The 233,400-nt window shown below is 40.9% G+C and overlaps 2 protein-coding genes across 3 annotated transcripts; both read left to right on the top strand.

Annotated features, from left to right (window-relative positions):
• Positions 1–2,104: 2,104 nt before the first annotated feature.
• Positions 2,105–204,789, top strand: fstl4 (follistatin-like 4). 2 transcript variants are annotated; one of them, XM_058627444.1, is made up of 16 exons: positions 2,105–2,204; positions 36,869–37,028; positions 46,138–46,171; positions 97,436–97,678; positions 142,768–142,958; positions 146,070–146,190; positions 171,626–171,792; positions 174,167–174,287; positions 177,544–177,705; positions 182,515–182,649; positions 183,321–183,347; positions 184,226–184,344; positions 186,452–186,601; positions 192,652–192,759; positions 199,993–200,102; positions 200,328–204,789. In XM_058627444.1, exons 2-16 carry the CDS (start codon positions 36,879–36,881, stop codon positions 201,028–201,030), a joined length of 2,541 nt encoding a protein of 846 aa, XP_058483427.1. In that variant the 5' UTR covers positions 2,105–2,204; positions 36,869–36,878; the 3' UTR covers positions 201,031–204,789. The 2 variants fall into 2 exon arrangements, with proteins under 2 accessions (XP_058483427.1, XP_058483426.1); XM_058627443.1 differs by lacking the exon at positions 2,105–2,204 and adding an exon at positions 19,781–20,110.
• On the top strand, positions 52,374–54,851 carry LOC131458380 (polyubiquitin). The gene has a single exon (XM_058627445.1). It carries the CDS (start codon positions 52,484–52,486, stop codon positions 54,338–54,340), a length of 1,857 nt encoding a protein of 618 aa, XP_058483428.1. The 5' UTR covers positions 52,374–52,483; the 3' UTR covers positions 54,341–54,851.
• Positions 204,790–233,400: the final 28,611 nt, after the last annotated feature.

Here is a 233,400-nt window from a genome sequence, read left to right on the forward strand (position 1 = left end):
ATGCTTTCAATAGACAATAACAGATTGAAATGACACTGCTGTTATGAGTTGAATGGTTTATACTTATCTTAGCAAAGAAAATGAACCTGCCATAATTTCACACAGACAATCAGGCTTGTGAAAAGACTTGATCAAGGGAATGGTTTGAAGTTTCTTTTCATTTCTATTCACCACTTTGCTTGTGAGGATAAATTTGACGATCGAGATTCACCTTGACCCACTTCGCTGCTCTGTACCCGCACAGAGTCCTTCCGCTGACGGAAGCGGCTGGACTCATGTGGGACGCTGACTGCGCGGCGGGCTCAAGGATGTGTGTAGTGGTAGATTAACATGACGGCAGGCTGTACATATGGCAGAGATCAAACAATTAACCTGCTAGTGATTGGCCCTGCCATCGGGGTGCAGTAATTAGAGCTAAGTGGCCCTGAGACCAGACTGCAGTAATAGGAACGCTCGCCACAGGGAAGAGTCAGCCTCTCAACGTCTGTCTGACTCGTCATACGTCCAGACACTCGGGGCGCTCTGCTGTTTGCTGCTTGTAATTACACATTTAAGTTTCTCCTACGCTTTGACCTTTTATACCATATGTATGATATGCCACTTGAATGCATGTAGTCCAAGATAATCTGATCTACATTCTCATAGATTTTCATTACCACTAGCAAATATACAGTATATATTACAGCGCGTGCCCTCGTACACGCTCGGTCTTTTTGCATTTGTCAAAGCATTCCCAAGCTGATGTCTCGTGGACAAATCCACCCTGCTTCACTGCACTCTGCGAGTAAAGTGATTCTTCATCTGATTCAGTTATTGATTTTTTTCTTTTTTTGGGGGTGGGGTGGGGTGGGGAGCTACAAGTGTAGCTGTTTTGTGTTCAAAGTTGTGCATTAGAGAGCGAGTAGGTGAGTTGTTTAATCCAGTCGTAGCCCAGGGACTGTAATTGATGGAAGCGTGCTCGGGAAATTAACAGCGTAAAAAGGGATTCAAAGGCACTCGGTGCTGCCCTGAAGACTGTAACGATCCGTCTGCCACACACCGCGCTTTGCATGTGTGCATGCACCATGTGGCCCCTGTGCTGTCGGCCTGTGGTGACTCTGACTACAGTTAGTTAGTTGCCATTGTTTCTGAAATCAGTCAGCCCCATATTGCTCATAAACCCACACTTTAACTTCTTGTAGCCTTAGTCTTGCATTGTTACCTGAGATTCTTCCATATTTCATCAATGTTGCATGTGAGCTACACAAGCATTAAAGATAATGTTTGACCTTTTGAGTCACAGACGTCAGTTATTGTGTATTATTATGTTATCTTCAGTCTAGTATTCCTGTAATGCACTGCAGACTTTGTCCCATTTGTCCAAAGTCCAGTCAAATATAGCATCAAGGGACATATTTAGGAAAATGGATCTGAAACGATTGGTCGACGACATTAGATGGAGACTTTGTAGAGTTCTCAGTATCAATACATACATTACAATGATACTGTGCTGCAAAATTAGGCTGTAAATGTCCCTTTAGACGCGCTGAATATCCAGTGGCTGGGAGGAGTCTCTCGTGGTGGAGAAGGGAGTGCTCGAGAACACCAGCTGAGCTTAGGTGAGCGCCGTCCCATCTCATTGGTGTCGAGGAAATGATGCGACGCCTCCCATCCCAAGGTCATCCCATGCTACAGTGCTCCCCGCAAACAGTTCCCAGCATCAGAAATAACCGTGTTGCATGGAGAGCCCGGGATGCCGGGTGATTTCAGAACCGAGTGGTGGCTGTAATTCCGTCATTTGTGCCTGAAGGAAGTCATCTGTGCAGCCGTGTTTCCATGCTGGAAAATCTCTCATTGTTGTTAGTCAATTTATTTTTTTTATCTTAACTCTGAATGTTTTTTTTTTTTCTTCTACACTAATAACATTTTTCACAGTGCGTCACTTTTTCACAACCCATTAGTCAACCTGCTGTCTATCTTCCACTGATCGATATCTGCATCTACTGTACATGCATTCAAAAGTGTGTGGATAATAGAATGTCCACTCATTTTAATAAGAAATATTAAGTGTATGGTTTTATAAAAACAGATTATTCCATCCATCATCTGGTCTGTTTACCTTTTCAGGTTTCTGAAGATTAAGCTTGGGCAAGAGGCCGATGACGTGCTGAACATGTCACTTGTTCACCGCAAACACAATCAACCGCTCATGGTCACAATCAAAGGTAAGATCAATTCCAGTGTCTGCATTTGTTTCACAGGAGTTTGAGTTTGTTCGACCACCACTTTATACAAAGCTTGGAAAAGGCACCGCTCGCCCTGCCAAGAAAGGCATTTATCAGTGTCACTGTCACCAAATCGCACACATTTAGGCTACACTATGTGATCTCCTTTTCATAACCAGCGTAATAAAACCAGCCCTGAATCTGCTTGGAGTCCCCTCGGGGAGACCTACTCTGAAAACCTCTGCTGCAGAAACATTTCATTTTCTGTTCGTGGATCTTTTTTTAAAATTCTCTATCATGCCCTCATTTTTAAGAGGGGGAAAAAGAATCCTTTAATTTCCCCCATTGTGTTAGATGGGGGAAATTAAAGGATTCTTATTGACTAAATAGCCAATGTCTAATAACGTAAATGTCACAAGCCAGGAACAGATTGAACCCCAAAAATGCACAACTCAGTAGAAAAAAGTCTCAAGGTTTAATTAAGCAAACAATTACACAAGTATCGGAAAACGTAAACAATAGGCAGAAAGTAGTTCTTTATACACTAGGACATTTCACAAAGAATAGTTATGCTTGTAAACTTGACACAAAGGGCATGAAGGGAGTCCAGAGACAAGTAGATCACATTGGGACAGGTGCATGTATTCGAATGGGCGTGAACCACGGGAGGACAGGAAGTGAAAATGACAAAAATGAGCTTGTATAACAAAATAAGGGACATGACCTTAAATGTGGAAACTTAATGAGACAGACATGACAGTGAAGTGTGCGTCTTTCATTACAAATACTACATATCAGTAAAGTTACTGACTTTTTTGGAGTTTTCAGTGTGTGTGCATGACGGGGATCTCACACCTCACACAGCTGTCAGTTTTCAGCAATGTTAATATTAGGTGGATGTGATGCACGTGGGCGTCAAAGGAAATTAGCTTTTACTGTGCTGTGTGTTATTGGACCAAATTGAGCAGAAGCAGCGTTAAAGCTCTTCAGTTTTGCCTAACGTGTGGGTGTTATTACACATATTCTGATGTGTAATGATTGTGAGTTTTTGTGTGGAAATGCCAGGGATTTAATTATCTATTCTTTAAATTATTCAAAAACAAATGTGATTTATAACTCCAATGACGTCATGAGCTAATTTAGTATACATTTACCAATTTATGCATATTTTGGCTGATAATGTACAGCTGTCTGTCTGGGCCTAAGAAACACATTTACCCCTCTTTTTTATTTAATCCTCCAAAGCTGTTTCTAAAAAATGGCTATAGCACTTTTTTTTCTTTATTTTTCACCTTAATTATGACACCAATTTTCTCACTTTGTTAACTTTCCCTCTCACATCCTCTCAACCTTCCCCTCACCTGTCCCTTTGTCTCAACCCGAGGACACGTCCTCTCATATCTTACGAGTCAATGTTTACTGTGGGCTATAATGCAACTCCCTCTGTAGATGGGTTTCTCGCACCAGCAGTGTTTTATCGTTTGCACTTGTCTCTGGTGCCTTTTACCTCAAAGAGTGGCCATAGATTTATGTCAACGCTGCAGCTGATTGCAGGTTTAGAGCCGTATCAGCCAGCTGGCTGCTTCACTCTCCAAATAAACCCCCAACCACCGGGAGGGATCGGTTTGGGAGGCAGGAGAGCTGCCACGTGAACGCCTTCCCAAACATTTCATTGTCTTGTCATTTGTCACCACTTAACGACTTGAGTTCTAACGTTATCGCCTTTTGAAGACGAGGGTTTCCTCTTCAATCATGATTCACGACTGTGTTAAATAGAGTTTGGTCGTGTCCAAATAACAAGTGCAGTTTTTAGGATTTGGAAAGAAATGAGTTTCCTTTCTTAAGTTTCACTGCATCAGCGACTCATCAATGCATGTTTCTCAAGCGATATTTTGTCATTGAAAAATATTTAGTTTAAAAGTTAATCCTTGACCCCTGGAAAAAAGTAGTGTCACTCGTCAATTTCCACTCAAGTTTAATAGATAGTTTTTCAAAGGAGGCTGACAAGGTCTTCCTAAATAGAATGCTAACAGTGTCTGGGCCTGCATGTCAAAGATCCTACCTTTGTGACCGCTTAGCAAAAGTCTTATTCACTGCAGCACAAGATGCTGAATGGACCATTAATTGTGAGAGTTCGATTTGGCAAATATGAAAATGAGAAACGTGAATGTGATAGAAAGTGCCTAACCCTAACCCTGCTCACCTCAGGTCTACGCAGCTTTCCAATGTACTGTATCTGTGGTTCATTACATACTGTAATGTTGCATATGGATGTGCATTCACCGTTAAAGCAAGTGTGATATCATATAGAGGCTTTGGAAGGTTAGTTAATATTAAAAACCTTAAATATAACTTGACCACTAACAAATGTACCTTATTTTGCAATAGTTGTAGTTTACACTGTTTGCTGGGAACAGTACAAAAATGGTTGCAAAGCTTGGACATGGTTCATTTTCTCTCATTTTGGTGAAATTGTACTCTGTTTGGTGGTAATATGGCTTAATGTGCACATTTTTCCAGATAAAAGTCCCTTGGCATGTCCCTACTTTCTTTTCTAGCACAATGAGAGACTAAAAATTCAGCCAGTACTTTTATCACTGCTTCGAAAAAAACGTGCAAGACATTCGTTGCAGTTACCATTCAGCAGCCTTCTCCTGCTTATGGTATGGAGCTATAACACAGCAGAGGGAAGGACAGGTGGCTGAAAAACCTCTCACACAGGCCTTTGTCCAATCTCTGATAAAGCCTGAATAACCCATGTTGGATTATTAGAACTGCGTAGTTCTAGTAGGCGTAGAAGGCGGAGTGATGTCAACATTTCACATCGCGTACCGTCGTCAATCACGTCGCTGAAGTTTGCATCCAGATTGACAGCTCCCCAGTCGGCAGTTGAGAGTAAATTTAAAGGAAAACATCTTTTCTGTACACTTTTGGAGACACTGAGATTAAAGAAGCATCTTTTTGACCGTCGTTTTTCCATTAGACTTTGACGCTAATTAACTTAAATATCTCGTTGCTCTCTGGTGTAGAATGAGGGGAATGTTTATCAGAAAGTTCAGGATGTGATGCTGCAGGCCTGGAATAATCTGTCATAATCTGGAGTAACAATCCTGGGGTATTTTTTTTTCAGTGGGTTTAAAGTGTGCATTGAACTCTTGAAGCTTGAAACTGGCACTGGTTGCTGTTCGTTTGTTGTGAGCAAAACTGAGTCACACGTTGTCTGGAGCTCTGTGGAATATTTATGCGTTCTTATAGTGTCTCTGTTGTATAGAGATACATTTTTGAATAGAGCAGGAGCCTCTGCAGTAATAAAACTACTGATATACTACTGGTGCAATCACCAAGAGCTGGAAAAGTACTCGTACGTTTGTGCCCCCCTACTATTTTAAAGTATTTCATACATTTTTTAAACTGACCCACAAGCGATGCTCAAGCGTCATCCCGCTGTTTCTTCCTCCTCCTCCCCCCCCCCCTCTTCTCTGCCTCAGACTCACCTTTTTGGGATGTCTTTTTCAGAGACGTCCCAGCAGTGTTACTGCCGATGGAAACAAGGGAGGGGGCACCATGATTCTTTTTATTATTTGGACCAGTGTGTGCATAATTTAGTTTTTCCTGTAATGGCATTGTGGCGGTTGTTATTTTAGTTATTTATCTTAAATTCATCAGTATCAGTGACGTCTGTAGTTCAGCAACAGTTGTCTTTAAAAACCACCTCCACCCTCTTGATGCGGTCGCACACGCCCAGTGATTAAAGGAGACAGCGTCATGGATTCTCATCCGTCTCGCTCGGTGAATACGCTGCACTTTGTTGCCGCTCGCAGGGACAGCAGTGGTGTGTTTAAGTATGTGGGAGGAGGTGGGCCTGCGTATATATACGGCTCATTGTTTCTTAGTCGTTACAACTTTTCACCGTAATTACCCGGTCTACCTGGAAGAGACAGATTTACACCACAAATAAAAGGTTATCACGAAGATCTGGGGAAAACGTGAGAACATGCCTTTCAGAGCCGAGAACAGGGGTCTCAAACTCAGTGTCTACTGTTAAGTTAATCTGTTCAGATTACGATATTCCATCACGCTTTGTGACAATATTTCACAGAATTTCAAAATAAAAGTGTTTCTATCAAAAACGGGCAGCCCAAAGCTGTACAAAAGGAGAACTTGGCTTGTATTTAAAGGGGTTGCCGGTCTAAGACCTCCAAAGTACCAAATCCCCATTGCTCCTTGTTAATTGGACACTCTACATTGACCCCCCCAGCCACAGGGGGTGCATATCCAGTGTACTCCTGTGTCAGGAAAACCATCCGGTGTAAAGATGCCTAATCTAATATGCGGCTCAGCTTCTGTGGCGCCCCCTAAGGAGGGAGAAGCTGAAAGAGCGATAAATAAATAAATCCATAAATATCAAAAGCAGACATTTTAAGGTGATATTAAGTGGATTTAAGTGAATTTGAGACCTCTGATAACCGTTATACACAACACATGAATATTGAACTGGTTACTCTGTGCGTCCAGTAGACCTGCAGACACTTTCATGGATAATTTGTGTCCTATCGAGGGATCTGTGCAGCTTTAAAAACATGAAATAAGGCAGCGGCTGCACATAATCCACATGTGTGAATGTACAGTTACAGTGCGTGTGTGTCTGTGAGGGAGTTGTGATTGGTCATGCGCTGTCACAGAGGGAGGAAGAGCCATTTTCAGAGGATGACCATTTTATGGCCGAGTGGATGGCACCACTGACTGCACACGGTCTCATTTCTTGTAGTAGACTGACCATTTCAATGTGAGTCAAAAGTACTGATCCTTTTATTAAATGAATCTGTTAAATAGGCTTCTTTAATGGAGAGAGAAATAGTCTATAAATTACATGGAGGGAGATGTTGTTAAAGAAGATGAGATGACGAGACGTGAAATGGATTTTTCCAAAAGACGGGCTTGGAATTTGTTAGTTGGTGGTTCTGACACTCAAGGACATCGCGTGAGGGTAATTCCTACTGCTGATGGTATGTGTGGTTGGATTGTTGCAGGGAATGAAAGTACCGTGTTAGAGTTAAAGGAAGCACATTTTGAAGTGCTCATCGCTCCATGGAAAAGATTATTTCTCACAAGTCAGAGCAGAATCATCATCATAAACAATTTTAGACTCGCCACGCTTCTTTGAAGGTTCCTAAAAATTGATCATGGCAAGGAACAAGAATGATAGATGAGTTGGGGCGCACACACGCACACGCGCACACTTTATACTCAAAATGGATTCGGCACATGCAAAAGAATAGCAGAGCTGTGACGCCTTGTTCAAAAATGTATGATGAGATAAATAAGAAAGCACACACAGTTCCATGTGCGAGCGGGGGACACAAAGGCAAAGGCGTGATATACATATGCGCGCGCTTCATCTGTGTCTCTCTCACGTTCGCTTGTCTGTGTCACTCCATTGTCTGCCTCTTTCATGGAGGTCTGCGTTTGTTCCTGAAATAGCGACAGAGAACAGACAACACGGTGCAACCGGAAAATCTGAGACGCAGACAGAGATGATGACATCGGACTTGTTTACCCGCACAAAATATTCCAGATGAAAGCACACATCTGCGCAGGTGATATTCAAAATGAAGTGTTTATGTGTTTCCCCGTCCTCTCCTAATCTGAAACGGCAAAACACAGCAAAACAAGACGCTTCGTTCTTCAGAATTAAAAACTGTAAGCAGTCCAGTGTCTAAAGTTAAAATAAAAGCATTCCAAACAATGTGTTACACTTATCCCAGCAATCAAAACCCTGAGTTTAAAGCATTTAAAGGGTGACCGAGACGTTCTGGATTAAAGCAACACAATGTAGGGTTTCAAATAACCGGGTAAATGTCACCCCTGTCATCGTCTGCATTGGCACTCTGTAACTTCTGCTTTTGGGTCCATGCCACGAGAAAGAACTACAACATTCTGCTTTATGGCACACGCCTGAGTTATGGATCCAACCTGCGTAAAACTCACTCTTCCCATAAACATTAGTACTGGGGTGCAGGGCTTTGAACGGCAATATCTGGCCAGACGAGTAATGGAAATAAATTTGCTCCTCCTCCTCTCCATCTTTGTCCACTCCATCCGTGAAGACGTGGGTGACAGTGGAGGTAAAGACATTTTGACATCATGCTGGGAGCAGCACTGATAACAAAGAGTAACAATGGCATTGTTTGAGTAAACCATGTCAGCGTGACCACGAGAGAGCGTGGACCGTACCGCGGCTCTGAAACTGTAGCTGCAACATAGAACTTAATTATTTTTTCATGTGACATGTCAAAATGTTGCCTTGTTGCCTTGTGACCTACATTTTAACAGATACTCCAGTCCCTGACACACATATGGAAAAGAGTCTTACTTTTGCTGTTTCAGCTCACTTACGCTCACTTCCTGTTGTTCCCCGCAACATTAAATGTGTTTAAATAAATAAGCAGCCTTTCATTTGTCCTTTCATCCTTTTTTTTTTGTGCTATCTCGGCTGTCAGCTGGTGCTGTTGTCTCTGTGAAGAGGAGACTAAATCTCCAGTTTTGTGAACTGCAAAATAAATGACATCAGACTGGTTTTATGCGTCTGTTATTGTAGCCACTTTACCCGTTTGAACTCTCACTTAACTCTCTCATTAAGTCTTTCCCAGAAAGAAGCGAGGGACAATTATCAAATGTACATCTCCTTCGATTGGATACAAGAGTAAACACGCCGCAGACGCAGAACAAACCGAGGTGTTTAGTCTGAGCGTGGCTTCAGAATAATAAAAAAAATCAAAAATCGAATGCAATTTGGCCTTTTCGGTAGGATCTCGCAAATGATATTGAAATGACACGTCAGAGCGGAACAGTTGCTTTTCATCTTAGCATATTAATTACACCGAGGGAGTGACAACAACTAATGAGGATCGTTGCAGAAACCAGTCCCTCTGTGCCAAGCTGGCTCTCGGTCAACCATAATGACTAAGATTCACATCTACAGTATTGATCGGTCTCTGGGCTTTGGCAGGGCCAGCAGTCATTTATAATCCCTCTGTGTGGCTGCTCCTGATCTTTTGCTCCTCGCGGTTAAATAGTTTTTCGTCTCTCCACAATCTGCAAGGGGGGGGCAGGATTATTAACTCTAGCCATAAATATTAAGTAAATAAAATGGTTTTCTTTTGCATGTCTGTGTACGAAGAAAACAGAATATTGCAATTTTTGCATTTCCCAAATGAGTCCCCATGGAATCCTGTGTGTGTTGGAATCAAGGAGCAACACATTAATTTGTAGTTTGATGTGCAAAATAGGAAAATCCTAATTTACTGCATGATTGAAAATACTACTCTCAGCACAGTGTACAGTACACCGTAGAGTCTCAACTGTATGTGGCAAAATATTGGCCACTACATCACCTGAATCATAAAGTAAAGCATCACTACGCTTTGTATTTGCATGACAATATGTTCACTAGCTGCAAAATTCTGTTTAAGTTACAGTATTTATGTAAATGTAATAGGATTTAGTCAAAGCTTGATAAGGATGGACAAAGCTAGCACTAATAGAAAATAAATACTTTGTTTTTTGACTTTTGGATTACATTTTGAACAAGAAATGTTCCCCTGAATGCATTATATAATATTTACCTGCTTGGTTAACATTGAAAGCAAAAATAATGCAGTGTATTATGCAAACACACTGCAATATAGTGCAAAAATAGTTTAAATGACTGTAAATAATATTTAAAAAGGCCTCTTTCCCCTGAAAACTTTAATATTTTTGTTTAAAATGTCAGAAGTTTGGTGCATTGAAGCCCTTGAAGTGATATATCCAGTCTTTATTTAAAAAAAAATAATGGATATCTTGTATCATTTTAGTTCCAATTTGTACTTCCCAAACTCTTTGCTGAATCATGTGACGGCTACAGCTGCAACAGAAAAGGCTCCAAGCCTGATGGTTGGCAACAATGTTCTGGCTTTGAGCGGAACATGTTCCCTTTTTAGTTTCTGTACTGCTGTGAATGAGGTTTATTAAGATAATCAAATATAATCATTTCATAAAGTCAACCTCCACATTGTTTTGCACAGTGGAACGACTTCAAACTATCGGGTTGAGAATGAATTTTAGCATGTTATTGATTTATTTCCAGACTTTGCATGGACTGGACTCTGTTATCCGTCTGAACCTTTGATCCCTTATTAGTCTGCTGGGCCCTGTTGACTCTTGGCCTCTATTAATTTGAATCCCTCTTGTACTGTCTGAGTGTTTTATTCAGTTTTTCTTTTTTTTTAGCCCATTGTGTTGATTATTCATTTATTTGTCAGTGGTTCTGTTTTATTTTCCCCACAGAGTTTTTTGTTTTTAAAGGCACATCCGTCTATAAAATTCACTTTATTTATCCCAAGGCTTAAAAACTCCTTCCATGGCTTGTGATGTGATTATAAATCAAACGGATATGATAAGCGAAATAATTACTAGACCATAGTAAACTACCACATTTGGGTTTTATGGAAGAATCTGGCGTTGTAAGCGTTTAGTTGCTTTGAACTCGTCAGCAGTGTGTTTGTCTGCTACAGTCAGAGCTCATTAGGTCTGATCTTGATTTGACGGAGAGTTGAGTCTAACACTTGGTGGTTAGGGAGTCACATTGCATATTATTTAACTAATTAGAGCCCGAGCATGAATGTGCCAGTGGCCAAAGTGGCCAAACTTTTTGGAAGATTTTTTCTATCTTGTCCAATTCGTACATAGTTCCTAGTTCCGATTTTAGCCATACTTGGTACACTTGTTGCTCTCATGATTCCAAACTAATTTCTAATGTACTCCCATTAGCTCCACCCACCCAGACGTCTAGCATATTTGAGCTTGCCGTGTCAAACTTGGTCCATATGTTAATATACATATAGATTTTAAGTTATCAAAATATTATCTCTACATCAAAAGGTGTGGCCTCAGCGCTCTGGCAGGAAAACTACTTTAAAATTCCACTTTTTGAAAGCTTTAACGTAAACGGAACTTCATGACATTTCTCACAGTCATCTGTGGATTTCACGTGGGCCAAAACTCTGAGGAATCGGAGCAAGCTCATATTACCCTGACATTCAAAATAATGAGGACACACTAATGCTGGGTAGAAGCTTTGCTTTCAAATGCAGCCTCAAATGTTTGTTGCATGGATTCTACGAGAGGTTGGAATCCTTCTGCTCTGTGATGACAGGATGGCACCCGATCATTCCTGCGCTCATGTCAGCTGCACATTTATGCTGCCAATCTTCTGTTCATCCACATCCAGAACTGTGTTTTACTGGGTTCAGATCTGGCATCTGGGGAGAGACACCGATGCACATTAAACTCATCGTCGTCATGTTCATCATACCAGTTTTCAAGATGTCTTTGTCTTTGTGGTCGTAAAAACATTCTCATTTCTGGATGCAGCATTTAGAAAAATGGCTAATTATGCGGTTGGTTAAGGATGTCAGACGGTCAGCAGTGATAATGAGTTTAATCTGTGCCATTCAAACAAAGACTGAATGGTGTGAAGGGGCCCGAAATTTGCCAAGAAAACATTCCACCACACCATTAAACCACAATCACTTGTCTGGACTTGGAGCTGGTTGGGTCCATTGATTTTTCGCCTTGATGCCAAATTCTGACCCTGACCATCTGCCTCAACAGAAGCTACATTTTCATCGTGCAGTGTTTGTGAGCCTGTGTTCATTGCAGCCTCAGATTTATTTTGCTTTCTTCACTGACCAGACTGGAAGTCAATGTGATATTCTGCAACTGACATGTTGACATCACACTTGTATAGAGTAGTTATCTTAAGCCCCTTTTCCACGTATGGTCCCAGCTTCCAATACAAAATAGTACCTACTCAACATGGGCGGAGTCATCACTGCATGGCTGCATCAAACTGCCGTGACCTGTAACTTCACACCACAGAGTGGGTGTGGAGTGTTGGTTTTAGTGGCTCTGTGTGTCTGTCTGTCTGTGTTTCCGCACTTGCACTTGTCAATATGACCAACAGAGGCCGCCAGAGGCTTGTTGCGTGAATGGGGTGAAGTCTTCCATCGCTGATTGCCTTGTTTTCAGTGTAACTGAATCATTAGAATCAGTTCATTATAAATATTTGTTCAGGACTTCCTCCTACTGCAGTGCTGTCGCTAGATACACCAACCTTTTATATATTTCCCTGGTTATTGTTGGAGATTAAACCAGGTTTTTGAGGATTGTTTAGTCTCTTTAACTGATCTACAATTCCGCATTGTCCGGCTTTTTTTTTATCTCGAAACGCGAAAAATAACTGTGCCGTGCCGTGCCGTGCCGAGGCGAGGCAAGCTTCTCTGTCGCAATCGCACAGTTGTCGTGATCTGTGTTTTTTGTTTTGTTTTTTTTTTCTCCCCAAAAAAATCCATATTTTATGAGGAGTGTGAGTCCTGGTGTGGGTGAATCTGGCAGACCGGTGACTGATTGGGATGAAAGTGTGAGGACATCCAGTGGGAGGATGGGGAGTGGCGGTGGACGGAGGCCAAAATAAACTGGACTGAGACGGGAGTTGTGATCGACGTGATGCTATGTCCAGAAGAGGGAATAAGAGACCTTAAATATGAAGCACAACCGTGTAGTTGTTTCCACACACAACAGCCTAAAAGCAAATACACCGATATTAGTCCACACACACTGCGACATTGCACATTTTTTCCCCATAGGCATCGTCACCATCACTGTCTGTGTATTCAACCTCTGCCATGTTCAGACCTCACTGTCTGGTATTATCCCCCCTAACTTTGTTTAATGTGCCAAATCCCATCAGACAGATCATCTCTTTGAGGGAATTACTTTGCTAAATGACAGGAACACATTTAGGGCTCATAATCTTAATCATAATCACAAATAATAGCGACACTGTTATGGCAGCTTCCCTTGAGGATCCCGGTGCCTTTCTATCTTTTTTTTAAAAAAAGATAAATTTTCCTCTGAAGAGACATCATTGGATTTTCCGACCAACAAATTGTATAAAGATTCATAGCTTTCTATTTCTCTAATCATGTTCCACCGGCCTATCCGGAAATTAGCATTTAATGAAATGAAATCAAAGCTTGACGACTGTGCAGTTTGTTACAGCGAGAAATAAACAATGGCATTTGTTGTCTATAACAGTTTTACTCATCAGATCAGCAGATGACATTTGTAAGAGAAAATTGTTCTTATCCAGGATGGTAATGGATGCTCAGGACCATGAAAGACAGTAAATCCAATGTGGTTTGAAGTCAAATGAAGTGTTTTGGACTGACTTTTGGATTATATTTTGTCCTGTATAACAAGAAATGTTCCCCTGAATGGATTATATAATATTTACCTGCTTGGTTAACGTTGAAAGCAAAAATAATGTAGTGTATAATGCAAAAATAGCTGTAATGCACACCACACCACTTGTTAACAGGATAGACGGAGGCACATTCAAACACAAAAGGGCGTTATCTCCAGAGTAATTTAACTTTAATTTAAAGTGTGACTCTTGGAAAATGAGAAAGAAAGTGTGAGCACAGGAGAAAAAGGCTGAAGATGCCGCCGTTGCCAAATGTGATTCAACGACACAGAAATGAGGTGATTAAAGAAAGAAAGAAAGAAAGAAAGAAAGCTTTAAAGTGAGAATGACACGCGGTGATGTATAGTGACGGAGAGAAACACAGAGATCATAACTTGGATCACGGCTCTGTGAGATTTGCCGCCGCAAAGCCTTCGCGGTAATCCATAAATGTTTTTGTTGTAAACTCACGTTATACAGAGAGTCATTCAGCAGCTGAAGGGTTTTACACTTAATTGTGAAGTTGTTTTTTTTTATTATTATTATTAAAGTTCACGATTAAAGTTCTTTTTAGCCAACACAATTTCAATAGATGAAGAATAAACTATAAATACTTTAAGAACATGACCAATAACATTAATTACACAATAATATTACAAAACTATTTTATTCTCAATCTGCTCAGACAAAAAAAAAAAACAGGTGTTTGACTCCAGTGTGTGTGTGCGTGTAAGAGAGACTGACTTGAATGAATGAATGAATATATAATATGTAAAATCCCATTTGTGGATGCCTTTAATTGTGCTCAACACGTTAATTATTTAGTTGAATTCTCCAAAGGGGAAGAAATTAATAAAAGAGCAAACCATTTCGCATGCTTTGCCGGCAGTGCCTCATTTGCATATGGCCTCCCTGCACGCCCTCTGTTATACCTCCACTTTCCCCTTGGGGGAGCACCTCCCAACTGTTTAGCTATTTTTAGCTTTAACTGGTCAAGCACTGCTTGACTTGCTTTTCCCCGGTGGCAGACGAGGGGGTTATTAAGCAGGCATATTAAGTGTATTTAATCAGAAGAGGAATTAGAAGATGAACTCAAAGTGTGTGGGTTTGTGTGTATGTGTTTGTGTGTGTGTGAGATCCTACCTCTCTGTTGCTAACAACTCCTCCAAGCAGCTCACTCTTGCAGGTGTCACGGGGAGTCAGGGTAGCGAAGCCATCAGAGAGAAATATGGGCTTTAAGTTGGAGCTGAAGCACCATTACCGCCAGCGTCTTACTGCTGCTTTCATCTGTTAGCTCTATCTCAATGGTCATCTGGGGAACCTGGTGGCTCGGCTGCCATCGTATTAAAGGTGTTCGGGAGGAGGAGGAGAAAACAGTGGCCATTAAGTAAGGGTATAGGGGGTGAGACGCTGCGGGTGTTGCACCAACACGGGGGCCAAGACTGACAAATGCAGCTCTGTGTGTGGGAGCGAGAGGGAGCGAGAGAAAGATGCTGCAGAACTTATCAAAAGCTCTGGTTTGTCCAGAAGAAACATCAAATGTCAGGAGTCATTGAACTGATGTACTGTACCTGATACTGTTCAGGTTTCTCTGAGCTCTGTGTAATCGAGTACTGGGTGAAGTGTGTCGTTGAGGTGCGTATAGCCACAGTGGTTTAAAGTAAATAATAGAAGCTGCTTGTTTGTGTTTATTGTTATTTCATTTTAATTTATGAAATTGCCTTTACTTTCAGTTTTCACAAACTAAAGCTGACCAAGGTAAAAGTATCCTCCAGCCAGGAAGGGAGTTGCCGCTCTTTATGCTGCAGCTGCACGAGCCCATATTCCACACGACATTAATTTTTCAACTGGTGGTGCAGCACAAATTCAACCTGATGATTGATGTGCTTTATTTAACACTTTGCAGTTCACTAAATTGCTCTAAACCTCAAATACGAGCAAAGAAAACTAAAAGATAGAGAGTGAAATATGTAGAAAAGACAGTTTTTTTCACTTTTGTTGTTGAAACACATACATAAACTATTTTATATTCCTAAATAATGAATATATAACATTATTGTATATAACTATTTTTGGTATTGCTGTCCTTAACTCTTCAACACCTAAGCCTCAAAATGTCCGTCTGGACTTTTTTTGCTTATTTTAACCACTAAGTGGTTTTGCCCATTTTTCCAGATGGCTTTCAATATCTAGCAATTATTTACAGTTTACTGCATGTAAAAATAGTGTACTAAACATTTAAAATGAAGAAAAACAAAAAGGTTTATTTAGAAAAAAACATGAATATTTGTACACTATATCACATATTTAAAATAACATTAGTTGCAACAGTGCAAGTGAAATTACCGTAATAACCACACGTTGGCTTTAACGTGTCCTCTGCGTGTTAAAGGGTTAAATGGCAAACTGCAAAGATTGAGGGATGAAAATTAGGGAACAGAGAGATGGGGAATGATGTGAAACACTTCTCCAGTGCAGAAAACAGTGTGTTCTTTATTTAACAAGTTGGAAAAGCTGGGGACAATAATGTTGTGCAGTTACAGTGATAGTTTTTGGTGTAGATATGTGATATGTGTGTGTGTGTGTGTGAGCTGCATCACTATACTCGCTGTGGAAACGGACTTAAAGGAGAGTTATGGTTCCATCTCGTGCCGTGTCTGTGTGTCTGTGTGTCTGTGTGTCTCTTAGGGAGCAGCTCAGTGTGAGGAACCTTTTAGTGCTGACACATGCCTCAGTGCCCTGAAGGTTGAAGGGAGATGATCTTATGTTTCAGATGTATTACTGGAAAAAAAAGAACCCACTCCTGAGCTAATTATGACTGCTGTACATTCTTTAAATTCACTTTGACCCGTCGTGGACGTAGCTGTAGGTAAAACGCATGTGATGGTGCTGTGGCAATGCGATTCATGGGCTGAGGTCTGCGTGAGCCCCTCGAGGGTCGATTCATATTTGTACCATTTAGGTGTGATTGATTTGCCACTCAGGGCACGCCTACAGCAGTCAGATCGTCTCCGCGTTGCCCAGAGAGCTGTTGGTTTTATGAAGAGATGTGATATGCATTCGTCAATAATATGGATCGGAACATTTCCACCGCAATGTCCCAGAGACAGGTGACGGAATGTGTGTTTGTGTCTGTGTCTTCTGAAGTTGTCCTTGTAAAAATGTATTATGGAAAGCGCGTTGAAGCGGTGTGTGTTTCCGGGGCGAGACCCTGAAGAGAAATTAGATGGAAGTGGGTCAGTGACACATTTAGCGTCACGTTGCCAAGTTTTGGTGGAGACTTGAGTGTAAATTAGGGATGTAACGATTACCGGTATGACGATAAACCGCGGTAAAATTCCCGACGGTTATCATACCGTTTCAAATTTTAATTATCGTTAAAACCGTGATTGATTACCGCAACTGATTACCGAAAAACTCACAGTGATACTGCTCATTTCCTGGAGAAGCAGCAGCACCTGAACGGCACTCGCTCAAGCGGGCGCGCATGCGCAGTTTGCACTGTCTGTCCAGCGACAACACGGCTGAAGCCACCTGCCCTCCAGAGATTACCCCCCCGTAAGATCAGAAATCTGGGCATATTTTGTATTTTTAAAGGATGTTGAGAGTAAAATAATTGAAGACAATCAATCCTTGTGCAGAAAATGCAAAAAAAAAATCTCTGCGAACTTCGCGGCGCGAAGCCACTTCCAATATGATGAGCCATCTCCGTGACCACCACACACAACTTTTCAGCGGGTAAATCAACAAAAACGGGATTTCGGAATAGTGGGAAACGTCATGGTTTGTCTCGCGAAAGCGAGTAGTGTGCAGACGACAGGTACCGTAGCAGACCAAAATGTGTTTGTTTCTGTGTTTTTTTATTTTATTTTTATGCTGTGTACGACCGCTGCTACTTAATTATTATCCGACACAGAGTGAGGACCTGTGTGTGTGTGTGTGTCAGTCAGTCAGATGATAATTATTATTATTAATAATAATAATAATAATAATAATAATAATGATGATGATGATAATAATAATAATAATAATCATATAATATAAAATATCTTTTTTTAAATAAAACTTGGTTAAAAGATTTCAGTGTGTGTGTGTTCAGTACTTTTGGAACATTTTGAACACATCTAACAATACCGTGATAATATTGATAACCGTGATAATTTTGGTCACGATAACCGTGATATGAAATTTTCATATCGTTACATCTCTAGTGTAAATAAGAAGTGTGATGTCATGCTTTATGCGTTCGGGTGTGCACAGAGATTGAAGTCGGTGTATAACCCAAGGTACACCGTGATGATAATGATTATACTCTTACAACAATAAAACCACTCTGTAAGCTAAGTCACTCGGAAGTCAGGGGATTGTTCTGAATCCCACACGAGATGATCTTCCTATCTCTCTTTAACTCTCAGATTAACAGATTTTTGGGCTGAAAATCACTAAGTTTGAAAAATAGCAACCAAAACCAACAAAGTATAGGCCTGTAATGCATTTACATGCATGGCAAAAGTCTGATTTTACTCGGACAAAGACCATTTGTTTTCTTACCGTCATTTAAACACATTAGTCCGACTAAAATCGAGCCACTCTTAGTCAGACTAACATATCCTGATAATGCAATTCATAGTCCAATTGCTCGGACGAGAGCTGGACTTGGGGTTCTGTGCATGCCTCAAAATGTCCTCCCTAATCTTTGATCCAAAAGTAGAAGTAGAAGACTTATAAACTGCAGTACTGTTGCTGGAAATCGTCATTTATTTAAACCTTTATTTAACCAGGTTGGTCCCATTGAGATCAGAGGATATCTTTTGCAACAACAAACAACAGATAAAATTAACGTTACTTTGAACTCATTCATTGTAACGAGGGCTTGACTTTGAAACTCACATTGTAATTTTGTATGTAGATGTACTGACTCTATAGCAGCCAAGAATAGCATCACCTTAGCCCCACCTCCTGCAGCTGTAATCCTATAGGGCACATACGTTTTCAGGAAATGTGCTTAGTAGTTTTTTTTTTTTTTTAAATGTCTTCAAAGAACCACCCTCTCTTCTTCTTCTTTGTCCCACATCGGCCCCCCACCACCATTTTAATTGACTTCCTTATCTCTACCTCCCTGCCACTCTTTATGTGTCCAATTAATTTAAAAGCAGATATTTGAAATACAACCATAAACTGGCATTTGTGAATTAGAAATAAAAGTGAGTATTTGACAAGACTTTATTTCTTTCTTTGCCTGTTATTTTTTTTTCCAGTCGTCTTTTTTTCATTATCTTGATAAATGTTACATTGAGCATCAATGTTTTAGTGCCACATGCAATTTTGATGTGGGGGGGCGCCAACATTCATGTGTGTCTTTTGAGTATGGTATGTAGGCCTAATTGTGCCGTGCACAGTTATCCCATGTCCCACTTTACACCAAAGGAAAGAGGAGGAGGAAGAAGGAGTGAAAGTGCTTGATGCATGTTTCTGGATTAACGCCAGTGTCAGGATTACGATTGATTTCAACTTTGAAAAACATGTGTTGCCTTAATTCTAAAACTTGCCCATCTACAGTATGTATGTATGTAATTATAATATTACCATCTCTCCTGTTTGTGAACACCATTCATGGTTCATTAGTCAGTGACGCCAAATAAAATATGGATTAAGATACTTCTGTCAACATTTGACTGTTGAGTATTCTCGCTGGATGAACGCAGACACAAACCACATGATTTTGTTCTCCTCTTATCTATATAGTAGTAGTTATAGTTTAAGTCATATTTTGTCAACTATTATCTATTTTTCAGTTGTCAATGTTAGAAAAATGCGTTGGAAGTGTGTCTGGGCCATGTTGTCGTTTATATTATTGACTGCAGTAAATTAAAAAAAGCTTTACATTGTATTTTGTCCCTGCATGTTTAGGATTTCACATCAGCTCTAACTTAAAAAACCTTATCAAAATGATGCAATTTTAGCAAAAACCTACATTTATTAACACATTATAATAATGTTCCATCCCTCAAATGAAGAAAGGAACCTTAAACATCTGCAAATACTATTTGGATTTCCTCCAGTCTTTGGTCTCTGCTGTAGTGTCTTATATCACTCACACCAACACTGTTTCTGCACACACACACACACACACACGCGCGCACGCATATGTCGCTTTCCAGTGCGATGAATCTGCAGATGCTGCCTCGCCGCATGTTGGCGTGCAGCGGCTGACGTCAGTAGGGGAGAGAGAGAGAGAGAGAGAGAGAGAGTGAGGGAGAGAGAGAGGAGTGAGAGGAGTTGAAATAGGGCAGAGCAGGAGCGGAGCGCAGCGCTGTGAACAAACCCGGAGCCGGACGAGCCGGAGGATGGCAAACCGCCGCCGCTGCTGCAGCTGCTGAGAGTTGGGACGCGCTATTATAACCCGTCGCTACTGACGAACACAGCTGCCACTGACACATCCGTCCACATATCTACCTGAAGCCTGTTCTTTCAAAGCCCGAGCGAGACCAGAGAGAGAGAGAGGAGCTGTGGAACTAAAGGAGCGCAGTTTGGACGCGTCGCTGCGAGGAAACGCTGTGGCACGTTTAGCGCGAATTCCCGTTTCTTTTCTGTCCCCTTTTGCCTCAGAATAACGCAGGTAAGAAGAGAGATGTGTTTACCCACGCTGGCTCTTATTTGTGTGTCGTGAAGATGTATTTGTTGTTTTTGTTTAAACAAGTTTGGCTCTTTTTGGGGGCACGACGTTGCGTCGTGTGTATGTGCGTCAGGAGTGAACGCAGACAGGGAGGTTGTTGACGGCGACTTATTCATTTTGAATTAGTTTTGTGGGTAAAGCTGAGCAGAAATGTGTCATTAAATAAGATGGGGAGCTCTAGGGTTTGCAGCCGTGGAGATACCAGTGTATGCATGCATGTGTGTGTGTGTGTGTGTGTTGCTGCGTTATAGCGCAGGTCGATGTCAGTGACAGCCTGTGATGCCGTTTAACCACACTCGCTCTGGTTCGCCGTCTATTAGAGGTTTATCATGCACTATAAGCAGATGTCAGATTTAAATCGAGGCTCTGCGTCCTCGAAAACAACAACAACGTAGTGTTTTAACATAATGGCTCCAGAAGAAGTCTCCGCTGCCCGGATGCGCCAGGTTTGCTCACGCAGCAGAGGCACCACTGGCAGTGATAACACGGAGAGTCACGCACATTCCGCACTTGGCTTTGAGTCTTAATAGGGCTCCTCTGTGCCCACCTTTCACCTGCTCTCATGCCCGTCAGCTCATTTCTTTGGCAGGATGTAGGAAAGACTTCATCTCTTACCAATCGGTGTCTTTTTAGAGCACTATACTCCCTTCATCAAGTGCAGAAACTCTCATGAATAGCAGGGTTCTTGACAGAATGAGATTTTCCCTCTAAATATGTTAAATGAGCTGCTCCATCGCTCTCTCTCACGGGGAAATCTTGTCATTGCACCCCAGCAGCTGAGGCTCCGCTGCGGCCGAGCAGCAGAGTTGAGCCGCTGGAGCTCTCCATGATGCTGAAAAGAGCTCTCCATGGTGCTGAACAGGCTCCAGCTCCTCTAAGCCTCACTGCTCCACTATTTCCCCCCTGTCGCACTCCATCCTTTCTGGGTTAGGTGATTCCCCCACCACCACCACCACCACCACCCTGAACAACATAATCATAACTATTCATCAGTGTGTTATCTGGTGAAAAAGAGAATAAAGGTTGTAAATTCTGCCCTTCAACTCGGACACATTTTCTCACACGTGAACACACACACATACACATACACATGCACATGCACATACAACACGCTTACTTGCAAGCTCACGCAGAGAGACCTGGATCAATATCTTCCCTTTTGCTCCTGTATAAGATTATTAACGGGCAGCGGTTCTCTGCTGGATCTGTTCGTTACGGCAACCTCTTGGCTCCCACTCGTAAATTCATTGTGACACACATCCGATAGTTTTAATTAGCCTATAGTCGCTCGCTCTTTGCCAGAGACAAGCAAGCGAGCTACAGAGGCACAAGCATAATGTACTGTATGATTCCTGCCATGAAAAGGTAGGGATGATTTATGGATTAATTGGTTTTCAAGTCGTCTGTTGTGCTCGTGACTCACTCAGTGATACTGCAATTTTGAAAAAAGGGGGAAATAATAAGGATGAATCATTGGCAAATTCATCTCATTTCATTTCAGACATAATTATGAACTCATAGTCCAGTTAAAGAATAATACTTTAAGAATAAAATTGAATAATGATACATAGCAAATGCAGCTCAATACATAGAAGAGTACACACAAAGGCATACATAAATGCATAATAATACAGTGTCTTAAAAGGTATATACATATCTATACACTTCAAAGCAGGGATCTGTACCAATGTCTCCACAAACAGTGGTGAATCCGAAATTGGACAGGACCAAAATGATGTCATTAGTGATGCACAAACAATCATCTCGTGAGATTCTCAGTACATCACCACCTGTAGTCTCGGCAAGCTACATTTTCTGTGATTTGTTCACATGTGTGCAGCATACAGAGGTGTACAAGATGTTTTAAAGAGTAATCTTCACATAAACACTTATTTAACCTTTACATATGTTAGTTTGAATATACAACTTCTAACGTATTGGGTCTACGGTTTCGTAAAAGAAGGTTAAACAAGACTTCATCCTTTCTTTATGGTGAGAACAAGAGTGGCTCAGAAAGCACAGAGAAAGTCTTGCATATTCTTTCTTCTTCCAGGGGCCACATCATGTCCTCAACCCTTCCGAGCGGTTTTGCAGCCCACCCCGGGGTCACAGTCAGCGGGGTTGAGAAATAATGATGTGGCCCAGAATAGTGACTCAGTTGGGCTTATTGCAGTTTGCAATCTGGCGTGTAACTTATTAGCTGTCTCGCAGAGAGCCATTACAGTGCAGTGTCCAGCAGATTATGGCTGCTTGTTGTGCTTCAGAGACAGTCTAATAGTGGGATGAGTCACACACTTACAGATAGTATGTGTCTGTATGTGTAATACATGTGTTTTATGGACGTACACGGACTGAAAATTCTTCACTGTAACATTTCAGTCACAGGAGTTGAATTAGCATAAACCCGTTTTCTATCCCTAAAAAAAATAGAGTCAAACCTGCACTTTTGTGGTTGTTCTTGAGGGAAAATGAGATTTGTTTAGTTGCCAGTAATTTTTGTGTGGCTTGCAGTGTTGATGTTTAATTAGAATAGACACCGTTTTGTTTGTGCACCAAGGAACCAAGCAGGCAGTGCTGAAATTAATATATGCCAATATAGAGGATCTTAACCCTGCAGATTTTCCTTTAATATTAAACGGGACACGTATTGATCCAAGTGGAGAAATACTCTTTGCGTTGCTCCTCGAAGGCATGAGGTCAGATCCTGAGACAGGATTGCAAGTTCTGAGTTCAGTGTCTCGCCCCGGGACATTTTCACTGAGTGAAATGCTTGCAGACATAAGAGGGTTAAGACGGGTTGTTTCGGGGGGGAAAAGCACCACTTGACTTCTCTGCTGCTTGTGTTCCTAAATCCTAGGAAAGAGGGAAGTCTGAGTACGGCAGATACAGTAGATACGTAAACTGATGAGCCACATTGTTTTGGCAAGCTGAGATATACAGTATAAACAGAGCTTGTTTTTAATTTTGTAGTTTATTCTTTTCCGCCATTCATCACCCATCATCACCGATTATTAGAAACCCATTAACCACACCATTAGATGTACATATATTATATAACTATTAAAAAATGCCTTTAAATGAATTTAAGACTTAAAGACTAACGGTCTGTAGATTTCCATTAGTTTAATAGGAGGCTGTAGGACATGTAGAACTTTGTCTGATTTGGTTAGCATTTTAAAACATTTTTTTTATTATTATTTAACCTTTATTTAACCAGATAAAAGACCCATTGAGATCAAGACCTCTTCCGCAAGGGTGACCTGGCCAAGTAAGGCAGCAGCACACGTCATAGTTAATAAAAACAGGGAGATAACAGTTACAAAACAAACATTGGAATATAAAAGTGCAAATAAATAGACCAATAAAGTGCAGGAGTTACGGTTGCAGTACCGATTTAAGAACACAGGCACTGTTCAATGGATTCCTGTTGTCGGTCTTTTAAGATAAATGATCATTTGAAGGGTATTCCAAGCAAACAGGGGCAGAGGAACTGTAAGTTTTTTTCACATTTCGGTCCAAACACGGGGAGCAGACAGGTACAAAATGTCAAATGTAAGGCATAATGGTTCTCTGAAGAAAAGTGCATAAATAAGCAGGAACCAAGCCAAGAAGAGCCTTTTAAACCAAAGTCATCCAGTGTGTGTAGCGTCTTACATTCAAGGAAGGCATGATAGCTTTAGCATGGATCAGTTGTTAATGCAAGAAAGGATAGGCCAAGATTTGAGATCCCAAAACACACAATGGCAGTGATGGATGATAAGACGGCTGTTGTTGAGGAGATAGAGCCAGGTCATCCACTTGTCCTTGTGGTCCTGGGCCAAGACCCAAATTGTTCCCACAAGTGTAAAACGTACAAGTGCTTCATAATTGGCTGGATGTGACTTGAGTGGTCATTGTAAACATGAAAACCATTAAACAATGATTTTGTTTTGTACTTCACACAGTATAAAAAAATCAAGGTAAGCACATTTGTTACATGACGCCCTGGACGGCAATTCCGCATTTACTTTTAATTAGAACGAATGAAATTTGTCAGATGAGTTTTAATGTCCCACTCTTCCGCGGTTTAATTGCTCGGCATCACGTCGCCTTGCCCCCATGCAGAGCTTGTCTAATAAGGAGCAGGATTTATTTCCACACAACTAAGCAATCCCCCCTTGGGTAAACCAACCCCACTTACTTCTGTTCTTTTTTTATGCCTAGTGATTTGTTAGGGTTTGTGAATTTTTCCAAAAGAATTATATCGAGCCCTCCTCCAAACCAAACATAAGCACAACAAATGCATTACAGATGGCGACTCCCACTTTTGCTACAAACTCATTCTTTTGATGGCACTGCGGATAAGATTAGTATTAAATTGAAGCGATGAAAGTCTTCCTCGTGGGTTTAGCTCGGGGGGCAGCACACTGACACCCTGATTTGAATGAGACCTTTGACAATAGGAAGCACTTAATAGCAATAAAGCTGGAAGTGAGAATGATCACTAACTTGCCCCATTAGATTCTGCACTTCTTTATTCCAGAGACAGATTACGGTCGGCTCACCTCATAAATCCCCGCGTTCTCCCCGTTGAGCGCGCGACTACCAAAATGTGAACAACACTTGTTCACTTGAAATTCCGCTCACTAATGTTGAACTATCGAGAAACGACCTTTACCGCTGCGTCCCATATGAACGCCGCTGCGGCTGAGCTCAGACCATCAGCTTGCGTGACTGTTGGGCAAATAGTGCTTTCTGCCTCCTTTTCGCCTGAATGCAGGGAAACTGATGAAAGAGTCAGCAGAGACATCGAATTGCATAGAGGGGTTATGGAAAGGTTACTGGCAGATCGGTTATTTCTGCAGTGAGTTTAGTCACCAATCTGCCAGTCCCTTTTATGCAGTCATCCCTCATTCCATCCATGGACTCTTTTCCCCCCTCAAAGTTATTTTGTTATTGTCCGAGCCATTGTCTAAATCCTCTTGCTCGGTGCCAATTAGTAGTGATCATCCTGCTTTGTGATGAAAATGGCTCGGAGAGCAGCGGATGTCTGTGAGAGGCAGCTTATTCTCTTATTGTGCTAAAAGGAAAATGATTAAAGGTGAATTTGGTTATTTGGAACTGATAAATCTTAATTCGGGATCTTTTGAGGGTGGATTTTTTGATGGAGCTGCCGAAGGAAACGACCACGGCAGTCGTCAGAAAGTGACACGCTGTCAACAAATCAAACATGCAGACAAACAAAAACCCCTTTGGGAACATTAAGAACTTCTGAATGTCCAAATGCTTACGAGGGAAGTGCATCAACTCTGGATGTGTTGAGATCATTTGTTTTCTTTACACAGCGTTACATTAGCGACCCTTTGTCATACAAATGATACTTCTAAACTGTAGCAGCAGATCCTTTTGTAGGAAATGCAATCACACGTTCAGACGAGGCAGTGTTTCCTTTGGATAAATGGAGCCGAATGTTTTGTTTGTGGTGGCAACAGAGACAGTGCAAGGTGGTTTGACTAAATGCAAATAAGCACGTAATATTTCCTTTATTTTCTGTATTATATGAGGCCAAAATATGTGCCTCACCTTAACCAAGTGCTGCGACTGTAAAAAGATTAAATTAAGGTGGAAATTGTCTAGACTAGACTTTGTGCATTGAAAATTGTCTCATTGAGACACAATTTCTTTGCAAAATCTGCCTCTGCTTTTGCTTTTCATGGCGATGTTTAGGAGACAGCGTTGTATATTAAAGATGAATCATTTTCCTCTCCACATATATTGATTTCTAGTTGCTGCAGCCCAGAGCAAGGCTTCAGACCACAACAAGCAACTATTACTGTGTTCTAGTGGTTCTCCGGTCAGTGATGATGATGTATACAAACCATATATTTCTCCAGAAATGCCTCTGTAGAGCTATTTATCCTTTTATTTCATGTTGTTTGCACCCGCCACCGCTGCTTTGTTTCTGCTCTATAATTAGATGGAGTCTGTTAACCAGGGAAACCACTCTGTCAAGGCACCGCAAGTCCCCCGATATCTCTATTTTTTTTACGTTATATTATTGTTTTTCTTGCCCTTACAGTCAACATCATACAGCTTAGCGGGGATATCGGGAAGTAAATCACAGTTTCAAGCACGGTTCGGGCTTTAACTCACATGGTCTGCTGATGTGGTCACACAAGAATGTCAGAGGAAAAAAGCCAAACATCGTTATCGTGGAAGAGTAACAAAGGTAAAGAGGGAGATGATGAGAACAGAAAAAAGGGGCCTCCATTCTTTCCCCCTCGTTCCCTCGTCGTCTCCGGATTGAGGCTTATAACTACCTCACACAACCTGAAGCTTCTGCTTCTTCAAAGTGACAGAACGAGACAAAGAGAGAGTGTCAGCCAACAATTAATCCTTAGGTAACAGAGAAGCCAAGCTGATAAGGATATGTGGCCTTCCCCAAAAAACATCACAGCCTCTGGATTCTTTCCTCTCCAGAGTCTCTGAGCCTTTTCTGCGAGGCAGAATCGTTCTCACGCGCGCTGTGGGTGCAACTGAGCACAATCTAAAAGCACACATGTGCAGATGTTTCTCGGCAAAATGAATATATTAACTTTTCTTTTTTCTGACATGTTGTAATTGCTTTAATTGTGTCCCTTTTGTTGCAGTTTTTTGTTTTAATTTCCTGCCTTTTGTGTCTCTCAAACTCCTATTGTGTCTGTTTTCTTCTATAAATGACTGCATGTTTGTACCGTCTCTCAATTTTTGTGAATTTTTTAGTACCTCAGTTCTCAGCCAATTTTCCATCAAGTACTATTGTGACGTTATTGCGGCTAAAATTTCCTCAGCTTATTTACTTTTATGACTTGGAAGGAGCATGTTTTAGCCACATTACTACACATGTAATAGAGATCAGTTTCCCTTTAGATAAAGGTGTAAGACATGGAGCCATGTTGAATTTTTTGCCCCAGATGTGTCTTAATATTTTCTGTAAAACAAGTGTCCATAAACATGTCAATCATTTAGGGCTGAACAATTCATCGAAATTGAATCGAAATTGCAATGTGTGTGTCAAAATATCATTTTTAGAATGATTAATTCACTTGATCTATGATCTATGTTTCTCACAGGTCTGCACAGATATCACACAGCAATCATTTTAAATATGTTTCTCGAATGAAAAAATGAGGAATAATGACGTAAAAAGGACCTTTCCCTCTCATATCGTGAATCATATCACATCCGTGAAACATTGTTAAATGATAACTCTGGACATATTCAGTGTCCCTCTGATTGTCAACAAATCATACATGCACAGTAAATTCCTCTGTGCCATAGACCTTCACTGTTCTTCTAACACCTTTAAAACCACATCACATGCCTTCATTACCACAGACACACATACTGTAGTTTGTTCATAGTCAGGGGTTGAAAAGAGGCAACGCGACTGTTTACTACTGTGTGTTAGAAAACTCCACTTCCTTGCTATATGATGCAAAACATGCGAGAGCGAGTTCAGAGACGTACTCATCGCTCACTTCCACGCATATCCCCCCACACGCACCCTTTTCATCTTGTCCGTGCACTTAAACTGTCACCGCTGAGGCTCATTTTTTTTATTCTTACTACATGCCTGCTGCTGACTCCACTCACCTGAAATCTATGCCACTGCTGCCGCTCCCGCCGCCGCTGCAGCTTTTTAAAAAAAGGCTCCAGTCCCCCCAGCTTACAGTCGCACATCTCAGAGGGAGCTCGAGGAGAGAGTAACGAGGTCAGAGCCCAGACACCCAAAATTAATCTAGTAGATTTTTACATTTACATACTGCAAATGTATTTATGACACATTTATGTCATGTGAAGTCTCCTCTACTGCTGAAAGGTTTGGGTATAGTGTCTAATTGCGATTGCGAGCAGTATTTCAGTGTTTGCTGTGTTATGGCTTTAAAGGCAGCAAAATATGAGCCACTGTACTCAAGAATGAGAACATAATGATATAAATTATAGCTTAAATTGCATTGTTTTTTATTGGGTTTGAACAAATAACGATCAAAAACATGACAAATAAACTGCAGTCTTTCTAATTCCGTTATTTCAATTTGCAATTTAGATTTGAAAACTATAAACTGCTCAGCCGTAGTCTGTTCTCCTTTCCTGTCCTGCCACCGTTCTCCATAATTATGTCGTTTTGTATGTTGGAGTTAAAGGAATACTTGCATTTAGCTTTGGTTTGGTTTAAAAGAATGAAGATATTTCTCAGAACTCTGGGGAAACTGGGGTTGGGAAGCACACATTTTCAAAAATACTACCCCTATGCTAGTAATACAAAGCTAAATATATTCCTTTAAGCAATTTTAAATACTAGCTGTGTTTGTGTGTGTGTGTGTCCTGTCAATCCCCTGTCCCCTGTCCAAGTAGCAGTGTTTATGAGCCCTTTACAGTGCAGTGAATGACAGGTCATAACCTTATCTTTCCCACACTACTGTGCTGTATTAATCCTCTTTGGGGGACGCCACTCCAGAGCAATCTGAGATTTATTACAATTCTTGTCATAAAGTATATAAATAAAAGTGGGAGGGAGAAAAAGAAATAAAAAAAAACAACTTTAAAGGATGCATATCTTGTTCACTACACACTTTGGGTGTGTGTAGAAGATAACTGCACTGATCCTGATGCGTAGTTGAAAGATAGACTGTGACAGTGACACCTTTGGCATCTTCGGTATGTTCTCCAAGCCCACGTTAATAAAAAAATGACACTCGGATGAGTGGAGTTGCTGTTGCAGCCACATTTTTGGGCAAACGTGATTCCCTGGGCGGCCGCGGTGTTTCATACTCGGACTTAGTAAGTGAAACGTGGAAGTAGCCGCGGATAGAACAGCACATGCAGGATGAGATTCAGCTGAAGAGGGTTTCAGCGTCAGTGTCACACAGCATGCACAGTGGTTTTCCTCCAAAATGGAGCATGCAGCAATTGGAGAAAAAGCAGTGACTTACTCTTACAAAATAAGAGCGTGCAGTATGCTGTATGCTGTATGCTTTAAAGGTTAGTAGGCTAAACCAATGGACAACATTCTCTCTCTTCCTATTAATCAGAGGATATTTTCTACAGGGTAAATATGCAGAGAGTCCTGGAAAAAAATCTTTATGCACCACAGTCGTAAAATTAGCTTAATACAATGCTTCATATGCAAAATATTTTACTTCAGGGCGGTGAACTACAAACCTTACAGTTTCAGCATATGCTGTTCACCGTTCGCAGATGTTATTTCTTCTGTCCCCTCCCTCCCTCCCCTCCCTCCCTCCCTCCCCTCCGCTCCTTTTGTAATATTTTTTTAAATGCTCAGCACTTTGCAGGGAGGAAGCACGCTGTGTGGGGACTGGTTGTCTTACTGGAACTGAACGTGTCATTTTTAACTGTGACAGCAAAACCTACCTGGGGCGCATAGCTGGGACAGAGAGCAGGAAGGAGGGAGCTCGGGCTGATCACTCGGATTTGTCTGAGATCTCAGCTGGAGGCCGTCCCTGGCTTCCGTTACAGAGAGGGGCGGTTCTGCTTCTATCTGGCTGTTTACTGGCTTCTTTCACTCTTGCTTATTTTGGTCATATTTTGCAGAGGTCACATTAACTGGTTCGTTCGTTGTCTAATTCTCATCCGTAGAGGGTCACAGAGGAGCTGGAGATAATCCCACCTAATTTGGGCAAAGGCAGGGTGACAAGAGCTGGGTTTTGCATATATCACCATACGATATATATATATTGCAATTTCACATCAGACGCGTTTATGCCACGTGTTTTTCTTCGCCACTGCTCCACGACCACGTGCTGCTGCATTGATTCAGTACAGGGTTCACATCGGATCAGTCGCCACTTTATCATTTTGCTCACATGTATCGACAGACGACCACGCTGCACGCTCACACTCGCACATTCTCATTAAATGAACCTTAACCCTTAGAAATGTACATAGAAATGTACAGTATATATAGAGATTATGAGAATGAGTGTCTTATATTCTTTTTTTCAGCACCTATAGGCAATCTGAGGAAAAAATCATTTCATTTTCACCAACTATATAAACACGCCTGAGCAAAAAGTACTGAAAATGTTTAAAATCTGATTGAATTTGTGAAATTTGGAAACAGGTCACAGTTCACTTGGCTTGTTTTTATGAACAACCGTGAAGCCCCCATATCAGGTCTCCACAATCAACCACGGTTTTAAACTACATTACATATTTTTGACTCAATCAGTTTTAATTGGCGAAGTACTGTATATGTACACATACAAGGGATTTTACTGTACTTGTTCGTATTGTTGTTGCTGCCCATTGTAGTTATACGCGGTTCATATAATTTACAGCGAAATGCTGCAAATAGGGGGAAAAAAACTTGACTCCAATGAAACAGGAAACATCAGTTTGCATCAGCGCCACAGAACGTTCTGCTCTCTCGGATCCATACATGATATTGCTGACACACATCACCATTAGCCACCGTGTGACAGTTTGTGTGCACTCCTCTGAACACCGACAGATGTTTTTTTTGTAGTTTCTCACACTGAAAGATGCTTTTGATCCATAAATAATCACACGCGCACGCAATCTTCCTTGAGTATCGGCACAGAGACTTAATTCCCCCCTGATTCAAGGTCATAATTGGATCCAATTTAGTTCAAATTATTCTCTCGGTGCCTGTTTTGCATGTGTGTAATTATATTTGCTTGAAATATATAACACATACTCCATATACCAAATTGTGTGCTCTTATTAAAATAAATTATATCTTAAACTTGTTAAAAACAACTTTTGCTACAACTACAGGCAGAAGGAGCTGTATTTGTGATGTATCCCCTCTATTTTTGTAGTTAAGTTCAATTAAGCAGTGAATAATATGAATGAATATGAATAATATTTAGAGCTGAATTATTAGTATTTAACAGCTCAATGTTTGACTGATGCTTTAAATGCCTTACACCAACTTCCTTTTTTAAAGTGTGATGGCTACCAGATGGCTCTGCTGCTGTACCTAAACACTGCATATTATAGACACTTAGACGGCTATTTTTGAGCTTTAGTTTCTGGTCTGTCTGCGTCACAAACAACCAGAGGCATCTAAAATCAAGGGAAGTGGTTTTGTTTTCCAATTATTTTCCTGCGTGCGGTAATATTTCAATGACGGAAGTGCTTTTGTGGCAATTAAATGTCCAGTGTGTGACACTGAGGAGGGTTCACTGGATATACTACATTTATACCTTACACTACTGCCACCGCCTTGCACCACCATGTTTCCACAGCAGCCTGAACAGACGAAGCAGCATGAGTGGAACAGAAGCTTGAACGTCCTTTCTGTCATGCACAGGCTACTGTACTTCTCTGATGAGTCCCTAGTTCACAATTAGATGTCGCCAATTCTTTTACACACTGGACCTTTAAACTTACCTTGGCGAGCTACTGCTACAGTTATTACTATAGTTTTTTTTATCGCAAGAGCCACCACACACTTTTTAAAGTTTCATTGATCTTTAACCAGGCCTGGTGTGACGGAGCGTATGAATGGAGGCTTCTTTTCGTTGGATGGTGCAGTGGCATTCATGGTCAAATGTCAGATGTCACATGACATTAAAAATGCACGTGTTTATGCCCATGTGCTCCCCGTTTGCTTTTTCTCTGTCCAAATCCGTTCCTGACGAATCCTGGCTTTGCGTCGCACTGATGTGTTAGAGGAAGTCTGTTCCCCCCAGTGGTCCTGTTTCGCCCGCCTTTTTTAATTTTTCACCTTTCCTTTTTATATCCATTATTACAAGCTTGTGATTCAACTAATAACATGCTGGTTCAGTTGCTAATTTAAAAAAGCCCTTAAACCATTTTCCCCGCAAAAACTCATGTAGAGAAAATGAGTATGAAATTTCGGAAGTGACTGAAAATGGAGATTAGCTCTGCAGTGCGCTTTAATCATCCAACAATACTTTTGTTGGCAGAAAATGAGTAGTTGTGAGGGGGTGGGGGGAGGCAGATAGGGAGAGACAGTGGCCTGGGATGACATGTGTCTTTTAGCACATTTTAGTGCATGTAGTGTCGTGCATTGCAGAGCTGTCTCTGGGTGTGCCCATTTTAAAGAGTATGTCTCTTTAAGCTTTTTAATATTCTGGTCAAACAATGGCTTCCTCTTAGACTTTCTCCAAAAAGGGACCATTCATTCTGCACCACTCGTCTGCCCTGTTTGTGTGTATGTGGTTGTGTGACTTACGTGTACTGATGTATGTGTGTGTGTGTGTGTGTGTGTGTGGGCCAATGCCAGAGGGCCAGGCGCCACATTAAGACAGTGACTGGCAGATCTCATTTGGTGTTTAATTTCACAAGGGTGAGTTCTCATCTATGAGCGGCCCTTTAGCCCCGGGCTAGGTGGCTAAATGATGTCGGTGGTTCCTTGTCGAGTGATGTTTACACCGACAGGATCTTTCCCATATGATTAGTGGCGTTGGCTAATAACTAAGTGAATTTCCTCGAGTACTCAAGTGTATATGTTCCTTGCAACTACAACTACTACTAAGCAGAGGTCACAAACTCAACGACCTCAGGGCCTCCGAGCATCTCATCTTTCCAATAGGGGGCAAGTGATATGAACTCTTTTTTTTTTTTTTTTTTTTTTTCCAGTAGTAAAATAGACATTTCACAGAATTTCAAAATAAAAGTGTCTGTGCTCATGTGGAATGAGACATAGTTCACAATGAAAGGAGTGTTTATGACCCAAAAATGAATCTATTACTTAAAAAAAAAACATGCAAAAATAAGTTTGTAACTTGACATTAAGTGGCAGGAAACATACAATGGATTGGAGAGCCACATGTGGCCTGTGGGCCAGGAGTTTGAGACTTCTTATCCAAAATAATGCTGTGACCAGATACTAACATTGAGAAATTAAGTTACATGTTTTAACTCACACATCGATTCATTTCGACATTCACTCTCACACCTACGGTCAATTTAGATGTGAGACTGTGGGAGGAAGCCGGGGTAAAGTCACGGTACTCACACGTGCATTCACTTCGATAGGGCAAGATGTCATGTGTTGTGGATGCGTCGGCTTTGCTTGTGCTGTGTGTGCTGTGTGTGCTGTGCAGTTGAAAGAAGCTCAGCTTTACAGTGACTGTGTAAGACTCCATTTACACTCTGACGGCGAAAATGCATTTTAATGTGTTTAAAGTGTAAATTGACTTTCCTTTGTAATGGATTTTTACCACTGAATACAATAAGGTTTTAAGAAGTGGTTTTAAGAAAAAATCTTTATTTATCAGAAAATGAAAAATGTAAAGCAGAGAATCCAATTGCTGCAAGAGGGACCTTAGCATGATAGGTCAAGGTGAATCACGGTACAGTTGCCGTGTTCTGTATTCTCCTGAAGAACTGCTGCAGATGTTAAACACCGCCCATAAACGCTGTTTGAGATGCACTGCGTTGTTTTTGTGCCCTTGTTTCAGTTCACTTGGACATTTTATGGCTCCCCACAAGGGAGGGAGGTTTGTTTTCCCCGACCGATTCTGCACTAACACACACAATAAAGTCACATTATAAAAGTATAAGATGCCAATAAAAACAATAAACACATTACCTGAACGCATCTAACGAACTGCCGTGTCACAATGTCCACCCATAAACACAGTCGGCGGATAAGACCGGACGAGACGAGAGTAAATAAATACTTGTCAGAGAGTGCAGATGGCGTTTATTATGTTTTTTGCAGCACATTAGTAATTGCTATAGATACCAGGAAGACAGATGCAAAACATGCAGACACACAGACGGCCATGACAAGAGGACAAACGCACAAAAGAGAAGAAGAAACCGCAGGAGGAAAAAGACAAACCGCCTCATCCTATCAGCCCACAGCCGTTTGCTGTCCATTTGCACGACTGAAATTTCCTGGAGACTTTTTATACGTGCGTCTCAATGTGTCACGAGTGTGTGTCACGTGAGTGAAATTGATCAGAGGAGTTTGTACTTCAAGCGTCCACGCCGCACACTCCGCCGTTTGCAACTTCAGAGGGGCTGTCTCTTCAAACGAATCAAGGATTCAAGGCTTTATTGTCATGTGCAAAAAAAAAACAACATGTTATCCCTGCAAGGAAATTCACTAGCTGATCAAGAATAACAAAAGGAAAAGAAAAAGGATATATATATATATTTAGAATATATAATACTAAAAGGAAGGGATGAAAAAATACTATGAGTGCAAACATTGTTATATAAAGTGCAGTTGGTGGTATTGAGTCCTTTGCTGATTATGTGGGGTTGGGTTTGTGGCTGTTGGGTCTTTCAGCCTTGGTGTTCCACGTTACACACTCCTGCATTGTCTTCTCGGCGGCATGAGTGTGAAGAGGTGGTGCTGAAGGGTGTGTGGAGTGTTTGATGACATTGTGGGCCCGTCTGAGGACTCTTCTGCTGGTGAATGTCCTGCAGAGAGGACGGGGCCGCTCCTGTGATCTGCTGTGCCGTTTTTAAAGACTCTCTGCGAGTGTCTATCGTCTGCCTGCCCGTGTGCTGTTGCCATACAGCGCAGTGATGCTGCGAGTGAAGAGGGACGGTTTCAAGTTCTTATTTTAACCCTAATTGTTGCTGATGAGACTCAAGACTGTTGTGTCATCAGCAAATTTAAGGATGGTGATATCCTCGTGTAAGGAGGTGCAGCCATGTGTGTAGAGTGTGTACAGAATGGAGCTTAGTACACAGCCCTGGGGTACTGGTGTTAGTGGTTACGGTCCTGGAAGTGGTCCCATTCCTGATAGACTGTGGCTGGCTGTAAATCCAGGCAGGTTTATCCCGGGATTGAGTCGATTGTGAGCGAGGTAGGTGGGGATGACTGTGTTGAATGCTGAGCTGTAGTCTGTAAACAGCATCCTGATGTAAGTGTCCTTGTTTTACAGGTGGGAAAGACCAGTGTACCTGGGTTTTTCTTTGGTACTGGAACAGGTTGGAACTGTGTTTTGGGTGAGGGACCAGTTAAAGATGGAAGTGAAGACATCAGCAAGTTCTTGAGGCCCCGTCCAGGGATGCTCTTGGGACCTGCAGCCTTACAGTGGTTGATTTTCCTCAGGCTTTTGCAGATGTCTGCTGATGACACGATGGGTCGTGGGTGTTGTGATCCATGCTTGCAGGTGGGAGGGGCCTGTGAGCTATTTGACTGCTGAAAAGCGAGCGTAGAATGTGTCATTCGGTAGGAAAGTGTTATTGTTTATGATCATTTATAATTGTTTTGGTCTGCTGAGGTCAGTGATGTGTCTCATGCTTTGCCACATTTGTCTGGAGTCAGCTGCAGAGTAGAAACATTGCAGCTTCTGTCTCGCGGGCTGTTGGAGTCCTCCTGATTTATCCGGGGTTTCTGTGTTGGACAAATCTGAATCTGTTGGCATCACAGTTTCAATGCAGGTACTGATGTAATCCATTACAGGACCATACCTTAATCGTCTTATTAACAGGGGCATTATGTGCTGCATGTAGCCTGGATACAGGCATTAGAATATGTGGAATATGTTGTGGGGACAGGGCATTGCAAGCGTTGCCTATGTTTGTACACGTGATTAAGTGTTTTTTTCTTTTTTTGCTCTTGTTAGAATATTAACATGTTGAAGTCACACGGTAAATACTTCAAAATCAACATTTCCACGCCTGCTGAGCAATTCTTGGACACAGTCTGTACATCCACACACCGTGAGTTCTTGATATAAATACACCTTCCTCCTCCTTCTCCTCCTCCTCCTCCTCTGGTCTTACCGGAGTCAGCTCTGCGGTCACCTCTGTAGACGGAGTGTGTCAGCAGCTGGAGCGCAGAGTCGGGGTCAGCCAAGTTTCTGTGAACAGCGACAGCACAGCAGTCTTCTGGTTTCACGTTGAGGTTGAAGTCTTTGAAGGCTTCTAGTTTGTCCAACTTGCTTTCCAACGTCCAGAAGTGTCTGTCTGTCTGTCTGTCGAGCCTCTACTATTGTCATTCAACAATCAGCAAGAATACAGTTTAAAAAAGTACAGAAAAACACTGCGATCAGGAGAGAGGCACGGAGACGTCTGCCACTGTGTTCTCCACATTCTCTTTGTTGACATCAAATCATTTATGTGTTTGATGTTTATACGACTGTATTACACTCCTGTGCACTCATGCATGAATATCATTTTAGGCATTTATTTATGTACCCATCGTGGAAGTATTTAACGACTCAACTGTGTCTTCTGTAGTTGCTGTCAGCAACAAAGTCCCTGAGTTTGAGGCGTCACAATTTAGTCTGTCCATGTTTGTCTTTGTTAGGTCACGATGTTCCCGCTTGTATGTCATAAATAGCTTCTGAAAATGAGGCTCTGTTATTTTGGGAAAAGCTGTTTTCGCAATGAAACCTGTACGTCAATGGCACATCCTCCCTGAACAGATAAATGGTCTTATTTGAGCTCAGCTCATTTGTCTTTATCTTCGGAGAACAGTTTGAGGTGGATGGTGGTGCACTCTTTATCACAATTAAATCTCAGTAAATGAAGGCAATTTGCATACAATGAGGATTATGACAGATTGCAGTCACAGCTATGGTGTTGGAAGATTTACAGGTGCATTTACAGAATAAGTCACAAGCGAACCACTTTGACGTGGTTAATCTAATACAATTAGAACATGTGAAGTAGACTTCGCCTCAGCCTGATGCACAGGTACAGAATAGATAAGTAAACACAGTCTAAGGATTTTGTGTTTTTATTGTCTCACTCCAGGTCGACACTCATGGGAAGCCTGGGTGTTTGGGCTGTGGCTGTGGCCACACTGCTGGGAACGTGGGGTTGCTGGCTGGCGGAAGGACACAAAGGCAGCAGGCGAGACGGCGCGGATAGAGCCGGCGTGTCCCGCTCCTCCTCTCAGGAAACACATTTCATGGTATGTATCCTAACAGCGTCCCGCCGAGGCCATCACCTTCACTCTCTATCAAGCAGGAGAAACACTCGCGGGAGTGTAAATCAATCATATCAAACATAAATCCAATCAGAGTTACTCAGAAAGATAAAGTGAGCCAAAACATAGCGTGTTTAGTTCAATCTCCTGATATGCCCCATTTTAAAAAAACACTTTGACTAACTGATGCACACCCAGGGATCATTAAGGAAATATCTGGAATGCAACTTTGTGCAGCAGGACTCATACGTTGATAAATCTGATTTTTAGACGTCCCTATGGCACTCGGATTAGTCTTACGAAGTGCAGTCAACGCCTTTTTGCCCAAAGTATGGTCAGCCCATGGATCAATAAGTCACGCCAAAGCGCTGAATACAAATTAGACTCAACACACATTTGGAAACACTGTGAGTAGCTGAAAGTTCAAATGATTAGCAGATATTTAATGATGTATCTACTGTAACATATCAAAACGTGAGGATAAAACCTGTTTTTTTCCTGTAAGGCGGTTGAGTTGGGTTTGCTTAGCTACTTTGATATGAAATGATATGAAAATCTTTACTCTGTTGGAGCTGTTGACCCTCATGAGTCACACCATACCATATCTCTACCTTTACTGTGTCTCAGAAATGTCTCTGCATGCTCTGACAAACGTAACAGTATGTTCGGTGTTGATATACACGGCCGGTTGCCAGCTCGCCTAATTCTTGGCAGTGTCTGAATAGCTGTGTTTTTTCCCAGCATTAGCCAAAAGAAAAAAATATAATTAAAAAAAGAATTCCAAGGATTTTTGATCAATGCATGTGTTTCATGATTTATTTTGCTTTGAAAGCTGATCAAGGCCACTGAACTGTTATTGTAGAAGTAGAATATCTTAGAACAACTTAAATAAGAGTGAGTGCAAAGAAAGACTTCAATTAAATCTCATCCATGTCCTTTAAAGCACAAGTATGTGTGAGCTTATTCGGTGGTGGAAAACCCTGGATTTAAGCATTTAGTGGTTATTCATAGTGTTAATAAATCATTTAAATTATTAAACAATAAGGCCTTAGTGTGGTACATTGACTCATGACACCATGTAGACAATCGAAATGGGAATTAAATGAGTTATCGTGACATAAAACTAATGAAATAAACCGAATGGTGACACCCGTCATAGTAACATAGTTAGTTCTGTGAATGCTTGTCACCCTTAACCAGCGATGAGCCAGGCTAAATTAGCATCTCCAGTTCTGGAATAGGTACAACAGCGCAAAAGTCTTTCAAAACTGACGAGCAGTGAATGTAAAACAGCAACAAAGTGCCACTCCAGTAATGAGCTCACGCACATTAGTAACCCAAATAATGTGAGATCTGAAAAGGAAAATGGATTGATCGTTCCACATCAGTCCGTGTTTGTTCTCCCTCGTCTTGCAACTGAATGAAAGCAGACGTGTACTTTTGTACAACAACGTTCTAGTTCATTTAACGTTCGACTGCATACGTATAGCCGTGTATTCTTTGGGCGTCAGTTTTGTGCGACTTTGCCATTGCGTGTTTTTTTGCGCACACTTCATTTTAAACATTTCTTTTATTTATTTTGAGGCATCATTTGTTGTGATAATTACTCAATAACACTTAGGGGCCAGTTTCTGAATGAGCCAGCCTCAGCGTGCCTCAGCGTGCCTCAGCATGTGCACGCACAATGATTCATGGGTTAAAGGGAAAAAAGACGCGCCCTGCGAGCAAACCGTTTCTTGCCAGCTTTGAATGAGCCCTTTAACAAACGTTGTCTGCATAACACAAACATAAAGCCCGAGCAGATTGTCAAGCAGACAGACACACACCACACAGCCCTGTGGTCGTCCTAATTCTTTGTGAAATGAAGCGTGTACACCCCCTGCTCTGTTCTGAGTCTGACTCACTTCGGGCTCTGCCAAGTTGGCAGAGCTGCTGCGGAATGTAAGTCGCCCGTGGTTCAGTCCCCTGAGATGCCTCGATGTAAAAAAGAAAAAAAAAAAAAGACTTCCCCCGTGGACCCGAATCACAACTTAAAAAGCTGTCAATTGATGCCAAAATTTAAAATTGACCCTGGAGTGAATTATGCAAATCATTGAATTCACATAATTTCACAGCAGGCACTCTCAAAGCCTTTTGGAAATGAATAAGTCGAGCCAGATGCCTTTAAAAAAAATAAAAAAAAATCCCCTTAGAACAATACAAACATGGAAAGTGTTTGGGGGAATAACAGGCTGACAGGAAAAGATTTAAGCCTGAGAAATCCATACAGGGTTAGTAAAATCAAATCAAATTAAAACAATTAAATGTTCTATAGCACTGCTGGACCATAGTATCTGCAGGTAACTGAGGTCAGTATGAATCCAGTCTGCAAAAGACAACTTAATATATAAAATAATACGATACTGAGCTAAGGGCAAAGAAAACACTCAAAAAAACAAACAAATATCCCAATTAACAGATATGAAATTGCTAGTTTTTAATCAACATACAAAAACATGGTCCTACAAGGCCGTGACGACTTCCTGTCCATTGAGCTGTCACTTCAAAACTCAGTAGCCAATCAGCAGGCAGCTTCCTAAGGCCCGCCCACAAACAAACAAAGAACAAATCAGGGAACGCAAAGAATAAGTGTATTCTCAAACAATAAAATACAATATTTTTTGAATGATTCAATCGATATTTTATTTGTTGACACAAATCTAATTCCATAGAGATGAAGTGATGTACTGTGGTCGGGGCTGCGTCAGCCTAGATTGTCAATTCTTGTGGTTGTCGTCGTCGCCGTGCCGCCGCTTATTGAAAGTCAACACTGATGAGTTTGTGGGTTTGTTGTGATTAGTTTTCCGCTCTCTGCGGAGAAAGAAAACCACTAAAGTGGTTAAACGATTTTCGCGGGAACCAAATTGAGGGAATTGCACTCATTGGATAAAGAGTTTGGGATGAAGTGGGTTATGAATTGAATAAAAGCGAAATATGTGCAGAAACAATGAAGAAAAAAAGCATTCGCTCTGTCTCTGTGATTGCAGGTTGTTCTTGTAGCACGGCTGCCAAACTTCATTTACATTTTGATTATGAGTTACAGGCTTTTTTTTTTATTATTTCTTTATTTACTTTTTATTACTTTGTAGGCCTCAGAGGGTTCTTTGGATTTTTCAGGTTTCGCTGTTTGATCATTGTGTGCCCAAAGGTGTTCGACAGAACCTATGCAGTTGCTACCATTAGCAACTATACGATACATGCCGTGTTTGTGTGTCTACATTCGGTCATGTGACCCTTTTCTATTTGAAACACGACTCTGGATTGAGCCGCAAGAGCCAAAATGTGGCACTTACAACAAAATGGAGATAGACGCTGAAATGTAGTTGTTGCTTAACTCTCAGTCTCTGTGTAGCTGCTGAGAACAATGTTCGGAATAATTGCGGATTATACTTTCGGTGTCAAGTTTTATCGTCTCATAAAAACCACAGAACTACTAAAAAATATGTTGTTTCCAGGACGTGGGAAGTTAAAGGAATATTGATGATAATACATGACAGTATATCCCATATTTGAGTGAAATACACATGGAGAGTAAATTGGGAAATGAAGGAGGGTGAAATTGGGCCATGTGACTGTGAAGTGTGAAATAGAGGCACAGCTATGAGGTGAACACATGACGCTGCAGATATCGTCGCTGTGACACCCGCTTGTCTAAACTTGGTACAGTATGTAAAGAGCAGTCCTGTTCTCATGTCGTGCACGTCAGCGCTTCCTCTGTCAGAACCGTTCACACTGCTGCCGGCACAGTTCTGGGTTAAAGGACTAGCGAGGGGATTGAACCTTCAACTCTGTGGTCGGACGATGACCCATTCTGCCGCCGCGACCCACAGCTGCCTCCTCAACGTTAAGTTGAGTGTAATTCTCTATCCTGAAGGCCAGCTGTGTAGTTTGCCGTTTCCCGCGTGTTTCAAAACAGACCTTGACATTTTGAGTTTGATCCGTCGGCTCTCTGCGGAGAAATAAATTGCATTACTTACAAAAACATCAGTCAGCACTCAGAAGTGATGGACAATCATTTTCAAGGCACTTATTATAGTGCATGGCCACTGTGGCAAAACATAATACCTAAATATTACCTTATGTCTGGCCGAGTCTGGTATCACGCGCAACAAAGGTTGGTATGAGCAACAAAGGTGGAGGAGGTGTGGAGGTATGCAGAGCTCAGTCATAGTTTTTCCAATAACCTATAGAAATGAATGTCCACTTAAACTTCATTTCACTGTAATACAAGTGCTTTTTCACTGTGTAGCCCCACATTTTCCTGCGGTACATACAGTATGACTAATTAAAAAAGATGAGTCATCAGGCTCAGACTCTTATCTGTACATATTATTTTTTTTGGAAAGTAAATATTAGTGTCCCTGAGGATTTAGATGTCTAAGGTTGGATAAACAGCCCAACCATTGAAATATCCATTGTTATAATGTGCCCCACAACCATCTGAAATGGAAAGGATTATGATCACTGCTGCTGCAAGTGGCACACAAGCATGCAGTCAAGTCTGTTGTGTTAAATGATTAAAAATCAAGCAGCTTGCCGTCGGTCTGAGTGTTCTCTTTGACAGGAACCGTGTGAATGTGTGGTTATAAAACCTATATTTGACTTCATGATGTTAGTAAAAATGCTAAATAAAACTTCCCTGCTTCTGTCAGATAATGAGGTTGAATTTACCTAGAAGTTATAATTACTCTACTATTTATTAATTAAAACTGTTATTGTTTCTTTTAAAGCTAATTATGTCGCTGCTGTGGTTGCACGGTTTCCACATTTCCTGGTGGTTCTTTTCTACGTGATTAGGACATAAATGAACACACCTTTTTTTTATATATATATATATATATATATATATATATATATATATATATATATATATGTATATACATGTATATGTATATATGTATATATGTATGTATATATATACATATATGTATATGTATGTGTATGTATATATATATATACATACACATATACATACATATATAAATATATATATGTATACACATATACACACATATATACAAATATATATATATTCATACACATATACATATATATGTATATATATATATTCATTTCCAAGGTTTGTTTTCCCCTCTCTCTTGGCTGCTTTTAATTTAGCTCCGTAAGCGGGGTGTTGATGAAATACTGTTAGTTAAGAAGGCTTCCTTCTTTCTCAGGCGTCAGGGAATAAATGTTGAAAACACAGACCTTGAGCTTTCTGTCCCTGGTTATCGCCTTCTTTGTCCTGATCAGGCAGCATCTTGAAAAGGTCAAAGCACCTATGTTTTCATCTTTGTGTTATAATCACTTTGTATTATAACTGAAGCAGCAGCTTAACAAATATACCCGAGCTGCGTTGACAGCAGTTGTTGTTGTTGTTGACTGATTTAAGAAGCACACAGAGAGATTAGTGGGTAAGTGTAAACGTGTGGGTCCTTGAATGCAGAAGAACCTGCATTACACAGCACTGAAGCAACACAGAAGAGACAATATATAGGTTTCAGTGACAGCAATATCAGAGTCTTGTTTGGTATGAGCAACAAAGGTGGAGTAGGTGTGGAGGTAAGCAGAGCTCAGTCATAGTTTTTCCAATAACCTATAGAAATGAATGTCCACTTAAACTTCATTTCACTGTAATACAAGTGCTTTTTCACTGTGTAGCCCCACACTTTCCTGCGGTACATATGACTAATTAAAAAAGATAAGTCATCAGGCTCAGAGGAAACAGCAAAATAAATAAAATGAAATATTAAAGTCACGATGAATAACAAAGGTTTGGTTTACTTTTTCAGGGACCTATCAACATATATAATGAACCCCCCGAGAAAATGTATTTCTATATTTTTTTATTTTAACATCCATTGAAAGCCTGAGTTTTCAGCATGTCACCCTCTCTGCCGCTGCGCGCTCGCTCACTCCTCACCGTGCCAACAGAAACTGCCACCTCACAAGTTTTTCTTTGAAGATAATGCCTGCAGAGCGGCTCAGAGTCAGCTTTTTTTTTTGTCTCTCCTCCTCCTCCTCCTCCGCCTCCCTCCTCCTCCTCCTCCTCCACTGTGCTTCTCTCATCTAAACTCTGTGCTCATGTCACTGCACCTGCGGCTTGCACCGCCACTCCAGTCTCACCATCTTGGCCTATAACTGTCGTTGCCTAAGCCAGAGCGCCGCGATCACTCTCGCGTCCTCCTGTTTGCACACCCACTCCCTTTTCAGATTTTTCCTCCACTGAATTTAAGTGGACATCCTTAAATGATAGTGTTTTGCTTTATTTTTATGCGACAGAAACTGAAAACTCACCAATATAGACCCCCAATTTACTTTTTTAGATACCATAGCCATAACATTACAATTACCAGTTGTGCATTGATTCTGAAACTGATGGGAAAGTCACAAAAACAGTGTTCACCTGCTCATATTGTGCTCAAAATAATCAAAAATCAAGGTCTTTAATTGTGTAAAGAACACTTCATTTTCTCCATTTCATACAATATCCTGCCTGCAAGTAAAGATGGATAAATTCCAATCTTCACTCCAGACACAGGCGTCGCCAAGATAATATCGTTATAAGTTGATGGATGGGGTTTCTGTGTGGCCTTACTCGTCCTGAAAATAACAATGACAGCAGTGCCTTAGACACGTAGTAAGCATTAAATAAGCCTGGAAATGAAGCGAGAGAAGGTGAAGCAAAAAGAACAAACCAGACTGGGTCATATTAAAACACAATAACTCTTTTTTGCATTTCTCTCCACATCCTCACTGTCTCGCCATTTTGCCAACAACTAATCCTATAAGCCGGGGAAGCATTGTCCCATCTAATCAGCCTCTATCAGCAGCTTCTAAGCGTCTAAAAAGCTTCAGATTCCCCCGTAATTGAAAATCACCGGGGTTTTCCCACATTATCGCTTCATTTAAATTCTGTTGGTAGTTATTTACATTTCCTCTTGAGAGAGAAAAACAAAATACAAACAGCCTCCCCAATGCAACGAGTTCCACGTAGTTATATTCTGGACACTTATGTCCCTGAAAGCCGAGTGTGTCCCTAGAAAGGCGAGTATGAAAAAAGAAAACCCTCATCCCGCAGAGTCATGGTGAACGGAGGACAGTATTTTTAGACACACGGCCTCTCTTTCACCTCCATGCTCGGTTTGACTCTCTAATCAATTGATCAAACAGCGGCACTCGAGATGATGGAAGGCGGTGCTGATGAGTACACTCAATTTTATCCTGCCATCATAAGGAAGCGTGTCTGCAATTAAGATGGACAGATGGCAGCGGGGAAGAGTGATAGAGAAAGAGGGAGGCGATGACAGGAGGCTCTAAAAGTGCTGGGTTTCTCGCGAGGCTCTCGGTCCCCCGGGAAGCTGCGAGGGCCTCACAGACACATATGTTTTATCACTGAGCCTCATTACTGGTGACATCTACACTGAGGGACAAGAATGCAAAATGTCACAACACTTCAGTTGCTGCCACATATCGCCTTCTCCCTCTGAAGCGGTGCGTCGTATCGGAAGACCAACCGCTGTTCTATTTTTAAACGGCGCGTTGGTCCTTTTTGTTTTGCCGCGGCACGAAAACATTGCTGGTGCTGTAACGAGCGCCGAGTGATCAGCGGCTAACAAGCACACGATGCACACCGCGCGAGCACTGACGTATAAAACATCAAAACAACTTCAAAAACAAACACAAAAACAACGGCAGGTGTGATAGTAAGTGGATTCTACAATACAATACATGAACTGCACATCAGTGATGTTTTGATTATGATGAAGGAGTTAACCTTAACAGCTGGAAAACTTCATTTCTAGTGTGTTGTATTGATTTTACGTACGTAAATAACCGGCCTCGACCAGAGTAATGGTACGGTACTGTATGGGTGGAGCTAGACACATGACAGTGAGCTGATTGGGTGACAGAATAGCGTGTTCCTTCAACGCTCATCGTCTACTCTCACACAAAGTTTTGACATCTTGTTGAGACAAACGGCAACAAACCGAACGGGCTCGGAGTCGCTGTCCGTCCGGAACTCGTTCCCCGTCGACGTCCGACATAACAATTGTACGTATCTAATGTTTATAATCTGACAAACGTTAGAAATTTACAATTATTTTATAGACGACTTTGGGTTCAATGAGCTGTCGGTGCAAAACTCAGTAGCCAATCAGCAGGCAGCTGATTCTAATCCGAAATCAGCGCAAAGAACAAGCATATTTTCAAACAATAAAATACAATATTTATTGATATTTATTTGCTTAAAAAGTGTGGAAAATATTGACACAAATCGAATTCCATAAAATGCAAGCCTGACTGAGGGCTTCACTGTAACCAAACTGTACCGTGGCTTTAATAAATAGCATCCAAAGCTTAAACCAGACGTTTTCCATTCAAATCCTGTGTCTTTCCTTCCTCTCCCCATTGTCTGGCACATAACATCTGAATCACAGGTGTCACATTAGTAGCACAATGGGCCAAAATATAGCCTCACATTTATTTATCTGCCCCTGTCACTGATGAGCTGATGCTGCAAGCGCAACTTTATTCCCCTCTTACATTTTACAGGTGTGTCATGTTGATTGGATGATTGGGATTGGAAATTGGTTTTTAATATTCCCGTGTCTGTAAATCACAGCCGGATATGATTGTTCTCCTTTTTATCGTCTAAACACTTGTTTCAGGGTCAAGTATTTGCAGTTTATTCTTATGGTTTCAACGTGTCAACGCGCTGATAAATACGCCAGCGCGATATAGCAACACCTGCATCCTGTTGGCATGTTTATTTCCAGCCGCGTGATTGAACCGACTGTGGGATCTGCCATTGTAAAGGTCTTCTTGTTTCCTTTCTGTCATCCTCCATATATTCTCTCTCTCACACTCTCTCACCATCTGGTCACCGTTGATGTTTTTGTCGCCGCCGTTTGTCTCGGCGAGCGCCGAGGAGGAAGAAGAGGAAGCGAAGCGCTAACGAATGGCCTGCGAAAAGGGCTGCAGAAGAGGCTGTATTCGTCTCACTTTTCCCGAGCCTGTAATAACCACTTTTGTGTGTGCTCTCTGTTTGCAGGAGAGGGGGAAAGCGGACGCGAACATCGATCAATGTGAGTACACTTACTGTGTTCAAAACAAACATTTTTCATTTTTCAAAAATACGCCCGTGTTGTTCTCCATGACGTTCCTTTTTCATCTGCGGTTCCAGCGGCACACACTTTGACTTTCTTATCACAGAGGAAACGCTGTTGCAAAGTCATTTGAGTTGAAATGGGCTTCGAAAATGAACCACGCGGTCTATCGTGTCTGTCAGTTCAGAATCACATGTGTAGTTGCACTGAAACATTTTAGATTTAAAGTTTGAAAGCATTTCAGTTGTGGAGCAGACGGGATAAAAACCCCGCTATTGAGTTGCTTTTGACCAAACCTGAGAAATGAAAAAGGAGGACTTTTATATTGCGACACTCGGTTCCCCCCTGCTCTCCTCCCCTAAGTCAACATAAGCACCTGAACCGCTCATTCACAGTGACAACACGTCTATAAGTTCAACAATATATTTGATCCAGCAGAATAATTATTCGGCTGTCAACCGGTGTCAGCCCCCCTGTCAGGAGTGATGACAGGAGACCTCAGACAGAAAGAAGTGCTGTTTGTTTGGCTCGAGCCTCGTGGACAGTTTTACAGTGACTGCTCAGACACTTGATGCCGTACAAATTAAATCGGGCACTTTTTTTCCCGCCTGTGGATTCCCAGATAGCGTTGTGTCCACACACAGAGAACATTGTTCAATCCTTTATTTTCTATACTCTAAATCAGTCCAAAACATTCTGCCCAAAGTGATTTTCCATGCTGCGATGCCCTTAGAATGTAACTGGCAACATGTTCCATTACGTCGCTCAATCTGAGTAACGTATTCTTGTATACTAGACCAGCCGTTCACTCACCAAAATGATCCAGTTTGAATGATTTCTCAGTTATATGGAGCAAAGAAACCAGACAATATTCACATTTAAGACGCAGAAAAATTTACAGAAACTGGTTTTAATTATTTAGAAAACACTCACACTGAACAATCGATTGTCAAAATAGTTGATGACTAATTTAGTAAGCGATTAATAATCGAGTAATCGATTCAGCGCTTTATGAATGACCAGGAGGAGAGACAATATGACATCATCGCTGACTCCTCAGCACTTGAACAGTGTGTGGGGACGCATGGACACTGAGTCCTTTAGATCCCTGCCCGTGAAACCGAAAAGTACCGTCATGCAATCCATAGATTTCAAAGTGTAACTTTATTCTAAATACCAGAAAAACAGGATTTCGGTACATGTGTTTGATTGATTCCCATCACTGACCAGGAGCTACTAACTTGTTGTTGAATGCTGTGTAACTCGGCAGATTTCTTCTGCTCCACTGAAGGTGCTGCCCGCGCTTATAGGCGGACAGCACCTTGTGGCTGTTTTAACTTTAGTAGAATGGCAGCAGAATATTTGACCCCTAATGCAGCCGTTAAAGACTCATCTGTCGAGCCATCTGAGCCGCGATCACCACACTGAAGATTCCAGTTCCATTACGGGGTTCAATCTCGGAAAAAGCAGTCTAAAAGTCTAACGTTTCAATACTTCTCTGCCAAGTGGCATCAGCAGTTGTCGCAGTTTGATGTTGCAGTAACAAGTTATACCATATATATATATATATATATATATATATATATATATATATATATATATATATATATATATATATATATATATATATATATATATATAGTATATTTTGCTCTGTGAGGGCAAAACTAAATTTGATGTTACTAATAAATGGAGATTTAGTTTTACATTGTGTTGCAGGGAAATTGGAAACTAGTAATGTTTGTTTCTTAAAATGAATCTCTGTTTTTGGAGTTACCGCTCAATGTTTTGTCAAGTATTGTGATGTGTCCTTGTGTCTATTGACTAAACATCCCCGTTTTTTGGGGGGGTTTTTTGCCTGCTGTTTTGTGTGTATGTGTCTGTATTGTGCCGCGTGACAGTCGCTGTGTAAGTATCTGTAACAGCCGTATTTCCAGGGCTCACTGCGTCCTATTTGACAAGTGACTTCCTCTGAAAGCATTAGGGCCCATTATGATGTGTTGCCTTCATCTTCACAGCAAAAATCTCTTTCTGTTTTTGCCAGGTTTCTTTCTCACCTAAACATGACCCAGAGGATTTATTTCCTTCATGCTTATTATTCGCCATCCGCTACATAATATTGTTTTCTTTGTTATGTGTATACATATATAAATGTGTATATATATATATATATATATATATATATATATATATATATATATATATATTTCCTTGAGCACTGTATTGCTTATGTAGTTTCCTCATCCTTAGAAAACACATAATGAGGTTTTTCTGTGATGGCTCTGTGTCACATCATGGAAAAAAAATGTACACCAGCATTGATATGGTGGACGAAAAAAAAAAAGGTAGTGTTGTTTACCGGGCCTTCCTTCTTTAGAACAACATGATGGTTTATGACTGCTATCCTACTTCTTGGAGATTATCAGTTTTTAGATGATACTCGTGTTGTGGAGTCGGGCAGCCTGGTTATGCGGTTGAGAAAACTCTCTCAGAATGAACTTGAGCTTCAGGAAAACAAAGATACCAGTTTGCGTGTCGAGTCGAAAGCAGATGCAAAGTCTTCCATGGCAGTGGATTTTCAGGGAGTGGAACAGTTTTTACTTCCCTTTATCTGTTCCTGTGCCATGTCAGCATTTCTGTAGGTGCTGCCAAGTTCCATAGTTTATTGCCATTCATCACGTTTTTGTCCAGATTGTAACAGTTTTTAAGTTCATATTAATAAAGTAAAATATTTTTTTTGCCAGTGTATCTTGATTGAAATTTCAAATGATTTCAAATCAAATAAAAAAGAAACAGCATTTGCACTTTGCAGGAGTTGCAGTTTAGTTGCCTTCTCTGTTCCATGAAGGCTGTGTATTAAGGTTGGGCAGTTCCAACATATGCAAGCCGTCTAAAATGATACAGGCGGAGTGATTCTGCAGAGAACCAGAAAAATAATTTCCTCAGCAGCTGCACCTTTTATTTATTTATTTATTTCTCCTCTTTGCATTGCAGGTCTTTTTCTCGGTGCATATGCCACACAGCAGTAATCAGCTGCTTTTAAGAGATGGAAAGTAAAAAGTAAGGGAGGAGGAGGGGAAAAAAAAACATTTGCAGTCACTGTCTTTATGCAAGAATCTCCGACACACACTGTGTGTGAATTCACAGACGATTATTGCATAAAAACGGTTAATTAATATTGACAGCACCACTTTTTTGTAATATTGTGGCTGTGGTTTGGTGGCTGGTGTGTTGGTGCAGAGGTTTTCATTCGACCTTGTTTATGTTGTCGTGGCGTTTCTGTATCTACTGAGTTTCCTCGGCTGCATCATCAGTTGCAGTCAGGATTTTGCCCTGAAGAGATTAAACTATTCAGAAATAGGCTCAACTGGAAAAGTCAATAATGGAGTCGCGAGGGTATTTAAGTGTTTAATATAACAGAAATGTTTAAGTACGTTATTAGAATTTATATTTAAAGACTATAATATACAGGAATAATGAGTCATTTCATCTCCACTTGCTCCAGATCATAACAAAGATATTCGGTGCAGAGAACTTGTGATGATCAGATTCATATCTCCTTACAGACACAGACACAGACAGTATACTGGTACCCACATGCTAATATGCTTGTGCTCAGACATTAATTTGAATACGAATGTATTAAGAAAGTACATTTTTAGTTATTTCATCACTGTAAATTCATCAGGGATAAGTGATATGAATATAAATGAAACATGCATTGCATTCACTAATTTTACAGCATAGTCTATGGTTGCAGAATTGCAGAAGCATGTGTTTTTTTATTGTCTCCAGTGTGAAAAACATCCACCATAAGTGTCAGTGTTTTTAGATTAGAAGAATTAGAAGTAATCCTATCCATCTTTTCTCTTCAGCTCTCTCACATTAGGGCAATTCTGACTTCAGACCTACGTAAAGATGTGAGTTTGTGAGTTCACTGAAACGTCAGTTTAGACCTTTTGGATTTAATGTTGAACCTGTTGCAGTGGGGTTTGTGCTGAATTTTATTGAAATGATTGTAGCTCCATGTTGTCTATGCGTTTTTTGCATTTTCTGCAACCACTTCACAAAGTCTCTCACATCCATGTTTGTGCGAGATCTCCGGTCATGTGAGACCAGTTGGTTTTAAGCTTCATCCACTTCTACTAAAAAGTGCCATAGCCTCAAAAGGCATGTAATGAACAAAATAAACTTGGGATGTTATGAATTATTATGAGATCAATCAAATTAAGATGCACTGGACAACAGTAATTGGAATGAAGTGTCTCTAGAGGCCCATGATTGCTCTCAAAGGAATCATTCTTTTTTCAACACCATGCTAGTTCACTTCGTGCTTCATGATACCACATGTGCTGTAGTTGTCATGTTCAACTTGTGCACAAACAAGCAATATTTAAACCAAAATAACCTTTTCCTATCTTCAGATTAAAGGGGAACCTTTAAACTTGACAGAAATATTGATGTCATTTACATTTTGATTTATATCAATATCAAATTATATAAAAAAAAAGTATATCATGAAGCTTGAGCATCACAACCGTGTGTGGTTGGTTTAATTTTTTTCAAACCAATGCAATGATAGCTCTCCAGGATTCCTCCTGTGCCGTATAGCTATTGCCACACTTTCACATCAAAAACGACTTGGGATAAAAGCAATGAAGTGCTAAATTGAGGGAAAGGGTGAATATCTTCGCCAGCTGACAGACCTGTTATTTGCCCGGCCTGTCATTTGAGGACAGCTTGCTTTTAATATCATGAGCTTCTTTCCACTCAATATGCAGATTTTCCTCTTGAGACTAATTATCTTGCTGTCTGTTTGTATGCTAAACTACATACATGCTCTGTCAAAATCAGGCAATTTCATTTCATTTTCTTGATTTGCTCTCCTTTTGATGATGATCAGTGTAGCTCTTCTGGTCCATTCTCGCTGCTCTGTCTTTATCGTTTGCTTTACCGAGTCATTGCAACTATTTTCCCCCTCATCCCTTAAGTTCACTCCCTTTTCACTCATCCCCCTTCTCTGTGAAAAACCCTTTTATTGTGCCATCTACACTCCTCACATTGAGAGGATCACATTAATCAAACTGCCCCAGTTTTACCTCTGGACCGCAGATGCTGGTAGTGGAAACTGCTACACTGCAAACATTGCATATGAAGGTTTTAAGAGAGCTCAGACAGGAATTTGCATTTAATTACATTTCACTGGTTGGCGACGCTGGAACCACCCCTGCTGAAAAAGTCACACTGTGGAAAATGTCCATTGAATATGCCTTTCACAGTGCATTGTTGTTGTCAGTAGGATCTATATGAAAAAATTAATATTGCCCATTTATCTTCCCAGGGAGTGGTGATTAATTTGGCCTTGAGTGCTTAATTTATGAACCTTTGCGGAGGCCTAATCAGAGTTTGTTACCATCCCAAATTAAACAATGTGACGAGGCAAAGCAAGCTAAGCAGTCCTGTGGTTCATTTAGATTGTAATTGGGTGAGAACTAGGGACAAAGTTGACAAAGAGACTCTAATAAGCAGCAAATGACTGGGGAGGAAGCTGGGAGGAGGGAAAAAAAAAGGAGAGGAGAGTGGAAGCAGCCTGAGAGGCAGGGATAAAGAAGGATGGATGGGCCAACACCAGAATATGATAGCTTGAAAGCCATATTCTAGCTTTTTTACTTTATCAAAAGGGTTGGTAACAAAAATACCTCATGGTCACATGGATATTTGTACTTTTCTCCATCTGCTTTATTGTCAATGCAACACAACTCTAATATAATAATATATGTTGTTGCTTGAAATCAATAGAATGTGAGGGTATTTCTACTTTGGTAAAACAGGAAGAGAAATCACAGAGAAAGTTCATGGATGTTTGAATGGAGGACATGAGGGCAGTTGGTATAACAGAGGACACAATGGAAAGGGAAAGGTGGATGGAAGCAGATGATCTACTGTGTCGAAAGGGGGGATCAAAAGAAGAATCTAATAACCTAGTTAACATGATTTTTGGTTTAATGTTATTACTTATTTGAAAGAATTCTAGTTCATAATGGAATCATGGAAGGCTGAGATAAGACACTGTGTCCTTATTGCTGTTGAGTTCATGACCTCATCAAAGTGACATCAAAGAAAAAGTGACACAATTTGGTTGGTAGCACATCAAAGGGGGATCAAAGGATAGGTGGTAGTATAGGGTTTGTAAGGTTGTGATACAAACATCTCCCCTAATTTACATTATTGCTGACTCTCAAACACCATTTGAAGAACCGATATCTTTTGGGAGCAATTTGCTTACTCAAGATGCAGATCTTTGTGAAAACCCTGACTGGCAAATCAGTTACCCTTGAGGTGGAGCCCACTGACACCACTGAGAATGTCAAGGCAAAAATCCAGGATAAGGAAGGCATCCCTCCAGACCAGCAGCGTCTCATATTTGCCGGCAAGCAACTGGAAGATGGCCGAACCCTGTCCGACTACAACATCCAGAAGGAGTCAACCCTCCATCTTGTGCTCCGCTTGAGGGGAGGAATGCAGATCTTTGTGAAGACCCTCACAGGCAAGACCATCACCCTAGAAGTGGAGTCCAGTGACACCGTTGAAAACATCAAGGCCAAAATCCAGGATAAGGAAGGCATCCCTCCAGACCAACAACGTCTCATCTTTGCTGGCAAGCAACTGGAAGATGGCCGCACACTATCCGACTACAACATCCAGAAGGAGTCAACCCTCCATCTTGTGCTCCGCTTAAGAGGAGGAATGCAGATCTTTGTGAAGACCCTCACTGGCAAGACCATCACCCTGGAAGTAGAGTCCAGTGACACCGTTGAAAATATCAAGGCCAAAATCCAGGATAAGGAAGGCATCCCTCCAGACCAACAGCGACTCATCTTTGCTGGAAAGCAACTAGAAGATGGTCGCACCCTGTCCGACTACAACATCCAGAAGGAGTCAACCCTCCATCTTGTGCTCCGCTTAAGAGGAGGAATGCAGATCTTTGTGAAGACCCTGACTGGAAAGACTATCACATTGGAGGTGGAGTCCAGTGACACCATTGAAAACATCAAGGCCAAAATCCAAGATAAGGAAGGCATCCCTCCAGACCAGCAGCGTCTCATCTTTGCCGGCAAACAACTAGAAGATGGTCGCACCCTGTCCGACTACAACATCCAGAAGGAGTCAACCCTCCATCTTGTGCTCCGATTAAGAGGAGGAATGCAGATCTTTGTGAAAACCCTGACTGGAAAGACCATCACTCTGGAGGTAGAGCCCAGTGACACCATTGACAACGTGAAAGCCAAAATCCAGGATAAAGAAGGCATCCCTCCAGACCAGCAACGACTCATTTTTGCCGGCAAGCAGCTGGAAGATGGCCGCACCCTGTCCGACTACAACATCCAGAAGGAGTCAACCCTCCATCTTGTGCTTCGCTTAAGAGGAGGAATGCAGATCTTTGTGAAGACTCTGACTGGCAAGACCATCACATTGGAGGTGGAGTCTAGTGACACCATTGAAAACATCAAGGCTAAAATCCAGGATAAGGAAGGCATCCCTCCAGACCAGCAGCGACTCATCTTTGCCGGCAAGCAGTTGGAAGATGGCCGCACCCTGTCCGACTACAACATCCAGAAGGAGTCAACCCTCCATCTTGTGCTCCGCTTAAGAGGAGGAATGCAGATCTTTGTGAAAACCCTGACTGGAAAGACCATCACTCTGGAGGTAGAGCCCAGTGACACCATTGACAACGTGAAAGCCAAAATCCAGGATAAAGAAGGCATCCCTCCAGACCAGCAACGACTCATCTTTGCCGGCAAGCAGCTGGAAGATGGCCGCACCCTGTCCGACTACAACATCCAGAAGGAGTCAACCCTCCATCTTGTGCTTCGCTTAAGAGGAGGAATGCAGATCTTTGTGAAGACTCTGACTGGCAAGACCATCACATTGGAGGTGGAGTCTAGTGACACCATTGAAAACATCAAGGCTAAAATCCAGGATAAGGAAGGCATCCCTCCAGACCAGCAGCGACTCATCTTTGCCGGCAAGCAGTTGGAAGATGGCCGCACCCTGTCCGACTACAACATCCAGAAGGAGTCAACCCTCCATCTTGTGCTCCGCTTAAGAGGAGGAATGCAGATCTTTGTGAAGACCCTGACTGGCTGATGGTGATCCAGTGTGATCACTGGAGGTGGAGCCTAGTGACACACTTAAAATTGTCCTCTCCCCATAGTAGAAGATCAGCAGCATCTCGTCTTTGGCAGTTGACATTAAAGACGGAACATTACTGAAAGGAAGTGCAAAATACATTATGTTCTGCTGTAGTTCTCACAGTTAAATTTAATCACTTCATTTACAAATCTTTCTCCCTGAAATCCAGTGTGCTATATATCAAAGAGCTTTGTGTTAATGTGTGTTCATTTCATAGACATGCATTTTGTGGTAAATGTGCCAGTTTGCGGAGCTTCCATATGTAATACTGTCACATTAGCACCTTGCATAATTAGAACTTGCAAAAAGAAAAGAAAGTAATCTTTAGCACAAAGTCACTATCACTATCTCATCCCCATCAAAAATGTGTGTGAAATGTGATTTCATTAAAGTGGAAAGCAATAAAGCTTAACAATCAGAAAGTTCAGGGAGTCATTTGAGACCTAATCAACACAGTAAAATTGAAAAAGGCTTTGCTGAAATCAAACCTGTCATAGAAATTCTGATTATCTTAGAAAAGTATGTCTGTTACATTCAAACCATTGCCAGACAGCTCTTTTTGTCCCTCAATATTATGTTTTATTTTTGTGTCTGAGGTGACGAAGAGAAATCACAACCGTTCCGACTCACCTGAGGCATGGCTTAAGTCTGCGGCCAGTGACGCTAGCAGTGTTTTGGCAACAGAAGTTACACACTGCAGCTTTAAGGTTCCTAATGATATAATTCTAAAATTTTATAGTGTCGTAAATCTCAATTTATTTAGCCTGGGAGTTGTGGCTCATTCCCTGTTTTCATCTCATTCACATGCAGCCAAAGTTTCATGGTGCGATCATTTTGCCAAAAAGTCTGAAAGTCAGAGACAAAAGGGGATTGTTGTGGCAGTGTGTAAGCTCCATGTTGAGCAAGGCTAGAGACACCACTGAAGGGCTTAAGGAGGGCACACAGTCTCTCCAGGGGCTTAGAGGGACTGACATTGGCACAAGTGGACCTTCTCTCACACACACACACTTGAGTGCAGTTAAAGTGACAAGTGCAGCATCTTAGGCTTCGACTGACTCGGCGTCACATGTGTATACTCTTTCTATTGGCATTTGGAAATGGATTGTTTACCGATATATAGGGCAGCCCTGAGCAAGGTACCCAACCATTGCTACCCACTGCTCCTAATTCTGGGGAGGTTTCTAGTAGAGGATGGGCTAAAGGCAGGGAAGGAATGGAGGATTCCTTCCCTGCCTTTAGCCCAGGGGATTTATAAAGGTACAAGAAAAACCCAAAACATACTGCCCTTAGTTAGTCTAAGTCACCTGCCAAGTTGAAAGCCTGTTAAGCAAACTGTTGGACAATTATGAGAGTAACAGATGGACAGACAGACAGACAGACGAGTGACGACATGCTCCTTTCATTATCTGTCACGTGTAATCGCAAAAATCAAACGCGTGCAGCGTCACTCGTGAGCCGAGCGTCTCAGACTCTGACTCAGCGTCACTGGCAAGGAACAGTGACACATCAAAGTATCACAAACTGTTGCAGACGGACACACAGACAGACAGATGTTCCTTTTCTTACCGTAATAGAGATGAATAGAAATAGGTCAGACGGTGGTTAGGTATAGAACAACATCTTAAGTATCTAAGTAAGAATGGTACTTAAGCCTAATGTAATTACTCTATTCCAAACATATAGAACATTAGTCTTCTTGATTTTATTTTTAGATTTTTTTATGCAGAAATGTTACATATTACATCTTTAAGCTGCTTCCCTTTTTATCTCACACATCTTACCAGTACACGGTCGTAACACAGTCTTTCAAGCTTCATTTTCATGCTTCATTAGTTGTTGATATGCAGTGTCTTGAGAAATTGTCCCATATTTTCTCTCTTGTATAGACTTAGTCATTTTTTTATCCCTACATTAACTTTCCAATCCAATGCAAACATAGTATGCTCAGACATTTATTAAAAAATCACCAGTATTGATGATCTTAGTGCTGCTGACTAGTGCAAGGAATACTGTAATGCTTCATTTTCTTCCTTTTCCTTTTCTGGAAAATGTAAATTCGCTGGCTTTAACATGCTCAAAAACATTGATCCAGCGCTGATTCAAACCCAAGTTTTCAAAGATCAATGTTTAAATGTTAGTGTTAATTTCTCTCAGGGAAAAACTTACTTTAATAATTAGCATATTTATATTGGAGATTTGATATGCTTCCCTCTTGGGCAGCCACTTTTCATCCTTCTTTCTTGTAAACTGGATCTCTATCCTCAAGGACAACCCTCTATTCATCTTTAGGACATCTACAGTGGTCCCATGCTGCTGGTTTTACTTTATTTTCTGTGTGATTGAGATGACATTAGCCTGACATATATTTCATTTTCTCCCCTGCTCCTTCCCTCTCCCACCGCCAATGGAGAGTGAGGAATATTTTTTTTTGTCTGTGAGCTGTCAAAACAGCGATGAAGTTTTTAGTGTCCTCGCAGACAGACTCTGTCATAATCCCAGGTATAGCTGCACATGTTTGTGCGATCGTCAGCAGAAAGACAGACCTCTGTTTAACACATGCTCTGTTGTGGTTTAGAGCGAACTGTGTGCTCTTGCGTCTACTTTGTTGGACAACTTGTGCCTTATTGCAGGAACCCTTGTCAATGCTAAAGGTCACTGTTGAACATATTTTACATATATCACCGTTAACTATGCTAAATAGAACTCATCCTTGACGCTTGCAAAGAGCACGAGCCAGTCCTTGCTGACCTTTGGCGAGATGAGGATACACCCAAAACAGCCATTGTTGTTTATTTACATTCACAACAATCTGCAATCTATGGTTGCTAATTAACCTTACCTGTGTGTCTTTTGGCTTTTAATTGAATCTTGTGCACACAGAGGACACCTGTACTTAAATATACATCCCTCGCCATGATGCAACGGTGCAAACCACAGAACAACATATTCATTATCTCAGTTGTGGCCAGGCATCAGGTGTTTTGGTTGTTTGTCTCTCTTTATCATGTCCGTCAATTTCATTCTAATAAATGTAACATCTCAGTTTAAGGTTGGATTTCAATTTGGTTGTAAAGGTCAGCCAGGAATCAGCAATTCATAGGCTAATAACCATGGCACAGTTTATTAAAATGAAGTAATCCAACATCCAAACAGGCCAGAGATCAGCTTTGCTGGGACATTAGTGCCTTACAAAGACACTTTGTTTTCTGGCTGTTATACTATACGATATCTGGACCATATATCTGGTGACCAGTGACTAGTACGCTGTAATTCCAGTCACTTTATGAACCATTATCTTGCCTTTTCCTTCCAATTTTAGGTATCACTCACTGCAGGTCAACTCCTGTACGAGCCCTGCTGCTTCTGCTGTGCGTTAGCATCGTTATGGACCCTCTAGATCCATTCTTTACCTTCACCCCCCCTGATTTTTACTGCCTTACCCATCAACAGTGGAAGGCTTTATGAGCTGAGAACAAAAATGATTGCTTTTGAATTCAGATTATATGCCTCTATGCTCAGCTCTTTCTTTTCCTGGCGAAAAAAAGCAAGAGCCCCTCGTCCCTCTCTTTCTCCTGCCCTCACACCTAACACACACGCACACACACGCACACATCTTGCCGGAGTTTGAAGATAAGTTATTGTGATTTGGATCTCAACCAGCAAGGTCTTCGGTAGCACTTTGCAGAGGACAAGGTGTATTTGCATACCCCCAGGGAAGTTGAAATATTAATAAGCTGCTGTCAGGTCACATCTATATGACTGAGTAAACACATTCGCTCTTAAATACTTTCCTATAACTCAGATGTCACCAGTGTCCTTCTTGGGTGTTCACTGTTTTTTGAAGTTACTGAATATTTATTTGTCACAGATGTCGCTGATGTGTGACATGGTCTTTGTGGGTGTGTTGTGGGTCAGATTTGGTCAGATTTAAATAATTTGGGCCGTTGTTTTGATTTGTTCCTCTTTGATACTTTAAAATGGCATATAAACATTTTACAATTGGCATTTATACCAACACAGAGAAGGTCCTGCCAAAATCCCCGGGGTCTTAAAATTGCATCAGAGACAACCGATGTTATAGAGGATCCAGAAAGATGGACCAGTCTCAAAGCCGAAATAACCATTTTAGTGTTGTGAAAGTAAAATATTAATGCAAAACCCGAGCAAAGAGCTCAGTGGTTTTCAGTATAGACCAGAGTGATAAATAAGTGTTGTGTTAGCTCCGGCAAGAAGAGCTGGACATCACTGTGGCCACCGTGCAGTAAACTGTAAAAGTGACTGGCAATGGGTCATTTGAGGAGACAATTACTTTCAGGCACGGATTAAATTAAAGATTGATGATCAGGGCAATGGCAACAGCAACTTGAAAATTAACTGTCCAGTACTCATTCTATGCATGCGCTTATGTAACTGGTTTATAGTAAAAAAAAAGTAGTTGGTTTCCACTAAATTCAAGCCTGTTAATACTGTACAGAAAAGCTGTGCTCTGACTGCAGAGCGAGAGCGTGTCTCCTCAGCGTGTCCTTCGTCTCACACAGTAAAAAAAAGGTAGTGAATCTTCTCTACAGATACAATCAGTATGTGATGCCTCCAAAATGAGGCTATGACTTGTACAGGCACCTGATTTGTCACTCTCCCACATACACAACAACCAAAGCTCTCAGAGTGCTGATAAACATCCCGATGCAGATGAGCAACATTTTGAGTTTTGTGAGTCAACCGCCAGACTTTGGCCTACGCCAGTCCTGCAGGAAAGGGGTATTTGTAGTATCTCAAAAACTTCAATATTAGCCTTTATTGCACTGCACGGCGTGAAGGTGAGAAGAAGACAAAAGCAAGGTGACGCAGAGAAAATTGCCTGTTGTACAAGTACGGACGGTCTTATTGATTTATGATCTCACTACTGCCGCCAAGTGCTTACTCACGGTTGCAGTTGCTGTCAGTAAATAATAGTGTAAAGAGTGTGGTCTTTATGAAAAGTGCCCTGAGGTAACTTTTCTTATGATTTGGTGCTGTATATAAAAAAAGACACTACAGTGCTCTTTAGTCCCAATCTGTAAACTGGATCACATCAGTGCGACGTACTCTCCTTTTGTCCTCTTCAGCAGTTTGCGAGCGGTGATCCTGAAGTAGATGATATGCCATGTTTGTGTGGAAGACCTTTAAATGACAAACTCATTTCATTTGCTTGACTTGAAGATGCTCAGGTTTCAGGCGGAACTCTTGGGGCTGTAAGGAATCGAGACAGCGAACGCACCGCCGAGTGCGTGGAGATAAAAATGAATCAACTCGGCTTAAATATAATGATTTTTCTTTTGTAACAAAAAAAAGCGTTTTAATATGGAATTTGTATTTTCCATCATAATTATGAAATATGACAAGCAATTATCATTGTCTGGGTATTGGCAGCGTGAGCGAGCGGGGCTCTGCCAGGACTCTGCCTTTGACGGCGTGCTTTTAGAATTCAATAAGCGAGATGATATTTCTTTGAAGCTCTTTGTCCAAATCCACTCCTTTTTTTTGCCGGAGAGAGAAAGAGCTCATGAAAGCATTGTGATTTCAACAAACTACTGTTTACCTTTATCCCACAGAGAAGAGTCTCCAGAAATAACCTCACAGGTTTCTGCAGGATTCTCGTAGTACAGATAACAGAATCTATTTTTAAGGAAAAAAAAAAAGTCGTCACGATCCCTGAAGCCTTCTGAAATGCGAGAAGATTAATGAGAATCCTATTGGATGTAATTTAGAAACAAATCAGAGTGGTAATGGCACCCATGGCTTGTCAGGGTGAGTTTGCTTGTCCTTAGATATATTTGCCGCTTTTCCTCTGGAATTAAATCACTGAATAATTTATTATCCAACAAATTCAAATGTGAAATGGCTTAGGCAGCCGTCTACCAAGGGAGGGAGCAATGCAACAGTGGCAATAATGGCAAATATAACAGGCATTTCAGCCAAGGATTGTGCCGCCGCAGTGACGCACGTGATAAAATGATGGATGAGGTCATTTATGGTATACTGCCACCAATCCCAGGTTAATTATGTTCTGAAAGGGTTAAATCATCTCAAATAAAAAAAAAAAAAAAAATGTTCATTATTATTATTAAAACTCACATTCCACTGAGCTGGAGAATGTTCCTCTGAAAGGTCTGGCCTGGGTTTGTTTTTCTGATAAGTGCAGTTATGAGCAAACACATTAATAATAAGCAGGTTTACAATCTCATAGCTCAGGTTCTCAGTCTTCACGGAACAATTTGGGTTTGATGTAAATAAGGGAATTATGGAAATTAACCCTTAGATGCACGGGTGGGGTCAAAAATGACTCCATGGGTTGTTATTCTTCAAAATCTTTGAAATCAAAAGTTTTCATATTTTCATATTTCAGGTATTCCTCATAAAACATGTTTGTGACATGAGGCCATTTGCATCTGTAATTTTTTTTGTTCATTAATTTCAAGAAATTGCAGTTTTTGTATCACTAACCCACTTTTACATAAGCGGGGACATAAATGACCCCCAAGCATTTCCTATGGAATCACCTTTTGATTCTTATCAACTCTGTTACGGTCAGCATAAAGGGTTCTCACTCATAAAATACCCCAAACTTCTCTTAAAGTTCACAGCAAAGGGAAGATGAAGAGGCAATCCTATTGAAGAATAAAATATCCCTCCCATCTCATCTGCTCTCTCATGGGATAGATAAACACTCTCCTGCAGTCACATGCAGGAATTGCATTTCGTATTCAAACACAAATGGAGCAATTTGTGCAAATAGCATGCATAATAGTGGGGGCAGACTTCCCAGGTGTGTGAGTGACACCCAGGTCCTGGAGCAGAGGCTCTTCGAGCTGAATGCATCAGCAGCCAAACCTCAGGCCCATGGAAATAGGGCAGCGGACGACTTAGGGTGTCATTGGTTAAGGACATCAGTGAGGAGCAAGAGAGGGAAGAGAGATTTGTAATGAAACTGCTACTCGCCATACTAAGCAGGAGCAGCAAGTAGTGCAAAGTCAGGACGAAGGCTGCTGTGGCTCGCACGGCCGTTTTTTAAGAATCAGAATGAGCTATGAGACGATTCAGCTGTCACTCGAAAAGATGATTAAAAGAGGACTGGGATTAAACCAATCAATCCAACTTTGCTTTGCTAAAAAACTAATTACACAAGAGTACATCTCTGAAGCAGCTCTTTGCATGTTTTTGTTGTTTAATATTTTATAATTTTGCTTGAAATAGTTTTAGTTTGAGAAGGAATGGCTTCAGTTTATGTTCTCAAAATGTTGTTTATTGCACTGTGAAGCAAATGACGGTTTTAGATTTTCTCCCCAACACCATTCAAAAACTCAAGTGTTTCACAGCTTTTGGAGCAGTCAAGCATCATTTACACTCCATTGCTAGACACTTTTGATAATACAATGTCAATTTGTGTTTTTAAATAACATGTTACAATTGTCTTTAGAGTTTGCACACTGTCCTCCAGCAGGCTCCTTAGTATTCCATTAGCTGCACTTTTAAAAAACAGCTATTTTAGTTTTGTGAATAACACACCTGAGTAAGATCTAAACATACCTAAATATTCTCCCTTGCCCGTTGTGCGATCCCCGTGTTTACCTTAATAATTCAATGACAAGCAGTGTTTTGGTTTCTAGCAGACAGTCTAATTTGCATCTATTATAAATGGAGAGCGTAACAATAACCAACTGTAGGAATGAAAGTCAAACTACTAAGTGTTTGCAGCAAAGCGGAACAGCCCACGTCGCTGTACAATAAGAGGCTGGAGAGGCTTTCATTATTCAGAGCCTTGATCTTAATCACAGCTCAGCGTCATTTTCCAAAACAATATGAAGACCCGAGTGTGTGCATTCACAGAAAATACAGTACAGGAAACAGAAGCACAACCAGCCTCTTGTTTTGTTTTCTTACCCAGACTCCTGCTCTGCCATTGTTGCCTCTTTTTGTTGTCTACATTTGTACACGTTACGTTCTCCCAGATGAAAATGCTTAACAATACCCACTTAGCTTTGATACAGAGATCAATAGACGAGGGTTTACAAATAATGAAGTTGCAGCTTTATTCAATTCGATTCAGTTGTATTTGTATAGCGCCAAATCACAACATACATTATCTCAAGGCACTGTGCATAGACAACATCATCGAGAGTAAAGAAACCCAACGATTCACACTATGAGCAAACACTATATAGGCATCATTATAGAGAGAGGAAGAAATCTGACAGAACCAGACTCAAAGATGTGCGGCCATCTGCCGAGACAGGTTGAGGTGAAAGGAAAAATGGGGGACAGAGGAGAGGTGGGGCAGAGAAAGAACTAAACTGTTGTTTAAATAATTTTTTCGATTAATCGATTATTAATCGGATACGGTTAACTCACTACGAACTTACCGTGAATCTCCTTCACGCATGGCTCCAGCATGCTTCCTCTTCATGCAGCGACATTTGCCGCCGTGCCATTCGAGATCCGCTCCTAACACTGTTCTTTGAAGGCGTGCATGTGAAGTGCTCCCGTACTTTTGACGACTTAGTTGCCAACTATTTTAATAATTGATTTTAGATTTTAGATGTTGCTGCCCTCGTAGAGATAGAAGAGAGATCAGGAGAAGATGTACAACAATTGCAACAAGTTACAAGTTTAGACAAAGACAGTTCTGAGTTTTTGACAGTTACATCATGAAAGTGTCTCTGTATGTGAACTTAACAGGTATATGAATTGTTAAACAACTTGAAATAATCATTTTATAACATATAAGGTATTTAAAATACAATGATAGGGAAAATAAAATAATAAAAAATGACCCCCTAATGCACCAATGACTGTCAAACACAGTCAGGCTTTCTATGCCTCGGCCAGTCTTCATACCCTTTCACCGTCTCCTTTGAAGATGCCTCCAGAAAGCTTTTAAAAATCCTCTGCATGGCATTTGAAATATGGTATTGCACTATTTGTATATGTAAGAAAAAAAAGGAAGAACTAAGTGCATTCAAACCCAAGCCCATTTGCCCCCCCCCCCCACACACACACACACTCTGTGCGTCGTGTCGTGATTCCACCTGACAGACTCATCACACCAAGCTCATATTATTCTGAATACAGTGTTCTCTTTAACTTTTTAAGTGCAGCGGATTATGGGTAGGACGTTCAAGGACCCCATTTGTCTATCGTGCCGGCCACTTTTATCTTTATCATTTATTATCTGCACAATTCACCAACATCCAAAACTATCATTAGTCATATCAAATAGTAAAAGGCTTTTTTTGTTTGCTTGTTTTTTCCATTTTCACTTCTGTAGACTAAGGTATACGGTATATAAACCCTATTTACTGAGCCGTATACTGTAGTTTAAAAGCATTTCTTATCATCCTGTTCCTGCTCCTACAGCAGCCAGCAGTACCTGAAGAATGGAGGATGATAATAGACATGCTGTCTGTGAAGCTGTATGATTGTGTTTGCATGCTTTTCAATCGGCCTTCACTTGTCTCGAGTGAAGTGAGGACCATCTTTACTTGCACACAGCTGCTCGCTCCTGCTGCCTTTCTGGTTTGGAACACTTGCCCGTGATTATTAATTAATTGGGACGATGTATTTGTTTTATTGTGTGTTAGAACATGTTTTTCTTGGGCAAAAACTATAAGCAAAGCTGCATGTAGGTGTTCATTTCTTCACTTGAGCTTCCTCATTAGCAGTTTTTGGCTCCACGGCACTTTGAAGCGTGTATTTACATGACATGCCGCAGCCTCCCGTCACTGCAGAGAGCAACTTTTTCCTGTTATTATACAACGATTGTTCCAGTGAGCCCTCGAGCAACACGTTAACAGCCATTTTGCATCGCAGGTTTTTGACATTCAGTGATCACCCCCGTGCTGCACAGACTCATAAAACCCCCCCCTCTGCAGTTCAAAGGAAGCACTCGCTCCCGCGGGGTATTTTCATCTCAGATTGTGACAGAGAGTAAAATTAGCTAATGATTCTCCATTTTACCTGACTTTGAAGACACATTTAATTCTGACCTCTATTAAATCTGAGGAGCCCAAAAACATGCATCTGAAGTCATTTGTTTGCACTTTCTTTTCTGAACTCGTATCGACTCGCAGCAACTGCTTCTCCGCCGAACGGGAGCTCGTCGCCCACGGATGAGACGGCTAATTAAGGCCCGCTGTGTTTTCATCATCCTCCTTCCACAATCATTTGGCATATTAGGCAAAGGGCTCTGAGAAATGTAATTACATTCATGCATCATTAATAGCGTGTCTCAATGTTATTAAGATGGGTAACGGAGAATTATGGACTTGTGCCCCTATCGATTGATTGCGCACGATTTACACACATAATATTTCAATAAAGTTATAAATACTTAAAACGCTCCCCCCCCCCGAGAGTAAGCGAGATAGTGATGCACTCAGCTGAGCGAGATAATGAAATAATGTTGTCATCGCCCCTTTGTTTGCATTTAAAGAAGAAGAAAACCTTGTTTCACGACGACAAAGTAATGGATTATGGGATACATGCGCTCAGATCTGTGCTCAGAATTCACGTGGCCTTTTTGAACAGTATCAGTGTTTCATAGATTTGCACATCACCATGCAAAGAGTAACCCACAGTCGTTAGCATGGGGAAGAGTCTCTGTAAAATGTCTGCCGTGTCTCTGTTGTGGCTCATCATTGTTTTTGCTGTGGAATACTGATATAGTGAATTCTCACTATTTGTCCTCCACACACTTTTAAAATGGGACGTTCATAAAGAGCATCTTAATGAAATTGTCTTAGTATGTTAGCAGGATTCATGCGCTGTGGCTTCTACGTCATAAATTAGGAACAGGGGAAGAAAGAAAAGAAACCAACTGAAAGCTCTGTGCATGCAGAAATGAAAGTATTGTAAATTTCCCTTTTCTCTCTTTGCCTAGGGATCAATAAAAGAAGAGCAGTGCATGTTGGATATTTTGCAAATCTATCCGGCGTGTCTGCAATGCTATAACCACATTGATGTTTTGTTCCTGCTCTTTTGTTATACATCAGAAAGTTGCATAGATGTTTTCTTCTTCTACTGTAACCACAGAGCTTTAAAATAGGCAGATAGTCAAATATTACACATCTCATTGATTTAGTATCTGGGGTTCTATCTGCAAATATGAGAAGATATACACGTACAGTAATGCTTGTGGATGTGCTTTGCCTGATTCTCATGACTTGAAAGCCTCGATGCTGGATGGTGATGCCTGGTCAAAGCTGAGAACAGAGAGCAGCTGCTTGCACTGCTTGCTTCCTCTCCATCTCCACACTTTATTGATCTCTATTGGATTTTTTGCCTTCAACATGCTCTCACCAAACCCGGAGGTTAACCTCCGCAGACACCTTAAAGGCGAGCTGAAGTTTATAGTGACTTGAGCAGTAAAGGAGAATGAATGAGGCAGACTTATTCCGTACCCAAAGGTAACTTCAGTGGAGCTAAACCCTCAGTGCAGTAATTCCAACGTACTAACTCTCATTATTTCCATTCCTCTTCATGAGGGTTCTTCTGTGGAGTTTAGAGGTATTAAATGTAATAAAAAAAACTGTATAACCATACATATATTGCTCGGCTTCTGTTGAGAATTTACAAAAAACACAGTGAAAAATAAAGTTAATATGTGGATTTAATTGTCACTGTTCACAACCTCACTTCATATCCACTGCTTTTAATCTAACAGGGTTCATGTGTAAACATAGCTTTGGTCACTGAAATACTATGGAATTAGATTTGTGTCAATATTTTTAAACAACACTTTTAATGAACCAAATAAAATATCAATTTAATCATAGAAAAATATTGTTTTTTATTGTGCTCCCTGATTGTTCTTTTGCGCCGTGGTTTTTGTTTGCGATTCTGACCATGGGCGGGCCTTAGGAAGCTGCCTGCTTATTGGCTACTGAGTTTTGGTACAACAGCTTGGACTCGCTGTCTGTCTGGAACAGGTTTTCCCCCCCAACATCCGACAAAACAACTGTAAGTATCCAACGTTTATAAGCTGACAAACATTAGATACTTTTGAATTATAAGTTCCAGATGGACAGCGACGCAAAGAACAAATCAGGGAGCACAATTATACACAAAGTACAATATTTTTGAAAGATTAAATTGATATTTTATTTCCTTCGTGAAAATATTGCCACAAATCTGATTCCATAAAATACAGGGAGCAAAACACCAGGAAAGTATGTGTACAGTATATAATGATTTAGTTATTTTCTTTGTTACATTGTTGAGCTGTAGTAAAAAAGTAAGTTGAAAGGCAGAAATACATCAACAGAGTGGGCTGCAGAGATGTTTACAGCTGGAGTTATTTCTGGACTCACGCTGAACTGAAGCACACTTCCCTTTAGGGCCTCGGCAGCGTTGCCAGGTCGTGCTGTGCCATGCTGTACCGTGCTGGGCCGGGCCTGGGCGGGTGTCTGTGCAGACAGCCTTTGTTCACACTGGGAGACGAGCTGGAGACCGTGTACTACTCTGTAGCCACAGTTGTAATGGAGTGCCTCGCTGCACTGGAGTGAAAAGGATGCACACAAGCCCTTTGCTGTTTTTGTGTTCACTCGCTGCATCTGAAAAAACAAGACTTTCCTCAAAAACTCAGCATATGTACTGTAATATATATACGTACATGCCTCTGGCTCTCACCACTCCCATTGATCAGCACAGCGCGAGCTCTGCTGCATCATCGTTCAATCATCAGTGTTAATTTAACTTTAGTGTTCGTGTCCACATCTGTCATATCATTTTAAAAAAAGATAGCTTCATGAGTGTGTGGTCAATTTTATAATAGCGGTTAACATAGAGTCCATCGGGGACTCACTGAGCGTATGATGGTCAAAGCAGACCAGCTAGTTCAACTTCTCGCCTTGTGTATGCAACAGCAGATAAACATGAATTTATGGAGTTGATTCATGCCAGTTGTCTTGCCTTTTAGTGCCTCTGTATTTGTCTTTCTATTCTCCCTATCTTTGTCTGTAGCACCAAAAACCCTCTCTCTCTCATTCTGTGTCAATATCTGATCTTTTCTTCGATGACTGGCTGCCCGTTTTCCGGATGAAGCACGACTTGGCCCAAACACAGGCAAATGTTTGCTGTCAGTTGTTGCCGAAAAAGCCAAAGAAATGGATGTGCCAGTGTTTTGGGGGCCAAAAAAAAAGTCCCTGGTCTTAAATGTCTGTAGGGAAGGATGTGCCGCTATAATGAATTTGTGTTTTGCAGCTGTGTAGCTGTTTGACATTGTGTGCTTAATGAATTTAAAACAACAAAACAGAGGTTGGATGGCAGGTCCCGAGTGTGACATAATACAAGTACATGGCTGTGTGAGTCTAAGTGAGTTATACAGCACTTGCATCTGCTTTAAATTGCACTTTCTTCAACATGTAATCTTGTATTATTTCACTCATAACTGTCCAGTCTCTCTCTCCCACTCTCTTGCAGAGAAGTCTTCTTCTCAGTCCTTGAAGGACAAACATGTAACACACTTTTGTTGGAATATAAACGTAAAAAACATCAAGCATTTCTTTTGTATTTACTACTGGGTTTTTTTTCCAGGGGTAAAGGTCACACTCTTAAGAGAGTGATTATTTCTTTTAAGCCCAAACCATAATGGCAACCTTTGATTTTTGAGAGCAGCTGATTGGCCGCGTCCCCCCACCCCCCTCCCTCTCATCAGTGGCAGCAATCATAAGGCTTGATTGAAGATGATTGGTCACCTGTGGTGATGGTCAAATTCAGGTGACAGAGGGTCTAATAATGTAGGTTTCTGTGGCGCTGCCGATGCCGATGTGTCTCACCTTTGATCACAGGAAAGTACCAGATCACAACAAAACCGGTGTATGAACCTGAATTAAATGAGGGGGGCGGGGGGGGTGGTTCAAAGAAACACCCTCCTCCTACTAAATGAAAACAATTTCTTCTTTTTTTTTGCACATCATCTCAAAGATGCACCTTGAGAGTGCTGTGCATGTTGACTCCTTACAGAGGAAAAATCCATTAGTTCTTCAATGAGCGAGCACTTAGCAACAGTGGAGCTGAAAAAAAAAGTCCCTTTTTGACAGAAACAAACTGGACCTGGACGCTCATCTGCCTCAGCTGCTCGGTTTGAACAAAGAGAAATGAAGAGATGAAGGCAGGAAGACGGGTTTCTCTCACAACAACAATAATAATAGCAGTGATTATAGGTGTAGGACGGTTATCAGTTATGAAATCTAAATAATTATGTATTTTTTGGAGCCGTGGAATTACTACAATGCTGTATATAATTTCCTTTGCGCTGTACACAGACTGTACTCGTCTGTGTCCAGCACCATCTTTCACCACGTTTTACAAAGCCTCCAACTCTGTCAATAACCCGTGTATAATCAGTTTTTGCTGCTGATCATATTTGTTTTTCCAGCCCCTCTCTCTCTCTCCCCCCCTCCCTCTCTGCTTACACAGCATTACCTATCGCGGTGTTTCATTATCAGGTGAGGAGCGAGATATTTACTAAAACAAACAAAACCGCTCCTTTGTTTGCGAGGACGTCTGCAGCCTCCCCTGACACAATTATCTGTTTGTGTAACAGGAGTTTGTGAAAGTGGAGGATAAGGTTTTTATTTATTTATTTATTTTTATTATTATTCATGTGTTTTGTTTGCTGTAATGGATTGCCTGAGAGAATAAAGTAGAAATAAAGTGTCATATGGGAATGAAGGAACTGTTGAGCTCAATTACCCAACATATGGTATTTATTTCCAGTAGTTTTGGGGCTGTTTATTAGGACCCAAAACACAATAGGAACATATCTGCAATAAATGACCCACAATTAAAGTCTGTCACTAAAGCCCAGATGGTTGATAGAACAATATCCCAGGGCTGCAAAGGCATCATCCAATATATCAATGATGTGTATCTGTTGAAAGATATGGACGTGTCACACTAGTTTAATTTATGTTTTGAAAGAATCATGTGATTAATTATGCTGGAAGACCATGCATGAATAAGAAACTGCAGTTATTTCACTGGATTGTGACCAACTGCAGTAACTCTGACATGAAATTAGAAGGAATAGTGAAAATTGGGGTACAGGACATTACAGGAATCCAGAGACATCTCCAGAATCCAGAAGAAAACTATTAAAATATAGTTTAGATGAGTCAAAATTCTTACTGTTGCTTAATATGTAGATGATTAATTGTGAGCATCTGTAGGAGTGACATTCATGTTTGCATAGATCGGACTTCCAAGTAGATTATTGCAAATTAAAAAATGTCACTAAAACTTTATTTTTTCCACCAAAAAAATTCCTCCATTTTATGACCAGTTTCATTGATTTAATATTTAGTTATATTACATTATATATACACACATTATTTTTATTGAAAATGCTGTGTATGATTCTACTGCACTGCAGACATAAATGCAGATTTGAGAGACAGTGGCTGGTTACTGAAGTTAAGAACATGTTGTATTGTTTGTTATCATTAAACATTGGTATTTTAACAGATGGAGGAACAAAGAAATTGGCCTAAACATATCAGCACATCATTTATCAGCTACTGGCTGCCCCTCATTTCCAAAAATTGGCATCATATTGGACGATCGCTACCTCCAACCAAAAGAAAGAACTGCTTTTCTTTTAAATGGCTTTTGGAGCGGAGCGGAGCCATGTGATCTGGCTTCCTTCAAAGAGCCACAATTCCCATCTCAGGAGTGTGTTTCCGCAACAGCTTAATGCTTCCCCACAAAGAGCCACATGCTTCCCTCAAACTAACTAACAGCTTGTGGGGCGAGAAAACAAAGAGCTTACTGTACGGCGAACATAGGGAACCCGGTAAACAGTGCCCGTCCTATGGTTCAGCAAGTGGGAATCAAGGTGGAGCTGCACGCGGCCCAGTTAATGTTGTTCCTCAGGAGGAGGAGAATTCTTTTGATAGTAAAAGTCAGCATCCATGCGTATTTGAAGGAGCAACAGTTGTTAAGTGATGGTTTACCTACATGTCGTCCTGACACTGGAGCGAGTGGCGGGTACAGCATGTGGAAGGGCTGTCATGGATGTTTGAAAAAGAAGTCTGGAGGCTGAAAACATCAGCTTTTTATCACCGGGTGCACAGTTGACTGCGTCCGATATTGTTCGGGGACAGACAGGCCCATCCGTCTCTATTGGTTTCCGTACAGTAGACGGCGCGACGGATCAGAAAAGGAGCATGAGCATGAAATGTCAGTGGGATTTGATTGCTTGGTTTATCACACTGGGTTGTTTTTTTTTGAGAATGGCTGCTGTTATTGTTGTTTCCCTCTTCCTCCCCCGTTTCATCTGCTTTTATCAAATGATTCCTTCAGAGTGCATTTGATTAAAAAAAAGTGAGGTAGAGTCTTTCTACTCTACCTTCCTGTTGAGCTTGATAGCCATCACTGTTCAATGGTAACTGACCGATATATCGTTTTAGTCCGTGCATCTTTACTTGTAAGATCTGTCCAGATCTCCTGGAGATGTTTACCACAGGTTGGTGTAGTGGTTTGCACTCTTGCCTTTGCAGCAAGAGAACTCAGGTTCACGACCTGGTCGGAACAAGGGCCTTTCTGCATGGAGTTTGCATGTTCTTCCCGTGTGTGTGTGCGCGGGTTCCTCCCACAGTCCAAACAACATAAATGTGGACACTCTGGGTGGTTGTTTGTATGCGGCCCTGTGATGGCTGAGATTGGCACAGCACTGTCTTATTCTGTTCCCCTGAGAAGCACCAGCTGGGCTCGAGTGCAACAGTCGCAGTGAAGCTCGGGCGACCTGTCCGGCCCGGTGTTTGGCTTATTAACAAACGTGTGTGAAAACGTTCGCCGATGACGTGGAGTCGATATTCTACCGACACAGGAGGAAAATGTCTCTACCTTTTTGTTCCCCCCCCCATGAGTGAAACTCAACCTTGAGGTTTCACACTGTGCCAATGATGATGACGGCTAACCGCAAAACCAAAGCAATTTCATCCCCCAATGAGAACCTTGAATGGTGGAAATCACACACACACACACACATGCACGCACGCTGTCTGCTACAAGTGAGCCCGCATGGACACGTGCACGCACACACGCACGCATGGAGGAGTCTCTGCATCAATCTCAATTGAGCCTGAGTTTTTTAATAAGGAACAGAACAGCGCAATAAATAACACAAGTCGTGCGTGTACTGTTACTAATGATCTTTAGATTAGCCGTTATGAGGTAGCAAAAGTGCTAAGAGTCACTTAATTACTCTCTGCGGATGTCTGGGACATTGTTTTGCTAAATTCAAAAGTCGGGCAGCCAAGAAAATACAATTCATACGCCCGTTGAAGAGAAAGCGATTATTAACGCTGCATGTGAGCGTGCGTCTCTGTGATTGAACAATCTAATTATTTGTCCCTGCAGGTTAACGTAAAGCCGCAAAGATTCATGTGCACGTACAATCGAGTCATGAAATTCACTTTGTAATCATGCATGCGGAGCGGGTGGATGATTTTACAAGCATGCATTTAAATGAGGAATGTTATAATTTAATATTTACGCACTGTTGTTAATGAGAGACATTCAGAGACATGGGGGGGAGTGACCAGGTGCACTGCTCTGGATTTGCTCGTGGGTCTCATGTGTCGACGATTAAGAGCGCGCGCTGCTCACATTGATCATTTGGATTGCTTGTTTTTCTGGTGGCACTTCAGCCCTGGCAGGCTCAGATATGGACGTCTATGCCTCTGCGTGCCCCCTTCTGATTAATGGGGTGGCAGCGTGACCTTGTGCAGTGACTGACCCAGAAGTTGTTACAGGCTTTGTTTCTACTTCAGCCCCGAAAAAGCAATAGCATCAATAGCCACTCACCCCGTGTAAGTCACTCGCATCGCTTTATCCCCACATGTTTGGCTGTGTATGTTTTTAATAACCAGATGTGATACAAGATGACCTTTGTCAGCATTTTTAAGTTTAACGCAACTTCTGCCTACCTGTAAAAATAGGGAATGATCACTAATCCACCCCCGTGTCCATCAGCCGCCCTCTAGTGTCTCTGTGCATACGTACCTCCTCTGTGGGTATTCCATAATACAGTATTATGAATTTCAGTTTTAATTTAGCTGCAGGAGGCACGGTAATGCAATCTCCGCCTATGCAATTACAGGTGTTATACACAGCAGACGCATAAACTCTACATTATCTTCAGTCATTAAGTCTGGCTGTCATGTGATAATGCCCTGAAAATACATATTCCATGTTACGGGTTGTATTAATACAAAATACTGTCTACGACGTTGGCTGTAAGAGCAGGAAACGGCTAAATAAAAACAATTTAATGCCCACTAAGTCTTAAGAAAACAAGCATATAACACATTTTAACACCTTAGCCTCTTTATTTCTATTTGTCATTATTGTTATTACAAGATGGCGTGAGTTATTGCCATTTATTGTGCAGTGTAATGGTCGTATTCATGAATATAGGTGTGTGTGTGGTTAGACAGATATTTTAGGGTATAACCCTTAGAACACAGAGCATTTCGGCTGCTTTTGTTTTTCCATTACTACGTTTAAACGTGCAGTAAAAAGAGAGGTTATAAGAATGTGCAATATAGAGTGTCTTATATCCTTTTTTTCAGCACAACCTGAAGCCGATCTGATGAAAAATGTCTTTCATTCACCAACTATATAACATATATATATGTTATAACATATATAACTATATAACACACCTGAGCAAAAATGTTTAAACTTGGATGATTTTGTGAGATTTGGAATCAGTTCAACCTTCACTTGGCTCGTTTTTATGAACAAAAACACTCTATTCTGTGACTTATTATTATTAATAATTATTGCTACTTTATATCGCTATTAAAAATACAATATGAAATGAATCATAACTTTGACTCGACGACACAGAAGAAGCACATTTTCTAAAGCCTGAATATGTATGTATAAACACACACACACACACCTGTAGGATGTCCATATAAGGAGTTGTGCATTATTCCCACGGATAACGGTTTAATACAGACGGCTGCTGCTGCTGCTGCTGCTGCTGCTGCTGCTGCTGATGCTGCTGCTGATGCTGCTGCTGCTACATTCTCCATCAGATAACTTCTATATTTGTTTACCTCATTTTTACAAGACGTGACACTTTGATTTAATTTCTCACCTCCCTCAGCAATCTCCCCCCCCGCTGTGTGTGTTGTCAACTGATGACGAACGGAGGGGAAAACAATTAATGTCTTCACGCTTGCATGTCTATATGCCAACGTATCCGTTATATCCACAACACTTTATGGTGTTGACGGTGACGCTGTGTTTCCGTCAGGCAAGAAAAAAGAGAGAGAGAGAGAGTGAGAAGAAGGAAAGCAGTGTGTGTGTGTGTGTGAGAGAGAGAAGAGAAGAGAAGATAAAGTAAGGCACAGAAGCAGCAGGCAAAGAGAGACATTTAGAATGAGTAGATTGGCGACTCTAAAGAGGAGGAGGAGAGAGAAGAGGAAGATTATTAAAAGTGGCACATGATTGCATTGTTTGCTCGTGTAATCCTTTTCTCTTTCCTCCCACCCATCAGTGTCCTCTGAGATTTGTCTCTTTTTTGCTAAAGAAATGAAAACCTCGTCGTGTAGCGTGCTTCACTGTATATACACAGTATATTCACAAGCGCTCTTGGCTGCACGTGTGTTAAATATTACATATTGTTCCTATACGGCCGTAAAACATGGAGAAAAGTGTGTGAGGAATGTTGCGTCTCTCAGGGAATCGATGCCACCGTAGCCACACAGTATAGAGTAACATCAATTCCCCTTCTCCCCCCCCTCCCTCTCTTTTATATTCCATTTGCAGAATATCGAATTGATCATCCTCTGGCAGCATTTGTGAAAATTAAATGGTTTTCTAAATCAGTGCCTTCAAGCCAGTCCTCTACTTCATTTGCATTGTTCTGTCACACACACACACACACACACAAAAAAAACATTGGCCTATAAAAAATGACAAGGAATATTAGAATAAGGTGCTGAAAGAAACCGGGGAAAAAAAAAGAGAAGTGGGCCCACTTGCCGTTGTCAGTTTTGAAACGTCGCGAGCCACAAAGTTGTATCAATGAATATAAATAACAGTTATTGGAAGACATTTGTCAGCGGCTTCAAGCTGCAGAACTTTTCTGAATTCCATCTGTGTACGGTTTGAAATGTATCAAAGCAATTTCACTAGAACGCATTCTTTTTTTCACACCATCCAAGATGTAGAAATCAATTTTATTTTAGGCTTATTTTTGATTTATGAGATAACAGCGTTTGTCTGTTACGCCAGTTTCTCGTCTCAGAGGGGAACAAAGCATCTCACTTGTCCCCAGGTCAGTGTTTTCTTTGTATGCAGATTCCTTAACTGCTGTTAAAACTGCAGTTGTTTAAGTTTATCTTATTTTTTATTTATTCTGTCCCGTGTCTGGATTTGATTTATGATGCCAGGAAACACCGGCGACCTTGAGCGGTGACCTCGTTGTGTTTGTCTCGCCACACAAACGATTTCTTATACCGCTTGAGATGAAATTAGAAATGATTGCATTGTTCTGAAGAAAGAAACTTTAAGTTTGGTCGTGTAATTGATTGGGTGAAAAGAAGGGGGGGGGGGGGGGAACATCATGCTCAGCATTCTCCTCTGCTCTGGTTCTCCCACCGCGATGTCCATAATTCAATTAAAACCTATCGGGGATAACACAATAAAGCCATTGAGATCATTCCCATTGAGGTTTTTGTGGTCCTTAATTAACATCCCTATCTCCTGCCATGGCTGTTCACGGAGAGTTAAGGGCAGAAGAAGGCCACGGCAGCTCCATAAAAATGCAAATGGGAGTCACCTGTTTAATGCAAATCACTGCAAAGGTGAAGTTAAATCCAGTTTGATTTAAACCAAACCTCATCGAAATTCAGCCTCCTTTTTCTTTGATTTTGTTTTACCTAATGTAGTTTGTCATGTTAACAGGATGCGTTAACGTTTCATAGCTGAAAGGCCACGTTATCAAGATATGATCTGCGTGGCGAAAGTGTGCGTTAAGGAGAAATAAATCCAAAATGGATGGTGATGAAAACCCAGGTGGCAGTGACGAGAATCGCGCAACCGCCCGACACCGAGCTTGTGCCGAAAAACAGGTTTGCTTTCGGCTCGCAGCTCACGATCGTAGGCTTTCAGCAGTGCTGTCGCTAAACACACCAGACTCCTCTGGTAAATGATGAGATTTTAGACATTTTCTTTGCTAAATGTTGGAGATTGTTAACTTTTTAAGTGAGCTACAGTTCGGCTTTGTTGGGTTTGATTCTTGTGCCTCTTCCTGTGACGGAATGCATTTTCCCTGGTTATGACGTCACGAGTCGGGCTAGTGGAAACACTACAATGTTCAGGGCCTAAAGAAATCCCACTGTTTGGCACTTCACTTGAATGCCTCATTGAATGTGTCTAATCTTTTGTTCATGAGTTTTTCCAGAATCGTGCAGCCCGACTCCTTTGGATATGCAGCAAAACATGCACATACTGTGCTTAACAAATATATTAGACCACAGCTGCCCTAAATTAACCGCATTGGTAATTATCAGGATCATTTTTAATGTTTCCGGGACGGTTAATTCACCAGTGTGTAGAAGCTCTTTAACCAAAGTTGTGCTTCAATCTAATAATTATTGTTATCCTTGAATTTTCAGATTTACTGTTTTACAAAACCAAATCTGAAAAGCACATGATTATTTCTTGATTAAGATGTCAAATTATAGTTATGTACTTTCATGTCTGAACAGAAAAAAATCATTTTAGTTGTTGTAATGTTCGGCAGTGATTCAAATGTGGGTATTTCAGTTTGTTATTTGTATGTTTTCAGTGGTCTAATAAACGTGTTAAGCACTAGTAAACCTAGTAAAACAAATATCTCAAGTAAAAGTCACAGTTTTTCTCTCAGCAATAACAGCCCAGACTGAGCTATAGAGTACAGTAGTAACCTATTTACCAGAGCCGCCCAGACTCCTTCAATAATCCATCATCACCATCCTGAGCACATATGACCTGTAAACACACAGCGACGATTACATTTGCATACATTTTTTTTCTACCGAGGATAAATTATCACAATAAATCTCAATTAAGTGTTGACCTGTTGTACTCGCAACCTCCCAGTGAGGACAGGCCAGCGGCTTTCTGTCATTTCCCCGTAAAGAATGAGCTGATTTTTTCCACAGCACCTTGACCTGGTGATATTAAATATTTCCTAATTATAAATACCACTAAATCCCAGTTCCCTGTCACACGCTGTAATTTGCACAGCTCTCTTCACCAATGTTATGTAGGTTGCTGTGCTATCACAGGTCACAGCTAACAAGCGAGCCAGAAAACAGCGGAAGGGGAAGATGTCAAGTCATTGAATTCATACATTTGAAATAGAAATTAACATTTTACTTACACATGACACTGTTACGCTGTAGGCTACGGCTCTTCTCGTGCTGCTTTAATAAAATACAGTAAGTAAATTAAAAATATAAATGATTTCGGATACATGGGATCTGGACAGGCATGTCTTAAGACCTTGGTATAGGGTTGGGGTGTATTTCAACAACAGAAGAAGTTGTCGCCAAGGAAAGTCATCCGTGCCACGACCTGGCGACCTTCGAACGTGTCCGAGGGAGCTGTAGCATCGTTCTCTTCTTCTTTGGTAGTAATGCGCCCTGTTCCCGGCGTCCAGATCGCGTGTTCCCTCATCCTCATACTTGATTGGCATGGATGAGAGGGTAATTCCTGCCTGTGACAGTTTAATGTGAACTTATAATATAATCGAGTAAGATAAAATAAACTTTAATCCACAAGTCAGACGCGTGCAGACAACAATATTAGACAACACAAACAAAGCAAGGGGTTAAAGAAGGGTAAAACCAACTATAAAAAGGACTTTAGGCTATGTGCATTATGTACAGGACAAGGTATGGACATTATATACGGTGAATGAAGGCTGGAGAAAATATTGCACGTTGCAGGTAGAATAAATCGAGTGAATATTGAGAATCATTGCACTGGTGTACGGGCAGCAGGCACAAGATGACGTCTAAAGTAGACGGTCTAATTGACGTCCTTTCACCATCATCATCATATTTTTATCATTGTCTAGCTCTCCTGTCTTTAGCACAATTCCATTTCCCTTTTATCAGAGACATCATGTTTTCAGACTCATCCCCCTCCTCCTCCTCCCACCACCACCACCACCCTCCTCCTTCCTTTTTCTGTCTGGATCTAAAGTCTGGCTTCACATTGACATGACGGGCCGCGTTCCCAGGAGTTGGGCTGGCCAGTCAGGCAGCTGAACTCCAGTGGCTCCACGATGGTGGGATCCAGGTCCATTATCTCCATGCCAGGTGGGTCTCGGTGGAGATGCAGAATGGTTGATGACTCCCACTCCCCCCTCCCCCCCAATTCCCTTCACTTAATCCTGCCTTCTGGACAACCCACAGTGACGCCGTCGCCCGGACCTCATGCAAACTTTATGATAACGGAGAGCACGGTCTCTCCTGCGCGCTGCAGCAATGCGTCGCTCAGCGCTGCACTCGTTCTAACCCTGATTTCTGCTGAATTATTGATAATCAACAAGGTAAGGGTTTGCTTTTAGTCCTCCCCTGTGGTGCGTTGCACAGCTTAGCGCCGCATTAGCTCTCATAATATCATCGCCACCCAGACGGGGCGGAGAGGAGTCTCTCAAAAGCAGCCAGGCTTTCATGCTATGAAGTGGTGAACTTATAAGTGAATAAGTCTGTGTGTGTGTGTGTGTGTGTGTGTGTGTGTGTGTGTGTGTGTGCGTGCTCAGATGACTCTTAACTTAGACATTCTGCATGTTTGGTCTACTTTGTGGAAGATACGACGACAATTAAGTGCAAATCAAAAGGAAAGAGATTACAACTAAGCTTTAAGCAATACATACATATACATTTGAAATGAGCTGATTTGTAGTTGAATGAACTTGCCTTTCCTTAGCTTACAGACAGTGCTGACCTTTCCTGCCCCTTGCTCTCATTTAGATAAAACATTAAATGGAATTTGGACTTAAGGTAAATTGGACACTCGGTGGTATGTGTGAGTGTGGAGGATAAAGTGGATGGATGGATGGAATTTGGACTTTCTTATGTTGAGAGTTGATTATTGCACTTACTTATACATCGCACTCATGACTACCACTTTATAGTTTGGCTTACTTGAAGCACTTGTTTGTACCCAAATGTTTAAATGCACTTATTGTTAGTCGCTTTGGATAAAAGCGTCTGCTAAATGACATGTAATGTAATGTAATGTAATGTAATTATTTGATTTCGACTGTTTACGGATTACGGCCGTTATCCTTGGTGTCTGTCACGTGTGCTACTCTAAAATATTTACTTTCCATTTAGATCCAAGCTAAAGTCCTTCAGTGATTGTTAAGGACTTTTATGAAAACGAGGAACCGCATGAAATAGAGGGTAAAAAAAACGGGCTGTTAAAACATGTCTGTCAGACCTCTTCATCCGTGTTAAATTGTTCTAGTGAACAGTTACTAAACTGTCTCTCCCAATATATTCAGTCCTGTTAGCATGTGGTAAAACACCTCTAACTCGCCCATTGATCCTCATTATTATAAGCCCTCCTCATGTATGTAGAGGATCTGTAGTGACGGGGTTAGATTTTACTGTAGCTCTGCATTTTTTATCTCTTTTATCTGAATGTCTTCATTTATTTTGTGGGAAAAGCTAATATCTGACACTGGTGTTATTCACATTTTTTGTGTTGATAAACATTTATCCAAACATTAGATAACACTGGCTGTTATTCAGACATAAAAGTATTTTTTGCTAAAGATTTTTGTTGTTCTCAAGGATGCAAAGTGATCACTTGTGTCTATATATACAAGTCTGTGTCCTTGCAACTGTTTACTCAGTCAAGCAAACGTATAAATACACTCTATTACACTTTTTTTTTCTCTTGCAAGGACATGACGGTGTCTACTCTTTGTGGTTGTTTGCATGTGCAAGCATCTGTCCGTGTGCATGTTCCCACAGACAATCATTTTCTCCATGGCTCACCTTCATAAGATATTTACATGGCCTATCTATTATAGATTGTGATCTAATTGAAGCTGAGTGTTCCTGTTTTGCCCCCTCGATGAACTCAAAAAAAAAAAAAGAACAGGTGTAATAAAATAACGGGTTTTAGTCACATTTTGTTTTCCCCAAAAATAACAACGCGCGAGTCGTAGCCAAAGTCTTTCTTCTTTTTTTTTTCAGTCTTTTGTTTTGGATAAATGTCAAGCAAAAAATATCACAAAGCAACAAACCCCGAGTGGTTTGTTGCTCGACATCTCCCCGTATTTGTCATTATTTCAAATACTAAGAAATGTAGTTCTTGAACAACACACAGTAGAAAAAGCCTGGTCAAAAGTTGAATGAGTTTATCTGGATCTCACTTCTCACTGTGCAATTTGTAAAAAACTAAAACAAAACAAGATTCAACTATGTTTGCACTCTTTGCAGACACATGGGTGTTTGACTTGTGTTTTTTAACTCTGTGTTGCCAGAAGCAAGGATATTGCTCCACATCATCTTCTCTCCATTCCCATTTATACCCCATCACTGACATGATGTCTCTTTCCTCCAGGCAAAAAATCCTGAGAGTTTTTGTACATGGTTGGTTTGGCAAGACAGTTCACTTCCATGGGCTCTTGTATACCAAAAAGTTTTACAAACAATATATTCACTCTACCATCATTGAAAATTGTGACCTGACTCTTGTTATGTTTTTTAAAGAATTAAAACCAGATTTCAGATTTTTCCGCTTCTGAAATGTGAATATTTTCTGGTTTCTTTGCTCCATATGACAAAGAAATCATTAAAAGTGAATCATTTTGGTTTGTGCACAAAACAAGACGTTTAAGAACATCATCATTTCCAGTTTTGAGAAACACTGATCAATACTTTCTGACATTTTATGGACCAAGCGATGACTCGATTAATCCAGAAGATAATCAACACCATTTGTAGCTTTCAGTAACGTCACGTCTGCTGAGACCTGGAGGGCAAAAAACCCTCAAAACAATAGTGACGCGCATTGGAAACACTGATGAACCTCTTCTGCCCTCGTTCATTTAGCATTCTGATGCTGTTTTATGGAGCAAAGAAACCAGAAAATATTCACATTTAAGACGCTGAAAAATCTGAAGTCTGCTTTGTAAAACACCCAAACAGATTCATCGATTATCAAAGTAGTTGACGATGAATTTGGTAATCGATTCATCCAGTAATTCATGTAATCATATGCATCTCCAGTTTCTGTAGGACAGAGTATTTTATAACAATGTCTTCAAACAAGGACGAGCTCATGATTATCAAGGATCAGAACAATCTATTGAATCATCTTGATTTTATGCAGCAGTATGTGAGCGCTCAGTCACTCACTGTGCACAAACAAGACCCTCAGCGTTTCCACGAATACCAAATCACCAAAAACAAGCTAAATCTACATCCTGCTCGTGTTCATATACCCACATCTCCAGGCAAGAGGCGTATTTCTGGACTCCTGTAAACACACACTGTCTCTTCCAACAAGCCCTAAATCCCTAATCCTCAACACATTGGCCAGATCCACCTCTCTCTCTCTCTCTTTTTGTTCTCTCACTCTCAAACTCTCTCACTAACACACACACACATAATGACTGCCCAGTTGTGGTCCTCTTAGATGCTTCACTCATTCATTTCATCATGCATGCTGCCCTGCAGTCACCTTATCCCTCCATCACAGGCTCCCCTGAACTGATTCCATGTGTTGTCTCTCCATCCCTCTCTCCGTTTCCCCCTTCATCCTCCGCCTCTGTTCCCTCCTCCGCTCCCTCGCACCTTCCATCTTCTTTTCACGCTTTTATCTCTGCCTCAAACGCCGGTCCAGACTTTATCCAGCGATCTCACCTGTGTCCTCTTAAAACACACCGCTCTCTATCATCTCTTCATTCTTTAACGATCACTTTAATGAATGCTGAAAGTTGGAGGTGAGCTTACTTTTTCTCGCTCGGAAAAAGAAGGTCATTGGCAACACTGAACCCGTTAGTATTTAATGCAGAGCTACTGCGGCAATGTGCCGGATATATATATTCAACAAATAATACAGACTTTGGCCTCAAGCAATAAGCAATAAATAATAACAGATTTAATGAAGTGCATTTGCATAATTTTAGTTTGTGAGAAATGGAATCGGAATGCTATTAAATGTGTAAAATATACTAAAATAAATGTAGGTGCTTTATTCATGTATATTTTGCTTTAAATGTCTTTTTAAAAAAAATTACAAATTTTAAGGTATCAAAAAATAAATTCAAATTTTCGTCACTCACAATCCTTTGTCATATTTTAGTGTCTGCCTCAGCTCGACTTCAGTGAGAATCCTTCACCTTACACTGTCCAGAAACGTGTCATTCCACAGGATGAAAACATGGACTCTTAGGTCTTTTTCACACCTAATAGTCTCAGCTAGACTCGGTTCCATTGGGGGTTGCGCGTATTCCCGTCCTCGCCTCCTCAAGGTGGCGCTGCATCAACAATTACCGAAGGAGAAGGCGAGACACACAATGAACGATAAAACTCTCTCATCTGTTGGTCAATGCAGAACAACTTCTGAAGCTGCGTCAAATCCTATCATTGAATGTGAACAAACGACACATTATACGCCCATTTATGTATGTTTTGGGTGTGTTTACCCACAATGCCCAGTGTTGTAGTCCACTTCCTGCATTTGGTTCACTTGAAGCAAACCGAGACCTACGTTTTTAGGCGGATCAGAGTTCGGTTGCGCATTCACACCACTTGGATTTCGAAGGGCTGGTGTGAATGCACCCTGAATGTACAGTAGAGTGCTTGTCCTGCACAATGGAAACGGTCTGTGGTGCAAATCTGGAATATGTTACATATAAAACTGCAACTAACGATTATTTCATAATCGATTAATCTGTCGTTTATTTTCTCGATTAATCGTGTGGGCCATAAAATATCAGAAACCTTAAAAAATGAGTGTGTAAATGCTGGATAATCAAAAATTCTATTTATTTCTGTCGTATCTTAAACCCGATGAACTCACGGTAGAACAAAGGAATGAATCAGGCAAAGTCACAGATATATGGCATACAGTACGTCCTGTTCTCCAATATATATATGGAGAGCAAGAGAAATAAAAAGAAAGGTAGAGATGACAACATGAACCCATCTCAGTTCACGCAGCTAGAAATGACTCTTGTGGCCCAATTCTATCAAGGTCAAAATGTCACATTACTTTTGTCTGTTATCTACAAAAGGCCTCTCTTTTCCACCTCTTTGTTCTCTGTCTTCTTCAATACGTCTTCCCGAGAACTCTCTCCTCATTTCTCTCCTGCCAACGCTCCCGTCCTTTGTTTACCGCCTCTTTTCTTCCTCACCGTGCCGTCCCCCTCCTCACTCCTGACTCGGCTGACCACAGAGCAGACCAGCACTCACCTGAACACACTTTTATTCCATGGCAGTTGTTTCTCTTTTCTTTATTCATTAGCTTGTGTTTGATCTGATGTGTTTTTGCGTGTACGTGCCTGACATTTCTACTTATCTTTAACACTGATTATTAAGTCTTACAAGGGGGGGGGGGGGGGGGGGGGGAGAAGAATATTTTTCTCCGTGCCTTTTGGGTACCTTGAGGCAAATCATCATTTAAATATTAGACCTGTCACTTTTACAAGAGGGGGGAAAAAAATGGTGATTTATTATTCAGTATTTCTAATTCTGTGCTGTTTTTGGCTTTCTTTCCCTGCCTTGGTCCCCGTTGTCTGTGTCTGTGTCTTGACTTTACACTGTAGCACGACTCTATACTTTGGAAGCGTCACATGTGAATGGAATGACATTGGCACAGTACTGATTCTGGTTGTATTATAATATTATGTCACATGTTATATCGAGCGACTGTGGTTTATCTTAGTTTTCAGTATCTTAGTTTTTTTGTGACCGATACCACAAACTCGCGTTACTGATATTAGTCATTTTTGAACATTTATGAAGCTGTTATGAGTCAATTCAAAGACTATAGAATATCGCTCTCCCAAAAAAGAAGAAATAAACAGATCAAACCTGACTCAGCTGCAATACTTTAGCATATCCAATATCCGATCCAGCGATTTTGACCAATATTGGACCGATACTGACAGATTCCGATTCCCATCCCTAGTTTTTAGTTAGGTTTATAAAGATATTATGTTTTACTGCGTTTCACACCAATATATTTCTTTGGGATGATTTAGGGCAAATCTTTTACTACTTGTTTTTGTAAATGTAAACTTCTGGAACGTTCTCCTCGGTAGTTTCTGTACTTAATAATCTAAAGACATTGTGACCTGTGAGAGTAGAGAAACACACACACACACACAGGTGTAAATGAAATGACAACAGCTGAATTCACTAAAGCTGCTTAGTTCTTGCCAGCTCGCGGTCACGCTGCGGTGCCTTACTGGGACAAAATGGACCACGAAATCTTAACACACATCCTGAGGGTTTTCTTGCGGTGATATAATATCCACAAAGGCGTATTTAAATATTAGATTTCGGGTTTAGCTTTCAGTATGGTTCAATAAGAGATTCTATAAAAAAAAAAAACATATAAATAAAAGACACTGTCTTTAGAATATTATGGTATTTTATCAGCGTCTATACTTTAACATTGACAGTGAGTGGTGTCAGTGCACGACAGCAGGGCAGTGTATTTCTTTTGCAGCACTCTACTTCCCACCCACTGCGAGCGTGGTGGGTACGGTGTGCCGACTGTTTTTATTCTCTCTGGTGATAATAAGACTGAAGGCCGGCCTGCAAACACAAACCAGGCTCTCAAAGCAAAAAAAACACACCAAGAGAAGTAGATTAGATAATATGATAGATTACATAATTGCATCATGCTCTTAAACTGAAATGCATGTGAAGCAGATTTGATTTATTTTGTCACATGAAAACTTCATGAAAACAACTGCGATAAAAGTGGACATAGTTTGTCTTGATCATTTCATCGGCATAGAAATAAGACACATAGACTGAATTTCCATGCAGTCGTATGAGTGTTAATTGTACCCTAACTTTTATAACCATCATAATCATCAGGCCGCCTGGATTTGTTTTGATTCTGTGGCTGTAGAGTTGTCAGAAAAAGTTTCAATGACTGAGTGCTTCTGCCCCTTTTCCCAAGATAACTTTCACTTTTCAGTATCCTGCAGTTATTCAACCGTTTAGGAATCACGGCACTGAGAAGCTGACGTCACAAACATGTACCAACGTCAACGTGGGAATATTTGTGTCCAAAAAAGTTCAGTATTACCAGAAAAAGTGCTCAGTCGATAGCAAAGTACTGGCCGTAGCGAGCAGAAGAGCACGTCGTAGGAGTTCTTCATTATTTCTCCACACCGCTCTTTCATTACTCAACTAAATCAAGGAAACCTCCAGCACTGCGTCTGTTATTATCCCGTGGCTCTGTGCGAAGTCAATGGAAAGTTTCTCTCTTCTTGTTTCCCTGAAATTAGTCATCAGTGTCACTCGACATAACTTGGCAGCCTCCCCACCTTTGTTCATCTCTGCCTTAATTGGATCAGTCTGATTAACTCTCTCTGTGGTAATTGGTCTGGAGTCTTTGTTCGTGTAATTGGATTTTTTTCCCTTCACTTTCTTTGACGTGTGCCATTAAAGTAGACTCACTAAGCAGGCAGATATGGAAACAATTGCCCCAGCGCGAGCAAAAATAAGTCAACACGCGCATTTAAATATATTCAAGCCATTATGCAGCCGTGTGTCTTTTGTATAGTTCTATATGCGCGGCGCTTGTGACAGTGCGTGCGCGTGTTTCGGCGAGACACGATTGGGAAATTGATGGTAATAACGTTGTTAGTGATTTTTATTTTTTTATTTTTTTATTTTTTCACTGCAAAAGCCACACATGCTGTTTCTGCTTTCGAGTCCTTGAGAGGGTGAAGCTGCAGGCAATTGAATATTCCGTGTCACAACTCTGAATATATTGGAACGATGCACTCGTGAGGTACTTGTGAACAAGTAAACAAGTCCTGCTTGTTTATATACTGTCAGATATAAGTCCAACACCATTACCATCCATGAAGTACTCCCTTAGTGATAGTGTGAGTACAGCAGCCAGGTTTTGGTTATATTATTTTGTGGCATTTAATGTCCAGACATCAACACATTGCTATAACTTGAAATTTCTTATTTACATAATCTGCAAGTACAAAAAATAAATAATATTTGAAATAAACAGAGGAACACACACACACACACTCCAGTTGTATTTGGAAATATATTCATTGAATATTATGCGAGCACAGGGGAATCAAAAAAAGGTTGTACCACGTCTATATATGCACACGTTTTACATACAGCGCGTGTCTCCCGCTCCTTCAGCAGTCTATTTAGGTGCTAAGCTCGAGATGAAAAGAAACAAATTGCTCCATTTGCACAGGACTAATATTACCCGGGGGACGCACATGGATCCACAATGACAGCGACCATCTTGGATTGTCATCTTGTGTAAATCTTCCGTGTCTTAAGAGAGACGAAGTCCCCGCGACGATACTCATCTCATGCAAATAGTTAGTTAGAAAAACATGATATATTTCTCAGCCACGTTTTTTTTTTTTTTTTTTTGTCTTTTTTAATCTTGTAAATGTGACATTTATTATTTTATCATGAACATCATATGACCTTTTGAATCATCCTTCAGTGTGGAATTGGTGTGCACTGATTATTCAGACTATAGTGCATCATAAAACATAAAAATGTTAATGTAAAATAACTTTCCAAATTTATTTTGAAAAAAAAGAGCATAAAATTACAACCTATAATACCTATTTGCATAATAATTGTTAGTAGGGATGAAACTAAATATTGATTTAGTTGTCGTCCTCCCTCGTGCAGTATGAGAATCAATACGCCAGGGCAAATATTGATATTTAAATGAATAAATGAAGGCGCTCTAAAGTAAACAATCTCTGCCAGTTTCACACGCCGGGTGTCGCTACTTCATGTCTCCTCACGGTGGCGCTGCTCAAATGAATGAGAGGAAATTTGGGCTGAATTAGAGGGAGTTAACAGAAAGCTACTTATTTTTCTCAAATTGCGATTGTCTTGGAATATATTGATTATCACAGAATCGTTGTATCGTGATATTATTGGTATCATGGTATCATGTATCATATCGTGATGTACCCTGCGATCCCACCCCTTATTATTCGTATCTTCATAGTCACACGTCACTGGTTTGAATCCTGGTTCAACCTCTCTGTTTTCCTAGAGAGTTTTGTCCTGGTTTACTGGCCTCCTCCAATTGTCGGTTAAAGGACATTAAATTGACATTTCACAAAGTAGTTCCATCCAGCAAAACCCATCGCATCATCCATTGGCTTGTTTTACTGCTCATCAAACACCGCAGTCACTTTACAAGCTCGCGGCTCTTATTTGAGCTCCTGCACAAAGCCAGTCGATACATCTCTTATGTGCAACATAGCCATGCGACCATGCTGCCGTCCTTTTAACAGCGACTCCTCCATCTGGCAAGCGCAGTTCTCTCAAACAAGAATCTATTGTGGTCAATATTATCTGCCCTCTAAATGGACTTAATTCACACCACCGTGGCTGTGTGAGTGGGGCATTTAGCAGCAGCAGCAGCATCAGCAGCATCAGCTGACCCGACGGAGGAGGCTTATGTAAGTCGTGTGAGAAGACGTCGCCTCTTGATCTCCTTCCTCACACCTTTGCACTTCTCCTCTGTGGCCTCTCACCCTGCAGGGGCCTATTAGTCATCCTGGCTGTGGGAGGGAGGCCATCAGGGGTGTTTGGTCTCTGTTCTCCCAGAGCCCTGCAGCGAGGGAGGTGCATGTGCAGTGTCAGCAGGAATACAGTTTTATATACTGTAGAGAGGGAGAGAGAGAGAGATGTATAAATAGAGAGATAAATAACAAGAGGTGAGAGCAAGATGAGGCTGAAGATGGATCGAAGGGATTAAGATGTTGTTGATAATAAACGGGTGCAGTGGGTGCACATCGGGAAGCTTCCGCCACTATGAAAGACGTTATTTTTATAATGTACTTACACAGACTCATGCATGTTTGTACACTGAAATGAAAGATTGAGATTTAATGGCACTTATACGATCGAGGATTTGTTTCTGTTTATTTCTTACGCTTGACATTTGTACACTAAAGACTTTGGAGAGTTTTTTTCTCTGGCATAGATTATTATTTCTGCTGCGGTAAAAAAAAAAAAAAAAATGCATTGTACATCTTATTTTATCTTTTGCTGTGCTGGCATTCATGTGACCATGTGAGTGTGACAGCTGGAAAAGAAAGAGATGTTCAATTCCAGGATTGCTGTAACCTTAGTCGTCACTGCAGCAGCAGAACAGAGCAGTTGTTGTATGTAATATTATTATTACAGATGGTGTGAACCAGCTTTTGCATTTGCACCTTTTTTTTTACTACTTGACACATGTAGACGTGTAAACACAGAGCATATACATGTACACACCTGCACGCCGTCAATTAACAAATGTTCTGTGGAACTTTGATCCCTTATAAGTCAGAGCAAACTATGTGTCACATGTGCATGCAATTCTCCTGTGTTTTCACCGTAAATAAACCTAAGTGTATAGTTAATCAGGGTAGAATACAAGTGTCCAATTAATGCTTTGATTTAAGTTCAGTATCCAGTGAAATTATTATTCACTTTTGGAGATTTTTGTTGTTTTGGAGTTATTTTGATAATCGATTCATCTGCTGAGTATTTTATCGATTAATCGAGTAATTGTATAGAAAAGTATTGATTCCATTTTGTTTTCAAACCTGGAAATGACGACGTTGTCAAATGTCTCATTTTTGTCCACAAACCGAAATGATTCACTTTTAATGATTCCTTAGTTATATGGAGCAAAGAAACCAGACTGTATTCAACATTTAAGAAGCTGAAATAATCACAGAAACTGGTTTTAATTCTCTAGAAAACACTCAAACTGAATAATGGATTATCAAAATAGTTGAAGATTCATTTAGTAATCGATTAATAATCGAACATAACAGGTAACATCATTTGTGTCCTGTTTTTCATCTGAAAACAGACTCTGTCAAGCAATACTATCACACCTGACCAATGGAGCGCTTGTATGTATACAGCAGCAGCACTGAATGAGATCTAAACACCTTTAGAAACACAGAGAGTCGTGTGGAGCTGATTGGCTTCATTAGTATTGCGTGAACTCATTGGACTGTCTGTTTATTTTTAAATGTGACACACCTCAGTTTAAAGTAGTGTACATAAAAATAAAGATAGAACAGCAACTGCTCTTTTACCAAACACAAACACAGTCTGTCAGACTGTAACACCAAACAGGGCTTGTTTCTTGCCTTTTTCCAGAATTCTTTCTTCTTTTTTTTATACTTAATTAGTGAGGAGAGCCCAGAGGCTGCAGCATTATTCATTCTTACACAAGAGAGGATGCGTCGACACCCTCCCAAATCATTCCCAGCTCCCGGTGGAGAAAAGCCCACTCAGTGATGACCATGTGACTGACAGCTGACGGGTGTGAATTTCATTTCACTTCACCTTTTATTTTACTTATTTTTTTCAGCTCTAATCTCCATACCCTCTGGGCAAAAGCACTGCAGGTTGCCGAAAAAGAGAAATCATGTCGCGTCTTCTGTGACTTCATTTTAATGCATAAACATCAGTTCATGCATGTGATTGATAATCAGCTAGTTACTTTAGAGTTAACACTCTTTTTTATGCACTCAGTTTATCTTACCTCCCACTGCAACATTTTAAGAGTCTCGGTGGATGGTAATTAATGAATAAGTACTGGCTTGCAATGCAGTGCAGTGGAGCTCATGGCTGTGCAAAAGCTCATCTGTCGCTGTCGGGTGAAACGCTCGCTTTTGGAAAGTATCAATTCAAATAAATGAGTAAGGAAAGCAGTGTTGAATGTTAAGACTCTAGTCAATGGGAGGAGTTAAAATAAAACAAGTCAAGTTAAGAGTGAGGTGCTACATAGAGAAAAATGGTTAAGTCAAACACTCGTTACGTTTGCATGCACAGTTTAATCGGGCTAAGGTCATAGTCTGACTAAGACAGTAAACATGCGTCTGACTTCACCTCCGTAGGTGGCGCTGTATCGCTCTATAAGCTATTGCCTATTGAATCAGTTTCCTGTTGACCCAAAAACAAACAGTAAATAGTGAGATGGACGGTGAGTTGTATGAGTCTTCTCCTTCTACCTCCAGTAAACCTACCTAAACGTTTACATACAGGAGTAATCAGACTAGGGCGGCAACTAATGGTTATTTTCATAATCGGTTAATCTGTCGATTTATTCATTTTAATTTTATTTATTAGTAATCGTTTGGTCCATAAAATGTCCGAAAATGTTGATCAGTGTTTTCTCAAACCAAAAACTAGTTTTAGTTTTAAGTTTAGTTAGTAAGTTAGTTTTAATGACTTTTTTGTTGTTGTCTGGAGCAAAGAAATCAGGAAATATTCACATTTCAGAAGCTGAAAAATCCAAAAACTTGTTCCTTGAAAACACTCAAACCGATTAATTGATTGTCAAAATAGTAATCGAGTAATTGTTTCAGCCCTAAATCGGACTATGAATGACTATCATTATCCAGGTATGTTAGTCTGACTAAGACTAGCTCAATTATAGTCAAACTATCGTGTTTACATGACATTAAGACAACCAAATTATTGTCTTAGTCCGACTAAAATCCGACTTTTAACACACATGTTAACGCACGATTGAGCTGAGATAGTGAATGATCGCATTAACTTGAAGTAGTGCCCGGCCTGGTGACCTAGATTTTTCCAATCAGGGAGAAAAATAAAAAAAAGATACCCACAAACCCCCCTGAGAGAAATCCCTGACGTACTGGAGCATGTAGGAGGTCCGTGTAGCGGCGGCAGCATCCCCAGCTCTCACAGGTCATTCCTTTAAGAGAGGCGAGCCTCCCGGAAGAGCGGCTGCAGATACGCGGGGATCAGGAGATCAATACAGGCCTTTCAGCTGAAGCAGCCAGATGAGCCCAGTGACATTTTGTCTAAAGCACAGACCAAATATCCCGTGTTCTGTCGAGGCTGAGCCAACCTTTCCCTCGTCGACACGTCCGTCTAACATCTTAATATTCGTTCGTTTTCTCTCTTTTACTTGTGTGCAACTGCGTTTGTTCATTGACTTGTTTGAATTCTGAATCTCAGTGTTTAGCGAGTATAATGTAATTCCTTTTTCATTGTTTTTCCTTACATACTTTATGGATAATTCCTTAGCTTTTGTCAGAGATTTCAGAGATTGAAAGGAGTAATCAGTGAATTGTTCATTGTGTGGTATGTTGCATGCATTTTTTTGAGCCTTCGTTAAACAGGAGGCATAACATTTCATGTCTGTAGCTAAGATTTAAATCTGCAGGACCAGGGAGCAGACAGTTTTCTTCACAGTAAAAGTCTGCAGTCTGGTTTGCCTTTGTCATGTTTGCCGTTTTCGCCCCAGGGTCAAACTGTCACTGCCAGTCAGAGACGTCTGACGTTACGGCTCAAACTGCCTCGACTGAAACTGACCGTGTGCCAACTTGTTGCAATTTTGTAGGCATCAGCGAAAAGTTAGTCGCTCCTCCACCTGTCTGCTCTCCGGATTTGGCTTCCCGTGATGTCTTTCTCAAAAAAATTGAATTCCAGCTGAAGGGCGGCCGTGTTGACACAGTGGAGTAGATCCGGCGCGCATCACAGATAGCGCACGATGTGTGCCTGTATCGGAGGGTACTTTGAGGGATCAGTTCAAGCACGGCAGCAGCGCTGGGAGCAGCGTATCATTGCACAAGGTGACTACGTTTAAGGGGAAGGCAGTGAAATTTCAATCAGGCACACGTTTGCTCATCTTAGGCACAGCCATTTGTATATTTTACAGTGGATTATTATCGATCACTGTCAGGACTACATAGATCATGTTTTCATGGGAGTAACGTGTGCTGCTGAGGCGCCAGTAACCATGTGTTTGGCAACACATCCATAAACAGCCGCAGAAGCAACCGGGTCCTTATTTCCTTCTCAGCTTTTCCAATTAAGACTAATTACAAACAGAGGGTTAGAGCAAGCACAACATTAAGACATCATTTATTAAATGTCATTTTCAGTCAAACCGGTCCATTTACTTTTTAAAAAAAAATATTATTTAACCTTTATTTTATCAGGATAATCCCACTGAGATTGCAAATCTCTTTTTTTCCAAGGGTGCCCTGGCTTAGTACTTAGTCTGTATATAAGAGCGGTGTCATTGTGCCTGCAGATAACAGCGAGCATTAGCGAGTTAGCGTTCTCTAAGTCGGCTTCAGCGTCTGTCCACTTCCTCGGAGTTAACACTGAGGCACTAACCTGCCATTAAGACGGAGATCATGAGGACACTTGGTACTTTGACATTAAGACTTTGCAGCACTTAATGTTGAAAAATGGCTCCGGTAATAAGTTAATATTAAATGGAATCATCTTCCTGAGTGACTAACTGCCGCGTCGCTTTAGTCATCTTTGTTTGGATATCGATGCAGCTCTTTGTCATGTACTGCGTATATGCAGGGAAATGTTCCCCAGGACTTATTAATGTCGTCTATTTGCGGCTTTCTGTGTCATTTAATGTGCTGCTCTATGAGGAAAAGTCTTAATATGCTGCAGTTTGTGTAGTATTTTTAGGTCTCAGTCATTTTAAGGTCTGTCCCCTTGCTGTAGTTGCAGTTACCCGAAGTGCTGCTCTTCACAAAAGCAATAATGTACAGTATGTGCGTTTAGTTGTGAGTGGGTTTTCATCATCGATCGTGTTTCAGATCATATCGTGCGAATGTGAGGGGCAGTTGTAGAACAAGCACGATAAAACAATGACTCGGTTATTTGTTTTCTCAGAAAATGACACTGTGTTGGTTTCACTGCAGCGAGCAGACTCTGTCCTCATCCGCATTGATAACCACAGCAAAAGATTCCGTTTTCCATTGATATTCCAGCTCGGCGTGCATGTCACAAGCAGTTTGTCCTACTGCTGCGGCACAAGGTAGACGGTGTTTGACCGTGCGTCTTTGAAGTGAATTATCTGCAGCTGCCTCGGAGCAAACGGATCAGCAGATGTGACGTGGCTTTTCTCGCCGGGGGGCTGCGAAGCAAACGTGCATAAACACAAATGTTTACGGCGATCGCACGTGCACGCAACACATCTGTACTCTGCATGTGTTCCATTTTTTAAAAGAATCCACATGAGAAGAGTTTTGGGGACTGAAGCTCGTCTAACAAGCCCCTCCATTCTCTTCTGTAAATGTCAAACGTTGATATCTTGGAGGATTTGCGGCTGCGGCCTCCGTGTGTCCACGGATCAGAGAGGTTTATAACATGGCTGTGCAGCAGGCAGCGAGTCCCACATCAGCAGGGCAAATGTTCTTCCAGTCTAATTAGTAAGAAGCTCAGCGCTGTCCCTCAGTGAGGGAAAATGTCTTAAAAAAACAACAAACTCTCGCTCTCTGTAGCATTAAATTAAATACAAAATAAATATAGTCTGCTGCAAATTGCCTTTAAATGTTTAAAGGGTTTAAAGAGCTTGAGTCTCGCCTTAGGTATAAATATATTGAGGCATATTTTTGCCGCTTAATAGAGCGGGACTGTTTTTTTTTAATGTGTGTGTGTTTGTGTGTGTTACTCATGTTGTGGGGACCTACATTTGTTTACACACTCACATTACAGGGACTTGTCTTCCCTATGAGGACAAAAAGCATAAAGTAAATGATCACATTTTAAGGTGAAGACATGTCGTATGGTCAGGATGAGGTTAGGTTAAAGGAAATGAATCCAGGGAGTTAATGTAAGTCAATGTCACGTCCTCCTCTGAAGTTATGGAGACGGTGAACTGACGTTTTCAGGACCCATCGTCCTCATGGACACATAACCAGGGTCCTAATGAGGCATGACCTCATTTCTGAGGAACTGGTTAAGTTTAGGGCTAAGATTTCAATTGTTAAGTGGTTTCGGTTTTATTATGTCTTATTTATGGCTAGGGATGGAGTGGGTCCCAGACAAATTCATCCATTCATCTCCTATTGTGTTATCTATGTTGTCTCCAGATGTGTAAAAGAGGCAAAAGAGACTTTTTTTTTCATTTGTTCACTCCTGCAAGGCTTGTATTTGGTTACATTGACATTTAAAAATGATAATTGTCCCAATAGTGCATGTGCATGTAACTTTAACTGTTAAAAAAGAGTCTGAATGGACCATTAGTCCCCGGGAATCTTCACATTATCAAATCTTTCCTTATAAAAAAGTGTGCACACCGCTGCATGAGGTGCTTTCTAACCCATGTAAGTCTTGTGTGTAAGTATTGTTTTGTTCTTTATAGAATAGAATAGAATAGAATAGACTAGAATAGAATAGAATAGAAGCATGTGTGTGCGATACACTCTTGATTCAGATTACCAAGAGCTTTATCACAGTGATGCAGCGAGAGCTCACACCATAGACCGAATATAAGAATGGAGTCAGGGCTGTCACAGTTAAGGAATTTCCACTGCACTTATTGAGAGTGGCATTATGGGATGGTGTGTGGTGGAAAACAAAGAAAACACACACATCTAATATACCCTCGCTTCAGCGTGACATTGTGTAACAGTGTCTGCAGGGCGTTTATGTCGTTCACTCTGTTTTTGATTTCACGGACATCTGAATGTGGAGGACACCGAGTGTCATTGTCTGTTTTCCTGTAAATGGGAACATCATTTTCAAAACGGATGACGACATGAAACTAGCAATCGAGACCATTCATTCCTCAAGAAAGTGTTTACAGGTGTTCTAAATAAGGTAAGAAATAGGCTAAATGCTATTTTTGGTTCAGGTATTCTTCTGCCATATACGTCCTGGCCTTCACTTCTCAAAACCAGAAGGCCACATCCATTTTTATATACAATCTACGGCTGAGACTGACAAGATTGTAGCCTCCCCCAGCAAAGGCTGTCTGCCTGACTGACTGCCTCAGTTGTGCTGTGCCTCCAGTTATGCTCTCATCCACTTAGGCCGACATAAAAGGAAAATAAAAGGGGGCAAATCTATCTCATCTGTCAAAAAGTGTCTGAAATAGTTTTAGCACTTTTTTTTTGGTCCCCTCCCCCCCAAATCCACGTGTTCGCACTCAATTATCGACAGAGTTCCTTGCTAAACATGTCCAGGAAATCTCTGATTAGAGTGGACAATGCCCAGTCCCAATTTCCCTGAAGCCCGGCGGCGCTCAATAGCAGATTGGTATTGACAGCGAGTCTGCAGACAAAGACACGGAAGACAAGAGGATCAGCGAAGGAACTAATGTCAGGATGCAAGGCTTCGGAAGCATGTGGTCAGCCTGGAATTGTTTTGGCACCTCGGAGCGCCTGAACTTGTAAGAGCCGTTTATAAGCGCCGTGTGACGGCAGCTTAGCCACGGAGGATTATCAAATGACACTTTTAGCTTCTAAAACGCCGAACGCGGTCCAAGAGCGATCAAGACAAAGGAACGTGGAGCGAGAATGAAAGCAAGAGCGAGTACTTAGTTTAATGTCAGACAACAAGTGGATTGTAGATTCCATTTGTTGTGTCTCTGTTGTTCGTTTGAGCGAAAGTTTAATCTTCCACGCTTGGATCTTGTAATTGCCCCCCCCCCGACCTTGACATGAACGGCAAGGTCACAGGGGAACCGGCCTGTTTTGCATTTCCCACAGATATTTTGCCGAGACGCACACAACAACAATTAGTAAACTGGATTAAAGGGATTAAGTTTGTTCTCCTTATCCTGTGTCACCTCTCCACTGATACCATAGGTTTCACTAACATCCGTCATAATCCCTCACCTCTGACTTCTGCTTTCTGCTGATTTTAGTAGTTTGGACTCAAAATATCATAATTAACATGTGAATAACAGTGGACTTTTATTAAATGTGCGATGTTCAGCGTTGTTTTCCTCGTGATTGTAAATTAAATCATTTGATTTACATCAAATAATCCCTGTGTTGATAAACTAATTAGTAATTAGTTTGTGTATAATGTGAGTGTGCAAGCACAGATGGTTTGTATTAATGACTGAACACAGGAGTGTAGGGTTTTTTTTTTTATGTACCGACACCTCAAAGTGAGTTGGAGGTTTTGTGTGTGTGTGTGTGTGTGTGTGTGTGTTATATAGGGCTGTGAATCACACGCATAAACACAATGCATGTGTGCTTAAAGTGGAACTCTGCGATTACTTGTACGGCTGTGTTTTCAGAGTGTAAAGCAGCCCCTTTAGCACTGTATCACTGTAATAGACAAGTCGCACCTCCTCGCTGTGCACCACATATGGCGAGTTTCCACTGGCACGGTTAAGTTGCGTTTCCACCCACATAGTACCTGGTACCTGGTACCTGCTCTGGCGAGGTTCCAAGCGAGCTGAGGCGATACTGTGCGTGTCACAGGGAGAGACGTCCGACACAAGAACTGTAGATCAGTTAAAAAGACGTAACAACCCTAAAAACGTGGGTTAATCTCCAACAATTACCAGGGAAATGTCTAAAATATCAATATTTAACAGACGAGTCTTGTGTATTAGGTATTAGGTACTATTTTGTAGTGGAAAGCCGTGCCGTGCCGTGCCGTGCCGTGCCGTGCCGTGCCGTGCCGTGCCGGTTGTCGTAGAACTTGCCTTCTAACAATAACACATCACTTCTGTTATTATTGAATATCCGGTAACACTTTAGATTAGGGAACACATATTCACTATTAACTAGGTGCTTACTAAGATGCATAAATAGCACGTTAGCCCTTTATTAGTAATTATTAAGCACCTACTAACACCTTATTTTACCTCGATTACGACATGAATTAAGATTTTTCCTGTTAATACATGCTTGATAATTACTAATAAAGGTCTTGTATGCTACTTATATGCATGTTAGTAAGCACCTAGTTAATGGTGAATATGTGTTACCGAATATCCTTAGTGTTAAGATTTGATTATTCTCCAGACAAATTCAGTTCTCTAGCAATGTGGCTGTAACATCCTGGTGGGAGCTCTTTTTTTTTCTCATCAAGCCGCTGTTTTGTCTTGTTCTGTTATTGCCTTATTCCACAGAGATGACCTCTTATCAGCAGCTCGCCCTCGAAACATAAATCCATCTCTTATATCATACCGAGAGAGGAGAGGAGTCCTGGTCAAGATTGTAGAGTCAGGAAAGATCAATCCAAGGTGGCGCATCTGGCTGGATCAGCAGCTTTTTGACTTGCTTTAAGTGCAAATAGATTAAATCGGGGAGGAGGAGGGAGGGAGAGGAGATGCCTTGTGTCCTAGACAATGAGCAGTGATGTTAGAGATGCTGGCGTGTGCAGTGTGCATTAGTGTGTGCACTTGTGTGAGTTTGTCAGACGAGAACTGGAGTTTTCTTCTAAAGAGACTGTGTGCGTGCTGCCGCAGAAGTAGGTTCCGCCGGTGATATGGGTGTACTAACACGTTCAGGTATGCAATCTCCGTGTGTGTTTACGCACAGATGTGCAAACACACTTGTGGCTGAGCGCTGAGAGGTGTTAATAAGCACACCTGGCTGTTTGATTTGTAGGATTGTATTAAAAAATAGGATTCTCCTTGTTAGCACCATCCTTTAACTGCGATCCTGACTGGAGGCGTTAGGCTCAAGTTTGCACTTCTATTTCTGGTGCATGCTGCATATTTCATCTTGTTACTTTGTTGGAACTGTGGAAGTTTTGTTTTGTTCTAGTGCATGTAATAAAAATTGGCTCAAAGATGAGCAAAATTAACTTTTTGAAAGTTTGCATAAGACCGTATAAGTATAAGATTAGTATTTCTCCTTTATCAGGTTTTAGTAAATAATGTCATAACGTATCCTGTTGGACAGATTTGTATTCTCTTCTCATTTCTCACAGAAGAAGATATTCTTGAATATCTACTATGTTATTCTTGCCTTCCTTGTTATTCTTGCCTAAATGAATCCTCCTCCCTCTCTTGCTTTCCCAGCCCTATCCGACCCCAATGAGGATCCCTGTCAGAGGACCTACTGCGGACGGGGTCGGCAGTGCGTGCTGATGGCAGACACCGGCCGCGCCGAGTGCGTTTGCCAGGAGAAGTGTCGGCCCTCGTTCGTGCCGGTGTGCGGCTCGGACGGCAGGTTCTACGAGAACCACTGCGAGGTCTACCGCACCGCCTGTCTACAGAGGAGACGGATCTATGTGGTGCACAGCAAGGACTGCTTCTTCAGAGGTAAGACCCGACTGTTACTCGACGCTTGTGATTCTAATTGAGAAATCACAGAAGTGTGTGTGTGTGTCCATGTCCAGGGCCGTACTTGGAATTTCTATTTAATCAATCTGCAATAAATCAAAAGGAAACTCATTTCCTTTTGCACTTGGATTGGAGAATGACTGTGAAAAGACATAACTGCCTTTGTTTTATCGTTGTAGTTTTACTGCATGAAGAACTTTTAATTTATGCTTCAAAAAAAAAGAAAGTTGCTAAAGAATTGACTCGGGGAAGGAAATGACACTAACTGTGTCGTGTGTGTGATTCAAGAGAATTGCAGAAGTGTAAAGATACAGAAACAGAGCGAAAGCGGTGAAACTCTAAATTATCATAACACATGAAAACCTGACGCTACGATGATGTTTTGTTTCCTTTTTTTTTGCATTTCTGTCGATACACAAATATGAGAACAGCAGAGAGTCGCACAGATTAACACTTTTGTGAGTGTAAATTGCCCTCAGATGTTTCTGTTTTTTTAATGTGATACCTGCGGGGGTGACATTTTTTAGTTATTCCAGAGTGAAATGAGGCTTTGACTTTAGTTTAACGTCGAAGCAATTGTTTTGTAACACTTTGCCACCCGTCAGGTTCTCGTCACAAGCATCAATCATTGTTGGATATCACGCTGCTTCTGTCAGCCTCATGCTCGGCACATACAAAGGAATGAAGTTGTTTTGTCGGATTGGTGCTGCAGGCTGTGGCTTAGGGTCAAGTTTTTTAGCTTTTCTTTTGAAATAATAACACAGACTCATTGTACAGTGCCACGCTGTGATTTCATCTTATAATTAAAATTAGCCGTGTTGTTAGCCCTTCTTTTCTACTTTTGGAATACACATAAATGGAGTCCTGCCCTAGGATTGTGAGTTCATTTACTGTGTGTACACACAGTCTAACCACCTGAGACGCCGCCGGCCCGCATTGTATCCGCTGCGTCGATACCCCGGCTCCCACAAATCACCACTAGGTTCACCAGCGTTCTATGGTAAATCATTAAAATGTTCACTTCTCGACTATCACTCATTAGCAGAAGCGCTCTCTCAGCATGAACGGTCACAGTTACTATCCAGCAGGCGCTTCAGCCGCTTCATCATGACTTCGATTTAATGTTACCTATCTACACAAACACGATTAGTTTAGTTCTATATGTACAGTACTGTGTACCTGTTTTATCTGTGGCTTTCCCGTCATTTTTGAGGAGGTTAACGTGCAGAAAAACTCTGGAAATTTGGCACGGAGGTCGGGTCGGTAAAAAATGCGATATTGGAATAGGGCACAAACCCGTTTGTCGCCCCAGGGCTCTATAGCGCCCCCAAAAGTCATGTCCTGGTCAGACAAAAGTTGTCGTATCGAAACGAAATTGTGTCGGGCTTAGTCCAAAGTTTCTTGAGGAATCTTTGGGGAATTTCTGACGCGAGAAAAAGTGGCCAAAATTGCGTTAAATGCTTTTTTTTTCTTTCATTTTTTCTATCGTGTTCTAGCCAAGTTAACGATTGAAAGTTGTCAAGGGATTATCTCTACGTCAGAAGGCGTGGCCTCAGCGCTCCAACAAATTTGACATTAAAATGGCAGGAAAACGACTTTTAAAAGCTTTAACTTACAGTACTACAATAATCTGATACGACACATTTCTTTCAACTAATACAATTCTAGATATGACTTTTGCTGCAATAAAGCAAACTCCTCATGTATTTTATGCATAAGCTGCTGCAGAAGTATCCACCCCCTGTTTTATTTTACCTCATCACCATGTTTAATGGATTTAGCAGGTGCCATAATATAAATCTATGATTATCAAATGAGTCAAATCACTCTAGACATTAAAATATAGCTCTAATGCAACAAAAATGAAAAGTGTAAGGTTGGAATTACTCATCGAGTCGTGCACGTTTTTTTGTCTTCCCCCTGCAGAGTTTTGTTTTACTTTGAACCAAATTGAATTAAAAGTAGATGAAGCTACTTTTTTTTCCTTTTTGCAATAAATGTTTTGTGCCCATTTTAAGAGCCTGGGGATTATTATATGTTAGACTGCAAAATGTTCTTAAAATCATTCTCTAACCCACACTCTCACAGAAGAAAATAGATCATTCAATTCCCTGTAGCTATACACTGCCACATGGCCAAAAAAGCCTCTTTTTTCCCCTTTTTTTTCCCTTTTTTTTGTAATTCTGCTTTCAAATTTGATCAACCAAAAACGCTCTGCAGTGAAAGCCAATTTCCTTCAGCTCAAGGCTACGGCCAGAGTCACACTGTCAAATTTGGTGAGTACTTATGCAGGCTTTCGTTTCATCATATCGGGATTACTGTGATTTCACTGTGCACAGTCGGCTCAAATCTCTTCAGCGAAAGTAAGAGGAGCCATATTTTATTGTGCTGACCTCCTTTTCACGAGCACTCACTTACATACCAGATTTTGTTGTTCTTGAAGCTTCCATTTGCGCCTTCCTCTCTTAACCGGCTGCTCACGTTCGGCTGGAAATGTATTTTAAGTGTAAGAGAGAATTGGTCTTGAGTCATTACTGCGCCGAGGCTGCCAATAAATAGATTTGTTCATCTTAACTTTTATTTGCATACTGTTGCTGCTGCGCCCTTTCAAATGTTTTAGTCATTTACACCAATATTTGTTCAAATATTTGCTGGAGAAATGAATAAACTGCAGTAGCATTCTAGTAATCAGTGTTCTCCGTATGCCGGATTCACTCGGGGACATCAGTCTTACCGTTTTTACAAAATATTTATGTCAGAATTCAAAACACGTGTTGCAAAATCAGTTGTTTAACAAGAGTTTAAGTGAAAAAGAGAAAGAGGGCATTTCAGGTTTGGATTTATACGTCTAGTTTTCTTGTAGATTTCAAGACATGTGCAAGTCCTGTTGCTAATGATTCAGGGACGTTAGTTCACAAGTTCAATTACATTTTTACTTATTGTGTCTCAGACAGTGGGAAGAATAAAGGAGATGGTTAAATTGTTCAAACCGCAGTGAAGGAATCTGTCTGCGGGAGCTCATTTATTCTCCTTTTCTTCCATCTGTAGTCTGAGTCTGACCTAATAGGACTGGTGCACTCCGGAGTGTTTGGCAACGGCTTTGTGGTGTGTGTGTGTGTGTGTGTGTGACAAGGAGTTCTGACGAGTGTCTTTAATGCCAAGTGGCTGAGGTCTGCTCACACTATGAAGCCTTTGACGGTTCCACTCGGCTGAAACTGTAATCCATATTAACAGTAAGTGTAGTACAAATACCAAACATCCCCGCTTTTCTTCGCAGTTTAGTTAAAGTGAGGCAGTGTCAGTGTTGGGAACCAAAATAGAACAAATTCATTACTTTACATGTTTTTTTCGTGTGCTGGATTCTGTTTTCTTTGCAGCTTTCTTTGTAAGATTAGTCTGAGCTCGCTCAAGCTGTCTAATCCACCAAGACTCGGCACAGATACGACAGATGACTGTCACCGTGGCTTCTCCCAATGACAACTTGATAAATGGCTCAAAGTTGTGTGACCCCCAAATGTCTTCATTAGGGACACGTTGGCACCAAAAAAGACTGAGAGGGCGGAGGCACTCAAACTTAATAACCCAGATAGATTGTCACTGCCAAAACTCATAAAATGGCTGTTCCTTTTTTTTTAATCTATGTCTAAGAGAAGCTTCCCTTTTTATAGAGTAACTGATGCCATGTGACGAGTAACACACTGATCCATGTTGATCTGCAGATCATATTTTTTTTTTTATTCCCCAAAAAAGAGATCAGCAGCAGCAACAACCATGCTGCCATTTTCCTGGTGTCTTGACTTCGTAAATAAGTTCATTATTTATTTATTCATCAATTTAAAGGCTCCATCCAGTGCCTTGATTTTGAAAAATGAGAGCTGAGTGAGCTAGAGGAGGAGGAGGAGGAGGGAGGGAGAGTGGGGAGCAGTACAGGGGGCGTGGTCTGGTAGTGAAATGGACACCACGCTGGGTGCTCAGGTGTTCGGTTTGGAACGGTTAAGCCCTCGTTCAGGGCTTGCGTTTGGACCGAGAACAGCACCAAAAATGCAGGACATCCAGCAGCTCGTTTTCTGTGCTCGGTTCGTGGCTTGTTTGTCTCAACAAGACGTCTCGAGCTTTGTTTGAGAAAAGCCTGCGGGTGTTGACGAAACATCGGTCGGAAGTGAGTGATGCTTTTCTGTCGCCCGAGCTCCACCTGTACCGTTCCATTACTCTGGTGGGGCCGGTTATTTTGAAATGCAAAAAAAAATACGTACCATACTGTTTCACTAGGTGGAAACACGCCACAGGCGATGAAGCGACAGCTCCGGCGTTCTATAAAAGGGTTGATGTTGATGTTGTTATCACAACATGTATAATTTCAATACTTTACCCTAAACCAGGGGTGTCAAACAATCCAATCAATGTGGAGCTCTTGTAGTTCATTGGTTGTTATGCTATTATTTTACTGTTCCGGGCCCTCTTGAGATCTAATTGTGCTGTATGTGGCCCCTGAACTAAAAGCAGTTGGACACTGAATCATTAAAGTACATCGGTAGATACTCACACACGAGTGTTCTTTTCGGGTTTATTTACACTTCAAGTCAAATGACCTCTGACCCTCCTTTTATCACGACATCTTCCTCTTTAATCATTTGGTAAAAAGTACTAACACAGTTGATTAATCACTGTCATCTTCCCGAGCGAGGGCTCTTCAAAGAGACATCTGTTTGCACCGGGTCATGTGAGGCCCTCAGCGTCACACTGTGCTACGGCCGCTTCATTAGGGACAAACTGCACTCTGGTTTTACTCGGTGGTGACACTCTAAGATCAAATAGTCTCTCCTTGGTAACTCCATCTATTTGCCTGACCATCCTTGTATATCAAGCCCATTATTCTCAACCTTTTGCCCCTGAATACAGACTTGGAACTCCTTGACCACGGTTGGCATTATGTATTTTCATTACATTCCTGTGATATTGAATTCAGCAGCTAGATTTCGTTGATGACGATACTTCCCTTTCACCCATCCATCATCTCCCCGTGTTTATCTTCCTGTGAGAGCCGCCTCAACTATTCCGATTGTTCTTTATCACCGGAGCTTGTTTGTTGAATTTGAATAGAGGGCAGCAGCGGTTATTGCATTTGTCATTAAAGCTGCCTCCCTCGTCTTCCTCGCCGCCCACTCCACAGCCAGTGGCAGCTCTCTGCCTCCGCTTGTCCATCTTATTACTCGCTCCTCCACTGCTCCACTCTGTGACTGAGGCCATTAACTTGGTCACACAAACACGTATGACTCTCATAAGGGGGGGGATCAACTTTGGTGTGAAGTGCAGCCCTGCAGCTTTAGTTATGCACACAGAGGTTGTACGGGGTCACTGCCAGATGCTTTTCATGGTTGTTGTTTAGACTTAGCGATTCTTCACACTCCTTCTTGTTGTGTCAAGTGTGTCATAGGAATGAAATGAAAATACCTTTTTTTTCTTTATTTTCTCTCAAATCTGAACTGCCTTTATTTTTGATGTAGCGTCACTGTTGCAGACTCAACTTTTTTAAATAAAATATAATTTTTATATTCTTGATTCTGATACAGAAGTTTAATTTCTTAAAAAAGGTATTTGAAGCAATATTTTATGCACATGCACTAAAAGAATGTTGTAAGAAAATATGACTTAAGTCGTCTTCTACTAAACAACAGCATTCAGCTCAATATCTCAATTCCACTAGTGTATCAATGTTTATTCATTTTAGAGCAGAAACAATTACTGGATTATTAATCAATCACTAAGTTAATCGTCAACTATTTTGATAAACGATTCATCTGTTCATGATTAAAACAAGATTTCTGATTCTTAAATGTGAATATCCTCTGGTCTCTTTGCTCCACATAACAAAGAAATCATTAAAACTGAATCATGTTGGTGTGAGAACATCATCATTCCCAGGTTTGACAAACACTGATCGACATTTTTCAACATTTTCGGACATTTTAGGGACCAAACGTTGACTCGATTAAGCGAGAAAATAAGCGACAGATTAATCGATCATGAAAATAAGTTATTTGCAACTCTATTTAATTTAGAAACCTGTTTCAATATAGACAATGCACGATTAAATAAAAAAAAACAGCTAATCCTTCCACCATTGTGATACTTTGCATATAGTGTTTGTACAAAATTACTTTATAACGCTCAACTCAACTCAAAAACTTTATTTCTAGAGCACCTTTAAAACGACAGCAAAAATATATAGATTAGATTAATAGAGAATTAGATTAATAGAGAATAAAAGCAATACAACTACAGTAATCAGTTAAAACAATAAAACATAACATTTGCATTTGCTCATTTATGAAAAGTCAGAGCGAAGAAGTCTGGTTTTAAGGGAGGATTTAAATGTAGAGGGGGGAGACTGTTCCAGAGTCTGAGACTTGAGTCTAGTTTAAGGAACCTCCAGCTGCAGTGGGTCAGGTGACCGCAGGAACTCAGAAAGATATATATTGGGCCATACAATAATGATCCTTAACACTTTTCACCTAAAAATATTCCCACAAATGTCATGTGTCATGTGACACAATAGACATTTTTATATCATCATATGACAAACAGTATATCATCATGTCACGCCACAATGTGTCAAATAACATATTTATCATTGAACTGGAAGTTTTTTTGTCCCATGTTAGGTTAACAAGGACTAATGCCAGCTTGGGCAACCAGGTGTGACATGCCTGCACACACACACACACACAAACACACACACACCTAACGCCCTCCAGGAATCCCTTGACAGCCCTTTATTTGTTATAGTGGCTTTATTAATGAGTGGTCATCTATCCCCATCTTTCTTTTCCCATTTTCACGTGGGCCATACCTCATTAAAACCCATTTTATCGCCACAGATTCATTATGGTAGACGTTATTTTGCCATATGAAATTGATGCCCTGTCCCATATAGAGATGCCCCCTGGTCCTGCTCTGGTCCCCAGCCTCATGAACATCACTCTCCCCTATAAAAACACAAAGCTCTCTTTGGACACCAGTGTCCCCTGCTACTGCGGTCGTGGGACATTGTCAAGGATACTGATACTCCTAAAAGTATGACCCTTTCCTGTTAGATATTGATCAGACTATGATCAGATCTGGTGATTAGATTTAGGCTTACAGGAGTCTCGCTTTCCAATTCAAGCCTGTCCAACCAAAGGAATGATAATTAACAAAGTCTCTTTGTGCTTTGGTTTAAGTTTTTTTTTCCAAAAGCCATTGCACATATTTCTTTTGCCTTTTTTCTTTTTCTTACTTCACTAACACAACTTTTGCAAGAATGCATTCCTTATTTATTTTTTTAAATAAAGCCCACACTATAGGGCAAAGAAAAGAAATATGTAGTGTTTCATATGTGTCATTGCAGCACAGAAGATAAAATCTTTATCCAACATCACTCAGTGGAAATAAATGAGTAAAGCCGCTCCACTTGTTGGCAGCAGTAAATGGCGGCAAGATGTCAAATCTGGGCACAGTTCTTTACTGGAGTCCCAGAGGTAATAAGATTTGTGTAGTGGTGCAGCTTCAAAGGCCCTGACACTGTGTTGACAGCTGGCTGTCATTGAGTGTCTATAGCTGACTCTGCCTCTCGTGCCCTTTGAGGGTCATTCAGCACCAGTTGCTTTCGACTGATATTGGTGTTGGAGAGTAAAGGTGAGCAGCCTGACTCACTCAATCAGTCAGTCACTGTGGGTTTTTTTTTGGCTTAGGCTTTATGTGGATCTATAGAGCTGTCATGATATCACATTTTCACACAACGCTGTCGCCATGATGCAACAATATCCATAGAATTTACAAATAATTGGATTGCTGTCAGTCAAACTCCCATTTCATGCTGTAACTATCTTCAAAATATAAATACAACATAGGATTGTGCAAACAGAAAATAATGGTGGTGATCAAAGGTGGTCACACTCGATCTGCATGTGCCTATGTGAACATAGAGGAGAGCGCACTGTGAGCCACTGTTATTTCAAAGTAGCTTCTAAGGCTGTTTGGCTGATGCCAGTCTTTCCAATGTTGTGGTTTCTAAAGGTGCGTTCATTGCCTAGTCCGTTTTCTCGGAAAGTCCGGTTCGTTTGGGGAGGTGTGAATCACGCAACCAAACTCTGATCCGCACCAAAGAACCGAACTCTGGTCCGCGAACCAAATTCATGAAGCGGACTACAACGCAGGGCATCGTGGGTAAACACCACCCACACATACGCACGTGTAGAGCGATAGCCTGGAGAAAAATGACCAGTAGAATTTGATGCAGCTCCATGTTTTGCTCCTATGTGGAGGAAACCGGACGAGTTTTCGTGTTCATTGTTTGTCTTGTCTTCTCCTTCAGTAATACTTGATGCAGCGCCGCCTCAGGCGAGGAGGGGAATACGATATTCAGAAGGTTTGGTGCAAAAGTGTGAAAACAAACTCGGACCGGCTGAATGTTGCAACCCCCCGATTCTGGTGCGACTATTAGGCGTGAAAAACAACCTTAAAATCCATTTAGGATTCATGTTTCCTGTGGTTTAATAGTCTTTTTTGCCAGTCATCTTTTGACAGAATTACAGATGACTACAATGAAGATTAACTTTCTTGCTAATACAACCTAATTGTGTCTTAGAATCTAATGAACGCCTTCCAAGTCTTTGAATGTTTCATTGTCCAAAGCTTTAAGAAATGCTTTGTCTCTACCGTTCAACCCCAGTCACTTTCCCCATCTCTCTCTCTTTCTCTTTACGAACGCAGTCTCTCCTCGTTTCTTTTCCTCGGTTCGCGCACAGACAAGTATTCACACATGCAAAGGTGTTCGTTTTCCTCACATGAATGAAGACACACGCCGCCTCTGTCGCGACAAAACAAAATAATCTCTCCTGAAAGAGAATGTTTATTCACGGCTAAGAGATTTTGACATGCTTGTCACAACACTGGCATTGCCTATCACTTTGCCTTTTCAGTCGTGAGCTCGACTCCGTGGCTCCACAATGGGCCTCTTGGATCGGGCGCGCGGCTTTAGCTCGTGATGCATTTTGCCTACGGACTGGCGCATGTGGCTTCATTGGTAATTGAAATATAAGCTGGGGGGAAAATCAATTGATATTGCAGTGCATTTTAGAATTTATCCTCTCCATTTCCTTTTATGTCTGCCTACTTTTCATTGTTTGAGTATTTACCACATGCACAATGTTGACTATATTTGGCAGGAGACATTTTTGCAAATCTGTCTCATCCCTTGTGGAATGAACAAGTGGGCATACTGCATAATTCCCAACGCTGTTCATCGACACCGTCTGCATTTTATGACTCTTCATATCACCACTTTTTAAAAAGCTGTTGGCACATGCACTGAGAAATTGCAAAGTGACGAATGAATTTGTTTGGCCCTCTCCCTCCGTTTCACAATGTGTTCACTGGTTTAATGGTTACATAAAAGGAAAATACAAACGGCTGCCAGCTCCTCTGGACCCAACTTTGAAAACTTTGCTCGTCAGACATGTTTTTTGTCAAAGCTTGGACATAATTACTAAAGATTACACACTACATCTAGTGTACTCCTAGTGCCAGTCTCTATCCCGGGTAAATGGGACGGTTGCTTCAGGAAGGGCATATCATCGGCATAAATACCGCTCAATTATTGGTCAGATGTAGTGAGGTACGGAGAAAACCAGGAGGAGAACCAGGAAGAGTCTCAAAAACGTGTCCATCCTCCAGGTCTCTTTTGCCTCCACAGGTAAGAAACCGCATTTGAGAGCAGTGAGTTGGCGGTTTCTCAGTGCTTTGGGGGTGACGATGCTCGGCTAAAATGTGCCAGCTTTCCTGCAGAGGAAGAAGAGATGGAACCTGCCAAACACAGAGGATGGATATGGCCGTCTTTTAGCAGCTTTCCTCCCGGTTCTGCCTTCTCCTTACAAGCAAATATGCAAATATAAATAAGAACACTGAGGCCGTAGCTGTAAATACTACACTTCCAGTGAAAGGTGTGGATTGCAAATGGTCCGTGACCACCTTGTTCAAGTGGACTAGAATTTGGTTGTGTGGTCTCGGACCACTTTCATACTAGTGAACCATACTGTGGCGGTAAATGCACCAGGTTTTGATTCAACCACACTAAACAGGGCTAATGTTTAGACACCTATTGTTCTTACTACCCCTCCATAAGGTTCTTATGAGGAGTTCTGTGTCTCTAGTCAGTGTTAATTGGTCCAGCTCTTAAGTGTGAGTCTGAAAAACATACCAGCACCACCTCAAGGCAAAGTGACCCTGGGTAGGAAAAGAAAAAGAAAACAATCCTACACACTATATGTCTCTGACAAACAGCCACAGATACATAAAAACTGGCTCTGGGTCTGAAATATACTCAAGGCCACGTTCACTCCTAATCCATCACGGCATTTTTTAAAGCTCAGTGCGATCTAAAATATTCATTTCCACATCGGTTTAATTTGTATTTCCAGGTTTGGTGTGCAGTGTGTTCCTCTACGTTGTGTTTAGAAATGTTTTTCCTCCAGTATTCATCACGACTGCCTGGGGTCCCAAATAAAAAGGCTTAATATTTAGGTCCGGGCATAATCCAGTTATGCCCACACACAAATATGCCCGTACTCTGTAGGCAGGTGGACCAATGTATGGACATTTCTATTGATGAATTATATAAGTGGATATAAGTGAATGTTTTCCATATGAATCGGCACTAACTGGCACCCCTGTCTCTCTCTGTAGCTCCTCTCGTTTGAGTGACACTGTGCCCTTGGTGCTCATTATTAGCAGCCACAGCATATCAGTACCACGGGGCCTATTTGCATCATCGAGTCACGCACTCTACCATAAGTCGCTGACTACGGAGAGGGCTCCGTTTCTAAGACCCAAAGGGAGTAATGACCCCCAACAATTGCCTTTCGGGGAGATTATCCATCCGTGTTATTGTTTTTAAGCTCATCCCACATGATTTCCTCAGAGGATCGGAGCAGTGCGGATGGATGCTGCTGACCTTTTTGTTTTTAGGGGCCGCTACATGTGTCACCGGTGTTCGCGGGGACCGGTAACTTTCTCTCGAGGTGAGGCTCCATCTGGTCACAGTCCCCGTGCTGCTCCTGTGCCTGCTGGCACGACTTACGGCGCCGCTGACAATTCATCTCCTGTATTTACGATTTAGTTTTTTAATTAGATTGAGTGTTTGGGCCTTGTTGGCTGAGTCTGATTGTTTAGAATTCTTACATCACAGTTTTTTTACTGATGCCTTTTTGTGTTATATTATTAAGTTCTTCTGAAAATACTAATCATGTCTAAACTTGTTTGTGTTTAGTGGTTTTTAATTCTTGCTCTTAAATTCCACTGTTTTAAGTATATACATAAGCTTGAAACACATGGTTTAAACAGTATCTAAAAAAAACAAAAAAAACAAGTTGCATGTTATCAAATTACAGTGCATACTTTATGTTGTTGTGTAGTTTAGATCTATACTGTACATGTAAAACTTTCAATACCATTCCTACATCCATAATTATCTCATCAAACTGTGATATTGACCACGCTTGAATTCGAAGCATCCACTTTAGGGACAGTTTATTGGACATAATGTCATTTGAAGTATTTGCTTTCCAACAGAATCAATATATTCAAAGCAGTTACTGGGTTAATTGTATATGAAACGCCTCTCCTTTGATGCTGCAAACCGATGTGCGTCCCCTATGCAGAGAAAAGTCCATTTATATACAAATAGAACTCGAATTAAAGTCATTAAAGTAGAAAAAAAATAACTAATTGTATTTGCAAATCCGCTTAACTCCATTATTGTTTTGGAATTCAACCCAGTGCACAATTAGGTAACAGCAGCAGCAGCAACACTGCAGTCCAGTTACAATATGAAAGCAAGATTATTTTCTAGTTAATACAAATTTACCATAGAAACTAGAAGAACACAATTTGAACGTGGACTAAAAAAACAAATAGTCTGTTTAACACTTGACTCAGCTTCAGTAATATGTATCCATATTATATATATATATATATATATATATATATATATATATATATATATATATGTACTATATGTTAGGAATTAGTCCCCGCACATGAAGTAAAGCACTCACACCTGCAAGACATGATCAGAGTCTCTATGTCTCACTTAAAGACCTTTTTAAAGCACATTCAGCCACTTAGGTTGTCAAACCTGTGACCTCTCTGTGATAAATGACTCTGAAATCACTCGGTGACTACGGTCGTACTGCTGCACACAATTCACAGCAGAGCAATCTGTTTGGACACGTGGTTGGACACACCTCGGTTATTCCTCCTACTTATTTCCATATCGGTGAGTTAAATTTCAGAGAGTCCATATGCCTTTTTGGACGTCTTTAAGGTGCTTTTACTAAATGACATTCTTACATATTAGAGCAAACACTGAGTATAGAGCTGAAAGGACTGAACACGGGTCCTCGTGAGTGAACCTGTAATGAGAGATAAACGGCACAATCTCCGACACCGTATACACACACAGTCATTGTTGCTGTGTGAGCTGGTGGTGCCGTCGGGTTGTCCACGTGAGAGCGTGTGTATCGTGTGCATATAATCCTGGATGAGCTCATTCGACACAGGTTAATTAATTTGTTATCTCCGATGGCGGCGATAAGAACATGTGTGGGATTCAAAAATAAATAAATAAATATCTGAACTGAGACAAACTATACTGCGCGAGGTTTGACTGGTGCTGCTATTTAGATGTAGTCCTAGTGTCTGCAGCCTTATCTGTGGGAGACACACAATGGTATTTGTCTCTCTCTCACTCTCTCTCTCATGTGTAAGCGCAGGATCGCAGGCAGAGACGATGATAATTGAAATCCTGAGTGGCAGGTCACTTTCTTGATAAACAAACACTGCATATTTTTGCTTCAGTAATTGCTTTTGAAGAGCGGCGATAGTGCTACTCCAGGAAATTTGCAAAGTTACTTTTAAAAGTACAATTTCACAATAAGCACGAGGACCACAGACGCGGCTCTTCTCTGCAGGACGTTTGCTATGGAACGCTGCACTAGTGGTCGGCCTGAGAGCTTCAATGACAGGGCAAGTGCACGCCTCCCTAACCTCACACACACATACACACACACACACACACACACACACACACACACGCTGGAGTTTAGGCCCCAGAGCTCACAGTGACTTCCATCATTGCCTTCTTTTCTAGTGCGAACAGAGCAATGAAGCAACCATCCCTGCAGCTACACCCATGTCTCTCTCAGCTTCTTCACTCATTTGTCCCCGGAGCCTCAACCTAGCTGTCCAAGCCCTCTTCGCCAGCCCCCCCACCCCCCTCTGCTCCTCTCCTTTATCCTCCTCTCTTCCCCTTTTCCTCCATCCTCCTGCCCTCACTAGTTATTCACTCATCCACTTCACTGTCTCTCCCCGAGGCCCCATCCTGCTGGCCCATGTTCCCTTTTTCCCTTCGACTTTCCTCTCCACCTGGCCCCCGCTACACTAAAAAAAGAAAATGGTTGACAAACTTAATGCATTAGTTCATTCAAACTGACGCAGGTGGACTGTCTTTGTATAGCCGCCTATAGTTTTGGCTTGAATTAACTCAAGTCCAACCAATTCAAGTATTTAGTTTCCTTTTTTCCACTCTAGTCTTGTGCTCATTGTTTTGTTAGATAGCGTGAAACCTTGCTGGGCATCTCAGACTCTTTATGATTCAATACACTCTTATGCATATGCAGAAAAGTCAGTTTTTCATTGCACAAATTGAGATTGTCTCAGTTCTGCACTATGAAATCTATCGTCCTTTGAATTCTCCTCTTCTGCATCCACTCTTACCTGTAGCTTTTACTCACCATATACAGTCAACCCTTGTCCCTTTTCCTCATATCCCCTGACTTTATTGTTCTCTTTTCCTCACCCTGAAGGCGAGCCGTCTGTCGCCAGCCGCCACATTGAGTGCTCCCTTTCTCCCCCCATGTTCGAATCCACCTTAACACGACTGTCTCTCCAGTCACGTCCCGGTCCATCATTCCAACGAGCCCGCGATAATCTGTCTAACACAAAGAGACACTCTCGGTGTCTCCCGAGCCGCGTGCGAGCGAGCGAGCGGTGATTCAGGCCACTGCGTCGCCTCCCCACAGCTGCGAGAGAACAGAGTGCTGACATTAACCTCAAATATGTCTTTCACTCATGTATTACGTTATTATCCTGAATGTGACGATGCCTGTAAACCCACAGGGCAGTGCTATTGTAAAACTCAGGCTGCAAGCTGCTGAATGAACTTGACCTCCGAAATATTTCCTGTGTGGGGACGACTCGATACAGTTAATTTCGTAATAAAGCACTGTGCTGCAGTTTAAAGGCTCTCTTGGTGTCCGTTGACTTTATCTTCATGAATGCACATTCATTTTTAGAACTTCTCTTCAAGGAGGCTCCTGCACTAAATTGTTTTTCCCTTGTAGTGGACTGGGTATTGTTTACCCCGCTTTCTGGGTCATTGTCATCCCTTTTAGCCGAACAGCTAATGGCCTCACTAATTGCCGTTGGCCTGCAGTAGTTAAGGGCCACTTGCTCCAGTGTTTGCCGTTAATGTTAACCTCGCTCTCGTTGGGTTTGTTATTGCTTCAAGGTGAGCGCGCCGATGCCCAATTTGCCGGCGATGTCTTTGGCGTGGTGTAATTTATGGATACCCGCCGTGTATTCCCAACTGCACCCCGCTCGACAGGTTTGTTTTTAATTGTCACTGGCACCGCTTCTTTCAAGAAAAGAGATTACACAAATGAAGGTTGAACTTCTGTACTTCTGTCCTGAGTCTAAAAACACCTAAGCTTTTGACTCGTGTTGCATTTTCATTTTCATATCAGTTGCACTGACTGTATCAGAGCCGCGTCTTCTTAATAGGATGTTAATCCAGCCCGCACTGCAAGAAGTGTTTAAGCTCGTGACTGTGCAAGACGCTTAATTACTCAAACAGGTGCTTGCCGCTGAAGCCGAACGGATGCTTCAAGAGCACTCTATTAATTGAAACTCATTATTAATAACAGACTGCGGCTCATCCCTTGGATCCCCTCTGATTTATTTAGCATCGCACAAAGATCAGCCGTGGAAATTAGAGATTTACAAGACAGTGGCGGCGTCAGGAATAAATGTGAACATTTGGCGTGAGTAATTCATCACATACTCTACCAAACAATGGCTTTTTTATGCTTCTATTCACTGGCCTGTGACAGAAGCTTAAATGAGCGGTTCATGGTACATTAGTGAGTAACATACTGCATTTTATAGCCCTCTCTCTTGAGAGAGAGAGTGAGAGCACACATGACAGACATGACTAGAAATTAGCAGGTGTGCAGGAGAAATGAGATGATGATGCTCTCTTTCCTATAGCTGATTACATGTTGTGCACTGACCTTGTGTGGAATGGGTTAATGCAAAGTGATGTGCACACACGGGGACCCACAGCCGACAGAGGCAGACCTGCATACACATCTACATATCACCGCATGCACACACTTCTGCAAATACACACTTTTTTTCTAATGCGATTACCTCGGCAGACATTTATAGACCCAGTTAATCTAACGGCGAGCGCGGAGCACCCTTTCATATACTCGTGATTAATTCCAATCAAACCCCGGGCTGTGGACAAACAAATTTTTCTAAAGCAATTGCTTTGGAAGGAGATAAAATACAGCGCCGACCTTTGAGCAACCCTTCCCGATTCCCCAAAAATCTCCAACCAAAATAAAACTCCAGATCCACAAAACTCCTGGTAAGCTTAGCCACATGGCAACAGAGCTGCAATAAACTCTCGCTGACATTTGTCAGATTTGTGTGTGTGGGAAGTGTGGCTGTGCCTGACAGCCTGCAAGCAGTCTTTCATAATCTAAACACCCAATAGAGTTACAGCTAAGTCGTCTCTAGGATTCATATCAGCAATTATTCAATACAATACAGTGGGAAAGCACAGTGGCCAATATGGTTGTAGCTATTCCAAGGTTACTTATATGAACTCTTTCAATTTTTGCACAATTTCTTGTGCTATATTGTAGATTTTATTAGAAATGGAATTTAAAATCTATTTATGATCCGGCTAATACTTTTACAAATTGAACTGAGGTGAAATCAGGATCACTTTGATCTGGGAGGGCACGACAAACCGTAACATCAGCAAACAAAGACACTGTACAAACAGAGGACTTAACTGACGGTTAAGTTCTCGTGGTATAGCAGGAACACATATAATACTTTGACAAAAAAGTGCACATTTTATAAACCATCCATCACAAATGTGCAGTTTCCATTTTTTTTTTTTCCATTATTGTTAAATTTTCAGTGAGTTTCTATTTGGAGGGCATATTTCAGTTGTTGACAGATCATGACGTCTATTTAATACAATGTCATGATTTCTCATAAAGATTTTAAAAGAGATTCAACATTGAACTCAAATGAGAACATTCTGAAAAAGCTTTTTGTTGTCAGTCAGTCATCATCATCATCTACCGCTTTATCCTCCACCAGGGGGTCGCGGGGGGTGCTGTGCCGTGCCAATCTCAGCTACATAGGGCGATAGGCGGGGTACACCCTGGACAGTTCGCCAGTCCATCGCAGGGCCACACACAGCTAGAGACAAACAACCATTCACTCTCACACTCACTCCTATGGTCAATTTAGAGTGTCCAATTTACCTAATCCCCACATTGCATGTTTTTGGACTGTGGGAGGAAGCCGGAGAACCTGGAGAGAACCCACGCACACACAGGGAGAACATGCAAACTCCATGCAGAAAGGCCCTTCTTCCAACCGGGACTCGAACCCGGGTCTTCTCGCTGCAAGGCGAGAGTGCTAACCACTACACCACCGTGTGGCCCCAAGCTTTTTGTTGTATATAACAAAAAAAAAGCCTTGTTGGTCATTGCAGTTTTAAAGCACATGGAGTGTTATTTTTTTGAAAGTGGGTCCCAGAATGGGAAAATCTCATGTAGACAATGAATATGCTACTTTTGGGATTACAATCATGTCATAGTCCCACCTCTCTCTCTCTTGCACTGGCATTCACTGTCCCCATCTTTGTCGTCTTTGTCGTCATTGTCGTCCTTCTACTCTTGTGTTGGGAGATTGTCTGGCTGTGTCTGTGCCAACTGCTTTCAATGAAAGTAACTAAAGCCAGTCTGACAAGATGCTAGATTTCACTAGAACACGTCCTGTCCTCAGACAGTGAGTTCAGACATGGAGGGGAAAAAGAAGAAGAGTGTTGAAGATTAACAGTGAAAACGAATCGTAAAATAAGTCCCTCTCTGTGTTTACAATCAGTCCGACACATTAAATAGAACTAGATGAAGCTCACTCACGCAGCAGTTTGGCAATGTTTGGTGTAGCGCCGTTACAGCACCACTTACAGGTCTGGCATATGTACTACAGTGTTTTGAGTCATTCTGGGGTGTTCCTGTTTGATAGAGACATTTAAGGGAAACTTTTCAAAAACGACAAAGTAAAAAGCTCACTCACAGTCGCTTCTGTTTCCATGTGGATCGGGCCTTAGTCCTTGAAACCCTCCCCAAAAATTCAAGCTCCTAACTCATCACGACTCCTGCAGAGCCTCTGTAACTCCATGTCTTTGATCATCCGAGTCAAGAGCATCCTATGGCTCTGCCTTTGACTGATGTCGGACCCCCTTCAGGAGGCGCCTGGCCCCATGTGTGGATCCCCCGCTGGTGTGAACCATAAATCTGCTGGCTGGCAGATCCAGAGCTCCCTCCTCATAGAATAAAAGTCGTTATTAATGTTGACATGGAGTCTTGATTAGTACGTTTAGCAGCAACTGATTTCCTCATTTAGCCTCTCTGTCGTGTGCCACTGATGAAATGAGAATCACATATGTGACTCTGCATATGCCCTTGGGTGTGTGTGTGTGTGTGTGTGTCGTAAAATATTGCCAATTGTGGATTAGACAGAACTTTGAAAAAGGCTTATGTTTAGTACAAGCCTGCCCCAAATAAATGCCTGTTATCCTATGTTAATGACGTCAATAAAAGCTCCGGCTGTGTTGCTTGCACTCGTTTATGTTACTATTCTATAACCACTGCACACAGAGTTTGAACTTGGTATTCTGCTAAAAAGGAAAATATAGATATTGTTCCTCTTGGATTTAAAGATGCTTTAAAGTGGAGTGGGTGGATAGTGATTGACACACAGCGGCGTCTGCAGTGACGCTGCTTTTGCCAAATTGGTCGATCGTGGTGATGTTGAAGCTGAAAGCCGGATATTTCATAGCTGATCCATGTTTCATCTATCACTCCTGCATATACATTTGATGCAGTGAGCGTCAGAATAACAGTCTGCAGCCAACATGAGCCAAATCTCTGCAACAGGGCAGAGTTTGTTTGCTATTGTTTTTGCCCAAAAGTAGAGAGAGATCTAGGGAACGGCCTGGGTTGGTTGGTTGGTTGGTTGGTTGGTTTGGTTGAGTAGGGACATTGCACATTGATGAACATCAATTTATAGCCATTTGCACGTGTAGTTGAAGAAATAATACCAAACGCTCGACACCAAAAGTTAAAAAGAAAGCAAACTAAGTATATACATGCAGATAATTTAGCGTTGATTGTCTTAATATGTAATTGGAGATGGACGGAAACACGCAAAGAATGCTTTGGGTTCATTTTAGGAATGCTAAATTGAAAACAAACACCAACTGGTGCCATTTAAAAATCAATCTAAGAGTTAATTGTGCGTGTCTTCGAGGCCCTTGAGGAACACTTAGAATGTTGTATTTCCTCTCTCATAAAGAATTCGCAGAGCAGATTTCCCGTTAAGTTGGTCGCTGTATTTTGTACATCCATATTTCCCCCTGCTGACAGTCCTTTCTCGACGACTGCTGAATTTCCTGGCACGTTACTATAAATCAGTGGCATTGTGTGAAACAATTGGCTGGAGAGTGCACTGTGACATACTGTACTTAATAGGGCGGACTCCTAATTACTTTGTTCTGCCATTAATTTTGATGCCTTTTACACCTGACGAACAGCAGGTGTAGTTTATTACACAAGTTGTCAATTTGCCCTTGTCACATCATACAGGAGCCCCAGCGTAACCTGATTACGGACGTCATTAGTCACTTCCTTCCAGTTCCTGCCAGTATATATTTATGTTTGTACATTTTCAAAGTGTTCATGCTGTGACTTTGCGTCCAGCGGGACTTTTCTCGCAAAGCTTCAATTACCGCAAGACTCCAAGCTTGTCATAATGTAAGGGATTTTAATTTCCCCTCTGAAATGGCAAATTATTGCATTAAAAAAAACAAAAAATGATTTATCAAAGCCACACAAGGCAGGAGGCTTGAACAGCGAAAAAAAAGGGGCAAGAGACGGAGTGTGCAGACCATTTAACACATGGAAAGGAAGTCTTGCCAGTGTAGATCAAATAGATTGCAATTAGCTCTGCAACACAGGACTTTTCAAAGATGGAAAGATAGAAAAGACGACACGGAATTCTGGTGAGTGTGAGATAAATCAAGACTTGATCCCATTAACTCGACTCCTCTGCACTCTGCAGTGCTTAGTTTCCCCTCTTTGTGGTCTCAAATCAGGCCACGGCATTTTCATATGTAGAATTAGTGTAATCTTGTTTATCTCTTTTCAACCTCTGCAGGAGGCCTGAGCTACGGGGAGATTATGTGTAATTCTGCCTCTGTGTGTTCTGTTGTTCAAGAACCCTGTGGAGTGTTTGCCAAATAGATCCATTTTGGTGCCCACTTTCTAGTCTTTGTCATCTTATACTTTTTATAGCACTGTCTCTAGGGGGGTGGGGGAGTGTTTGAAAACTGCATATAGCTCCCAGAAAATAAAACAATTCCCCAGCAAGCATTTAAAAGTCCAATACTGTTGGAAATATCTCCTCTCAAGAATGTCAGGGCCCCAGAGGCCCAGTTACCACTTCGCAGAGAGAATAACCTCTCACCGTCAGCCACGCCGGGCTGCTGTATGTGTCCTTGCCTGTGCAGGGGGGTTGTGGAGGAAGTCCCACTGCAGAGCAGGATGTGTGACCTAAACCCCTCAGAAACCCTCAGGACCACATGTGGAGATGTGGAGCGCCGCTTGACACAAGGCACCTATGTGAGGATAATGACCCCTGGTCTCCCAGCACGAAGGGACATTCTTTGAAGACCGGTGTCCAGACTGAATAATGTGGTGTCTCTAGATGATGGTTATCTCCGTGGCTTTTTCCTCAGCCCACTTTCTTTTTTTGAGGATTGATTCTTTTATTCTTTACCTGGTGGTCCATGTCCTGCAGTGGTTGGCACACCTTCTCGGCAAGAAGACCCAGGTTCGAAACGAGGACCTTTCTGCGTGGAGTTTGCATGATCTCCACCGGGTTTACCCACAGTCCAAAGACATGCAGGCAAATCGGACATTCTAAATTGACCGTAGGTGTGAGAGTGAATGGTTGTACCCCGTCTATTGCCCTATGTCAGCTGAGACAGCGCCCCCACGTGACCCTCATGTGGAGGATAAAGCAGTAGAAGATGGATAATGAAACAGATTGCATTGTGTTATCCCCACACAACAACAAATAACAAATCCATCAGCAGTTGTATTTGCCCCATAATGATCCTTTTTACCCTGCACTCATGCTGTTACTGCCTTCGTTTAACGTGATGCGACAATACTTAATAAATCCCAGTGGGGAAATTGAGTGCCTTACCTTCAGAATTAAAATAACACTTGGGAAGAAAATAAAGACTAAGAATGAAGAAAACACAAATATTAGCAGCAGATAAAATATATATACTTTCACATGAATTATGCACATAAGTGTGTGCTTATTAAGTGATATGACCTTTAGGTTCTGTGGCAATAAATATAACTGAATAATAAATAGAATGTAGCAGTTAAAGTCACTTGAAACAGATGCTGTTTAAAATGGAAGTGTGCACATTATTTACCTAAGCAGCAGAGACACATTTTTGTAGTATTTTAGCATAATATTCATATAGTATATATTAATATATGACCCTAAGAAGTCTTACTCTGTTGGATTGGACAGAACATCATCATTTCCGGGTTTGACAAACACTAATTGACCTTTTTTTTAACATTTTCTGACATTTTTTGTCGTCAGTTGCAGCTCTAATCTGTGATTCTGTTGTTTACAATGGTCTGAAATGGCTGATTTTGGTTATATGAAATGTGTTTTTATGACTTCTACTGTCAAAGTAGATCTCAACACACTCAGTAGTATTGAATAAGCATCTTGTATGATCCACTTTATGCTCAAAATGTATATTACAGTCAAAAGATAAGACGTTTTTCCTCCAGTATTGAAAGCAAAAGATCAACATAATGTGTTCAGACCTCACAAGGAAATGTGGAAGTTTGTGTGTTGCTGACTGACAGACAGAGAGAGAGAGAGAGAGAGGGAGAGAGAGAGAGAGAGAGAGAGAGAGAGAGAGGGAGAGAGCGAGAGAGCATCAGTCAACAGGTGCAGCAGGTAAGGCAGTGCCATGAGCTCATTACAGCAGTTGATGAATAGATTTCTGCTCGGGTGGAAGAGGAGGCAGTGGTTTGTGCCTGAGGATGTTCCTTTCCAAAGAGCAGGAGGGACTCCAGGACGCAGCCTCTGAACTCTTCCCCAGGTAGCTGGTGATGGCCCACAACTAGGCAAACACTGTTCATCATGTCATGCCCGTTGGCAAATGGAAAGAGTACTGGGACAATATTTGGAAAGTGTTCTTCTGGAAAGTCGTCCTGTGCGTGTGTGTGTGTGTGTGTGTGTGTGTGTGTGTGACAGAGAGAGGGAGTGCTCGTTGTGAATATGTTCCAAAAGGTTGTAGCTCTCTCTCTCCGTCTGTCCATCAGTGTAATAGCTCATATGCATCGCACATAGTCAGTTCTCACTTCCTCTCGGTTTGTGAGAAGCAGTAGATAGAAATTACAGTATATTATTTTATTGTTTCTCATTTTTACACTGATCCCGCTGAACTACTCCAATGAATCAATATTTATGAACCAGTGCTGTCGTCTTATAGCTGGAGATAAACCACAGTCTCGCTCTCTTATTTCTCCTCCTTCTTCTTTTTAACTATTTTATTGCCAAGTTCGTTCTATACTTAGCTTCTCTGTCATATAAAGCAATCAACAAAGAGCAAGCTGCGCTTATGGATTATGCAGAGATACCAGCCTACACTGGTTTCTGTGCATAGTTATACTGATAGATTTCAACACTTAATGGATTATGGAAGAATGTAAATAGCAGTTTTTTAGCATTTGTCACTCTTACTGCACACTAATAGAGCTCAACACTCATTTCAATTAGATCATGTTATCATGGAAAGTAGTTTGGAGATGCTAACTAATGATTATTTCCATAATCGGTTAATCTGTCGATTATTTTCTCAATTAATCGAGTAATTGGTCCATAAAATGTCAGAAAACGTCAGTTTCAATGATTTCTTTGTTATATGGTGCAAAGAAACAAAGGAAATATTCACATTTAAGAAGCTGAAACAATCAGAAATCATGAAAAAAAACTAATCGATTATAAAAATAGTCGATAATAATTTAGTAATCGATTAATAATCTAGTGTAATCTATTACTAACTAAGTTTGAGTTTAAATAAATATATCTAAACTTAATGTAAGAGTATTCAATAACTGGTGGTTAAATGAACTATTATATTTATTTCCCTGTGTTCTCGAGCTCTGACTGATACCTACTATGTATTAATGATTGACAATAGATGAGAAGAAATAGGAAAATGCCTATAGGAGGATTCAATTTCATGCCAGCTGGGGTTTTTTTTATTATTATTTTCCCAGAGGGGAGCACTTACCCACTCAACTCTCTGTGGGAATTACACCAAAAATAACTTGGAGGTGGATATTCAGTTATATTGGAGGTAGTAATACAGTTATCCTGACGTTCCTGTGCAGTTGCTTCTCCATCTTAACTCGAGGAAACGACAGCGTTGGTGATGAAAACACTGCAGCGTGGTTGTGATGTCGTCAGCCTTTGTTTCTGTGTGTTCCTGTGGTTTTAAAATCGTGCAATTTCATGATCGCATTCTACCCTCGTTAGTTGCGTTTATGTGTATTAATACAAATCACTCACTCTCATATTAAGCATTGCTTTCAATGTCGTGTGTGCACTTATCTTTTTTTTTCAGCGTTACTTTCTGCAGTGTCTTTTTTTTTTTTTGAAGCCAGTGTGACATTTGAGAGACTTTCAGTGTAATTACAGTTTGAGGAAAGTCGTTATGCAGTGACAGATGCGGCGTTTTCTGTTACTTATTTTCTCCGGAGTGTGATATTTTGGAAGTGAAGACAGGCGCCATCGTTGCGTCTTCTCTGTCCTTTTTTCTCAAAGTACTCGGTATTTCATTTTCCGCGTCCCAGAGAACGACTGATTGCAGACGTTTCACCCCAGCGTGGTGAATTACTCGTTTCTGTAAAAGCTGCATCATTTGACTGAGCTTTGAGGGACTTTTTTTCCCGCCCAGTTTGCTGTGAGATTATTTCCTGCAGTTGCTTGGAATTGAAGACCAAAATCCAGCAGCTTGTGGTGTTTGGTTTTATTGTTTTACACACTTGCAGATCAGAATATAAGAGTTCAAATTAGACACTGAAAATGAGACTACAGATTATAAATGCAAATTGCCTGTCTTGTTAATACAGGGGTGTCAAACTAGTAAAACAATTGCATAATAACCCATAAACAACTAGAACTCTAAATGTTTCCCTTTGTTTTGGACTCAATGAAGTATCTTTTTACATCAAACCTCACCCAAGTTTATCATTTACACGAGTGAAAGATCACAGTGAGTTTACAAAGACACAACACATTTAGTCATAGCTATCTGGAACTGACATGTATAGTATTTGTCACTCAATTTTTTCCATTCAAATTCATCCTGCGGGCCAGATAGGACCCACTGGTGGGCAGGTTCTGGACCGTGGGCCGTATGTTTGACACCCCTGTGTTAATACCTATGAGAAAGACCTGTTACCTACCAATGCCCAAAATTAGAATGACCTTCTGAATCAAAAAGAGGCTCATATCGCTCTCAGACATCATTCTCCCATGGGTTATAATTCTTTATTTTGTGCTCTTTAAAGCTTGTCTATTAGTTAGTTCATAATTCTACCTATCAGTAATAATTATATATCGTCTCTTTCTTTGTGTACCACTATAATGATGAAATTTAGTACTAATTTGTGTAACATAAAAACGTTACCGTCTCCAAAGATTAAAATAGCGATACCTCACTTCCTTTTAAAGTAATGAATCCCCTCCTATTATTTATGGCTGTGACCACGAGTGGATGCTGATTATGCTCCACAGACGGTGGTGTAGGAAAAGCATTAACCTGTCAAAGGAATTATTTATCCGTATTCTTCATTCTTATTATTTCATGAGGGGAGCCAGGACAGTCTCTCATTATCACTGCCATCGTTTCCCCCGACTTGCCATTATCGGTGCCTTCCTCCCGGGCCAAAAGTTGCCCCCTTTCCTTCAACGGCTGACAAACTTGAGGCGGAACGGTGCATCCAAAATGAGCTTGAAAGCGCCGTTTGATGGCGGCTCGTATTAACGTCTCCTTGGAAGACGTTAGATGTGCGATTCTCGGGCCAGATCAATCTGCATATATTCATGGCAATTATATGGTAATTTAAGAAGGAGGCCTTTGCGTTCATGACTACCGCTCATCAATCACAACGCCAGGTTTCAAATTCAGACGCCATTGTAGAACATATAAGGCCCGATGGATGGCCGGGCTGTCCGAGTCAGGTCAGGCGTACGAGTTTAGTCAAATATTTAATTTGGGGGTCTGAAAACAAAGTAGAGCTGATTTTATTCCCTGGTTTGTTTGCTGTGGGTGTTTCATGTAAGAATGTGTCCAGAAGTGTCTGCTGCTGTTACTTTTATAGCTGGAGGAGAAAGGTTTCAGTTTCATTTTCTTTTTTCTGTTCGTACTCCAACTGATCAATAGCAGGCGATATATCAGTCCAACACAGAAGCTACAATATAGGTTCCTAGGAAACATTTTTCACACATATTAAATCGGGGGGGGGGGGCGCGCACCAATCCAAAGTTTATTGGTCAATACAGAGCACAGATCAGATGGTGCTGCAAGCGGGGAATGTGTCTGAACTGCCAAACGCTTGTTGGCAGTACACTTTGCTGCCTCATTACATCGACATAAAAATGGAGGAACATACTGTAGATAGCGGTGTTTCTCAACCCTGGTCCCGGGGACTCACTTCTATTGAATGTTTTGGATGTTCGCCCTACTCCGACACCTGATTCAAATGGTCAGCTCGTCATCGAGCTCTGCAGAGGACTGATGACGACCCATTTATTTGAATCAGCCGTGAGGAAACGTCTCAAAACATGCAGCGACTCCACTAGCTATTTCTGCATGTGCACAGTTTCCTCATTCCAAAAAGATTTCTTCCCATTGGAATTTACAGTTCCATTGTTTACATCAGGGGTGTCCATACTATGGCCCGCAGGCCAATCAAGGCACTCGGTGAGATGTTGTACGGCCCGCAGCTTCGGGTTTATAATGTATTATTTATGGCCAGGGGCGGACTTTTGTCACATGTCCCCCCCATTAGTACCGGGTTTGAAACCCACCTGTGACAGACAGTTATTTGACTCCAGGTGTGGAAAGAAAGGCAATTTTTCAGCCTAACATAAATAACTGCATCGTCTGCATAAAAATGGTCTGAAGCCCAGTAAATACACTGTTGTATTTAAGGCCAGATCACAGACTGCCGCACTAAATATGACAACGGAGTAAGAACAAGCAATTAACCAAAGATTGATGTCACCTTTCCCCCCGCCAACAAAGTGAGATTGAAACCGTTTACCTGGACTGTAAATGGGATCTTTGGCATGACAACTGGCAGCGTTTAGAGTGGATCACCAGGTGTCCAGACAGCTGGTGTGTGATTCCCTCCAGGGTTAGAGGAGCAGTGTGTGTGTAAAGGTGTATCTGCATGTGTACAGTGATGCATGTGTGAGAGACTTGAATTATTTACATGGAGCTAGTGAGAATGATGGAGGAAGGAGTCACATGAGGAAAGCAGCGGGGAAGAAGAATTGCGGGCAGCTGTGATCACGACGCAGTCGGCCATCCACTCATCACAAGGTCTGCGGTTTGATTCCTGGCTCCTACAGTCATTGGGCAAGACACTGAGCCCGATGGCTGCGCCAGCAGTGTGAGATTTGGATGTAGAAGTGCAGAATATTGACTCGCTGTGTGAATATGTGAATATGACATTTTGAGACTAAAAAGTGCTCTATTTCACCCCCCAGTTTTGTGCAGTTTCAGACTGATGTACGTGTCGTTTTACCATCGAGCAGCCATCTTGTTCATTTAGAGAATGCAGCACTGACGGGCATGTTTGCCCTAAAATGGTCTGTGGTCACGCACGTTGTTATTTTTGAAGGAGATGGAAGCAATCACGCTTGTTTTGTTAGCGGCGTGCGCCCTCGTGAATCACCACGCACCAAGCACAAGCCGTTTCCTCTTAAGAAAAATATGCAACCTGGAAAATCTCACGGGTCGCAAACACATTTTAGCCTTTAAACGGAGCAGGAGATGAAAACATACACAAGATTATAGTAATTAGAGTCTAAATCCATCCCTTTAGAATCCCTCTCTTGGCGCAGGAACCCTTTCTTTTTGGATCCGGACACTCAGGACACTCCCTAGCTGCACCTTCGCCACACACTTATATGTGCTTAGATTGTTAAAAAGAGCCCACAGTGTTTCTCCATCCTGATTAAATAATGAAGTGGCTGCAGCAGCAGCAGCAGCAGCAGCAGCAGCAGCAGTAGCAGCAGCAGTTGCCGACATATGCCCAATCACGGACAAGCACTGCAGCACTCCAAGGAGAAAGAAATCACACGTGCTTTAGCAATGGAAATTAGAAGTGGGAGGGAGATGGATAAATAGAGCATGCTGTGAAAGGTGTGTGTGTGTGTGTGTGTGTGTGTGTGCGTGTGATTTTTTTTCTGCCATCTTCAGCCTCTCATCAGTTGAAGTGGCACTCCATCACACACAAACAAACAAAAGCTGATTTATTATCTCACTCTCATCACACCCAAGTCCCCATAACTGTAAACACTGTTCACCGTTTTCATTTTGACTGCGCAATAACTTTGATTTTTTTTATCCAACCTCCACTGATAAGTAATCATGGAAAATATTGTCATCATACATTTATTTTTTCCTCCAGTCGACGGATGAAGGATGTTCTTGGCGTAAAATGGGGGAGGGACACGCAATATCTGCATTCCAGGACTCTGTGGCTTTTTAAACACGAATATTTTGAGTTTTTTTATTATTTAACATTTATATATTACCACACTGACTCCCCCTTGGGAAATGCTCAGTACAGTTTTCAGTCGAATCCACCGCACGGCTCCTGCAGAAACAGGTGGGTGGTTAACAACTTACACAAGGACACGTTGACAGCAGTGGTCGAAGAAAGAGGGAGTAATACTCATTATGTCCTGCAACCGGCCAATTTTTCCTGCTCTGTTTGGGGAATTAAAACTGAAAAAAACTCCTCTTTTCACTTGTTTCTCATTTGCTCTCCTGCACAGATCTTCCCTGCCACTTTGCCCCGTGCTCTTAAAGCATTTTTTTATTATTTGTATTATTAAAAAGTGTTGCTAAGCTTTCCATCACGGCAATCAATCAAAAGGAGCCTCGCTTGTAACTCAAATTAGCCAGACATACCTCGTACCTCGTCCTTGATAAAAAAGAATTTGAACTGTAGTCTTTTTAAGAAAAGGTGCCGAACATTGGAGCAGGTGTGCCAAATGATTTGGTTCTGCTGTAAACAAGCCGTCCTTGCTGGTGCATTCAAGGACACTTTGGAATCAGTAGCTGCACTGCAGAGCAACAAACAAGTCTTGTAGTTGTGTCTTTTGTTTTTGATTCTTCACTCGTCAGGTTGTCAGCGTCCTTGACGAGATCAAAAGTGATGTTTTTTTCAGACTGTCCTCACGAAGAGTGGAGACAGTGAGAAAAGAGTCATACTTTTTAAATGGTGATGCGATGTGAAACAGACCTGTCTGATAGTCGGCCAAGCTGAAACATGGTCCTTTAAGGCTGTGGTTAAAAGAGGGGGGGGAAGAGGGGCAGTAAGCTGTCAGCATTGACTGAATTTTCAATGTGTTCAACGTCAAAAGCCATTTGGGCCCGTTAAAGATTTAATGTCAGAAAAATTAGTTGAGAAGGCAAGAATAGTTTAAAGGTAGTTTTTAGTGTCGATTCCTTTAGCACACAGTTTTATACAGAAATATATAAAATGTGAGAGGAGTGAGTTATATAAGAATAAAGTATTTTAGAGTGAGATTATACTGCAGGTCTTTTTGGTTGATATACTGTATGACCCATGATTGGAGTGGTTGAAGACCCGGGCCTCTCTGCGTGGAGTTTGCATGTTCTCCCCTTGTGTGCGTGGGTTTTCTCTGGGTTCTTCGGGTATCCTCGCACAGTCCAAAAACATGCAATATGGGGATTAGGTAAGCTGGCCACTCTAAATCGTCTCTGTGTGTCCCTGCGATGGACTGGTGAACTGTCCAGGGTGTGACCCCGCCTATCGCCTTATGTCAGCTGAGATTGGCACAGCATCCGTTAATATTTGACTCGTGATTGAAGCGGTTAACAACACAAACGGGTTGACGCGCAGGTCTTTAATCTTCAAACCATGTTTGAGATTTGCTTATTTTATATGGAAACAAATCAGTTTCAATTACTATTGTAATTTGTTTGTAACACTATTGAAACTATTGCCTCTTTGCATGACTTTCTTTAAAAAAAAAAGGATAAATTTGACCTCAAATCAACCAATATTTTCAGTTTATTTTAAATACACCACCTTCTGTAGTGTCCTGCTGTGTAATATGAGTTGCACTACAGATTAAACCAGTATTTCTTTCCCCCTATTATTTATTTCGGGGTTTCCACAAATATCGCCAGTGTGCCTCAGTCTTCGGCGTCCCGTCACCACCGTGATGACTCTGTCTTCTCCTGCTATAATCGCCGTTTATTCTCGTATCGTCCGATAATGGGATCAGCGTGGATTGCTCGCTGTGACGGAGGATTATTTTTCCGCAAAGTGTGTGGAAGTTAAAAGTGAACTCTTTGATCGTTGGGTGGAGGCTGAATATCTGTTGTGTCAGTTAGTACTTAAAGTCATTCTTAATGCTGTGTAGAGATAGTTTCACTGCTTTTGTCTGCTCTTTACTTTCTTTCCCCTTAAGTTAATGTTTGTTCATTTGTCTCATGTGATCACCTGTTGGTGGACCCAGTTGTGTCCTGATCCAACCTTCCCTGTTCTGAAACACCTGTTTCCTGGCACTAACTATGTTATCTTCTTTTGATCTCGCCTGTGTGTGTGTGTGTGTGTGTGTGTGTGTGTGTGTGTGTGTGGTATACACCTGTGTCTGTAATTTCTAATTAGGTTTGACGCCATCTTCTAAAATGTTGTTACTGTGCGCTCCTTTAGCTGCACATTGACGAGATTAGCAGGATGAGAGTCTTCTCGGCGGGAAACTAAATTGATATGAAACTAAATTACACATAACTTCACACATTATGTAAAATATGGTTCAAGCAGAGCGCTGCCAATTAGATTTTAACAAGATTTTTCGTGTGATCTTAGGAAATGTAGGGAACTTTCTGACTATTTAATGCCGTGTTTCCACAGGCTCGGCACGGCACAGCACGGTTTAGTTGTGTTTGATTGGTCAGAGCGCCGTCACAGGAAGAGACGTCTAACACAAGACTCAAGCCGAACGACCCTGAACTGTAGCTCAGTTAAAAAGACTTAACGATCCAAAAAATGTGGGTTAATCTCCAACAACTACCAGAGAAATGTCTAAAATCTTAATTTTTAACAGAGGAGTCCGGTGTATGTGCCGTGCCGTGCCGTGCCGTGCCGTGCCGGGACCATAGTGGAAAAGGGCCATAAGCCTATTTTACTTTTATCTTAAAATATTAAGACTCTCCAACTGTGAACGGTGCGACTGATTTGTCTGTAGCATAGAAAAAAAAACACTCAGACAATCACAGATTGGACATTAATATGATTAATCGAGGATTGAATGAAGATTAGACAATGTTGTAATAGTATCATCTAGTTATCAGTTTATTCACTGCACAAATGATCAACCCTCCTAAAGGATATAATTAATAATAAAATAATGTCAAGCTTTTCTTTTTTATTGACAGCTGCAAATAAGCCTGAGCCTGAGCGCGACTAATTTGTTTAGAACTGCTGACAAAAGCCGAGCGTGGAGAGTGAGCGTCAGATTAGCATAATCTATAAATGTCTGACTGTGTAGCATACAGTTAAAGTGAATCAAATTTGGCTCAGTGGTTCATTGAATGTTGGCTACTTCATTAAAGCATTAATAGGACGATGGATGTCGCTGACACACTGAGTGTGAATTGGTTTTAATTGAAAGAGAAGAACAAAAATGTACATGCAAACATTTGCTTTCGCTCTCGACTTTTATTCAATCAAAACGTTTGTGTTTTTTTTTAATCTGTTGAAAGCAAACGGCGCATGGTTTGTATTTTGGAGTTTTGCAGTGCTGTGTACGGATGAGCAGCTCATATAATTATATTCAATTAGAAATTTCATTCAAAATGGCAGATAGTATAATTAGTTTTAATAAGGCTTTGAACAAATTAATATTGAGATTGACTTCCATCTTCCTCCCCCCCAAGAGAGGATGACAGTTAATCCACTGTTTGGGATAGTAAATGCTTGGCTTTTCTTTCTTTCTGCGTAATCCATTAATTGCTCACTTTTATTTCATTATTCCGGTTGATGAAGAAGCTCCTGCTTCCTCCTCATTGTGTCCTGCAACCCGCCAATTTCTCTGCTCACGTGCAGACAGATGCTCCTGAAACAAAGATGGTCGTCGCTCGGTGCAACAATGTGAGCGACTGTCAGTGCCTGGATGCCACTAACTGTTTTTAATAAGATATACATACTGTATATTTGGAGAGAGGTGAATTTATGTCATAATTATACTTTCGTAAATATGTGGTTAGTTAGAGTTCCTTAAACCCATGAATGTTATTTTTATAATGACAAATTAAAGGTGCTGTGACAGCCATTATCCCCAGATACATGCAGAATATACTGATAAAAGTTCTTGCATACTGTGTTTTCTGTGGTTCTATAATTTGATCTTTTGCTATGAAACTATTGTTAACCTAGATTCAACAGTGGCCACATGGGCTGATTATTACAGCACTGTGCACCAGCAGCTTTGTGGTGCATAGATTGGTGCAGATTAATAGATGTCTATAGATTGGGATCATGTGAGTGGTCTCGTATATTAGCAAACTGTCTTGAATAAACCTGGTATAATAGACATAAAATAGTCGGACAAACACTGAATTCTTGACACTTTAATCTGTTTTATTTCACGAAATTGTGTTATTTCAAAACTGCATACAGGTTTCCTGTAGGATATTGGAAAATAATTATACTATATAGTCATTACGTATATAGTCATTAGATAACAATGTTATCTAATTATTATCTTTAAATTCTCTTCAGTTGATGGAAAAGATCTCGTGACCTCCATGGTACAGTACGCAGTCCCCGTTCTCCACTGTTGTTTTGGCAGAAATGAAATCACCAGAATCTTGATTTAAATGTTAGCTTGTCCCCTTTAACTTTGCTGTTGCTCTCACGCTGTTCCCGAGAAATTAAGAGCAGCCGCTATAAGTCATCATGGACAGGGGCATTGTTAATTAAAGAAAGTACAGTGATGAAACTGTGTTTCCCTAATGTCTTAAATTAGTCACTGCCAGGAGCGGGGGGGGGGGGGTAGCCGTTACACCATACTCTACTGTACATGTGACCAACTGGCCTAAATATGCTGTACTACTTCCCCACATGCACTCTTAATTCTCTCATTTCTTTCGTCTCTTTAGCTGTTTGCTTGAAACATAGCTGAACTACCTGTATTCATCAAAGTAACACATAGTACGATTTGCTCTCAGGGTCCCCCTACAGTTTGTAGACAGTATTGTTTGTGACAACTATTGGCACTTTCCGGCTCGGCACGGCTTGACTCTATTATGTTTTTTTTTGCTTTTCCATTTCCATTAGGGATAGTACCTGGTGTTTTTTTTAAGTACCTACTCTGGTGAAGTTCCAATTGTGCTGAGCCAAGACTCAAATGTGACATGGACACAAGAATCAAAGCGAACAATGCCAAACTGTAGATCAGTTAAAAAAATCCCTGAAAACGTGCGTTCATCTCCAACATTTAGCAAGGAATTTTCTAATATCTCAACATTTAACAGAAAATCTGGTGTATTTAGCGACAGCGTTGCCAAAAGCCGGCGATCATGAGCCGAATGACAACCCGTTCCGCCGTATTTCAGTCCAGTGACTGTGTCAGGAGTCTGTGCTCCGTTCATGCAGGAAGTACTGAACTAATCTTTTTAATTTACTGATTCTCACGATTCGGTTACACCAGATCGCGTATAAAACAGCGTCACGGCAGTTTCGTGCAGCCGTGCTATGACGACCCCTTGCCCCCTTGTTGGGGCAGTGCTATAGTAAACTATAAACTAAACTGTGTCGAGTTGATGGAAAGTGCCATATGTCGTGGTAACATGTACATTTGCTGACAACGCTGTGAAAATGTACCGTGAAGTCGGAATTTTGTGGCATGACCTGAAACCAGAAGTTCCACAGTGCAGATGCAGACGATGCAGACGATGCAGACGATGCAGACCTACTCAGGCTTTAACAGCGGTGTCATTCAACCGTGTTGTCAGTTAATGTACCATGAAAATAATCTTGTAGTCACTATTTGAAGGTTGAAATCCTTAAAACACTCACTCTCATGCCAAAACATCACCGATCTGTATTGAACACAATCACTTCTTATCCAGTAAAGCAGTTGTTTTACCCAATTAGAGTGATAGTGAGCTAAAGCCCACGTATAGATGACCCTCCTACTATACATGGAAGTCTACATTGTGTTTCTCTGCCTTGAATATGTTATGATATATTCCATACAGCAGGAATAAGAGGGGGGAAAAAATACCACATCACAATAGAAATGTAATAAAATGTCATGAAATAAATCCACACGTCAGAGCTCAGAGTCGGTTCATCCCAGATTTGCATGTGCTGAGTGACAGTCTTTGGGATATAGAGGCTTGGCCCTGGATCCTCAGGGGCCAGAGAGCCAATGGGTATTTAAGTAGCTGTAGATCCCAGAGCTTTGAAACACGTCATTCCACTTGACAAGCTACTGTCTGAAGGACCGGCTCCCACTGTAATGAAACTGTAAAAGTCGGAATGCCCTCTATCCTCTGATAGTCTGTTGTACGGAACGCCGTCACCAACGGGCTTTTATGGAAGCGAAAGCATCACAGCCACACTGAAAGTCACATGTGTTTTTATAGAAGCGATTCTCTGAAGGCACGTGGACTGACACCTACACTGTGATCATTTATTTGAATATCTCAGTCCATCCAGGTCACCTCACTGTTAATGAGAAACTACAACAACACATATTTCTTCTCTTTTTTGTATCCATGAGTTTGTTTGTTTTTTAAATTATTATTGTTTGATTAATTCCCCCAACAGTGGCAGGATGTGTGTGACCCTGATAGTTTCACATAATGAACTGAGGAAGCAAACACGCAGACAGGAAGCCCATATCAACAAGAGCCAGGCACACAGAATTCAGAAATACAAGTGTTGTGTGTGTGTGTGTGTGTGTGTGTGTGTGTGTGTGTGTTTTTTTTAATTTCCCCCTTCATTAGCTCTGTTTTCTGGTTAATGGCCTGCTCTGCTACTGTACTCTACCAGCTGGCAGAGAAAGACACACTGACTCCAGTTGTGAAACCTTCAACGAGTCAATATCACCCGTTACTGCCAGAACACCACACATATAATTAAATAAATAAATAAATACATGTTTTGTGTGATTTATCTTTCCCCCCTCTTCATACCTGAAAAGAAGGACATAGTAGACAATAAGGACAAAACAATAACTTAGTGTTATTGTGATGTCCCAGAGGTAAAATGCAGTAGCTTAATGTAAAAACTTACATTTTGCTATGTTTTGTTGGAGCCTCACTCCTTCTACTCCTACAAAAGGACACTGACAACAAAGGTTTTTCTTCTAAGGACGACTTTGGACTTTTAGCCTGTATTTAGGTCTAACCGAGCCACCTGTGTTATATGTTGAAGAGATTATAATCTCCCAAATACACGCACTTTTTAACCTTTAAACAGCGAGCATATATCTCAAATGACACTTTGCATTATCGTAACTACGCAACGGTTTGTGCTCTTTCTGAAAGGAAAAAGTTTACCAAAAGACAAGATGAGTTGACTTCCTTGAGACTTGGATATCCATCAAGATCATTCTGATCATTCTGAGTTCACTGTAGTGCTGGGAGACAATCATGTACATTAATATGTTGTTTTTTTTGTAATTGAATCATCAAGTGTGATTATTTGAGAAGACAAATAAGTACTTTTTATTTTGCCACCGATACAGAATGAGATGAACAATGTCCACAACATGTGCCTCTCCATTGAAGGTGTAATGAGCTGTCTCCAATGACCTAATGAACTTAAAGAATGGAGAAAGGCGGAGGGGGATGGCTTCACCTTTATGTACCAACAAGCGTAATGACTGTATTATAATCACTGGAAGGGAAATAGATGACTACATTATCAGGTGATTGTGTTGCCTCTCATTAGCTCAGGGAGGAGAAACATTCTCATTATAATTGAAAGCTGTCATCAAAGGTGAAATTAGCTCCCTATGTTTGTTTCATGTGTTGATAATGAAAACACCGTCGTGATTGTATAAAGTCAAATATTGCCAACCTGGAGGAAACGTCTGAGACTAAATTGATTTCCCTTTTATGCTTGGAATGACTGCTGATACAAGGAATATTTATTTTGATTTCAAGTCAATTAGCATGTTTCCTTTTTTATCCTTTTAGAAATGATGATATCACGTGGTTTCATTTTCGCAAAGAATCCTCTGAAATATTGCACCGATTAAACTACAAATGAAGCCGTATGTCACACTTTAATGCTGTCATTGCACTTTTAGCACTGTAGTTAGGTGTTGGCGCTGGGAAATATATGTGAGAAATATTTTTTTTCAAAAAAAAAAGAAAAAATCTCCCATCAAGCGACTCCCACACAAAATACTTTTGCCTCTGAAGCAGTTGTGACCTATTGAGAGGGAGAGAAAAAAGAAGAAGAGATGAACAATGTTCTTAAGGCAATTGTTCTCATATAGAATTTAGATGCACACTAAAAGGAAAGAGAAAAGGGAATGTTCTCAGTGTCTTTCTTTTGTTAATTTTTCTCTCGACCTTAACATCCCTCTGACCTGGCAACCATTAGTAACCACAAGTAGATTATTTGCTGGTTGTCATTTGACAAGTTTCTTCATAAGAAGTGCTTACAGGTTTACATACACCTTCATAAATGATCTAGTTTTTTCACTTAGATCAAAATAGGTAAAGTAAATTGTGTTTTGGAGGCCTTTCCCATACCCCAAAACTCACGGATTTCTGCGACTGCATCAATCCTGGTGGAAATTTAAAATTGGAAGTGGGAGGGGCTTACGGAAATGAAAATCAGCTTTCATCGGGTGACTTTTTGTCGTGTTTCACGTACATGAACGAAAGTTGGCACACATGTTAACCGCCATCTTGGACTAAGCGGCCATTTTTTGGCGATTTTGGCGAATTCGCACCGATGGTGTTTGAGGAGGATCGTCTTCAAACTTGTTTACGCTGAATTCATATTTAGACATTTTCCTTTAAGACCTTTGTCATGCTGTCATTGTGTTGCAATTTTGCCCCGACATTAAAATGAGTCAAAACAGCGTTCTTAAGAATTGGACAATTAGATATTTCCCCTGTATTGTTTAAAATTGGACCTCACAGATGGCTTTGAGAAGGCAGGCATGACAAGTGCTCTTTTCAGAGATTGCGGAAATTGCCTTAATAAGTGAGTGAATCAGTTTCCAAGCAACAACGAAAACGTTTTCGGAAAGGCTGTCAATGAAGCCAGTCAATGACCTATAATGCTTATATATGCTATACTCTGCTATGAGTGTTTCAGCATCAGTAGCATTACAAATGGTACAAATGGTGACTTATAATCGTCTGACAAAGAGAAATGTGTGGACACTGGTGCATTTAGTTTTACTGAGTGAATGCAAAGCTCATAACATAAAGAGGAAGTGAGAACAAGCTGTGTTGGTGGATTAGTTTTAGCCTTTCAATAAGATGGAATCCTAGTAATGATGCTGTAGGGAAAAAAGGCTTGTGTATCCTTGTTATTTCAGTTTTATAAATAAACCTGTCAATAATACAGATGCAGCACTTTCTTGCTTTTAGTTTGGTGTTTTCATTCTCTGTTCATCTCTATTCATTTCCTCCATAAATTTGTTTACATTCGTGTTTTTGTTTTTTGGTGTAAAAAAAAAAAAAGGTTTGTGTGTAAAAAGGCCACTATGTGCTGTCAAACATTACAAAAGGGAGCATGCCGTTGTCATGCCAACTGTGGGAGTGTCAACCACAGCAGTGTTTGCAGAATTGAACATCCATCATTCAGCCGCCATCATTCGCAGGTCGCTATTGGCAATCTGGTGAAGTCCAAGCAGAGGTGATGTCGTGCATCTCGGAATGCTAATGACGGACAGACCTATGCAAAGACATGAAACATTGAAGTGTTTTTTTTGGGTATATACACATGACTTTATTGAAAAGACAATAGAGAAGAAAATATTGATCAGTGTTTGTCAAACCACTGATGATGATGTTTGTAATGATTTATTTGTTATACAAAGCAAAGAAACCAGAAAATAATCACATTCAAGAAGCTGAAATGATCAGAAATCTTGTTTTAATAATGAAAAAACCCTCAAAAAGATGAAGAGGGCAAGATACAATAGTGGATTTGTTGGCAAACTTAGAATCTTAGAAGTGTTTCTATTGTTATCAGCAGGATTTCTGTCTCTCTCCCTCTGAACTTAATGCAAACGGCTTGCGTTGAAATTGCTCCTTAAATAGAAATAGCGCCTTCTTTCATGTCAGGTGAGGACACATTTCATCATTTAGGTCATTTAGTCTCCTCTGTAGCGAAATTAGCGTCATAATTTCCATACTCATACATTTTCTTCATTGGGGCAAATAAATAAACCTAAAGAAAATAATATTTGTAGAGGTCGCCAGCATGGAAGTCCAGGAGGTAGCGGTCCATTAAACCCACTGTTGTAGTCATTATTCATATCGACAGATCTTGTTTGCCAATATCCGATAACACATTTTAAAGCCAACATCGTGCTGATAATATTGCGCATTCTTAGTTGATTCAGTAAGACCTGGTGCACTGCTGTCATTGTCTAGTCATCTTTTAAGTTAAAAGCATATTCCATCCACTGGCACAATATTCAAGTGGCGATAAGGTCATTCATTTAAAACAACTCGTTGGTAACGGATAACATATTCAGCATTGATTGATTCTGATTAGCCGTGGGAACATTCACATTATCACAATTCATTGTTCTAACATAACATCATTTTATCAGGGTTGTGGAGTTTGAATAAAGTTTTGTATGCTGTTATTGAGGAGGAGGAGGAGGAGGAGGAGGAGGGAGGGAGTGGTAGAAACTGGCATTGAAAGTGGAATTAATTTTGAGGTTGACTGAAGGTGTCAAGCCACTGGTGAGTGGTGATGCTGGTTGCCTTGAACGAGTGCGGGGAGAGAAATCCAAATTGAGTGTGCAAGTACGTGTGCGGCGAGTTCAGAAATGTTTAAGCATTTAGTTTCAGCGCGGCTCACATTTTCACTTACTTAAAATGACTGATTTCTTTTTTTGTGTGTGCGTGTGCCTCTGAACACCCCCCAGCGCCCCCCACTCCCCCACCACAAGGTCACTGTGGTATTTGTGCAGGGTAATGTGGGATGTTAGTCCGGGGTTCTCTGTCGTCACTGGGGATCAGCTAGGCCACATGCAGCCATAGGCGGGTCCATCTACTCCGGTCTCCACATCTAGGCAATTTAAAAGCTGTATACTCGTGGGATCATCAGGCAGCAGCTTGCAAGCCTCAGCAAGAGCAATGAATGGCCTTGAGATTACTGTAATTTACACTGCAGGTGTAGGGGAGAGGGGAGGGGGGAGGATAGATGCTAAAAATGTAATCAATGCCTGAGCCTGTTCTCAGTCTCAGTCTATTAGCAGCAGTCGTGGCTGGGTAATTATTTTCTTTTTGCTAAATCTGCTTCAGCAGGCCTGAAGGTGCAAGTGCAACTGTGCTTATATGATGTCTCTGCTTTTGAAGATCAGCTTATTCCACTGTATGTGTTGGTGGTGAGCCGACCTGGCTGCGTCCTACAGGTCATTATGCTTCCCTCTACACGGAGACACCCGAGAGTCTGCATTAGTGCAGTATAGAGGACGGCTATTACGGCCAAAACAGAATGCAGATTGGAGGCAATTTTCTGTTTGAGTGGACTGCAGTTTGCGAGGGAACCACATATGGCGAGCATGAAAAATGTGAACGCAAATCCACAGAGGCCACCAAACACTCGGCCCTGCACCTGCGCTATGAGGCATTTTTCTTACAGTTTGGCATCTGTATGTGAAAGGGAGCCTAGAAGACCACTTTCCCTCAGCTCTAAAGGGAAAAAGGACACCTTAAGTTAAGGGATAGCATGAAAAAGTGATGTAGATCAGAAAAGAGTACAGACTGGTGTTATGGTGTCATACATCAAGAAATCTAGCTAATACAGGCAGTTGAATGAGGATGGATTATGCCTCAAATGGAAATTAATTATATTTAATATAAAATAACGTTTGAAAACAAGCTCTAAATCAATAGAAAACCACTCACCTCGTCAGAAAAGGGCCACTGGAGATCGTATCATTACCTGTCTGATGGGGGCTTTTTCACCTGTGTCATCCATAACTGCATTATTATTATGTTCCTCGTCCACGGAACTGGGATTTTTCTGTGAAAGAACAAGATGGGAGACAGGAATAGATACAGTGCTGATGCGTGTCGTGCTGATTTGCAGTTTTAAGGAGTCTATTGTAGACTAAAGGACAGCAGGCACTCAGAGAGTGAATGCTACTGTACTGTATTTCTGCTTCGCTGCCTTGCCAATAACTTTGGTGTTGCAATGGGTCTCTCGATTGGTCGGTGCCAAGCTGCAAACACTCTGATAAGGCTGCGCGCAGCACACACTGGCCCATTCTGCTGAGTGTATGGTGAGGCGAAACTGGCACACAATTTGCCTCCACTCATGATATCAAGAGGCATCGTTTTTAAATCAGTGAGGGTCATGCACAAAAAAATTATATATATATAAAAAAGTACTTTTTTAATGTTTTTGATATGGGATTATTTCTGAAAATGTCAATAAAAGGTTTTCTAAGAGCAGGCCCATAATCCACCACTCCTGCCCATGATATTACATTCATGGTACGTCCTGACTGCTCACAGCCAATCTTATCAGTCGACTCCTCCAGTCCCCAGTCACAGTCAGGGAAGTCTTAATAGCTTGACAGTTCACAAGCTTACTCCACTGATCGTTCACACTGCTGCCGCCGCCGCTGCTGCTGCTGCTGCTGCTGCTGCTGCTGCTGCTGCTGCTGTTGACCCAGGTTGCAGCAAACTGCCGCCACCTCGCAGCCTCCTCCTACTCCTCCTGCTGTTCTTTGTAGACGGATGCTGTGCAAGCCGTTTCGGAATAATGGCTGAGTTTGTGCCATGGTTTCATATTTATGGAAATGTTATGTCTACGGAGCTTTTGTAGCACTTCCTACAGAATGTCTCGCATGCTGCTCGGGATGCATCTGGAGTGGGTCCTCCTGAGTGGAATGCTCTCCGTCAGATGAAGCCTTTGTTTTAATAATAATACTGCGACTAAAGCTTTATTATTGCACGCGTCTCTAACTGAACATGCAATGCAAATAGGATTTGTTTTCGTGCCATTGGATATATTTAGGTGCAGATACTCAGTTTTATTATATAGTCACATTATGAAGTTGATGAATGCATCAAAATAGCACTCTCTTCAACATTTTACACTAGTGGGACAGTATACGATATTACCGCTTATCAGGAAGTTAATAACAACAGGAAGTTAATAATAAATAACATTTACATATTTAACTGTTTATGTTTCACACGTCATACTAAAGACTTGATGTTCTTTCATTGCGAATTCAACACATGGAACTTTGGTGTAATGAATAATAAAACAGGGGAAAGTTAAAGGTTTTGAGTGTTTTCACTTACAGCAGTAACGGGGGGGGGGGAATGGCGGCTCGACTGTTGGCGCTCACAGTAAGCCGATTTAAACAGCTGCCAACAGCGATTATGCAACGTGAGGCTCTTCTGTGACTCGTGTTACCCGTCCAAGATTGGTTCAGCTCTCTTAGACCTCGCCGCCCCGAGGAGCAAAGAGTGTCCATCATATTCATAATTATCCTGAAGTGCGGTCTATCACCATTGCATATTAGTGGTTGCACAGACAGCGTGGCAGTAAATAATCCCATCATTTCAGCCACAGGGGGGGGTCAGACAGACATTAATTTAACTCGGAACATTTTTACATCCTGGAGGGCGATGTAGGGACGTTTCATCATCTGAAGGATTGATGCTTTGGATTCCCCCCGTCGCTCCCTCCATTTTTTTCAGGAGAAGCCCAAGAATTCATCCTATCATTTATTTTCTTGGGTGTCTATTATTTAAATCATACATGACTTCAATACATCCCAAACTCTGCAGCTAGGAAACATGAAAATATCACAGCCATACGTCACGCACTCCATCAGGATTGAATATAAGGTTTTAGTAGAACATTCAATTTTATCTTTGGTTTATCCCTTTGTTATGAATGTTCCCCTCCTAACCTGTACCACTTTGAGATTTTGAAAATGTGAAATGTGATATAAATAAAATACTTTTTCGTACCAATTGAATTTTTCCACAAAATATACAGCATAGAAGTACAGCAGAATGTTTGAAGTAATTACCACAACGTAACCAGCAGAGGGCACGACCCTAACCCTTTGCTCTGAAAATGGAGCAATGGTTCCCAAACTTTTCACAGTCACCAGTTCACCAAATCTATAATATAATATAATCTATGCGACATGAGCAAAATGTCTTTTTTTTGGCATAACCAAACCTTTGTATACAAGTAGGAGTAACCCAGTTTGAGAATCACTGAAATAGAGGACACAGGTAAGCTAAGCTGTCCATCTGAGTGGACAATAACAACCCCAAAGCATCTGAAAGGAGGCGTGTTGAAGTATTTCTCTTTATGGCGTGTCACATAATATTCATTTAAACTTGATTTTTGGAAATCTGTCCTTCTGAACAATCTTCTTTAGCAAACATCAAGCAAGTGTTTCGCTATAAGAAGTGTTTTTGTCATGTTAGTCCTGGAGCATTTATACAGTACTGGATGTGTTTTTATGCATCCCCTCTGCAACTCAAAAAGGAGCTGTTTTTTCATGTTGAAGCTTTATCTCTCCCCACTGACACTTACTTATATACAGTATCTACCTCCCTACAAAGTGCTTTGACTTTTTGTCCTCCCTTTCAGTCCATTCATTTTAGCGTGACAGCAACTTTGTTATCTGCTCTGTTTTCCTCCTGCCCGACCACTTGGAAAGTGCGAGCGTGGCGAACCATCAGAGGGGTTCGGTTCGGCGTGGAGGAGGAGCTCAGTCTCTGGGACGTTGGGCGTCCGTGATGCAAGCAGCTCCCGATCACTCACTTAAGTGGCTAACATTTCAAACGTGAAGACAGTCTCAGTCCCTCTAGACCAATAAAACAGCGTAAGGGTCGGGAGGGGGTGGATGCACTGTAATGCAGACAGATCTTTCTCTGCCACTGCTGCAGCTGCTGTGCTCAGCAGAATCTAAAAGACTGAATCACTTCAGCAAATATTCACCCATAACATCCACAACGGAGAATACAGGACGTAGCTGAGGAGATAAACAGGTCATCAAAGTCATTCATGACCTTAACCTCTGTCAGTGTAGCAACACTGGAGGAATAGGTTTCCTCCCTGATGCGAGTCTTTAAAAGGCAGTTTAGGATATGAAGCGCTTGACAACCATGGCTTGAGATTGGCTCTTGGATTGTCCATTGATCCATATGTATATCTCTCACAGTTAGGACTTTTTTCTACAGATACAATGTCAGTACAGTGTTTTTCTTGCAGTCAACTATTAATCCCTTGAATCCCTGTCTATGTATGAAGATTACTGTATAATAGAAACTGCCTTGCCTGCTCTATTTGGACTGAAATTAGAACACCACAGGGTGTGGGTGCCATTTTGACCTGTAGGTGAGGGGCTCTCAAACTGTTGGTCAGATTTTGATGGTTATCCACGTGAAAATCTTCTTAATTAAATCACATATTTGTTTTGTCTTTATGTGAAGTTGTTGGGAGTGCAGAGAAACATCTGACGCCCCAGCATGATCGGCTGTAGAGATTGTCTGGTAATTTGCCCTCTTGCATTTTCTGGTCAGAACAAACAAGGGCCTTTCTGCGTGGAGCTTGCCTGTTCTCCCCCCGTGTGTGCATGGGGTTTTCTGCGAGTAGCTCTGGGGATTAGGCAAATTGGATGCTCTAAATTGACCGTAGGTGTGAGTGTGAGAGTGGATGGCTGTCTGTCTCTACGTGACCCTGTCATGGAATCCGCCTTTCGCCCTTTTTTGTCAGCTGGGAGCAGCACCAGTGCCCCCTCTGGACCCTCATGTGGGGGATAAAGCGGTAGAAGATGGATGGATGAATTTCTGGTCATTTGTAATGGACTCAGTGTCTCACAACATGCGTAGAATGTCTTTAAATTTGGTTCACTTGGACTCGAATAAAAATCCAAATGAGTTATCTCAAGAATCCATAGATAAAGTATGATGGAAAACAAACATTTCAACTGTGTCTATGGTTGGCCATAGAGACCACACTGTTTAACATGTAAAGCAGTACGCTTTCAAATATCCTTTCATCATACTTTTCCCCCTGAACAGAGTAAGTCAGAGCAAAAAGACAATTGTTCTCTCCGTATTATAACAAGATCTAAATCTACGTGGGGGGAGTGTTGGTTGTTAATTTATTTCTGTCCTTCCAGGGCGACGACATGAGTGACAGTTAGGTGATGATCCCTCATGTCTGATCCCTCTCACGCCCCATTCTCCTTGCAGGAATAACATTGAACAGGGATTTAGCCGAGACCTTGACTTGACTGCCTGCTCGTAGAGAGGGAGTGCACATTGTCTTTGCTGTGTGGGAGTACAGCTTTGTGTTTTATTATACAGGAAGATTGCCAGTGTCAAGACGTGTGTGTTCTCGTTTTTGTGGCTTTGTGAGGGCCAAAAAAATCAGGAAAACCATAAGGAATGAGGACATTACTTTTCTTTAAGGAGTTTTTTTAGGGGTTGAGACCTGGTTAGGGGGGCTGGGGAATGCATTATGTCTATGGGTGCTCGTCCTCATTATGAATGAAGCGCAAACGTGGGTGCGTGTGTGTCATTGATAACTGAGATTTATTGGTTTGATGGCTTCCTTCCATTATTCAGTGTCTTCTGCATTGATGTCCATCACCAAGCTAAACCGTCCGAGGGTTTGATTAATGTGCATGAATAACAAATCAAAGAACAATAAATTATAGGCCCGTCTAACATAAATTCAAGGGGGTTGCAATGCACGCCTATAATTTTGTCCATGCAGTTTATCAAAGCAGGAATGGCCCAAAAATACAGTATCAAATGTGTGTTTTTGTTCACACTGAAATGTATAAAAGTATTAAAAATGAAACCATAAACTGTATGTTGACTGTCTTTTAAAGATGTGTTTGTCTTGATTGTTGGTGGTCCTGTCTTGGTAATGGTTAATAATAATAATTATACTACAATTATTCCTTTTACACAGCTGAATATCTCAGTATTCTGTAAAAATGCAGCCGTTTTTATGCTTAAATCAACAGACAGAAACAACTACAGTAAATGAGTAATTGTGTGTTCTAAAAGTACTTGACTGTCTTTGTCTTAATTGATTGTGATGAACAACACTGATGAAGATCTCATCAAGTCTTTGTAGCCAAACAAGAGAGTGTGTCATTTGTCTCCACTTCATAAAAGTTCACACACCATGTTTTACGGGTCTGTTGACGTAAACTCAGCTACATGTCATGAAACTTGTGTATGTTTGCTTTTCTCACTGGGGTTTTCCAAGTGTCAACCACTTTCAAAAGATTATTTAGTTTTATTGAGTACTTGATAATGACTCATCCTGAGATCCATGTCCATGTACTCCCAGAGGAGAATCTTCTGCTCTGCAGTGACGGGGTGGGGACGCCATCACTTAATGATTTATTCATGTTTCTTGCCTGCTCGTATGTTTTTCCATCCCGTCGCCGCCTCTCTTTAGCTGCCATCCATCCAGCTCGGGTGATACTAAAGCAAAGGAGTGACGCAAGGGAAAAAAGGGAAACAATAACTCTCTCTCTCTCTCTCTCTCACTATCACTTTCCCCGCAGCGTGTCACACTTTTGTTTTGCATAATTATCGATTCCAAGTGTGAAGAGTGAGTGCCGAGTGCTGCTTGCGCGCGGTTCATTTGTTGTCTCTCATTTCCTCCGTGCATTCTCATCAGCGAGAGTCTCGCAGAGAGTCTGGCGGTCCATTTTGAATCGTGAGCTCTAATCCCATAGCAAAAACAAAAAAACAAGACGCTCGAGAAGGTATAAATGAGGATGTTTGCCTTTTGTTTTCATGTGGATTCAAGGATTAGTCGTAATTAATTGGACCCCCTGCATTGAAAAGCTGTCAATTACATTTTCTCCGATGAATAAACACTCAAGAATGCACAGATACTCGCGTTATTTACACCTCTTACCTCCTGTCCCTCTCCTCACTGTTTATGACACATAATCCAATTTACAGCTTCCATCCAAAGGCTTTGGCTTCTATCGTTGAGGTTAATCGAGTGTCTTTTCTTGTGCGTTTGCTCTCGCAGTGAACGCCTGCACCATGTCGGAGTACAACCGGCTGAAGAGCATGCTTCTGGACATGCAGCCCAAAGTGCTGAGGGCCGGGGAGCAGAAGCAGCAGAGCGACATGGACGAGAAGAGGGCCGTGGTGGACGCCATGTTCAAATACCTGGACGTGAACCACGATGACCGGCTGGTCAGTGATGAGCTGGAAAAGGTGGGTGTCCAGCAAAGGTCGCCTGGATGAATACGTATAGACACGTGGTGGATGATATGGATGATGAATTAGGGGTGCACCGAAACCGAAAATCAGGAAAAACTTTGTCAAAAACCGAAAGAAATTATTATACCAATTCTGTACCACTGTTATTTTTATCTATTTTTATATCTAATTTTGTTGTTATGGCTCAGACTGTGTGTACTTACCTCACTAAAGTCAAGGCATTGCAATTCTATAGATTCAAATTCATGCTTTATCCCCACATCTAAGTAATGATCGAGTACGAAGTGCATGGAATCCGAGTACATCTTCGTAAAAACTTGTGTTGACAAGACTCTTAAGCGCGCACTTTTCATTGTTTTCACTCCGCGGTCCGTCTCGAGGACGCTTTAGTGCTGCAATTAAGGGAATAACGTCCGCCACAGATGCATCAGATGAGCTGATCTCTTTAGTTTACTGCTCAAACGGGGCGAGAAGAGCAAGAGAGAGACAAAGTTCTCCACGGGCATGTAGTGAATGTCGTCGGAGAGTTCATAATCTGCCAGCCGAGTCTTTCACCGTGTACTCACAGTAGTTGTATTGGTGTTCCAAACTGATCTTGGACAGACTCTGAGCGGGAATAGACAGGCGCGTGTAGGCCGCAGTTATTTGCAAGCGCGATCACGACGTCCTGTTTCGGTGGCCGAATTCTCGGTGCATCTCTAACGATGAATTATTAAAGAAGGATCAACGTTATCAAGTACTTGGTAAAGATGTTGTCATCAAAGCCAGTTTAAATATTTAGATTAATAGCCACGACACACGGTGTAATCAAAAACTGATGTTAGCATGATGATGCAGGCATATTACAGTCTTATTAGACTTATCTTAACGGCCATCTGCAGCAATAAGAAGAATAAGGGATCCTACAGCAGATGGTATGGCCCTCATAGAGGCTCGATCTCAACATCTGGTATTCCATGAAGAGACAGAAGACACTTACATCCCCCTGTATAAAGCAGAGATATGAAAAATAACCTTGGGAAACTAAGATAATCAATCATCAAACTGTTTTGAAAACACACTTTTTGTCTAATACATTTTGCACAGTAGTTTTTTTACTGAAACACTGTTTCATCTGAATATTTCTTGGTAACATTGATTATGCGACTGAATCCATTTGACACTTTTCAAGACCTTCACTGTTGAAAGTCAAAAACACATTTATATTATTATTATTTTTTATGAATATTTCTTACATTTAACAAGTCGGATTTGTTTCCCTCTTTTGTGCTTTCCGCTAAGTCAGTGTTGCTTCGACTGTGACGAGAGTGAGTGATATGTCGTTGGAACAATGAGTCGTTAAGTCATTAAACAATGACAAGTGTTTACTGGTGTAATGGAAAACAGTTGGGAGAGATTGGCATCGATCTCCACTGGCATCATCTGCTATCAGGAAAATGGGCATGAGCGATAATTGCTGATTAGACACCTCTCCATCAGTGCAGCAAACCATCACTCCAGACTGAAAGACAAATATTCCATTTATCATTTTTTTTTATTGTGCTGCATCCCTTTCTTTCCACGTAGAAAAGAAAAACAAGCAACTAAATATAGACTCAAATGCCACAGCCATTCATCTTTTGTCATTTCATCGCGGTTCTAAGTGACACCACGCGCCGTCCTCCTTTAAAATTAAAAAGATTGAGTGGTTTTTCTCTTGCCCTAGTTTTATACTGCGAGAAATTAATAATAAAGTCGCTTCTGCGTCGCGAAGCCGCACTGACGATCCGACAAAAGATTCTGATCAATCACAGCAGGCAGTTACTAATGCTGACACGTTGCCAGGCAGTCTTGAGAGAGACGACATTCTCCTTCTGTAGGAATTCATATATTGAGTGCGATAACCCTTCTGAATGCTTCTTCGTCATCAATTCAGTCTCCAAAGTAGAAGGTGTCTGGTTCTCGGAGGCGGAATTCCAGAAACTTTGAGTTTAAATGTTTCATTTGACACAGTGAAATGCCCAAGGACGGATCAGTCAGTCTGAGTGAGTCAACGCGCGGCTCCAGTCTGCTGCGGGCGTCTCGTTATCGACCGCGTCACATTTACAGACTGGAAAACCAACGTGGAACTTATGCTGCGTTAGTCAAAAAGAAAAATAATAATAAAGTCATTTTCTGCAGTTTTAGATTTGGAACGTCGTGTCGACTTAAAACACAAACTTACTCTGTACTTGCCTTCGCTGTTTATACTGTCAATGCCTGCATTTACTTTGCAGACGTCAAATATCTTCTTCTACAGTCAATTGAATACCATGGTTTTTACAAAGACGGACTCTTTATCTCCCTTAAAGTGGAAACTTCATCTGTTAAAAGACGGATCCCCTGAGAAACTAAAGTGGAAGAGAGAGTCCATGACTGAGGGTGAAGAGAAGAGAGGTTTGTCTTCCCAGTGGAACATCCTTAAATCACGTCAGGTGCATAGGTAGATAGAGATGTTCTTAAAATGAAAAGCAATCAGAAACAGGACTTAGATGACAGATTACACTTTTAAACCTCTCTTTCTTTCTTTCTTTCTTTCTTTGATATAATGAACTCTCTCTCTCAGAACACGCAGCTCTCTGTGCTTCAGGTGACGTGAGGCGTTTTCCCCTCTGAAGGAAATGTTATTCCGTACGTCGCAGGCAATGAAAAGCTCCACTGAACATTACTTATAATGATAATTTCATTTAATATGCAGCTCATTTCCAATCACCACCGCTCCGGCTCCAAACGCGTAGATCACTTTTACAACTTGGAACTGAAGCAAAAAGAAGAAAAGCTTGCACGATCATTTCCAATTTAGATAAAAGACAATAATTCAAATATATAGAATAGAGTAGACTGTAGATGAATGTACAGGACGCTGTGAGTCAGTAGCTGATTATACTCAGAGGTGCAGAGGCTATGTTATTACATGAATGGTTCAAATGTTAAATGCGTGTGTGCTGTGGTTTACAAAATGTCAAATTTACATTTATACCAAACGTGCCTATTGTGCGCCAATTATACAAAAGATAGTCATTCTGCAGCTGTGTATTCACTCTTTTTGCACAGTTGTTTTTATTAATGAGTGCTTGTGTGTGTTAGATCTCCATGAAGGAGCACCTGGAAGACAGCTTGTTGGAGTGCACCATGCAGGACCTGCTGCGTTACGACGACTACAACAACGACGGGCACCTCAGTCTGCACGAGTTCTACACGGCTTTCCGTAAGTCTGTCCTCCTGTCCTCCTGTCCTCCTGGACGCGTTAGTTCAGTCTTTCTGTCCTTTCATCCTAAGACCATCGTTTTAAATGGAAAAACACAGCATTTAACCTATACATTTGTGTACCATTGTGTATTAAAACCTTACCCTTTTTTCCTTTTCAGCAGTGGTGAATACTAAGTACAAATACTTTACTTTGTTATTTATATTTCTGACGACTTTTACTTTTATTCCACTACATTTCTACAAAATAAAAGTTACGTTGTTGTCGGTAGTTGTTTTTAGCCGGACTTAAAACACACCAGCGGCTCGTTGTTTACCCAAATGACACCCGATTGCTCACTTTGTTTAAATATTTTTACTTTTACTTCTAATACTTTACATCAGAAAATGACGTGATTCTTATTACAGTCACACTTTTACTCAAGAAATATTTTAAAAGGTGACTTTAACTTCCACCAAAGTCATTTTCTGATACTCAAGTATCGCTTTGTACAAGAGTGCTTTTCAGTATTGTCATGGTCGGTTTGGTTCGTCCGACGGTGTTCAATATGTCACCTGTTCTTTGTAACGCGGGAGACACACAGCTTTACTTTCAGTGCTGTTTACATCTCCCCTGCTCCTCAGCCTCCCTAAATCAGTATAAAAGTGTTTCAGCCTCAGATAAATTGGTAATTGCACCATAGCTCTTGTGCCCAGACCCATCGATGATTGTGGCATCTGGAACGGCCGTGATAGCCTTTAAAGCTGGAGCTGAGCGAATGCTGAGATACCAATAATCGGGAGTTTCACCCTGTTACTGTGGTGGGTGTTTTTTTTTGTTTTTTTCCCATCAAAACTGATAGATTTCAACGAGGAACTTTGCTCCAAACTGCAGTGAAATATCCTTCATTGGAATCTGAAATGATAGTTTCTAAAGTTGATGAATCGGCCGTTTAGCTGTGGCAGGTGGCCATTTAAAGGCTCTCACCTCAGCCTGTGCAGGTCCATTAAGCCCAACTACTAATTCAACCTCCTAATGACTGGTTGTAGGGGAACCATACTGCTATTATTTGGTTACACTCCCCTCACCTTCCAGATGGGCCGTGAGCAGATTGCTTGGTACTTATTTAATCCGCCTGCGGGTTTTTGAGCCCGAGTTTTGTCAATGCATTTTATGTTTGACAAGCAATTGAAGCAATAGATTGGGAGCAATAAAGCAAGTTATTGATCAGTTGATGCTGAAGGTTAACAGCCAACTGTTGGGCTTCAGGATGGCAACACCGAGGGGGAGTTATAAATCCCGAGACAGGCGTGTGGTGTTCTGGATGGTGTTGAACTGTGCAAGACTGTGTGTGTATGTGTGTGAGTCTGGATTGTGTGTGTTTTTTTGTTGGGATGCAATTAGTGCTCTCCCGTCTGAGCGGCCAAGAATCGCAGGTGTGTTTATCGGCGTGGAAACTTACAACATGGTCACAGGCTCGGGAAAATACAATAGACGTGAATGATGTGAGAAGGTATTTTGCCCTGGTTTGATATTTCGCTGTCGGATCTCGGGGAAACGTTTGAAACAGAAGCTTTGATTGTATTTCTGGGAGACCCTATCACTCTTTCACTGTTGATATTCACTGTTTTTCCTCTTCTGCACATTTGATGTAAGACTAAAAGCCCTTTGGCCGTTTCCCAGCATCATTGTTGCTCCCACAGTCACTGGTGTCCTTAAGAAACGCTGATTGTTGTTTTGCCCTCATGCTGCCTTTGCTTTATTTAACATATAAATCTTGACAAGTACCCCACATTCCACAAAGCTCTGTTCTCTCTTTTTTTTTTTTTTACCAAAAACATTTAATAGAGAGGAATACACTTCAGAATATCTTCCTGGAATAATTGCATTCTTATTGATTTCCTCCGTCCGTATTACTCAGGTTGTTATATATTATTTTAGACGTTGCTAAGCACTCATTTCTCTCCCTGCACAGAATGCATATTACAATCAAAGAATAATGCAACTCGAGCCTCAAAAGATTGCTGCCGGTTACCGTGAAATGGCCAGAGTTGTCTAATCCAATCAGTGCATCCACAGAATAATCTTTAATCCCTTAAATAATCAGCTCTGGATATAACAGTTGTGTCAGATTTGGCATTTCCTGTGTGACGAGGTTCAGTTCAGCGGGGGCCACGACAACGTGACCTCTTGTTGTGAGCTGCAGCAGAAGTGAATAATGAACCTTTTTTTCCGCCACAGACCTTTTAGTGCAGGACAGAGATAAGTGCATAATGGCTTTAATTCCCGCTTTCACTAGGTCCTGTGTCCTAACGTCTATTAGTCTGTCAACAAGTTGCAGGAGGAGTTAGATGGGTTCTCACACACGTGCCGCCCGTTTGTGTCCACAGCTGCTCGGGACTGCTCCGCCTCGCAGATGTCTGCAGTGAAGACCCAAAATCATTCACATTTACCTGCCGCTTCCATTAGCACTGCAGCTAAAAGGCGAGCGAGTTTCCTGAGACACGTCTGTAGCCTGCAGATGTAATATACACGCAGTCACACAAGGTCAAACCTCCTTTGTGGATACACGTGTAATATATAAAGCTGCCCTGAGGTGATATAAGGGCTGCACGTCTACAGTATTCTGTGCAGGATGTACAACCTTTTGTAAAGTACAGTCAGAGATAGCCGTGCTGTTTCTCATCATTCCAGCTTCCCCCATAGCGTGCACCTTTTAGCAGGGCTGCCAACCTGTGAGAAAACCTTGGAGCGGGCAAATGTATGGCTGTCCCAGTCGATGTTACCACCACACTCCCACACACATTTATTTATAATATCCCAAGCTTATAATGCATTATAATCTACTAGTTATAAGCACTCATTAATGCTTAATACTCGTAATTCTTCATACAATAATAAAAAAATAATACTGTAAATAATGCAGGCCTGGTGGATTTGATGCTGCAACCTTCTGGACACAGGTGCGCTGCCTTAACGACCAGGCCACCACTGTCAACGTGCTATTTAATACGATTTAATCTCACTTGTAGTCTGCCTCAGAAGAAGATTTAACGTTAACGATTAGATTAGAAAGAGAATAAACGCTGTAATCATGCCAGTCGGTGGTTGGGACGTCCGTGTGGTGCGTGTCACTACCCGACCCGTACCGGAAAACTCGATCCGCTCCGTGTATTGTGCAGAACGCGTCTACACCGGCTGTCTTTTTTCCGAGGTAACTCGGACAGGTGCTTGGCTGAATTCCTAGAAATGCGTGAGGGATGGGAGGTGTGGCGTGAGTGGGTGTGGTCGTTGGCAGCCCCGCCTTTAGCAGACAAAGGTTAAAAAAAACAAAATCATAACGTATTCACATCAGGCCTGGTTTACGTCTGTGGCTTTCGTGGCCGTTTCTCCTTCACTTCACTGTCTTAAATTACAGGCCAAAGCGTGACTGTGGTGAGAAATGAATAATAAAAAAAACGAGTGCTGCAGAAAATCAGCATGGATGCAGCGAGTACAAAGATAAACAACGATGGTCATGAATTCAAACTAATGCCCCGCAGGCCCGCTACTCATGTCAGCGCACGGGGCTTGTTTGTTTTACTAAATCTTTATGATTTACTCTCGGTTATCAGACCAGCAAATTGGGAAGGGAAAGAACAAGCAGTGGAGGGAAACGCCAGAAGAAAGATGACACATGGAGAGGAGAGGAAGAAGAAAAAAAAGCAGCAATCTTGGCAGGAAACAGCAGGGAGAGATGAGGAGGAGAAGAAGACAAAAACTGTTTGAATAATTTTGTTTGTCTTAATCTGTGCTGAGCATCGTTACGCGCTGACACTGGGGCTCTGGAAAGTTTCTCTCGTAACCTTTGAATCGCGCTCGACAGTGAGTCGGACGAGCGATTTGTAGAACTTTGTGCCTTGTGCCTCAAATTCTAATGTGTGTTTTGTATGTTAGAGCAGAGCCACAGGCAGACGCAGCACTTCATGGGGACATCAACAGCCCTTTCACTGCCTGGAGTATTAATGCCATTGCCCCATAGCTCTACAGGTACCTCAACCTCACATCCACTCCTACAAATACCGTACCACTGACAGCTGATTATCCAGGAAAGTAGCAGACACACTCAAAAGTGTTCCGTTTCATTTCTGCAGAACAAAATGTTGGAATCAGTGAATATTAACAGAAGCAGGAGATGTAAACTTGTAGCGAATGTTGTTGTTTTTAATTTATAAGCACAGCTGGTAAGTATTTAATTAGGGCAAGGCTGGGTTTTCCTCTTTCTCGTTTCTTGCCTTGTCTCTCTATTATATTTATCTTTTCTTCTTTTTTTTCCTTCCCCTGTGAGCCTGAGTGTGTGTTTTTTTTTTGTGACAGTTTATTGTGCAATTACTGTATATGGAGATGCCAGGCTGGCAGGTCCACACAGCATGTCAGACTAATTAATCAACAGAGTGAAGTAGCAGAGATTTCGCCGAGGAGGAAGATGAGGATGAAATTGGTTTGGGGGAAAGGAGAGTGTTGTGAAAATAGGAAGGGATACTGAGAAGAAGAGGCAATTGTGAAAGAATAAAAGTGCCTATTTTTATATCCACATGGAAAAGACTAGGAGGAGGAAAGGAGATGAAATTAACAAGGAAAGACTGTGGGGGGGGGGGGAGGAATAAACCAGTATCTCAGTCCAGACCCATAATGTACATTTAACCCTCTGGAAAGACGTATGAAAACCTCCACGTGCAACCACACGTGTGCAGCATGCATGCTGACAAAACAGACACCGACAGAGGTAAGAACAAATCTGTAATCAGCAGGGAATTCTCGGGCAACAGTTGCTATGGCAGAAAGTGGTTTGAATATTTGTCATGCTGGGTTTCAGGTCAATGTTCTACCTTGTGTATATGAACTGAAGGTCCAACAGAGCCTCGACGCCTCTTCAGGCAAGAGAAAATCGTATGTTACTCGAGTTACGTTGCCTTAATCTGCACAAATAATCTGTTTCTTAATAATAATGAACTTTATTTTCTTAACAAATGTTACAAAGAGCTCAACGTCAATCAATACTGATCAATGAGCGGGCACTAGGCAACAGTGGAGAGAGGAAAAAGCATCTTTCTCTGAGAGTTGAGGTGAGAGGAGGAGTAACAAGGAGAGAGTGAGTGAGTGAGTGAGTGAGAGATCTCCAGGAAGCTCTTAACAAGACAAGTGACTGTGAACTGGAGGTCTACCCATCACATGCACCATAACGTCCCGTCCCGTCCTGTCCCGTTGTTTCCTCTCAGTGTTCTCTCTTCCATAGAATCATCCACCTGCCGCCACCTCCTCTTCCCTTTTCCCGTCTCTCACATTCAGCACAGTTATTTGCTTTCATCCTTTCTTTTCTTTTCCTTTCCTTCAGTTTCCTCTCTCTGTCTCAGTGCTTATTACCACTCAGTGGAACCTTTACAGCTAATTGCCGGTGTGTGTAAGGGTCTTTCTGGCACCGTCCACGTGTCACCTCTATTCCAGGATAATTACCCAGTGTTTGCAGTGACTGCAGTAACAGGTAAGGGACTGTTCAGGCACTTCCTGTAGTTTGTCGTCGTTTCATTAAATCATGTTTGGATTGGATAATTTCTCATGAAAGTGAGATTATTGGGATCGATTTAAACGGAAATTCTGCTGGGACATTGTCCTTTGAATGCATAGTAGCTGATATATAATTTGTTCTGAAGTCAGTGGTTCATAATCAGATATTCTCCTCTTTGTTGTAGCTCTCATTGCCAAAACAATTTGTCTATTGGAAGAAGCAAACCACTGACTAGATTATAATCTTAGTGACAAATTGTGCATGCATATGCCGTCGTATATTATTACTTTGAACTGGACCGACTTGCTCTTTGCATAAATAGTTTCTACATCTTCATTTCAGCTCTAATCGTTTGTTTATATACTCTTGGTTCTCCCACATGAAACCAACGCGGCCAGCAGCCAGTTACAGACTCACACAACCAGTGGTCAAGCATATAGCAGTCTGTTCTGCAACACAATCGGGAGAGAGATGCCCAGCGAGTCGTCATGGCAACTGTGGCTGTCTGTTTAATCTCTGAGTCGTTTAGTACATAGTGCTGTTGTTGATTCGGAGAGGAGAGGAGAGGAGAGGAGAGGAGAGGAGAGGAGCTGAGAGGGTACAGTGAATTAAACACACAATCAACAATTAAGGATGTGCACACAAAAGTGGGGAACATAAGGACAGGAGAGACAGACAGGTAACACATGAGGACTTTTTGACAGCGTCTGTTGAGACTCTTCATGGATTCACCGTCAGTTGATTCACCCATGTTTGAAACCCTCATGTGAGGCAACGTCTGCCCGACAAGAGAAGCTATGCTGCTTGTGTATCAGTGTTTTACATGGTTTCATTTTAAAGGGTTGTCCTTATATGTTAGTGAAGGGTGACACACTTGTCTCCTCGTCACCTTCTCTTATCTCCTAACCCATTCAGCAACAGAAAACACACAAAGCGCCGTCCTGCAAAACACAGATTATTTATTCTTTCTTACCTTGTTCTGTGATAAACTCCATAATTCTGCCTCCACCATTTGCTTGTGAATTCAAAAACTTGGTGTAGACTGAGCACTGAACATAAAACAAGTTACATTAAACGTATTTGAAGGGAGAGTGAGCTGAGTATATATACTCTTTATTTTATGTAATAGTAAAGGAGACTGTAGTTTTCCCTTGGATCATTTTATGCTGGGGTTTTTCAAGCACGATCAATTTCTGGCTATCAGAGATTAGGATTATTCTCCGTCGACGCATCAGATGTGTTTTTGAAATGATATTTTACATTTAAATAACCTCATTTGTTGTCATGGTAAAAAGGAATGATGCTCCTTTCTTATCATACATATTGTCAATAGTTGCTTCATCCACGCATTTGTATTTATACCAAAACTTTTAAGATTTAACACTTTGACAAGACAAAGATGGCACCTGCTTCTGCAGAGACATGAGCCAAATTTGTCAGGAGGACATTTTATTTACACAGACTGCCGACTTCCTACCACTGCTATAAAAAGACACACTTGCTTTAGTGGGATAAATGAGTGCTGATGGTGGTGATGTCAGATATTTATAATGTCACACCGAATTGCCTTCTTCAGCCTTATATTTAATTTAGTTTGACTAAATCTGTAGATTTTGTCATCAGCTCAAAAAGAGAAAGTTACATTATGGATTGTGAGTGTAAAATATTAAATTATAGTAAGACAACTGTCATGATAATTGTCAGACAGAAAAAAGGATTAGAACTGAAACAATTACTTTTTGATTATTAATCGATGACTTAATTAATCATCGACTATTTTGATTGTTGGTTCATCGGTTTGAAGCTTTTTTCACTATTTAATACAGGATTTCAGGTTGTTTTAGCTTCTTAAATGTGAATATGTTCATGTTTCTTTGCAAATAAATCATTCAAACTGAATCATTTTGAATCACAAACACTGATCGAGAAAATAATCGACAGATGAATCTATTATGAAAATAATCAGCTCTATAAAAAGGAATGTGTCACTACGGTCACTTTTTCCTTCAACACTGACATTTTTCAATCAGTGCAATGTGCATGTAACTCAAAACCTATTATAACAATCTAAATTGTTATTATAGAGCAGATACATGATTATTTCTTCTTAAAAAGAGCAAGACTTCAGCATGCATGCAATGTGTAAAGTGTACAGTCATACACAAAGTTGCATTTTTTGCTTTGAAGTTAGAGCGCCGAAAAACTTCCGAGGCATCATTGTATTAAAAAGAAACCGCTGAATGAAGCTTCACACGAAAACAACTTCATTCAAACTGCAGGAAGACACCACGGCAGTAACGGTGCCTTGCTTGTATATACTGTACAGGCCTTTATCTGCTTTAACCTGTTAAGTGCGCTCTGTTCACCGTATCTTCCCTCCAACTATTCGTAAATACAGCGGGATGTCTTGAATTCAGGCCGGTTCTGTTGTGGATTTTTATGTTAGTTTGAGAAAAGCTAAATGAATAGGATGAGTCAAATAAAAAGTCAGCACTCCACCAACAGTGAGCAAAGTAAAAAAATTACATCACGAACGGGTGATGTATCAAACTGTAAGAGTTGCAAAATGTTCTTCTATTAAAAGGAATTTCTAACAAGACGTTCACTTCAGGTTACCGCTACAGTAAAGCACACAATAAAATAATTAGCCACACGGATGCACCAAAAAAGTTGAATGCAATCATTTAAATATTTATTAAATGTATTGAAGTTCTTCCCACGCATGTTTTTAAGGCGTAGTGTAAGTAAAGCACATACATTTGGACGATCGCAGCGTGATATCTTTGAAGAAAGACGACGTCTACGTTGAGAGTGGTAAATGTGGTGCAATGGAGTGCAAATTGCGATTCCCTGTGACGCACACACACTCGCGAAGACGTGACATTTCATCGCTTACAGACTCTCACGTTCTCCACCCAGACGTCTAACGTCCCTCACAATAACACATGCTCGATAACTGCGTCTTGCACTGCTCTAAATCCTGCGTCTGCACGTCCCTCATCTTTCATTTCGACCAACTATATTTCACTTGTACATCTCTAATTAGCCATAGAGATGTTAAAACCCCAAAAAAATATCAGTGCAGTTTTCTTCTTCCTCCTTTTTCCCCCCCCCACCTTTTCTTTCCTTCTCAACCAATGGATCCCAAGGGCAGCAAGTGTAATTCACAGGCAGCTGCCCCCAGGCTGTTAGTGGCACAGCATGTGGTCTGCTTTTATCTCTCCTCTCTAACTCCTTCTCTGGTGAGGAAATAATTCATTATCATGCCGCCATTGACTTGGTCTTTCTTTTGCCTCATTGCTGAAACAAGCCCTCTTCTCTCACTCTCTCTCTCTCTCTCTCTCCATCTCTCGCCTTCTGCAATTTCAAATAAGTGTGTGTCCACATGGATGTGTGTTTGCCACTCTGGTAGTGTGCGTGCATGGGAGTGGTGGTCCTCCCGTTTTTTCCTCCTCTGATCTTCTCAACAAAATCCCCTCCAGCCTCCACTTTTACCAGCTTTGAAAGTGTTCTCTCAGAACAAAGGAGGTGAACTGTAAGAGTGTCTCTCTGTAAGAGAACAGGGTTTTTCCTTCCCATAGCACTAAGGAGCAAGCGCTGTGTTCTTAGGGTAAACATTTGCTCCGCGTAAAATCATCATCATCAGCATCATTAATAAAAAGAGTTTTTCGTCTTTGTACAACACAGGCCGGTGCTGACCTCAATGTGCTGAGCTCAACAAACAAAACAACAAATGCTCAGATGATAAAGGGATGAGAGGAACCGAGGTTAAGAGAGAACGAGAGGAACAACCTGACTCCCAGCTGAAATTATTATTTCACAAACAAACACAACGGCTCGCACACAGCCAAAACCCAGACAAACACCTTAAAGGCCATTGATTTTAGTTCCTCTATGATCTGAAAGTGCTTTGATCAGACTAAGGACTACAACATGCAGCCGAGCTGCATAAAGGCGCTAATTTAACCTGGCGATGCTGCATGTTAACATGTGTTTACTAGAAAGAGGAGAAGAAAATCATTTTGGGGGGGAGGGGGGGTTGTGGGGCCAGAAGTCTCCAAGAATAGGTGACAAGAATAGAGAATGATGGAGATGAATTATTGTGTTTTCATATGTTTGTCGAAGTCTAAAAGGAGCATAGAGATTGGTAAAGAAGAGGATATCTGATCAAATCGAGAGCAGGTAACACATAATCTTATGTTTATAGGAAAAAGGGGGAGTGAGGATGAAGAGAGGCAAAGCTGCAGCAGGGTCAGAACACAGAGGATGATTCTTAGATAGACTTTTAACATGAACATAGTGAAGATAAGGGAAAGGTGTTTCAGGTTGTGTCTCAGTCAGTGCATTAAAAGTCTGATTTTAGTCAGACTAAGACAATCATTTGGTTTTCGTAATGTCATGTAAACACGAGCTAGTCTTAGTCAGACTAACATACCTCGATAATGTGATTCATAGAGCAGTCCGATTGCTCCTGCATGTGTATGCTTAGTCGGACTGGAGTCGGACAAATATGTCAACAGAAAACTGATTCATTACGCAATTAGCTTGAAAAGAGATACAGTGCCACCTGCTGAGGCATACTCGGACTCGGCAAGTAGTCCGATTGCCTGTCTTAGTCTGACTATGGCCTTAGCTCGATTACCCTTTGGAGCCATTCCAGGAAACATTAACATAGTGAAGATAAGGGAAAGGTGTTTTCACTTAGTGCCTCAGTCAGTGAGTTCACATGCATGTTAAAAGTCTGATTTTAGTCAGACTAAGACAACAATTTGGTTCTCTTAATGTCATGTAAACACTTTAGTCCAACTAAAATCTGAGATGCAAGAAAAGAAGCACGTGGTTAAACATATTTCCATGTACACACTGAAGGTTTATAAGCACGGGATTCGCAGCAAAAGAGTCCACAAAATGAACACAAGCGACTCGTTGAGGACGTGAATCGTGATTCATTTACAACCCTACAAATTACCATCCCTGTAATTCCAACAGTCAAAGTTGGTCTGAAGATAAAACAGTTTTTAAGCAGAATGTTAATGATGTTTTGAGGAAAGAAATGAAAGATGTTTTGTGCCTCACACTAGAATATCAAACGCAGCACATTTCTGTCACAACACCCGCTGGTTGTAACTTTCTTTTTTGATTGAACTCGACAGATAAAAGAAAACACGAAGCTCAAACAGAAAAAGCAAAGTTGCACAAATAGTATTTAGAATTGACATTAAATACTCACATACCATAATTGTTGTTGATATGATCATTTTGTGGTTGAGTGGAGCATGACCTGTTGAAAAGACTTGTTTATTGTTTTCTCAAAAGTTTAGAATAGTGTTACTCCTCTATGAGCACTCGCACTCGATATTATTTACTGGTTTTCAAAAGAATTTCCAAAGCCGGAGTGTTTTGTTCAGTAGACCTTGAAAGTGTAGCTTTGACAGCTTTACAAAGCTGAAATAGTCAGACATTTTTTAGCACGAGAGAGAGAGAGAGGGGGAGAGAGGGGGAGAGATTGTGACGACAGAGAAGCAGGTAATCTCATACCTCAAATGTCTTTATTCTCTGGCTCAGCTCATTGTTGCATGCTCCAAGCAGAGAGTAGGTACACATCATCTCCTGTTGCAGCGGTTCAACCCCGTCTTTTCCCAACAAGCTGGCTTCAGGGGTTCAAGCTCAGAGGCTTCTTTTTTTTGTGTGTTGGTTTGTTTGTTTATTAATTCATTAATTGACTCCGTTCACGCGGCGAGATGCCACTAACAAGTTACGGGGTGTGTAGGGCGCGCGTTTGAAGTGATGTTGCACTTCACATCAGAAGATCCAGAGAGGAACTGTGATGCCTTTGAGTTTTGAGGGATTGATGTCGGGAACACAGCTGTGACAGCCAGGACTGCAGAGTCATGTCGACAAGCCGCCGCACTATTTGACAGCTCCAACCAGTGGAGTTAAAAACCGCCGTCATATCCAATTCTTATCATCTCTGTCTGACCAGTGGATTTCTGTAGAATTCATCATTATTTAAAACAGATCTAACGATGCCTACCTACAGTTTATATCTCTTTTAGTTTATGTCAGACATTTCATTGACAGTTATGAGTGGCTTTTTGAACCTGTTCCTTTGCGTAGAATGTTAAAATGGAGCTTTTTTTTTACACCTGTATTGTTTTCCTTCCACGTTTTGGCTCACACCTGCACTGCTAATGTCAGAGTCAGTGTGTGTGACAAACATTAGCATCACTATCTTCTGCGAACACACACTGGTCAGGTTGTTACTACCTGAGGTCGTACATTTTTACGGGAAACAGTTCTCCCCTCCAGCCTCTGTGGCGCTTGCATATTTACCATTAAACCACGAAATAGCGAAGCAAGAACTGAGCTTGGAACCCTCATAATTATTTGCAAAATCCCTGTCATGCTTGGGGGATCCATAGTAATTTAGTAGCGTGGTGCATTCGTGGTGTAGACAAACTTTGTTCTACCATAGGTCATTGTCCAGTGCAGACACACAAACACACACACACACACAAACACACACACACACACAAAGTACTCCAGGGAAAAAAACAGAGTAATTAATCAACTTCAGCAACTCATCAGCAGCTCTGTGAAACCCCTGTTAGTGGTTATAATGGCGCCATGTAAACGCTGCCTGTTAAGTTCACGTTCCTGCTGAATAATCAGTTGCCATTTCTACCAACGTGGAGAAGAAGAGGGAAAAAAAAGGAAATAATAATTCATTCTGGTCAGTCTGAAACTACGTGGCTGAGACATAACGGAACTTCCAGTTAGTCTAGAAAGAATGTAAATCCAATTGTTTGAGAAATTTTAAAAGGTTCTTAAAAGGAATTCTCTAAATCATTCAGAAACATATTTTCAGTAAATAAAACCAAAAGCATGTCATTGGTAATGTTTTAAATACAGATGCATGTGCAATGAATAGTTCCCCAGTAATTATACAGTATATTTGTAAAGTTGAAAAGATTTTATGGGGCGTTTCCCCTGGCTCGACTCCACTAGGGATATAACCTGGTACCTTTTTTTTTTTTTAGAGGTTCGAAGTGAGCTGAGGCGACACTATGTGTCATGTCGCCAGACTTCCGGCCACCGATTGGTCAGAGTGTCGTCACAAGAATCAAGCCGAACAATGCCGAACTGTAGATCAGTTAAAAACGACTTAACAATCCTAAAAATGTGGCTTAATCTCCAACAATTACCAGGGAAATGTCTAAAATCTCAATATTTAACATAGGAGTCTGGTGTATTTAGTGACAGCACTGCTGTGACAGACGTGGATGAAGTACTGAACAAATAGTTTTTAATCAATCATTTACACTGAAAACAAGTCACTATAGTCACTCGTTGGTGTTTTCCACGTGTAAAACAAAGTCACAACAGTTTCATGCAGCCGTGCAGTGATGACTCCGCCCATGTTGAGTAGGTACTATTTTGTCGTAGAGAACCAACTTAAACCGTGCTGAGGCGAGTCAAGGGAAGCTGGGAACATACATGGAAAAGGGGCTTTACTTTCTTATTTACTTTTTATTTTCATAATTGATTTTGATATCAATTTGTTTTCAAAGTTTTATACTTGTTTGGTCACATTGTTGTCAGATAAAATGTGATGTGACGTCTGCTGTAGTTTTTGAGTGTGGAGGATGTCAAACAAAGGATGCTGTGAGTCGAAATATAGCATTGCAACATTCCACAGAGGAGCTATGACACGAGTGTAACAGTATGTCTTCTATGGTCTCTCTGCACATACATCATTATGTCACCCAGCCCTCCACAGCTGCAGAGGTGGCTACATCAGAGATCTGTGAGTGACTCAGACATTTAGTTATCTGGCCAATGTTGTTTAGGGAGCTAAATATTCTGATCCCTATACTGTAAATACCAAGGCTAGACAAGGCTCTTGTTTAGCCAGGCGTTGAAAACACACCGGATCAGTAGTAGCTTGCAGCAAAAAAAAAATATATGTTGCTTTTAATGTCCACTCTCGGCTGTGTAAAATATGACTTTACTGCAGTGATACTGGCACTTTATCGCAGTCTCCACTTCCCGGGGATGTGTTCATACATAAGTGCCTGTGTGAACAGAAACTGTATCTGCTTACATCTCTTTTTTTGTGAGGAGATGATCGTCCCCAAGAAATCAATTAAAATGTTTCCTCTGAATTGGCCAAAAGCACAATCAAGCAGAGAAAATATCACTTTTAATCAAGGGGAACTTGGTGCAGTATAGAGAGTTCTTCCAAACAGGTGAAAAGGGAACTCAAGCTTGCCAAATGCTATTATAAAGATAAGGTCGAGAAGTTGCTGAGCACTGGAAATTCACGCTCCTTGCTCGGTGTGGGGATGCAATCCAAAACATTTTTGATATTTCTTTCACTGGGAAAACTGACCTGGATCTTTTTTTTATAATCATTTTAATGTCATATAATGTCCATTGTGGAAGAAAGGAAAAGTCCCAGGCCTGATGGAATTGGAGGCTATCTCTTGAGACACTGTGCTGGGCAGCTGGTGGATGTTTTCCGCTTCATTTTCCAGTCGTCCTTACAGCTACATACAGTATGGTGTTTCCTTGTCTTTGGAAGGATTCTATAATTGTTCCTGTGGCCAAGAAGAAAACCCCCAGAGACATTGGAATGACTTCAGTCCAGTTAAAAAGTTGGTGAGGGATACACTTATATATGGACACTGTACAGGATAAATTGGAGCCCCTTCCTCTGCTTTTAATAGTGTTCAACCCGTTTGGTCCCACTTTTAACATTGGTGCAGGCCTCATTTTGCAGCCTGATGATCTTTTTTAACAGTAAGCTCACAGCAAGTGAGTGTAAATGTTGTTTTACCCAATGTCCTCTCCCCTCTTTTATTTAGAATAGAATATTGTCGTTATTTTGTGGACAACGAAATTTGGGTGCCACTCCCTTGGTGCAAGATACAAATATATAAATAACAATTTTAAAAGGGAAAATAGAAATATTAACAAAAAAATAAGAATAAGAAATGTTGTTTGCATTTTTTTCAGAAACTATTTGTTTTACATACAAATAAATGTCAAACCATCACCTTGAACTATGCTATTACTGTCCTGTAGTGTTAAGTGTTACTGTAATGGAGCAGTTAAGGTGCCGAGTCAACAGAGACGTGCAGCTAAGCGACGCTTAAGTGCGTATCGCTACGAGGGAGAATGTACGTACAGTAAGTGACACAGATAGCGAGTATTTTAGGACAGGGTGGAATCTTTTGGCAAATGTGAGCGTCTGTAACCTAGTTTTAAACCATAGTGCTTAGTGCCTTTAAAATATGTTGTAGAGCGTAAAGTGTTTTCAATTAATCATCAACAGCAAAAAAGGGCTCACATTAGTTCTGACAAAGTACAGTGAAGTGTTGTCAGAGCAAAAGCAGGGCAAATATCTTGTCTCCGATGCTTAACTTGAGATTAAATAAATGGGAAACACTCCTTTTTTTTTCTTTTGTCCGTGTGGATGTAGTGTCATTAGCTTCTGTTTTGTATTTTTTCACATTTAGCCTTGTCAGTCATCTCTCTGTTTCTCTGAGGAAACAAACCTAAGCTCCGCAAACTATTCCAACCAATTTCAGAGCACAGTATCTCGTGTTCCACTCTCTGAATTCAAAGATCTTGGACCACTTTAACAGCCCTCGTGAGAGCGACATGAACAAAAAACTATCCGTCTCTCTATTCTCCTGTGCTGCATCACCTACACTCACATACACATATTTCCCGGTATATCATTGTGCATTCTGTTTCCATCAAGGCTGAACCCTCAGGTCAGTTCGAGCCGCGACTCCTGCAGTGCAGAGTTGTGCTACAGGCCACTAATCTCTCTTACCCTCCTCCTCCAGGCCTGGAAAGGTCTTAAAAAGACCACTTAGATGAACCCTGTCAGAAAAAGGCTTTGCAGTTTACAGTATGAAGTACAACTGGTAGAGAGAGAGGGAGGGAGGCGGGGACGGGAGGGAGGGAGGGAGGCGGGGACGGGGACGGGTCACTTTATTTTTGCTTTCCATAAAGATCAAAGATTATTGAGATTGTCGTAGGTCTCGTGCTTCTGTCGGTTTGGAATAATGGTTTAATGAATTGGGGCTTATCTGGCCAAATGAAGTATGGAGGATTAGCTCCAAACTGTCGGCTTGGTTCCATTAAGCCTCTCAGAGCGGGATGACTTTTTTTGACTTTTTTGAGATTTAAAATCTTTTTGGAGTTTTATCAGATCTTTTTTTTTAAGCTTAATTTCTCTGAATGTGGCATATACGGCAAGTATGCATATTTTTTAAATGGAAACAGGATATGTGATGATATATAATGAGGCATTAGTGTGCACAAACTTTATCAGTTTCCAAACAACTTGTAATTGCATTCTATTTTCAGAATGCAATTATTTGCATATATACTTACATATACTTCTGACCTATGGCAAGTGAAATTCACAAGAATGGACGTCTTCCGTAAATGTTGCGGTGTCTAAAGTCTTTTGTTTGCTTGCAGGAAGGCTTGCGATCTCAAATGCACGACTGTAATGCAACAAATAAACGTATAATGTCGTACTGGGGAGTTTAATAGCCGTCTGCTCGCCCTCCACAGGGTGAACAGTGAACATCAGAGACCTCTACCCTGTCATGACCAAACTGATGCTGCTTCATTATTTAGCCTCGTCCTCTGTGAATCCACTGTCACTCTGCAATCCGCTCAGGTGCTTTCGCGGCAACACCCACTTCAGAAATGGGCTCCGTTGTTAGCGGCCTCTTCCCTCCCGAAAATTGGTCATTAAATAATGTCGGGGGGGAAATTGTTCCCTTTGAATGGCCTGGTAAGTGTGCACTTCCAGGAGGGGCTGCTGTATATATCTTGAGTAATAGATATTGTTGACAGCAGCGGGGGTTATTTTTAGTGATTTTTATCCCTCTTTTTTGTCAACATTAAACTCAACAAGTTGCTTCGGCGCCGCTCTGAAAACTGTCTTATTATTGTGCCGTGAATACATTTACGTTTTGCTGGCTTTTTGAAAACTGGGCTGTAATTTAACTGTCTGTCTAATCACATTTTGTATTCTGTTGCCGGGGAAAAAAAAGCTACAGGTCATTTTTTCATAAAGAGGCAGAATGATCACGCACTCGCCGCAAACTTCTGTCTCTTTATTCTGTTTTAATTGAGAGGCAGAGCAGCACAAACCTGTAGCCAACACATCACAGCAAAGGTGCGGCTGCAGTGACGTGTCCCCACCTTCATATTTTACATGCATATGGAAGCGAGCACAATCAGATCTCCTGCCAAACCTGCTGCGGCTGCTGCTTTATTAATACAACTTGAAACAGATTATTTTAATACGCTGCTTTCTGCACACACTCGCCTCTTCATTCACACCCATCCTCCGTTTGCCTGCTCTCTGTCTTCTCCTCGTGACTCTTAACAAGCTTGCTTGCGGTCTAGTTATAGGGAGCCTACTGGAGAAGAGGCACCATATTGGATTTGCAGGCATGGTGAGAGAGAGCTCGGCAGGAAGACACAGGGACGAGAGAGGGAGAGCAGATTAAAACCATGGAGAAAAGAAGAGTCACAGACGTATGTAAAGGGTTTGTGAGGCCCTGCAGAGGACGGAGACGGAGGAAAAATAGCCAAAGATGCTCACAAAACATCAAGAAGAGACAATGAGGTGGTGGGTGGATGAGAGAAGGCGGCGGTGTAAGATAGAGAGGGAAGCAATGAGTAGCGGCGGCAAAGGATTCCTCTGTACCTGTGGAGGAGATTAAGGGTCTGCATCCAGTGTGATTAATGAGCTGGCTGCTGATTGCTCATCCCTATCTCCCTCCCATGAATAATCACCTCACCAGCAGGAGTTTGAGTTTCCGTGTGTATGTGTGACAGAGAGAGAGAGAGGGAGTGTGTTTGAGAGAGAAAGAGTAAGTGCTTATGTGTATTACGAGAGAGGAAGGATGAGAGTAGGAGTAAAGAGTACGTATGAGAGACAGTAAATGAGAATACGTACACAGAGTATGATACACATGACTACAGTTTAGCGTGTCGGCATGTTTGAGACACGGATGATACGTTTACTAATAGCTGCAGCCCACCTGCAGAGAGCAACAGGATCATTCGTATGCACCCAGTGGGAGTTCTGTCTCCCGACACGTGTTGTATGAACACAGAGGACACAGAGGGAATATAGTCTCAGTATACATCACTTCTTTATTAGAGTCTCCATTTCGTCAATTCTCCCGTCTGCTTCATGTAGCCTGTCGTCTGCTCACCTTAATTCTTGTTTAATGTCTGATAGTTGTAGATAGCTTTGGTGTGTGATAATATGGACCCAACTATTATATTAATACATAAACAAAGTCATCTAAACAAAACGATTATTACAAATGGGGAGCTTTTATTCTGAAAGTAACGCTTTTATTGTTGTGACATGTCTGATTTCCTGTCCTGCTGATCATCTGGTAAAATTAGAACACATGCAGTGGAATCCCCGGGTTTAAACACAGCGTGAGTAAAGATATGTTCACAATATACAATGATTTATAGTTGATTCCAAGCTACATTCAAACAATTCATTCAAAATTTCATGTTCAAAGCCACTTTTTTATGTGCAATAAGTCAAGTTCAAGTCAATGAGTAACAATTGACTCTTTGGCAGTATGAATCAATAGTTTTATTCTATTATAACCTTTAAACATAATGTAAATCAAGTCATCTAAGGGAGAAAAAGTAAGATATGTTTTATTTATTTATGTACTCTTTTTCCAGAACTGGCCCAACTGTGGAGAGAACATACAATTGTCTGGCATCTCACTGCCCACACATTAGTTACGTGGCTTATTATTAGTGCTGTGCATAAAGTCGGCTGTGAGTGTGACTACAAAACCCACTCTCACTCTGCGACTTGAGTGGAAGTGGGGAGGAGGAACAAGGCCCCGCATGTCAAAGCATCCTTCAGTAATTCAGTATCCAAATAGCTGTCAGTGTGCAGGATAGAGCCAGTGCCAGCACGTGTTGCTGTGATTCTATTTCTACAACATTGATTGATGCACTTTACTATCGTCCTGGTTACCTGAGACCTGCTTGTGTTGTCGTGACTTCTTGGCGGTGGTCTAGCAACAATAAATATTAAAAATAATTGAGTTATCTTTAGTCGAGGGTTCACCAAAGTGCATTGATGACACAAATCCTACACCAACACTGAGCTGACACACACACCTACACCCTCCGTGGCTCACGAGAGAGCTCTGTGGTTTTCCAATAAGCGCTGGAAGTGTCACCGTCACCGGCTCAAAGCAGGGAAGACTGTGTTCAGCAAAAGGAGCTCGTGTTTGTGAGCATATCGCTCTTCCCACGCGTGTCTCGGGGAAGTTTCCCCAACAATTTAATTCCAAACAAATACAATTTGACTGAATATCTTCCCACAGGACTCTTGAATCCATCAGAGGTAGTAATCACAGACTGTGATCACTCCACACTGATGCTGATTTCACTATATGGCTCAACAGTTAATTAAAAAGTGCACCCAAGCCCTGTTGTACTAGAATTCATAAAGAAGTCTAAAGAAATGACTATTCCCACTAAATTTGTAATTAAAATTCAAACAATCACAACATATTTTCTATCCAGCCCTACTTCAGCGTGATGGTGGGGGGTTCAGCTGGTGGTTTAATCTAAAGAGAGTGTTTTCTGAGGAAAACATCTTATGACAAGATGCTTCACAAGATGTTTTGGGGAAATGCAACGTGCTGTTTTGCTCTGATGGGACCGACTATAGAGATTTCTGCAGCTGCTGCTTCTCTCTCTCCCTCTCTCTCTCTTACTAAAGGCTTGTTTGTGTTGTTCAGCCATGCATTCACTTCACAGAGACGCAGTCATACAATATTTTGTTCAGTAGGTCAATTCATATCAATAAGAATAGGATTGCATTTTATATTTATTATTATTTATATTTAAATGTCCTCGTGCTAAAAGAATGACGACTTTTTCTGTAGAATGATAAGGAAACAAAAAGCCCGGCCAATTATTTTGCCCGACACTTAAAGTGTCTCGCAGCACACTCACTGCCAGTCAGAGCCATTTTATGTGTCACTTTATAGCGACATTAGACTCGACATTTTATCTCTTGTTTAGATTCTTGTTTTTCAGAATCAATTTTTAAATCCTTTTATTGGTCTTTAAAGCTCTCACTGTCTTGGTCTTTTTTAATCTTTCCTGATTTGCTTTTATCAACCTTCAAATACCCGCAGGTCTTCTGGTAATATATAAATAATGGTATTTTTTTGTCTTTAACCCTTAGTGTTCACGAGGCACAGACGTGTGCCACAGGTGCACCCTTGGTAAATTGCAGTGGGGATGATACACAACTCCTTATATGGACATCCTGTGGGTGTGTGTTTAAAGGTCACATCTTTAGGCTTTACAAAATGTGTTTTTCCATGTTCTTATGTGCCGTTAAGTTAACGTTATGAGTCATTTTATTTAAAGTTAGAAGTTATTTAATTAATTTTTCGACAGTGAAATGTGACACATTTCCAAATTTTACAAATACAATCCGAATTTCTTGAAAAATGAGAGTACTTTTATGTATTGCCTATAGGTTGTGCTGGAAAACAGGATATAAGACACTCTATATTGCACGTTTTTATAGCCTCTGTAGATACGTTTTCACATAGTTATAGCAAAAAAGTTCTGTGTTCTAAGGTGTAACACATATAGTTTGTAGATTAAACAGCCATAAAATCTATATTTTACAAAGAAAATAGTGTAAAATTCTCAGTGTTGACCGTAATATGTGTTACAGTATTTTTCACTTATAAACACATTGCAAGTTTAACAGTGGAATTATGTCGTTTTTCAGGGAAAATAGATGTAAAAAATGATTGTTTCGGGTCTTTCTAAGAGTTTATGGTCGTTTACTGTCGTGGTTAGACAGTATATTACAGTATACGGTGTAGTCGCCATTGAGGCGTCATTTTCCTATAACGACTCCAGACATAATTACCTAGTCTGGTTTTTAATTGAATTCCTGCTTAATTGTTGCTTTTTTTTAGCTATTGATTGATAACCTGTTTCCCCCTATTTCTGTCTTTATTTATACGCATGGCATATAAAATATGTTATATTTTCCCCTCTGATAATTGTTCAGGGTCAGCATGATGTGATTGTTATTCTTCCAAAATAGCCCCATTCCCTACTGAGCTGCATATCATGTGTGTGTCATGTTTTCAAATGCCATATATTTTTATCTCCATTACTATGCATCATCTGGCCGTTCGTGTGACCTTTAAGTACCGCAGCATCAGTCGGACGAGTCCGGTGATATTGTGTTGTCTTCATAAATGTGCAGCAGTTTAAAAAAAAAAAAAAAATCAAGTTTTTATTTCTGTTAAAAATGTCCATGTGGTTTTTTTAAAGCTGCGTTTTTTTTCCCCATGGAAACGGCAGCGAATCTGGGACAATAAAAGATGTCTCACTCTGTTGGATTTGCAGAAACACGCTAATTCGATTCACCGGCAACATTTTTGTCGTTTTAAACCCAGAGAGCGAAGTTAGAATGAGCATCGGCAGCTGCTAACGATTCTTTTTTAATGATTATTGGTGTCAGGTGTCAGTAAAACCTGTAAACCCGCCCCTTCTCTGATGCACATCGCCAATTCAGCAAATACACCACCAGCCCATAATGCTCGGACAAATATGGACTCAGAAATCAACTAATCCATGCTCGTCGGGCACCAGTCGGATTATGTTTTTCTTGCTTCCTGCCCCCTCCACACATCTCACTCCTTCACCTATGACCCCCATCTCTCTCTCTCTCTCTCTCGCTCTCCTCCTCCCTTTCCCTGCTCCTCATCTCATCTTTTCTTCTCCTCTTCCTTTAGTGTAAAGTCGTGGATGTTATGTCTTGGCCTATAAAAAGTCCCGCTGTTCTGCTCCTGTGCTTTGTGGTTTGATGTCTTTACTCGTGCTCGGGAGGGGCAGGTCTCTTAAAAAAGTGGATGGGAACAAACTCTCTGAGCCGCAGTCTTGAGCTCAGCACATTTAGTTATTCCCTGGGAGATCGTCTTCATGCTTTGAATCAAATTTATCTCCCCTCCTGTCTCACGTGCACTCATATTTTTACTTTTCCTATGCCCCAGTGGATCTTGCTTTCTTTTGCATACTATATAGTGTGTTTTCTTTTTCCTTTTGTCCTCATAGACCAGATGTTTCTGGCATTTACATCATTTTCTTTGTCTCTGCCTTAAATTTCTTTGCTCTACTTCACTTTCTTCTCTTTCTTTCGTTCACTCTCTTCCCCCCAGTAATGCACCGTTGTATGTCCCTCTGGAGCCGGACACGGGAAACTTCTCTTTGGCCCTGTCACTCTGTTGTCCATAGCTCAGTTAGTGCGGGGCCTGATCGATCCGCTGAGCTCCTGAATCCCCTGGAAAGTCCATTAATAGATCTAAAACACAATGGAGCTGTTTTCAAGAAAACGGGGGGAAACTGCTGGACTCGTTAAAGAAAGATAATGTCGTGAAAAACTTCCGAGGTCGAGCAGAGACTGTGAATATTTGTCTGGGGTCCGTCTGAGAATGGGAAGAAACATGGGAGGAGATTGCGTATATATACATATATATGTATATATATATATATATACATATTCATTGTTGACCTGCTGTGAGAGTAGGAATAGTCTGTTGTGGTGCGGTTAATTAGTAACGATAGTGCTATAGTGCTGGAATCAAACAGCATAACATTATGAATTCAGATCAAAATGTTACAAAGTACCAGAGTCTGATCCACTCCCTCATGCACTTAAGCCCCGCCAATACTAAAACACACTGCCCTGCTTTCGGTTTTTTTTTTTTTGCCAAATTAAAGAAAAACAAAGTCTTTAGTGCCTCCAATGTGTGGGCGGTCATAATCCAAACGTAATGTGTTTTATTTTTTAAATATAGTGATTAAATCTTTTAAAATACCGTGTCTCACATTGTTATTTACATTTACATTAATTATAAATAATAAAGGGCTTCTCACAATCGTGTTTGATCAGTATTGATATCATGATGATTCATTGGTAGCGGAGACAGAATCATCTGCATCATTCTAAAGAGATACTCATCCTGAAATCACTTCTTTCTTCTTTTTTTAGGCGAGCCTGAACATCTTCTGTTACCTTGTGGTTATAGAAAGATTTCAGTATGAATGCAATGTTCGAGCAGAGACCTATAAAATAGGTTTAGGGCTTTTAAGGGTTAATTGCGATTTGATCTATTTACTTTAAAGTTGTGTCCCATGATCTGGGCATGGGATGCTAAAGTGTACGGAGCTCAAACCTCTGGGTTTCGGGAAGGTCTGCTCGAAGTTTCTTTTTGTTTGTTTGTTTGTTTATTATTATACTTATTTTATCATTTCTTTGTATTCCTGCCACAGCAGCAAAGAGGAAAAACTATTACTGAAGCAAATCAGTTGATGACTCAGTCTTGGTGTCGCTTGATATCAGACAGTGTGATATTACTGAAAGTTCAGCTCCTTATATCAACTTACCCAGGCTTGTATGCTGTAATGTTGTCTCATCCATCCTTTTACTGTCTTTTTTTTTGTCTCTCACTGTCTCACTCTGTCTCTTCTGTCTACACCCGTCTCCACCCCGACTGTAGAGCAGGGACATCTTAGCGTTTAAAACGTCCTCGAATGTTAACAACTCCCCGAGACCCAGTTTCTCTCGAAAGGTGTCATCAACAGCAATTAACATGTTTCTTTTTCATTTTCGGCTTTCAAAAAACACATGTTCCATCTTTTTGTGGATTTGTAATATTAGATTGATGCGTTTAACTCAATGCAAAATACATCTGAGAGTGAGCAGCTTTATTTTAAAGAATTAACACTCTTTAAAAGCTAAACTAATCACTGAAGTTGACTCACATAACGACAATAATTCCTAGAAGTTGGAAGAGACGGTGTTCACCAACTCATAACTTCCATCTACTCTGTGAAGACAGCATGGATTATATTAAAATCATTATATTAAAGTCATTATAAGCAGCCTGGCACGATTCAGAGAACTTCCAAAGGTTTCTCAGCACAAACGCCGTGGTGATAAATGTTGGCTAAGTAACACGATGCAACCTAATTTTGATGAATCACTTAAAACGGAGGCTCTTTTATTTCTGCTGTGGTGTAACTTAACGATAGTCAGTGACTATCCAGCACAAAATTAGGCCCAGCAATTAAAGAGTTATGGAGGAGTATTAGGGACAAACTGAAGAAAGAAATTCTAATCTTCTGAGACTAAAGTTGTCATTATTATTCAAGCAAAACACGATCAGCTGCAACCTAAGATTCTGCAAGAAACTGAATCTGTAAACGAGGAAAGAATCACACAGACTTGGAGGAAGTCATCTCTTTTTTATTTATTTGATTTTATTTAACCTTTATTTTAGATAAAAGACCCATTGAGAGCACTGTTCAGTGTGTTCTCGTTGTCGGTCCTTTGTGGATTTTAAGGGCTACTTCCCACAACAACAGAGGAAAAGAAAAGTAATAAAATTGACAAAAAGTTGACATCAAAGTCACTATTCAAAGAAATTCACCGTGTTTCTCTCATTTATAACATGTTTTATGAGTAAAAGTTCTGAAAGAAATTAAGTAAATAAAAAGAAAAAGGTTTGAATTAAACAAACCCAGCAGCATCATAATGATTTTAAGTTTATTCTTCATTTCAACAAGTGAAACTGGGTAAAACAGCCCTTCATTATTATAATAAATAATAATACTGCTAATAATAATATTAATAATACATTTAATTAAATAATAAAAACATCTCATAATATTCAGACTTTTTTCTCTAATATTCACAAAAAAATGGTGCTTATAGAGTCATTATTACATAGGTCTGAGTGGTTATTTTAATGCTTCCTGCTGAACATATTGTTATTTTGCTTGTCACGTCATCTTCATCCATAGATTTTCATTTCCCATGCACAATGACGGATATAATTTCACCTATTTCCGTCTCTACCTCGGTCTTTAAATACACATCAGTAATGACAGGTACGTGCAGTTTGGTCAGACACTCGTCTGAGTCCCGTCGCGGTCAACATCCTGTTGTTATTTACTCGGCATTACACTTGCTTGGGCTTCATTTAGATTTCTCGCAGGTGTCTGCTTTTTGTTTTGTGTGAATCCTGTGCCAATACTGACCCAGGGTCACACACACGCTGACATCATGTCAGTGCTTACGTGCACCACATCCAAATTCATCTAATATCCCAGTGTTGTTTGATATTTTTATCCTCTTTAAATATGAAAGCTTTATGTACAGAGGAAGAGAAAAGACAAAGGATTATATTCTCTAGTGTTGTAATGCAATAACAGTCATGAAATAGACTTATCACACACTCTCTATACCACAGAGCCAGACATACTCCTTTTATGTCTTATTAAATACAAATACAGGGCACATAATACACTGTATATGATTAAGTTTAAACCGCCAATACGGAAAAAAGATAACGGTTGAAATAAATAATATGCAACTGTGACTCTCGATGGCCACACGGCTTGGCAACAGACAGAATTTATGGCAGCAAGAGGAACCAGTGAAGGATAATTCTTAATTTGCCGTGAAGGTGAGCTGAATTGTGCGGCCATTTCAATGAACATAAATTGTCTTTAATGAGAAGAATGATATTTGGCGAGCGGCGTGTCCTCTGACATGTGGTCTTCCTCATGCAGAATATCCTTCACTCATGGACAGCTGTTTATCCTCCACGGTCCACTAATAACAAGACGGATGCTTAGAAATGTGTTTTTTCCTGGCTACAGTTCCTTCACCCCCAGCACAATCACTCATTTGTGATTTTCTACCGATGTTTCTGCTCCGCCGTCCCGTTCCAAGCACCAATCGTCTCCCCTTTTGTGCTCCGATTCCAACAGAGGTCGTCCAGCTGATCCTGGCGGAGGACCAGCGCGTCAGCATCTCCACGGTAACAGTGGGCCTCAGCGCCGTCCTCACTTGTGCCATCCAGGGAACGCTGCGTCCCCCAATCATCTGGAAGAGGAACGGCATCATATTAAACTTCCTGGACCTGGAGGACATCAACGTGAGTGCATGTTTATACCTCCGTCATATTTGCTGATGATCTCGTCTCCATGTCGATGTAATGACCCTGCTGCTTGACTTAATGGCACTGGCTGTATAACGGTGGATTAAATGTGTGAATTAACTTTTTAATTGAGCCCCTCAATTAATATTTGATGATATCAAGTAGTGAGGAGGGACATTACCAGTTCAGGGAGTTTTAATTTCCCAGCATGAGCTGCAGCTTTATTTCTTCTTTGTATTTACATTGTCAGAAGCACTTAGAGGTTATGAGCTCTTCTAAAAGGTGTGCTGAGAATAAAAGAAAAACTTATGAGAGGTGGCTGAAGCAGTGGAATTATAATTTACTCAGTGCCTAATGAACTGTGCGGCCGCGCTCCTCTTTAGACCCACGTCTGCACAGGTGACAGCACAGCGTTGGCCTTCCACACCGGCGGATCACAATTCACTAATTGCCCGTTAACGAGCTGCCTTGTTGGTCTGCTGTGATGATGATGAGCCGATAAACAATGTCAAGTGTTGAGGTGGAGACTGGAGGAGAGGAAATGGCAACAGAGGTCCCCTTAGGCTCCTGACCGTACATAATGAATTTCCACACCGAGAGCGGGGGCCCCGGCTGTGTTTGACTTGCTTTTCATTGATTTCGGGTCAAAGATGGAATAAACAGAATCCTTAAATGGGGGGAGCACTCTTGCTGGTGATTGGTTGTATTGCGTGCAACATAATTACATCGTCCCTCGTCCAACATGGTCTTTAATTTTGAGTGATTCCTTCGCTAAATAGAGGATAAATAGGCCATGATAGATATGAGCGCATCTTGACTATTAAAATAAATAACCAGTCAATAAATGGCTGAAGACAGAGCATCCACAAGTGGATGTTTGGATTTCTATTTTAAAAGCTGCTCATGCATGTTTCAATTTAAATGTATTAATCTGCAGGCTATGTACATTTTTATGAATAATTTGTCATAAAGCATATGTTACGTCTCACTATGAAGCATTTGAATATTATACCACACTTTAAAAGCAAAGTAGTTCCAATAAAATGTACATTCATTCGATGAATTCATGAAACAAGGACTTTATTTTCCTCCTTTGAACAATAACACAATAGCAAGGCCGTCTACAATGAGTGCTTATACTGTGAGAACTGCAGTACACCAGCGAGATGCTTAATGTCTGAAAGAAACTGGATACAGATTCATTTAGATATTAAATGAATAATGTATTTATTTGTTATTAAAAACAGGTATAAAGCAGTTTCTATATTTGCAACCACTTGATAAACAGCACGACTGTGGTTCTTAAGTGTGTTCAGGGTTGTATTGCACCAGTATTGGTCTGAGTATTATGGAAAGAGCAACGATGATTAAATTTGCTGAATAGGTCAAAGACATTAATGTAGTTTTGGATGTGAAGAGAAAAAACTCAACTAATAACTAACTAATCAAACCCAGCACCTTCTTGCTGTGAGGCAACAGTGCTAACCACTAAGCCACTATGCATACACACAAGAAGCAACACTTATCCTTAATGATTTTGGCCAAAATATTTAAGCATAACCTTCCAGAATTATTGTAGTCACACGTTTAACCTTAATGGTCTATTTAGTTTGAATTGCCCTCACTGGTGTCGTTGTATCTCTCACCTTTATTCTAAATTGAGCATTTTTTTAAAAAGCTTTTTTTTAAAACTCCCCCATCCGTCTTAAAGGAAAGTCATTTGACACAAAGCAACCTTCTGCCAGGTCACATTCATTTCCTTCAGCCCTCAAAAAGATCCGTGTCATGACGGAGCCACACCAGGACATCTGCTCTGCCACTTGATGGGACGGCAAACTATTTAATGCCTTAATCCACCCTGAGCTGTGGCTGGAACCCCCTGGTGACTGCCGCATTCTGCACCAACAACAACCGGCTCCATTCATCAACCTAATGGGCTTTATATTTTTAACCCTTGCCATTTATCAGGCTGAGGCAGCGTGATGAGGGGAGAGAGCCCGATCAAATTCCCCCAACGCCTGCTACAGCTCAACAGGGAGACCGTTGATTCATGGTCTCTCTTCCCTTTCAAATCACTCTTTTTCTCCCTTGTCTTTTTCCATCACTTCCTGCTGTTGTGTGCCTCCTATTTCCTCACCCTACTCTCTCCACGCGTCCTTATGCATTCTGTCAGGCTACTTTCATTTTTCCCTCACTCCCTGTGGTTCTTTCCCTCACGCTATCTTTCAGCACTGTTCCCTCTCCTGCACGTCCTGTTCTTCTTCTCCCATCTTCCATCCCTCCTCCTCGTGGTCTTTCTGCCGTTTTCACTGCACCGACGACATGCTCTTTATCTAATTTAGCTTCCTCCTTTCTCCTCCTCATCCTGCAGGACTTTGGGGATGATGGCTCCCTGTATATTACCAAGGTGACAACCATCCACATGGGAAACTACAGTTGCCATGCCTACGGCTACGAAGACGTCTATCAGACTCATGTGCTGCAGGTGAATGGTCAGTAGTGGCTATTTCCTACTTAAAATTGTGGGTGAAATGTCGATAAAAATGCTTGTGCTGCTTTGTGGATCCAAGAAATCAGTAACATGCACAACCTTTAGGGTCTTGTGGTTAAAAATCATCACAAAAACAGTTGTGCTGACCTAATATTATACAAATAACTATCTACAATTAACCATTTACTGACAATGTAAGAGTAAAAAAACATTTTGACACCTCTTTAAAGATATTTTCACATCTTTGTTTAGTCCACGTGTGGTAAATTCATTTGATAATGAGAAAAGCGAGTACAGTACCACACAGATTCACAAGTACTGCATTAGTTTTTTTGGAGACTTGGCAGTTGACAACGTGATGATGAAAAACGACAGATACTCTCAAAAGATCACAAAAACATAAAGTCAACCTACCTGTCCCGTAGAAACTGAGCCACCATGGCATCACTTTGCAGCCCTGTCTGGGCTTTCAGTTGTCGCCACCGTTCAAACAACAGCACCGATGTTCGCTCTGGTCTCGGATCGCTCTGCATCAGCCTTTTTCTTGGCAGTAGCTTTCCCAAAAAAACGTTTTTCCTTTGTGACCAACACCTGTTGTTCAGTCAGAACGTTGCTGCAACTGCCTCGCTGGATTTAGCCAGCGAGCATAAGCTCTGGTGTTGTCTTCTGAGCATGAAGAGGGGTACGTGCATGGGGGTGTTGCAGTTTAGGGGTTTTTCGTTTAATTTTTGTGACAATGCATTAATTCATTGATTACAAACAAATTGTGAAGAGGATTTTAAGCAAAACAGTTAAAACTGCTCCAGAAAACGATCTCTCCCCTTACCGATAAAGAAAACTGTGTCCAAAGCACAGGCGGAGGATAGTGTCGAGCGCCACAAAGAAAAAATTGTACTCAGGAAACCCAGGCAAACTAAAGTGACCAATTTCTCCGAGTTATAGAGGCCAGTGTATTCTTAATTTACATGTTTTGTAATATAGCGGTTGTTCTATATTATATTGAACTGTCGTCAGCAATGAAACGTGTCTTCAATGATTGCTCTGCAGCAAATCGATAAAGCTCATTATTGTTATTCGTACAGCCAGCTCGCAGATAATTAAAAAAAACAACAAAGGTGAAACACATGTGAGACGCTGCACGTCTGAACTTTCCAAAGCATAATATTCACATATGCATGCATAACGACCGTCGTCTCCTCCACCTTTAGTTTTTTAGTTACTGGCATCTCACCAAAGAACACGCACCGGGGAAGAATTTGAAATTACCCCACCGACCTCACTCCCTTCTGTATTTTTGTCACATGAAGGAGTGGATGGAATCATCACTGTGACTCTTTTAATTAAGACAGACAATAGGTGCGATTGTTCTGTTGCGTCTCTGATGCTAATTAAAAAAAGGAATGCAGCCGCATCTGAAATCTCGGAGTGAAGAGCGAGAGGGAGTCATGGAGACCAACAGGGTGCCAGGAGGGCAAGTTATCAGGAGGAGCGCAATTACCAAAATGTTTGTGTTGGGGGATTCAAAGCATTTCGAGCAAGATAGCATGGGGGGGGGGGGGGGAGATAAGGTGGAAATGAAGGGGGGAGCCAAGTGCAGAGAGTGGTGTGTGCATCCTGTTGTGCTATTGAAGCCGTAACACCCACGTCTCCCTCTGTACTGCACTGAAAGGGATTGACAGCGCTTGCACAGCTTCAATGTCAGTCAAGTTGTCACTGTTGCTGTAAAGTACTCTGTTGCGCTACCGTGGCAAATGAAGTGTGTGGTATCAATGTTGTTTTTGCAACGTCAAGCACGTGCACATTAGTGAAGAAGGAGCTTCACATGATCCTCACACAGGCTCAGGTGTGCAGGAGTAAACGTTGGTTAATCTGTAAAATCATTATGAGCAATGTGTTATTATTTGACATACTATATTGCCCCTGTGGGGACTTTGATGTCAGGTAATTGTGTCGTCTCTTGGGTTCGTCAAGTGAGCTTTATTTCTATAGCCCATTTAAAAACCTTTGACATATGCCTCTAAGTAGAACGTTGTAGTTGTTTTTGAAACCAGACGTTACATAGTTATAGATACTGCTCAGGCTTGGACAGACACCGTGTTGTGATGTTAAGGTTGAGGGTTGGGGTAAACTGTTCTGTGACTTGGGGGCAGCTATAGAAGGGGTCTTTAATCGGGGTTTTAGGCACGTCTAAAAGCGTGTGGTTATTTGAATGAGGCGTGAAGAAGGAGAATTTTAAAATCAACCCTAAAATGAACAGGAAGCGAAACACACGTGCGATGTGGTCCCTCCTCCTCCTCTCACCTGTCGGAGGGTGAGTGGCAGAATTCTGCACGAGCTGCAGGCGTTGAATGGATGAGTCTAAAGCCCCGTGTACAAAGAATTACAATAATCCGGCCGAGACGTTACAAATGCGTGGATCAGTCGCTCTCAAAACTTTGGGAGGCAGATAGGCCTTAACCTGGGAGAGATAAGCCTCAGCTGGAGGAAGCTGGACTTGACAACTGAAGAAATCTGCTTATCGTGTTTAAATGCTCTGTCAAAGAAGATGCCAAGGCTTTTTAACTGAGGAGTGACCGAGGGGTTATGTTGTTATGTTGCTCTACTGCGACTAACTTCGTATAAATGAAAACGTCTGTTACATTCAAGCCATTGTCAAAGTGTTCTTATGGAGTGAAGGCAGAAACAACACTGACATAAAGCTAGAAAAATGGAAAATGCCAAGAGGCACTCGAGGAAAGTTTCAGAAGTGGATTCTACCGCTGGTATAAATGCACAAAAGTTGAGCATGTTTTTACCAAGTAGAAAAGCCAATATTGTGATTGACCTCTTTGAACGTGAGACCGTCCTAAACTGACAGCAGCCTCAAGGTTGAGAGGATCCTAACAACCAGAAAACAACCAGAAAACAACCACACATTACCTGTTCAGAGTAAACTCTTACCTCATATTTCATTTTGTCTTCTTCCACGTCTCATTTGTGTTTGTCTTCTCCCCGGTGTCCGCGGTAAGTGGTAGACACTTCCAACATCTTTTTCATGCAGGACTGGAGCTGTAATAAAGCCGCCCCAGACCCCGTGGATTCTTGTTATGTGTGAATATATTACATGCCGGAGTGAGGCGTATTCCTCTCCCCCGACATTACACATGTGGGATTTTGTGCTAACTTCCCCAGGAATCACAGTCTCCCGTGAAACAGTGTGCAATTATATTTTCACCTGCCTCTGTTCTCTCTCTCTCTGTTTGTGTTTGTGTGTCCAGTCCCTCCGGTGATCCTGGTCTATCCGGAGACGCAGGCCCAAGAACCCGGCGTGTCTGCCAGTCTCCACTGCCACGCCGACGGTATCCCCAATCCCAAACTCCTCTGGCTGAAGAACGGCATGGACTTACAGCCAAGATCCACCAAACAGCTTTCTCTCATAGGTGGCGTATTTGACTTTTTATTATTATTTTGGGGAATGTGCTGACAGCGTATTGAGCAGTTTTAGACGACGATGTGTGTCAGGTCTCGCTGATGCGGTGCTTTTGAACTGCACAGCTCGATGGCAACAGCACTGCAGCATGCCAACACCGCTGAAATCTTCATAAGCTTGAGACCAAAGCTCGAATTATGTTCACATACTTTATTTTTTTATTGAAACGCCAGTGGTGCAACGTGTCAACAGTGAAAATGTATCTTGAGAATCAAACGGAAATTGTTGTCGCCCTCTTCAGTCATCTCAGGAAATGGATTCATCAAAAAAAAAAAACCTCTCAAAATGACTCTAAACGATGTAATAAATAAGCTGTGCCTGTTTGTGGCGCTGTGAAGCAAAACCAGAGAAGAAGACGTTGGGCATTTGCATATGGCTTGTTTTCCTTTATTTGAATAAATATGCATTACAAAGTATACTGAGACAAAATAAACCAAACCAGGGGACGCAGGAAATAAAATCAACGTTATCATAAAGCGAAAGAGACCAAACGATCTCCAAACACAGGAGGAGGAAAATAAGAGGTGGGATTATGACATCATCGGTTTCCCATTGGGTGGCGTTTTTGAGATTCACCGAGACTCGTTCTCATGTGGCCCCGGCCCCTTAGCATCAGTGAAAAGGAGCCAGAAGGACTTTTCTTTTTTTATGGCCCAGTTCTCATTAAGAGAGAGTTTATTGGCTGTGTGCGGGTCATTACCTGTGGTAATGGCCCTCAGACACTCAAACAAGGGAGGTTCTGCAAGGTTCACCAACACATAAACACTGCAGAGGCTATGGTTTTAAAATTGCCAAACCAATGTGGGAAGAAGAAGACACGGGGGCAGGAGTCCTACTCACAGGAACTTTGTGTGTGTGTGTGTTGGGGGGGGGGGGGTTTCTATTAAAAACATAAAGGAAAGTGAAAAGAATAATTGTGCTGAAAGGTGGATTACACTGGAAAAAAGGCCACGCCAAAAATAAGCAAAAAAAATGAATACAGGATATTTTTAGCTTGGAATAAGCAAAAAAATCTGCTAATGGAACAAGTGAAAAATCTCTTGGTAAGATAAGATAAGAAAACTAATTTTTAGCTATATTTTACTAGTACGGTGATGTTTTGTGTCATAATAAGCTTGTGATGCTCAAAACTAGTATTTTCCCCTCAAAAGCAGTATTTTTTTGTCATCCTGTTTGTTTCAAGTGTATTTAATTAATTTTTAGTTATATAATTAGCATTCCTGGCTCGTATTCAAGTAAAGTCTATTTCTTGAAACAAGACGATTCTTCTTTTACAAATAACACGGCAGACGTGACTCAAAACAAGATGTTTTCAAGACTGTTCCACTTAACAAGATATTCAAGATGCACTGTCTGAAAACAAGCTCCTTTATCTCACTTAAATCTGACGCTTTAAGTGATTTTGTAAAGTGTGTTGAGATATTTTGACTAGAAATTAGAAAAATATACTTGGTAAGTATAAGTGGTATGTTGAGTTTTTGCAGTGGAAGGAGTGTTGATGTCCATTTCTGCCTATCCTGGGTTCAACAGATCAACAGATAAGGTTAGATTTGTTGTTTCAGGAGGGAAATAACCGAAAAGGAGCACTGACCCTACACCACAGTAAATGAAACCACTCAGAAACTATGGCAGATCTTTCTCTGGGATCATCTGCTTCTTTGTGCCACAGAGAAAACCTCCCATCACAGCTGCAGGTGCACCAGTACAATCATTAGTTTTGACTCATCAAGTCCTTTGTTAATCAACGCCGTGAGCAACATACGGCGCCGTTCCTAAATGTCTATGATAAACTAATGTCTTATTTAGAAGTCGTTATGACGTCACGGGGGAATCGTTTATTAAAACGAGAATAAAAGCAGTAACGTCATCAAGTTATGATATAATATAATATAATATAATATAATATAATATAATATAATATAATATAATATAATATAATATAATAATATAATATAATATAATATAATATAATATGGCCATTGTCAATTTTTCCTTGAATGATTTACAGTACCTTCACATAAAACACGTCACTTATAAAGCACAATGTAATTGTGTGAAAACATAAAGAATCTATCTGAGAAATGTGTCCAAATAGAATAGAATAAGTATGTATTACTCTTTTAATCAACTCACTATCTGATCTCTTTCTTTTTTTATCTAATTTCTCGTTTTTAAGATGTGGCCGTGTTGGTCAGTAACAAAATTTCCACTTAGCAATTCAATGACTTTTATTGTCTTTAATAGTGACTTACAGTATCATTCCACAAACTTGGAATTCTGTTTAATTGATAAATACACATCCAATATTCATACTTCATTTAGTTGTGAGTTCATCAGAGGTGTCTTTCTCCATCCTCGCTGAACTCTTCACCACATTAACCAGGGCAGTTGCTAGATTTGTCCGCCTGCCATTTGGTGCTCGGCAGGTGATATTATTGTAGTAAAAGGATGGAAAGGATCTTTCCATCCTTTTGCAAAACAATGTTATGCGGGAGAAGCAGAAGAGTGGCGCCGTGGAGCAGAAACTTAAACCCTAAGCTGAATAACGCTATAAAACCAGGTTTAAAGTGTGTGTGAGTCACTGTTGTCACAGGGAAGGATCTTTGAGGTCTGTTGCATAATATTATAATAAAAAGGGAGCAAATTACAACCTATTGACTCATGAGCCCTGGATTGTTACGCTGTATTAGCCTTTAAAGCAGGGGTCTCGCACTGAAATGACCACTGAGGGTCTAGTCTGGTCAGGAGGGGCCGATGAAGTGGGAAAAAGTGAAAAAAACCAACATAATATATAGCAATTATGACATTTGTGATGATATTTCACATAATTTCATAGTAAAAGTGTTTATTTTGATATGGAACGATAAAAAATTTATTAATGACGCAAGATGAATCTGTAAATTTAAAAAAAACTGATAGGAAATTATAATTATGACTTTATATTAAGCGTGGGCCGCATGAAATTGACTGGCGGGCCACAAGAGGCCCACGGGCCAAAAGTTTGAGACCTCCTTGTCAGAGGCAAGGAAAAAAGAAATCTAGAAATTAATCATTCCTAACAAAAACTCTTCCATCTGTGTTAAAAATAAACGCTTCAAGCCCACAAATGAGAAAATTGAGATGAATTCAGTGGTGGTCAATTTTGATGGTTTTCAATTCAAACTGATTTGATAACATATTTATGAATGAAAAGTAATTAACGTGTACGATGAGGCTTGCCTCCAAGCACTTTTCACATCAAAGCCCAATAAAAGAGAATTATTATCAGAATCCAAGACATTTCACTAATGTGAAGAGCTTTGCATCAACTTGTGTAACGTGTCGTTATGTTGTGGTCATAAATCACAAGCTAGGAATAATTTCCATCATAAAAATCATCCAGTGTCTGCTTTATAGCCGCGTCTTAAAATACTTGTTCTGCAGGATGACAAACACACTTTCAGGCTTAAGGAAGCAGACGTGAGAGAGTGTGAGTGCTGGATGTCACGGAGGTGCACATGTGCTATAGTTACATGAAGATGTATAGAAAAAAGGGGATGAAAAGTAAAGATTCCTTTCATGTTGTTATCTAACAGAGCTTGTAAAAGCTCCACTTTGACACATCATTCACTCTCACCAGGCTGTAAAGTGTGTGTGATGTACAGTATGTCGCGCTTCAGAGTGCAGCTGTACATCAGAGCCGCCCGCCGCCGGCTTCTGACGCTGACTTCTGTCTGAACACGTCCGACATCACCTGTCACCTCCGTCCGCCGTCGCGGCTCAACTGCAGGCAAACACTGCAGCATTGTGCCAAAAAAAGTATATGAGCAGAACTCGCCATTCAGGGCCAGTGAAGAATATTTAACACACCTTTTATGTATCCTCTCATTTTAAAGTGATAATAAACTTGCGTGCGGCCACAAATGACACGGTGATAGATGTGGGACAGTAAAGTTTAGAAGCACTCAGTCAGCTGAGGGGAGGGGCAGAGCTGGATGCTAAATCTGTGCTCATTGATATAGAAAGAGTGGTTATATCCACCTCTAATTCTAAATCTACTGTATGCTTTACTCAGCAACGCCCCTTTTCTAAGTCACTAAAACAACTAAAGGAGAAAATACAAATCCACCTATGTACCTCTTTGTCTTGTTTACTTTTTCAGGTATTTATACAATTCTTCTCATCCGGTTTAGGATAATTTTGGGTTAATTGTTCCTAAGGATGTGTGACGTCAGCTTGAAGCATCTATATGAACATATTTGGCTTCATATTTGTAGTTTTGCAGTATCTATCCAGAATTGAATCCTTTCATAACTAACTTGTTTCAAACTGGGGGCATTTCTCCCCTCGATCGATTCTAATGGGCTTGTGTGAACTGTGCGTCTTCTTATCATCATCATAGCCTAGTTGCTCCCTCAAATTAGAACACTGGTATATCAGTGTCCAGTGAGTGGATGGTCTCACCTATGTCAGCTAAGATTGACCCTCCTGTGGAGGATAAAGTGGTAGAAGATGGATGGATGGATCCAGAGAACGGCTAATTTCCCACAAAATTCTGACCAATCACACAACCGTTTACAAGCACGTAGCATTGGGGGCCATATCGAGTCAAGACTGCAGTGTGAAAACAAATCGAACTATGGTTAAGTGCAACATCTGTAACATAATACAGATATGAAAGCTCCCTTAGTGAATTTAAAGGTATTTAGTATCATATGTTTTCAGTGAAACGGCAGCAACACACTGTCCCAGTAACACATTGATTCTTTCTTCCTTGTAGCCAATGGCAGCGAGCTCTTGATCGGAAGTGTCCGGTACGAGGACACCGGCGCTTACACGTGCATCGCCAAGAACGAAGTAGGAGTGGACGAGGACATCTCGTCCCTGTTTGTCGAGGACTCGGCCAAGAAGACGCGTGAGTTTTGTTCACTTCTGTACAACTTTAAGGGAAGTTTTTTTTTGTTTGTTTTGTCTTAATGACGCGTCTGACTATTGCAATGCAAAGTGAATTCAGCTTTTCTGGTGGATAACTGGGTCACAGATGAGCAGCAGTGCTGTTGAGGAGAGTCACAGATGGAGGAAGATCAGGGCAAGAGGGCAGGAAAAATACCTTTTTTATCTCATGTTTTACGCACATTAAACACAATCAACTGGAGCCGTGTTTTGGACACTGAAAACCATCAGTGGATGAGTCACTCTTCTCCTGACTCAGGGCAGTGTCAGAGGCTTCGCTGCAAATTATGTATAGACAATGAAATCACATGTTATGTTTCATTAACAAGCGCTCTTTCATTTGATTGCGTCATTTTTGGGCTGAAATTAAAAGGAATAATCAATGTCTTCTGTCAAGACGAGTCATTTTATTTCCTCCCGAATGCCTCGATTTCAGAGGGAAATCTGGTCGTGGCGACCGCGGCGAGGGACATTTTGTAGCCGTCAGATGTATTTTGTATTTGACATTGCTTGAGGGAAATCAGCTCCTCTGGTTACTTTAGATCCACCTCCTAAATTCTTGTGTTTTTCTCTCCTCTCCTCTGTCTTTTTGTCCCCATTCTCCTTCCCGTCGCGCGGCGGCTGATTCTGCAGTCGCAAACATCCTGTGGAGAGAAGAAGGTAATACATCACAGTCCTCGAAATACCTTTTGTGTTCCCCGTGAATAAGAAAATGTGGCGCCCGTGTTCCGTAGCTGTTAAGGGCCTGCAGCTGGATATTGTGTGCCGTGTTGTCCAGAAGAATCTCAATGTTGGAAACTTTTCCTTCGTGCATGGCCCTGGCTCTTTCATTCGTTGGCTGTGTGCTTTTATCTGTTTTTGTTGGTTTTTTCCCCAGATGACTCAGGGAGAGTGTGTGTACATATTAACACACTTGCAGGTTTTTTTATGTACAGTACTTTGCAAATAAAACTCCTTTTCTTGAAGCGAGTTTGGCGTCTACAGTGAAAACAACCCCTGCGTTTTTCGACAGTACACAAATTCAACCTGTTTTTATACTGTATACATAATGAGCACTGGTGTGGCCACTAGTACTGCAGTTTTACGACTGTTATTTAATATCCACTGAGGTTTAGTGTATAATACAGTCTGCTTTATATACACTGCATCTGCAAGTGCTTATTTCATGTCTGTCTGCAGACATTTGTCAATGATTTCAAACACTTGAAGACAACCGTCACTATAATTGTATTTGGTAATAGCGCCTCCATGATCCCTGGTCGCTCATCAGCAGCTGTTTACACCGGGCAGACACAGAGACGAGGCCTCCAGTTTGATGCCTCTTGCTTCCGTGTTGCTGACAGGAACCTTTGTAGGCGCTGTCAGAGCGACTGGCGGGAATGCACTTCCCGTCTGTGCTAACAGGAGTGTTTCCTCCATGTGTCCGGGAGGAGAATTGAAATATTCATCTGGAATAAAGAGGGGGAGTGAGTGTTTTTTTTTTTTTTCCTCATTGCTCATTAAAAAGCGTTTGTATTTTTTTTCGTCTTCTATTCCAGGACTGAGCGTGGGGAACATGTTCTACGTGTTTTCCGACGAGGGCATCACCGTCCTCCAGCCGAGCGAGTGTGAAATCCGGAGACACATGAAGCGCGCGGAGAGGATCGTCGCCACCTATGTAAGACGTTCTATCACCGAGTTATAAGCAGAATAATGATACTTTAAACATTCCGTCAGGTAAACCAAGGGCATCTCGCTCTCAGTTACCTCCATGCACCAAAATCCTCCAAAGGACCAGCTGTTATTCAAAGAGAGGAGAATAATTATCTTTCACGGTTTCAAGGATTTTTAATTATCTGGCATTTCGGCGCAACTTTAGAAATCAAGGCCGTCCTTCCTCTGCAAAACCACATCACATTGTGCTTCTCCTCACCTCGCTAATTTATAATGTGATTACTTGTTTCCATTACTCGACAGTTCGCACCAATGAACTGTACGGAGTCTATACCGCACACATCCCCAGGTTTTTTTAATCCACTGGAGGAGGAGGAGGAGGAGGAGGAGGAGGAGGAGGAGGAGGAGGAGGAGCAATGGGCTTTAGATGGCCAAAGTTACTTGTCTCTGTGAGGGATTTGGGTTATACAGGAACCTGTAATTGTGTTAGAGATCAATGCAAACTCAATAAGCCACGTGTTAGCCAGTTCCTGCTGTAAACAGCAGTTTCACCACTTTGGTGCGGTGGCGGCAGCGGCGGCGAGGCGCCGGGAAACTCGCGAAGCGCAGTCTTTGTGTCTGCGTGCATGTGCTTTAGCGATTACACGCGAGAGAACGTGATATGTGTGTGTGTGTGTGTGTGTGTGTGTGTCGGGGGGGGCTAAAATGTTTAGTCAGCAAAGACGGCGGCTGGATGTGGGGTCTGTGGAGGTGATACTTTGCTTGTGTCAGCGCTGGTGTCAATTAGTTGACGTTTGCTTTGAAAATAGGCTTTTTTTTTCTTTCTTTTTCTTTTTTTTTACCTCGCAGCACACAGGAGTTGTTGATCGACCATTGCCATCAATACGTTCAAATGTGTTGAGTTTTAAAATAAATCTTTTGTTTGTTTGAATACAAAAAAAAGGCAGTTGTTGACCAAAAGCTCCCGTGTCCTTGTGAGGTAAAAACCTCGCAGATTTTCCTTTATGCACAAAGTGGCAGTGAAATAAAGCACCAAAAATATAATAAAGATATTTTAGACTTAAGTTGGTGCAGATTTGATTAAGTGTTATTATTATTATTATTATTATTATTATTAATAATAATAATAACTGTGTGTTACTTGACTTCAATCAGTTTTTCCTTGTGTCCCCACGAACAGCCATATTTTTACTTTCCAGCACAGGGAATGGATCTTACTTCTGCATTGAACTCATACTTTTTACCGTACACACTCGTAGTGATCACACAAACCGGGTGCAGGAGCAGTGGGCAGCACACATCTGCACCCGGGGAGCAAATGGCAGCTGGGTTCTTTGCTCAGGGGCATCTCAGCCCTCCACCTGTCCCACGTTTCACACCAACAACCTTCTGGACTTCCGCCCAATACGCTGCCACTTGGCCACAGGCTGGCTTTGTCTCAGTCCCTCATGTAGCAGCAGAAAAAAACAACTTCTTGAACTGTAACTTTAAAGTATTTCTCAGTTGCCGTGTTGTCGAGAAGTGTTAAAAATAAATATGTACTTGTCATGTTGCACCTCATCAAGATAAAAAATTCAGTGCAATGATTTGTGCTCCACAAGTCCCAGTTTAATCAGACATGTGCCAAAAAGGAGGCGTCTGACATATGGACTTCAACAAACCGGCTTTCAAAACCTCACCCGACTTTTCCCCGTCTGTACATTTATAGTAAATTATTATTATATGTAAACTTTTTCAAATTGAGTATCAAGTAATCGAGTATTTGTTTAGTCCATAAAATGTCCGGGAACTTTGATCGGTGTTTCCCAAACCTTAAAATGACAATGTTTGTTTTTTCCACAAACCAGAACGTTTCAGTTTTAATGATTTGTTTGTCATATGGAGCAATAAAACCTGAAAATATTCACATTTAAGAAGCTGAAAAATCATAGTAATCGATTAATAACTGAATAATCGTCGCAGCCCGACACAATTTAGACTTTTGCCTCGCGGAAATCAGTGATGGATGATAGTGAGGAACACTATGACACACTAGTAACATCTCCTCAACCTTTTCCTCCCTCTGTGGCTTCTTCTCCTCCTCCTCCTCCTCCTCTTCTCATCCATCCCAGGAGGAGATGTGCCCTAAAGGTGAAGGGGTGTCTCCTCAGCACTGCGTGTGGTCCTCGGCAGTCAACGTCAGGGATAAGTACATCTACGTGACGCAGCCCCTCCAGAGCCGACTGCTGGTGGTCGATATCCAGGCGCAGAAGGTGGTGCAGGTAGGTGGAGTCGACCTGTCGCGAGTTTTTTAGAAACTCTCTATAAAACGTTGCATATTGACAAAGTGTTGAACGGTTCATTCATGCGGAAAGATCACGCTATGTCTGTTTAGCTGTTTAATTGACTTAAAAGTAAGACTTTTTTATTACCTTACCTTATTATGTATTGGTGGTTATGACTTTGGGAGGCGGTGCTTATCTGTCCCTCCTGTCACAGGTGACCTTATGCAAAACAGTGAACCCCAATTTCCTGCCGATGGTCAGGCCTCCGAGCACCTCTGTGTGCTGAATGTGATTGTGTGTGAATGACAAAGTGGGAAAAGCACCTTGGATAAAAAGTGCAATATAAATGCAGACCATTTATCATTTAATATTTTATTAAACAGCAACCGTAACCAGTCGTCGCCGGCCCTGTCAAGTTTTGGATTCCTGGGCATGATGAAGTGCAGTGTGTGTGTGTGTATGTGTGTGTGGGTTTGACAAACACAAAAGCCTTTCTGTGTTCTCCGTGGTGTGGCGCATGCTTTATTATGACCGGCAAGTCTGAACCCGAACCCGGCAATAGTTTCAAAGACAAAGAGTTTATGAACTACTTTCTTCTTTATTTGAAAAAGGGTTACAGTGAGACAGCTGTGCTCACGACGGACGTATCCGCTGTATATGACTTCCTTGCCCTGTAAACTACTGTCTGCTGAGTTCACGGTAATGTGGAGCAGCTGTACTCTCCTCTCTTTATTGGATTTTAGGAACTTTACACTCTTGCAACCCCAGACGCACTCTTTATCTATAATAGTTTAACATTTACACATCTGTTAGTCCACATCCTCAGCGCATTGTGTTTGTCTTTTTCTGTGTTGATGCAAATTGCTTAGGGTTTGGCATGGTTGTGTATTTTGGGATGAATTTTGATATTTCGTGATTTTTCAAGTCATTGATATACACCGTGGAAGTTAAATGAGGAAATCTGTGGCCCTTTGGCATTTTTGTTGCCTTTTGGTGCTGAAATCCCTTCAAATTTGTTGGTAAAATCCATTGAAATCCATGTTTCTATGGTAGTTCTTTAATAGAGTTGTTTTGTGTGTCTCAGGGACACAGGTGGAGTCATTTATTTACAACCTGACTTTGCAAATTGATCAAAATCAAAGTTGCTGCCCAGTTTTTGACACTCCCAGGCTTGAATAATCTCGCGAAAAATCCAATTTGCATGAATGGGATGGAAAATAATCAACTTTTTGTGGGGGTTTTTTCCAAAAAAAAAAAACCCTAACAAAGATCTGGAATTTAAGGGTTTAAAAATTAGAAAATACATTTCATTTAATATTTTTTATGTATTGTAAGAACTGAAGTTAATGGTGTAAATCATAAAAAAATGGAAAAATACACTAATACACGATGTTTCTATGGCAGTTTTTGAATAGACCTTTAATAAGTCGTTTAATTATAACTTAACTTTGCAAATGGGTTAGGGTTGCCAAACATCCAATGTGCATGAATGGGAAGGAAAATAATCAACTTTTTGTGTTTATTTTAAAAGAAAATATCAGAAAATCTGGAATTTCAGGGGTTAAAAATGTGAAAATACATCATTATTATTATTTGTGTAAGGACTGAAGTTAATGATGGCACGAGCACTTTACCATGTGTTGAACTAACTGCAATGCAGAAAAAATGAGCATACCTTTGAACAAAGTTACAGAGGAAATGTTCGCTCCAGGTGTTTTGATACAGGATATTTAATCAATATACCTCCCTACGTGTTTGGCTACATGTCAAACAGCACGTCAGCTCGCCAAATACTAAACTGCCAACAATGTAAAATGACTACAGCGCTGTATATGCAAGGTAAAATGAATCAAGAACACCTCAAGCGCTTGAAACAACACGGTGTCCAGGTGGGTGCTTCCCCGCCTCACCATTCATCTTGCCTGTACAAGCTGTTTAGAGACCAAGTCCCTGAGGGGTTCTTCCCAGGGTCAGCATCATTTATACAGTGATACACGAGGAGGAGAAATGGCTTTAAGTCAAGGAGACGGAGACGGGAGAGAGGAGAACGCAGATCAGTGAAAATGCCAATACAGACGTAGCCTTGTTAATAATCCACCAAAACAGCAATTCATATTTAGATATTTATGCAGATACTTGAGTAAAAGTACAAGTATCTTTACCAGAAAATGACTTTGGTGGAAGTTGAAGTCGCTTTTAATAATATTACTTAAGTAAAAATTTCCTTTACTTAAGTATCAAAAGTAATTTTCTGATATGAAATGCTGAGTTTTAGAAGTAAAAGTATTAAAACAGTGAGGAGTTAGGATTGAGTCCTGGTGGCTCAGTGGTAGGGCGAGTTGTCTTCCTACTGGAAGGCTGTGGGTTCAATTCCTGGGCTCCACTCGCCCATGTGTGTCCTTGAGCAAAGACACTTGCAGTGTTGCAGTGTGTGAATGGGTGACAACTGTTGTGTAAAGCTCCATATACTGTATATACAGACCATAATGCCAACTCTTCTTCTTCTGTTTTATTTGGTAGTAACGAGGTAACAAAGATAGTTGGAGGAAATGTAGTGGAGTAAAAGTACAAGTTGCTCGAAATATAAGTAACAAAGTAAAGTACAGATACGTGAATGTTGTACTTAAGTAGAGTAACTGTACTTACGACGCTGTATTTATACACAATTGTGAGTTTTGAGAATTTGTTTGGCACAAAATGATGGTCTCACAACAATCGAGGCAGAGATCCATGACCTTTGGTGTATAACAGCCCAACTGCCTCTTTCTTCCCCTGGCAACACTAAAAAAAACCTCTTTCTTTCTCTTGATTGCCCTTTCTTTTCTCTGGCCTTACCCCATCCCTCTTTCTTGAAGACCCTCTGTGCTGTCTGAGTTCAGGAGGTTAATGCGCCATCCAATTTTTCTGCTCTCTTTTCTCTGTTTTCTCAAGGCTCTCTTTTTCTCCATCTGTGGGTGTCTGGCTTTTCAAAACAAGAGAAAAGAAAATGGTAGACTGCGATGAAAGCACCTTTTTTTCCTTTTTTTTTAACGACAGACAGGAATGCACGAACAAAAGGGTTTAATTTAATTTTAGGTTATAGGTAAGTTAGAGAAACACATTTTTTTTTTTGCTGATTTCTTTAAAAGCTCAAGCTTCTGCAGGATCTTGTGCACCTTTGAATACCGTGATGCACTTCCCTTAAACCTTTAATCTTGAGGAGCAACTGTGATTCCCAGCAGACTCTGAGGCAGTAAACATGTAGAGAATGTAAAGGCTTTTGTGCTTTATGTGCGGCTGTAATCCTCCAACCGCAGAGGGATCTAACCTTAACTGTGGCGCGTCAGACCTGTGCCGGCTACATCTCAATTCGGAATCAAATGCGACATGGGCTGATTAGAAAGAAATGTGAGGCAGCATCCAGTTGTGTATGGGTGTTTGTGATATATCTGTTCTCCTCGCTGAACTCAAATGACCGGCTGTCTTTCTGCAAGCGGTTTCAAAGGTGCTTCATGTTTTATGAAGCAAAGAGATGTTACGGTTTTGTGACAGATCACATTTTCTGCACGAAACAATCTTTTTCCCTGCGTATTTTCTGCTCTCTTGAAAACTGTACATACAATAAATAGCATGAAGGGTTTTATGGCTTGTTGTTGCGGCTCTGCGTCATTTAAAATCTAAAAATTAATTAGATTAGAACAGTTTGCTGGATTAGATCGGTAATATAATGGATATTCATCTTCAACTAGTTTCACTTACAGCAAAACCTACAGTAAACAGTGAGTGTAACCTACTCTTTTGTCCCCCAGTCACCAGATCCCCTTCAAAAATGGTCCACTTTTAATGATTTATTGAGTTAGGGAGAGCGTTTTACACATATTGCAGAACACACCGTCTTACACGTGTTTTAATTAATACCGCCTCCGTGTGAATTTGGCATTTATTATAACACATTTTATGTACGCCACGCGCTAAGTGGGCATCCCAGAAGCCTTTCCATGATTACGCCGTGCTCCTCTCTTGTTACAGAGCACACAGAAATCTTCAGCGTGTCAGAATAAAAATGCAAGTTAACTTAAGAGCCCCCCTGCTGCTACAGCAGCAATCACGCGACACGGGCCATTAGTGATTCTGGGCCAGAGCAGCCAAACACAAAAACATTTGTAAACTTCTGTCTGTGGGTCTTGTTAAACTAGGAGAACACGGCCCAGTCGAGACTAAGGAGTGATCTTTGCCACAAAACACAGACCTGTGCAAGAAAAGCCCGAAAAGCTTTAACCCTTTAACACATAAGCACTTGTTTTTGCTTCATTTAACCATAAAAGGACCAGATAATGGCCTGGAACTAAGTGTTTTTGTCCATTTTTCCACAATAGCTTCCGATATCTGGCTGTTTATTGAAAATTTACTGCAATTTAAAATCAAGAGGAAAAGCACTGCCGTTGTACATGAGCAACAGATTGTGATTGTGTTAAATTTGAAGGCGGAGCAGTATGAAACATATTTTACAATAACATTTTTTGGAAACTTTGTCTCTCAATGTGCAAAAACAGGCCCAAAACAACAGGTGTTGTACAGGTGTTCTTCCCCACTCTTTCCTCTCTGGCGACAAAGACGCTGACTTTACGGCTTCTGCTGCAACAGCACCGTAATAACCACAAGACAATATTTTAAATACCAGTATTTGAGGTGCTCAACTTAAAACCATGGCTATTTTCTTATATGTATAGGAGCTGACAATATCCCAGCAGGCATTTATGGGTGAATCCATTTTTGTCCCACTCCCTTTAACCCTTTAATACCTAAGCCTCAAAATTTCCATCTGGACCCTTTTTGCTTATTTTAACCATAAAAGGGCGAGAAAATGACCTGTGACTAAGTGTTTTTGTTCATTTTTCCAGAATAACTTTCAATATCTGGCAGTTATTTACAGTTTACTGCATGTTAAAATAGTGTTTTACAATTTACAATGAAGAAAATCACTGTAGTTGTACATGAACACCAGATTTTGCGTGTTGAATTTCACATTTGAACAAATTACCGTAAATAACCACATGTTGGCTTTGACGTGCAGACGTGTCGTCATCATGCGTTATCCTCTGTGTTAAAGGGCTAAATTACAGCCTGCCTGCATCTCTACCTGCTCGTCACTTCCTGTTCTGTTCAGCATATAAACTTCTGGTTCTTCGATTAAACCAGTTATAGAACTCTTTCCTCCTCAGTCCACTAAAACCTCGAGCTGTTGTCTGCTCTTACCGTCATCGACGGAGCCAAAGTCACGCGGAAAGACGCTCGCCTCCACCTCTGGATACTCAACATAATGTACATATACACATGTACACTCACACACACACACACACACACATGCTGAGTTGACACTTAGCTGACCAGTGGGGAGCAGAGGGCTGGACCTCCCATTACTGAACACAGAGCTTGTGGTCTCGCTTCACTAGTGAGGGTGTCAGCAGCTCCCTGTCCACCCAGCCAGAAGCAGGGTAATGGATTGTGTTATTCCTTGTTGTTGACATTGCAGCAGACCTGAGGTGGAATATGCCCCACACACACCCTCCATCTCTCTCTCTCTTGCTCTCTTTTTTTCTCCTTGCTGCCTGCTCTGTTCTCTCCCTTCTGCTTTCATCATCTCTGCGAGGTTGTTTTCTATTTTTGGTCTTTTTTTTTTTGCGTTATGTGTGTCAGACGTTCTCAGTAAAAGAAAAATCTCTCCGGTGACACTAAAAGCCGTCCACTGTCGCCGCCCTTCATCCTTTCTGGCGTTTACACATTGGCTTCGTTCCGTCGCTGTTCCCCGATGTCACAGCAGATCACTCTCTGCTGCGCTTGATGGTGAAGTTGGTTAAATTTGGTGAAGAGCGCACACAAACATCTGATTTTATTTGTGTCTCGTGAGTAGAGCATGTAGACTCTTGCTAAAAAGAGGTTTAATTGGTAAAAGTGGGATTCAAAATGTGGCCTACTAGTGACTCAGTTAACTGTGATGATAATATTTACCGTGCACTGTGTAAATAATGTAGAACATAATGAAATCTCTCTCTGTTCTCTCTCTGCAGGCAGTAGCAACAGATCCTTTCCCAGTGAAGCTGCTCTACGACAAATCACATGACCAGGTGTGGGTCCTGACGTGGGGAAACATGGACAGAACAGACCCGACACTTCAGGTAAGTGTGTCCGTGTGTGTGTTGCTAAAGCTGAGGACACAGTTGGACAGAGGGGTAGCAGACCCACGCCGACCTCAGTCGCAGTCCATCATGACTTCTCTTGTTTTCCAGATCGACTTATCGGTCAATAAAGTCGAGTCGTAAAGTCCTATGTTTTTAGGCGGACCAGAGTGCGGGTCAGGGTTCGGTTGCACATCATTCACACCTCCCCAAACGAACCGGACCTTCCAAGCAAACGGACTAGGATTCGAGTTAGAAGGAGCTGGTGTGAATACGACTTTAAACAAAACAAAACACACGCTAATACCTGGAATTTTCTGCTAAAGCCAATGAAAAAGAGCAGGTGGGACACCGGAGATAGTGTCGGAAGACGACAGGAAGTAGTGGGAATATCAAATAAACAAGATGGACAAATAAATAAGCTGAATCTGATGAATCTGTTGATGAATGATCATCTGAATCAAACCTAGTGCAGCTTTATTTTTCCACAGTTTATATTCACCATGCCGTAAATACTGTTGCTCTACTGTAAATGCACTTGTGAATGAGCAATAATCTACCTGGGAGAATATAATCTACAGTATACAAACTATGGAAGAAAGCAAACAGAATACCATAATTAATTGAGCTCAATTTTCTTTACCCGCGTCCCTGTTTACGTTTAAGCGTTCATGTGACAACGTCGGATTCCTTGTACATTTCCCGAGCGTTTACCGAAGCCGGTGAAAAGGAAGCAGCAACACACAGCTGCGGTGCAGTCGGCTTTGTACCCGGCGTCCCTTTGGACCGCTGGTGTTAGAGGCTTCACAAATGAGGAATGATCACAGGTGTGCTTGTATTTAATCCACCTCGGGGGATTGGGTGAGGCGAGTGCAGAGAGGAGGATTCAGACAGGGTCGAGGAGGTGGAGGAGAAGTGGGAGGGAGCAGAGCGTGCGCGGTGCCTCTGGGAAGAAGCGTGATGCTGTTTTTTTTATGGGGCCAGTACTTTGTGTGTGTGTGTGTGTGTGTGTGTGTGTGTGTGTGTGTGTGTGTGTGTGTGTGTGTGTGTGTGTGTGCGTGTGTGTGTGTGCAACAGTGGAGGACACAGCCACCAAGGAATCCCATTGTAATCTCTGTTATAGACACAAACATGTTTATTGTGCTGCTTTGTCCCATCGGAGGGAAACGATCCCATTACAATCGTGTGATCGTGTGTGATCGTGATTAGAAAAAAAAACGTAAAATTCTTTTTAGAGCTAAAAGAATTAATCTATTATTAATCGATTACTAAATTAATCGACAACTATTTTGATAATTGATTAATCGGTTTGAAGCTTTTTCCAGGATTAAAACAAGAATTCCGATTGTTTAGGCTTCTTAAAAGTGAGTGTTTTCTTCATTTCTTTGACAAAAGATCATTTCTATAACAAAGAAATCATTAATTGTTAATTATTTTGGTTTGTGGACAAAACAAGACAATTGAGAACGTCATCATTTCCAGGTTTGACGAAAACCGATCAACGTTTTTTAACGTTATCTGATTTTTAATGGACCAAACAATTAATCGAGAAAATAATTGGCCGATTAATCGATTATGAAAACAATCGTTAGTTGCAGCTCTATTTCTTTTCTTTTAAACTACGGAGATTTCGTGTAAATGTCTTAAAAGTGAATCAGTAACCGTGTCGCTGTCCTATAAATAACACTTCAGGTTCCAAGTAACACTTTTCATTTTTAAAAGACGTTTTAACAGTTAACATTAAGGTGTCACTATGTTTTTGGCAAAAACATAAGTAGTGACAATACACAGCACCTGTGTGTGGGATTTAACGCTGATTTATAATCTGCTCTCTCTCTCTCTCTCTCTCGTGCTCTCTCGCTCTCTCGGTGCCTCAGTTCCGAACATTTTGTTCACGGAGCGGAGACGTGCGAGCAGGAAGTGCCTCTAAAACTTGGTTTTTAAAACTTCTTTTTAAATGAGGCAGAAAATCCCACCAAAATGTGTTTTTGTCACAGACTGAACAATTTCCCCTCATAAAGGTTGAAACAAAAGGGATATTGAAAGCGACTTTGCTTTGCATAATATGTGGTGTTTTTTTCTGAACCGCTGGAAAAAACACTGTCATTTTATTACTCCCCCCCCCCCCCCCCTCCATTCCCACAGTCATTCAGACTTAATGAATAATTAGATTTCTGGGCACGAATCACTCAAAAATGCAATTGCAGGGAAACCGCATAATGGATTAGAGGCCACATGGATCACACGACAAATAAATGGTCTGATAATGTCATTATCATTTGGACTGGAAGTAATTGACCTGTTCAGCCGCAGCCTGTCACCACCACAGGCGTCGCTACGCTACAGCGGCTCATACGCGCTAATATGTGCACCTATCATGTGAGTTTCTCTGAGTGTGTGTGTGTGTGTGTGTGTGTGTGTGTGTGTGTTTGGCTTAGTGTGTGTGGTCATTTCGGGGAAGCTGGGTTTTAGGATGGCTCAATATCTCTGTGTAAACATCACAGGGAGTGTGAGCGTCAATTCATTACGGAAGACAAATGGAGGAATCTCCGCTGAGCAGAGAGAGAGAGAGTGAGAGAGGGGGAGATAGAGAGAAAGAGAGAGAGAGACGTGGCTTTTCAGGCTGTCAGTCCAGTCTGCATCTACGTGCCAAGAAGACATTTAACTCTTGGCCATACTGCTTCTCACTCTCTCTCTCATGCACAGTATTTCCCTCTAACCACAGTGTTCAATTCAGACTCACAAAATTATTCCCATCTTTTGCTTAAACCACTTCTTAAAAGTAGGTGTTGCACAATATTGGGCTTTTTGCCGATATATCGGGATTTTCTGGAGTCAGTGATGAGTTAAGTTGAAGACAGCTCCGGTCCTCTGTCATTCTGCCAGTGAATCTCAGAGTTAAAGGTGACATAGAATGCTTGTATCACACATATATGTTAGTTATGGAGGTCTACTTACATATATTAACTTGTTTTCATGGTTAAAAACCTCCTAATCGCTGCAAACGAGCCGATCAAAATATCTCCTCACTGACGCTCTCGTCAGCCGCGCTGTTTCAGACCGAAACCACACCCCCAGAACGTGGACTGTGTTGTGATTGGCCAGCCAACGAGAGCTTTCCCACTGTCCTGTGATTGGCCAGGTATCTGGAAGTGACGTAATAGATAGGCCAGCTCTCAGATACACAGCTCCCCCTCTGGCACGGTGGATGCTCTGCATCTCAGCAGCTACAACGAGACTAGTTCTTCTTCTTCTTCTGTGGTTGAATGTACGCAACCGGATGTGCCCGGACTAGTGCCCGCACCGGGAGGCGCTATGGTGGTGAGGTATACTGATGACATCATCAGCATAGGGAAGTGCCGATCCGCTTCGCAGAGCCCAGGAAAACAATAAAACCCTATTTTCTCAGCAGTGGCTGAACTGTTTGTTCTGAAACTTTAGGGTTTCATAAACGAGGTAATGACGCAGATACACACACACAAACGCAGCGTTAATTGGAGCTTCCAGTCTATGTCGCCTTTAAGATATAATATCTTTGGTTTGGAGGAGAGGAGGAGAGAGACGTCAGGTCAAGAAGTCAGGCGCCTTCCTCTGCTGATGCCCTAGAGTCGACCATGGGGAGGACCGTGTAGTCCAGTTATCGGTGCTTTTGCCCCAGTTAGGTTAGGTTAGGTTCAACAAAGATATAATAAGGAACACTCTGTGGACGAATTCTGGGTGCGAGGATGACACAGAGGCCTTTGTGATTTGCCAGTTTCAGCCGGTTTATACTGAGTTTTTTGTTTTTGTTTTTCTCGATTACAACTGCAGAGGTCATTTAGAGTGTTCTGTAGTGAAATTAAAACATTATTTTGCCTACTCATGTAAGTAGGGGGCACCAACATAGAAGTCAAGGAGGTTGCAGTCTATTGAGGCTAATCTTGGAGTCATTAGTCATATCTGCCGATACCAGTATTGTGCCGATTATTTTATTTAAGGCATTTTTATAGTAAATAAATGATGACACAAACTGTAAATAGTGCTGTAAACCTTATTTTCTGTTAACACTAATGTTAATGTATTACATGTAGGGCTGGACGTGGGGTAAAATGTCCTTCTGTCAACAATTCTGTCTTCACAACATGTGATAGACACTCAAAAATCAGTAAAAGCAAATCAGTATCATAATATTATATATATATATATTGCTGTTTTGAATATAAATAAGGACCTACTTTTCGTGCACCATCTATGTCTATAAATGACCCAAAACACACACTTTTTAATGTTTAATTTAAAGAGTTTCAAATGTAACTTTTGCCCGTCATCTACTTTCATTACCAGCCCCGTTTCGCACGAGTCTTGATATAAAAATGTCTATATTTAAGTCTCTCAGTGTTCGACTGAATCCGTAATGAGATGAGCAACTCCAACAGTATGGTAAAAAAATGAATCAATATCATGTATCACACACCACATGGGATTATTGTAGGGGTTTAATTTAATTCTTAGACGACAGGAAATCCACCGGGGCATTTGAGGAAATACGATCTCATTTGGATGTATTGTCGTTAAAAAGGAGAATTCTGTCCAGATTGAATTATTATTGAAAAGCAAACACGACTCAGTCAGAAGAAAAAATCCCCCTCAGGTATTTGTGCAGAACTCAACCGGGCCTCATAATTGAACGTGTGGATATGAGAATCTTAGGGTGAGCGATGGCGAGGAGGAAGCTCGGGGCATTAAGTTGAGAGCACCTGCCGCCCTGGAGACCACAGCTGCTGCCCTAATAATACACCAGCGATACTACGCTCAACCTCATTAACTCCCGCCACTGTTTCCTACAAGTGCTGTAATGACTACATTTTTAGTGGGGATTCTTTTTACTGTCTCGCGAGCACTGAGAAAAACAAAAAAAAACTCAGGCAACAAGAACTTCTATTTTTATCTCCTTGCATTCGGCGGGTTGTGAGGACGAGTGTGTGTGTGTGTGTGTTGAGTCTGGACCCCCGCTGTGCAGCAGGTAGCGGTCTGGCTTTTGTTGGTGAGGGCGTAGAAGACTTCAGAAGTAGTTTCCTCTCTCTCAGTTCTTCCCTTTTAAAAGATATTCTATAGGGGGTTCTCGAGCAGCATTTGCTTAGGTGTCTAAACCTGGAACCACTTCAGTGAGCCGGGGGTTTCTCTGAGAATATGAAGAGATGAGTAAAAAAACTAAAAAAGTTGTGGTTTTACACTGGAAAAAGTGTGCGTGTGAGTCTAATAAAGACACAGTTTTTAGTTTTTTAGAGTGTTGCTGGTTTACCGCTTCACAACAATATTCAGTGTGAGTGAAACTTTATGCTCAAGAAAAGCAAATTAAAAAGTTTCTGCTTCTAAACTTGTCCTTGTCTGTGACCCGATGGCTTTGGCACGTCACACTCATCACTCGCGGACGCTCTCCTCCTCCTCCACCTCCTCCTCCTCCTCCTCCTCCTCCTCCCCCCGCACTTTGTAAACTTGCTGAATCAGTGCCAGATATATGATGACGTGAGAGATGGAGCTGCTTTTTTTTTTAACTGTGGCGTTTGCTTCTACAACAACAACAACAACAACAACAAGCGTCATTGAAAAAAAAGGTGCTTTATCAAAGTGCCGACATATAGCGTCGCTGTTTATCTGCGCCGCGATGTATGGACGTGTCACCGAGCCATGACCTGAAATATGAGCCGTTATTAAGGTCACCTCTTCAGCTGTCCTTACTTTTGTGGTTATATATTGATTATTTGTTCACTTATAGCACTGGAAATGTGGAGTCAAGGCAGAAACGTCGTGCTTTCATCACAAACGTGAGATCAGATTTATACCAGTGTTGTTTTATTCACTCAGTATCCGTCGGCATTACTTTATATGGAAATAATAAGCAGGAAGATCTCAGAGATAAGTTGGAGATAAATGTCAGAGAGTGCCGACAGAACTATTTCCATATTCTGCTATTTATTCTGCACATATTTGCTAGATTTTATTGAAAGTTTGGGGATCAGTCAGACAGTTTTAGTCTTGGCTTTTTCTTGAACCCTCTTATTTTCTATTCATACATATTTCTTCACCGGTGTCAGTTTGACAAAATGAGTGGATATGAGGACGATGAAGAAGAAATGAGGGGTTTGTGTTTGTCATGAACTCATGCACTTGCAAAAACTTCATCTTACTGTGATCCATTACTAACGTATATACAGAGGCAATATAGAGTGTCTCATGTCGTTTGTTTTCAGCACAACCTATAATAACATATATAACACAGCAGAGCAAAAAGTTCTCAAAATGTTTCAAATCGGATTGGATTTGTGGAATTTGGGCTCGTTTTTATGAACAAAAATAAAATAAAAACAGCCTTTTTGTGACTTCTGCACAATTATCGCTACTCCCGTTTGGTATAAAATTAATCATAACAAGATGGAAAAATACATTTTGTAAAGCCTGAAGATATGACCTATAAACACACACCCCTGGATGTCCATATAAGGAGTTTATTGTGTATTATTCCCAAGTTTGTTGTGTATTATTCCCACATTTATTATGTATTATTCCCACGATTATTGTGTATCATTTCCACATTTATTATGTATTATTCCCATGTTTATTGTGTATTATTCCCATGTTTATTGTGTATTATTCCCACGTTTATTGTGTATTATATCCACGATTATAGTGTATCATTCCCACGTTTATTGTGTATTATTCCCACGATCATTGTGTGTCATTCCCACGTGTATTGTGTATTCACATTTTTATTGTGTATCATTCCCACATTTATTGTGTATCATTCCCACATTTAGTGTGTATTTTTCCCATGTTTATTGTGTATTATTCCCACATTTATTGTGTATTATTCCCACATTTAGTGTGTATTATTCCCACGTTTATGGTGTATTATTCTCATGTTTATTATGTATTATTCTCATGTTTATTGTGTATTATTCCGACATTTAGTGTGTATTATTCTCATGTTTTATTATGTATTATTCTCACATTTATTGAATATTATTCCCACATTTAGTGTGTATTATTCTCATGTTTATTGTGTATTATTCCCACTTTTATTGTGTATTATTCCCACGTTTATTGTTTAAGGGCCATCATTTTCTGCGATATACATATATTATAAGTAGAGACATTGGACACATCCTCAGTGATAATCTGATTATCAGAACCTCTGTCTAACTATTTGAGAAGTTTATATCTTTGTATTCATGTGCTTGTATGAATTGTCTACAGGTGATTCCTCAGGCCAGTATGGGTGAAGTTCATCACGCCATCCGCACAACTTTTCAGAGAGTCAACGACTTCTTCATTCCCCCGACTAACCTCATCATCACTCATGTGAGGTAAAGCAGCACACACACACACACACACACACACACACACACACACACACACACACACGGCCACCTCTGACCTTAAAACAGAGGCGACCTCATTGCTCACACATCACAGCTGTCCCTCCGAAATAAAGCAAATGAGAATTCTAATGAGAATCTCGATGTTATTAATCACCGGCCACGGGAATCCAGAGAGGCTATTAACCTTTCCTTTGAACTTTGTCGATTTAGGTTTGCCTTTGTCTTCCTCAAAAATGAACCCGCGGTCCACAAGATCGACCTGGAGACACTTCACCGCGTCAAGACCATCAGCCTGAAGAACTACAGCTGCATACCGGTCAACATGGCCTACACGCACCTCAGTGGCTTCTACTTCGTCCAGTGTCAGAACAAGAGCCGCCTGCACGCCGCGCCGCAGCTCCTCATCGACAGCGTGACGGACGCCGTCATCGGCCCCAACCTGAACATCACGGGGCAGCCTTTTGTGTCGCCGGACGGCCGCTACATCGTCACCTCCGACCCGCTGAGCTCAAAGCTGACGGTTCAGACTGTGTCGTTCCAGGGGGAACTGGGTCTGAACCAGGAGGTAGACGAGACTCTGGTTGTCTCTGATCTGGTCTTCCAGCCCTCCTTTACAGAGTCTAACCAGCATGTGGCTGTGGCCACGTCAAGCTCAGGCACGGACCTGCTACTTGCCGATCTGTCCTCGGGCCACATTGAGGTTCTGCGGAGCCTGAAGGAGCCGCTGTCCGGCCAAGCCTGGCCCTGGGGCAGCCCCAGCAGAGTGGTGGTCTCGAGCGGGGTGTTCGGACAGTATCTGGTGACGCCGGCGGCCGAGTCCCTCTTTGTCCTGAACGGCAAACAGAGAACACCGCACTGCGAGGTGTCAGACATCAAGAGAGGGAACACAGTTGTCTGGGTCGGTGAGGTATGAGTACAAACACAAAAGCAGGAGATGTAGGTGTTTGGGAAAAATCATAGAGGGGGGAAAAAAATAAGGGGAGATCAGGCCAAATTACCGATTATAAAGATTTATATGGACTCAACCCTGGGACTGAGCGAGAGGGACACATGCCTGGGTTTATTGTAACAAAAGTACACTTAAAAATAGAGTTATTGAGAAAAAAAAACAAAAAAAACATAAGAAACCCTGTTGTGATATTTCTATTGGGAGAAAGTGTCAATGCCATTCAGTGCAACAGTGATCTATGTGCACTTAAACGATGATAAGAATTGTACATTATTGCACTTCCTTCCACGTTATCACAGCAAAATAGGCACCTGAGGGGGTTATTAACAAAAACTATGAACTATGCACAATGCTCACTTTTTTAGAGTAAAAAGCTTTCCAACTTTGTTCATCTTTTCAGCGTTTGTCGTCCTCACCGGTAACACATATAATCACCACGATCTGTCCGTCCCGTCTGCCTGTCGTGTATGTGTATGTGTGTGTGTGTGTGTTCTGAGTCCTTTTAAGAGCTACCGACGCGTCCGCCGTTTACTCGCCTTCTATCACCACATCGTTTCTCCTCACACCAGCCGACGCTGGCTTTATGCATACGTGTAATACTCTCTATTGACATTGTCTATCCAAAGAGCTCACTGTGAAGGTCTGAACCACCCCACCCACCCCCCGCCCCACCCCCAAAATGAGCACTACATCTTACAGTCTCTTGCAACGGTATAATCTGTCCCACGCTGTCTCGCGCAGTTATTTCTCGCGCCCGCAGCACAACTCTGTGCCGCCGAGCCTGAAAACACCACTTAGTAGATTCCCTCAGGGTAATGACTCCGGTTTATGCCGACCCACACGAGGCCGAGGCCGTGCCAAAGTGGCATCAACTCCACTCTCTGACTGGCTGTGAGCATTTGTGTATCCTCCCAGAAAATCGTGCATGGAGATCAAACCTGGAGGCAGATACATCTGCACTTCCCCACTTGGTAATTGTTCAGCTCTAATGGCGTGTAGTCCACAATTAACTTTGGAATTATGATTCTGTCATTTGTGTTAGTTTACTGTCCAGGCTTGTAACGCAGGTATCTTGTGTTTCTCGAGGCAGCGTCTGAATAAACACCAGCAACTTTTCATCCATCAAAATACCAGATATTCTCTCTCTCTTTCTCTCTCTCTGTGGACAAACATCATCTCCTGTGTAATTTGTTTTGGCCGCTTGCACAAACACGTCATAACTTAATGATCCATTAGCAGAAAAGACGGCGCTTCTCTGCAGAGGTGATAAAAGGAGGTAAAGAAAATTGCTGGTTTTTCATAGCGTCTCGTAAACATTCCCGACTCTTGACAGTAAGCGAGCTCTGTACATTAACACCGCTGATGGCTCTTTTATTGGCCGCAAATGGACGCCGATGTCTTAGGATAACGACTTTTTTTCTTTTTTCTTTTAATGCTGTTTTGCAGTGAATATTATTCCCATGGAGGTTTTTCCATTTCTCATCAATGTGCGAAAATATGCATTTAGATCATTCTTAGGAAACAGTGTTAGAAAATGAATCAAGTGTTAAGAGGAATAGTTCTCACAAAACAGAGAAAAGGCAAGAAAATCACTGTTACCTTACTGCTAAATGAAGGGAACCAAACCATCCTGACTACTGCCATGTTTCCTCCACCTCGGCACGGCATGCGCTTAGAGGTTCCAAGTGAGCTGAGGCGATACTATGCACAATGTCGCCAGAGTGACGGCCAGTGATTGGTCAGAGTGCCGTCACAGGAAGAGACGTCCGACACAAGAATCAAGCCGAACAATGCCAAACTGTAGATCAGTTAAAAAGACTTAATCTCCAACAATTACCAGCGGAAATGTCTTAAATCTCAATAGTTAACAGAGGAGTCTGTGTTCCGGTCATGGAGGAAGTACTGAACAAATAGTTGTAATGAACTGATACTTATGATTCAGTTACACTGAAGTCACTAGTCACTCATATGTGTGTAAAACAAAGTCGCCGTGCCGTGCCGTGCCGTGCCGTGCGGGACCATAGTAGAAAAGGGCCATATGAACAGAGGGAATTATTAATATTTTCCCTATAAATGTTCCCTATGCATTGATATCAGGGCCAATCTGGACACTCAACAGTGCAGCATTTTACCTGCATAATATGTCCGTGAACATTAAGTGATTAAGATCGTTCTGACTGCACGGTTGACAAAAATAACAAATCTGCTTCTGCTCTCTCCCTCATTACCAACACCATTAGTGTAAAGGTTAATATATCATTATTATTATTATTATTTTTTACCAGTGGCTAAGTAAGTCATGTAAATTGATGTCTGGCAACAAACTTGGCTGTTTGAGTTTGTTTGCTCTCTGTCTGCACTCAGCCGACGAGTGTGTAAGAAAACAACACTGATTCAAGGGAGGGGGAAAAAGAATTACATCCAACATCCTAAATTCAACAAAAATAAGAAGGGAAATTATATTCAGGGGGAAAAAAACACGTTTTATCACTTCACTTTGCAAGGTTTGCTCAACCTCATCACACCTCAGACACCTCGGTGTTGTTTTAAAGCTGAAATATCCTTTTACTTACAGAATATCTACTGCACAAATACTCACAGCCTTTGGGATTTTTATTTTTTTTTGCAGCTGAATATCAGATGATATTAAACTCACATTTATCTCTGAAGGCCTGGTCCACCCACAGACCTGGGGGTACAAGTCAGAGTGTAATGTGTACCCCAAAAAAACTGGACCACTGAGAAAAAACCTGCTCATGATGATGCTCATGATTTCCCCCCATTTCCCTCTAACAAACAGCTCCCCGAATCAAATATAATCATCGTCTACTAATAGGTAGCTGTGCCTGTAACTCCCCCCCAAATGCAATGTGTAGGGTAGAAACCGAGCTTTGTAAGAAAAAGAAGAAAAAAGTAAAGAAAACACAGGAGTGAAACAGATTTGTCCTCGTCCTTGTTTGTGATTTTACTGTAAAGTATTTGCTGCTAATCTGCCGTGGAAAAACGTCTGAAGACAGCGACTTAACCATGTTTGAACCATGTTTCCTGTAGACCACTGTTGCACTGAGGAGGAAATTAGAAACATAATGTGACGTCCATTTTTCTCAATTTGTCAAATAAGTGAAAAGTTTCAGGCTCTGACGTCCGTCCATCTGTCCGTCCCCCAAAATCACTCCTCTGAGAGTTAAACCGACAGTATTGGACCACTCAGTGAAATGCATGTAAGGAGAGTAGACCCTCGTGGGCCTCGGTGATCCGTCAGACTCTCATACAGTTTACAGTTGCTTGTCACTTCTCCGCCCTCCCGTCGCCACGACGTCCCGCAGCTTAACGCTTTGGCGGTCGATTCGGCGGTACACGGCGTCGCTAACTAGAGCCGCGGAGAGCGAAGAGCAAAGAGTCTGCACCTGCGCTTGCTGATGTAACTACACATTGTTGGCTAGCTCATGTTTTGTTGTTTTTGGTTTGGATTCTACCGTCAGTGTCACATGACTATTTCCCGTACCTCTCCCCCCCCAGAAACCCAAAACACGGGGGCTGCAGAGCTGAACTGCTTGGTTGTGATAGACATTTATAGGTGCCACTGTTGTAGATAACATTGTTCCATGTTTAAAAACAGGTTCCGACTGACTGTACAGTTTTCTTTATGCATTTTGTGTGTTCTGGTTTATGAGGGAATTGTTTTGTAAGAAAAAAATCGAATTAAATATATTGTAAAAACCAGTTGATTTTTGACCGTGTCGTTTCTCAACAACCCTGGATGTTGTCCTCACGCACCTGATCCAAATAAAAGTGGACTGTTTGAATCAGGGCAAACATCCAGAACCCTCCCTGTCTCACATCTGTCTGCTGATTACTTTCTCTATTCTTCCCCAGAAAGACAAAAGGTCGACGTGTTTCTACTCCTGACACAAACCACAGGTCAAATATGTCGAATATGACATCTGATAATCAAACTTGAAAAGCAACCAAAACAATTCATCCATCAAAGTAGTCGTCGGTTCAATTCAGCGACTTATTGTTTCTGGAGTGGCCAGAATGAACGCATGAAAATTGAGCCGATCTGTCAATCAGTGGATGTCAGAGGGAGTGAGTGACTGAGTGACTGCACATGCTGGTTAGGGCGGCGAAGATAGAGCTGAGGGTTTGAGGGCAAGGTTCCTGTTTCAGGCCCGGGGGTGACAGAGTGAGGGTGAGAGTGACAGGGTGAAAAAGGCTCTGCTGGAGACGCCTCACCGCGCTGGACCGGTGCTTCCACCACAAGACTGATTCAAGCCGGGTACCAGCGTCTCAGGGAGAGGACAGGGTCTCCGCACCCAGAAAACTTAAGGGATTTTAAAACTTGTCGGTTTATTTGTGATTGTTCTCGTTTACGTCATGTGTTTTGTGTTAAATGTTTTATAGAATTTAAATTATTAGCACATAGCATAGGTTGTGCGATTGACAGTGGAGATTCTGCAGGTGGACTTGGGAGCACAGGGTGTTTGTAGTCAGTGATGCCAGATCTCGTGAGAAAAACAGGCAACCGGGCCTTTGAAAACAAGCCCAAACCAAGTCTGTCTGTCTGTCTGTCTGTCTGTCTGTCTGTCTGTCTGTCTCAATTCCAGCACAATGAGCAGAGGGACTTAAAAAATTAAAATATTTATTGTTATATGTTCAGTTAAAACAGACTGTTCCACTGCACAATGACATTCTTAACTTGCAAGTTCCCCATAATCACTACAACAAAGAAGAATATATACTTGTATAAAGTAAACAATTCAAATAAAATAAAATAAAAAACAGTATCAGAAAGATATAATTTAAAAAAAAACTAGAATAAAATTTAAGCTAAAAATATAAACCTATGTTTGAATATAAACTTAGACTAAACATGAATTTAACATTTTAAAACAGATGGTTTATGAACATTTTGACACAGGTGATTGAAATGAACAGCTCGTCATCAAGCTCTGCAGAAGCCTGATAACGAGCTGTTCATTTCAATCAGGTGTGTGTGTGTGTGTGTGTGTGTTGGAGCGACATCTAAAACATGCCAGGAAACACTGTGTTGAACAACTCATGGACCTGGGAACCAAAGCAACAACAACAAACCCGTGACTACCAGTGTTTGTGTAAGTGACTTTACACAAAGTGGCTTAAAATAACTTGGCGACTGTTTGTAGTGTTGTGCTTTAAACGAGTGCTGCCGTGCCCTGAGGGGCTCATACTCTCACGTAAACTGCAGTGTTGTGTCAGTGTGAGGACGTTCTCCCGCGTTACTCTTCCCGCCTGCAGGTGATGCTGAAGGAAGCTCTGTGTTTTCTTACATGATGTGTAAAAATAAAGATTATTGTGTCCTATACGACCATCCCAGGTTTGCTGGGAAAAATCCCTGAGAGGTTTATCTAGGAAAAACTATTTTATTGTTAATCAATAGTGAACACGACTTAGTGTCATGTAATTTTCGAATAACAGGAAATAAAATGCCTTCAAACATCATTAAATAACTTCTTTTCCTTTAACTTAGAAGCTGAAAGACAAAATATTACACTTGCAATGAGTAAAGTTCAATTCCTGAATCCTTATTCAATTTTTCTGTAATCATCTCTAAATTCTACAGTTTGTTGCAGGAACATTTACTTGAAAACTGATTTTAAAGTTAGTTTTTCAGGCTGAACCTTCAAATATCCCCGAGTGCACGCCGTTGAGTTGTTTAAAGAAAGAACTTGGTATCTAGAATTTCCATTGTTGAACAAAAAGACTTATGAACATGTCAACCTGAGCTTTAGAGAACTTTATCTCTGTCCAGAAAAAAAAAATAAAAATATCCTGAGTCTTCACTATTTCAAAAACAAAAATAGAAGAGACAGAATAATTTATAATAGTAAGTGCATGGACTCAGACTTGGAAATTCACCGTGCGCCGCTTCAAGAAACACAAGCTGAAGGTTTTATTAATGACCCTCAGTCTCCTCTGACTTTAACGTCCTTGAAAATCTGCAAGTAAATTTTGAACATGAAACCAGAATAGAAAGTCTTTTACTTTGCAACTGAAAGTGTTTTCAAGCTGTGATATCGGCCAAGGCTGAGTGAAGAACTGCCAAAATCAACAAAATCTCCTATTAACTGAATATTGTTCAAACATTACATAACAGGTCACTGGAAACAGACTTATTGTGATATTTTTATGAAACTTAATTTTCAAAATCACATGATTAACACCTTGAAAGTGTTGGAACAAAAATAATAATGTAGCAACTGGAAAGTGACCAGACTTTTTGTGCTAAGTCCTTATTTGTTATCTAATTATTATTCACCCTGCTCATGTAGAAGCTCCGAGTCCACTGATGGGCCGGCGTTCACTCTCTCACACACACACACACACACACACACACACACACACACACACACACACACAGGTTGAACTAATCAATTGTGCGTCTGTGCTCAACACGCCGCAACAATCCATGAGCATTACTTTACAACGCTGTACTGGCAAAGGGACACTGTCAATAAACTCTCCATCATTGTCAAGGTGACAGAAAGAGGGGGAAACAAAGACTTCAGGAGCCAAAGATCAGACTAGAGGAGAATCTGATCACACAGTTACCGCCCTGTGCCTGTCTGTCTGTCTGTCTGTCTGTCTGAGTTTCCTTTATTTAAGAGTAGACGGAAGACCCACTGGCCTCTATTAGACTCCAAAACTGGGACCGTGACACAACTGCCCCTGAATTGTCCAGGTTATGAAGTGGCAGAAATAAATGAGTTTACACAATCTGACTGATACGAGTATTCTAACCTATTGAGGTGCAAAGAATAACTGAATTAAACTAAAATGTTCTACTCAAGTTAAAGAAAAAAAGCTTGTTTAAAATGTACTCAGAGTAAAAGTTACTTAAATGTTTTAACAAGGTTGGGGTTCTTGTGTTGTGCAAAAATGACAAGGACGCAATTCTCACATGAATTGTTTTTAATTAAAGATTAAAGATAGATAGATAGATAGATAGATAGATAGATACTTTATTAATCCCCCCATGGGGGAAATTGACATTGTCCAGCAGCTCTTGAGATTTAAGTTTTATTAAACAAGTATTTAACAAAGAAAACAGATAAATAATCAAAGCCTGAACCTAAATAAATAGAGAATTAACCCGTTTGTGACAGGACGCAAATGCTTTAACCTTGTCACACCTATAAGCCTCAAAACTTGTTTTTGTTGTTGCTATTTTAACCATAAAAGGGCCAGAAAATATGCTTTTGCCAATTTTCCAGAATATCTTTCAACATCTGGCAGTTATTTACAATTTAGTGCATGTTTAAATAGTGTATTAACAATTTAAAATGAAGAAAAGCAAAAAAACACTGTATTGTGTGCTAAATTTGAACAATATAAAACATTATTTAAAGTAACATGTTTGAGTTTTTGTCTCAATGTGCAAAAAGAGGCCAAAAAAAAAACACTTTCCTCTCTGGCAACAGCGCGAGTGAAATGACCTTAACAACTTCTCAGCTTTCAGAAATGTCTCGATAGCACAAACCGTCGCGTGATTACGTGATCGCAAAGTGTGTTTGTGTTTTAGGTTTCTTAACGGCTGTAATATAATCCTTGTAATATTGTATACACCTACTGGTCACAAGGAAGGTCAGGTAAAGGTCATCACCATAGATATGACATGACAGAGCCGAGTTTATGCTCACACTATACTGTATTATTATTATTATTATTATTACTGCTTTATGTGGCTCGTTTCTCCCTGTAATAAGAGAACATGACCGGTGCTAAATAAGCCTTGTTAGAGGAGAGACTCCACGGTGATGCCTGATTTGACCTCCAGAGAGGCCAGATGAAATATGAGGACGCTCGTATACAACCGTGGTAACACTTAATAATGTGGGGAACGCAGCAGTTTCCCACACTGATAAAACTCTCAGGGACAGTGGAGAGTAAACATTAATAGGGGATAAAAGTGAACAGAACCACACTGGTGGGGTGGTGGGTGTTCGTCCGCCACGACTGGTCGGGTTTGAAGAGGACGAGTGGAGGAGAGAAATGTTATTGTATTATCTGCAACTTTAAGACTCAGTTTACATTCATTTTCACTTATTTATTTATTTTTAGGGTTTACAGTGAACGCTGGTAAACTAGTTGGATAAATTAGTGTTGCTTATTGATTTGACTTGTTTCTCATGAGCGACTTGATGTGCAGTCCTCATTCACATTTAGGGATAATGAGCAAAAAAAACAAGTGAAAATGACTCTCCTGTAACAGTGAGAACTACAGAATTATTATTCTTTTATAGTTATTTCTTTTATTATCTTGTTTTTATAATGTAGCACTTTGAGATTTGTTGTTCAAATGTAAAGTGCAATACAAATAAAATCTATTATTATTAATATTATTATTATTATTATTATTACTACAGATAAGGCTATTCAGTAAGGTGAAGTCTTAAGTATATAGAGAAAAAAAAGAAGTAATTATTATATTAACAGTCTCTATATGTATCCGGGGATAACAATTCTTAAGAAAATGGAGGGGGTTACTGACAAAAACATAGTCAAATCCAATCCACTTTATTCATTTAAAAACAACACAATGTTGTACAATAACATTAAAGTGACACAAAACACGGGTACAAATAAAGTATTGTCACTGATGCAGGAAAAGCTAGAGTAACCTGATCCACTGGTGAAAAACTCCTTAAGTTTCAGGGTCTTTTTCCAAAGTGTCCTCAAAGACACTCTGAGCTGCAGCTCAACAAAACAACACAGACAATTGTAACCTTTTCCAAAAGCACACTGTCCACAACACTTTTCTCCTTCACCAAACCACAAGATAAAGAGCTCTGTCATCATCACTCGCATGATCACTGAACCTGATCACTGGAGTCTGGACCTGCCACAGAGGATCCTTCAGGCCTTTAGTAAACCCTGACTGACGCCACACTGAGCCACTATCACGACTTCACAGCTTCAACCCTGTGTTTGACTCTATAGTGAACTCTCTCAGTGATAGTGAATCAGCACATTTACAGATACTCATTTTCACAACTTCACAAATCAACCCAGAAACACAGAGACATTAAACATGACATGCAAGGTTAGTAAAGTTAGCGGAAACTAACAAAATTACCAAAACTAAAATTGAAAAAAAAAAACATTTTCTCGAGTAAATGATAACTAACTGAATTGTGTGTTAACAAAACAAACTAAAATACAATTGAAAATGGGCTTAGTTTTTGTCTTTTATGAATGTATTCCATATATAACCATTTTGAGTTCCTTTATTCTTTTATTGGGTTTATTGGCTTTTTAAAACTGTCTCATGAAGGTTATTTATTATTTATTCATGTTATGTTCATGTGTCTTAAGTCTGTTTTCACACTAACTGCATCCAACCTCAGCAGTATTATGCACATTTTGCACTAATTTCCTGTTATATTTGTTCATCATCTGTCCTCATACATTTTTAAAATTGCAACTGTCCTTTATACCATTATTTAATTATTATTATTATTATTATTATTATTATTAAACGAGTCTCAGACCTGCCATGAAAAGAAGAATGGAAATAAGTAAACATGATAAATGAATAACAATAATAAAAAGCGTACTTGGATATTTCAGGTTTTTATGACACAATACATGTTTGACTCTTGCACCTGGCGAATACTCCGTATTACAAAGAACTAAAATGAATAAAAACCAATTAAAACTAACTCATTTTAAACTAAACTAATGAAAAATCCCAAACTATTATAACCTTGATGACATTTGTCCTCTATCTTTGCCAAATAACTTACAACAATGGCTTTTCAGTGTAGTTTCAGTCACTATTTCTTTGATTTTACTGATATTTTTATGAAACTCAGACCAAAACTGTGAAATTCTATGAGTGAATCAATTTAAGTTCATCATGAAACTGGATTTCAAGAACATTTCTGGTGGTGAAGTCTATTTCTGATCCTACTCTGATACGCTTCATCATCTTTCTACAAGGATTACCAGCTTATTATCCCTAATCTGATGAAAGGTTTCACTGGTTTGCTTTTGCCACGGCTGAGATGCACTTTTTTTATGATAAAAATGTGTCGTAATGTAAAGTTGATAGTTGTGCCGTCTTTTTTCTACACTTAAGTCTCCATCCCTGTGCCGTATCCCACAGGTACCCAAAATAGTTGGAGGAGGATTTATCTCTCCTCGCCTCTAAAACACCAAATTGTTCCCCGTGGTCACATTCTCTTCCACTCCACCTCCATTTAAATACCAGCAGGAAGTAGTTAGGGTTTTATTAGTACCTGATTCATACAACTAAATTACGCCGTAAATCCTGGCCTGTAGCCTAATGTGTTGCCATAACGATAACAAAACAGCATTCAATAAATACCAACTCTAAGAACTCGCGTCGTCGACTAAACGATGAGTAATTCCTCGCGTCACTTTCTCTCGTCTAAAGATGAAATTAAAATAGTTTGAAGCACAGATTTCAGATTTTTAAGGATCACTAATGTGTATAATTGTCTCGGAGCAGAAACACGCCAGAGAAAACAGCTCAGTGATGTTTTGAAGTAGCATCTAATGACAACGTTCACAAATGTCTTCCTGCAAAAAAACGCACAAATGATAAAAGCACAAGTTGCATGATACAGAGAGGTGTTTCTTTTATTTAGAATAGAAAAAACAAGACTATGACCGTTTGTATTTTAACAAGCTGTTGATCGTCCTGCAGACACACCAGCATTTCTCGCATGGCTTTAAAAAAGAGAGAATTGTAGCCATGCTACAAGAAAACAAAGTAACCTGAAAAGCATTTCACACACACTCCACTCACAACACTTTGCATATGAAAGGCTGTAGTTTTTTTTTTCAGTAAAAAACAAACAAACATGCAGATTGAGATTAGGTTAAGTGCAGAATCTAAAGTGCATGGCCATAAAAGTGAAGAGAAGTGAAGTGGAATAGTTATTATAGCTGGTGACCTAATCAGACTTTAATAATATGCTTCTTGCCCAAAGTCAACTTGGCTCGAGATCCTTCTGTGGCCAAAACAAAAAAAAAGGATTAGCAGCATCGATGATGGACGGATGGAGATTATAGTGGTTTCTCATTTATGGCTCAAAGTTGTGTTGATGACAAAAAAACACGATTTGATGGAAGTCTTGTAGCCTCAGCATCCCGTCACTGGCCAATGAGTCCAGTCAGAGTCACAAATCAGCGTTTCTGGCACTTAATATTAGTGGTTAAATTGAGCAATTTGCCTAACATTATTACATTTTAGTTGTCAGTGATTTCCTGTTTTAGGTTTTTTTTTACTCTAGTGCTGTATATTATGAATACTCCAACGCCAGTACTATTAATAAAGTATACATTTTTAATTAAATGATTAATTAAATGATGAAAACTGTGATGTTTGTGGAGTATCGTCGATGGCGGCACCAAAAAAAATCCCCTTAGAAATTAATTTGTTCAAAAAGTGACAGCCCTTTTATCAATAAACCAACTTTATTTTATATAAAGTTGGATGAAGCCAAGAATCATGAGCCCTCGTGTCCCGTGGAGAACAATAATAAATGGAAAACTACTCATCAACAAGAATATATTTGGATTTCAGTTGAATTTTACAAGAATAAATGCAGCTCCTAGTGTCCAAGTTGCAAATTTGTTTAAAAAGTTGTTCTGTTGTTCTCTGCTTTCCAAGTTTCTCCCCACGGTTGGACGCCCAGCACGGCCTTCCTTCCTCCTCCTCCTCCTCCTGCTCCTGCGTCTTGTATCTCCACAGTTTGCGCGGGCATAATTGATATGTTGTCTTGTGGCACCGTGTGCGTCTCTGTGTGAAAACATGCAACACCTCGGTTCACTTCGGAATCATTCAGCAGAAGCCGGCGGGCGGTGACCTCCTCGCATCGAGTCCTTGAGCCGACTGCGGGGGAATATGGATGGAATGTTCTCCGGTGAACCCGTGTGACTGCTGAGAATGCAATCCCTCCTCTCTACGTGATCGCACAGGTTTTTATAGACCATTAGAACACAGTGTTATCTTCTGGTCTTTCTTCAGGGATAAGGATAACTAACAGCCTTTTTAAATAAACAGCACAGTTTTCTTTTAATAAATAGAAGCAAAGGGTGGCTCGTCATTTGCAGAACCTTGGTTTTGTTTCACAATTAGTGTTATATAATATTATAAAAGTGCATAAAATTATAAGTGCATATTTCAGGTCCTTTCAGAGCTGGACCTCAAATTGTGATGAACATTTACTTTTTTCAGGCATGTAATGTTCCTATCAAGCATTTACAGTGATTTGCAGACTGAATTACATCCATTATCCATCACAGCCTGGTGACACACATGAGCATGAAGTGCTGTACTGTTTCAAACAACACAAATATTCCATCAACAACTCACAGCACCTAAGAATTCATCTCTTTGTTTGAATGAACCCTTTAACATCTAAGCCTCAAAGTGTCCGTCTGGACGTTTTTGCTTATTTTAACCATTTTATTTTAAGTGCTTTGTTCCCATTTTTTTCAGAATGATCCTTGATTTACAATGTAGTACATGTTAAAATAGATTATTAACGCATTTCAAATGAAGAAAAACAAAAAATAACACTGTAGTTGTACACGAATACCAGATTTTTACATGTTAAAGTTGAAATTTGAATAGTATACAATATTTAAAGTAACATCTGTTTGAGTCTTTGTCTCAATGTGCAAAAACAGGCCAAACAATGGAAACTATGCACAGGTGTTTTTCCAACTCTCACCTCTCTAAAGACAAATGATGCCAGCTTCCTGCAACAATGCAAGTAAAATTACTGTAATAACTTCTCCGACGGCACTAACTGTTGCATAATTATGGTCTCTAATTACTTATAAACTTTTGACATTTCACATTTTCTTAGGGTGATTTTGTGGTGGATTGTCGCCTTGTATATTTTGAAATGAAGTTTCTTCTTTACAACTGTCTGTATCTTTCTCACTTAACTCACATGATGCAGCTGAAACCCCAATGAAGTTAATTCTTGTGTAAAATACAATCAAAACATCTTTAGTCTGGCCTAAACTCATTTATACTTATAGGCCATAATACACCCAGGGTATAATCTAGCATAGGCCGCTTTAACCCCGGGTTTATTCTGGACTGGGGGTAAACTATGACCTGTTACAACGGTAATGCAAAGTGTTTGTTTGTTTGTTTTTTTGCACCCATACAGAATAAAACAGACTTGAACATGTTTCAATTTACAGATTCTGTCACCAGTCGATGTCTCAGAGGTGTCACACACACGGTTGTTTCTGTGTCTTTTGCGATAATGTAATAAGCTTCAAAAGGAGTAGTACATAACTCTTTGTGTCACAGATTTGTTCAGTGACAAATGGTGTCAGTTGGGTTTAGATCAGATTAGATTTTATTGATCATTCACTGATACAGGCGGATAGTCGCATGCATGATTCACACCTTTTCATGCAACATGCAAGGATAAATACATTAGGGTTTTAAGAGTATCATAGTTTGGGTCAGGCAAAAAAGTGCATCCTTGTTTTTGTGTCTGTGTTTTACTCTGTGCTTGTTATGTTTGTGCAATTCTGAGAAATGGTTGCATCTTCTTTCCGTTTAAAAAAGTTAACTACAATTATAACTCTGAAATGTATTATGAAACTGGAGCTTAATTCTGTTTGCTGGACAAACAAATGCACTTGATTCTTCTCCCGTGTAATGTCTTTTATGTCGTTTCATCCCCCGTTTCCGGCAGATGATGTAAAAACAGTCCCGCAGAAGACGGGGAAGCTTTTTTGGTTTATGATAAAACTCAAAAATAGCACAAACAATTCTTTGTAAACACATGCCTGCAGACACAGAAATGTGCTTCTGCGGTGGCACTGGCCCAAACCTATTTGGAACTACTGGGGCTTCAGGCTTATCCCACTTAAATAAGCAGCCATCCAGAAAGAGAGTGTCTTTATATACAGCAGGCAGCGCTGTGTGGTCTGTAGGCGGAAAAAGAGCAGACGCGAAGGGTTTAATGCACACGGCGCTACTTCAAAAATGGGTAGATCTACAATAAGCAGCCGCAAACAGCGCACGCAAATCTAGTTTGGTACAGTTTGGAGAAGGCATTCGAGGTGGAGATTAGTCACATTTAGAGGCAGAGTCATCTTTTAAATTCATTACTCGTGGACCTGGTTTTGGGAGCGCTGCTTTAAGTTGTAAGCCTCGAATATTTCTCCCACAAGGCTTCCTGCAATCAAAGCAAGAATATTACAGCAATTTAACTCCCCGTGCTCCTTTTTTCTTTTTTCTTTTTTTTTTAGTTTTCCAAGAAGTGGTGGTGAGAAATATTCCCTTTGCACTGCACAGAGTAGTAGAGATTTTAATGAAATACCGCAATTTAAAGTCTGATATAAGAGTCGTCTTTTATCAGACAAACTGCTGACATGTTCATCTCGCCCCACTTTTTTAGCCAAACTAGCAGCGCTGCTCTCGGGCTAATGTCAGTTGGTCCAGACTATAATGAAAGTTAATGAAGCCTTATGATTCTAACGATCCCCTGTATTTCTCTAAGGGCGACATTTGTTTATTCGGTGACCACGAAAAACAAGGCATCTGCACGATTACGACGAAAAATAGCAAATTGGTTATTTTGTTTCCCCCTCTACTGATATGGATGTGTAAACCTCCATTATCTTCCTCTCTGTTTAATTCCGCTAGTAAACTCTGAGTTTGTTTATTCACGTTGCCAAATAAACAGCATGTTATTTCTGCTGGGGACGGCCAAATGATTATTTAAAGGACTCAGCAAATTATATTTAACAAGGACGTCTGCGGTGACATAACGGGGAGCAATGAAAGTAATGTTTTTACTGATGTGCTGACAGCGTAGCGGTCTCCCGGCGAATAAAAGAGGAAACAGAAGGGGACGACGAGCGATGACGACAGGTGGGGAATAAAGAGGGTGCACAAAAATAGCCTTTGAGAAACAAGAGGTCATTTTGTGTTGTGTTATGTTGACGTCACGTCCCGTGTCAACACTCCACCCCTAGAAATGTCTGAATTATAAGATATAGACGAGCTAATTTTTTATTTTCAACTTTTTCAGGTGAAAAAACTACATTAAAAGTACAACTCTTGCACAGCTCAGTGCATTAACTAACTGATATAAAATAAAAACTACAAAAAAATTATAACTAACTTAAACCAAGTTGTAGGGGACGGTAGTAGCTCACTTGGTAGAGTAGCTGCCCCATGTTGAGACTACAGGCAGTCACGGTTCGAATCCCATATTGGACGGTCATTTCCTGCATGTTGTTTCCTGTCTCTCTGCACTATACCATCAAATAAAGAAACTGAATTATGTGTTTATAAAACTAACCAAGATTGGTTTCGTTTAATTTCATACATAATCATATGACGTGTGTTTGTTTTTTCTCTGCAGGCAAATTTGAAAGGTTATATTTTGTGGGACATAAACACGGCTACGCAAGTTAAACATAACGTTTGTTATGTTGTTAGTAGACGTGTCTCATGAGGGTTATTTATTACTATTTAGGTCATGTTCATGTGTGTCTTTAGTCTGTTGGTATTTGCCTTTCACACTAGCTACATCCAACTTTAAAACTAAAACTAATCCAAAACTATTTTTGATGATTCACTTGGATGCAGTACACAGGAAGAAAGGCAAATAAAAGTCTATTAGCCAAATTTACAGTTTAAATTATTAATAAACATGCCCCCCCCCCCCATGTGATTGACATTATGTTAATTGATAAACATTTATTTATTTTTCATTGGGGGTTGCAGTGTCAAAGTCTCCAAAGAATGTGGTTCCCTCAGAGCCGGCCCTGGGCATAGGCAGTATAGGCAAATGCTAGGGGCGCCGTCATCCGCAGGGGGCGCCGAAAACGGAGGAAAAAAAATAAATAAAAAAAATATTTTTTTTTAATTACAAATAAAAAAAATAAATAAAATAATTTTTTTTTTTTTTTTTTTTACCAGTGCCATTATTACTATGATTTCGAAATATTATATAAGCCCACAGCGACATAAAGTCATAGCAAAGATTATTAAATAATGCATCGTAGTTACCGTTGTTGGATGTTGGAGCAGAGTGTTAGCTTGCTAGCTTACTTCAGACGATAGCAACATTGTTTAATAATCAATAAATAGCTGAGTTGACGTGTGTTAATGTTACTCCACCTTAAATTCATCAGGGACGTTTGGAAACTTAACATTAGGCCTGTTCAGGTGTTATTTTACAGGTGTCTTTCCTGCTTGTATGTCAGTTAAAGCAAGCATCTGTTTTTTTATTAAAATGTAACATGCAGTCGTCACATATACTTCTCTTCTCTCTTCAGATGCACTTTTAAAATATTTCAGTACCACCCCCAGTGACACAGCATCAGGTGCTGCTGTCCCATCTACCTCTGCACAGCCCAGTGACACTTTTTAATTTTATCACTTGTTTCTTTCTTTAGTTTTAATTTGGTGTGATATTTTTTACTCAAAGAAATAAAATCTTGAATACACACATGCAGTTTCTGTGTGATTGTATGAAAGTTGATTGTGAAATTGACTGCTGCGATGCAAGGGGGCGCCAACTAAAATCTTGCCTAGGGCACCAAATTACTCAGGGCCGGCACTGGGTGGAGCTGCTCCTGCACAAACACACACTGATTTAAAAGCCTTTATGTAGTTTCCGTGACTTGGTACATTCCACTCCCCCCCTCTGTGTCGATCTATTTGGAATGTTCCACTTCCTTTGTCGGAGGCGGAGCTTCTTCTGCGCAGAGACAGAAAGGAGAAGCAGCGGGAACTAACATGTGGACAATCATGTGAACAAACGTGGTAACTGCTGTTTAAAATGATCCACACATTTCTTAGATTCTCTGTTGACGCTCTGTTCACATCTGACCACAGGTGTTCAGGTTACAGCTGCTAATGCTAACGTGACGTCACTGCTCCGCAGCAAACACACGTGTGTTGTCAATGTGACAGTATGTCGTTTCCGAGTGTAGTATGTCCTCAAAAACGTTTAAATTTAAGTTTAAATTGTCCACATATGTCAAAGAATGTCCTCAACACAAACTGTCAATAGACCATTAAAACTGTTCAGAATGAGTATCTAGTCTGGCCAGTAGCAGGTTAGCTGCTGCTAATGTGACGTCACTGCTCCGCAGTAAACACACGTACATGTTTTCAAAAAAGTGACTCAGTGTCAGATATGTCATTATGTAGTATGACGTCATACTGTCAACAACTGTCCAAAATGTCCTTGTATAATGTGCAGAGGTGGGTAGAGAAGCCAAATAAATGACTCAAGTAAAAGTACTGTTACTGTAAGATAATAATTACTCAAGTAGAAGTAAAAATAAAATAAAAATACTCTAAGAGTAAAAAGACGACTCAAGTACTGAGTTTCTCCGGATTTATTTTTGAAATATTCAGCGCAACACAAATAGTACAAAATAGACACAACATAATATAAAACAACAATGTTCAAATGTTAAATAATAATATTCTAAATAAAACAATAAATACAGCCTTTAAAATAGGAAGAGAAATAGATCGCGCATGTAATAAAAAAAGATTTTTAAAAAATTACGTAACGACCGTCACTTTGCCAAATGGAACGGCGTAAAAGTAACGTTCTTTCTTCAAATATATACTCAAGAAAAAGTAAAAGTACGTTAAAAAAAAAATACAAAAAGATCCAAAAAGTTACTCATGTATTTATAGTGGTGTAAAGGTTAAACTATGAACTGTCTAAAAGTGTCCTAGTATAGTATGTCCTAAAAAAATATCTTCATTATTAGTAAACTGTCAAAAATGTCCAAATATAGTACATCAACAAAAAAAATTCACTATACCATTAAAACTGTTTAGAATGAGTATCTAGTCTGGCCAGTAGGGGGCAGATTAAGTAAAAAAAACTGTTGACGAGCAGTGGTTTAGCAGAATTTCAAAATAAGTGTCCTTGTTGATATGGATCAATATATAGTTGACAATAAAAAGGTTTTTCTGTGTTTTCCTCACATTTCTTCACTCATTTACTGCAGTGAGCACATTTGAACACTTTAAAGTGGACACTGCTTTGTCTCATCATGTCCTCTGACTGAAGACCTGCAAACAGCTGCCGTTAAAGGCACAGTTCATGTGTTTTCAAGTGATTCCATTCACAGCCGTCACTAAATACGTCAGAATCCTTTGTAACTGATCTACAACTTTGTCCTGGAACAGGACCAGGACCAGGAGCCGGAGCCAGGATCAGGACCAGGACCAGGAGGAGGACGAGGAGCAGCGGGGACAGGTGTGTGGTAACTGCTGCTTAAAAATGATCCGCACATTTCTTAGATGTTCTGTTGACGCTCTGTTCACACCTGCTGTTAACATCTGACCTGAGGGATCCGATCACAGGTGTTCAGATTACACCTGCTAATGCTAATGTGACGTCACTGCTCCACATGTAAACACACACACCTTTCATTTCACTTTCTTTATTAAAAGGAACAAAGAAACCGGAAAATGTTCAACATTTGTAATAAAACAAAAAACAATTCATCGATTATTAAAGGTATTTGACAATTAATTTAGTAATGGTTTAATTATGCAGTAATCGTTGCATCTCTACTTGTTTTATATTTTTTTAAATAATCATCACAGACACCATGAGATATACTTAGACAACAGCGCTCGTGAAAGTGAGCACTTGGCAGCACCTAGTGGACTGAAATGTTCATTTATTTAATTAAAATAATTTTTAATGACGTTTATTTGTAACATCAGTTAAAAAAAACTATACACTAAAAAAAAGAATACGCCATATTTCACTGTATTAGTTTTTCTACTAATAATTCTCTCAAACAGCGTCACATCCTGTGTGTAACCGTAGCAACCACAACAACATTAGCTGGAAAAGTCGCACTATTGTATCGACGCAGTTTCACGTCAGACACTGGAGACGCATCAGAGACTCGTCGCATTTAAACTTGTGTTTAGCACACTTTCTGGAGCAAACCATCACTCTTTCACCTGTGATTTCATCCCCTCACACGGACGTTAACAGCACTTGTCAACAGAGCCTCTGTTTAATGTGTTCACATTATTTTTTACATTGTTAACCAGTGAATACTGTGGACGAGTCAAAGTGGCAACATTCAATCAATAAATACACTATTAAATAATGATGTGTGTCATTCTATATGTTGTTTTTCCATCAAATGAATTTGGTATTTGAATGAATGAATGACACATTTAATAATGAGACATTTATGTATTTAATTCCAATGTGAATGAATGAATGTGAGACACATGTGAGTCATTATTTAATGGTGTATTTATTGATTTAATGTTGCCACTTTGACTCGTCCAGTTTTCACTTGTTAACAATGTAAAAATGATGTGAACACATTAATCACACAGAAGTCTCATTCATGTGCTCATCATTTTTAAGCAGCAGTTACTGGACACCTGGACCCAACTGTGTGGTCAACAGTCAAGGGAGTGAACCTCTATCATTATTATAATTTTTTTGTCTTTTTTTGGCCAAAAATGTGAAATAAAATGGTATAACCCCCTGCTGTCATCTGTGCTGGGGGCCGGGGGAGCACAGCCCAGCCCCGGCCCCAGTCTGGCCCCGGCGCCGGGGCCAAGTGTTCGCAGCGTGCTGGATTTGAACCAGCCACAGCCGGACTGGCACAACCTCCTCGCGGTTGCGAACCAACCCACCACGCCACAAACCCTTTGGAGGTTTGGGGTGGAGCTCCGGGCGTTTTTCACTCTTCACTTTGGCTGTGGAACCTTAAACGTTGAAGTATAAAGGAATTGAACCGTCAACATCAGGACTGAAAGGCTACTCTCTAACCAGCTGAGCTAACTGTCCATGCTTTTCCTCTAGTTTTCTCACACCTATTCACTCTCTGTGTAGAATATTGGACTTAAAAAGTTGCTTCATCTAAGATTTGAACCTCTGACCTCAGGAACTCCAGTCTTTGCCTGAACCACGTGAGCTATTTGTACTCACACACTTCTTCTTCAACGTTGGACGACTTTCAATAACAGATGAGCACAAACATGACTTCAGAAAGACCTCAGACTAATGAGGTATTTAACGATACATGTCCTCCTTAATAGCCCAAACAGTTGGTGCAGTGGTTAGTCCTCTTGCCTTTGAAACAAGAAGACCTTGGCTCGAGACCCAGTTGGAACAACGATCTTTGTGGAGTTTTTCATGTTCTCCCCGTGTGAGAATGTGGCTTTTCTACACATTGTCTGGCTTCCTCCCACAGTCTATCAATCATCTACCACTGTGTCGTGGGGGCTGCTGTGCCAAGCTCAACTGTCATAGGGTGATAGGCTGTGTTCACTCTGGACTGTTGGCCAGTCCATTCAAAACATGCAATACAGTGATGAGGTAAATTTCCACTTCAGGTAAGATTCGAACCCCTGACCATAGGAACGACAGTCCTTGTCCGAACCATGTGAGCTAGTTGTCCTTGTATGCTTTTTTTGTCCAATTTGGAAGTCTTTCAATAATAGAACTCATGACTTCACAGACCTCAGCCTTATGAAATATTTAACAACATCTGTCCCTCATCATGGACAGGGTGGTTGGTGTAGTGGTTAGTGCTCTTGCCTTTGAAGCAAGAAGACCTCGGTTCGAGACCCATATGGAACAAGCGTCTTTCTGGAGTTTTTCATGTTCTCCTTGTGTGTGCGCGCAGCTTTTCTCCGGGTTCTCTGGCCTCCTCCCACAGTCCATCAATCATCTACCACTTTGTCCTCCACTGGAGGGTCGTGGGGGATGCTGTGCCAAGCTCAGCTGTCATAGGGTCATAGGCGGGGTTCACCCTGGACTGTTCGCCAGTCCATTCAAAAGACGCAGTACAGTGATGAGGTAAATTTCCGCTTAAACAATGACTTCATGTAAGGTTCGAACCTCTGACCACAGGAACGCCAGCCCAAGTCTGAACTGTGTGAGCTATTTGACTTTGCAAGCTTTTTGCACAATTTGGAAGTCTTTCAATAATAAAGTCCATGACTTTAAAAAAAATATCAGACTGATGAAATATTTCAGAACGTTTGTCCCCGAATATGGACAACGTGGTTGGGATAGTGGTTAGTGCTCTTACCTTTGAAGCGAGAGGTTCCTAGTTCAAGCCCAGCTTGCAACAAGATTCTTTGTGCATGGAGTTTTAGAGACTAACAACCTTTCAACACATTTACAAGTGTTTCAATAGCAGATTCACAGAACTCAATTGGTCAATTTAGAGTGACCAATTAACCTCATCGCCATATTGCATGTTGTTGGGAGGAAGCCAGAGAACCCGGCGAAAAGCCACGCACACATGGGGAGAACATGAAAAACTCCACGCATTAGGACACTTGTTCAAACTGGGTCTCGAACCCTGTAAGTCTTGTTTCAAAGGCAAGAGCACTAACCACTACACCAACCATGCTGTCTAATTCTGGGGACAAACGTTCTTCAATATTTCATCAGTCTGACATTTTTTTGAAGCCATGGGTTGTATTATTGAAAGACTTCCAAATTGATTGAAAAAGCATGCAAAGACAAATAGCTCACACGGTTCAGATGTGGACTGGCGTTCCTATGGTCAGGGGTTCGAATCTTACATGAAGTCAATGTTTAAGCAGAAATTTACCTCATCACCGTACTGCATGTTTTGAATGGACTGGCGAACAGTGCAGGGTGAACCCCGCCTATCACCCTATGACAGCTGAGCTTGGCACAGCACTCCCCGCAACCCTCCAGTGTAGGACAAAGCGGTAGATGATTGATGGACTGTAGGAGGAAGCCAGAGAAACGGGAGAAAAGCCACGCACACACAAGGAGAACATGAAAAACTCCAGAAAGATACTTGTTCTAACTGGGTCTCGAACCCTGTAAGTCTTGTTTCAAAGGCAAGAGCACTAACCACTACACCAACCACGCTGTCTAATTTCAGGGACAAACGTTCTTCAATATTTCATCAGTCTGACATTTTTTTGAAGCCATGGGTTGTATTATTGAAAGACTTCCAAATTGATTGAAAAAGCATGCAAAGACAAATAGCTCACACGGTTCAGATGTGGACTGGCGTTCCTATGGTCAGGGGTTCGAATCTTACATGAAGTCAATGTTTAAGCAGAAATTTACCTCATCACCGTACTGCATGTTTTGAATGGACTGGCGAACAGTGCAGGGTAAACCACGCCTATCACCCTATGACAGCTGAGCTTGGCACAGCACTCCCCGCAACCCTCCAGTGTGGGACAAAGCGGTAGATGATTGATGGACTGTAGGAGGAAGCCAGAGAAACGGGAGAAAAGCCACGCACACACAAGGAGAACATGAAAAACTCCAGAAAGATACTTGTTCTAACTGGGTCTCGAACCCTGTAAGTCTTGTTTCAAAGGCAAGAGCACTAACCACTACACCAACCACGCTGTCTAATTTCAGGGACAAACGTTCTTCAATATTTCATCAGTCTGACATTTTTTTGAAGCCATGGGTTGTATTATTGAAAGACTTCCAAATTGATTGAAAAAGCATGCAAAGACAAATAGCTCACACGGTTCAGATGTGGACTGGCGTTCCTATGGTCAGGGGTTCGAATCTTACATGAAGTCAATGTTTAAGCAGAAATTTACCTCATCACCGTACTGCATGTTTTGAATGGACTGGCGAACAGTGCAGGGTGAACCACGCCTATCACCCTATGACAGCTGAGCTTGGCACAGCACTCCCCGCAACCCTCCAGTGTGGGACAAAGCGGTAGATGATTGATGGACTGTAGGAGGAAGCCAGAGAAACGGGAGAAAAGCCACGCACACACAAGGAGAACATGAAAAACTCCAGAAAGATACTTGTTCCAAATGGGTCTTGAATCCTGAAAGTCTTGTTTCAAAGGCAAGAGCACTAACCACTACACCAACAACGTTGTCCATTTTTGGGGACAAACGTTCTAAAATATTTCATCAGTCTGATGTTTTTTTGAAGTCATGGGTTCTATTATTGAAAGACTTCCAAAGGTTCGCACACACCATGTGAGGACAAATAGCTCTCAAGGTTAAGAGAAAGACTGGAGTTCCTCAGGTCAGGGGTTCGAAACTTGGATGAAGTGAATTTTTAGGCATGCTATTCAACGCAGAGTGTAAATAAGTCTGAGAAAACATAAGGAAGAGTGTGGACAGTTAGCTCAACTGGTTAGAGAGCTGCCTTTCAGTCCTGACGTGGAGAGTTCAGTTCCTTTATACTTCAACGTTTAAGGTTCCACAGCCAAAGTGAAGAGTGAAAAACGCCCGGAGCTCCATCCCAAACCTCCAAAGGGTTTGTGGCGTGGTGGGTTGGTTCGCAACCGCGAGGAGGTTGCGCCAGTCCGGCTGTGGCTGGTTCAAATCCAGCATGCTCCGAACACTTGGCCCCGGCGCCGGGGCCAAACTGGGGCCGGGGCTGGGCTGTGCTCCCCCGGCTCCCCACACTGGTAACAACAGGGGGTTATGCCATTTTATTTCACATTTTTTCCCCAGAAAATTCCCAAGAAATCCCATAAAATCACAAAAACAAAATGACAGGGGTCCACTCTCTGGACTGTTGACCACACAGTCGGGGTACCGGTGTCCAGCAACTGATGCTTAAAAATGATCAGCACATCAATTAGACTTCTGTGGGATTAATGTGTGCACATCATTTTTACATTGTTAACAGGTGAAAACTAGGGAGCGCTCAAAGTTACAAAATTCACTCAATAAATAATTACACCGTTCAATAAGGACTACAATGTGACATTTATTCATTGATTCAAATTGGAATGAAATACATACACGTCTTATTAAATGTGACATTCATTCATTCAAATACCACAAAACATATCTAATGACTTTGACATGAATGATGTCATGGTCCTGTGTTGCAGTGCATCATGAATTGATTTAACGTGTCAAAGTCACCCATCAGCATCAAGTCAACTGATGATGCACTGCAACACAGGACCATGAAATCATTCATTCAACAGTCAAGTCATTCTATATGTTGTTTTTTACATCAAATGAATTGGTATTTGAATGAATGAATGAATGAAGGTCACATTTAATAAGACGTGTATGTATTTCATTCCAATTTGAATCAATGAATGAATGGCACATTGTAGTCATTATTGAATGGTGTATTTATTGATAGAATTTTGTGACTTTGAGTGGTCCCTAGTTTTCACCTGTTAACAATGTAAAAATGATGTGCACACATTAAACTCTCTGTTGACAAGTGCTGTTAACGTCGTCCGTGTGAGGTGATGAAATGACAGGTGAAAGAGTCATGGTTTGTTCCATAACAATGTTTTGAACTGATGTTATAAATAAACGTCAAACTTTTTTGTGGATTAGCATTACAAATAAACAAAATAAATGAACCTTTCAGTCCACTAGATGGTGCCAAGTGGTCACTTTCACTGGCACTGTTGTGTCAGTGTATCACAATGTATGATTTTGCAAGTATCGCAATAAATCATATGATGTCTCTGATGATTTTAAAAAAATATATATATAAAGTAGGGATGCAACGATTACAGCATTATTAAACGACAACTAAATGAATTGTCAAATACTTTAATAATGGATTAATTGTTTGTTTTTTATTATAAATGTTGAACATTTTCCGGTTTCATTGTTCCTTGTAACAAAGAAGGAATTAAAACTGAATCATTTTTGGTTGGTGGATAAAAAAAGACATTTGAGAATCATCATTTGACGTGATATTAGCAATAGCAGTAGCAGGTGTAATCTGAACAACTATGATCGGATGACTCGGATCAGATGTTAACAGCAGGTGTGAACAGAGCATCAACAGAACATCTAATAAATGTGTGGATCATTTTTAAGCATCAGTTACCACACATTTGTCCGTGCTGCTCCTCGTCCTCGTCCTCGTCCTCCTCCAGGTCAGCCAGGTCCTCCTGCACCTGCTGCAAACAATGCTGTAGATGAGTTACACTGTAAAGGACTTTAAAAATCCTAAAAACATTTCTAAAATCTCAACATTTAAGGATTCTGATGTATTTAGTGACAGCACTGGTGAAAGCCTCTTCTTACTCTTCACTGTAAAGTCATGGCTTGGGTTTTTTTTCTCTTATTGCCCTAAATTCTGATGATAATGACCTCATTCAACGATGCTTGAAAACACATGAACTGTGTCTTTAACTGCAGCTGTTTGTAGGTGTTCAGTCATGGGACATGATGAGACAAAGTAGTATCCAGTTTAGAGTGTCCAAATGTGGTCATTGCAGTAAATGAGTGAAGAAATGTGAGTAAAATACATTAAAAGGTTTTTATTGTCAACTATATATTGGTCCATATCAACACAGGCATTTTTATTTATTCTACGAAACCACTGCTCCTGAACAGGTTTTTTTTTAAAGATATTCTAGATACTAGATACTCAACAGTTTAAATGGTATGTTGACATTTTTTGTTGAGGACATTGTTTGACATTTTGGACAGTTTACTAAATAATCGATATACTCAGTTATATTTACATAAACAGTTCATATTTTAACTTTTTGTTGACATATTATTGGACATTATGGACAGTATGAAGAGGCAGTTGTTGACATCATACTGTATCATGACATATTTGACACAAAGTCAGTTTTTTGAAAACACACACGTACATGGTTAGACTGCAGTCACGCCAGCCGTGGTTCGCGAGTGCCTGGTCAAATCAGCCGCACGTTGTTTTCTAGTGCGCGAATTTACAAACGTTTACGGTAATCGTAATGAAACGGCATTGAGAAGCTGGGAGGGACTGTGAGGAGTTCAAGATTCATGCTGCTGGGACTGAGTATCGTCCAGCTGCATCCCCGGAGAGCAATAACAACACTCCGGCGTTATGGAAGTTATTTATTTAGTTATTTACTTAAACTCTGTTTACACACACCGAAACAGACGATTCCGTCAGAAAACTCACAAAAAAGAAGAAGAAACGAAGTGAAAACTTTTAAGTAGTGAACTAAATACGTCCCAGACTACCTGCAAGCGTAATATGAAGTATTTTTTTCACTGAGTACTTCCGAAATTGACTTAATCCTGTCAGCATGTCCTCTGTTAGGTATTTTGACAGGGGATTACTCCAAAAGTACACAGTAAAAGTACTTCATAATATTCATACAGGTAGAATAGGAAGTACTCAGCGCAGTAGTGTATGACTATTGGACTACTTATGCAAAATAAGCATTTTATCCCATGTCAAAGTAGGTTGAAATTGACTTAATCATGTCCTCTGTTAGCTATTTTGACAGAGGATTACTCCAAAAGTACACAGTAAAAGTACTTCATAATATTCATACAGGTAGTCTAAGAAGTACTTAGTGCAGTAGTGTATGACTGTTGGACTACTTATTTAAAATAAGGTTTTTATACCATGTTGAAGTAGGTTGAAATTGACTTAATCATGTCCTCTGTTAGGTATTTTGACAGATTATTACTCCAAAAGTACACAGTAAAAGTACTTCATATTGTTCATACAGGTAGACTAGGTAGTACTCGGTGCAGTAGTGTATGAGTTGTGGACTACTTATTTAAAATAAGGTTTTTATTCCATGTTGAAGTAGGTCGAAATTGACTTAATCATGTCCTCTGTTGGGTATTTTGACAGAGTATTACTCCAAAAGTAAACAGTAAAAGTACTTCATAATATTCATACAGGTAGTCTAGGAAGTACTTAGTGCAGTAGTGTCTGAGTTTTGGACTACTTATGCAAAATAAGCATTTTATCCCATGTCAAAGTAGGTTGAAATTGACTTAATCATGTCCTCTGTTAGCTATTTTGACAGAGGATTACTCCAAAAGTACACAGTAAAAGTACTTCATAATATTCATACAGGTAGTCTAGGAAGTACTTAGTGCAGTAGTGTCTGAGTTTTGGACTACTTATTTAAAATAAGGTTTTTATTCCATGTTGAAGTAGGTCGAAATTGACTTAATCATGTCCTCTGTTAGGTATTTTGACAGGGGATTACTCCAAAAGTACACAGTAAAAGTACTTCATAATAATCATACAGGTAGACTAGGAAGTACTCAGTGCAGTAGTGTATGGCTATTGGACTACTTATTTAAAATAAGGTTTTTATACCATGTTGAAGTAGGTCGAAATTGACTTAATCATGTCCTCTGTTAGGTATTTTGACAGATTATTACTCCAAAAGTACACAGTAAAAGTACTTCATATTGTTCATACAGGTAGACTAGGAAGTACTCGGTGCAGTAGTGTATGAGTTGTGGACTACTTATTTAAAATAAGGTTTTTATTCCGTGTTGAAGTAGGTCGAAATTGACTTAATCATGTCCTCTGTTGGGTATTTTGACAGAGTATTACTCCAAAAGTAAACAGTAAAAGTACTTCATAATATTCATACAGGTAGTCTAGGAAGTACTTAGTGCAGTAGTGTCTGAGTTTTGGACTACTTATTTAAAATAAGGTTTTTATTCCATGTTGAAGTAGGTCGAAATTGACTTAATCATGTCCTCTGTTAGGTATTTTGACAGGGGATTACTCCAAAAGTACACAGTAAAAGTACTTCATAATATTCATACAGGTAGTCTAGGAAGTACTTAGTGCAGTAGTGTCTGAGTTTTGGACTACTTATTTAAAATAAGGTTTTTATTCCATGTTGAAGTAGGTCGAAATTGACTTAATCATGTCCTCTGTTAGGTATTTTGACAGGGGATTACTCCAAAAGTACACAGTAAAAGTACTTCATAGTATTCATACAGGTAGTCTAGGAAGTACTTAGTGCAGTAGTGTCTGAGTTTTGGACTACTTATGCAAAATAAGCATTTTATCCCATGTCAAAGTAGGTTGAAATTGACTTAATCATGTCCTCTGTTAGCTATTTTGACAGAGGATTACTCCAAAAGTACACAGTAAAAGTACTTCATAATATTCATACAGGTAGTCTAGGAAGTACTTAGTGCAGTAGTGTCTGAGTTTTGGACTACTTATTTAAAATAAGGTTTTTATTCCATGTTGAAGTAGGTCGAAATTGACTTAATCATGTCCTCTGTTAGGTATTTTGACAGGGGATTACTCCAAAAGTACACAGTAAAAGTACTTCATAATAATCATACAGGTAGACTAGGAAGTACTCAGTGCAGTAGTGTATGGCTATTGGACTACTTATTTAAAATAAGGTTTTTATACCATGTTGAAGTAGGTCGAAATTGACTTAATCATGTCCTCTGTTAGGTATTTTGACAGATTATTACTCCAAAAGTACACAGTAAAAGTACTTCATATTGTTCATACAGGTAGACTAGGAAGTACTCGGTGCAGTAGTGTATGAGTTGTGGACTACTTATTTAAAATAAGGTTTTTATTCCGTGTTGAAGTAGGTCGAAATTGACTTAATCATGTCCTCTGTTGGGTATTTTGACAGAGTATTACTCCAAAAGTAAACAGTAAAAGTACTTCATAATATTCATACAGGTAGTCTAGGAAGTACTTAGTGCAGTAGTGTCTGAGTTTTGGACTACTTATTTAAAATAAGGTTTTTATTCCATGTTGAAGTAGGTCGAAATTGACTTAATCATGTCCTCTGTTAGGTATTTTGACAGGGGATTACTCCAAAAGTACACAGTAAAAGTACTTCATAATAATCATACAGGTAGACTAGGAAGTACTCAGTGCAGTAGTGTATGGCTATTGGACTACTTATTTAAAATAAGGTTTTTATTCCATGTCAAAGTAGGACAACATTGACTTAATCATGTCCCCTGTTAGGGATTTTGACAGAGGATTACTCCAAAAATACTTCATATTACGCTTGCAGGTAGTCTGGGACGTATTTAGTTCACTACTTTCAAGTTTTCACTTCGTTTCTTCTTCTTTTTTGTGAGTTTTCTGACGGAATCGTCTGTTTCGGTGTGTGTAAACAGAGTTTAAGTAAATAACTAAATAAATAACTTCCATAACGCCGGAGTGTTGTTATTGCTCTCCGGGGATGCAGCTGGACGATACCCAGTCCCAGCAGCATGAATCTTGAACTCCTCACAGTCTCTCCCAGCTTCTCAATGCCGTTTCATTACGATTACCGTAAACGTTTGTAAATTCGCGCACTAGAAAACAACGTGCGGCTGATTTGACCAGGCACTCGCGAACCACGGCTGGCGTGACTGCAGTATGGTTAGACGGTGATCGTGTGTTTACTGAGGAGCAGTGACGTCACATTAGCAGCAGTAGCAGGTGTAATCTGAACACGTGTGATCGGATCGCTCAGGTCGGATGTTAACAGCAGGTTTGAACAGAGCGTCAACAGAGAATCTAAGACATGTGTGGCTCACATTTAAGCAGCAGTTACCATGTGTTTATTCCCGCTGCTCCTCGTCCTCTTCCTGTTTCTGTCTCGGCTTGGAAGAAGCTCCGACAAGGGAAGTGGAACATTCCACATAGCTCGACACAGAGGGGAGGAGTGGAATGTACCAAGTCACGGAAAGTACACAAAGGCTTTTAAATCAGTGTGTCTTTGCGCAGGAGCAGCTCCACCTGTGATTAATCAACGTTCATGTCCTCGCTCAGAGCCGGCCCTGGGCATAGGCAGTATAGGCAAATGCTAGGGGCGCCGTCATCCGCAGGGGGCGCCGAAAACGGAGGAAAAAAAAAAATATTATTTTTTTTTAATTATAAATACTTTTTTTTTTTTTTTTTTACCAGTGCCATTATTACTATTATTTCGAAATATTATATAAGCCCACAGCGACATAAAGTCATAGCAAAGATTATTAAATAATGCATCGTAGTTACCGTTGTTGGATGTTGGAGCAGAGTGTTAGCTTGCTAGCTTACTTCAGACGATAGCAACATTGTTTAATAATCAATAAATAGCTGAGTCGACGTGTGTTAATGTTACTCCACCTTAAATTCATCAGGGACGTTTGGAAACTTAACATTAGGCCTGTTCAGGTGTTATTTTACAGGTGTCTTTCCTGCTTGTATGTCAGTTAAAATGCTTTAAGTTGTCCATCCCCTTTGTAATAGGGTGGTTGTAAGCCTTTGGTTTTATGTGTCACAGTTTATGTTTGTTAAAGTTTACATCAGTGTTAAAGTGCAGTTAAAGTGTATTACTGTTAATATTTCATACCTTAGCTTTCCCATATCATTCATAGGCTATATATACATATATATTCATTTCACTGCACTTTACTGGTTTTTGCACTCTGGTTAGACTGAATTGCATTGCAATGACAATAAAGTTGAATGAATCTCATCACATTTTCATTATTAGTCTATATCAGTCTCATGTATAGCACACCAAGCATCTGTTTTTTTATTAAAATGTAACATGCAGTCGTCACATATACTTCTCTTCTCTCTTCAGATGCACTTTTAAAATATTTCAGTACCACCCCCAGTGACACAGCATCAGGTGCTGCTGTCCCATCTACCTCTGCACAGCCCAGTGACACTTTTTAATTTTATCACTTGTTTCTTTCTTTAGTTTTTATTTGGTGTGATATTTTTTACTCAAAGAAATAAAATCTTGAATACACACATGCAGTTTCTGTGTGATTGTATGAAAGTTGATTGTGAAATTGACTGCTGCGATGCAAGGGGGCACCAACTAAAATCTTGCCTAGGGCACCAAATTACTCAGGGCCGGCACTGTGTGTGTATATGTATATGTACTGTATATATATATATATATATATATAGTCATATATATAGTCATATATATATATTTTTTTGATTATTCATTCATTTATTTATTTATTTTTTTGTTAAAGGAAATAATTGATCGTGTTGATAAGATAAAGGTCTCAGCAGCGAAAACACTCGACTGTTACACATTTGAAACACAAACAGAAGACAAATAAAATAATCCAGATTAAATGTTCATGTTATACAGTAGATGTTAAATATCGTGCACGTTGGACTGTGCAACAACAGTTCAGCTTCTTCACATATTATTCCCTGGCTTTTGAGAAATATTATGCAAGATGCAGCATTTTTCTCTGCTGCTGCTGCTGCTGCTGCTGCTGGAATGCTCTGTGCACTCTGGGCTGATTTGTTAAGAGAGAGTTGCTCTGTTTCTTTTGAAGTCAGCAAATTGATTCTTGAGCAGGGATGTCGAGGCGTACCTCAACTTTAAAACAAATTCAGCTCTCTTGAAACTGGTGTTCTAACTGGGAAAAGAAGAAGAATCTTTTTAGATACTCATTTATACCTCAGTATGCACGTGATTGTGTAGAATTTAAAAAGTCTTCCAGGCATATTAAGCTTTAACTAAGTCTTTACATGAAGTGTACGTCGTACAGTTTAGTGCAGATATGAATAATGCATGCATATTTTTTGTTTTTACAAATTAGGCGTGACCTACCGTGAACCACTGACCCCTTAAGCCCCGCCTCCTCGTGTACCCCACACGGTCTAATAGGCTGCAGTATTCGGTGAGTACAACACTGTCTGTAACATAATCTTGGATTAGATTCTAGATTATTTCGCTTTTCTTTGAATGCTGCGTCCGTATGAGAAGGCTTTTTCAGGAGCCTACACTTTACTTTCTCTTTTAATCAGTCCTGTGCATGGTTTACGCAGCGTCTCTCATTCCTGCTCATATTCAAGGGCGTCTGACGCTCTCCGCTCAAAAATTTTTAGAAAAGGGAAAGTCTTATTTCAGGCCTGTTGATCATTATTAGTGTCAAACTCATTATAATTCAGTGGCTATACTAGTAGAACAATAGCAAAATAACATATAAACGACAAGAAACTCAAAATGTTTTCCTTTTTTTTTGTTTTAAATTGAATGCAGTGTCTTTTTACAAAACATATTATGCAAGTTTACCACTTACACATGTGTAGTACAACTTCTTACAGATCACAGTGGATTTATAAGCATAAAAATATAGTATTTCACATTATTATTATTATTATTATTATTATTATTATAATAAGAAATTGTGGTCCAAAGTGGACCGTCTGATGGGCCGGTTCTGGCCCGCAAGCTCTATGTTTGACACCCGTGGTCTACTGTGTGAACACACGTTCATCCTTTTGAACATGATACTCTTGTTATTAGTGGGAAAAGCCGAGGACAGACGTGTCTTCTTCTGGTTCCAGTGATGTTTTGATCACTTCAGTCAAAAACTAATCCATGTAAGAAATATTTCAAGTTTTAATACGTTCTTTTTCTATCCCCCGTATACTTAAATTATCTTTAGCACACCTAGTCTATTTCTCTCCCGCTGTGTCTCTCTCTTGTCAGTGCTCTCCTTTCATATGCTGCTGCCGCTGCTGCTGCTTTTCATTACAGCTTAACAGAGTGCTGTAATAGCACATTAATGTGGAGTCTATGATGGGTTGCCGCACTCAT

Source organism: Solea solea, chromosome 4, assembly GCF_958295425.1.
Source record: "Solea solea chromosome 4, fSolSol10.1, whole genome shotgun sequence".
Taxonomy (NCBI): Eukaryota; Metazoa; Chordata; class Actinopteri; order Pleuronectiformes; family Soleidae; genus Solea; species Solea solea.

Bases quoted from the DNA above. Each gene is read 5' to 3' on its own strand.
- fstl4 (XM_058627444.1), top strand. From the start codon at position 36,879: ATGGGAAGCCTGGGTGTTTGGGCTGTGGCTGTGGCCACACTGCTGGGA. The intron at 97,679-142,767 runs GTAAGACCCGAC...TTGCTCTCGCAG, and splicing joins CAAGGACTGCTTCTTCAGAG to TGAACGCCTGCACCATGTCG. The intron at 174,288-177,543 runs GTCAGTAGTGGC...TTGTGTGTCCAG, and splicing joins TCATGTGCTGCAGGTGAATG to TCCCTCCGGTGATCCTGGTC.
- LOC131458380 (XM_058627445.1), top strand. From the start codon at position 52,484: ATGCAGATCTTTGTGAAAACCCTGACTGGCAAATCAGTTACCCTTGAG.